Source organism: Pezoporus occidentalis, unplaced genomic scaffold (assembly GCF_034315485.1).
Source record: "Pezoporus occidentalis ecotype Australia unplaced genomic scaffold, CSIRO_AGI_Poc_V1 ctg259, whole genome shotgun sequence".
Classification (NCBI taxonomy): Eukaryota; Metazoa; Chordata; class Aves; order Psittaciformes; family Psittacidae; genus Pezoporus; species Pezoporus occidentalis.
Genome location: NW_026914491.1, coordinates 566,050 through 806,928, shown reverse-complemented (window position 1 = coordinate 806,928; position 240,879 = coordinate 566,050). Strand labels below are relative to the sequence as shown.

Below are 240,879 nucleotides of genomic sequence, written 5' to 3'. Positions count from 1 at the left end.
TGGCCTGGTTATGTGTCAGTGTTGGTAGCACCCATGCCCCCAGTGTGGTGAGGCTCAGCCAACACCTTTGGTGCTCCTGTAGCTTTATTTTCAGTCCAGAGGCTGAGCACAGACGTTGCTCTTCCTTTCTAAATGCTGCTGAGGTGAGTCTGTGGTGCCAGTGCTCTGTGCTCTCACAGGGGTGACACTGGGGGTGACCCTCGATGTCCTTTGGGTGCGGGGTTGTTTCCTCCTTGGGAATGGTTCCTGGGCTTTGGAGGGATCTGAAGGCTCCAGGGGCTGAACAAGAAGGTGTCGGAGGCAGCAGAGGCTCTTTTCACTTTGTCCTCTGTGGCAGCTCCCGGGAATGCTGGCATTCGGTGGGTTTGGGCATTGGGTGTTCAGTCCCTGCTGCTCCATGGGGCTTCTCTCAGCTCTGTCATCTTGGTTGGTGCCTTCAGGGCTGCTTTGCCTCCTCACAGAGCCGGGGCCGCCCTTCCACGTGCTGGGGGGGGGCGGGGGGGAGACCAGGGTTCCAAGGGAAAATATTTGGGGTTTTTTAGATTAAAAAAAGAAAAGGGTATTTTTTGTACCAATAAAGCCTTGATTTTGTATTCACTGCTGTGCCCCGCACTTCCTCCACCCGCCGGGCTGGTACCGGGGGGGGATTCCGGGGGTGAAGTCAGTCCCTTTGTCCCGGTCCCTTTGTCCCGGCTCCATCCGGGCCCGGAGGGAGGCGGCGCCCGGAGCCGGTCGCTAGGGAAGGGGCGGCGTGGGGGCGGCAGCGCGTGTTGCTAAGGAAGTGCGTCAGAGCCGGGGGGCGGAGCCGCGCCGCCGCTTCCGGCGCGGCGGGAGGAGGCGGCCGAGCGGCTCCATGGTGACGGCGCAGGTGAGTCCGGCCCGGCCCGTGTCGGGGAGCGGCGGGGCCCGCCCCGAGCAGCCGCCGTGTCCCGGTGTGCCGCGGCTGCGACAGCCCCGCCCGGCCGCTGCCGAGCGACCGCCGCTGTGCGCTCGGCCTCGCGGGAGGCGGCGGGGCCTGCCCGTTGCCGGGCTGCCTGGGGCGAGGCCGCGGGCGGGTGGTCCCCGGTGTGTGCGCCCAGCATGGGCTTGGCCCGCGGTCCCCCACCCTGGGGCTGGGTGTCCGGGTGCCGCCGGGGCCCTGTCTTGCTTTGCCCGCTGTGGCGGCCGTGGGTGATGCTCGGGTGAACCGGTAACCGGGCACGGACTCGGGGATCCGGTACCGCCCCCGCCGCCCCCCGGGGCAGGGCGCACCCGTGGGTGCAGCACCGAGGTGACCGCGGGCACTGAGTGAAATCAGGGCGGCTGCAGCAGCAGCAGCGGGGGGTCTGGGGTGTGCTGGGCAGGGAGGGGAGAGGGGAACAGCAGCGGAAGAGGCGGCTGCTGGGGAAGGAGTAAGACACAAGCGGTGAAGGCAGGACATCGTGAACCCCGAATATGTGCAAGGTTTAAACTGCAAGAAAGCAACAGAGCTGTTGAAGGGGCACCCGGGGACGTGCAGGGACGGGAGGGGAGGGTTTAGGTACCGCACTGTGGAAATCTGCCAGGGTTCTAGTGGAACCAGGGAACAGAGGCCTCAGGAGGCAGGAGGGTGAGTGAGGGGTGGCTGGGGTGAGTGCAGTGTGCCTGGGGCATGGCCAGCTCAGCCAGACACAATTACCCCTGCTTACCTCCGGGTGTGGCAGGGTTTGGTGTTCCAGGCACGACCTTGTGACTTGTGCTTTGATTTCTGTCCATCCTCTCTTGGTCATCTGGAGCACGTCTTCAGATGCATTCATCTCAGGCTTGACCTTGACTCATAGGGACCTGGCTCAGGTTGCTTTAGGCTGGAGTAATGTCCTGAGCAAAGTCCTCTCCCCATAGCAGAGGAGCAGATGGCCCAGTGGCCATCCCAGCTCCACTGCCCATTCCTGTCCGGCTGTGCCAGGCAGCTCCAACCTTGGAGTTTCTGGGGAATACAAACGTCACCGACTAATTGGGTTCATTTTCCAGTTACCCAGTTGTGTGAGTCTTAGAAGAAACAGCATTTGTTGTGCTTCCAGGAGACTTCACAGCAGTAGCTATGATAATTGGAGGTGGTTCCTCATGGCTTGTTCTGAAACCAGCCCAAATCAGGAAGATAAGTTCTTTGTGACTATAAAAAGGTACTTACACATGCAATGGGGAAAGGAGTTAGAGGATTAGCAAGCTCACGTTGATAAGATCTAATACCCAGAAGAACAGCAAATTCACAGTGCAAGTTTTGTTCCATGTACTCCTGTCCAGAACCAGTCTGGGTGAGGACTAATGGTTCTGATCATTTAGGGTTGGTCACAGTTGATTATAAAAGTGGTGCTGTTCATCAAAACTGTATTTTGGGTATTAATAACATAAAATAAATGAAGGCTCTGCTCTGCAGAATTGATGCCTAATTGAGTATTTGCCAATGCACATAAATGAAGCAGGGTTGTTACGGGAGCTTGTCCTATAAAATTGTCTCTTGTGCATGGGAGCTGCAGGAATATCTCCAGTAGATACAGAAGGAGAAATGTGTGTTTGTGTGTTCAGCCACTTGTGCTGAGTAGAGGGGGAGCTGCTCTTTGTGATTCTGTAAGAGTTGTTCCCATTCCATGTGTCCTTTTTGTGCTGGTATTCTGGAATATGTGTTCCATGTGGAGCAGACAGCACAGTCACTCTTATTTGGGGCTGGAAATTGGGGAGCAAATGTTTGTATTCCATAGCAATCCAAAATTCCAGTAGTGGTTTGAATTCACTGGGCAGGTTGTGAAGTGCTGCTTCTAGATGATTGTCTCATTTGGTCAGTTCAGTGCGTGTGCCTCGTCTTCCTCCTGATAGCTACTATGCTGTTCCTGGGAATAATGAGGAGCCAGGCGCTTCCCCTCACAAACCATGGAAATTCCAAAGGCCCCAGTGAGGTTTCTGGACAATTCTGAAGCGTGTTTATGTGTTATTCTCACATTGGGTTTTGTAGTACAGGCTGGCAGTTGGATCTTGGGCCAGAAATGTTACGTTTCCTTTCCCAGTGCTCCAGCTCTGCTCCTGGAGTCCTCTGCCCCCTTTCTGGAGAAGCTCCTGAGATGTGCAGTTACTGAGTAAACAACAAGTAGACAAAATCCACAGGTAGTAGAACAGTGAGAATGTCCTGAGGAGGCTGGAGCTGATGCCTGCCCTGGGGTTCAGGGTATGTTGGTCTCACATTAGTTCCATTTGGGAGAAGCATGTTGGAGATCTCCCTGAAAGATAATTTGGAAAGGAATTAGAAATCCCGTGGCATTCCACAAGCTGTGCCGCTCGGATCTTCCTTGCAGTCGCTTTAGCAGGAACAGTCTTTGTGTTCTCTTGTAAATGGCAGCTGCTTGAGCTAATGGCTGGGGGAGGCAACAGCGTGTACCCAGAGTCAGGAAGGACTCGGATCTGTGAGCTGGGTTTATGCAACCTGAATTTAGATGGATGCTGAATTCTGTAAACCTGATCTAGTGGGAACACTGGAGCAGGAGCCTGGGGTGTTTCAGTAGGTGCTTGGACAGAGCTGGCTTTGGTGGGAAACCCTGGTAAAAGTCTATTGCCAGAGGCAAAAATAACAGCAGAGATCTGTGAGAGGAGTTGTGCTTGAAATAGCTAAAGCAGCCTTGGTTGTCTTGACTTCCCCTGTAACAACAGGAGCACAAGGAGGACTGAGAAGGACACTCATGCTCCACTGCAGGATCCTTTCACAGAGGGCAGCCCCATCCCAGAAAGAGGAATGTGAGCTCCAAGGCCTGAGTCTTTATGGAATTCTTATAAGAAGTGATATGAAAGGAGCTTAAACTCACCTTCAGAAGGGCAAATCCTGGCAGGTGTCTGCCTCAAGATCCTCTGGTTACTTGAGCATTAGATGAGGCATAATGTAGATGACTCCACCTTCATAGCTTTTACTCCTGCTCCCTGCTGAACACAGGCAGGAATGCTGCTCCCTGCTGAACGCAGGCGGGAATGCTGCTGCCTGGAGTAAGCGTGCAGGCGCTGCTGGAGACAAAAATACAAATGAAAGGTCAGCATTGACTGGCAAGTTTGGAATTGGAACAGACAGATGAGGAGTTGCGGGGCTGCGGGTGCACTGACAGCAGGCAGCCAGCGTTGGGGCACAGGGCCACAGTGATATCAGTGTCTCTGTTACAACTCTTTTCACTCGATTCTGCACAGAAAGGAAAGGTGACGTCAGTTTTCCCAAGTGTGGAAATGCAGAATATCCAGGGAATGTGATGCCTGGAAGTGGGCAAACCATTTAATGATTTTATCTTGGATCCTCACAGTCGCTGCATTAAAGATGTGCTATTCTGTAAGCAGCTTCTAGAAAGCGACTTTAAAATGTAATGCACAAGAGGAAAAAGCATTTGAATGGCATCCCAGGAGCCACTATCAGTTAAGAAAACCCAGGATGAATTTAAACCTCCTGGGTCAGGATGGTCCTGGTGACACATCACAAGTGAGGGGATTGTAGTATAAATGTCTCAAAATATGGGAAGGTTTTGTCAGTACCTGGGAGGTGCAAGAAGAGGCAACTCCTCTGGAGTTTTGGTAGGTAGGTGAAGCACTGAAAGCACCTGACTGATCCCCTTCCAAGAGCCTGAGCAGTATGGACAGAACAAGCCTGTACTAGATATTCAAACCAGCAGATTTAAACCCAAAAGCCTGACAGCAAAGCAAATGAACAGCAAAGTATTATAGTATTTTTATAAGTAATAAATACGTTATTTTGAGAAATCATTTAAAAAGCATTATGACTTTTTAAGGGGAAAGGAAAGGATCTCTACCAACTGTGAAGGTGTGATTTGATGATTTTTTGCAGCAGAGCTTGTAGGAATGATGCCATTCACTGGACAGGCTGTGGTAGAACAATTCTGTCTCAGTTCAGGGCTCTTTACAGTTTCCATGTTGTACATTGATTTTATTGTTCAAAAACCCTCACAACCTAATGAATGCAAAATGCTGCTCGAATAGATGAGTTGAATCTTTTCCTTTGTGGAAAATCAGAACTGCCCTCATGTATTCCTGCTTTGTTCCAGGTTTCTGGCCTGGGATCTTCCGCCGGTCAGGCCCCATCAGGCACAGCCCTGCTGCCATGTCGAAGCTGAAGAGCTCCGAGTCCGTGAGGGTGGTGGTGCGATGCCGGCCGATGAACAGCAAGGAGAAGACAGCCTCATATGAAAGAGTTGTTAACGTGGATGTCAAGCTAGGGCAGGTCTCGGTGAAGAATCCACGGGGAACAGCTCATGAACTGCCTAAAACCTTCACCTTCGATGCTGTGTATGACTGGAACTCCAAACAGGTCGAGCTCTACGATGAGACCTTCAGACCTCTGGTGGACTCTGTCCTGCAAGGGTTTAATGGGACAATCTTTGCCTATGGGCAGACTGGCACAGGGAAAACGTACACGATGGAAGGGGTGCGGGGTGATCCTGAAAAAAGAGGGGTCATCCCCAACTCCTTCGATCACATCTTCACCCACATCTCTAGATCCCAAAATCAGCAATACCTAGTGAGGGCGTCTTACCTGGAGATCTACCAGGAAGAAATCAGAGACTTGTTGTCAAAGGATCAGTCCAAGCGGCTGGAGTTAAAGGAGAGGCCAGACACGGGTGTGTACGTCAAGGACCTGTCCTCCTTCGTCACGAAAAGCGTCAAAGAGATCGAGCACGTGATGAACGTGGGGAACCAGAACCGCTCGGTGGGAGCCACCAACATGAACGAGCACAGCTCCCGCTCCCACGCCATTTTCGTCATCACCATCGAGTGCAGCGAGCTGGGACTTGATGGGGAGAACCACATCCGGGTGGGGAAGCTCAACCTGGTCGACCTCGCGGGCAGCGAGCGGCAGGCGAAGACCGGAGCCCAGGGGGAAAGGTTGAAGGAAGCCACCAAGATCAATCTCTCTCTCTCAGCTTTGGGCAATGTTATCTCTGCCCTAGTAGATGGCAAAAGCACTCACATTCCGTACCGGGACTCGAAGCTGACGAGATTGCTTCAAGACTCCTTAGGTGGCAATGCCAAAACGGTGATGGTGGCCAATATAGGCCCTGCCTCTTACAATGTAGAGGAGACTCTGACGACGCTGAGGTATGCCAATCGTGCCAAGAACATCAAGAACAAGCCACGAGTGAATGAGGATCCCAAGGATGCTCTGCTGCGGGAGTTCCAGGAAGAGATCGCTCGACTCAAGGCACAGTTGGAAAAACGGTCTATTGGCAAAAGAAAGAGGAGGGAGAGGAGGAGAGAAGGTGGGGAAGAGGAGGAGGACACCGAAGAGGGTGAAGATGAAGGCGATGACAAAGATGACTATTGGAGGGAGCAACAGGAAAAGCTGGAGATTGAGAAGAAAGCCATAGTTGAGGATCACAGCTTGGTGGCAGAGGAAAAGATGAGGCTGCTGAAAGAGAAGGAGAAGAAAATGGAGGACCTGAGGCGAGAGAAGGAAGCCACAGAAATGCTGAGTGCTAAAATCAAGGTAGAGCTCTCCCTTGTCACGCTTACTGAAAGCCATTTGTTTAGGCTGTGGGGAGAATGGAGGGTTTCCCAATTTGGAAAGATATTTCCCAAGTTTCCAGGGTAGAGATTTGTGTCTGGATTGGAAGGTTTTAAAACAAACTATTTCTAGCCTGAAATTGAAAGTTCCACCATTAATTACACATTTCCATATTCATGAGCCGTTTCATTGTTCTTCTGTGCTGATCTTGTAGGATCTTAAGCAGTCAGCAGAGTGAAATGAGATGATGTGCCTTTTCACGAGCTGTAGCATACAAAATGCTTCAGTGTCACAGATCAGTAACAAGATCTTCACAGGAGAGCACAGGGTTTGGTTCTCCAGCCTTTGCTTTGCCACACGTTGCAGCAGTGCTCCATTCTAAGCAGTTACAGATTCCTTAATCCCACAGTTTGATGGGAATTTTAAGCAATAGTGATTGTTGTAGCAGCTGCCTTGAAAGAGAACGTTGAGGGAGGGAGCTGCCCCGAGGAGTGGGTTCCATTCTGTGGTCATGGAGAGCAGCCTCTGACCTTGGTTCTCCCTTTCAGGCCATGGAAAGCAAGCTTCTGGTGGGAGGGAAAAACATTGTGGATCACACAAACGAACAGCAGAAAATCCTGGAACAGAAACGACAGGAAATTGCAGAGCAGGTACGAGGAAGAACCGTGGTTGTTTCGTATCAAAAGCCTCGGGCAGAACTTCTCTAAAACATGTTGTCAGGAGAAATGGTAAGAACATTTTCCCAGGGTGAATCCTAAAATTGATTCAATGGCAATAGTTTATTGCAGAGAAGGGGGAAGGGCTCGTGCCCTGTTTGTCAGTGTATGAAAAGAAGGTTTGTAATAGTTTCCTTCAAGTGCAATGACCAGTACAAATGGCTAAAAATAAGAAAAGAATCTAAACATGATGTTTGATTTTTTTGATTGAAGCTTGAGCACTTATTCACCTGATTTTAGCAGCGAAATAAGGACAAAGGAGAGTTAATGCTTCTGGTATTTCTAAGGCAAGAGATAGGAAGAACCAGAAGCTAAAGCAAGAGCCCTGGAGCCCAGGGAAGTAAAACCTGGTTTATTGCTGTGGTTTAGTGCTGGTTTCATGTGTGTCCCCCAGAGGTGACAGTGTGATTGTGGTGTTTAATGTCGTGTGTCACGTTCTTCAGAAACGTCGGGAGCGAGAAATCCAGCAGCAGATGGAAAGTCGGGATGAGGAAACACTGGAGCTGAAGGAGACCTATAGTTCTCTTCAGCAAGAGGTGGACATAAAGACCAAAAAGCTCAAAAAGGTAAAAGAAAATGATTCCCTGGGTCAGGAATAAAGTCAGCTTGTGTGTGAAGGTGAAAGGAATGTTGACAAGTGATGACTTTGGCTGTTGTTGTCCATTGCAGTTGTTTTCCAAGCTGCAAGCTGTGAAGGCAGAGATCCATGATCTCCAAGAAGAGCACATCAAGGAGCGCCAGGAACTGGAACAGACCCAGAATGAACTTACCAGGGAACTGAAGCTTAAGTAAGTCCCATCATTGCCTGCTGTTACCTGTAACAGAGGTGGTTTCTTTGGGTGGGGAGTGGAGGGACTGCATTGCACATGTTTGTGGAACAAGATTTAAATGAGAGAAACCCAAACCATTCCTCCTTTTCCAGGGCTGTATTAAATCAGGGGGAGAGGAGCAGTGGAGAAACTCATCTGCTAATCATGTTTCTTGTGCTCTGCTTGTTTTTATGGCTGTGTGTAGGCACCTCATTATTGAAAATTTTATTCCCTTGGAAGAAAAGAACAAGATCATGAACAGATCATTCTTTGATGAAGAGGAAGACCAGTGGAAACTGCATCCCATAACCCGGCTGGAGTGAGTGCACTTCTGGTCTTGTCTTGGGATGGAATTCTAGGCCATAGAAAACCCTCTATACATCAATAACAAGGTACCCCAGTGGGGAGGGATCAAATCAGGATTTAAACTGGCCCTCTATAAAGTTCCTAGCAGTGAATTCCCATCACATTTCTTTCCTGGTTTAGGCAGGAAAGCTCTCGAAAATAATCATAATTATTATGATGAGAGCTGTGGCTACATCCTGCCTCTCTACACAGCAAGTTCTCTACAGCAAATATAGAAAGCTGGGTGCAGCTGAGTGCACCTGCAGCCTGTGTAGTAAAAATACATAGAAATCCTCCCCTGGGAGCAGATTACACAGGATGAGACCTGACCTTGTTCTCTCTGTAGAGCTGTGCCTGGAAGTGCAGCCCAGGTCGTTTCTGCTCTCAAAACTTACTTCTGTGTGGAGTTTGCAGATGTTTTAGCTCATAATCTCCAAGAGGAGCCTTTGGCTTTGGTGTGTAATAGACCGAATGTCTGGTTTTCTCTAGTAACCAGCAGATGATGAAAAGACCAGTATCTGCTGTCGGATACAAAAGGCCACTGAGCCAATACGCCAGAACGTCCATGATGATTCGTCCCGAGGCGCGGTACAGGGTAAGTCCAGATGTGGTTACAACCTTCATGTGTTCACCCTCCTCATGAGGGGAATGGGAATGTCAGAATGGGAATGTTAGTTTTTATATGGGATGTACATTTGTACGGTGTTGAAGTACTTCAGGATAAGCTTCTGGAGGGAAAAGAAACAGTTTGTCTGAAAACATGCAGACTTTGACTGTGCTTTCACTGTCTCAGGCAGAGAACATCGTGTTGCTGGAACTGGACATGCCCAACCGAACAACGAGAGACTATGAGGGGCCAGCCATCGCTCCCAAAGTTCAGGCAGCTCTAGAAGCAGCTCTGCAGGATGAGGATGAGATACAGGTGGATGCTTCAAGCTTTGAGAGCACTTCCAATAAAAAATCAAAACCCAGGTGAGTTGGACTCTCACAAGCAGGCTGACGGGAGCAGAGCACAGGTACGGTTGCTGTTTGTCAGCACTGCTCATCAGTGAAGTGAAGGCTCAGGTGCAGAGCAGAGAAAGGGATGCAGGACAGAAGAGAAAGCTGAGGCTGATTAGAGAATAAATGCAGTAAAAAAGAAAATCAGGTTTTGGACGAGTTTTTTTGACAAGTGACAGGTGACATTGTTGGGGCTTTTTTTTTATTTTTTTCATTTTGATTTCTTCAGGCCTAAAACTGGAAGGAGATCGGGGGGACCCTCGTCAGCAGGGCCCCACAGTTCTCAGCTGTACCCACAGTCCCGGGGGCTGGTTCCCAAGTAAAACCAGCAGTTCCTCTCCAGGGCACGAACTGCTTTTGCCTTCTGAGAGCAGAGACAAGTACAGACTGCAGAGAACTCCCAGGCAGCCTCCAGCCCCCTCCCCTGGAGATGTCCTCTGCTGCTAAACTGACTTGTGCCATTCCAGGGGCACTGAGCCTTGCAGGAAGATCTGTGCTTGCAATTTGGCTTTTGGCCTCTGTGGGAAACAGACTTTAGTTAGGAAATCAGAACTGCATGAGGTACGTTAAAGTGTATTAGAAGCAATGGGAAGCATGTGGATCACCTCACAGCATCACCATCTCTCCTCCTGCACTCGCCCTCTTGCTGCACTGGGCTTTTTTGCTGTTGGAAAATAAGAAGAGTTGAAAGTCATCTCAACAGAAGCACCAGAGCTCCGTAGTGAGAACCAAAGGAGTCTAAAAAGCAGAGGATCTGTTCAAATTTGATGAGGTGCTTAGTTTTTCCATCTTCCTGCTTGAAAGACTGGCATCATCATTTGGGGTTAAGCAGCAGGTCTGGCCAGGGGGTTGGCAGCGCTCAGCCTGTGCTCACCACCAGATGGCTGTGCCTCCCTTAGAGCTGTAGGACAAAAAATGGGTCTTAAAAGCAACTTTGTGCTCTCTAGAAGGGAAGCAGTAGAAACTGAAGTCCCTTCCTTGTTTACAGACATAAGTAAGAGCTCCTCTAAACTGACCTCCTGCAGACCTCACCCCTACCAACAGGAACCACCTTGTCAGAGAACACATCTGCACACCAGTGCCAGCTTCACAGCTCTTCCTCTCTCTTGCCTCCATCCATACCCCTGGCATTTGAAACCTGTGTCCATATGAAGTCTCTAAGCTGCGGGGTGACAAACAGCCATTTTCTCACGTCTCCCACATGAAATATCTCTTCATGGGAAATGTAGCACTGGCTCAGAGCTGGCTTCCAGCAGGCTCATGGAGCTGACTCTGCTCTTCCCAGCGAGCTGGGCAGAGCACCGAGATGTGGAGCTGCCTTTGAGCGCACTCTCCTTGTAAGTACAGTCCCTTCTCTTGGTGCCCAAGGAGGTTCAGCGTTCAGTACCTCTTGTGCCTCACCTACTCCATATTAGCAGCTTTGCCTTTGCACCTCCCAGCCCATGCAGAGCCCACTGGGAGCAAAAGCACAAGTCTGGGTATTGGAATCTGGTACCAATTCCAGGGGTTTTACTTTGGAAACAAGGGAGGGAGAACTCCTGCTGTTGACGGTCTCTTTGCAAAGCTGCCCTATGACTAAAGCAGGCTCCTGTGCTTTAGTCTGCAGGCTCGTGGCAGAGTCAAGGGAGGTGCAGCTGCCACACTAAGGAGAGTTAAGGTGTCCTGTCTAGTGTCTCACAGCTCATGTGTAAGTTTTAGTTCACTGTATAGTGCGACTTGGGATGTTGCTTTTTCTGGTTGCTGTTGGCTGTCATTCTACGAACGCATTTACCCATTTCCTCTCCCTGACTGATGACTTCCTCCAGACTGACACGTGCGAGTGTACGAGGACTTGCCTGGTTTTAGCCATGCTCTGAGGTGTGGGCTCTGCCTCGTGTGCTGGGTGTCTGCTGAGCCGCTTCACCCGGGCTGCAGAGCCCCCGGGGCAGAAGGACCAAACGCTCAGCACAGCTCACCTCGCATCCTGCGGGCATGGTGCCTCGGTGAGCTGCCCCCCTGTAACACTGCTTGGATTTGTGGAGTGCTTTTCTGGACCTCAGGATTAATATGTATATTAGTTTTGGTGGAAGAAAGAGGAGTTTGCTTGTAATTGTGAGAGCAGGCATCTGACAAATGGCTTTCAATATGGAAACCTGACATAATCTTCCTTTTTATAAAGCACTGTTTATGTACAGGGCCTTTTATCTGGCTCTTGCTGCATAATGTAATGTCACCTTCTTTTCCCTCTCCTCCCTCTTTCTCTCCAGCACATCCTCATCTGTGCTTGGACATTTTAAAAGATGATTGTATGATGTAAGTGCTCAGAGGATGAAACAAAGGGGTCCAAAACCTGAAATAGCAACAAAATACATAACCATGTGCATGTACATACCTGTGTACATGTATGTTTCATGTGACTCATGGATACCCAGGCACATCTGTGCCTGCACATGCGCACACACTTCCTCAGTTGCTGCTTTTCCATGGGGAATTCTGTATTCAACTCACATGCTGGAAACTCTGCTCGTGGCAGGGCCGGGCCAGTGGAAATGGCAGTGCAAACCCCACTGGTCTGTTGTAGTGTTTAGCTGGTTGGTACGTCAGGCAGGCTCTGCTTTTAATTCTGTAGAAATTCATTAGCAAGGATGGGAAAAGAATAAACCTGGATATTTAGTCACTGTGTTTAACTTGGGGCTGGGGCTGGAGGTCTGGTTAGTGTGTTCATGGGCAGATCCTCACGAGCTTTTACTCTCATTCTGATGGACTTGCCCTCACCCTTCTCTGTGTGGGTGCCCCTCAGTGGCACTGACACCGCAATAGAGACATTGTCTTAAGCTGCAGGGAACATGCTGAGCTCTGGGTTGAAGTTTGTAAGAAGCATTCCTGAGCGTTTGCCCCTCTCCGGGTGTTATCTGAACCATCTGGGCTTCCTGCAGCTTAACGGCCAAAGGCAGGAAATCAGCTGCCTTGTGGAAGAGGCCCTCGGCCACTCTGCGCCCTCCATTTCTTCATAGGAATGTTTCACATCCTCCTCTTTGCTCTGATCTGTAGGATGGGATCTTTTTTAAACAGCACCACGGAGGAGTCCGCCCGTGGCTCTGGGCACAGGCACCACGTCACGGTGAGGCATAGGAATTAAAGCACTTTCTTAAAGTCCTTTATGTAGCTCTAAAGCCTTTTTAAAGCATTTGCATGCTGCTCGAACTCCCTAAATCACACACGTCCGTCCAGCAGCTCAGGCTGGCAGATCAGAGCTGTGCTCAGTGGGGTTTTAGGTGTCAGTCTGCCTTTGCTGAGCACTGAGTGCTGCAGAGTTTCAGTGAGACACCTGCAAACCTGGATCCGTCCTCTCCTCCCTCTGTGTAAGGCTTTCAATGGCTCAGAGCGACTCCTGGGGCTGTTTCTGCTGTGTTCAAGCACAGATTGGAACAGTTAACCTGCAAACCGTGTGACTGATGTGGAAATAGAACTGCAGCGAGAACACGGGTTCTGTCTGTGCTGTGCCTGTGGTCCAAGCGCCGTCTCCAGCCCTTCTCACCCTGAAGCAGGAGCCGCAGGCAGTGTCCATGTGAGAGCTCCCAGCTCCCTGGAGATCCGCCCATCTCCACCTCCTTTAGGTGATCTGTAGACAACCTGTCAATAGTTCTGTCCATAGTTTTACAGCTTGTATTTATTTGTATCATCTCTTTTGTCTAGGAATGTAAAGTGAGCCTAAGATACAACGTGTAATAAAAGTCAATGAGATTTATTGCATCTATCAAAACGCGGCAGTTGTTCATTCTGAGTTTGTGAGCAATGGCAGAGCTCAGTGACTCACAGTCACCTCGGGGTCTGACTTCATGGCTTGCAAAGCCTGTGGTAATTTTCTTCCAAAAAGTAAGTATTTGGGCAATCTACATGATTATTATTAATGGCGCTGAAGGAACTCCCAGCAACCGGCGTCCTCCACCCAGGCAAGGCCGGCTCCGTGTGGAGAAGCAGCTGCAGGGCACAACCGGGGTCCTGAAAGGCGACCGGGGACCGACCCCATCTCCCTCCCCGCGGCGGCGGGAGCCCGGCTGCGTGACAACCGCCGCTTTAACGGAGCCCGCTCCGCGGGGCCCGGGCGGTGCCGCTCCTCCGGCCCCTGCCTGGGATATGGGGCCCCGCGGCTGTGAGGGGAGGCCGCGGCCGGTCCCAGCATGCCGCGCGGCGTGCGCGGAGCCCGCCGGGAGCTGTAGTCCACAGAGAGACACGAGGCTTCGGTGCTGGCGGAGCCGCGGACTACAACTCCCAGCAACCCTTGCGGTTTGTTTTCCTTCAAACGAGGCCCAGGCCCCTCCGCGCGCTTCGCGCTCCCGGCCCCTCCCCTTTCGGTCGCGGCGCGCGGGTCCCGCCGTGTCCCGCCGCGGCCACCGTCGCCGAGCCCCGCCTCCTTCCCCCCCGCTCCCGGCCCTTTGACCCCGGTGTTATGTCGGGCCCGAGCCGCCGCCGCCGCCGCCTCCTCCTCCGGTAGCGCCCGGAGCCGCCCCCGCCTCGCGCCCCGCCCGCCCCGCCCGCGCGCGCCCCGCCCCGTTCCCCCCCCCTCTCCTCTGCCGCCGCCACCCGCCGCCCTCCCGCCCGCGCGCGCCTAACGGTCCGCGCCCGCCGCGCCGCCGCCCCGCGCGGGAGGAGGATGAAGGAGATGAAGCAGCGGAGGAAGAAGGAGCGCACGTGGGCCGAGGCCGCCCGCCTGGTGAGGGGCGGGGGGGAGCCGGGGCCCAGGGGCCTGGGGCGGACCCCGGGGAGGGAGCGCGGGCGCTGCGCCGGGCCCGAGGGGCCTCCCCCGCCCCGGGGCTCCGCTCGCCGCCGGCCCCTCCTCGAGTAACGGGGCGGGGGGAGCGGGTCTTCCCCGCGGGCCCGGGCTCTGCACCGGTGGCACCCCCCTCCCCCCCCCCCGGTTGTTTTCTTTCGCGAGCCCGGTGGGAGGGGGAGAGCCCCCGGGGGGGGGGTGGGGAAGGGGGTCCCGGGGCCGCCGGCTCCTCCCGCGGGGCTGTGGCGGGTCCCGGGGTTCGCTGCCCCGGGTGCTCCCCGCAGCCCGGCTGGGGCAGGGCGGGCGCCGCTCGCTGTGGGGACGGGGCCGTTCCCCTCCGTTCAGCCGCCGCTAAGGCTCAATGGGGGGAACCGGCGGCCCGGCCCGGCCCGGCCCGCGGGCACTGCTGCCAACAGCAGGTCCCGGTTTAACGCCCGGGGAGCGGGCTCTCCCTGCCCCAGCAGCGCCCTGGCCGCGGGCGGTGGGAGCGGTGCTGAGCCCGGGGCAGCCGCAGCGCCGGGCAGCGTCCGGGCACTCGTGCTTTGGGAGGTACGGTTCAGGGCCTGTCCTGGTCCTTTTGGCTTTGAGACTCTGCTTGTTGAAGGCTTCGGGGCTGGGGCTGCTCCGGTTCCTGTGGACACTGCTGTGGTTTGACTTGCAGCAGGAGAGGGCTGGTGCCCTCCATGGAGTGTTGGTGTGGCTTGACCCCCGCTTAGGAGCTAGGAGAGATAACTGAAGCGTCTTGCAGGCAGTGAGTGTGAAGTTTGATGGGAGGGGTGCTCATGGAGCCGTCCGGCCTTGCTCTATGCCCGTGGTCACTGCTGCCCGTGGCTGCTTGGAAGGAGCTCGCTCCCTTCAGTCTCCACCGTGGAGCTGGTCGGTGACGTGGATTGGTGCAGGTACAGGAGGACCAGCACACAGAGCAAGCGGTGACCCGAGTCCCTGTGCTTGGCGTGCACAGAGCCCTGCACGTGGATGTCAGCAGGAACGGGTTTGCAGGGCTCGAGGGTGTTTTGTTTCCCTGCTTTTCCTCTGTGTGTGTTTATTGGGGGTCTGCCTGGCCCACGTTGTGCCGTGGAGCACATCAACTTCAGCAGGAGCAGTGTGGTGACTCCAGCTGAGACTCGGCTCTGGTGCTGAGGGTGATCAGGACGGGTCTCGGTGCTCCTTCTGAGGAAGATTTGTTTGGCTCTCTGAGTGTTTTCTTACTGTGTGCCAGGAGGAAACCTAAGCAGAGAAGCATCTCCTCCCAGCAGCCTGCACCAGCTTTTGTGTGTAAATGGTGATATCCTAGACCCACATGACTCTGCTTGAAGAACTGCAGAAGGTCAGAGCCAGGCACAGCGGGAATGGGGTGGCCCAGCACCTCATTGGGTGCTTCTCTTTGAGGTCCTGGTCACTGCGGGTGACAGGGATGCTCCTGGTAGGTGACCTCGGGGGCAGAGGCAGCGTGAGGTGACCTCGCATAAAGTCACCTCATCCCAGAGTCTTGGGCTCTAACAGGGGAAGCAAAGCAGTATTTAGTCTGCTCAAAGCAGGATGTGAGGCTGTGACTAAAGCAGATCCTCGTGCACCTCCTCACCTCCACATGGTGGGACAGGGATCTCTCCACACAGATCCTCTCACCTGCCTTTTGGCCAGAGCCTCGGGTGCATGGGATGCCTGAGCCTCAGCAGCATCTTAGAGCCATTGAGAACCAGAAATAGAACGGTCTCATGCTGGATTATCCACTTAGAGAGACCTGTGGTTGCGTAGCTGCACTTCCAGCTCGCAGGACTGATTGTAAATCCACTAAAAATAGATCTTTATTTAACACTAGTCTTACACATGCTCCCTGTCAAAATGCTTTTAATCTTCCCCTCTGACGTGCACTATTGTTTCATATTCCCCTCGATGTTTCTGAGAACTGGAGGCAAAAGTGCTTTTCAGTGTTGGTGCTCCTGCAGAGCTAATGCACGTTCCATGCAATGAGCCTTTAAAGGTTCATTTGAACACCCGGAGCCACAGGACTGTTCCACAAGTGCTGTCGGAGCTGGGTGACTAGGAAATGTATTGGGAAGTGCTGGCAGATTCCATAGTTAGGGGCGTAGGAGCCCTTGACCACCAGTGTTATAAATAGGAGAGATGTGGGGAAAGTCTTCTTTGGGTTAAGGAGCAGCTAATGTTTGAGCTGTAGCTCCTGATGGGAGGTTGATGTGGCACCAGGACTGTTGGGATGGGGGATCAGTGCTGGAGGTGGGGTTCAGTGGCTAAACTGCAGGACTGAGATGTGCTCTCAGGCAGAAGCTCTTCCCTGTGAGGGTGCTGAGGCGCTGGCACAGGGTGCCCAGAGAAGCTGTGGCTGCCCCATCCCTGGCAGTGCTCAAGGCCAGGTTGGACACAGGGGCTTGGAGCAAGCTGCTCCAGTGGAAGGGGTCCCTGCCTGTGCAGGGGTTGGAGCTGGAGGAGCTTTAAGGTCCCTTCCAACCCAACCCATCCCTGGGATTCTGTGATCTTCTCTCCCCAGTTCTCCCCTTAAGCAGTCTGTACACTTAATGTAGCTGTTGATTGGGAATTGTTCCCCTGAGCGTCGAGTCTTTTATCTTTATGTAAATGCTGCTTCGTGCTCAGTTTTGGGCTGTATTTCACTGGCTCTGGCTGTCACAAGAGAGGCTTCAGAAGCTGTGAAGAATTCCCTTGGTTTTCCAGGGAGGCAGGTTCCATTCTGTGGCTCTCGCGCTCGCCTCCAGTGATGTGTTCCCCTTGTTGGCGCCTGCTCCCTTTGGGTGACAGGGTGACAGTTCACGAGGAAGGCACGGAAACCGCACAACCTGGGGAGGTTTTTTGATCATGGAGGGGAAAGTGTGATGGACCTGTACTGACTGGGGGCTCAGATGCTTTATTCGCGCTGCCTAGGGTTTATCGCTTTCTTTGATCTTTCGGCTCCTTGTGCTTTCATTGTGTTTTATCTCTGGTTAGGTAGCTCCAATTTCCGTCCCCATCCAGATTGCACCACTCATGTTTGTGATCTTCAGGCATCTGAGAAGTCCTTGTTGGGTGGATGTGATGTAGGACGTTCCTTTTAGCACCAAACTCAATTGAAGTGCGGAACCACAGTGGCACGGTTGGCTTTATCTCTGCATTTGGAGGTTGGACATGGTATGGAGAGGCAAATGGTGCCCTGCACAACACTTGTTTTCTGCAAACATCCCTCTCAGGCGGCTCCAGAAAGCAGAGTGCGGGGTTTGTGCCCTGCCATGGGGCTGCAGTGACTCAGTCCTAGCTGGTGCTGATTCAAACGGGGCATTTGGGTTCCCCCACCAGCTCCTCACGCAAGTCAAACTGAAAGGCAGCATCGTGTTGCTCCTCTAAAGCGTGGGGACGGATTTAGTCAGGGTGGTGCATTACTTTGGCCATTACCTATGGGGAACTTAGACCACAGTTACGACCTAAGTTCCCATTGCTGCTTGTCCCGGAGGCCTCAGGCCACGTCCTGTGCCTGTGTCACACTCTTTCCTCCTTCAGACCCAGAGTTTGAGCTCAGAGTCTTTTGCATTCAGAGAGCAGCGCTGTCTGCTTCAGCGCGAGGCGCAGGAGGCGCGTGGTGAGCAGCTGTAGGGTAATCTGCTCCCAAAGAAACCTCGCAGTTTACATCTACTGCGGCTTATTTTGGTTCATTGTTTCCTGTTTATGTGGGTAATCTTCTTATCCACAGACATGTCCGGTCCTCTCTTTGAGTCCTCGAGTTTGTGCTCCAAAATGTCCAGAAGCAAGAAGTTCCACAGGCTTTTAAAAAAGACAGATTAAAAATTGTAATAGTCTCTTTAGTTCTTTGCATATAAGTGACAAATCTATTCATATCGTACGTGAAAGGATGAGTTGGTACTGTATTGCCTTTTTAATATCTGATTTTGCTCGTTTTCTGTCAAAGGCAAGCACTCCAAATCTCTAGCTGTATTTTCCCCACATCCTTTGCTGTTCTTGTTGTCCTCTGACAAGAATTCGGGCTCTTACGTGTGGTACCCTTCTCGAGATGAGTGGGGATGGAATGACTGCAGTAGCCCCATGAAGGAACGCTGTTGGGTTATACAGTTGTAGTTACACTTTTGTGGGCTGAAAAACAGTGGCTACTTTACTGCAAGGTAGGAAAGTGTGTGGTAGGGAGAGCATCTCATCATTAAAGGTCACTGACCACTGCACGGTGTGGAAGGCTGCATGGGGCAGCAGCTTGGTCTAACATACATGGAGGTTGGTCAAAAAGCTTCCACTGGTTTCCTGCTGTGGGGTCAAGGCCAAATTCTGCTGCTTTTCCTCTCCTTTGTATTTCAGTTCATCAGGGACCAGATGAAGGTGAGCCCTTTGTGGTGTTTTCTGTCATCTGACTGGGAGGTAGCCTGAAATTTGTAGTGTGTCTTTTGCAGATGAGTGGAAGTTTAAGGGGGATACTGCTGGATTTGAACAGCAGCTTCTGGAGTGGGTCTGTGGATGCAGAAGCACATTCTGTACTGACACGTGGTCTTTTTATCTTTTCAGGTGCTGGAAAATTACTCTGATGCTCCTATGACCCCAAAGCAGATTCTACAGGTCATCGAGGCTGAAGGACTAAAGGAAATGAGGTTAGTACTGATGATCTTGTCTAGAGCACAGTGTGGAGCATGGGGGAGGCTGTGTATGAAGCCTTGTGTTGCTTCATGCAATTCTCCCTCATCTCCAGCCTGCTTTTCTTCTTCCATTTCCTCCTCTTTCCAGCACAGTCATTTCAGATGACACCACCGACACTTCTATACAGGCTGCGGGGTTGTTTTTTTTTGACAATAACTGGAAGCTGTACTTTGGGTTTTTTTTGTAACAAACGGAGTCCCCTTCATCCATCTATTGTAAAATACGTGCCTGTAGCAGGTCAGGCTCCTGCCTTGTGTTGTACTTAACGACTTGTATGGTTCTCTCGTAAGTACCTCCCAGTAGTTTCTGCCACTGGGACTAGTTTGAGAACAGTTTTTGTCTCCTCTGATGCTTCATTTCTAGAGCAGGCATCATGTTTTAGGAGACTCAAATAAGTCATCTTTATATTACTATACTGGTCTCTGCTCGCAGAGTTTTGAGCACCATGGTAGTGCAGCTCACCCTGTCGTGGCTCCTGACATTGTATGGAGGAGATGCCCATCTCAATGTGGGCTTCATATGGAAAAGAACCTGATATGGAGCCTTGGAAGCGAGAGGTGTGGGAGACTTTTCCTTGATTAACTTCCTGTGAGCACCCATCTGTTTCTGTGACAGCAGTGGAAGAGAAATACAGTGTCTTACAGGTTGAAGAAAGTGGGTAACTGTGATAGTCCAGGTGCCTCAGTGCTGCATAGCAAAAAAAGACACTTTGGCTACCAGAGACAGAAAAAGCAGTCTTTTGGCTGCTGCCCATTGATTGACTTCTGGGAAATCCAGATGCATGAGCTGTTTCCAGTCTTGCTTTCCCCTCACCTTGATTCTGTGCACTATTTTCCACCCCGGTATCTGCATCTCCTGACCCTGTACTTTACCCAGCTGCAGAAGGTAAACTCATTTTTCTGGGACCTAACAGCTCAAAACATTGGCTTGTTTCTGCTGCTTACGTGTGTCTGAAATCAGGATACAGCTGGGATTGTTTGAGTAATGAAAACTAGTGATGCCCACAGAGGTGTCGTGTAGGAGCTGGTATTGTTTGGAGAGGGGCGATGCCGATGTGTGTTGCTGCATCGGTGTGGGAGCTGTTGGAGGACTGGTGGTCCTTGCCCAGGAGATCCACACTGGTTTGGATGTGGGTGGTGGTTTCACAGCTCTGAGCAGAATTCAGACAGGCTTTTGATGAGGACCTTTGTAGAGCTTTGCTTCAGTGATACTGTGCACCTTTCCTGCATCAGTCCTGTTACTTCAGCAGGTAGTTGAAGATCTACAAGCATAGGCTGTCCTCTGCTAAAGGTGATAGCAGGTCTCTTCTCACACACATAAATTACCTTGGTGCTCTCCCAGTTCTGACAAGTGGCCTGTCACAGTAGCTAAAGACCAGACTTTGGAGCATGTGTCAAGTTGAATCCCACAGAGCTAAATCGCTCCTTTAAAGGTCAGTGGTTTTCCCTTGGGATATCTGCTTTTCCTTCCCCAGTCATTAATTCTCTGCTTTAAGAAAAGACTGTTTTCTTCAGAGCACAATTGTTCACAGGATAAAGGCAGTGATCCTGCCTAGCTAAACATGCTCAGGCTTCCCTGGGCCTTGTATAGAAACCCTTCCTGAAACTCCGTTTCCTGAAGGAAATAGCTTGGTGGCTCGAGATGTTTCTCCCTTTGAATCAATACCGAGGCAGCATTCCCTGGCTGGGGGTCACATTGGTCTGTTGCAAGGGGTTGTGTTCCTTATGGGGGATACTGATGGTCCTGTGTGGCTGATGCTTGAGCCAGGACACTTGGGCCCAGCACCATTGCTGAGTCCTGGCTCCGAGGAGACTGAACTCTTTGGGTTTTCCTCATTTTGGGGAGAAGGCCTTGTTTTGCCATTCGAAGGAAGCATTTTCTGGCTGGTTACAGCGTGCGTGGAACGTCTGTTCAGCACAGAAGGGAAAGCACTGTCTAACAGGGCAGAGGGCTGGGAATTTTGTCCTAGTACCACAGATAGAGGGTATTTCTGTCTGTCACCAAAGCTTGTGAAGAACCCTCCAAAAACCCAAGCACAGTCAGGGTGGGAAGAGAGATTGTTGTAAGCGCTCGGTTTGAGACTGATTTTCTTTGAAATAGGTTGGCTCAGGCCAGTTTTCAGTTTCACTTTTAATAATAACAGAATCAATGCTGCTCTGATGGCTCTGCCAGGTGACTCCCTGCCTGTCCGTGTGTGATATATTGGAAACCACAAGATTACAGAAGTTCCATCAGTGAGCGCAGGATGGTTGCTCTAACCAGGGCATTACGCAGGACATGACAAATTAGGGCAGCAGACCTTTTATACCTGACTGGTAGTGCAGTTCTGTCTGCGGCTTGTCAGGGAGGATATACCAGAAACACGTCTGGGTACAACCCATGTGGGTTTGGGCTGAATAAATCTGGAGTTTTGGTAAAGTCAGTTGAAGCCTGAAAGTTTCAAGCAGAGGAAGGGAGGAAATGGGTCATAAACGTTGGAAACATCTAAAAATGGCTCAGAGTGACTTTAAACTGGCATCGTGCTTCCTGTTTGATTGCTCTGCTGTGCTGTTGGAGGCTGGTGGTCACAAAGGAGAGCATAATGCTGGTCTGGCTGGAGTGCCCGTCCCCTGAAGTTAATCAGCGTCATCTCTGTTAACCTTAAAGACGCCCATTTAAACAGATCCTTCAGGCTGTTCGCTTGCTAAGGCCGTTTCTTAAAACTGAGCTGTTCTTTCTGTGTCCCAGCGGCACCTCTCCCCTGGCCTGCCTCAACGCCATGCTCCATTCCAACTCCCGGGGAGGTGATGGGCTCTTCTACAAGCTGCCTGGACGCATCAGCCTTTTCACCCTCAAGGTGAGCGCTCTTTACCCTGCGGAGCTCCTGCTCCTAACGGGGAGCCCAGTTGTGCTTGTTACGTAGAGCTGAGTGTTAAACTGTCACTGAGCATCGTACGTGCTGCATGTGAGCTCGTCGTGTGAGAGTGTCTGGAATTCGTTATTTCATTAGAGCTTGTACCTTTCAGCTATATTTATATGATAAATCCGTTTTAAAACCAACTAGTTCTTGAATTGCATAAGCAAGAAAAATCCTCTTGTTCCAGTATTTTGTGCCCACCTCAGGTGGGTGCTTATCAGAATAGCCCATGTGCTCTTTTTCTACCAGCCACAAGGGAACACACTCAACCAGTAACTTAAATTGGTCTGAGACCTTGTAGCTACAAGTAAGTCCTTGATAGGAAAATGTACATTCATTCTAGTGGCGGCTTGTTTTGTGTGCAGCTGCATTCTGTGTGTATTTGGCATCACCATTTTCCTCAGATCTTGAGGTCTCTCTGGAACATTTAATTTATTGTCCCAGTAATCTTAAATGTTGAAAATGTTTCTGGTCTTTCTTTGCATTGTTTTGTACTGTTGGATCCCCTGATAAATATCAGCTTGACAGATAACAGGTATCTCAGCTATTTCATTGGCATCTTTTTTTCCTGCTGTCAGAAAATGTTGTTGAATTGCCATATTTTGCTGAAAATAGATGGCATTGAAATGCCTTTGTCTATACAGGTAGTAAATATATCTCTTAAGCTTACTATCTCAGTATTGGCTACTCTGGTGCTCCCTGTTGTTTCGTGGTAAGAATGAGATAGTTCTCAATAGAAACTGCTTGCTTACAGAAAATTGTGATGAATTATTAACCTTGTGTATGTTGGATATGTTCAAATTATTTGTTTTGGAGGTTTCTATGAAGTGTCCTAGTAGTTCAGATTACTTCTGTTCCACTGTGAGCCCAAATACTCTTTAAAATATCTTTCTGCATCAAGGATAAAAATAGGTGAAAAAATGAAGCTGAAGAGCTATATCTGCTAAACATCCACCCCTGTCGGTGTATGCCTTGAGGCTGGCAGGGGGTGAAGCCATCCCTGTTCTGTTTGCCCCTTCAGAAGGATGCCTTGCAGTGGTCTCGGAATCTGTCTGTGCCGGAAGGGGAGGAGCTGGAGGATACAGCAGACGCAGAAAGTTGTGAGTCCAATGAAGCAAGCACTGTGAGTGGTGACAATGATGGTAAGTGTCGAAGGGTGTCCATCGTAAACCATGGCATCTACTTCTGTGTCTGACTGAAGGCCCGTCTCTTTCAGTGTCTCTTGATGAAACCTCCTCTAATGCCTCGTGTTCCACTGAATCTCAGAGCAAGGGACCCGCTGCGACCAGGGAGAGCCACCGAAGTGCATCCCAGGTAGGAGAAAGTGGGACTGACTGGAAGCACGAGGAGCTTTCACTGCTGCCTGGTAGCTGGGTTAGTGTTACAGGGACTGGTTGGGCACCAGTGCGTCAGTTATAGGGAAGAGAAGTTGTCCTTAGGTGAGGAGTTTGCAGTGTGGGGAGGATCACTGGTCATTGCAGCCATACTAGCTTCTGCAACCCATGCTGAAGAGTCCACTAGCACGTAGCTAGTTATAGGACAAGGGGAATGGTTTTAAACTGACAGATTTAGATTGTACATTAGGCAGAAGCTCTTCCCTGTGAGGGTGCTGAGGCGCTGGCACAGGGTGCCCAGAGAAGCTGCGGCTGCCCCATCCCTGGCAGTGCTCAAGGCCAGGTTGGACACAGGGGCTTGGAGCAAGCTGCTCCAGTGGAAGGGGTCCCTGCCTGTGCAGGGGGTTGGAACTGGATGAGCTTTAAGGTCCCTTCCAACCCAATGCAGTCTGGGATTCTATGATACTATGGAAGGTAATTTTGAATTCTCTGCTATTCATAAATACACCTGAAGATTTACCTAGGAGCTAGGTAGATCTTTAACTAAGGAACATTCTGTTTAGAAGATTATTTCACTCCTCTGTAACATCTTTGTTTCTTTCTGGGCTGCAGACAACCAAGCAAAAGAAAAAGACTGGTGTAATGCTGCCACGTGTTGTCTTAACACCACTGAAAGTAAACGGGGCACACATGGAGTCTGCCTCTGGTGAGCATTGCTTTTGAGGGGTGGTTTTCTCATGACTGCCCAGCAAGCTTTCAGTCAGTACTCCCTGCACATCTGTAAGCTCGCCTGAGGGTTTCCTTAATGCTTCATGAGAATGCATGTGACTGTAGAGAGCTGTGGATGTGTTTAGCTCCATCCAAAGTACTTGGTAACTGTGCAATACCCTGTAATAGGGGTAATAGCAGATAATTCTTGCATGTAAGACCATTCTCCAAGTTGGGTTTCTGCTGTTCCTTGCATGAGATTGTTTTGCTTGTAGGCTTCACGGGGAGGCACGCTGACGGGGAGAGCAGCAGCACGTCCAGCAGCAGCAGCAGCTCTCTGGCCTTGTGCAAAGCCACCTTGCGCAGTAGAACGGAAATAAACAGGGACCCTCCCCAGCTTCTGAGGGGGATCAGGAAGCCCACGGCTGGTAAGTGCGTCTGATGCACCTCCCAAGAATCATCAGCCGTAAAAGCAGGCGATGCTGAAGTTGTGTATGTCTGAGAAAAGAGCATGAAGCTTCTTTTCCTTCAGAAAGCATATGATGACCTTAAGGCTCTCAGCTCTTCCTCCCCGAACATGAGTGAGATAATTGTTTAAAGTTTGTCTGGTGTGATGAGCAGCGTGGAGAATTCTACTTGAATATGACACAGATGTGACCTCCTATCAAAATTCCAGATGCAGATCTATTAATTAGTGTGATTGAGAGTCTTTCTTCACACTTGAATACCACAGTCTTTTCTCACATATCTTGCTTCTTTTGCTCTAGTAGTTTGACACAAACTTCTTGCCCACAGCGCTGAAATCCTTTTGTACAACAATGGTTATTTTATTCGCCTGTCTTTAAACACCAGGGCAAATGAAACGCAACAGGGGAGAGGATATTGACTTTGAAACACCTGGCTCCATTCTTGTCAACACAAACCTGCGAGCTCTGATAAACTCCAGAACCTTCAATGCGCTCCCATCACACTTCCAGCAGCAGCTTCTCTACCTCCTTCCAGAAGTTGACAGACAGGTACAAGGGTGCAGCACGTGGGGGGTCTCCCATCCACATTCCTGTGCCCCTTGGCTGTGGAATGGCTGGAACAAGGCTGTTCTGTGTGTCCATTAGGTTGGGGCTGATGGGCTGATGCGGCTCAGCGGCAGCGCGCTCAATAACGAGTTCTTCACCCACGCGGCGCAGAGCTGGAGGGAGCGCCTGGCTGATGGTGAGCGGCCCTGCCTGCCTGCAGGGTGGAGGAGAGGCACTCATCTAGTGGGATTTATGGGTTTTCTTGCACAGTTAATGACCAGTTTAGGCCAGCCTGGCAGTGTCTGCCCATGTTGCCCCCAACTTTTCTTCTCTTTTGTCCATTAAAATCAGAAATGTGATTTCCTTTGGTGCTTTGGGGCCTTCAGAATGAAGTGGTGGGGCTGTAAAGTAGTGCCAGGCTTATCTCTTCCTCAGATGGTGGTCTTTGTCTGGTAAAACATGATGTTTTTCAGACTTGCTTGAGGCTGTGACCACTGTCCTTAAAGAGTTGCAAGCAGGGTGTGGACTCATGGCAGGGGTGGAGAGCAGGGTGGCAACAGAAAACCTGTCCTTGAGATGTATAGCTACTGTCCTGTGAAAATGCAGAAGGTTGCATTTGCAGAATTGGTTTGGTTTGGAACTCATTTTCAGCCTCTTGCTTCCTTGCAGGTGAATTCACCCACGAAATGCAAGTTCGAATTCGGCAGGAAATGGAAAAGGAAAAGAGAGTGGAGCAATGGAAAGAGAAGTTCTTTGAGGACTACTATGGACAAAAGTGAGAACCTACCTCATCTGTCCTGCTTTATCTGTTTATTATACAGGTAGCAGAGTGTGTTTCTGCTTTGCTGAGAAGGTGCAGCATGAAGTCCTTGAAAGATGCAGGTTTTATGGGGTGAATCATTCAGGACGTTGCTCCAGGAAGTCCTTATTGGCATTGACTGGGGCATAGCAGAAGTTTGTATCCCATCTCTTTTGTTCCCAGTTAATTTTGCTTGTTTTCCCTCACAGGTCTTTACATTTTCTTATTCTTCCCAGTAATAGTAATGTGGGATAGTGAATGTGTGGGTTATGTCACTGCAGAGTGACATAATGAGATGTTGATGAGTCTGTGCTTTGTAATCTGTACATGTATCAGAGGCATAGAGTACAGCTGTCAGTAAAGGATGGAATGCTTAAATGGGGACAGGCTTTGGGGTTTACCTGGGGTTTATGTTTCTCTCGTAGGCTGGGCTTGACGCAGGAGGAATCCCAGGAGCAGGGTCTGGTGCAGGAGGACGCTGAGAACAGGACAGGGCTCTCTGCTAAAGGGGAGGCGCGGCTGCCGCGCGCGCCTTCGACGCGGCAGAGGGACGGGCACTTCAGGAAGCGCTCCCGGGCTGACCTGCGGTGCCGGGCCAGGAGGAGCCTCTACAAACTGCGGGAGCCGGAGCAAGTGGAGGCTTCCAAAGAGGCTGCGGCTGTGGGACAGGAGCCCTCAGCCCAGAAGGAGACAAAGCCTGAGGCAGACCTGAAGAAAGACGAGCTGAGCCCCTCGCCTGCGGCGCTGAAGCCACAGGGCTCCGATCTGCCCCTCTCTCCAGAGACTTCCAAGGTGCACAGTAAATCGGAAGATCCATCGTTGGCAGCTGCAAACAGAATTCCCAGCTTGCCCCAGGAGAACTCTGCTCGGGAGCCCAAGGACCAGAAGAGGAAATGCTTTGAGGAGGCTGCCTCCGCGTCCTTCCCCGAAAAGAAGCCCCGGCTTGAAGATCGTCAGTCCTTTCGTAACACAATTGAAAGTGTTCACCCAGAAAAGCCACAGCCTACTAAAGAGGAGCCAAAGGTCCCACCCATCCGGGTAGGAAGGAGGGTTATAGCTGCTTGCTCTCCCAGGGCTGTCATGCTCAGTACCGTCAAAACGTTATTAAAATGTCAAGTGTTGTCATCCTGGGAGGAGAAGTGGAAGGGTTTCATTGGTAGAGCTGCCTAAGTACCCCTGATTGCCACGGTCTGGTATCTTATTTAGACAGGCAAAGAATGGGAAATCGTTCCAAGGTCTTTGCACAAGAGCACAGCATAACCTTGACTTGCTCTGTTAGCTTGTGTTTCTGTGGATGCAGAAATTGCTTTTCCTGAAGCTAGCTGACTGCAAGAGAGACCTTCAGATGTGTTCTTTATCCCACATAGTTCCTCTTCTTTGGGCAAAATCTTCATGTTCCCTCTGACTTCCCCTGTTCTGACTGGAGGTGTCCATCTCCTTAGCCTCAGGGCCATCCTGGTTTAGAAAGGACCGTTTTGATTCCTGAAGAATCACTTATTTGTCTGTGGGCTCTAGTCAAACGATGTAGTACTGAGCTTTACATAGCACAGGGCAGAGCGTGCATGCAGAGATTATGGGGACCGTGGTGCTTCTCTCCCAAGATCAGTTTTTAAGCTGGAATTCTCCACTTTGATTGAATTCTTGCAGTAAGCCTGATGACGAGCGGGTGCTAATGAAATGCATTTCAGTGAGTGAGGGGGTGTGAGGGCTGGAGCTGACGGCTTTTCCCTTTCTTGCAGATTCAACTTTCACGTATTAAACCACCCTGGGTGGTTAAAGGTCAGCCCACTTACCAGATATGCCCCCGGATCATCCCCAGCACGGAGCCCCCCAGCCGCGGCAGGGCCGGGGCCCGGACACTCGCAGACATTAAAGCCCGGGCCCTGCACGCCCGAGCCCAGCGCGAAGCCGCCACCGCCATCGGGGGTGGAGGGGGCCCCGGTGGGGGGAGAGGCCCCGATGAAGGAGGTGGAGGAGGAGGAGGAGGAGAAGCCGGCGGCCGCAGCGGGCACAGGAGGTCAAAGAGAACTCACGGAAAGCGTTCGGCAGATCTCCAGCGAGCACAACTACTGCCGCCCGGCCGTGTGAGCGGGGCTGCTCGGGAGGCTGCTGCCCGTCCCCTCCTCTCTTCAAGACAAGACTCCCTCTCCTCAAAGAGCGAGGGCAGTGGTGCTCGGGAGCGCGCTGCAGGCGCTCAGCCCGGGGATGGCTCACCCAAGGGGCAGTTCTATGGTGCTTTGCCTGGGTCCTCCTTGAAGGAGGAGAGCCCTGAGCAGCCCCCCTGTGACCCACGGACCGAAACCCCATCTTGTGTTGCGTCACAGGAGGGGCAAAGAGCCAAGCTGAAAAGCGTGGCTCCTGCAGTGAACGGCCTGTCGTGCTCCCGGGTGCAGGGAGCTGTGATCAGCCCTACAGGCGATGGGGCTGTGGCAGGACTCGGGGGTGCTGCTGCCCCTGCCTTGCAGCTGGGTTATCGTGCTGACGCAAAGGAAAATTCCTCCGGTTGTCCTGCTCATCTGGCAGCACCGTCCTGGGGCGGCAGCGAGCGCCGTGAGCCAGGCGTGGTCTCGAGATTTAGATTGAATGGCTCTGAAACGTTTGTGCAAAAATGTGTCACTGATAGAGAGAGCTCCAAAGCAGGGACTGCTGGAGTGCAGGGGGCCAGCCCTGCGCCGGGTGACTTGGCTCATCTGCAGGCGGAGGAAGGCAGCGATGGCAAACTGAGCAGTGGAGAGCAGAACGCAGAGTCCGTGGTGAGAGCCTCTTTACACGGTGACTTTGTTTCTCAGAACAGGATAGACTCCTCTGAAACACCTGAGCAGCCGAGGGAGAGGAGCCCCCCAACAGGACCAGAAAATGCCCTTCAGCCGTTGAGGGAGACCCAGGAGTTCAAGAGAAGCGGAGATGAGGAAGTGCAGAGTACACACAGTGAAACGACAGACACTGCTTCAGACTTCGAAGGTGACGTAGCTGATGAGAGCGAGGAGATGGATGGATGCTTCAGAAGCACCAGCTGTGGGGAGGTGGCTGGGGAAGATTCCTCCTGCCATGGCAATGGCAGCACCGAGATATGTAATGGGGTTAGATCAAAATCAGGGGCAGACAACCCGGCCTGTGCAGTGACAGCAATGGGCACTGCGTCTCCATCCCAGAGACAGGGACCACAGACCCCACTGCCTCAGAAAGCAGCTTCTGCTCGGGCCGTGTCCTCTGTTGAAACCAACAACCCTTTGGTGACGCAGCTGCTTAAGGGGAGCCTTCCCTTGGAGGAAGTTCTCCCAGGATCTCACACCAGTGTCAAGCTGGAAGCTGCGCAGCCAGCCCTGGATGAGCCATCAGAAACCCTCTCCCTGAAGGTGGAGAGAGGAGGCAGTTGCTGTTTTGGAGCAGAATCTTCTCCAGATACAGGAATAAAGACGAGTGCCCTGAGCAGGAGCGATGACTTCCACTCAATGAGATCTTCCATAGACCCCCAGGAGAACAAGTGTGGATCAGGGGCACCATTGCCTGCAGTAGAGGATGTGGAGGTTCGGTCTGTTCCAGAGAAACATTCCAAAGCTGGCTCAGCTTTAAGCTGCCCAGAGCAGCTGGCAACTGTGGGAAGTGCCTCTCAGAAGCCTGAAGATCCGGGCCCTCAGGAAAGAACCTTTTCTTCCTGTAGCTTTGAGGAGCAAAAGGAGTTGCCCAAGGTCCATCAGGTGGCACAGCACAACCCGTTAGCAAGCGTCACCGCAAAGACAAGCCCGGAGGGGTTGAACACCTCCACCGAGCCTCGGTTTTTGTCTCCAGCTGTAACTTCTCTTGGTCCAAATCAGACAGGAGGTGCCTCGGCCAACACAAACTATGCTGGAGTTCAAGGCAAAAAGCTCTTTGGTTCTGGTTTCCCTTGCAACGCCAGTGTTAGACTGCACCACCCCAGGGCTTTGGATCAAGCTCCGGCCATAGGAACCTCGTCCCCCAGCAAACAGACTCTGGACAAGAGCTGTGCCCCAGGGGAGGGAATGCCGGCGGCAAGGGAGGAGTGGGCTTCGAAGCAGCACCCCAGTGCCCTGGGGGGAAGGAGGAATGAGAAGGGGATGGGTGGCAGCCCAGGCAAGGGGAACGCAGAGAACCAGAGGGAGCCGAGCGAGCCCTTGCCGAGCGTCGCGCTGGGAGCGGACTTGCCGTTCTTCAGGTTTCCGAGGGAAGCGGCCAAAGGCCACGGGCACCCTTTGGAGCCCTCTTCCATCCCCTCGCAGCTCAATATCAAACAAGCATTTTATGGGAAGCTTTCTAAGCTGCAGCTTAATTCCACCAGCTTTAATTATTCATCCGGCGCTCCGGCTTTTCCCAGAAGTCTCGCTGGCAGCGTGGTGCAGCTGAGCCACAAAGCGAACTTTGCCGCGAGCCGGAACTCGGCCCTGGCTGTGCAGATGTTTGCTGACAGCAGCAGCGTGGACGAGATCTCCTTCAAGTGCTCCTGCAGCCTGAAAGCCATGATCATGTGCAAGGGCTGCGGCGCCTTCTGTCACGACGACTGTATAGGACCCTCTAAGCTGTGTGTATTGTGCCTTGTGGTGAGATAATGAATTATGGCCATGGGACAGGTTGTATATTCAGTGTGTGTATTTTGATAACGACTGATGCTAAAGCCTGTACACAAAGTACTATTCTGTTTATAGTAGAAATGCTACTACACTTTGTTGCAGTGAGGAACGTTGACTTGCCTTCCCACGAAGATCTCCAGTGCAGAACCCTTTGGCTCATGGTTACACTCCAGTCTCGGTGGGCTGCGTCCCATTGGATCCATCCTCCTGCTTCCTGCTGTCATGGAGATGCCGACTGTGTCCTGGTGCCCGTGCTGAGGCGAACACCCGAGTGAGAGGCAGTTTGTGGCAACCTGTGAGCCCTCCTTTGAGGAACCCGTTGCATCCAAAGGAACTGGAACAGGATGTTTCTGTTTCGGGGCTGCGCTAGGTGAGGCCCTGCAGTCTTCTGCTGTCCCCTTCTGCTGTCTCCATTCTCAGTGTGCTGGGAAGCATCGCTGGGCCCTTGGTGCAAGCGGAGCTGCTCTGCAGGGACAGTCCTCCCTGGTCTTTAGGTGCTACAGCAGAGCATGGTGCCCACCAAAGGATGCTGCAGGCGGCTGCGCAGTAACCAAGCACTGCACGGACCCCATGGAGGGTGCAAGAAGAGGGGGGGGAAAGGAAGAAGTAAAAGCATCAGGTGCCAAGTGAACACCTCTGGTTTGCGGGGCTGAACTCGTGTCCTGGTGCTGTGCCTGTGCCCTGAACTGGGGTGAAGCCGTGGAGGTTCCCAGCAGCTGGGTCCTGCATTGAGGCCCTGAACGTGTGAGCCCTTGCAGGCGCCCCTGTGATCCGTGTGAGCTCCATCAGCATGGAAAGCAGTGGGGTTTCCTTTGTTTTGGTTTTTTTTATATATTTTCATTCTTGGATGTATAAAGTGAATTCTTTGGCTCCTGTAAGTACCCTCTATGCATCTGTTGGATCATGTATTTATATGTTGTACACAGTACTGGGCAACTCTGTAAATGGATGTAATGTACATAGAACATAAAGGGTTCTTTTTGTTTTCCTTGGATTTCCAGGCTCTCGGCAGTGTTGCATTAAAGTGGTGTTAGTTATTAACCTGCCCCTGGAGTCGGAGCCGCTGTGTTCTGTCCCCTGGCGTGAGGCTCAGCACGTGAAGGTGTCCCTGGGCTCTCTCTGGGCCGGGTGCCGGTGCTGGGCCCGGTGCCGGTGCCTCCTCCAGCGCGATGCTGGTTGTTGCTGTGACTGAGCTGGAGCTGCGCAAAGGGGAGCACCTCGTGTCCCCACTGAGGGCAAACCCGGGACTCTTCCTCTTCGGAGCACTTACCTGTTAAGAGAGAATTGCCCCGGCGCAGGGAGCAGTCTCTTGTTCCGTTCAAGCAGTGTTGTAGAAGAATTGTAGGGGGTTTCTTTTTCTTTTTCCTTCTGGTCCCTTTTCTAGCTCTGTGCTACCTCCCTTGACCATGCACTTGGGTTTTAACAGTGCAAGTCCCTGTTTGAGATGCGAGCCAGAGGGGTGCAACAAGTTCAGTCTCCAGAATGGTTTTATCAGCCTCATGTTGTGGGATGGGGAGAGAGACCCAGGCTGGGGGATGCCCGGGAGCATGGAGGTGCTGAGGGCTTACCAAAGATGGGAGCAGAGCCGGGGCTGGCTTGGCCGTGTCCCTTGGCAGTGTCTGGTTTGCAGAGCCCTTGGGTCTGCTCATGTCTGTCCCTTGTGGTATGGAAAATAAAGACTCTGTAAAAGCTGCTCTTCTGGTTTCCATCCTCTTCTTCTGCAGCTGGGCCCTGCTCCCCGAGGCAGTCACTGCTTCCCCTCTCCTCTTCCTTACCAGGGAGGCTGCAGAGCCTCAGTTTCATTGCTTGGATGTTGCACACTTGCAGGGGACCGAGGATGCTGCAGACACTGAGAGGCCCTTGGGAACCAGCTCCTCCGAAGGCTGGGATGCTGCAGGAGCTAAGGCTGTGGCTGTGGGAGCCCTCGTGGTGATGGTGATGGGGTGATGGTGATGGCTGGTACTGGCCTGGCTGGGGAGGCGCCTGTGGGCAGCAGCACCGAGACCGGCCCAGTGTCACTGGGCAGCTTGTGCTGCTGCTGTCACAGCTTTTGTGCTGCCATCGTGCTCGGTTGTTGGATAAATAGGTCTGAAAAGGGTTTTGGAGGAGGATAACAACGTGGCACCGATTACACTGTTGAAACTACCTGTAAGTGCGCTGTATTGATACATCCCTTCTCTCTTTCTCTTTTCCAGGTGGTAAGAACAACATGAATTACTGCATTACACATCTGGGCTCTGGTCTCATCGGGTGGATCTTGCACAAGGCAGAGGTGACCTGGTGGATTGGATCCATGTGATAACCCCTGACTCCCCTGTGCTCCGCAGTGCTGCAGCGTGGCAGGACAGCAGTGATGGTCCCTCCTGGTCACTGATGCTGGCGGTGATGCAGGAGTGCAGCAGCTTCCTTTACAGTTCGTGGTAAGGGGGCAAAGCCAAGAACTGCTGTGTCTGAGTGCAAAGGAAGCTCTGGCCCAAGCGTGGCTTCATGGTTTTATGGCATCGCTCCCATGGGGAGTCAGGATTTATGTGTGTGTGAACGTCGGTCCTGGCTGCAGCCCCTGGCTCTGGCAGGTGTCTGCAAACAGGGCTTGGAGGTGCCCAGGTCATCAAAATACACTAAAAATAAGGAATGCAGAAAGTGGAGCTGTCATTTAGGGAGGATTTAAGCCTGAACAACCAACCCATCTCTGTGTTACTGCTGTTCTGGAGGGTGAGGTCGGGGTCAGCTCCCTCTAGAGTGGGGAGCTTGGGGCTCTCAAGAGCAAACCCTGTTCAATGTCTGAGTTCCCCACAGAAACGCACTGGTTTCCTCCCTGACGTGTCTCTGACAGGCAGCAGCTCTGCTCCCTCAGAGGTTCTGCTCTTTGGATCCAGCCCCGTGGCAGAGCTGCCTGTGGATGGAGGGCTGTCCATGCCTGTGCCGTGGAGATGAGGCAGCAACACCAGGTCATTCCACAGAGAGTGGTTCTGCACGCTGCTGCAACCGCACACCACCAGTCCCCATGGCTTCCAGCTGCCATCTGAAACTTGGGATCGGAGCTCATCCCGAGGCTTGGCTGTTGCTGAACCCGGCTGCGTCACAGGCACACGGGAGATGCTGCACCCGTGTGTGCTGCAGAGCCCTCGCCTTGGCTCTGGGCACCAGTAAGTTACTGAACGTAAGAGAACAAAAGAGGGGCTTTGGGCAAGGGATGTAGGGGCAGAACAAGGGGAATGGCTTTAACCTGCCAGAGGGGAGACTGAGCTGAGCTCTCAGGCAGAAGCTCTTCCCTGTGAGGGTGCTGAGGCGCTGGCACAGGGTGCCCAGAGAAGCTGTGGCTGCCCCATCCCTGGCAGTGCTCAAGGCCAGGTTGGACACAGGGGCTTGGAGCAAGCTGCTCCAGTGGAAGGGGTCCCTGCCCGTGCAGGGGTTGGAGCTGGATGGGCTTTAGGCGGGATTCTGTGATACTGTGGAAGGAGCGGGGCAGCCACTGCTCCAACCCAGGGGGTTTTATCTACACAGCGCTTAAGAGATGAACGTTTTACGGATGCAAAGGTTTATTATGCGCAGTGAAGGAAGCTGATCAGGAAAACTCAGGTTTTGCCATGAGAGGGAGAAACTTCCCACAGACTTCAGTGAAAACTCCTTTTGTTTTTCCTCACCAGAACCCGGCGCTTCACAAATGAACTCTCTCAAAAGAGGAGTTGGGCAGCAAACCTGTGCCCGGCCCCACGGCTCAGTGCTGGTGCTGCTCTCTGGTACCCGCACCGATTATGCCAAAAGTACCCACCCGAGGAGATGGTTTTTACCCTTTAACACCTACATTTACACCCTGCTTTGGTGGCCGCTGCCACCGACCACTCGCATCGCAGGGCTGGGGAGCTCCCGGTGCCGGCAGCACCCGCGGGCTCGACAGTGGAGGAGAAAGCCCTTCTTGTTATACAGTGTTTATTAAGTAGATTCAGTCTTATATATGATATACAGATTCGAAAGAAAAAAAACAAAAAAGAAAGAAAAAAAACCCCAAAAAGGATTCCACATACTTATGAAATCAGTGCATTTAGCAAGTAATACCATGGAGATAACAGCTTGATTAACAGCTCATTGGTCTTTGTTAAGTGAGGGGAACAGGGAGTTGGCCTGTGCTAATCATTCCACGAACAGAACAGAATTCAGTTGCATCACATATATAATAGACACACAGCCTAAGAATTAAAATATTAAGCCACATTTACTGGAAAAATCCACAGTATAGAACACAAATAACTCTTACCAAGCTCGGTGAGGAGGAAGTGCTCATCTGCTTAAGAGCCACATGAAGTTGCATAGGTGCCTATCTGCAAAAATACCGTTTCGAAAGGAATCCATTGATTAAGCAATAAAGTGTCACCCTAAAAGCCGGGTTAAGTGCCATATGCTTCTCCCGGAGCCTCGGGAAAGCGCCGGCTTTCCAAAGAGCTGCTTCCTTTGGGAGCCTCCCGCGGGACGCGCTCCCCCCCTCACAACCCGAGCTCAGCTTGGCCCCATCCCATGGTTCGGGAAAGGCTGTTCCCAATCCTGGGGGGGGGGGGATCCCCCCTGCTTCCCTGCCAGTCCTCCCCTGCGTGGTGTAACCCCTGCTCTGAGCTCGGCAGCTCTCGGATGGGGATGGGGAGCAGCGGGATCCACCTGGACCGATCCTGAACTGGCGCTGGGGGACAAGAGAATCCCGTGTGCAAACTCCACCGCTGCTGCCGGGGGGGTGTGGGGGGGGTCAGGTTTTGGGGGGGGGTTCTTCCTCGGGGCGGGTGCGTGTTGGGGTGAGTGAGGCTGTGGCTGGGTTAAGCAGACGAACTGGGTGAGGTGCATCTTCCTCTTCACGAGCAGGTCTGGCGGAACACACGGGGGCCGGGAGTTCTGTACATGTAAACAGGACACTTCACTGAGTCCAAAAGAGGAGCAAAAATACAAAGGTTCACATTGGTCTTAGGTAGATACAGGCGAAGAGCGGAGCCGTGCGGCCCCGAAACAACCAAACAGAAGGTCCTAAAGCACCACTAAATGATATAAAAACCAGAGCCGGGGCGTTGGGGCCGGGGGGGGTCTACGCTACCTTGTAAAAAGTCTTACAAAAACTTACAAAGGAAAAGTCTATCAACCCTCTGAGTTCAAAGCAGCAGCAGCAGCATCGGTTTGTCACGCACTGGTGCGGGAGCCGCCGGCCGCGCGGGGAGGTACGAGTCACGGCTGCTCGCAGCCCCACGGAGCAACCCGGGGCAGGGATGGTCGAGGTTCAACTCAAATGCAAGAGCGTGAAATCAGACTCTGTCTTCTCCAGCAGTGATCAGCTCCTAAGGAAAAGCCCGGCCCATCCAGACCATTTGCTAACCCCGCTTTCTCCTTCCACCCCTCAGATCTGCAGAGCTCGTTCCTTCACCTTGGGAAACCCGGACAAGAGATTCCTGACCCCATCCTGCCTGGTGGGAGCACAGGAATGTGGCTGTGAAACAGTCCTGGAGCGCAGAGGAGCCGCAACCGAGCTGGAGAGCACCGAGGTGTCTGTGGAGCTCGTGCCAAGGGGCTCGAAAGCCACGGCTCACCCAAAGGACACGAAAGAAGAAAGAAGAAAGAAGATCCCTGACAGGAATTCACAGTCAATCCCATTGGAGTCGGACGAGGCTGTCACTGGGGCGTGGGGAATCTGAGCCTGTACCATTCAGCTGCCAGTTCTGAACCTCAGTTGGCAGGACGGGGCCGTCGGGTACCTGCCTATGCAACCGCGAGCCTCGTCCGCCTTCTACAGCAGTTGAACAAAGCGCAAGAGCTGCTTCACTACGTGCTAAGACAAGTTCAAAGGTGATCTGGGACCGCCAGCTAAAAACGGGTCTAAATCAAACTTCAACCAGGCTGCAGCTGATGGAGGCCTCTCCGGGGTCACCACCTGCAGGAACGGGATGGCAGGGTTATGGCTAAAGGTTCCCGATGGCCTCTGCCGAGGGAGGCACCGGCTGGGGTGGGATGGGGCAGAGGGAGAAGTGCGGGACTGCGATTGTCTCTGCCTCTGCTCCCCTCACGTTCAGCCTGTCCCAGGCGGCTGCGGGCTCACGTCTGTGTCAGAGCTTTGGGGCTTCGTGCTGTTCACACACGGGTCAGTATTTACATCAATGCCGAGCAGGGAGGTGCCGGGGAGGAACGAGCCTGAGCCTGGGCTCAGGGGGCTGGGGACAGGCTCAGGTCTCACCAGGCCCCCCCATCCCTGCACAGACGGGGTGGGGAGGGCTGGTCCCTTTTCTCCACCTGCTACGGGAAGGTTCAGGTTTGGGGGGAGCAGTCAATGGGCAACGGGAGGTCCCTCCTGCTGCCCTGCAAGCGCGGCCTCGGCCCCGTGCTGGCCCCTGCTGTGCTGAGCCTAAAGCAGGGCAGAGGCTTTGCTCCTCTTCCAGTGTGTGGGGACTACGATCGGGTATAAAGGCTAGGGAGGGAACGGGCCGGGTCCAGCCGCCGCCGCCTGTGCCTGCTCGAGCCTGTGCCAGCGGCATCAGCCCCGGAGCAGGAGAGAGGAGCCCAAAAGGACCAAAGCTGGCTCCAAAGAGGGAAAACCTCGACCTTTCGAACGGGGTTTGCACTTCTCGAATGTCTGCCCCGGGGTGAGGGCTCCTGCCCGGGCTGGGAGCGGGCGCTGCTCTCTCCGTGGCTCCACAGCACGTTGCATTGCTTGAGCTCGGCTCAGCATCCCCGGCCTGAGCGAAGTCCCTGGGTTTAGCAGCACTGGTAGTAGGTATTGCACTGAGCAAAACGAAGTGCATTATTGGGGGGTAGGGAGGGGCGGTAACGGGGCAGAGCGGTCATCGCGTTATCGGTTTTCCACACTTTGGGCATGGTGGGCTTGTTCCAGGGCTGTGAGCAGGGAGGGGGGAGGATCCTGGGCCCCAGAGAGGACTTTGTCAGTGCTGCTGCCGAGCGTTGCCTGGCTCCATCTTCCACCCGCGCTTGCTCCCCAGGCAGGGACCCGGCATCAGCTTTATTCCACCCGTGCGGTTCCTAAGGGGCTCCTGCTCCCGGTGCCGCCCCAGGGCTGGGCTCAGGTGGGGCCGGGGCTGAGGAGCTGCCGCCCAGCAGCAGGGCCCCGGCCGCTTCCAGCCTCCTCGGCGCGATGCACGCGGCTGCGACACTCACCAGGACCAGCGCTGCCGGCCCTGCAGGGAGCCCACAACGGAGGCTGAGGTAGAGAACGGAGGGTGCCCGCGAGCCCGCGTTTCTCAGGTTCTTTCCTTCCTTCCTCCTCTCGTCTGCTTGGGCCGCTTCCAGCCGGGGGCTGCCGAGCTCTGCCGAGGCTCTGCGGGACACGGAGAGCCCGGCGCTGCTGCGGGGCCGCCGAGGGCTAAGCGGGACGCTGCTCCGGGGCTGGGTGGCAGCCGTGCTCCCTGCGCGACAAGGGCTCCCCAGAGAAACAGGCCGAGCTGCCTGGGCATTAGCAGTGTGGTGATATGGAATGTGTTATTTCACAGGACTCAATTCCTCCTGGTCAGACAGACAAAAACCTGGCAATCCGTACAAACTCAAAAGAATCCATTTTCAGAAAAATAAATTACTAAGGGGAGAGGAGGGTCCATTTCTCAATAAATATGTGATTCAGCTCACCTAAGACTCAGAAATTATCTGGGGACGGGAATCTAACATTTGGGTCCACAAAGGTTATTCTAAATACATCTGCAGCCCCAAACCTCCCCAGGCTCCCTTCTGCCCTGGAAGTCCCACGTCCTCCCGAGCCGCGGGTTTGGCTGTTGGTACGGTTCAAAACGTGTCCTTGTGCCTCAAGTCCCAGGTGCTCGGAGTGTAAAAGAAAAGAGGTCTTTTGGATTCCACCTTCTAAAACTACGTGTACCCGGGCGGGAGGGCGATGGTCCTGAGCAGGACGCGCCGGGAGCCTCTTGCCAGCAGGTAGGAATTGTCTTCTGGAGCGAGGAGGAGTCAGTTCTGCTGTAAAATGAGGTTTTCCAGTTCGTCTGCCGAGCGGAGCAGGAAGGCCGCGGACTCCCGGTAGCCGGCGATGAGCTGCCGCACGGCGCTGATCTCCGTGGGGCTGAGCTGCGCAGCCTGCATCCCCCTGCTGGTGCTGTTGGACGGGGCCGTGCTCGAGGCCCCACCTTTCATGCTGAGATCCGTGGGACCTGCCGAGGGAAAGCAAGAGGCAAGCTCAGGCAGAGGCGCTCTGCCCGTGCCCATCCTGCCACGAGGAGGTGCCCACCTCTCCCTGCAGAGCCCTGGCTGAGCCTGAGCTGTGAGCCGGAGCGCTGCGGGCTGATGGAGCCCTTGGTGATGCTGCAGAAAGGATCCAGGAGGGCTGAGCTCCCGCTGCGTGGCCTGGCACAGCCGTGGGACACGAGGGATGCGGAGCAGGGACTGGGCTGCAGTGATTTGCAGACCACCAGTGGGGGATCCCACCGGTGACAGTGGCAGGGAGGGGAGCCCATTGCTGAGGGCAGGAGGGAAAGCATCCAGGGAACACTGTGCTGGAGCTGTGGGAGGAGCAGCCCCAGCAGAGCACTTGCACACCAGGGTAATCAGCCTGCCAGGGGAGGAGGAGGCTCTCAAGTGAAAGCAATTTCACTGGACAGAAAAGGCAGCAGTAAAGGGAGCCATTTCCCGGCTCACCGAGGGGGAAGGAGCCCCGGTGGGGCCGTGGTTTGAGCAGGAATCGCCTCAGGTGGGGGATGGAGGGAGAAGACGCTTGTGGGCAGCAAACCCTGCAGGCTTCCTGCTCAGCGAGGCAGACGGGCAGCTCCCCGCAGAGCTCCGGCTACGGCAGCACCATCCTGCCCCTGGAGGGCTGGGCCGGAGCTTGGGCAAAGGGGAAGTGAGGTTCAGAATGCATTGGGAAGGAGCCACGTGCTGCTGCGCTGAGCAGGGCCTGGCTGCTCCCTGGGGCTGCTCTGGGCTGCTCGGTGCCTCACCCCCCGGAGCCAGCGCAGGGCCAGGGCTGCTGGTGCTGCCCAGGGCAGGACCCATCGCCGCGGCTCCAAGGATTAGGTCTCAGCAGCTGGAGGCCGGGGCGGGCTCTTTATTCAGGGTTAAGAAGCATTAGGAAGGGATGATAAGAGTTAATCCCAGGCAGGCATCTCGCAGGGCTCCGGAAATCACATCCTTCCAAATCCTCCCTCCTGTTGGGGTGGGCAGAGGCAGGGCAGGAGCACAGCGTGCACCAGGGCAAGCAAAAGCCTGGAGACTGCCAAAGGACTGGCCAAGGACCACCACGGCCTCTGTCCACCTGCTCCTAAACCAGCCAGCCCCCTGCACCCTCCTCCTGCCCTGCAGCACCGGTCCTGTTCTCCCAGGCAGCCCCCAAGCACCCTCCCGAGCTGCAGCAGGAGCCCCAGCTGCACCGGCCCCGTCCTGCTCTCCCAGAGCCACCAAAGCAGGCTGGGGACGGATGGGCTCGTACCAGCCACGAGATGAGGGCAGCGATAGGCGCCTGCTCCTGTTAACCATTAACAGCTGGTGCAGATTCCCCTGTTATTCTGGGACGCTCCCTCCCTCCCAGTGCCACCTCCTCCGTCCCTCCAGGTTCAGCTCAGCAGTCAGCACTTGCTGAGGAGGCAAGCTGAGCAGCCGGGCAATGCGGGTCACCTGCAGGGAAGAGGGGGCTTGGGAGCAGCCCTGTGCTCCAGTGCCCGGCCCGGCTGCCCTGCAGGGATGCGGAGCCCGGGATGGAGGCGACGGGCAGGGGTGCTCCTGGTGCAGTGTGTGGTCACTCACCGTTACTGTGGTTGCCCGTCTGGAGGGAGGCAGGCGGCTGCAGGCTGCCCCCCAGGGACCCGTAGCCACGGTAGCTGTAGTTGAGGCTTCCATTGATGTAGACTGGGTCTTGGGAGTAAGATGAAGCTGGCAGTGAGTAGGAGGAGTGGGTGATGGCTGTGGAGTCTCTGGAGTGCTGTTTATCAAGAGCGATGGGCTCGTCCTGCGTGGGGGAAACGCAGACTGAGTCCAGTGAGGAGCAGGGATGCCTGGTCCAGCTCCCCATCCCTGCTGGCCTGAGTCTGGGCCATGCTCTGCAGCCCTCTTATTTCAGACAGACTTTTAATAAAGCCTTGTCATCACTCAGAAACGTCTCTCCTTCTCCCCAGCCACCACAGGATGCTGCTGGCTCCGTCCCTCGCCCACCTCCAGCCGCCAGCACCGTACCTGGGAGGTTTGGTAGATCTCCAGCCGCATCCTCTTGGCTGCTTTCCGCGTCTCGCTCTCACAGGCAGCGGCCAGGATGTTCTCGGCCATGGCTGAGGTCAGGTGTGGCGGCGTGGGCCTGGTCTGCAGGGACACAAGCAGAGGAGACCCTCAGGTACCTGCTGCACCAGGAGCGGTGGTGCACGGGGAGGGGGGCACCGGGGTGGCCGCTCACCATCTCCATCCCGTTCTTCTTCATGCGGCGGCAGGATTTGAGGTAGGTGCGGATGCGCTTGCGTGCCCGCTCCTGGAACTCGGGGAACTGCCGGCTGCAGGACTCGATGATGGCCTGGATCTTCTCCTTGGGCTGCTTGGAGATGGGAACCATCCGGTCCAGGTTCTCATCCACGAAGAGGCGCACAAACATCTGCAAAGGAGAAGGGAGATGGTGGAACACCAAGATGGAGGCAGCAGGGCTCACCCTCCCCGTGGAGCCCTCCTTACATTGAAAGCCTTTAGCCTCTCCGGGTCCATCCCCTCCGAGTCATTGATCTTATCGTTGTCTTCATGGTCATCGTGGTCATCATCATCTTCATCAGCCGTGGGGGCCCTGCCGACGGTCAGGTCCTCGGGGCAGCCGCTCACCTCTGTCTTGATGGAGTCGTAGCTGCCAGAGCTGTATGGAGGGGACTGAGAGGACACAGGAATTACCATGAGCATCCCTTGCCTGCTCGCCTCTGCCCGGGGTCACAAGGTAAAAACCCTTTCTCCTCGGTTCACTGCTTCTGCCCCCTTTCCCGATGTTCCTGCACCCTGGGAAGATGAACCCATGACTGGGCTTCCCCAGGTGCCAGCTCCTGCCTGCTTGGGGCAGGAGGGGACATGGTGACCTCATGTGGCCTGTGATGGCCCAAAGTGCAGGCAGCGCGGCTCTGCCTGACCCTGGGGAAAACACTGCCTGGACCAAACAGGATCCTCCTTGCGCGGGCTGGGGTGAGACGAGCCCACTGCAGAGCCCCGGCTCTGGGGCAGGTGGGATGTGAGGGGTGCCCCCAGCTCTCCCCAACCCTCCCTCCTCCTCTCTGCCAACCGCTTGCTCGGTGCCTGGGCTGAACTCTGCCGAGCAGCAGCAGCCCAAGGCTGGGGTTTGGCCAGGCACAGTTTGTCCATCCTTGCGTCCCTACAAGGGAAAGGCTCCCAGCCCGGCTGCCCTGCTCTGTGCTATCCTGGTGCTGCGGCAGCAGCCACGTCCCTGCCTGGTTGCTCCCCCTGCGCCATGCCCCGTGACCAGCCCTGGCCAGGGACACCGGGGGCACCACATCGTGTCCCCTGCCACCTCCCCTATCGGGGCCGTACCTCTGCCGTGCTCTTCACGCCGTACTTGCCCCTGCTGCGCAGCCCGTCGGCGCTGCAGCCGTCCGCCTGGTAGGAGGGGGTGCCGTGCGCCGGGGCCAGCTTGTCGCACAGGTTGATGGGCTGCTCGTCGGCCGCCGCCGTGAAGTCCATGGGTGCCGCGGGGCCATTGCCGTTCATCTCGGGGAAGGCGCTGTCGCCCTGCGTGCTGCTCGAGGTCGAGGGGTTCAGGGTGGAGGAGCCATTCCCGCTGCAGCTCTCTGACGAGGAGTCATCTGCAAGGAAGGACGTGTGCTCACCCCGTGGTGTCCCGAGGCGGGCGAGCAGCTCTGCCACCACGGGGCCAACCTCCCCTGAGCCTACCAGGGCACGCAGCATGGATGCACCCCCTGCTTTGGAAGCCCCAGGGCTACCCCGGACTCACTTAGGATCACCACATGTGCTGCCGGGAACCAGGCCGGCAGCGCCGTGCTTTGGGCACCGGGATGCAGCCGCTGGGAGCACGGACACCATCGTCACACGGCTCCGCTCCTCAGAGCACACCGGGCCCTGCCATACCCTGACCAGGGCTGCCCGTCCCTCCCGCAGGGGACAGTCCCTGCGCCTCCACCCGGGGCTGCGGCGCCCGGGCTTGAATAAGAACTTTGGAATTTGGTCCTTTTCGGTTTCTGTTTGCATTGCAGGGAGGAGAAAGGGGCATTGCCGCTCCCCGCCGTCCTCCTGGGGCTCTGGGAGGTGAGGAGCTCCAGCACCAGCAGCTCAGGTACAGGCTGCACCGCAGGGCGAGGGGACAGCACATGAGGACAGGCGCAGCCGGGTGGGAAACCGCTGAGGGTGTGGAACGGACGCAGCGTTGGGAGCTCTGTTCGCAGGGGCCAGGCCGGGGTAAGGCTCCTGAGCACGATGCTGCAGGAGGGGCAGGAGATGCATGACGTCCCTCCTGTCCCTCCCAAAGCCCAAGTGACCTCCTGCACCCTACATGGATGCTCCCGCTCCCCTGTTCCACCCAAACCAAGCAGACCCACGGCCCAGGGACCTGGTGACGGCAAAGCCCAGCGCAGCTCCTGCTTGCATCCACACACCCCCGGCTCCTGGCACCATCCCTCCCACCGTGCCAGCCTCCTGCTCCGCGGAGCAGCCCAGCCACGGCAGAGCGCCCAGCCCTGCCGGCACCTGCTCCTGCCTGCACCCAGCCCTGCCTGCACCCGCTCCTGCCTGCACCCAGCCCTGCCTGCACCCACTCCTGCCTGCACCCGCTCCTGCCTGCACCCAGCCCTGCCCGCACCCGCTCCTGCCCGCACCCGCTCCTGCCTGCACCCAGCCCTGCCTGCACCCGCTCCTGCCTGCACCCAGCCCTGCCCGCACCCGCTCCTGCCTGCACCCGCTCCTGCCTGCACCCGCTCCTGCCTGCACCCGCTCCTGCCTGCACCCAGCCCTGCCTGCACCCGCTCCTGCCTGCACCCAGCCCTGCCCGCACCCGGCCCGGGAGCCCAGCCCCGGGGCCAGGCGCGCCCTTCCCGCGGGCTCAGCCCGTCCCCGCGCTGCCTCCCGTCGCCGCTCTCAATCCTTTATTCCATCAGGTGCCTCCGCGAGAGGGAAAGGGCGAGCGAGCACGTGGGGAGCCGCTTCCTGCGCCGAACAAAGGAGCCGCCGGCAGCGAGGAGCAGATGGCGGCTCCGCGCCCGGCCCGCGCCGCAGCACAATGGGGCCGGGCCGTGGGGCAGCCCCCGCGCACGGGCACCGGGGCCCGGCTGCCGCCGCCTCCCGCGCCACGCAGCACAAACTGCACCGAGCGGCGCCGGGCGCGCTCCCGGGACCCTGCGGCCGCCCCGGGCTTCGGCTCCCCTCGAACAAACACACGTGAGGACCCTCGGGAGCCGATCCCCGGGCACCCCGGCCCCGCTGCCAGCGCTCGCTGCCCGGCCTCATGGCCAGGCTGCTCCTCACCCAGAGAGCCTCTAAATGAGGAGGTCCCCGCTGTGCAGGGCTCCGTGCCCCTCCTTTCCCTTGCGCTGCTCCAGGCACTTGTCTGAGCGCTGCCCAGAGCTCACCCAGCCCCTGCGGTGGTGCCTATGGGTGCTTGGGCCAGCGGCAGCCATCACCTCCCCAGCATGGGGCTCCTGGGGGCTCAGCAGCCAGCACTACATGGGGCACTCCCCAGGCAAGCCCCTGGGACCAGCTCTGGTCTCCTGCCATAGCACTGCAGCCTGACCACGGCACAGGGCTGCTGCCGGCTCAGCCGTAGCTGTGGGTTTAGCTTGACAGCTCCCCTGCCCCGGAGCACCGCGGGTGCTGCTCTCCAGCACGATGCGATGGCTCAGCCCTGCCCCACTGCGTGCTCCTGGGGGCTCTGCCCCACACGCGCCTTGCTGGGGCACGGAGCCAGCCCCAGCACTGGCACCCGGTGCCCTCAGCACGGGCGCAGGCGCGGTGCTGGCTCAGCCGGGTCCCCATGCAGGTGGCCAGGGGCACGGAGTGCACAGGATGGCGGCGGTCCTGTCCCTCCCCCTGCTCTGCGCCAGGGGAGAAGGGGCTCCCCGAGGGAGGCTCCAGCCGCTTCCAGCGATGCCTCCCGCAAGGATTAAGGAGAATTATTCCCATGCAGGGAGGCACGAGCCGCACGCCAGGCCCTGCCATCAGCCCGGGCACAGCAACAGCACAGCGCCAATCAGCACCCGTCCTGCAAGCCAACGGCAGCGACCTCCTGCCTGCTCTTTGGGGTGCAGGCAGCCCCCGGCACGGCCTCCCCCACACCACCAAAGCCCTGCCAGGCAAGGGCACCAAGAGAGGCATTACCTAAGAGAAGACTGAGGGTGCCCTGAACATCCTCAACCTGCCCTGGGCATCCCTGCATTGCTCTGAGCATCCTCAACCTCCTCTGAGCATCCCCTCTGTGCTCTTGCCCATCCACCCACAGCCCCAAGCTCTGCCCCAGTCCCTGCAGCTCCCATCCCCATTGCAGTGCCAGTCCCACACCAGCAGGATGCTGGGGATGAGATCTGGACCCCCGACTTCTCAAGATCTTGGCTTTTCTTCTGTGTTGCACAAAACACAAATCAGGTTTCTACTTGACCTTGCTGCATTTACTGATACTGGGTTTGCTACAGCCAAAAGATATAGAAAACAAAGAAGATGTCTCTATCTGTCCAGGTGGAATAAGAAAATGAAATAGGAATCTAAAGCAAGGGACCAGCATCTACTAAAAGAACAGCTCAGTTCAACCCAAGGATGAATAAACCACGAGGTCTACAAACCCACTTGCTACAGGTAATTGTCTTGTTTCTACAGTTTTACAGCACACAAAGCAGTGGATTAATTCAGTCCTGTGTGAGCAGGGAACTGACCACAAATCCACACTGCCGAGGTCCTTGGGTCTGAACGGAAATGGCCTCAGCAATCTGAGAGCACCGGTGTGCTCTGGGTGGTGCTGATGGGATGATGCCAGCGCTGCTGCTGCTCCCCAGGCAGCTTCACTGGGGTATCCAGCCCCCCACCAGCCCTGAGCAGAGGCTGGGGCACCCCTCAGCAAAGCAGGACCTGGGGAGAGGGAGCAGGAGCCCTCCTGCTTTGGGTGCCAGGTTTAGGCTCCCGCTCTGCTGATGGCAGCATTGGCCACGCTCCCAGAGGATCCCATTGCAGTAAAACCCACCCAGCTCCCGAGCCCCAAACCCCACGTCCGGAGCAGGGCTCTGGAGCAGCGGGGAGCAAGGCCAGGCTATGCAGCCATCGCTGTGTTCATTATCAACCAGCACGAGCCCGGTGAGCTCCCTGCTCGCGGCTGGAGCTTGGCTGCACGAGGAGCCCCTCTAATGAGGATAATTGGGAGCCCCCCTGCTCCACCCCCATGCCCTAATTGAAGCAGATGGAACTGTAAAAACAATGTCACTTCCCAACCGGTTTGATCTTTGCCTTGGAAAACGGAGTATTTCATCCTTCTTTCTAATCCCCTCCATCGGCTGGAGGCAGAGGAGACCCTGGCACCGCGTGGGGGATGCTGGTGAGGCTGCAGAGCCCAATGGAGGCTGCCTGGTTCCGAGGCCCCGAGTGCTGCCCTCCAAGGCCATGGCTGGGTGAGAAGCAAGGCCGGGAGGAGGCCACAGGGACACCACATCTGCATCGGCCTCAGCATCTCCTCAGCATCCCCTCGGCATCCCCGGCGGTGCCCGGCCCCAAGAGCAAGAAGCAAAATGGCTTCTTGGTCGGCAGCGCCGGGGAGGAGGGGATCAGTCACTTATTAAATGAATTAATCAGGGCTCAGCGTTTTCATTTGGAAGAGGCCGCGGGATTATCCTCGATTTCGGTGGTGCTGGATCCGAGGGGATCAGGAGGGGAAGGGGCCATTCCCAACACCTGCTCCCCGGGTGGTTTTCACGGCGGGGAAGTGGTTGGGTTTAACGGGCGAAGGCCACGGCCCGGCTCTCCAAAGGCAGGGTCCAAGATGAATGGGGCAAATTGTTCCTGCTCCTGTCACATCTCCAGAGCGGACACAAAACCTCTTTTGACTCACAAACAATGAGCTTGTGTAAGAGCCCGCGGCCCACGGGAGCCTCGCCGCAGCCCCGCACCACGCGGTGGGCCGGGGGCTGCCCGGTCCTGCCTGCGCCCTGCCACGGTGGGACCCCCTGCCCAGCACCGCCAGGGCACCTCTCGGCCATTGCCTGCGCATCCTTGGGTGCTGCAGCCACCACCGGGTCCCACCGGTGTCCCTTGGTCTCATGGACCACCACGGAGACACTTGGCCTGCCCATGGCCGGCGGGGTGATGGCAGAGGCTGCTGCTCCCACCTGAGAATCCCCATCACAACCAGGAGGATCCTGCCTTGTTTCCACCCCACGGTGGCACCGGCACGGGCTGGAGCATCCCACCACCGCCCGCCTGCAACCACAGCCAGGAAGATGAAAAGTGCCATAAATTATTCACTCACAAAAGAGACGAGAAAGGGGAAGCAGGGGAGGAGGAAAGCCTGCGAGGAAGGGACTCTTAATACAAATTGGAGAGACCGAGTGGGAATGGGGGCCCCGCGGGGGGCACGGCTGGGCGGCAGCGCTGCGTTCACTGTGAGTGAGCAGCACCCCGGGGCTCCTGCACCCACAGCCGGGCAGTGAGCAGGAAAGGCCCTGGCTGTGCTGGCCACTGTGGCTGGGCACCGCTCACAGGGCCGGAGCATGGAGCCCGTTCCCTGCAGCCCGTGGCCTCCCAGATGCAGTCCGAAAGCAGCAGCAGTGCTGCCGGGGGCCGCGGGGCGGTGGGGCTGGGCAGTGTCCAGTTCAGACGCTCTATTTCCTGTCTTCCTTCGTTAGCGCAAACCTCGTTACGCCCCAGACACAGCGCCCACCCTCCGCGCTCCCTCCCCGGCTCCCTGCCTTCGCCCAGCGCCCGGGAGCAGGCAGACATCTGGCCCGCAGGACACAATGTGTGTGCTCGGCCGGACAAGGCAGCGCTGTGCGGCCGCCCCCCCTCCTCGCCATCAACGGTGCCCCCCGGCGCCGTCTCCCCCCAGCGCCGCTGCCCAGCCCGAGGGAGCAGCAGCAGCTCCGGCCGGCCCCGGGACCTCACCACAGCCCCGCAATGGGCACCTTCCCCTGCACCGGAGCTCATCAGCCCCCGCTGCAGAAACAGCCCTGCCACAAACGCGCGGTCACTTGGCTGTCCCCTGTCCTCCTGGCCCCGGCCCTCCTGCCACCGCTGCCCTGGGCACCTCGGTGAGGAAGGACAAGGTGCAGAGCAAGCCCCTCCTTGTGCCACCGCCGCCGGCAGCCACCCGGATCCTGCCGCAGGGAGGGGACCCGCCGCTGCCCGGGCACTGCCTCTCCCCACGCCAAGCAAACGGGTTTGGTGGCTTTGGGCAGGATGCACACGGAGCCGGTGCCTGCAGCACGGACCTGCCACCAGGGAGACCCTGCTGCCCACCCCTCCTTGGGGCAGGGCAGAGCGGCTCTGTCCCCAAGCCACCGGGCTCTGCAGCCCTCCCAGGCAAGGAACACGCTGTGGGGCTCACCCTGCTCTCTGCTTCAGATGGGGGTGCTTGATGTGGGGAGGAAAGCAGGGGCACAGGCACCGGCTGCCCGGTGATCCTCTCTGCTCCAGACTAAGGAAGAGCTCCCCTTAAAACACGAGCCAAGGGGGAGCCCAAGCCCCGTTCAGTGCGACAGACACCACATCCCTGCAGCGCCCGTGCTGCACCTCGCACCCTGCAGCTCCTCCACCGGCGCCAAGAGGAGGGTGTTTATCACTGCCCAAGGCCTTTGCTCGGGAGGAGCAGATGTGCCCCTGAAGAGGCGGCAGGGAATGGAGCCACCGGCCCCGAGTGCACAGGCAAGGCAAGGACACGCCTGCTGCCTTGTGTGGGGACAGCTCAGTGGGGGGGCACCCGCAGAGAGGAGAAATACAGAGCTAAGCAAAACAAGATAAGGTCACACGTAGCTGTTGTAAGGCCTGGATGCTGGCCCGTGACTTGTCTGGGCTCTGAGCTGGGGGTCTGGGACAGGGAAATCCAGTGGTGGTGTCGGAAGCCCTGAAGCTCTGTGGAGCAGCGAGGATTCTGCAGCCTGGGTAAAGCAGGGGATGTGCAGCACGTCATGAGCATCTCACCAAGTAATGGGGCTGTGACCTAGAGCTGCAGGACACGAGCCATGCCAGAGAGAGGGCACTGTGCTGGGGATGGCTCCGCGCTGTCCCTGTGTCCCCAGGGCAGGGGGTGATGTGTTCTACCTGCTTCCTGAGAACGCCTGCCTGTGTGTCCTTGAGGTCCCCCCTTGGAGGGCTCCTGAGGGACATCCCCAACAGTCAGAGCCTTCCCAAGCAGCCGCCCCAAGCGATGCCCCCGAGGAGCGTGTGCCTGCACGGTTAAGTAGGTTAAGAAAGTCCTTTCTCCAAGGTCTGGATTAGCCACTGCTGCTCCAGGCAGAAGGGCTCAGCAGGACGCTGCCACTCAAGTGAGGGCTGCACGCAGGGACTCGGCTGGAAGGGACCTGTCCCAACATGGTGCCATACAGCAATCCCATGCCCCCCATGCAGGGAAAGCAGATATTACACCCCCAGTTCTTTAGGAGGATGGGACAGAACGGGCTGAGAGCAGCAACCCCTGTCCATGGGCTGAGCACCGCTCCTGGGTGATGGAGCTGGAGGCATGGCCAGGGATGAGGCAAGCTGTATCCCATCAGCAGGACCAATGCTCAGCTGGGAGCAGGCACAGGAAACCTCCAGGGACAGTGACAGGCACAGGGGAGAGCGAGATGGAGCAGCACTCAGTGTTCATCTGCTCGGACTGCGTGCTGGCTCCTGCAGACGTGGCCCTCCAGGATGTCCTGCACAATAGCTCCACTTGAGCAGCAAAGGGCTCGTGTTGATCTTGCTGTCGCTTTGGGTAGCCGCCGGCTTCCTGCGGGCCTGGGCGCTGTGAGCAACATCCGACGGGGACGGGATGTTGCAGGAGCTTCGCGTTTTCCGTGCTGGGCCACAGGACGAGTAACAAAGGGAAATGGAAGGAGCGAGCGTGTGCTCAGAGCTGGCCGGGGTGTCCTGCATCCCACCATGCACCCGTCATCCCAGCGGGAACCCGGCTCTGCTGCCGGTGCTCTGCGGTGGTGCCATCTCTGTCCCTTAACCACTGAAGCCATTAGGTCTAATCTGCTCTCCCTGCTGCTCCAAGGGCTGATGCTGGCTGCAGCATGGCTATCCCGGGCCAAAGCTTATGAACAAGGGGACAGAACAAGGTATTAAAGTATTGGCTTCCATTCCAGCTGCTTTTCAGCTCTGAAGATTCAGCAGGTACCTGTGTATCAAAGCGTGAGGTGATGGTTCCCTGCTCTCCTGCCTCTCCGTATTTCACACCACTCTGCTCACATGCCATAGGAGAGCACTGGCTCCTCCTCTGAAAGACCTGGAGCTGGTGCCTCAGTACTTTAAACGAGACCTTTTTAACAAGCCTGTCAGACGATCCTGCTCCCCTACAGGGCAGCTCTTCATTAAAACTTTATACTGTGTCTTACACTGCAGACACACTCCAAGCATCCCACCCGTCAGGCAGCAGCAATTTAGGAACTCAAGAGGATTTCCAGAGGTTGGAGAGTACCAAGTCCTGATCCAAAGGAGGTGATGTGTGACCCCTCCACAGTGCTGGGCTGCCTGGAGCTGAGCCTGGCTGCAGGAGAGGCTCAGGGCTTGCTGCCACGGCCGGTGGCAGGAGGCTGGGGCTCTGTGGGGCTGCTGGGGGCACGGTGGGCAGCCAAGAGCAGGAGATGTGGACACGTCCTGTTCTGGCAGGGAGCACACGGAGCACTCTGCGCAGGGCACCTTGGCCAGTTGGGCTCCACAGGCTGCTTTAGAGGATTTCCTCGGGAAAGTCTGGCACGTGCATGGCCTTTAAGGCAGGGTGAACCCAGTAAAACACGTCTGCTTCCAGAAAATAGAGCTTTTATGGGCTGAGAGAAAAGGAAACCGAAGAGCGCTCGACACTTGGCTTCATGCGCGTTCCCTTCCCATGCCAGTAACGTGCCTTCCTCCTGCAAGGTGCTCCTCTCCTCTCCTCTCTCCTCTCCTCTCCCCGCCCGCTGCCCTCCTGGGCTGCTCCACTGCTCTTCCCTTCTCAGCCTTGTGTGCTTCAGTCCTGGGTGGGAGCCTTTGGCAGCGGGACTGGCACGAGGCCTCTCACCCCAGCAGCACTTGCCTGTGTCTCCAAGCTCCAGTACGGGACATGGACATTCACCACAGTGACGGAACCTCTCCTCAGTCCCTCCTGAAGTAGGAGGGCCTGATGGAAATCCCAGTGCCTGGTTTCTTCTTGATGGACCTTGTCAGTGACCTGGGCTTGCCTTGCTTGCTCTTCAACTCCATCACTTCTGGTCTGCCAAAGCCCACCCAGTTATGCTGCTGCCGCCCCTGGGGACAGCCTGGAACACTGACACTCCTCACACAAAGCAAGGGACTATTCGTGCTCTGTTGCTCACCACTGAACCTTACAGAAGAAATTAAAGGAGCCGAGAAGGGCCCCGAAGAGGACACCTGCTTCTGAAGAGAAACCACAGGGCAGGAGAAATTGGAAGCATTTCCTAAGAGGGCAGAGAGAGGGGATTGAGAGAACATCTTCATTTGCCTAAATACGCAAGTCCCTTATTAAATTCCTGTCCTGTCGAATAACCGTGCTCAGCAGCGGGATGAAAACTGTGTCACTGTAGATGGTACATGAGACTTGGGAATTCGGTGGTCAGGGATAAGCCACAAGCCCGAAGCGTCCCAATGGGAGAACGGTGAAGTTCAGGGGGACACTGAGACCCAGCCCGGCCGTGGGTATGAGATGAGGCGGCTCTCGCTCGGGGCAGGGGCTGCAGCCTGGTCCCCAAGTGCCAAACGCTGCTGATGTGAGCGGCTGGGCTCCCACCAGAGCCCCCTTCCTCCTGCCCCGGGCACGGCCCCACGGCGGGGCCCTCACAAGCAGAAGTGCCCCTGGGTGCAGCGCAGGCAGGTTTCACATCCCCCCGAGGCTGCCTGGCTCCGGGGCTGCTGCTAAAACCAGCAGCTTCTCCAAACTGCAGCTCTGCCCCAGGCTGAAGGGCCACGAGGCACCGGGCTGAGCAGAGCAGTGTCCCTGCTGTCCTGCTGTCCTGCTGCTGGCCACAGGCAGCCAAAAGCCACCCCAGGGAGACCTGGGAGCACAAAAGCCCTTTATGTCCCCTGGGGTGGCTTTCCAGTCCCCGTTCTTAAAGCAGCACTGACCCAGCCCCTGTTGTCCCTCAGCTCCTCCGCTCCCTTCCCATTCTCTCAGCAGCACCAGGCTGGGGACAATGAGGGATTCAACCTCTTGAGCAGGAGCCGGTAACAGCCCAAGCACCGAATCCTTCCAAGCACCACAGAGGTGAACCCTGACCCCAGCTCGTCCTTCTACCATTTATTTACTCGCTCTTTTACTTTCAACTAGCACGTTTCCCAGGAGCAACACAGCACCTCTCGTCACCAGACACTGCCTCCCACCCAGCCCACGTGTGCCCCCTTCTCCCCTTCCAACCGCCTGCCCTGAGAGAGGAGACACCCACATCCACCCCGCGCTCCCATTGCTGTTGCCTATTGCAGATCACACATTTCTTGCCTGGGGGATCCAAGACATTGTCTAAGGAGCAGCTTTCCAAGCACAAAGCTGTGACCTGCACTGTGCAGCCTTGGCATCTTCCCTGCTGCAGGTCAGCACCCACAGCCCAGGACCAACAGGGCTCTCCTCATCACACCCAGGGAACTACAACCTGATGCCTTAGGGGATTTGGTGACCTTTCTGGAGGAGCTGGGATGCGGCTCCCTGCACCAGGACCACCAGCTCAGAGCTGGAGAGGATCCTGGCTGAAGCAGGAACCCAGGGGCTAAATGGGAAGGACTGGGAGTCAGCGCTGCTTCGAAGCCTGCAGGGATATGAAATCCATCCTGCAGGTGGGACACCTGATCAGAAAGGACTGGTTAATGTTTAATAGGCCACAAAGCATCCGGCACTCACCGTCCTCATGGCCGGGCAGGTTCTGTGGGCTGCGCATGCTCTCGTCCTGGCTGGGGCTCAGGCTGGAGTTCAGGTGCTGGTCAGCTGAGATCCATGTGGAGTCGTTCATATCAAAGTCCTCGCTGCTCACCGATGTCTCATCCTGGAGGCAAGCAGGAAAGGGTTAACAAACCGAGCTGATTTCATCCTCCCTTCTCTGCCTTTAGCATCTCCTCACCCAGCTCCTTCCTAACACCAATCTGTCGGGCAGCTCCTGCCCCCAGGATCACTTGCTGGCCCCTCGGCGCTCCCCATGGCCACACAGCCCTTCCCCGAGGTGGCTGGGACGGGCTCTGCTTCCTGCCTGAAGACGTGCCTGAGCAATGGCACTGTCTCTAATTGAGGACAATTAGAAAGAGCTCGCATCCTGTAGGAGCGGATGGCTGAGCCCTGGAGTTTACCCTTTAATCTCCCTCCGCCCAGCTTGGTGCTGGTGAGGCAGCGGCGTGTGGGAACGGAGGATGGGGTCAACTCCATTGAAACGGCTCCATAAAACACCTCGGACTTTTCCGAGATCAAATCAGCGGCTGCAACGTGAATTCCAAGAGGACTGGCACCGGCAGGGAGCGGCCGATGGGGCAGGCCCAGAGAGCAGCACCCATCCCCGTAGACCTGCACTGCCCAATGCTGCAGAGCAGAGACAGCCCCAGCACCGAGAGACTGCTCCTCCGGCCCTCTCCAAAGGGATATCGCCACAGTGACAACACACACCTTGGGAAGCAGCTGGGGGAGTGAGGTCCCTGGTGAGGCAAGGACACCCAGCCTGGACCGGCGCCTGCTCCCCGGCAGCATAGATGACATTCCTCTCTCCCACTCCTGCAGCTGAAAGGACGTTTTCTCTCTCCCTCTCTCCCTCCTCGCTAACCTTTACAGTACTTCGAGACACAGCCCTTGGATTGCTTCCAGTGCCGGAAAGGTCAGCCACAAGATTTCAAAACCATCACGAAAGGCAGCACTGAGCTCCTGAATGAGAGGAGGGGCCGGAGGACCTCCCCGGCCTGAGCTCCCAACACGCAGCTCGGGAGGAAGCAGAGACATGTTCCCGAACGAACACGGTCCTGCTGCTGATCCCTTTATCCGCCTGCCTCTCCCCGCTCCCCTCCCACAGCAGTGACCACATCCCAAGCCCTGGGGTGCAGGGGAGCACCAAAAACGTTTTCAGAACCGCTTTCAACTGCGCTTCCCTTTGATTGAAGCATTTCAAAGGCTTGCACAGTCTCCTCTCTTCTAATTCCTCTTCCCTCCCCCTGGTCCTGAGATAAAATCCAACCTCCGCTCTTTCCGTGGCAGAGGCAACTGGCAAGTGTCCCCCCAGCCTTTGCCTGTGCCTCACACACAGTGCCCCGGCCGCCCGCCGCTGCCCGCCAGCTCTCGTTGTGAGCCAACAAACGTGTTTAAAAGCCAGGTTTGCGCTTCGCCTCCCGCTCCCGGTCCCTCAAGACATCTGCAGGCTCCCGGCTCGCACCCGCCCCCAGCCCGCTCCCTCCGTGTGCCTCCCGGGGAGCTTCCTGGAATTTACAGCTTGGGAAGCCCCGCACACAGCAGCGGATGGAGGGACGGGCGGGCTCAGCCGCCCCATGGGTGCCCACCAGGGCAATGGGGACACCCACACCCAGCCCTGCACCCAGGGCTCAGCACAGCACCGGTGCCACCGCAGCCACGAAGCGGTCCTGCCTCTCCAGAAGCTCCATCTTGCACAGAGAGGAGCAGAGCTGCAAAGGTCTCCCCGTTGCACACTATAAATAGTCTCTTATTGTAAGCATTTGCAGGGAGGCAGCCACCCTAATATCTGGCCTTCTTCACAAGGCTTACTCAAGATTACTGTCAGAGCTTAAGAGACAAATGCAAATGCCAAGGTCCTTGCTGCCCACAGGCTCTCACCTGTCCGAGGAGGAGGAGGAGGAGCTCTGGAGCAACCTGTGATGTTTTCAGGAAGCGCCTGGCTCGGGCGCAGTCTGCAGGGCTCAGTTACAGCCTCAGCACCCAGAGCAGAGCCTGGGAGGCACGCAGGTCTCCATGTGCTCAGGAATAGTGGTGGCGACAGGAAGGCCACCTCACATGCACACACTTCACAAAGGTGCATCCTCCTCTCGAGGTACAACATTCACCATTAGAAACCCTCTGCCTACCAAACCACAAACGGAGAAGCAATAAATGACTCGCCAAACACGCCTGTCACGCATACACCAGCCCAGAGCCAGCCACCAGCAGAGAGAGGAGGTGGCTACTGCGGGACCCTGCTGGGCAGCCCCATCCCCACTGTCACCCCTGCTTCCCAGTCAGTGTTTTCCATTTTCCAGCACTGGTACCCTCAGGCAGACCGCCAACAGGACAAACCTCCCAGCAGCACCCAGCTCCCGCAGCACAGCCCATCCCAAGGGGATGCTGGGCAACCATGCAGGCAGTGGGTGAACCCTTCCAGCAGCAGGGAACAGCTAGAGCCAGCAGTGGGAACTGCTGGAGAGGATCTGCCTGCAGGCTTGGGGCAGCACCCACAGCTCGGCCCGTGCCATGGTGCTCCAGGAGCTCCTCACACCTTTGTGCCTCTTCCCTAAAGCAAGAGAAAGGCCCCGACCTTGAGCACAGCGCTGGCATCCTCGGCTGCATCCCTCAGTGGGACATGAAGCCACCAGCAAGCTCCCTCCTCAGGACACACCTTGGAGACCAAAGGCTCAGCACTTGGACCTCCTCACGTCCCCGTCATGCTAGGACAATCCCAAGGAGCTGAGTCCCCAGCAGTGACACCCCGCACACCAGCTCTCCGGCCACGGCCCAGGAGCACCATCATGTCCCAGCATCAAAATATGGGACACCAGAGTGCGATCAACATCTCTGGCTGGGTGGGCAGCTCTGAGTTTCCCCTGGATGCCAACACCCTGGCTGAAGGCTGAGCCTCAAAGTGCCTCCAGCATCCAGCCAAACAAGGAAGCGTTTCTCAACAGCAGCAACAGCTCTGACTCGGAGCAATACGGTAAATCTAATCTACCCTTCCACCCTCTTTTGGCTTGCAAGTCAGGCAGCTCATTCTTTTCCTCTCTGGGCTCTCAGGAGAATTCTCTCTGCTAATTTCTTCTTTCCTGTAAACAAACTTCAAATGAAACTTTCATTAGAAAACAGAACGCAATCCATTACCAGCACCAGGCTCAGGACCCGCCGCCTTCTGCCCGCTTCCACAGCCCTCGTGGCAGGGATGGAAGCGACAGCGGCCGCCCCAATGGGCCAGCCCAGAGCTGAACCCCAAGCCCCAGCCCTGCCGCCCTGGCTCCTTCCTGCCTCCCCAGCTCTCCGGAGAGCTCTCCTCACCCCGCAGCACGGTCCCATCGCTTTGTTTCCAGCGTCCACGGGACCGAGCGATCAAGGGTCAGCAGCGTGCGTGCGGCTCCTCTTCTGCGAGGGGAAGTCGGATCCTGCTGGTGCATTCACAGGCCACACCCAAGCGTTGGAGCAGGGCTCCCGGCTCCGCGCAGGGTTTGGAAAACAACGTCCCTGCTCCTCTCCTTATCTGCAGCCCAACGCTGGCAGCTGCCCCGCAGGCACCCGCAGGGGCCGGTGAGTTCTCCCCGGCCGCAGCACGAGCAGGACTCACGCTCCGAGGGTCTGTCCCACTTCCCACTCCCCAGCCTTCGAGCACCGTGGGCAGGCGTCTGCTGAGCCTCAACTTCCCTCGGAGCCAGGAAAGGGTGATTCTTCCTATTACAGAGCTGCCAGGCCTGGCTCCCCACAGCCACCCCGGCTGCTTCACGCACACAGAGCATCACTGGCACATCCAGGACCACCAGCAGCACGTCCTGACCCCAGGGCTGTCATTGCCAGGCAGGGTTTCTTCTCCAGTGGCTCCTGCCTGGAGAACAAGCTCCTGTAGTGCAGCTGGATCAGGGCAGGGGGGAAGTGACTCCCAGAACCACAGCTCGCAGATGGATGCGAGGCTATCGGTAACCTGCTTATTTTACAGCAGGCTCAGTTTCTCAGGCACTGCCTTGCAAGCCTCTCTCCAGTCATTTCCACGCTGTGCCTCACAGGATTCCAGGCTCCGCACCTCAGGACCGTTTGTTTTCTCTCTTTGAGCCCTTTAATTTTAAAACGTGTCCTTTCACGCCGCAGCCTGCTATCCCCATGGGATTTCCATCCGCGGAGTGGGAACGGCGGCTGGGCGCATGCAACCCCCCCAGCACGCAGCCACGCTCAGCTTCCCACCAGAAGCTGCCGTGTTTTTAGAGTCAACAAAAGGCACCACGAGCGTGCCCGCCCCGGCGCTGCTCCGCTGCCGTGCCCGTGCCCACCGGCCCTGCCCGGCACGGGCACCCCCAGACCTGCAGAGCACCCCGCGGCGCTGGGGGCCGAGCTCACAGGAAGGCAGCCTCATCTCTGCCTCAGCCACTGTTTAAAGCCAGCCCTCTGAGCATGCCAAGAAGGTATTGAACCAGATTTGACCCTAACTTAACCAGTTCAGCGCAGAGAAAGGCTTACTAATGGAAGATAAACCACTCCAGGTCAAAGATTGATGCTGCAGCCACAAATACCGGGGTGGTCATTGCTTCAAAGAGCCCGAGGAGCCTTTAAAGCACACGGTGTTTGGTGGCTGAGGCAAGCGGTGCCGGCGCTGCTGCTCCTGCGTGCAGAGCACACCCCGAGCGGAACATCCCCGCGCTCTTTGTCAGGTCACTTACATCCTTATTTACTGAAATTCCTGCTCATTTCTACGGGACGCGGCACAACCCGAGTATTTGGTAGTTCCCCAAAACGGGCAAAAGAGTCCATGTGAAAGGCGAGCGGCGAATGGAAGAGGAAGGGGAGACCATCTCCCCCCCGCCCCCCTTCCCCGAGGTGTCCTACTGCCCCAAACAGAGGGTGCAGGGCAGGGGGTGCCTCCCCGCCGCTGCCCCACACTCCTGCTGTTCAGCGGGAAGGTGCTGAACCAGGGACCGCCGGACCGGGGGCACCGAGAGCCCCGGCCCCGTGTCCACCCCTTGTCCGCGGAGCCCCGTACCCGCCTCCCCGGCACCTGCACTCGCCCCGGCAGGACCGGTGTTTGCTCTCCGGCTCGAGGCCGGGGGGTATCCTGACACCCACGGACCGCCAGGTGTTAAAGGGCACTTGGCTCTTCCAGGGGCACCGGGAAGCGGGTACCGGGGGTGCCCCGCTTTGGAGAGGTTCGAGCGGGGCAGCTCTGCGGGCTGAGCGCCCGGGGGTCCCCCCGCCGCCGGCGGGTCCCGCGGTGGGACGCGGTTCCCACGCGTGTCTCCCCGCAGCAGCAGCGGCGGCGGCGGCAGCACCGAGGTGCCGGTGCCGGTCCGGTCCCGTCCCGCCCCCCGCGCCCCTCTGCCCGCAGGTAAATAAATACACCGCGATGGAGCCCGGAGCGGGGCTGGCGCACGGGGCTCAGCGACCGGCGGGCATTGACACGTAAGTAGGGCTTTACCTCCCGGGAGGCGGCTATTTCCAGCACAATCCCCGCCCGGGGCCGGGCGGGCGGCGATGGCGGCGCGGGGCCGGTGCCCGGGAATTGATGGGGCCGGGGCGCTCCCGCCGCCTCCTCCCACTTTCTTCTTCTGCGCTTTTGTGCTCTTCCGGGGAAGGGGGAGCGGCGCCGGGAAGGACGCGCCCCCCCCTCCCCTTCCCCTCCCCTTCCCCTCCGCCGCCGCCGGGCGACCCGCAACTTCCCGGGGACGCGGCTCGGCCGCTCCCCCCGGAGTTGGGGCCGGGCCCCGGCACCGCCCCCCCCCCATCCCCGCCCCGCCCCGCATCTCCCCCCCGCCCCCCCCCCCCCCTCCGCCATCCTCCGCCCCGGGGGCCCCGGTACCGGAGCCCCGCGGGCGGGCGCGTACCTGGAGCGGGGCGCGGGGCCTGCCGGCCTGCGCCAGCCCGGCGGGAGCGCGGGGCGGAGGGACGGAGGGAGGGGGCCCGGGCTGGCGGCGCTCCGGAGAGGCTGACAACCAGCTGCTGCCCGGGGAGAGGGGCCGGCGCTGCGGAGCGCGTCACTCCCGGCTCCCGGGGGGGGGAGAGAGGCGGAGGGGGGCGAGCGGGGCCCGGCCGCGGGCGGAGGAGGCGGGGGAAGGGGAGCGGGGCCGCGGGGGGCGGGCGCACCGGGCGGGGGGCGCGGGGAGCCGCGCCTGGAAGAGCACATTGTGGAGAGCCGGGGAGGGCCCTTCCTGCGGGAGGAAGAGACAATGTCCAGGGCCGGGCGCCTGCTGGAGAGCCGCGAGAATGCACGGCCGGAGGCACGGCGCGGCTCGGAACGGCGCGGCACGGCTCGGCTCGGTACGCGCGGCACGGGCATCCTCCGCTCCGCACGGCCCGCGGGGGTGCAGCCCACCCGCGGACCCGCTGCACGCCCGGCTTCGGCAGCGCGGTACCGGACGGCGGGTGTCAGCCCCGCGGGAGCCCCCGCCCCCGGCCCCGGCTCGGTGGGTACCGCGGAGCCCGGGCCCCGACGCCGCTGAATCCTTTTGTCTCAGCCGGTTCTCCCGTGCACGGTGGGAGCGGGGGGGGGGAGCTCGGCTGGTGGGGAACGTGGCCGCGCCTCGGGCATCGTGCCCCGGATCCCGGGAGGGATGGGGATGCCCCAGCTCGGGGCAAGCAGCCGTGGGGGTCTCCGTGTACCCCAGGACGGTACCGGCTCCCGAGCAGGCCCCCGAGGGCAACGGGTCGGTGACCTCCAACCGGTTTGGGATCCCACCATGGGCACCAGCATCTTGATGTGCAGCAGCTTCTCAATAGGCACCGGCATCTCAATAGGTGCTGGTACCTCGGTGTTCCCATCTCATCTCTTGTTCAATGCTTATGTAGGAGATTTTTAGGGAATAAAGCAAGTGTAAGGGACTGAGCGGCGGAGCCTGCAGCAGAGCCTGTGCCAGAGCTGGTGCCAGAGCTGAGGATGAGAACTGCCACATTGGTGTTTACGGCTTGTTAGTGCGGGTGTCCAATTATGATGTTATCTGCTCCCATTAACCACTTCCCTGCCAGGGAAAGCGTGCAAGGGAGGAGGGGAAGATCCGAAGGCAGAGCTGAACATGGGGATCGCTCACTATTGTGTTTCCATGTTTCCATCTCCTCCAGGCTGCTCTATGGAGCCAGAGGCTGAAGGGCGAGAGCAGAGCCCCGGGATCTCCCGCAGGAAGCCCCAGCGTGGGGCTTGCTCTGTGCTCACTTCCAGCTCAATGGCTGCTGCTCCTCCCTGGAGCTAAAATAAAATCCTGACCATTTAAGGTGAACAGGAGGCTTGCGGACCTCGGTGGAGCGGGCTTTTAACCCCTTCCCATTGCTGGGCTTTGTTTCCTCTTTGAGCTCCCTTTGGCTTCGAGCTAGATCGACCAAAAGGCCATTTAGGAGAGTGCATCCCCCTGGGAGCAAGGCTGGGACATGGACTGGCTGGGGGGTGAGCCTGAAGCACAGCCACTATCCTGTGCTGCCTCACCATGTGGACACTCTTATTTTATACTAAGTGCCTTTGTGGGAGTTAAGTTAATCCACTTTGGAAATGGATTAACCTAAATTTCACATCGGGGAAACTTGGTGCTGAGCAGCCGCATCCACACGGGATGCAAGGGAGGAACCGCATTGGGCAGATGCTGCGGGGCAGGATCTGGTCCTGGTGCCCGGAGGGGTCCTGACCCTTTGAGGAGGTCACCACTGCTATAAGTGGGGTCACAAGCCCCACAGAAACCCAATTGTTGGTGCCTGGGCTCAGGGTCACGAGGGTGGCAGAAGCAGAGATGGGGCTCACCAGTGGGAGCCTCCAGGAGCAGCCAGGGAGCACTGGGAATGCCAGACATGGAGCTCCCTTCTAGAGGGTGCTTTTCAGATTCAAATTATATCAAGGGGGAAATAGCTGGTCATTGAATATAGAACTGGAATATATAGAATATATGGAATATAGAATATATGGAATATAGAATATATGGAATATATAGAACTGGAAACAATGATTTATCCCATTGTCAGGAACAGGGGAGAGTGCCCTCCGAGATCACGTTAAAAATCCCACACCACAATAAACCAGTACTACTGTTATGATACTATACATAAAACACATCAAATACAAGTCACTTCTTCCCTCTCTCCTCACGTGTTCATCACTTCTCATCCCTGCCAGCCCCTTCACTCAGACACAGACCTGCCCATACAGAAATCTGGGGCTCCCTGTCAGACTCTGCTCCCATCGCATGCCACCGGAGCAGCAGGTCCAGGATGAGCTGTGCCCGGGCTGAGCAGCCCTGGCACTGTGCAGCCTGCCTGTACCAGGCAGTGACACGTCCAAGGGCACCGCTTACGCTGCCCTGACCTCATATGCTGTCATTTCCTAAGGCAAGGCTCTGCAAGAATACCAGGGCTGCTGTCAAAGCCAGGAATAAACGACATTTAAGGCACTGCAGGAGCTTAATTGAATAGTGGTGCTGTTGCCGAGTGTGGGCACGGGGATCTAGTGGTGAGAGCATGGGACTGCAGGACGGCAGGATCTGGCCATCACGCCACGGGAGTCACTGACTCATGGGCGACCTTGTGCAAGTCACTTGATGTTCTTGTGCCTCTGGAAAGTAGGTTAAATAACAAATGGGAGCTCCTGCATTGGGTCCTCTGTGACCATCAAACCCCACCGGGAAATGAGCAGTAAAATGTGAATCTCACAGGGGCAAGGCGAGTAGTGAAAGGGGGGCGAGAGGGACGGTGCCAAAGGAGGGCCCCGGTTGCATGGCATGAGGAGGATAAGCAGCTTTCACCACCATGTTTTAACTCATCTGCCAACCAGAGCAGAGTCAGGGACAAGAAGGAGAGTGAAGATTTGGGGAACTATCACAGAGCAGGTTTGTGGTGGGCTGAGGGCTCTATTCCCACTTCATCTTGGGCACTCCTTCTGCACAAGTAGTTGCTGTCAGCACCTGGCATAGGCACGAATAAAAGGGCTTTTTCCCTCAGGAGCCAAGCCCAAGAGATGGAGAGGAAATACAGCTCCATACAGGGAGTACCCGCCACTGCCAAGTGAAGGAGCAGGAAAGAAGTTTCTGTGGATGGAATTTGCCTTCCTCTGGGGTGCAGGTGTTTGAAGGGACAGGTCAAACATCCCCTAAGGTTCCTTGCCAGCCTGAACCCACAGCATCAGCAGGAATGTCTGCATGGCCTTCTACCATGGCAACCCTCACACCTCATCTCTCCACACCTAACCCAGAATCGAGTTAACATCAACAGAACCACTGCTAACCCCGTTTTAGCCATTCCCAAGCCACACCACGCGTGTCAGAATCTGTCTTTGTGAGGAAATCGGACTCCTGGGAGCCACCCAGGCTCCCTCTGCGCACCCAGGGCTCAGCACGTGGGGCTGGGGGGTGTGAGGCTGGCTGAGGTGTGAGCCTGCCTGCGCAGGCTGAACAGCAGCGGAAACAAAAGCGAGCACGGAGTCAAGGTTAAGAAGCTGAACCACAGCTTCATGGGCTGTAATAACGGAAATCATTAATACCAGCTCGCTCGCGGCGCAGCTCCAGCCACGCTCTCGAGGAGCTTTATTAGCGAGCGAGACCTCAGGAGCCTCTCTAAGGTATTCTGCCCTTTTTAAAGGGAGAAGGCAATTAAGGAACAGCCACTTGTGTGACTTGATCAAAGTCAACCCACAGCATGTCAGCACCCGAGCTCGGGATGTGACGTGAAACCTCCCCGTGCAAAGCTTGCCGCAAGTATGGGACAAATTTAACTGGATCCATGAGACTACTCCATGGATTCCACCCTGAGGTCCTTCCTTTTTCCCCTGGGAATGTGTCCCAGCCCCACTTTACAGGACCTGAACCAAACCTTTGTTCCTAGTTCTGCTGGGAAGAGCTGCCTCTGATGCTGTTACCGCCCAGGGCACAGGCAGCATCTCCCCTTCCCAAGTAAGAGAGTTCTTGGAAGAAATGATGAATCAAAGACAGATACTGTGGTTTCTAGCCCTGCTTGTTCAGCACTCCCAGAAACAGGCTGAAGCAGCTCAGCTTTAGCAGGCTACCCCTGCATAACGTGCTCTGGGGGTAGATGTGTGTGTTGGAGGGCAATTAGTCCTAATCACCACGTATGGATCAGCCACACCACAGCTTTGCTGCTCACACGACAACCGCAGCTCCACCAATAGCCAGAAAACTTCTCCAGGACCTTGGTGACTGCACAGCATCACAGGGAAGTGAATGGACAGTGGGAAAGGCACCAGCTTCTCTCCACCAGTGCAGAAAACGGACCTGACCAGTCACACACAGCAACTAAATACACCCGAGCAGCTCAGGAGGATGCACTTGCCTCACACCACTGGAGTCAGGCAATGGCACCTCCCTTCTTACAGAAAATAACAGGATTTTCCCCAAAAGTGCCAGGAGTCAGGGCCTTGCACCACCCCTCATCCCAAGATGAAAGCTCCGCGGCAGGACTCATCCCAGCTCACCCAAGCTGGGGCCTCCAGGTGTTTGCTGGCATCAAACAAGCCCAGAGCTCGCCCGTCCCACAGCTACACTGGCTTACACCCCAGCGAGACCTACACGGTGGGAAATAGAAGCTCTCAGGGTTTCCCTAGGTGGGGACAGCAGAGTCAATGCCACTCACACCCCTGAGTCGCCCTTCGCTGAAAGCAAAGCATTCGCTTGCATTTGAAGGCCGGCTGAACGCGCCAGCACCTGCCCGCCCGCACGGCGTGAGCACGGCCGAGGAGGGAAGCTTTGCTGAGCCATCTCTGCCACCAGCCCCGCCGGCCCTGCCTCTGGCTCTGCCTGCCCCAGGGCTGCCTTCGGAGCCCGCTTTCACCGGCTCCTGCCACCAGCAGCGCATCCCCACTAGAGGGCTTTGCTGCCGCAGCTCCAAGAGGAGCATCAGGCAGGGACTGAACCCGTGTTTCAAACGGCTCCGGTCGCGGTGCCTCCCTGGCTGCGTGGTTCCCTTTTCTGCTCTGTGTAAGGGTGCATTTAGCGAACTTCTCCAGGGCTCCAAAACGTCCTGAAAAATACCAGCAGGAAACAAAGATCTGCCCAAGCCAAGGAAAGGCCTCTTGAACGAGAGTTCTCTTGTCAAGTTGATTTAGAGGTATTTATTCCTGGAGGTGTTTAACACCCTCTTTAATGGACTGGGAAGTATCTTATCATCCTCATGTGATGCAAATGCATCATCCCACTTCCTTCTAAATACTGCCTGCGTGCTTCTGCCTTCGTCGCACCTCTATGAACACACAGACTTTCTTCAGGACCCCTTCACTCAGCACTCAACCAACTAACCCCAGGTCCTAGATAGCACCCAGCGGCTTCCAGCTCTGCCAGGTTTGGTTCTGGTCTCTGGGCTATGTGAAGAGGTGGCTGCCATTCTCATTAGTGACTTTACAGACTGAAAACACAATCCTTGTGTGCCCTTCTGCAGCTGCTCGCCCCACTCCCTGCCTCTGCTGCAGCCTCGGTACCAGTTCTGCACCCTGGGATTAGCCTGGAGCTGGATGTGAAGCAGAAGGAAGCAAGAGAGCTGCTGGGAGAAGATGCACCTCAGCTGTCCTGGTAATGCCAGAGCCTTCTGGGACACTGGAGTGAGCAAGCACAGCAACAGGGCACCAGGGAGAAAGGAGAGTGGAGGGAGGAGGCCGTAACACTGCAAACCGTGAGGCTCCATGAGCTCCCAAATCCTGCAGAGGAGGCTCAGTCCTCACCAGCACCGGACTCATGGTGCATCCAAGGGATCTGAACCCCTGCGGGGCCCCTCTCAGGGTCATCCTGCTGTCTGTGCTAAAGCACTGCATGAAATCGTGCTCCGAGAATCACTTCGCACACCCTGGGTTTACAGGTAAGTGCCGGATGGATGGAGGTGGGACGATGCAGGATGTGGCTCCGTCCTCTCAGGGATGGATGGAGGTGGGACGATGCAGGATGTGGCTCTGTCCTCTCAGGGATGGATGGAGGTGGGACGATGCAGGACGTGGCTCCGTCCTCTCAAGGATGGATGGAGGTGGGACGATGCAGGACGTGGCTCCATCCTCTCAAGGATGGATGGAGGTGGGACGATGCAGGACGTGGCTCTGTCCTCTCAAGGATGGATGGAGGTGGGACAATGCAGGATGTGGCTCCGTCCTCTCAGGGATGGATGGAGGTGGGACGATGCAGGACGTGGCTCCGTCCTCTCAAGGATGGATGGAGGTGGGACAATGCAGGATGTGGCTCCGTCCTCTCAAGGATGGATGGAGGTGGGACGATGCAGGACGTGGCTCCGTCCTCTCAAACACTACTCGGAGGAGCAAAGCCATAGCAACCAGAAAACTGCCTGTGCTATTTCCCACCCACGAGCAGCTCCTGCTGTCCCCTGATTGCGTGACCTCCTGTCAGCAGCCTTTGAAGCAATCTTTGACAATGTTTCTGTATCATTGGAACCTGGTTTCTCGCCCTGGCCTGTGTCTGCCAAGGCAGCAGCAGCACCTCAGAGCAGAGGGACAGCCTGGCCTTTCAGCACTGGGATTTCTTCTCGTACAATCCTCGTAGCCCATCAGTGGAAATCCTGCCCAAGAGCGTGGCATGAAAAAGAACTGCAAGGCTGAGTTTGAGTAAGACAGAAAAGATTGACTGGAAAATGACTGCAATAAACTCAAATCACCAATCACAAATGGTAATAGTGTTTGAAAATGAGGAGGAAGGATCATTACAGACAAATATCAAGTATCTTCCATCCTTTCTTGCTAGATTGGGAAGGTTGGAAGTTCCAAGATGCTTCCATGCCTCAGAGGAGGATACCCTGAAATGTGCCTGTTCCAGTGCTCTGTGGAAAGGGTCTGGCCCTGCTTTTTCTCCCACAGGTGAGAGTTGGTGTCAAATGGGAGTGAAGGACAACTGACACCCCAGAAGCTCCTGCACATTGTAGTGAACCCGATTTAAGCAACATGGGTCACAGCTGGTTTCCATCATGCCAGAATAAAGGTACCAACTCCAAGAATTATATTGCAATATATTCTGCAGGAACGCTTCATTCTGGGATCAGCCATGTAAAGAGCTCCTCTTCCAACTGCTTTTTGTCCCTGAGCAGAGATAAATGCTTTCTCTAAGGTTCTTTCGGCTGTGCTTCCTTCTGGAGATGCTGCTGCCCTGGTACTAATGTGCTGAGCAGCACTAATATGTTGCAGTTACATGCACATGGCTTTTTCCCTGAATAATGAAGTTAAAAGGCCGCTTTGGCATGAATTCATTCATTGTTACCCCTCCTGCTGCTGCCACGCACGAATCCTTGCTTTTGGCAAAAGCCAAGTTGAGCACGAGTCTGTAGCTTGCTTTGTTTCTATTACCATCACCAAAGTGAGTGGAAGGCAGTCGAGGGGACATGGCAGCAAGGCTGAGCGGGAGGGCAACCAACAGCAGTTTGGAAGCATTGATCTACGAGTGTGTATTTGGGTGGTGCAAACCTGAAAAGCTCCAAACCTCTCCTCCTGCATCCTCCCCAGCCTGTGGGTACCTCCTGGGCTGAGGGAAAGCTTTAATGCCTCAGCAGTGGGAGCAGTAAGACTCATCTTTGGTTATTCTGCTCTCAGGAACCAGTTTCAGGAACACACTGAGAAGCAAATTTTACTTCTTTCACACGGTTTTCCCTCGGCTGGTACAGCTTGAAAAGCTGAGGAAGCTGCCCCACAGAGCACCAGTGAGAGCTCAGGCAAAGAAACACTGCGGAGGCCGGCAGTACCATCAAGAGTTTGATTTATGATCTAAACCAACAACTGCTGGTTGCCTCAGCTGGTCCTTTTTCTGTTCCCATATGACATATGCTTCTGCCCTGGTCTCAGCAAGCTCCAGGAGTATGTGTGTTAGCAGGATGCTCCATTTATCTACCCAGCGTCAAACTGCTGAACCAAAACTCGGGGTTAAGACTCAAAGCTCCAAATTACCAACCGAAGTTCTCCAAACCAGCATCCCCAAGCGGGCAGCTTCCAAACTCCAGGGTCATTACTAAAGCCTGCAGCCTCTCGGGGGGTTATGGTGGAAACCAGATCAAACTGCACTTTTCTACCCCTTATCCTTTTCAGCCCAGCTCAGCCCCTGGAGCTGTCCGTAGTTCTACCACCCAACCCAGCCCCAGCACAAACCCCAGCACGTCGCAGCCTTTCCCTTTCAAAAGCTGTAAGAGAACCTATTGCAAATGAAACCTTGAGCCCACTCGTGTCCAACATGAGCTCCACAACACACCAGTGCTGCCCATCAGGTGCCATTCTGCCCTCCAGCAGGAAGGTTTCACTGTGGAAGCGATGGAGGAGCTCGATTCTGTCCAGCTCCTGCCACCGACCCACATCTGGCACGTTACACCGCGGCAGTGGATGCTCTAACCAACATCCTTTGAGGGTGCCTCTAGATAAAAGTACCCATCGGGCACAGCCTTAGCATATTAATGTTAGCATAAAACATTAGTAATGTTTTCTACCACGGCACAATGCAAACTCTTTCACTTCTTGCAACTGGTAGCAATGTGTGAGATCAGGGTCAAGTTTCAGTGTGCAGGAACAAAAATCCAGCACTGGCTTCCAGTGCAGATTGTGGGGAGCAAGTAAAACAGACTTGTCTTTTTATAGCCTGTTTCCATGGTGCAAAGAGGTTCCCGTAGCTAATCCTGCAGCTGCACAACTGCAGAGCACTGCACAGCCTGGGTGCAATCCTGTGGCAGTCTGCCCCATCCGTTCCCAGATCAAATCCAGTGGCTTAACACCGGCCTCAGACAACGGAGCCTTCTCCCACTCTGACACCAGAGCGGGGTGGCTGGGGTTGAACTTCCTCAAGTTGCTGATCCACCTGGGAGAGCGCCGGAGCAGCCAAAGCAAGGTCTGGGTTTCAGACCGCAGCTGCCCAAGCCCCCAGGCAACTCAGAGGAGGGAAAGAAGTTCCTATTTGCCATATTTACTTTGAAGACAATTCCTTAGAGCCGTACAGCTGAAGGACGAGCAGTAACTGCATCAACCCCTCTGCTCCTCTCTGGCACAATGAAGCGGTGCTGTCTCTTTCTCAGAGGCACACCTGCCCTCCCCACCTCCCCACACCAAAAGGGAGCCCCAGAGCATCCTCCAGAACCCAACATGCTGAGCACCGGTCACTCCCTCCACCCCCAGCACGGTGACAGCCGCCCTGTACCCAGAGCACAACTCACCTGCTCCTGGGAATTCATCACCCGCAGCTTCATTTGCTTCAGGTAAGTGGAGGTGAGGGGCATGTTGTAGTCAATGATCCCAGACACCAAAGAGGAGGGTGGTTCACTCTCTGAAGAACAAAGGGAAAACTTTAGCTATGGGGCTATGGAAGCACAAACCTACGACGTGTTCTCATTACCATCAAACATATGGATTTAGAGCACTTAAAGTCCTTAGTGAGAGCGGGTGCCCGCTGAGCTGAGGCTCCTCTAAGAACACAACCCCACCAAGAACATCATTACAGAACACGTTGGTTTACAAGGGAAAGCTCAAAGCGTTGCTGTCACCTGCAGAGGAGATGCACCCCATCCAGAACGTGCCATGCTCCCAGCCTGGGACACAGCAGAGGAAGAAACCGATGCCTCAGAAGCCCTTCCAGGCAAAGGGGACTGATGCAGAGGCTGATGAGCAGGAATAGATTTGCAGCTTGCTTTAGCATTGCGGAGTCTGGCCAATTTTGCTGGGATTCCCTCAGGTAGGTGTTAACATTAAGGCAACTTATTAAATATCTCTGTGTGGTGATGAAGATTATTTTTAACACCCTCATTAAAACACAAACTTCATTTTAAAGATCTTTAATTTAAATTGTTCCTGTTGATTCCTCAGGCTGCCTGAGCCTGAGCTCCGGAGATCTCTGGATTCAGACCGCTCCTGCAGCCCAGTCCCCACAAAGCACTTCCTCAGTGACGTTCCTGAGCTCTCCAGGCTTTGCCAGCTCTGCCATCAGCACTGTGGGGGCTGAGCTCCCCCCAGGACACGAAGGCTGCTGGAGTTCTCTGTGCTAATGCTGAAGTCACAGCCTCGTGCCACGGGGCTGGTCAAGAGGAGCACTGGTTCCTGCAGGGATGGCTGCTGGCTAGAGGGGAGATTTCTTTGCCCTCAGTGCAGGTGGTTGCAAGTGCAGGGAATTAATCCAGCCTTGCAGAACACTCCAAAGGGATGTGTGGTGTCCGCAGCTGATGGGGAAGAAGGGATTCCAGGAGCTGAAGGTGAACCAGTGGCAGGAGGTTTCCGTTGCTGCTCCTGACTCCCCTCGGCTGGCTTGTGTCTTTGGGGTCACTGGTTCCAGAGGCACCTCTGACACAGCAGCCCCTTCACAGAGTGTTCTACAGCCCCTCTGGAAACCCAGCAACCCAAACACAGTGGGGCTGCTCCTCAGAAACACCGAATATCCCAAAGTCCCAGTGGAAGCCAGCAGGCCTGAGGGCACCTCACACCTCCGGAAATACCAGCTCTGTGGTGTCTGGTTAAGAAATGACCTGACCCAAAACCTCCCTGTAACTGACTCAAACATCACATTGGGTTTTGCGGATCTTCTGTACCAAGACACTAACTGGGTGTGTGGAAATGCTTATTTCCCAGGTTCACCGGATTCATCCCGGGCATCTGAAGCATTCCTGCCTGAGGACGCAGGGGAGGGCAGCCAGAGCTACTCAGGCCAAATAGGAAGGGGCAAAGCTTTAGGAAGCTTGTAAACTAACCCCCCCCTTTCTTTTCTCATGGCTGTATGTCAGTGGTTCCTGTCACACTTTGAACTACAGATTAACTAAGAGCACTTCTCCATCTCTGTATTTACCCAACACAACCCATTCTACTGTGCCCGGGTGTCACTTTGTGATGGAAAGATGCTGAAGCCCCAGTGCAAGGGGGCCTTGTGGCTGCCTGGGTCTGCAGTGAGAGAGGAACCGCTCCCAGGAACAAAATCTGCCACCTCCCCGGGCTGGCTGGGGCCAAGATTTGAGTCTTTAGGAGTTTAGGAAAGCACTTGCCAAGGGCAACATCTCAAAGCTGCTCCTTCCTTGAAGTGGAGGTGTGGGTGAGGTGAGCCTTGCAGACCCCTCAGGATGATACGCTGCTCTCCTGCCATCCCCCATGTAATAGCTCATCACTGCCAAAAGGAATGAGGCTCAGCATCCCCGCACGGGGAGGAAGTGAGGCCGACGAGTTTTGGTGCTTAGATTCTGCCTGAAACTGTCCTGATGCAAAGCTGGACTAATCCCATTAACAGCCTCAAATTTACTGTGAATTTGTGCAACTGCAACAGATCTGAGCTGAGCCTAAGAAACCAAAACCTTTCTTCTTTATGAAACTGGAAAAGAAAGCAAACCTTTGTTTTAAAGGGCCTGGGGGACTCCACGGGAACAGTCCTCGTACCCCACATGTCACAAGAGAGGGCTCCTGGAATCCTTGAGCTCATTTTTCATGAAGCTAGCTGGATCACATGCTGGACACACGGATGGAACAGGCAGAATGGTTTAAAGCAAAAGGGGTTCAATCCTAATTCCAAGCTTGTATAACTCCACTGGAGTTAGTCCTGATTTAGTAAGAGTGGAAAGAGATGCCAGTGGAGTCCAGTGATGTTCTAGGTTTCCCAGGAGCAAGACCATTTGCTTTTATGAATGATGTGGGTACCCAGCAGGGTTTGATGTCCGATCCCTTTATTCAGGCAGTTTGGTGATCACAAATGAAAGGCGTTGGGATTTGCTCAATGGACAAGAGAAGGAGGAAGAGATGGGAATGACTCCAAGTTTTTCATCTTGCTGAGTTATTTGCCTGTGTGTGTGTGCAGGTGCTCACACCCAGGCAATTCTTCTATGACCTCATTGGTTTTTTAGGTGATCTGCTCCTGATAAATTGCTGAACATGCATTAGAGAAACCAGAAACTCTTCCCCAGTAAAAGTTACCTTATCTAATCTGCTCTATGCATTTTCACAGGTACTTAGTCACTATTTAGGTACTATTCAGGGCAGAAAGGCACTTCTGTTCCTGGTGGGGATCTTTTGTTTTCCTGTTTGATACATCTTTAAGGGAACAGCTAAGGGGGAAAGCTTTACTAAAATAACTTAGGAATCTGCTCAGGACAGATCTCAGCCCTGATCGTTGTTTCCATGCCTGCGAGCACTCGGGGGGGTGGACACCCAGCACCTGGTGCTCCCTGAGGTGCCTCCGAGCCAGGATGGTGCCATGTCCTTGGAAGAACAGGGGGACACGGGGCTGGTGGGTGGGCAGGAGGGAGCCCCTGAAGGAACAATGACCCTTTTCATCAGCTGCCTCCTGGAAAGGGATCCCGAGCTCTGGGGCTGGCAGCTTGGCTAGAGCCAGGCACTTGGTGAAGCGGCCTGGTTTGACTGACCCAATAGGCGACATCCCTGCCCCATCCCACCGTCCGTCCAGGCCCTGAGCCGGCTGCTGCAGCCGCAGCACTTGGAACATCACCGTGATGGATGCGGCGCAAGCAGTGTAAAGGTCACATTTGCTCCCAGCAAGGCCAAAGGCCAAAACTTCTCCTGACCTAATTGGAAAGAGGGATCGGGCCCTTGGCCAGCAGGGTGGGAAGTGCTGCAGGAGCAGAGCTTGGGCTAATAAGTGTCACACACCATTATTGGGGAGGGTTTCTAAACCACACAACAAGCGCAGAGCCTTCCCTGCACGGCTCTGCAGAGCTGGCACACGTTAATCCACTTAACCAGAACTCTGGGCAGCCCTTGCTCTGCACCGAACAGCTGGGAATTCGTATTTCAGATGGGAAATTTTCTATTGTTGGGCCCTTTGTTCTGCTCCTCTGCTCGGTGAGAGCTGCCAAGGGAGCCTGGTGGCCTCACCAGGGTAGAACCAGGCTCCCTGCAGCCTGCTCATGGGTTTTATAAAGAAGCAATTTTGGGTGAAACTCCCTGGGGCAGTTTGCTGGTTTGCACTTGAGCAGGAAAACAAGTTTGTAATCCAGCGAAAAATAGGCAAACATCAACTTTAACCACTCCGGAAGAAAACGTGGTCCCATCTCCCCCACCATTTATGTGATAGCTACAGATCGGTTCCATTTACAAAAGCACCATAAGGAGCCAAGCACCGCAATGGCCACGCTAACTGCTGGGATACAAAGGCTTAATGCAACTTTGATTACCAACACTTTATCAAACAGGGGATCATGATATGCATATATATTAATTACTGCGCATTAATTATCAGAAACTTCAGTTATTCAGATACATTCAGTCCCTTTGAGCACAAAATCAAGAGTTTAAAGGAAAAACTTTAGGTCATGGTTTTGGCTGTTTTTTTTTTTCTCCAGAAAACAGGTTTAAGCAATTCTTTCAGCTTGGCTACAAAAATGCATGAAAAAATAACCCAGGTCAGGAAAACCATCAGTATCTCACGGATGGGGCAGTGTCCTGACAGCTCTCAGGGCTTCTGCACCGGTACAAAACGCTGTGTCAGCTCTGCTGGCAGAATTCATTCGCCTTTACCTTTGGGCTCCAGGCCGTTGGAGTTGAAATGCATCCTCTTCTGGCACTCGGTGCAGCTCATCAGGAACCTGGTCACGGCTTCTCTCGGCAGGAACGCGTAGGTCTCTGCGATCTGGGAAGGCAACGGGACAGCTCTGTGAGGGAGAACTGTGCCTGGCAGAGGGCACCAGTGACCACGGGCTCCTCCCGCCTCACCCAAGGGCATCCAGAACCCACAGCAACCTGGGATCCCTGAATCCCTCCCTCCCTCCAGAGCAGCTGCTGATGGAGGAACATTTGGGAAGTACTCAGCGTATCAAAGAGGTGCTGACACAAACAAACAGACCTTTGGACTCCCAGCATGGGAACCCCTCCCAGAAACTCCTTCCATTCACCCTGAGCCCGTGAAGAGCAAAGCCTCAAATGTGTGAGAATCAGCTGAGAAAAGGAGGGCTCAGCTCTGTTTGCATTGTTAATTGCAGCACACCAGTAACCTGAAGAATCCATTAATCTTCAGTAAGGGCAGGTCACTTTTTCCCACAATGACAATCAATTACTGGTAACACTTTGCACTTGTGTGACACAGTTTATCCAGGGAATTGAAAACATTTTTGCAAACAAACAGCACTGTTAAGTCTCCTGAACCTTCCTGGGGTATTCGTATTTTACAGATGAGGAAAAGCTAAGGAGAAACATTTAAAACTTGGACGCTTGAAGTTAAACACCAGCTCCAGACCTTAGCACCCACCGAAGGTACCTGGCTATCACAGAGTCCTCCTGCTCCAATTAATCCCTGCCAACAGCAATTCTGTAACACTTGTAAAGATCAAGACCAGGTTATTTGGAGCAGGAATGAGGCAGTTTTAACGTGGGTTTCTGTAAGGCCACAAGACCCCATCAAACCATGGAGCTCGACCTCCTGTGCAGCACGAGCTGGGGCACTTCACCCAGGTTGTGCAGCCTGTGGCTTGCCTAAAACATCTTCCAGGAAGACATCTGGTCTCAATTGGAAGCATTAAGAGGTGCGGAGCCCACCTCTTACTTCGGGCTGGTTCCTCCGGTTAATCACCCATCCTGTTTGGTCTAAGTGACTTGTCCCAGCACGGCGGTTCCCCAGGCAGGGGCCGCGACCCCAGCAGGGGTCACAGCCCTTACAAGTGGGGTCATAGAGCAGACAGAAATTCAATTGTTCGTGCCGCTCCTCGGGGCTGGAGCACGGCAGAAGCGGGGCTCGGGACGGGAAGCGCGGCTGCAACCAGACACCTCGCTGGTGACAGGGCCAGGAGGGCAGCCCGGGCCGCGCCGACCCCTCCCCGGGCCGTGGGCTCCGTCCTCCCGCCCGCCTTTGTTAACAGCGACCCAAAATACCCCAATTCCGCGATTTTTTCTGCCCCACAGGAAAGGGCGATGCTTGGCCTTGGAATAAAGCCCGTGTTCCTGAAGGACCGCAGAAGGTTCGCTCGGGGATGGCCAAAGGCGCCCCGCCGCTGCGGTGGGAGGAGAGACATCCATCTCCACTGAGCGGCAGCAGAGCCCGAGCTTTCACTCGCCTGCTCATGCCAGATGGGTGGAAAGTTCAGGCAGGGACCTTGTCCCAGCCGCTCAAATGGAGGATGCAGTGCCTGGTCCTCATGGGATTCTCCTCCTATTTAGCTACAGCACCGCCGAGCTCTGCTGTGACCCAGCGGATGCCCAGCTGGGCCTTTGCCTCTGTGCCATATTTATCAGTGCACAAGCACGAGGGACTCCCCCAGAAACGCTGCAATTAAGGGCCTGAAAATCAATGGTGGCTACTGGGGCATCGTGGCATAGGCAGGGTCCTGTCCCTCTGTGCTGCCCGCGGGGCTGAGCCCAGTTTCCTGCCTCCTTCGCTCCAGCAAGCCCATAGTCTCTGCTGCAAATGTTCAGCTAATTTTAGCGATCCAGTTGTTATTTCTCAGCTGATTTGATGCTCTGCAGAGCAGACAGCTCCCTTGATGAGTTATCTCCCATCCAAACTCCCTTTCTGATTGCCTCCCTCCGGAGGTCACGGACAAGGGCAAACTCTCCAGTGCCTCTCATCAGAACCGGTGGGGAAGAGGAGAGGGAGGGAAGCGCTGGGGAGCCGGCAGCCTCCCGAGCTGACCGCCAGCAGCAGCCCTTTGTGCCCGGAGCGGCGGCGCGGGGCGTGCTCTGCAGCATTCACCTTCCAGCCCCGGCTGCAAAGGCGCTTCCAGGGAGACGGGGCATGAGCGGGGCCAGCAGCGTCCTGCCAGGTCAGGAGGGGATACACGCTGCTAATGTGATGATCTCAGCTCAAGAGGGAGCCGGGAGGGGTGGAGCGTGAAGCTCCCTGGCTGCTGCGAGCAGGCCTGGGAAAACAGACGGATCCAGCCTGCTCCCCCGGGGCTGTGCAGGGCACAGATTAGTCCTCCAGAGGCCTGAATTGAAGGAATTAGGAGAGGCTCGGCGTGGTCTGCTGGGGAAACGAGCGGAAAGGCTTTGAACTGTGGTCACACTGGTGGGACTGCATCTCCCCACATTATAAAGGGGTCACTTGCCCCTGGCCGGGGGGGTCAAAGTGCACCCCAGGCCTGCTCTGCTGCAGGGACAGCGGTTGGGATGCAAGGCACAAGCGATGCCTCAAGCTCTGGGTTCAGAATGTGGCTCCCCGGGGGCTCCCAACACCCATGGGAGGCTGCAGGGCACTGTGCTGCTCCCCCAGCACTGCCAGCACCAACAGCAGAGGATGGACCGTGGATGGACACAGGGACACAAGCGGGCAGGACAGGCTCCACCCCTGAGCCGGCTCCAGCAGCACACCAAGCCCTGCATAATCTCCAGCATCATCACAGGGAGCAGGGCAGCCCGCACAGACCTCTCCAGGATGATGTATACACCAGAGACACGAGCTGCCAGCCAGCCACTTCTGTCTCTAAGCGACCTGGTCCTTAGGGCTGCGGGATGCAAGGGAGTAGCTCGGGTTTGGACAGTAAATTCAGCTCTTCATGTAAAAGGAGAGCCCAAATGTTTGCATGGAAGGGCTGTGCAGAGTCAGGAGAAACAGCAAGCTCCCTGGAGAAGCACACTTCAAGCTAAATTATTCCTGACCTAACTAGAGAGGTTTCAGGATGGATAGAGCTGGCTCTCAGCATCCGTGGAGCACCTGATGAGGCTGAGCTCGGTGCCTGCCTCCATTTTGTAACGGAGGAAACCCAGGATGGGCTGGCGAGAGCATCCACCGGCTGAGGGAGAGGGGCGGGCTCCAGCCGGCCCCAGCCCCCCTTGCTGCCTGCTCCTGCCCTTTCCTGCCTGCTCCTGCCCTTCAAGGCCCACGCGACACATCTCCCTCTGGCCAAGGGAGACAGGGAGGCAGATGGCACAGAGCAGAGCATGCAGGGGACTGGGCAAACATCCCCTCGGCCATCAGTGATACCAAACGTTTCTCTTTTCCCTCAGACACATACAGTTGTCTTTGTACAATTCACTTGGTCTTTCCCCTCTCCAAGCCGCCGCACTGCTGTGCAGCTGCTGCAGGTGGGTCTCCCAGCTCCCCAGCCCTGCTGCTCTGCCTTTAACCGATTCCCCTGCCTCCCTGCACAGGCGTCCATCAGGACTGCCCTTCACCTCTGCCTCCCACCAGCAGCTCTGCTGGTACCTCCCCCTGTGGTCCCCATCCCCTGGTTCCCGGGGCAGGACTCTCACCGCTCGGTAGGTTTTCTTCTGCCCGGCATGTTTGGGTGCTTTGCCCGGCTCCGACGAGCTCTCCACATGCATCGAGTAGATGATGTCAAAGAAATCTTCCACCACGGCCACGCGCTTCAGAGAGATGCCCTCGGGCTCCGTCAGTCCATCTGCCCCCTACAACAGTGCAGGCAAGTTGAGTTAGTGTCAGCAGTGGGTGACAGGGGTGACGAGATGGGCCCGGGGCTAACGCGGTCGGAGGGGGCAGCGGCGCGGTGCTGCTGCCTTGGGCACAGGGGATGTGGGGGATGAATTAAACAGGGCTCCAGGGAGGATCCTGCTGTAGCCAGGGCAGTGGAAGCTGCTGCTGTGCTGCTAAAGCTGCCAGTGAAATTGGGCCAGGAACAAAAACAAGGGAAGAGTCCAGAGTGGAGCCAGAAATTGAATTTTCATAATGTAGGGTGATTCTGCTAAGCAGGGAACAGGCAGGGAAGCTCTTTGGATCTGCACATGGCACTAAACCACCCTAGGAAGCCCTGTGACATTGGGCTGCAGACCCTGCAGATACAGATCAGCTGCTGGCAGGACAAGGTTTCACTGTGATGCCAGGATACGGCCCCTAAAGGAAGGAGACAGCATCTCCCTCCTTCCCCGCACTGACCTTTCCAAGGCACCCTCCCTCTCTCGCATACGCAGAGCAGCTGAGCGCTGGCAGCAGCAGCACAGCTCTTTGTGTGTTCGGATGTGCTGGAGAGCAGGAGGCAGTAATTCTGCCACACGGCAGTGGTGACAGACTGATGGGAGTGGGAAGTGCGGGGAGCAGTGCTCCTCCGAGCCGACTGGCACCGCCGGTGTCAGCTCCCGCTGGCAGGGCGTGCCGGGGGAAGGGGAGGCAGCCGCTGGTACCCGCAGCTGCTACCGGTGCCCGGCACAAAGCACCGGCGCGGGCAGGGCACTGGGAGGCAGCAGGCACTGAGGAAGGGCCGGGCTTCGGGAGGTCACTCAGCTCGCTCCTTGAATTGATGCCATTGTTGCTCAGAGAGCTGTATGCATACCAAACCCTATGTATTATATATACATATCCATACAGATATATACCCAGACCACGTCCCTTTGAGGCCTGCCTTCCTGAGGCATGCATCGATGCCATCCAGCTGGTGCACCCCAGGCTGCTGAGCAGCAACCTGCACGTCTACATGACCTGCAAACTCTTTTTCATGTATATTCACACAGCAGGAGTGCAGGCAGAGCCTGGCAGAGGTCTGCATGCAAAGGGAACACCCAGCGTCCTAACCTTGATTTTTGTTGTTACTGGTGGTTGGGCTCTGGGTATTTTATATGGTCTATATGCTGAACAAATGCTGCTCATTTAGAGGGGCAACCTTCTGCTAGAGACTACCCAGCATCTTCCTGCAAAGTGCTGCCTATTAAAGCTGGCTCCTCAGCCCAATTTGGGAACAGACACTGTGCTGGGCACAGACTGCAGTGAGCTGGGTTGGTCCAGCACAAACCACCTCAGCCTTCCCGGGGGAGTCCCGAGCCCTGCATGAAGGTGGCTGTAACAAAGAGAATGCAGAGAGCGAACACAAGGGGCAGGGTGGCAGCTCGGCCGTGGTGGGGGTCGGGAAACTTGGCCCGCGGGAGTGTCTGTGAGGAATACAGACCTAATTCCTTCTGTCACCGTTCGGGGAATTTCACTTCAATCGAGGGCACGGGTATCCCCCTGCCAGGGAGGAGCGGGCATTAGGAGGCTTCCCACTGACCAATAATCCTCAGAGCAGGGTTGAAATGAGGATAATTACAGAAACAGGACAAAGGAAAATGAATGCAGCGGGAGAAAAGCACAGTCAGACGCAACAAACAGAGCCCTCAAAATTAAGGTTGTTCCCAACCCCATACACAAACCCCTATTTCCAAGGCCATCCCAGGCAGCTAACACCCTCCTCCCTGCGCCACCGGTGGTTCCCTGCTTCCTCCTCGCTTTCATAATGAATGCAGTTAAGGTTTGGGCATCACCAGAGCCGCTCTGCTCATCCTTCATACAGCCTGCCTCTCCGTCCTGGCCGGATGCCGGAGCTGCCTCCTCGACATCCCTCCCCTGCCTCCTCGTGTCTCTCCATCCCCCCTCAGCCTTGTGACTTCTCTCTCTGCGATGATTATTTAGCTCTGGGAAGCAGGTGAGATGCAAGTGGGATACAAGCGGCTGGATCAAGTCACTGCCTCCAGGATTACAAGGTTTATCTGCCGATATAACCCAGGGTTGACCTAGGATGCAAGGGGACACAGGCGCTACACACGAGCTCTGAGAGGGGCCCACGCCCCCCTGGTTACTCCTTCCCCACCCAGCATTGCTCATGAGTATTCAAGGCATGAGTCAGAGCCCACAGTATCTCAGAGCGGCTCAAAACCCCCTTAGGTTTAAAAAGCAATAAAAATTCAGTTGGGAAGGATGGGAATAAGGGATGCTTTTACCTCCTCCTGGTGTTGGGGCTCTATTGGAAGTCACCTGCCCCCAAAATGAGTAGAAGATTTCAGGAGCGAAGCTCAGCTTCGACACAAGCGCTTGGAACCAGGCAGCATTTCAGGTGCCGAGGGGAGGAATTCCCTTTGCCACCTTACAGGCATCCTCCCTCTCCCGACATTTGCCCAGCATTAGTCTGTCTCTCCCCCTTCCCAGTCTCTCCTTTTCCACCGCTGCATGCCCCATCCCACAGGGATGGATGTACCTCACCCCCTTTCTCCCACCTCCTGCCCACCTTCCCGCCCTTCCTCTCCCCCAGGTTATCCATCGGGTCTTTTCCCTTCCCACTCTCCTTTGTTTTCCCCATCTCCTCCAGGCCCACGTCTCTTCGCTCGCCTCCTCCTCACGTTCCCCTGACCGCGGCGGCAGCTCCCGGCAGCCACCCCTCGGGCCTCTGCACCCGCATCTCCCCTGCATCCCCTCCGCGCCCGCCAGGCCCCGTCCATCCCCGGGAGCGATGCCCCGAGGTGGCTGCCGGAGGAGCGCGGGGAGGCGAGGGCCGTTTCAGGCAGCGCTCCCCGCCGGGCCCGGCCCCGGCACCTTTGTTCCCGGCCCGGCCCTGCCCTGCGCTCCCTCCCGCCGCCGCGGGCACGCCAGGGCCCCGCTGCGGGGACCCCTTCCCGCCCTCCCCGCTCCATCCCCCGCTGGCCCGGGGCCGGGCCCTTCGCCCTCCCGCTCGGGATGGGGGCTCGGCGGGAGGGGCCGTGGGTCCCGGGCCCGGGACATCTGCGCGGCGGCGGGAGGGGAGGGGAGGGCGGGCGGCCCGGGCCGGGCCGGGCTGAGGCCCGCCGGCAGGTAGCGGGGTAACCATGGCAACCGGCGGGGCCGCGCTGCCGGCGGTAATCCGCTCCCCCGGGCCGGGCCGGGCCCGCCGCTGGCTCCGCCTCACGCCCGCCCCGGTGCCCCCGCAGGGCCCCGCCCGGCACGGACCGGCCGCGGGCAGGGGCCCCTCGGCGGGGCCCCGGGCTGTGGGCAAGCCCCGGCCAGCCCGGGCCTGGCTGCGGGCACCTCCGGGCCGCGGGCACCCGGGGCGCAGCATCTCAGACCCTGATGCGAGCAGCGCCGGGGGCAGCGCAGCCCCTGCCCCTCCCCGTACCCCGCGTGGCAGCCCCGCTGTGTCCCCATCATGGACCTGCCCTGCCTCGGAGCCCGGCAGCAGCATCCTCACACACCCACGGCGGCCTCCTGCAGCCCGGCTCCCTGCGCTCCAGCCCCCGCAGCCCTCCCTCGCTGCCCGCTGTGCGTGTGGAAGCTGCCATCACGGGGCCCCGCGGCCGGACCGCGGCACCGAGCAGCGCTCGGGCTCCGTGCGGGACAGCGGCGCTCAGGCCGGCAGCTGCCACCCGATCCCCTCCGCGGTGACCTCCACCCCGAGCCCCTGCGGGCCGCCACCGCCCCGCGCGAAACCGGACTCCGGCCGGGGTCAGCCCCGCGGGGAGGCCAGGGATGAGCAGCGGCCTCCCTGCGAAGCGCTCCCGTCCCTGCGAGCCCGGCCCCGCCTCGGACCCTGATCTGGGAGCAGATGGGAGGGTTTAAGCTGAGCGGCGAGCCCAGGAGGCAGCGTGGTCCCGGCTCCTCTACAGGAGCATCCGGTACCTGCCCGGTTGGGCTCAGCAGCCTGGAGGCTCCAGGCTCTGCCCTGCACGGGCTGGCCGGGGCAATCTGCCCCCTCCAGCGGGGCTGGCGGCTCCCCTGGGGCCGGGGAAGCTGCCCCCGCCTCGCTGCTCCGCAGGGAAGCCTCCCTTTTCGGAGCGGGGTGCACGGAGCAGGCCACCGGGCAGGGAGCACGGGAGCAGCAGCGGGATGGGAGGGAGCGCCGACTGCTTCCCCATCTGCTGCGCTCACCAACAGATAAAGCGCTGCCCTGGCCTTCGCGCGAGGGGCTGATACCAGCCGAATTCAGCTTCCTGTGAGTCAAAAGCCGCTTCCTGCAGGCAGAGCCCTGCCTGATAATGGCTGCGCTCTGTTCTCTGCCCAGGGAGCAGACCCTCTGCCCGCGCCTCTCCTCGCGCTTCCCACATGAAAGCGTTCGTCCCTGTATCTCCCAGCCACAGCATCTCCCCTCCTGCCCCAGTGCAGGCGCTCAGCACGTTCAACGCTTACATTCCTGTGGCTGGCTGGAAGGGCCGCGGTCACCCTTATCCCTGGGACACCCGCACGGGAGGTTTGGGGCCGGCTCTATCGAGCTGCCCCTCAAGGTCACCTCCCTTGCAGGCAGGAACGAGGCAGCGGTGCTCGCTGTGCCTGTGTTCCCTGCAGAGCAGGGCACGGCTGCAGGGCCCCCGCCGGGGGTTCCCTGGTCCCACACTGCAGTGGCTGCCCCACAGCACGGCTGCAGGTTCCACAGCCCACGCTGCAGCGCTGTCTCAGCCTCCCTCAGCATCCCTGCAAGCCCTTGGTGCTTCCCTCTGCTGCATCCACAAAGCTGCTCTCACATACCTGTTTCGAGATTAGCAAACCTGGGTTTGCGCTTTATCTGCTGCTCTCTTCTCTTTCAGGTGCTTTCCTTTCCTAATTCCCTGCAAGTTGTGCTTTGCTCTAAGGAAATTTTTGTTCTGCAGATGATGATCAGCAGCAGCAGGGAGCGGATGGAGGAGAAAGCAGCTGGCACCTACAGAGGCCAGAAACCACGACAGCGAGGGAGGAAACCCTGCCAGAGACATCCCCGACCGGGGCTCCAGAGATGGAACCTCTGGTCCATCCCCCGGGCAGCCGCGGCACCACCAGCAGCACCCCCACCGCTGCCATTGCTCCTGCTCAGGCTTCAGCACCAAACCAGACTTTTTATTTCAATATGGACTCTTACAACTTTTGATCAAGAAACTGTTCCTGGTACTTCTCATCTCTGGGAAGTCAGCCCTTGATTGGCTTCTATATTTAGACTTCTCCAGGGCTTTAGGAAGTTCACTCCTCTTGGTATTTAGGTGTAGGATGAAAGCAGCTTTTGCGGGGGATATGTTAAACCACAGCAGGCTCCCTCTGCTAATGCTGCGAGGAGAAAGAAGAGCTAGATTCCTCGAACTTCCCTCTTCCTCGTGTCCCCCATGCCATGGGCACGGTGCGTGCCTCAGAAACAGGCACTGGGGACAAGCCAGGCGGAGAACAATATCAGCTGCATGGCTCCTAATAAAAAGAACCCACGAGGAGAAGATGGGAAATGCTCTTATGGATTTTGCTCTTTTTTTCTCCTGGAAATATCTTGCTGGGAATTTTTTCTCTGATCATTTCTGCTTGAAAAACAGGGGAAAAGGAGGGTTGCTAAAATGTTGATGGTGTTTCTCAGCACCAAGCAATTATATGTCGTTCTGCACGAACCACCAAGCAAACACGAGGCCCCATCCTGCACTGACAGCTACAGTCCCACTTACTGCAGCACCACCAGCCCTGGCCCTGCTGACGTGCTGAGCCTCATCCAGCCTGCGCTGGTGCATTCACATTGTTCCTCTGCCCAGAACTGTACACGAGGTTTTTTCCTCCTTGCAAAGCAAACACTTCCGTGTGAGGGGCAGTGGGGGCAGTGGGTTTAGACAGCAAACAGAGCTGAGGTGGATCTGTCAGTGGGGCACCGGCGCCGTGCACGAGAGAGCTGCTCTTTCAGCAGCCACAGCTGAGCTGGTGAGGTGGGTCCAGGCCTTTGCTCCAACCTCAGCTTATTCCCCTCCTGGCTCCCAGGCCTGGGAATGAAAACACAGCGAGCCTGGAAAAGGCAGCCCTGCCTCCAGCTGCAGAGAGGGTGGGCTGCGGGAATGGGGCTGCCCTCCATCCCAGGACTGCCTTGGACAAGGGAGGAGAAGCCTGGGAGACCCATGGGCTTGCTCGGATGCAGGCTCCGCGGTTTGCTTGGATGCCTGCTCCAAGGCTTGCCGGGATGCCTGCTGTGCCCAGGAGGCAGAGGACATTTTGCACGGTGCAGGAGAGCAGAGCTGCCTGGCTGTGAGCCAGCAGGGAAGCTGGAGGAGCCGCTGGATCTGGGACACGGCGCTTCCCAATAGACGTGACCCCGCTGCCCACGGGCCTGGAGTGAGCAGGGAGGCAGCAGTGCCCTGCCCACAGGCAGGGTTACAGGGCAGGCGAGCAGGCTGCTCCGAGGTAACAAAACACCGGGTGCATGGAGCAGCCTGAGCTGCCAGGTGAGCACCGTGCCTTGGGCTTGGTGAGAGATGCTGCTGCGACCTCGGGAGCAGAGCACCCCATTGCCCTGCCCACAGCATCCCACTGCCCTGCCCAGGAAACAGCTTCCTGAGGCCCTGGTCATCCCACCCATGGACTGGGGACTGCGGCGTGCCATGACCCGTGCAGGGAAGCATCACGCCATGGCTCAAACAGGGAAGGTATCACAGACATTATTATTAGGGGATTATTATAATGGTTCAGCATCTCTCGCTATTTTTAAATGGGCAGAGTTAAAATGTGAATTTGGGTGGGTTTAATAAACCTGCAAAGATGGGTAGCCATTTCTTAGTGTCATTTGGATCTTGGTTTGGGTGGAGACATGCTACCAATGTGGAAAAAAGGGGGGAAATGGTAAACTGCATTTATAATGACAGGAGTGTTTATACTCCATAGCATCCTGAAAGAAAGCTAAAACTAGAAATCTATAAGAATCTGAAAATACATCACTAACACAAACGCAGGACGTGTTTAGAGTTGGCTCTTCCTTGAAGTTATCACCGTGAGCCATCTCCCAGCACCGAGCACTAATCTAATGGAGATCACCACCGAAGCAAAAGCCTTCAGGTTGGAGGGGGACGAGGCGTGGTACGAGCAATGAGGTTCCCTGTCACAGCAAGGTGACCCCTCTCTTCCTGGGAACAGGCCCAGCAGAACAGGGCAGCCGGGTGACATCATGGCACCTCCAGCGAGGACACGGTGATGTCAAAACGAAACCGAGGAGGAGGAGGAGGAGCAGCCGCAGGTTCAAGCAGAACTACGTAAAACAAACCACTGATGCTGCTGCAGGGAGCCAAGGCCAGGCCGGGCTGAGGGGCTGAGCCGGGGATGCACAGCACCCTGGTGTCAGCTCCCCACCCCTGGCAACCCCGAGTATGTGGGTCACAGGAACAGCAATATATGCCTCTAGGAACACGCTGGCAGCTCAGCGGCCGTCCGAGGGGGTGAGCAGCTGCACGGCCTCTCCTCCCCTCCCGAAACACAGCCTCCTCACCAAGGTAAAGGCACTGCAGGGCTCAAGCCATGCCATGCCGTGCCATGCTGTGCCACAGCGGCTTCAGCTACTATCCTGCTTTACACCTGAGCACCACCACACCGCTTGCTGCCGCTCCCCCTGAGCACCCACTGGGCTTAGGAACACTGCACTTCAAATGTGGATGGTGCTGAACCATGTTGGTCATACTGGACTCCATTACCCCCCTTTCCCAGCACAGGAACCCAGCAAAAACGGCAGCTACCCTCAGGGAGAGCATTTATTCTGGGGGCACAAATGGCTCTGCAAGGGTGCAGGTGGTGTACATGGAGCTGGGGGCCAAGGGGAGAGATATTAATGGGTATCTGCTAGGTCCCTCCCTGCACTCCAGCAAACCTCTGTATTGTGGCTTGTTTCCATCATAACCACACTAGGTGGATCCCAACCCTTCCAAAAGCCGAGCTCTGACGCGTAAATTAGAGCCAGGAAGGACTCCTCAATAACCTGGGACAACCAAGTGGGTCTTTTTGAGCTGGTGACTGAGAGCTGTTGACGTGGGGGGAGCAGAAGTCAAGCATGTTCTTTAACGCCCCGTCATGGTAATCCCTCCTCAGAGACCCCTCTCCCAGGTCTGACACAGCCCAGCGACATCCCTTCACATCTGGTCTGACTGACACATCCCCACAGGTTGGACACATGGGTCGTGTGGAGCAGCCTCACATCTGGGTCCCCCCGCTTTCCTGTGAGCCTGCATCTCCAAACAGGGCTGCTGCTGGGAGCAGAGAAAGGGAGGGCAAAGCGAACGGGGCAGGGAAGCCAGGCAATTAATATAACCTGCCCTCTGCGTGAGGAATAAATTGGCAACTGACAGGTTATAATCTGTGCAAGCAGGATGCTCAGGGGCGAGGTGAGGGCTCCACTGGGGGGCAATTGGATGGTTAATTAGGAGGCCAAAGCAGAGGATTCGTGAAAATGTTTATGAAACAGTGCCTGGCAAGGGAGCCTCTGAGAAACGCTCACCAGAGGGGAGCTGCTTCTGGTCCGGAGGAGGAACCACGAGGGTGAAGCAGCAGAACCGAGCACGGGGAGGGAGGAGAGCGATGCAAATGTCTCAGAGAGGGACGGGGATTCCCAAGAGCAGAGGAGTGCGGGGAAGGACCCGGTGACATCGAATGTTTCTAGAAACACACGGGCCGTGTCCTCCCTCTTCCTCCTCCCTCCCTGGTCCCCACCCCTGTGACCAAAAGCCAGGGCTGTGCGAGCAGCCTCCGAGGCAGGCGCTGCAGCTCCAATCGCTGTGCAGAGCCGGGCACAGGGAAAGCGATTAAAGCAAAGCTTCCGTGAGGACTCACAGATGCCTGCTCGCGTTGGGAATGCGCGAGCTTCTCCAAGCACCTTGGCGGTGGCAGGAGCCGGCCTGACCCCCGTCCCCTCCTCATCCCCTCCTCATCCCTCCTTGGCGCGTTGCTGCTGCAGCGGGAGCGTGACTGATGCTCTCTGTCCCACACACGGCTCCGAGAGCTCAGAGGTAGGAACCAGTTGCTAAGAGACAGGACTGTACTTTCCAGCCCACATCCAGACCTTTGTCACCAGCTCAAGGGCTTTCTGCTGGATCAAAACACCCGGCGCAGGTGAGCGGAGCGGGCAGGCCTGGTCCCAGCCCCCCACAGACGCGTGGTCCCCGCTCGGGGGGGCTCAGGCATCCAAACCCACGATGGGAATGACGAGCCCAAAAGCATCCCCAAGGGACCAGCTCCTCTGTGCTGGCTGCTTGTCTCAGTGCTGTGAGACCCCAAACTGGAACGCCCTGTTAGTGCAGATGAGTGCATGACTCAGGGTTTGCTTTGAGATCCCTCCTTCAAGCGCAGCCAAGAGGAGTCCCGCACTTCATCCTTTTATTTTTTCTGAGGGGTTCCTGATGAGCCTGGATTCATTTTTAGCCCAGACCCCCCCTAACAGAGACCCATCCCCAAACCCAGCGGGAGGAAAGCCCAGGCTCTGAGACACAAAGACTGCATTTCCCTGCCTTCCCTAGGACACCCTCTTCCCTGGTCCATTGGAGCCACTGCCATTGCCTCTGGTTGCGTGTCAGAGGAGAAACCCCCTCCTGGGCTGCTGAGCCAAAGCAGAGCAAGGACAGGGAGAAACCACACACGGCATCTTGCTTTCGCAACTGTCACTCCATGAAGGGCCCTGGACCACGCTGGAGAGACACAACCGACCTCAGCTCCGCTCCCAGTGACCGCTGCCTTCATCTCAGGCAAGCAGCAAAGAAACCCTTACAGCAAGCCCCCGCTCTTACAGGCCGCTCCCCTACGCGCGTGGGCACATGGGCTGCAGCTATTCCTCCTCACAAATTGCCGTTCTTTGGCACCAGCAACACAAGTGGAAGTCAGAAGCATCCCAACAACGATGACGATTTTGGCCAACAGGTACCTGCCCTCACTACAATCAGCTATTAAACCAGATGCCAAAACTCAGTGTGGCTTTGGCTCATCTCGATGCAATTCTTTCGAGGTGGGCATGGCTACCATGAGATCAGGGGAGAGTAATTGCTAATTTGCACTAAGACAGGGATATGAATATGCATTCCCCTGCCACAGCAATGCAGAGCACCCGCGTGGGCCAGGGCAGCAGACACCCCAGCGATGCTCCCGTGCCTCTGCTTTCCCCACCATTTGTGTGTCCACAGCTGAGTTCACGGAATGCTCAGATCAGGACTGAGGCAGCAGCAAAACCAAAACTATAGAGATGATATTGGCAGGGGGTTATTGCTCAGAAGGGTTTGGACAAATCGATTCTTGAGAAAGTTCTCACTGAAGAGCGTGGCCACCTCTTACTCAGTGACCAAATTCCCCTGCCCGCTTGTGGTCAGAACCAGCAGCCCAGAGCGATGCCCACCGAGACCCCCAAACCTGAAAGGACTGCAGGGTGAGGGAGGTAATTCATGGATGAGTCTCAGCTGGCAGTGATCAAGGCCAGGCTGGACACAGGGGCTTGGAGCAACGTGCTCTAGGGGAAGGGGTCCCTGCCTGTGCCATGGGGCTGGAAGTGGATGATGAGCTTTAAGGTCCCTTCCAACCCAAACCAAGCTGGGACTCCAAAACCTGCTGCTCCTCTCGGATCAGCAATGCCGTCAGTTTCTGGAATCACGCAGGATGTGCTGTGTAGATGGTACAGGGATTATTCCTTCAGAAGCTGTTCGACCAGACACACATGGAGTGGGACCAGCAGGAGGGGTGGGATGTGACTCCAGGTCTCCTGTGTGCTGGTGACCAAAGCCAGTGCCCAGGCTGAGGCTGTCTGGGGATGCTGGGATCTCCCTCTGGAGCTGCACCCCATGTGCCACACCGCAGTACTAACCACCACAGAGGGGCTGCCTGCTGAGCACGCCTGTATGCTTGGCAGAAAGCAAGCGGGGACTGAATTAGACGCCGGTTTTCCCCCCTTATCCCTAGAAGCAGCTTCAGCAGGCTGTCCCCAGGGGTGGGAGTGGGCAGGAGCTGGGAATGGGCTCTGCTGCCAGATCTCCTGCTGCCGGCTGGGCGAGGAACCTCTGCCAGCCTCTAGCTGCAGATCGTCAGAGCTCTTTAAATTCACCTTGCCAAGGTGCTGGGGGCTTCTCAAGCCAGATCCCAGGCCCCGAGGCCTGGGGTCACTGCTGTGACTCCGACCACGAGCAGCTTCAGGAGGAAAAACCACACCTGATGTGCAAGCCAGGAGCTGAACCCCAGCCTGGTTTGTGTTGGAAGGGACCTCAAAGCTCCTCCAGCTCCAACCCCTGCCACGGGCAGGGACCCCTTCCACTGGAGCAGCTTGCTCCAAGCCCCTGTGTCCAACCTGGCCTTGAGCACTGCCAGGGATGGGGCAGCCACAGCTTCTCTGGGCACCCTGTGCCAGCGCCTCAGCACCCTCACAGGGAAGAGCTTCTATAGCTGTTCCATAGCAGGTGAAGGCTCAGTATGCTCCAAGGAAGACTTGTGCTATGGAAGCCTTAGACAGTTTCTCAGATAATATCCCCAGGCCCGTTTGCTGTGTCTGAGGCTCTTGTGAATGGTCTTGATTTTTTGTCTCTCACTTGAAGTGCACACACAGTCTCAGTGGTTATTCACATAGTGAAAACCGTCTGTTGACATCTTCTTGGAGGTTATAGATGTGCAGCTTTTGGGGCACTGAATATGGGCATTGAAGGGTACTCGTACCAGGAAAAATGTGCCCTCTATTAGCTGTGGGAGCAGCATCTTTCCACCATGCCTGGCCTTGCAGCCCAAGCGTTGTGCTGCTGTGCTGTGCTCTGCTGTCCCAGGGCCGGGCACCGCAGCTTCCACAGCACAGCGCTCCCTGTCTCTGGAGCTAAACCATATTCAGGGATAGGCTGTATTGTGAGATTTATCCTGTGTCCCATGTGATGCTTTCCCTGCTGTTGGAGAAAGGCCTCCATCCATTTTGCTTCATGGTCTCACCAATTCCCACTGTAGGCTCCCCCCACTACAGGACCTTTCCTTGGGCTGAGCTTCACCAGGCACAGCTGTAAAATCCTTTCAAACGCCTGTGTCCGGGGGGGGCAGCATCGGTGACCTGCACTCATGCAACTGCAGCACCCACACAACAGCCGCAGCCTTCCAGCCATGCCCACAAGGCCCCCAGACCCTCGCCTTGGCTCTGCAGGGGACAGGGAGGGAGCAGGGAAGCAAACCCCAACGTGGGCAGCGCTGCAGAGCCTGCCCGAGCCCCGCGTGGTCCCCGAAGGGCCGGGCTGACGCCAGGCTCCCCATCTCATCCCGCATCACCCCTGCCAGGACAAGCCTGTCCTGCGAGCCCGGAGCTGTGAGGAGCTCCCACCACGCACAGCCAAGGACAGCACTGATTGAGGGAGCGTGTGCAACCCTCCCACAGCGAGGGCCCCGACCCAAGTCCAGGGCTGAGCCCCCCCTGCACACCCCACTGCTACAGCCGGAGCCAGGCGCATCGCCGGTTGCCACCAAAGCGCTGCGCCACGTCTCCATCTCACTCTACATTTGTATGAGTCTAAATGATGCTAAATGCTTAGGACAAGAGGGACACGAGATTATAATGAGCTGCGTCTTAGCACCTTGTCACGAAGGAATTCTCCCACAGTTCATAGCAAATCTGGGGAGAAGGGAGCCCGTGGCGCACCCGGGGCCGGGCCCGTCACCGGGTAATGAGGGGTTTTACACCTTATCCCCACGAAGGAAGGGCAGATCTGGGCACTTTGGGCTGTATCCATTGTCTGTGCTGCTGCAGCACACAAAGATGCCCTCCTCCTCCTCTTCAGTACAGCCTGAACGTGTTTCTTCCCAACACCCTGACCTAAAGGATGCAGCATCCAGCCCGTATGTGAATAGGGCTGTCAGACATCAGTGTCCTGCACGGCAACACCCCACGGGTTTATCTGCGTAGGGTTTTTTAATTGTATGTGTTAAATGTCCAGCATCTTCGGGACGTTCATCTGGGAAACGGAAATGTGAGCGCTCCCCGTGCCAGACATCCGTCCGCACTGCTGTTCCTATTCCCAGTGCATTCTTTGAGAAGACCACCATCTGCTCTGACCACCACCTAAGGCAGATGCCCCTCTCAGTGCACAGTCCCAGCTCTCAAGCCACCCAAATCTGATTAGGCCTGTTCTGATGAGAGGCCTGGAGAAGGGCAAGGGAAAGTTACTCAGGAGAGAAAATAATAACCACATGTTAATTATGTTTTCGCTACAGATATGCAGAAAATACAGCAGCCAGCTCAGGATGGGTGAGCCAAAAGCAGCAGCAACACCGGGCTGCTGGAGGGGGGGATTATTTGGGGGCTTTGGGATTATTTCTTTATCCCAGTAGAGGAGTGGCCCAGCCCTGTCAGGGAAAGGCAGGATCTTATCCCCACTGCTGCCCTCTACACGCTCCCTACACCACCTCTAGCTACTGCTTCTGGTACCTCGGGTTCCCAGTAGTGACATGCAGACACGGCAGCACATCATGCACCCCCCTGCAGCCTCTGAGACCCCCCCTCCATCCCAGCTGCCTGTGCTTCACCCATCCCTCCAGCCACGGGACGGTCCCAGCACGGAGCTGCCCCAGCAGATGAGCTCGGGGAAGGACAAGCAGCCGGGATGGGACGTGTCGGGTTGCTGAGGAGCACAACCAGGAGAAAGCAAGCGGAACGCTCTCCAGAAGTGTTGGGAAAAGCAGCTGAACGGGCACTGAACCAGAACACACGCTTCACCGTCCAGCAAGAGGCTCCTATCAGCTTCCCTATTTGACTGCATGCGTGAGAGAAATGAAATACACCCACAGACCCAGCCCAAAGCAGCGAGGACGAGGAGAGCGCTGAATTCTGAGAGCTGAAGGAAATCCCTGTCAAGTTCTCTCTATATTTGAGAGCCCCTGCAGGCAAAACCCAAAATGCAGCAACTGCCTTAAAGGGTCCACGGGACTCCCAGCAGAGCGGGGCGGTGGGGCCGGGATGGTGGGGTCTGGGGGCACCCACAGACCCTGTGCTGGAGGATTTGGGAAGCACAGTGCCTAGTCTTCCCTACCACCAGTGGCTCTGGGAAGCACTCCCAGCCCCAACGTCCATCCGGTTGGGAATAAGCCCTATTGCCCCTTGGAAAATGCAGCTGTCCCCTGAGGGCACGGCTGCTTTTTGTTGGGCTTAGGGAGCGGGGTGTATCTGCTGCCTGCAGCCTGCAGGGACTCTGCCTGGGAAGATGCGGGGCCTGGACACGCTCCTCGCTGAAACTTCATCTGGGCAGAAGCCCTGGGGGACCCGCGGCCTCGCACCGGCCTCGCCGAGCCACCGGCCCCGGGGACCCTGCGGGACAAAGCAGGGGCCGGCGGGCGAGCAGCGGGGCCCAGCTCGGCCTCTCCGGGGTACCATGACTCGGCAGCATTCGGGAGATGTGGGATAGAGGCACCGGCTGGAGGGATGGAGAGGACCCGGGCAGGGCTGCATGTGTGAGAGCAGAGGGGTACAGCTCCGAATCCGCCCCGGCTGGGGCTCGGGGGGGGGGGGGGGGGGAGGAGGCTGCAAAGAGGTCTTAAAAAAAAAAAATTGCAAAGAATTTTTTTGGGGCATGGCATGGGGGAGGGGGGCTGCGAGGGGAGAAAGAAAGGAGCCTCTGAGCACCACGGAGGGAAAGGGAGAAATAATGACCCTTCCCCCTCCCCCCAATAATAAGGCAGACCAGATGGGAGGTAAATAGTGCGTTTAGAAGCATTTGCCACAGATGGGCTGCCCTCAATGGAAGCATCCTCCAGCCACATCAATGCTGGAGTCTGTGTGTGCACAGAAAACACTGCACCCTTCAGAGCAGCGGCAGCAGCAGCAGCAGCGGGAGAGGCGGGGAGGGACGGGGGGGAGAGAAAAAAAATCCCTCCCGGAGCCCTGCGGAGCCGCCGGCCCGAGGAGCGGCCCCGGGGGGGCGGCGGGGCCGGGGCAGCACCGGGCGCACCCTGCGCCGGGGGCCGCTAAAGTTGCGCGTTTCCCTCCGCGCCGGGGAGCGGAGCGCGCTCGGGACGGGAACAATGGGGCGGCGGGGCAGCCCCGGGCGGCGGCGGGGCGGGGGGGGCGGCGGGCAGCGGGCAGGGAGGCGGCCGGTGCGCCCGGCGGAGCGCCGAACAATGAGGCTCCGGCGGGGGAGTTTCCCGGGACGGCGGCCCGAGGAGGGGAGGGGGAAGCGGGGGGGGGGGGGGGGAGCTGCCCTAATCCGGGCTCTGCCGCTGCCCGCACCCCCCGGGGCACCGGCTGCAGCGGCCGCGCCGGGGCGGGCAGCGCCGCGGGACGCCGGGGCCGGGCGAGCCGCAGCGGGCCGGGTCCCTGCGCTCCCTCCGCTCGGCGCGGCGCGGCGGCCGGGCGGGCAGGGCGCGGCGGCGGCAGCGGCGGCGGGGGGGGGCACCGGCGCCCCCTCCCCGCCGCTCCCTGCCCTTGACTGCAGAGCTGTCCCCGGCCGGGGGGCGGATGGGAAATGCCGGGAGAACGTGATCGGACGGGGCGGGGGGGGGGGGGGGGGGCAGCGGGACCCGCACCGGGCGGTGGCGAGGCCCCCCCGCGGGGGGCAGGTGCACGGCGGAGAGCGCGGGGCACCGCCGCCCCCCCACACCTCCCGCCGGCAGCGCCCGGGGCCGGCGGCCGCACCGGATGGGACGGGGACGGGCACGGGGAGGGGAGCGGAGGGGGGGGCGGCGGAAGGTGCGAGGCTCCGGGCGGGCGCCTCTCGCCATCCGCATCCCGGGCGGGCCGGGGCGGCGGGGGCGCGGCGGCTGCCCCGGGAGCGGCGGGGGCTGCGGGAGCGGCCGGGCCCCGCGTCGCGCCCCGCATGGGGCATGCGCGCTCCCGGCGGCCGGCGGCGCGGCGGGGCTGGGCCGCCCGGTGCTGACGGGACAGGGCCGGCGCGGCGGTGGTGGGGACAGGGGGCCCCGGGGGTGCCCACCCCCGCCCCGGGATAGCCGCCCCCCCCCACCCCTCCCGCCCGCACCCCCGGGGAGGACAGACAGACACGGACAGGCAGGCAGACAGACAGACACAGAGCCCCCGGGGCACGGAGCGCACTAACCGTTCCCGTTTTCACCGGCACATATACCACCACTTGACCCATCTTCGTCGCCTCCCTGGTGCCGTTTCCCAGGCGGAAGCCCTTGGACCGGACCCAGAACTGGAACTTGCCTTTCTCCCCCCCGCCGGAGCCGCCGCCGGAGCCGGATCCCCCCTGCAGCACCTCAGCGATGCGCTGGTACTTGCTCCGGGTCACCGTCTTGGTTTTAGCCGAGTCCCCGTAGGTGCGCAGGCACCAGTCCCGGAACTGCCGCCCCAGCTCGCTGTCCCCGGGGCGGCTCCCCCGTAGCAGCAACGGCGGCTTCGGCATCGCCCGGCCGGTAGCGGCGGCGGCGGCGGTAGCAGCAGCAGCAGCAGCAGCAGCAACGGCGGTTCCCGGCCCCGCGCCCTGTCCCGGAGCGTGCGGCGGGGGGCAAGCGGGGAGGCGCGGTGAGCCCGGCCGGTGCTTGCTCAGCTCGGGGCGGCCCGGGACGGGCTGCGGGGCCACCGTCCGGGATGGAGCGGGGATGGAGGAGGATGGAGAGGAGCGGGGGGGGATGGCCGGGGCTCGGACAGCGACCCCTCTCCGGGCGGAGGGAGGCACCGGCGGCGCCAGCAGCAGCAGCAGCCGCTCCTGTCACAGGATCACAGGCGGCTCCGGCTCGTCCCCCTCCCTCCCTCCCTCCGCCCGCCCGCCCGCCCGTCCTCCGCCCCCCTCCGGCCTCCTCCTCCTCCTCTCAGCGGGATCCCACCTGTTAGAGCGGCCGCGACAACGGCGACGGGCCCCCCCCCTCCCCCGGACGGGACCGCCCCGGGGACGCCGTTCCCCCCGGCCCGGGCCTCGTGCTCCGCGACGGTTGCCCCCCGGTGGGATGCGCTCCCCCGGCTCGGTCACCGCCCCCGTCCCCTCTCCCACGGCCCGAACGGGGAGGGTTTACGGGGGGGTAACCACTGAACGGGGGGGGGGGGTGTCTGTCCACGGGTCCCGGTGCCGGTCCCAGACAAAGGGCCAGCGGGCGCACGTGTGAGCGGGACGGGACCGGGGCGAAGGCGGGCACCTGCCGAGCCGCCGCAGAGCCGGGGAGGAGCCGCGGGGGCAGCGGAGGGGTCTCCGCCACCCGCCCTCCGGAGCGGCCTGGAATGGAGAACGGGACAGAGCCGGGAGCTCGCCCCGCAGCGCCCTCGGTCGGGGCTGACCGTAGAAGCGGCTGCGGCTTGTCCCGCCTGACCGAGAGAGCCGCACCCCGCCCCGGAGAGCGGCCCCGGGGCAGCACCGGAGCCGGGAGACAAAGGCCGGACCCCGGCCTCGCTGCTTCGTTCCGCTCCCCCGCGGCGCTGCCCGGCCTGAGCATCCTCCCCGCGGGGCGGCGGCAGGGGGCTGAGGACCGGCACCGTCCCGGGGCGCTACCGAGCCCCGCCGCTGCGGGATAACGGGGGGGCTCCGTCACACGGGGCTCCGGGGTCGGCCCCGGGCCCTGTCCCGGGCGGTAGCTGAGGCTCCCCGGTGCTCACATGCGTGTGCTGTGCTCCCGGTGGTGCCATACGTGTGCTCCCTGTCCTGCAGTGCCGTGTGTGCCGTGTGCCCACCCAGCAGTGCCATGTGTGTGCTCATGGTCTGTCCACCAATGCCACGCATATGCTCCCTGTCCAGCGGTGCCATGTATGTGCTTTGTGCCCACCCAGCAGTGCCACACATGTGCTCCTGATGCATCTGCGGGTGCCACACATGCTCCCTGTCTGTCCAATGCCACACACGGTTCCAGTCAGTCCATCCATCCCACACGTGTGCTCCCTGCCATGCAATGCCATGTATGTGCTGTGTGCCCACCCAGCAGTGCCATGCATGTGCTCCTGCTCCATCTGTGAGTGCCACAAGTGCTCCCTGTCTGTCCATCGATGCCACACATGTGGTCCCAGTCTGCCCATTGGTGCCATACATGTGCTCTCTGTACAGCAGTTCCATGTATGTGCTCCAAGCCCACTTGGTAGTGCCACACATGTGGCACTGGTCTGTCCATCAGTGCCATGTGAGTGTTCCTGGTCTGTCCATTGGTTCCACACACGTGCCGACTGCCCGTCAGTGCCACACATGCTCCCAGCCTGCCCACTGGTGCCATGCATGTGCTCCCTTCCAACCTGGCAGTGCCACACCTGTGCTCCTGCTCTGTCCATCGATGCCATACATGTGGTCTTGTTCTGCCCGGTGCCATGTGTGTGCTCTGTGCCGGCTGGGTCACAGCAGCAGTGCGTGCTGGGGGTTCCTATGCTGTCCACAGAGGTGGGGCTGGGGTAAGGCTGTAGCAGCAGGAGCCTGTGGGAACCTGGGAGAGGGATTTGATGTGGCAGGGAGTTGTCTGAAGCCAGGACTGGAGACAGGGTGAGGGTGAGTGCGTTTCCGTGGCCAAAGGGCAGTTTGTTCCCTTCCCCTCACCCGTGCTGGCCACACTGTGCCCATCTGACAGGTCCCCAAGATGGGCATCAAAGAGCTTGCATGGTTGGCCATGCCAAGGGGAGCATGGTGAAACCAGGGGTGTCTGTGCCACCAGTGCATTGAAATCAATTATTGAGATGCACCATTGTAAACCCTGCTGACCCTCTGTTCCCCACGGGATGTCTGGACACCTCTCCAAAAATTCCCAGTGTCCCCATCCAGTTTGGGCCCAACACAGAGAGGGACTTAAGCGCAGGTCTGCCCCAGGTTGGGTTCTCTCCCCAAAGGCACACAGTACAGGATGCCTACAGGAACTTGCTAGTGCACTGCAGTATTTCTGCTGACCACTAAAAATAAGATGGACATCCTTTCCAGCCTCGGTCAGCCATGGAAGCACGGCTTCCTTGGGGAGCTGCATGGGGATGCTGGGGGATGGAAAGAGCAGAAGAGATGGATGTTCTGCACTGTTGGGGCTCGCTGGGCAACTTGCTCCCCAAGACTTGGTGGGTGAGTCCAGGCTCAGCTCGTAGCCTGCTACAGCACACAGGCACCCTGCCACTGGGCTGCGGAACTCTCTGGAGCATGGGGTGGCCATGGGGTGGGATTCCCTGTGCGAACTCTGTGAAGAGGCTTTCCAGGGGATGTTGTGTGAGGAAGGCAGTGACAGGACACTGCTTTTGCTGGGGAGCTGCTCCAGCTGGGGCTGCCTCCTCGTGTCAGACCTCCCGGCTGAGGGGGGCACTGAACTCCACTCCTTGCAACTCAAGCACTCAGGAGCCAAGAGAAAAGGGAGCAATATCTTCTAGGCACGGACAAAAGTCTCCTACCTCTGCCCACCCCTCTGAAGCTGAGGTAGGATATTGCATGTCCATTATAGTCGGATATTTTCAGAGGAACAGCCCCAATTTGGGGTTTATCTCTGCCAAATCACAGTGGCCATCAAACCTCCTGAGCTCCATTGGTGCAAAGCAGTGATAAGCATTAAATGTTCTGTAATGCCTACTAGGTTTCTCACCCATCCTCCACCTGGCTTGGTTGGTTAATAGCTGCTGTTAAGTGTCCTGACAGCTCTTTGATAGTGAAACCCCCCAGATTTTCTGTTAAGAAGCCTTGGGTTCCCACCCGATGCAGAAGTCACTCTCTGGAGAGCACCAATGTGGTTTTGGGACAGCAAAGCCAGCCAGACCACCAGCTGCTGTCCTTGCAAGGAGGCTTTGGGGAAGACCACTCACGCATGGACTGAGTGCTCAGGTCAGTGTTTTAAGTCCCAGTCCAGCATGGATCCAACAAGGGTTTGACTGGCACTGCTTCACCAGTCACAGAGAACCACAGAGTCCCAGACTGGTTTGGGTTGAAGGGACCTTAAAGCTCCTCCAGTTCCAACCCCTGCCAAGGGCAGGGACCCCTTCCTCTGGAGCAGCTTGCTCCAAGCCCCTGTGCCCAGCCTGGCCTCCATCACTGTCAGGTAGAACACAGGATATTGAGGCCACTCTTGGCCTTAAAGATAGGGGAGGGAAAAGAGGTGGGAATGTTTGGTGGCACTGGCCCATCAGCTCTGGGTTCTGGGTGACAGAGACTGGATTCATTCAGCACAGGGTATCTGCTGCAGGCTTTCTTATGGATGAACACGTAATAACTGCAGGTCCTTTGCTATTTATACTACATAAATAAAGGTTGTTCTTAGAAACTTCCAACAGATATAACCTGGATGTTGTTCTCTTTGTGGCAGTTTTTTGGGTACGGGTACCCCAGAGCCTGGACTATTCTATTGGCTTGTGGTCATTCTTTCACATACATAAAACCAAGGAAATCAGGAATTAGGGATTGTAACACCTGGAAAATGACGAATGGGGAATACCAGAGCAGCTTCCCTGAGATGGGAACCGCTGAGGACGGAAGGCGCCGCTGCCTCATGGCATGGCGAGAGGCTGGAGAAGGTACCTGGTGTGTGCAGAGCTCCCTTAAGGTACAAGACAAAGGGATGATCAACACAAGTATGAGTCATGCGCAGTGATGAACCCAGATCATTTCTTAGCCAACCGGTGGGATTTATCACACACTCTTTGTGTATGCAAGAGGACCCCTTGCCTCTGCGGAGGAGCAGCGCCGGGGAAGGCACAGGTTTGAGAAAGAGAAGGGCGAGATAAGCACTCCTGCTTTAGGGGATAAGCCTGAAACCGATGGTCAGGAGTGAGAAAGATGCTTCCTTTGTGGATGTTTCCTTCCCCAGTTTTCTCCAGCGCCGGGGCCTTCCTTTGAAGTGCCTGATGCTTATCAGGGCAGGGGCACTGATTCAGCCTGGCCATATTCCCACATTCCCTGTGTTTCCCACAGTGCTTGGTCCTCACCAGTGCTCTGCTCCAGGCCCCTGCTCCCTCTGGAAGAGCCGGGGTGGGACCAGCTGGGCCAAGGGGAGCAGTGACCATGACAAACCATGCCAGGACCCTCCAGATCCCACCCTGGCATCCCCCAGTTACATTGACAGCTTCCAGGGGAAAGTGATAACTGGGAAGTACCTTCTCCTGGAGCAGCTTTGAGTGTGGTTCATCAGCCGGGCTGGGTCAGCCTGGAGAAGAGAAGGCTCCAGATTTAGAGCAGCTCCAGTGCCTGAAGGGGCTGCAGGAAACCTGGAGAGGGGCTTGGGACAAGGGATGTAGGGACAGGCCAAGGGGAATGGCTTGAACCTGCCAGAGGGGAGACTGAGCTGAGCTCTTAGGCAGAAGCTCTTCCCTGTGAGGGTGCTGAGGCGCTGGCACAGAGTGCCCAGAGAAGCTGTGGCTGCCCCATCCCTGGCAGTGCTCAAGGCCAGGTTGGACACAGGGGCTTGGAGCAAGCTGCTCCAGTGGAAGGGGTCCCTGCCTGTGCAGGGGTTGAGGCTGGAGGAGCTTTAAGGTCCCTTCCAACCCAACCCATTCCATGACTCAATCGCTGGAGCTGCTGTGTTCTCTCCGTCAGACACAAAGGGAGCCTGAGCACCTCTCAGTCTGTGCCTGAGGCATTCACCTGCCTGTGGCTGGATGGGAGACCTGCGATCCACCACCAGTACGGCTGTGAGCTGCCATCCACCAAGGGGATGCAGCCAAGGAGAAGGAGAACGATCCCGAGCTGCCTGGAGAGATTCCTTTTAGGAAGGGCCCCAAAGTGTGGAGGCTCTGGTGAAGCTCGGGGCTGCCGCCAGGTTCTCCTCAGCCACACTGAGGGAATTCAGGCCGAAAGCGGTGCAGGGAATTTGCTGGAGTGCTCAGGGGAAAGGCGAGAGCCTCCCGAGCTGACTCAGCTCCCTGATCTCAGCCAAAGGAGCGGAGGGAAGGCACGTTTGTGGGCGACCAAGAGGCAGGGACCCGGGTTAAACCCCAGCACCTCCTTGGCACAGGCACGAGGGGGAATAAACAGACTGGGTATAAACCCACGCTTGAAAGGAGGAGATGCTGACCCAGCATCAGAGACACTGGACTCTACAGGAAGGATCCTGGTGAATGGAGGAGAGAACCTGGCTGCTGGGAGAACGGAGCTCGGTCACTGTACGGGGACGTGGCACCATCTGAGGACCCTTCGGGGTCTCTGTCCTCCAAGTGAGAAATCAGTTTGCATCCTGCTGTGGTTTTTGCTGTCTCTGACCCTAACCAATGAGACTTTTCCAAGTCGAATTATTCTTGACTTTAATGAAAACCTCAGTCAGACCCGTGTCAGACAAGTCCAGGCAGTGATGGGGAGGCAGCAAAGTGTGAATTCCTGCTGGAGCCTCTTGGCTGGCTCTCGGTGTCACAGCCCCAGACCAGGGCTTGGTGTGGTTTTCCCTTCGGAGCAGCCTGGGGCCGGTGGGAGCGGAGGAGCCGGAGCTCTCCGTTGAACAGGGATTTGTGGGCATTTTTGCCACCTTCTCGTTCTGTCTGCAGCTGGAGGGTGGGAATCGCACCATGAGCATGCCCCATTGATGTGCTTGGGGGAAAAACCCCAGCAGTGCCGGAGCCCGAGCGCTGTGGCAGGGACCGAAATACCCAGCAGCTGCCAGGGCTGTGTGGGAGCCCGGGACAGGAACGCCGGGAGCTGCAGATCAGGGCTGAGCTCCATTTCCAGAGCTGCGTGGGGAAGGCTGATGGCACCTGCCCACATCCTCTGTGCCTGCACACGGTGCCACGTCTCCCTCAGCTTCAAGATCAGCAGTTTTACCCTTCCCTGCTTTTTCCTCCTTCAGGCGAAAGCAGAAGAAGCCCACAGGGAAAGCACAGATCCCAGCGTGGGCCGTGCCACCGCGCTGCGAGCTGTCACCAGGCAGGATGCCCTCCGCAAGCTGGAGCCCTCCCCTGTGTGGCAGAGGACAAGGAGGGAAGTCCTCAGAGCCGAGAATAGCCTCGTGCTTTGGGAAGTGAAACTGTGTCCCAGTGACCCCTCACACTGTGCAGGGCCGTGGCTTGTCCTGCTCCAGGTGGGATCCGTCCGCTGCCCGCCCTGCTCCCACCGCCCCCCTTTGGAATCCTCACCATGGGTGCTCTCCGGTAGCATCTGCAGCTGCAAACATCTGCACTGGGCTTTCCCATGCGCCCCTTTATGCTGCTCGGAGCTGGGTTTACATTCTTGGTGTGCTGGTGGGCACGAGGAGCCTTGTGATGACAGTTACGGGGGGAAATGTGGAGAGGGGCTTTTGGTAAGGGCAGACAGCGACAGCAGAACGGGGAATGGCTTTAAACTGAAGGGGGAGATTGAGATAAGACATTAGGAAGAAATTATCTACAGTGTGGCTGCCCCATCCCTGGCAGTGCTCAAGGCCAGGCTGGACACAGGGGCTTGGAGCAAGCTGCTCTGGTGGAAGGGGTCCCTGCCCGTGGCAGGGGGTTGGGACTGGATGAGCTTTAAGGTCCCTTCCAGCCAAACCAGGCTGGGATTCTGTGATTTAACAACTTGGGCTGAATCCTGGAGACCTGTGCAGCAAAGTGCCGCTCTTCCTCGGTCTGGCTGCATCCCACCTCTGAACTCTTCAAGCTCCGTTAACTTAGCACTGGACACTTGTCCACGTGGCTCATCCATCCCCATCCCTGCCTGCTGGGTGCTCAGCGTGCTCTGTGCCGCGGGTGCTGACCGCAGCCGTGTGCTGCTCATCACCATCCCTGAAGAGGTTCCCTTGTGCTGAACATCTCCAAAGGCTCGTTACCAGCAGCCCTGGAGAGCTTCGCCTGCAGCATTGCCCCGGAGACACCGAGCAGGAGCAGGGCTGGTTTCCCATGCGGGGACAAGGGGCGCAGAGCAGCAGCAGGCCACCAGCCCGCAGGACGCTGCGGCTCTCCTCCAGCTCGTGTCAGGCGGCGGCTGAGGCACTGGGGCGATTTCTGCTGATTTCATTCTGGGGGCTGGTTGGTTCTTTGCCTCATCTCCTCCAATGCTCTCAGGGATGTTGAAGCCTGGTCTGGGCCCAGAATAAAGCGGATTCAGCATCGTCCTGGGGCTGAACGGGTTAATTTTTGTGCTTCTCTCCCCAGCTCGCTGCGGACTCTGGCTGGGACAGAACATCTGTCTGTTGCTATGGCTGCGGTACACTTGAAGGGGATGACTGGATAATTATTGCAAACATCCATCCTGCCTGATGTGCTCCCGGCCCGGGCGCAGGGAGCGGCTCCGGCCAGGTCCTGCCTGGGGAGGGGGCCGTTGGCAGCACCTCTGCATTTCCATAATGGATGAGGCCGAGGCTGCAGCGCTCCCGGGAGATGCGGTGCAGAGCAGCAGAGATGAAATGGCACAGAGGGCTCCAGCCTCTGCTCATGGAAAACGCCCCGCGCAGAGCTGCAAGGGAGCTGTTCTCCCATTGCCATTAATTCACCACCCACTTCCGTGTGAACAGATTGCTCCAGGCCCGATTCCATGACACCTCCTGCCAGGCGCAGGCCGCAGGAGCAATCCCATGCCCTGGTGCATTCGCATCTCCTGGTGCAGCCCCTGCAGCACTCGGGAGCCTGGGTTGCTGCAGGCTCCTGGATCATGGCACGGACCTGGTCATTCTCCTGCTTCTTGCCCTGGCCAGGCTGCTGCCTGCAGTGCTGCCTGCACTCCCTGCCTGCGCTGCTGCTGCCTGCAGCTCAGTGACTGCCTGGATCAAGCTGTGCTCGCTGTTTTCCCCTGCAGTGCCTGGGCACCATCCTGTGTGTGCAGCTGTGGCAGCACTGGGATAGGCATCACCGGGAAGAGATGGGCTGCTGCTCTGCAGGGCGAGCATCACCGCTGGTTCCTGCTGCCAGCCACTGCCTCGTGATCCCCCGGGATCTCCAGCCTCACCTTGCAGCTCCACGTGCTCATCTCTGGGCCATGACATGCCGTAACCCCATACACAGCTCCTTCTCCAGCTCCTAGGAGTCAGGCTGCCCTAAACACCCACACATCCCCTTTGTTCCTGATGCTGCTGCTGTTCTTTTGCTTATTGAGATTTAACCCTGCCCTGGATCTAACCCTGGGGGTGCTCAAAAACCCATCCAGCCCCTGCGTCCTGTGGGTAGTCCCTGTCCCAGCAAGTCCCACCTCTGAATTCAAAGAGCAAAAAATAACGCAGGAGTTCCCCCTCTGACCAGACACTGCTGTGCCCTGCTCAGCCATGAACCTCAATGCAGCCATTGTGCCCTTTCCCCTGTTTATCAGCACGTGGTGGGGAAGGAAGTTCGGCTGGAGCCGGGACCAGGATGAGCACAGACCTCTGTACCCACAAACAGCACCGCAGCCGGCACTGGGTTCACCCTGCGGAAGTCCAGGTAGGATGTGCAGGACAAGGCTGCCCTTTGCTTCCCCTATAACAGTGGCAACACATAATGAGGTTTGCGTGCAACACTTTGCATCTGCAGAGCACCCACAGGCACACGGTGCGGAGCATGTCCGGGGGCTGAGGACCTCGCTGGAGGCTGGGGACAGGGAGGGATCAGGCCAGGCTGTGGGACTCTCCATCAGGCAGAGCTGTCTCTTTAAAGAAGGCAGGAGGGTGGCACTGAGAGGGAGAGAACTGTGGGCTGCTCCGGGTCCTGTTTGATCCTCATCCTCCCTACACTTTAGTGTATGATTCAATAAACTCCTTTGCTTGCACAACTTACTTGACTCTCATTGGCATGACTCAGGTGCGAATGATCCATTCGCATTAACAGGTGATAGAGTTGAGCCCCATGGCTACAAAAGCTTCCAGAGATCCCAATTTTGATTCAGTTGGTCTGGAGGGCAGAGCCAAGTGCTTCCTCTCTTAGGCTTTTGTAGCGGGAATGGGGCAAACAAGGGTGGCAGGGTGGGGAAGGACCACACTGGCTCTGCTCAGGCTGGCATCTGCTTGCTCAACCTGCAGAAGGTCTGTTAGAGTTCAGGGGTTCCTGGAGCCCTTCTTCCCCCAAGACCACCATATTCTGCTGCTGAGGAAGCTCTGGGATCTTTGTCCCAGTGCTCACAGAGATGTACAACTGCTCTGCAGAGCTGGCTGCAGGCAGATTGCGGGTGCACAGCACCTCTGAAAACCCAGCCATTGGGATGCCCAGCTCTGCTTGGAGGTATCTCCCTTCTACGTGTCTGTGTTTGGAGGTGATTTGCCTGAAAGCACACTGGGCATCCATGAGCTGCAGGTCTGTGGGAGGATCCAGGCAGGAGCACTTCTATGGCAGATGCAATAGAAAAGCATAGAAAGGCAATGCCACTCTGCTCACAGCAGGGTCCTGTATCTGTGGTGTGCTGGAGCTGTGCGGCTGCAGGGGCATTAGAGCACCAACTGGCTGCTGCTGCAGCTCCTGCTTGTGGTCCTGGGGGGAGCACAGCAGGACGCCCGCTTGTCCTGTGGGTGTTATCTCCTGACTGCCCCAGTGTTGCTCCAGCGGTGGCTCCAGTGTCCCCAGCCCTTAGAGGATGAAGCTGTGGTTTCCATGCTTCCAGCACTGCGGGCAGGGAGGAGGGCAAGTGACTCACTGCACAGCCATGGCTGACACGCAGAGCTGTGCCCCGCAGCCCCGGCAGCAGGGCAGTGGCTGCAGGAGGAGGAGGAGTGGGTGCTGAGGAGGGGGTGCTCTGCTCCTCAGGGCCAGTGTTGGCCTGGAGCTCGAGATGGGTCTGGTGTGGGGCTGGAGGTTTGCCATCGCCCCTACCTCCTGGGCTTGGCCCCATTTCCAACGTGTCTTGGCACCATATGGCGCTTGCTTTATTTGTTCTGCTGCGACTTGGGAAGGAGGGCAGTGTTTCATTGTCTGGCAGAGGAGGTGGGACGCAGGCACAGGAACATGCCCACGTCCCATGGGATCACCGCCTGAGCCAGGCGCTCTGCATCTCTCCTGAGCTGAGGGTCAGTGTCCTCATCCCGGCACAGCCCTTTGCTCCAGCGCGGGTCCCCTGGAGCGCCACCCACCCACCCAGCACCGCATATGCGGGAGCGTCCCGGTGCGGAGCACGACCGACCCACCACGGGACACTGCCTGGTAGGAGGAAAACGTGGCAGTGCTGCTCCTGACTCATCAGAGCACAGGCAGCAATCCTGCGACAGCGATGCCGGGCTTGCCCAGCACCAAAAAGTGACAGCGCGCTCCACCCACCCTGCTTGCAGGAGGAGCAGGAGGTGCTCTGCGTGCCGTGCCGCTCTCTGGAGGAGCCGCTATCCCGCACCCATCTCCCCGTCCCGTCCCATCGCATCCCACATCTCGGGCTGCAGCCTCCCTTGCTGCTCCTGCGCTCCCTCTGGCCCTGCCTCCCCCTTCCCGCTGCTGCCCAGGGCCCCATGAGCTGCAGCGCTGGGGCAGAGGCTGCCCCGGAGGCCCAGCCCTGCGTGGTTTGTACCAGCCCCTAAAGAAGGCATCTCTCGGGGGAAGTGAATGCCGCATCTTCCGTGCCCGGGGGTGCTGTGTGCTGGGGCAGCAGCCGCCGCTCATGGAGGGCCCATGCTGGACCCACCGCGGGCTCGCTGCAGGCTCTGCGCGCTGCGGCTCTCCCCAGGAAAAGCTGTTTTCTCAGTGGCTTTAAAATTCACGGGGTTCAACAGCAGTGACCCGGGAGCAGGTCCTGTCCCTGCCCGCTCGCAGGCTCCTGGAGGCGGCCAGGCTGCAGCCGCCTGCACAGACCTGCACGGGTTTATTTTTTCCCTAGGATTTCCAGCATCTCCCTCCTCCCGGGTATAATTCAGTCGCATGAAAAGAAGCCGGGAGGAGGAGGAGGAGGGGGAAAGAGGATGGGGAAACTTGCAAAGTCAGCCATGGAGCGGGAATCTGTGTCAGGGAGCGTTACAAAGGGAGCTGGGGACCGGCTCCCGTCGCCTGCTGCTTCGTGCCAGCCCCTCGGGAGCTCGCCCAGCTCCAGGCGCGGCTCTTTCTTCCCCGGCGCCCCTCTCCGTGCCTTCATGGCGCTGCGGCCCGGGCTGGGACAGCCCATCGCGGTTGCTATGGCTGCAGAGAGCGGATGGGGGGGGAGCTCACCCGGAGCAGCACCGGAGCAGCACCGGAGCCCTCCCCGCCCCTCGGCGCAGAGCAGCCCGCCCCGGCCCAGCTCCGCTCCCCCAGCCGCAGAGCGGATTTTATTCCCGTGGGATTAGGGAGGGCTGCGCCCGCCCGAGGGAGAGGAGGAGGAGGAGGAGGAGGAGGAGGAGGAGAGCGGGGCAGCTCGGGCTGGGCGGCAGCCGGCGGGCGCGGGGAGGGCCGGGCGGGCGCGGGGCAGGTAGTGCGGGCAGCGGGAGCGGGGGAGCCGGGGCCGGGACCCCCCCGGGGAGCGGGGCGCAGCCGGGGCGGAGCGGGGCGCAGCTGAGCCCCGGCTGCAGCGCGCAGCTGATCCCCCCCCCCCCCCGCCCGGTGCCGCAGCGCGGGGGCCGCCGAGGCGCAGCCGCGGTCCCGCGTGTCCCCGCCGGCACCGCGCACCCGGTGCCCCCGCGCCGCGTGGGGCCGAGCGAGCCCCGGCGGGCAGCGGCCGCTCCCTGCCCGCTGCGGGGCCGGGGGGAGCGGAGCGCAGCGCGGGGAGGGGGGGGCTGCGGTGCAGGCAGCGGCTCGGTGCCCACCCGCCGCGGGGCCGCTCGGTGGCAGCGGGGCTGTGCGCGGCCGGGGCTGCACTGCGCTGCTGCGGAGGGGGGGTGCTTCCCCCGAGCCCCGGCGCTGGGATGCAGGACAGCGGCAGCAGCATCGCACCAGCCCTGTCCCATGGGGTTTGGACCCCAAAGCCCTCACGTGGGAGCCATCCGGGCTGCACAGCCGAGGGGCTGCAGTGTGCTGGGCTGCAGGGTGACCCCCACGAGGCGGCACCAGAGCTGTGATGCTATCCCTGCCATGGATGCCCTGCACCCAGCTTCTCGCTCCTCTGCAGCCCAGCACCCAGGGCTGTGTGGGCAGTGGTGCTGGCGGGGGCCCGGCACAGGATAAAGGCAGAGCAGCTCCTGCAGGCCCCAAGCTCAGATGTGTGGGGTCAGGGGCATCAATCCCCAGCAGTGCTCAAGGCCAGGCTGGATGGGCTTCGGGTGACATGATCTAGTGTGAGGTGTCCCTGCCATGGGCAGGGAGCTGGAAGTGGATGAGGTCCCTTCCAACCCAAACCGTTCTGTGATTCTACAAGGGGGCAGGAGACTATTGCTCCCACTGGACCCTGCAGCCCTGCAGTGAAGGAGCTGGTGCCAAGGCCTCAGTGGTACCATGGTGTCAAACCCCAGCGCTGCCCACCGGCACCCATTGTGCAGGCACCATGCAGACAGGGCGCAGGCAGGGTGTTGGGCAGGGTGCCTCCTGCGCTCAGTATCACCATCTCCTTTGGAGCCGAGGCAGCGGCTGTAATCTGATGCTCTGAAGTTGGTGTTTACAAGGGACAGGCAGCCATCAGAGGGCTCTTCTTGTTCTCCCAGTGAAAGAATATTCCTCACCCGGCAGCATGCGGCCGCTCCGTGTGCCAAGCACTGCCCGGGCCTCACTGGGCATCTCGCAGGAACACCCTATGGTCTCAGCACCTCGGGAGCCACCGTGGTGCCCGGGACTGGGGACCTCACACTGGGGTATCTGATGGGACAGTGGGTACAGACCCTCTGCCACAGACACTTGCTGGGGCCCAGCCTGTTCTCGGGGCCCTGAGCCCGCGGGAGGTGGTGCTGGAGGCCGGCGAGCTCCCGCGGGACTCATCAGCTCCCTGTTGACAAATCCTTTCAATCAGGAGCAAGTGGAGCGGGACGGAGCCCGGCACGAGGCTCCCCAGCGCCGCTCCAGCCCCACCACCGCCGCCGCGTCCTCCCTGGGACACACTGGTGCTTTGCTCACTGCTGGGACACACACAGTGCCCACATCCCCAGGCCGCCCCCTCCCCGAGCCCTGGCACCCCCACACACACTGCCCCACAGCCCCAACACCCACAGGGCTCATCTGCAGAGCCAGGAAGATGCTGCTGGCATCCATCCATGCCCTCATCCTTTCACCAGGGCTGGGAACCGCATCGGTCACCTCACTCAAAGCCTGGCTCCCGTGCGGGTGCCCCAGCAGGGTCTGGGCGCTTTGGCTTGGCTCCCGCAGCACAGCGTGACACGGGGCTGTGCCTGCAGAACAGATGGCACCAACCGCAGCCAGCGCCGCCGCCGCAGCCGGTTTTGGTGATGGAGGGGGACCCGCTGCCCTCCGGCTGCTCTGTTGAGGGGAGCTGAGCCCTGGCCCGGCCGAGGGGCCCTCGGGAGGGTGGTTTGCCAAATACCGGCTGCAAGGGCAGCCTCTGCTCCAGGCAGGTCTGGGGGAGCGGCGCAGGGATCAGCCGCAATAAAAGCCCTGTGAACCCTTTGTGCTGCGCTGTGTTTAGGCAGCGCTGCCTGTCACAGGACAGCAGATCCCCCAGCTGGGGGGGGGTGCCCCCAGCTCACAGGGTCCTGCTGGGAGGAGGGTGAGTGATAAAAGCCAAACCAGCTGCAGGAAGAAGCGTTAATGTGGGAGCCTTTGGGTGGGAGGGATGGGGGATTGCCGGCACCTGGGCCGGGCAGGGCTGCAGGCAGGAAGCTATAAAGCAGGTTGGAAATAGGGGCACATCATGGCAGGGAGCAGCCTTGGGCAGGGCTGAGGCTGGAGCTGGAGGCAGAGCAGGAGCACGCGGCTGTGGTGAGTGAGCTGTGGTTGTTCCTGGTGCCATTACTGCAGACACCCGTTTCTCACACCCGCGGCAGGGCGGGAGCGTGATGTGCTCCAAGCAACCGCGGCTGCTGGTCCTGCCCCGTGGCCCGCTGCTTGCTGCAGATGGAGCTGGCAGAGCCTCGCTGCTGGGAGGGCCATGGCGGAGGGGAAGGCAGGGCTGGTCCTCGCGGGCGCAGGCAGGCACTGACACCATGGAGGATGGAGATGGTGACGGGGAGAGGACAGGCAGCCCCTGGGCGTTCCTTGCTGCATCCCTGTCCCAGCCAGGAGGCTTTTTCCTCCTTCCCTGGAACAGAAGGAGTGATGGGGCGGACCTGCCCTTGTTGATGCTGGGCTTTCATCTGTGCGTCTCGCAGCCCCCTGAGCCTGGTGTGGGGCTGGGCTTGGTCTGGGTTATCCCTCTGATCTCTGCTCCTGGCTGTGAGGTTGGCTTCTAGGCAGAGCCTTAAACCCAACATGCATATGAGTACTAAAAAAAGCATAATTTTATTCAATAACTGCATTGTGTGCTCAGAATTCACTTATAAATGAGCTGGATCAAGTAGGAAAGCTGGTGAGGTGCCTGCTCCCCCTCCCTAACCTGCTCTGGCAGCGCTCGGCACCCACAGCTTTGCATAGGGGGCTCTGCCCCCCCCCCCCAGCTGGATCTTGTCTGGGCCAACTTGAGGGGCTCTGCCTGAGCACAGGGGTGCCCTGTGCTGCCCCAGGGTGACTGCAGAGGCTCCAGCATCCCCCATCCCACTGTCCTGCTGCCCCCCACAGGGCCTGGCCCTGCAGAGGCCACTTGCAGCTGGGAGAGGGCGCACGCTGTCTCCCATGTGGCCCACATAGATGGTGAGGTGGTGATTTTTAGGTATTTATATATATATGTATATATGCATGCAGTCAGTTCCTTGGTAGTGGAAGCTAAAAATACCGGCCAGCCTGGCTGGGTGATGAGGTGGCCCCAAGAGGCAGTGGGTTGCCTTGTGGTTATCATTTTTAATGTGCTCTTAGCAAAGCTGCCCTGGCTGATGACCTGACCCAGCACATCACGGGGTGCGGGGTGGGATGTGGCACACTCAGGCACCATCCATGGGGGACGGCAGGGAGTGGGGACAATGGGGGCTGCGGTTTATTGTGATTTGAATAAATCTGGAATGTGGGGAGCAGGGGGTGGGAGGGCCTGCAACGGCTCCTGTCCCCCCTCCCTGGGCTGGTGTGGGGGGCTCTGCTTGGTGGGCAGGGGCAGGATGGGGGGGTCCCAGGGCAGGATGGGGGGGTCCCAGGGCAGGATGGTGCAGCCCAACCCAGCAGTGTCTGGGGGTGATGCTCGGCTTTGGGGGGGGCCCGGGTGGCTTCCGGACTCCTGGCTGGGAAAGCGCGGTGGGGAATGCGGGGGAGATGGTGCTGGGGGGGGGGAGGAGAGATGGGGCAGGGAGGGAGGAAGGGATGCTCGGAGAGAAGGGGGTGGCAAAGGCAGGGAGAGAAGGCGGGATGGATGCAGGCAGAGATCCCGGAGGATGGAGGGCGGGATGCCCCGGGGAGGGAGGACGGGAGATGCGCGAGCGGTGCCGGGGGGGAAGCGGGGCGGGATGCGCGGGGCGGGGGGGCGCTGGTTGCGCGGAGCTGCTGCGCGGTACTTTGGCGCCCCCTGCTGCTGCGCGCTGCGCACCGGGGGGGGGGGGGCAGCGCCGTGTCCCTGCGGTGCCGCGAGTTTGCCCGGGCTCAGCCGTGATGTGAGCGGGGAGGGGGGGTCCGCGGGACTCCGAAGCTGCCCCGCGGGGATGCTGAGCCGCGGCAATGGAGCTGCCCCGGCCGGTGCCCACCCCAAGCACGCACAGGGCTCCGTGCAGAGGAACGTGCAGGGATAGTCCCCAGCCCGGGGGTGGCGTGAGGCAGGGTCCCAGCACAGGAAGGGCCCTTGGCCTTGCTTGCAGCCCCCAGATTTCATGAAGCATTAGTAGCCATGTTCCAGCTGCCCTGATGGAGCGTTGCCTCCTGCGTGGGCTGACTGCATCCTGCTCATCACCCTCCATCCCACTCTGGCATGATACCACCTTTAGGAAGGATTCAGGCTCAGCTGCTAATGAGGACACAAAGGCTGATGCCCCAAAACCTGTCCCGGGGGCACCATGCACAAGGGACACGGTGTTACAGGTATGGAGATGCTCTGAGAGCAGGGATGCTGTTATGCTGGCGGCATGGGGTGGCAGGAGGGTCCTCGCCTGGGTTCTGGGACTTGTTCAGAGCAGGCTTTCAAACAAAGCTCCTCCCCAGTGCTGCGCTGTGGCAGCAGCACAAGGGTTAATCCTGCTTTCCCTCTCTTTCCATGGCAGATTCGTGGCCAGGGTTAAACCTCATTGGCGGCTGCGCTTGGCAGCGATGCCCCTGGGACTGAGCAGCCTGTACAATGGAGCTGGGTGCTGGGTACCCGAGGTGGGTGCTCCGCCTGTCACACGGGATCCTGCTTGGGGTGTCATGGAGGGGAGCAGCCACACCGGGGTGCTGGGCACATAGCAGCCTGTCATGGCAGGGCCAGGTGCTGGTAGTGAAGCTGTGTGCCAGGGAAGGACTCCAGTTGGTGCTGGATAGGGCTGTCCTGAGGGTGCCGGGTGCACACAGGGGCCTCGGCACTGGCCATTGGGACACCAGTGTTGCCAACCACTGCAGTGGGGTATGGGAAAGCCCAGAGATCCCCTCCTGGTTCTCCAATGGGCTGGTTGAGCTCCCACTGTCCTTCTCAGGGCTGGTGCTGGTGCTGGTGCCCAGGAATTGTTCTGCCTGTGCTGTTGTGCCACAGGCCCTGTTTCTGGTGGCCACCTCCCCGTGCTGCTGGAGAAGATGGGTTCCGTATGCTGGAGCATTCATTCGCTCGGCTGATCGACAGCCTGCGGTCTGGCTGAGCAACCCCAATTGTTCCCAGTGTGCCTGGACAAAGGAGTGCCTAGAGAGATGGCGAGGCTGAGGAGAAGAGGACATGCTAGGAATATTTCCACTGCTTTGGATACCAGCAGCATTTCCCTCCCTCCCCATGTGAGAATGGGAGGCAGCAGCTCGGTTTCACAGGCAGAGTGGGATGGGATCCCTCCCTGTCTGCCCTAAGCAAGGAGAAGCCTGTCCCAAGGCAGGCTGAGAGCTCATTTCTGGGACATGGCGCTGCTCTGTGTGGGATTAATGCCATGATGGAGGCAAAGCCTTTTCCTTTCCCTCCTGGCTGGTGCTCAGCAGGGCCAGGCACGACACTGGACCTCACTGCAGTCTGTGGCTGGGCTGAGCTCAGGGCTGCTGCTGTGCCTACTGCCTGCAGCTCTTCCCCGTGCTTGTCTCACCTGCCATGGCTCATTTCCAGCTGGGAATGGCTCGTTCCCAGGCCGGCCAACCCCAAGATGTGTTGCCCCGTTTTGCAAACAGGAAAGCTGGGACAGGGATAAAGACCAAACCTTCAAAGCATGGAGCAGCTCCCATTGAGGTCTGAATGCAGAGGGATCCCGTGGGAGCTCGGCTGCTTCCCACACGACCTGCTCAAGGTCAGGCAGAGCCGGCAGCAAGCCCTGGTTCCTTCCTTCCCTGCCGGCCGCGGGCTCACAGGCGGGAATGGAAGCGGAGCCTGCGTCTGAGCCTTTTGTTCTCGGGGCTCAGAGGGCTCCTTCACACGTGAAGGGAGCTGCAGCCGTGTTTCCAGCGGGGAAAAGATGCTGCATCCAAAACCATCCCATCTCCCTTGGCCATTAGCATCTGACACGGTTGAGAATCACCAACAGCATCACATCAGTGCTGGGAAGTGACAGCCCCCGTGAGCACAGCCCCCGTCTCCCTGCTCTTTGCAGGAGGCTGGCAGGGCTGCGTGCGACCGGGCTGCCGAGCCCAGGGATGATGGCAGAGGGGTGCCTGGGAGCCGGGGTGCAGCGTACCCCGTGCTCCCCGCTGCGGCAAGCGGGGCTGTGCGAGCCTCTGAGCCTGCCGGGAGGTGCCTGTGCTGCTGCTCCAGCACCGCTGAGCAGCGGGGGCCCGGGCAGGGGTGGGGGGGCTGCGGCGCGGCCGCCCCCGGAGGAAATGGGCTGAGGGAGCCCCCGGGGAGGCAAACCGCGGCAGCAGCACCGTTAGCATCGCCCCGAGCCGGCAGGAGGCCCCGCTTCCCCCGCGCCCGCTGCCCCGCCGAGATTAGCGCTCGCCTGGCTGCGCTTGACGGGCAGCCGGAAGCCCCGAGCCCCGCGGGGCCGCCCGGAAACCGGGGCAAAACGGGCGCGGCGGCTCCGTCCCCGCTGCCCTCGCTGCATCCCTGCTCGGGCTCTGGGCATTCGCCATCGCGCCGTGCGCTGGCAGCAGAGCCGCGGCCGTGCTCCGCAGGAGGGGCATGGCTGCTGCGGGGCTTCCCGGTGCTGTGCTTGCCCCTGGCCAGCGTGCTCGGGGGGGTGACCCAGTTCCCCCTGGTTGGCGTCGCCCCATGCCGGCGCTGGCTCCGTCCCTGTGTTCCTCCCCTGCGGGGCTGCCGGCTCAGCTCATGCACAGCCGAGCGTGTGGGACGAAAGGGTGCTCCTGGGTACCGGCTCCGGCTGGGGGCTGCGGGAAGGTCACGCCAGAGATGCCCGTGGGGGTTGTGGAGCCGCATGGAGGTGACCCCCGCTCTCGGGGTGTGCGGGCTGCAGCGTGCATGAGCCCTGAGCCCGTGGCTTCATCCCAGCGGGCAGGGGGAGGAACGTGGCAGCGAGCGGTGGAGTCCTGAGCCACATCAGATCCTGGGAGCTTCTCCAGCACCGCTGTGGTCACCTTGTGCTGGGACTGGGCAGGGTTGAGTGGTGCTGCCCTGGCACCAGGTGGGCAAGGAGATAAAATGAGAACAGGCAGCAGTAAATGTAAAGCAAAAATATTCCTTTTGTTCTGAGGAACCCTTCCTCCCTGAAGCAGCTTTTCCTGCCACCCAAAAGGAGGTGGAATACTGTGCAGGGCACTTTCTGAGGATTTTGGGGGTTTATGTGTTTAATTTTGACTGTAATCGTGTGCCAGAGCTCGCGATGCTTGTGAATGGCCTGATACGTGGGAGGATAACCACGCAGCCCGTCCCGGGTTTGCCAGCAGGATTCCCCGAGCTGTTCTCCCAACACAGGGTTCAGGCTGTACCCGTTCCTGGGGCTGGGCACTCACACAGGACTACATAAACTGCTGGGTTTCTGCAAGCTGAGAACCTGTGGGTAGAGCTGAGTCACAGGGAGGACTTTGTGATGCCTTTCTCACCAGAGCTGCCTTTGCGTGGCTTTAACTGGAAGCAGATGTGGGCACAGGGGGCTGCAGCGCTCCTTGTCCCACAGCAGACCTGCAGGATGCTGCAGGACAGGGCATTGCTTCAGGTGTAGGCTGGAAATGGAAAGCATGGCACCAGGGTCTAGCCCAGTGCTGCAGTTTATTCCCTCCTCTGTGACCACTGAGTGTGTCAGGACATGGAGGTGCCTTGGGAAGTCTCAGTGGTGGAAGGAACATGCTGTAGGAGGGAGGTCGGTTCTGCTTTGTGCTGTGGGAGGAGGTGACAGTGAGTTCAGGCTGCCGAGAGGTGGTGGGCATTGAATGCTCTGGACACGGGTGAACATAACAGCTTTCACTGCCTGTGTCAGGTCAGGGGCACCCCTCTGCCTCCCGAGGGAGCTGGGCGACCGAAGGGTCGAGCTAATGGCCCTTCATGGGGTCTGGCTGTTGCATCCACCAGGGAACAGGCTGGGTCTGACTGGGCAGCATCACACAAGCTGCAGACAAACTGTTCCCCGCAGCTCAGCACAAAATGGATTTCATCACCCCCTGAGATGCTTTTCCCCCCTAAGCACAGAGGCAGATGTGTGGTTGTTTAAGATTTAAAATCTACCAGTGAGGTACTTTTCCATAACAAGGCATGATTGGGAAGAATGTAATCAACCCATTTCTCAATACAAGAGAAGTGAGAGGCCTGGGAGTGAGCACCAAGTGATGCATCTGGTTAGATGCTCTCCTTGCTTCCCTTGTCATAGCATCATAGAATGTTCTGGCTTGGGTCATCTCCCTTAATTCAAGTTTGAAAATGATTCTCTGCTCCTCTTTCTCCTTTCCTCACAAGATCAGATTGATACAAATGGAGTAGGATGCGAATGGGTTTATTTATTTGCTAGTTCAATACAAGTTTCCACATATTTTGACCAGTTTCCTCATGAGCATATAAAAAAAGTGGATTGCAGCTGCTTGAAAACACCTGCTGAACTTTCAGGTTCTGAGGGACTCATGGTCCCTCTGGGCCATGGCAGCACTGCTCCTCGCACAGCCTTGTCTCTTACCGAGGTGCCAGGTCAGCTGGGAAAGGGCAGATCTGCTGGCCCACGAGGTGAGTCCCACTGGATGGTGTCTGTCCCGGCCGGTGCTGCTTCAGCTGAAGCTTTCCAGACTGGTTTTGATCCGTTCCATTTCATGCAGAAAACTGTAGAACTGGGGCAAAGTCAACTCTGCGGGAAAAGAGGCATCGTCTTGGGTTTCAGGTTATGCCCCCAGCATGGGAAACGCTGCGCTGGTACCTGCCTAAGCCGGGCAGGATTAGGCACAGTGACCCTCGGCAGCTGTTTCTGCACGCTACAGCTGGGCTGTGTGGGGTTCCAGGCTGGGATTCTAACGGTGACCAAACCCTGGGAATGGTTAACTTCCTAACTGCTGCTGCTCTGGCTGCTTTCTGCAGCTCCATGGCAGATGCAGGTTTCTTCAGGATGCCCGGAATGCAGTGAGCGCTCCCAGGTACTGCCTGAGTGACTGCTAGGGGAGCAGCATCCTCCAGCCCTGCTCTGGCAGCGACCCATGCTGGGCTCTGCACCCAAAGCTCCCCCACCTCCAGCACCCCCGGAGCTGCTGCTTCCCCAGAACCGTTCACTCACCCAGATACACGTTCTCTGTTTGACTCCCTTTTTTAATCACCAGCTTCAGCTTGGGGGAAGAAAAAGCAGAGGTGTTAATTCGGAGCACGCCGTGCTCTGAGCACCATGGAAAGGCAGAAGTACCAGGGGTACGCTGTGAGTTTCAGACTGCCACAAGGCACCCATGTATTTGACAGGCCTTTCAGGAAGTGTCACTGGAGGAACAGATTCCTTGGGCATTGGGAGGCTCTCTGGAAGTTCTTCCAAGTGATCACCCCCCCCCCGGACCCCTCCCCAGATAACCTTTGCTATAGACTGAGCTTTCTGAAGAGCTTTTTGGAATGGGCTTTGCTGCTGTGACACAGGATGCCTTCAGAAGGGAAACAAACAGCAGCGTGCCTGCTATCTGCTGGCAGCTGCCCTTGGAAGGTGAAGCAGAAGCCCGGTTGCAGGGCTTGTTCCAGGAAAGCCATCTGTCCTCCAGCCCCAGTCATAGCTGGTACTGCCCACATGCCTGGTTGTTGCTTGTCCCTCAACTGCACCACCTGAACTCTGCTGTAGATTTACCTGTAAGAAGATACTTCCCACTTTTTCCAGTTCACTGCTCCCAGCAGTCACTGTGAGTCAGAAAAGGGAGATAATCTGTTAGCTAAACAGTGGAATAAGAGGTTTAGCTGAGAGCCGCTGGTGGGTTTCCCACCCCATTCACTTCCTGATTTAGCTCTTACCTCCAAACCTCCACTCCATATCTATCAGCTGGTTGATCATCAGCGTCTGACCAACAGCCAGGCGTGTCAGGGTGGGGGAATTCACCTTCCACTGCAAAGGCAAAAGACACCCCAGCAGTCAACCCCCCGAGGTCTATTTACCTGCAAGTTCACCATCAGACAGAAAGGAGGTGAAGCTCAGAGTGGAGGTGTGCAAAGGGCTGAGCTCATGTGGTCAGGGGGGCTTTCACAGATGTGGAGTCCTGCCAGGGTTTCCCTCTGCCAATGAAACTCGCTGGGTTTGTTTTAGCGCTGGTTTGCTGTAACAATATCTGCACAAAAAGCCATGTGTTCATGTAACTGCATGACCCCGGGGCTCAAAGCCTGCAAAGCCAAAACCAACCAAGTGAGAGGCACCCAGGAGTGCAGGAGCCACAGAACGGATGAGGTAGCGGCCATGGCTAGAATTCTCATTAGGCAAAGAGCTTGTCACTTATCTGAGGATCAGTTCAAATCCCTGAGCTGGTCTGGCAGAAAGCACCCCAAGGGCTGACACATCCCGGCAGCAGAGCGGGGTTTCACCAGCTCCCGCTCAGAGGCTGTCATTTTGTTAGCTCAGAAACCAGCAGAAGCGGATGCATACCTGTTCTGCAAAGTAAGTGGCTTTCTCCTCACTGAGGCCTGTGGGAGAGAGCAGAGGAGATTACTCCATGTGATAAATATTAATTATCTTTTATTTAGGGGAAGTCAGGTGACCCACCTAGAGCAATGAAATCTGCTCGGACTTGCTCTGAAGACAAATTCCTCTTCAGGGCACCTGAACCAACAATGCAAAGAAGCAAAATCACTTTTCACTGAGCCAAACCAAGCTTTACCCAGTCCCATAAACGCCGGGACGGAGGCGCTGCGCTGGGGAGCTTCTGTTCTCAGCCTGTGTTTTGAAACAAACCACAGCTCCTCGGGATAGGAAATAGGCCGGTGCCTGCCGCTATCCTTGCAGATGCCCGGTGCTTTAAAAGTCCAGGCTCTGGGAATGCCTGGGAGAGGGGGAGATTTCATTGCAGGTATCCATGGGAACTGCAGCAGCGGTTGTGTTTTGAAGCTGCTGCCTTCTCTCCTATAGAAGCTTTGCTTGTTAAAGGGGAGCTGTTAAGGCTGGCAGGCTACTAATTTGACCTACCTGCTGTGTTTTGGATTATGGGTGTGAACGTGTGCATATAACACTTTCCCCCGCTGCGCCTGCCTCCTTTGTTCTGGGGCACCGGCAGCACATGGAAGTTTACAAGGATTCTGTTCTCTGAAGCCAAGAGCAGGAATCTCATAAATTCAAAGAGACTGCTGGTCCCACGTGGCTTTCTGCTCTGTAGCACACAGGCAAAGTTTTCTGCTGGAATCCTTTCCAACACTGTCTGTGGCATCCCAGCGCTAAGGAAGAGTTACATGGGATCGGAGCCAGCGCACAGAAATAGCAATGACAAGACTTGAGTGCACCTAGGCCAGAAAATCCCAGCTCCATGTTAAATACCCCCAAGACAGTTGTAGGAAAGGACATTATTCACTGCTACTCCTGGGTAGAATGGCTTGAAGTAGCATGTTAAGTATAGACCAAATGCGGAAAACAATTGTGTGAGGCTTCAGTGCTGGGAGGAGAGCTACAGGGAAGCCAGGACTGAAGAATAGCAAGGGACTATTAATAACAGGAGGGATCAATGGGATGGACGTGCAGTGGAGGTGTTTGATGCATTACCATGTCAAACAGCAGCCACAGTATCACATTCATCCCATAACGTGCTGGAGTCTGGGGTATTCAAGGGGAATCCCTCTGCCCCTCTTCCCTACTACTTATGACGTCTGCTTTACATGGTCTAGAACCAAAGTGGCTTCCAGTCCACTTCAGAGGGGTGTTTACACTGTCATGTATCTTAAACAGCACTTGTCCTTGTAGGAATTACAGTACTGGGTCACTTTATTATTGCTCTCTTAGTCCACAGACTGGTGGAAGCTCCTGCAGAGACCTGGTGCCCACGCAGGACTGGCCGGTCTGACAAACTGGTTTACAGGTACTGGTCACACCAAGCAGTCACAACATTGTGCTTGCATTTAACACACATACATGTGAGTGGAGTTAATCCAGAGGGCTGTGTCTGCAGGCGGGTATAAAGAATACAAAGGCCAAGTCACCAAACAGGGATATTTCAACGGGAGGATTTTTGATTCTTAAATACTAAGCCTTTTATTAGCCACCGTTCGCACCTATTGTGCAAACCAAGTGCACTGCAGTGCTGAAGAACCCCTTGGGCAGCATGCAGGAATGGACCCGAGTGTGGCCTCGGGGCAGCCTATGCAAATGTCTCACTTACCGTTGGGTACCAGAAGAATACTTTTGACAATGTTTTTCAGGGGGCCCAAGCTGATTTTATTCATGGTGGCAAAGTCAGAGAGCTGAGTCAGAAACCTTTCCACCTGCACAAGAGAGAGACACAATCATCTCTGCACGTTTCTCACCCGAGCTGCAGTCACACATTTGGTGTTCTGGACGTGTCTCACCTCCTTGGGCTCTGTCAGAAAGCGGAAGAGCACTTCCGTCAGTGATGAGAATTGCTGTGGAGAAACAGGACAGTGTTATGGAGTCAGGTATGAGCATCTCAGCATCTCGCCCCCCCATCACCACCACGACCTTGATGTAGCCCTATGTGACTCTGGTACATCGGCCCCAGAGTTCCACCTCCCATGCCGGGAAGGCACCCCCATCCTCGGCATTACAAGATGCCTGTGGATGGGGTTTACTCATGGATGCTTTTGAGAGACAAAGGGTTTGTGCAGCTGGCACTGCACAGGGCTTTTGTGACTTGTGGCTAATTGAAACTGCTGTTCTGTCCTGCGTAACCCAAAATGTGAGTGGAAAAAGATGTCAGTGCCTCCTCCTGTTTCATAAACCCCATGGGGTAACCAGGCTAACTCGGGAACGGAAAAGAACTGGTTAAGGGTCTCGTAGCTGCCTTCACTGTGCAGCGGCAGGGCTGCAGAGCCTGCCTGCAGGGCAGAGCACCACCGCCTCCCTCTGCAGCACCAGCGCGGGCTGTGCCCCGGGTACGGCTGCCGCGGTGCCTCCTCCGGCCCTCCCCTCCCCTCCCGTAACGGGCTCTGGGCTGTAGCCGCGCTCCTGCCAACCTCAGCTCCTCCACCACGAGCTGAGCCCGCAGCTGGGGCGCTGTAAGCGCAGGGTGACCCAGGGGCAGATGGGTGCTGCGGGCAGAGCACCGGCCTGGGGCAAGAGGGCAGTGCGGCGGCAATCGCAGCCCGGCCGCCGGCCATTCCCAGCGGGAGAAAACAGAGCTCGGCAGGTCCCCGCTGCCCACGCAGGGCTCGGTGCGAGCCCCTTCGCCGGAACGCATCACAGCCCCGACAACCGGCTCCCGCGGGGCTCGGCTCGGCCCTGCCTCCGACACCGGAGAGCGCGGTGCCCTTCCGGGGCGGGCTGAGAGCCGGCGAGAAGCCCGGCGCTGGAGCCCCAACGGGGCTGCTCCGGAGGCTTGACTGGACTCGGTACCGGAGCTGCGGGCCCCGGAGACCCGATGGAACCCGGTACCGGGGCTGCTCCGGGACCCGCCGGGGTCGGCTCCCCCCGGCCCCGCTGTGCCTGCCCTGCAGCCTTCGGCCCCGCGGTCCGGGTCTGCCGCCGCGCCCGCCGCCGGCCCCACCTGCGCGCTGAGCTGGTTGAGGCTGTGCATGTCCGCGCTCACCGCCTCCGGCACCGGCTCCCGGCTGAAGTTCAGCAGCCCCATGGCGGCTGCGGCGCCTCCGCCCGCCCCGCCCGGCTCCGCCGCCGCCTCAGCCTGAGCATTGGCGGCCGCACTTTCCGCACGGCAGCGGCCCCGCTCCGGTGCACGCCGCGGCTCCCCCTGCCCGGCCCGTGGGGAGACCCGGCCCGAGGTGGCCCCTTCGCCCCCGCAGCCGCAGCCGGAGCGCCCGCCGCGGTGCTGGGGGAGCTGCTGGTGGGCGCCGGGCACGTGGCCGGCGGGGCTGGTGGCAGTGGGATGGGTGTCCGGTGGGGTGGGTGCCCGGCGTGGGTGATGCTCGGTGGGATGGGTGCCCAGTGGGATGGGTGTCCAGTGTGGGTGATGCTCGGTGGGATGGGTGTCCAGTGGGATGGGTGCCCAGGGGATGGGTGTCCAGTGTGGGTGATGCTCGGTGGGATGGGTGCCCAGTGTGGGTGATGCTCAGTGGGATGGGTGTCCAGTGGGATGGGTGCCCAGGGGATGGGTGTCCAGTGTGGGTGATGCTCAGTGGGATGGGTGCCCAGTGTGGGTGATGCTCGGTGGGATGGGTGTCCAGTGTGGGTGATGCTCAGTGGGATGGGTGTCCAGTGTGGGTGATGCTCAGTGGGATGGGTGTCCAGTGGGATGGGTGCCCAGGGGATGGGTGTCCAGTGTGGGTGATGCTCAGTGGGATGGGTGTCCAGTGTGGGTGATGCTCGGTGGGCGGGGTGTCCAGTGTGGGTGATGCTCAGTGGGATGGGTGTCCAGTGTGGGTGATGCTCGGTGGGATGGGTGCCCGGTGTGGGTGATTCTCAGTGGGATGGGTGTCCAGTGGGATGGGTGTCCAGTGTGGGTGATGCTCGGTGGGATGGGTGTCCAGTGGGATGGGTGTTCAGTGTGGGTGATGCTCGGTGGGATGGGTGTCCAGTGTGGGTGATTCTCAGTGGGATGGGTGTCCAGTGGGATGGGTGTCCAGTGTGGGTGATGCTCAGTGGGATGGGTGTCCAGTGTGGGTGATGCTCAGTGGGATGGGTGTCCAGTGTGGATGATGCTCAGTAGGATGGGTGTCCAGTGGGATGGGTGTCCAGCAGGTCACCATGCCCAGTTGCCCACCCCATGGCTCACATCAGTCTGGGCCACAAGCCCCCCAGACCCCGTGGTCCATAGGTTGCACCCATGCAGGCATCCAAAGCACAGCTGTATTCACCTCCCAGCGCCCCATCACAAGCCACGAATTGCTCTTATAGAACAGTTAGTTTTGATGGGGAAGTGTGGGACAGCCTTTTGCTTCCCTACCCAAAACTACTCGGTAGGGCCCCCAAATCAGAGCTGCAGTACACGTGTGTGTTCTTTACACTTCATTCCACTAAGATCTCCGTCGTACCAATATTAATATTTCATTTTATCACTTCCATCAAATTACATGTGACTGTGGTCAGTGTGCAGCCCAAAGTACCGGCACAGAGGGAGAGAGTTGGGGGTACCCACTGTGTGTGGAGGCTTGGACTTCACCTGCAGGGTGGAGGTTTGGCTTACAGTTCAGGAGCTGTTTTCCTATACAAAAGCCTCAAATAAAAATATAGTCTATAGTGTTTGGGTGTTTTTTTTTTTTCCTGAAAATTCCACTTAGAACCCAGAACTCGGCTGCGATTTTCCTGCTCCGGCTGCTGCTCCCAGCGCTGCCGCTGTTGAGCCCGGCACAGACTCATGGTGACTGGGGCTGGTGGCCCCCATGTCCATGACCGGGCTCCCTGGGGTGGACGGTGGCTGGTGCGGAAGGAGCCGGCCCAGGGGCTGCAAGTATCCGGATGTCAAAAGGGTCCGGAATTCACAGGGAGATTTAACCTGATTCACACCATGACCCATCAGCGGGAGCTCTCCTTGCTTCAGAGACGTGGGAAGGGCAGGTGAGCTGTAAATCACCTTCCCACCCTCTGTTGCATGGCCTTGATTCTGTTTGTGCTCGGAAGGCCTTGATCCAGGGAATATTAGAACTGGATGTATTCCCGCAGAGGACAATGGAGCTGATGGCATCCTTAAAGACTCCTTTGCTTTGCTCTGCTATTCCGCAGCTTTCCAAGAGCAGGAAAATAACGTCTCCCGCAGTTTTTCACTATCGGTGTGAATGTGTCTGATCTATTTTATCTGGAAAGGTGTTCGCTGGCTGCCCAGGCGGGCGGACAGTGTGTAAAAGCCTTTGTGGAAGGTGGAACTGCGGCAGCCCACACAGCTGAGCTGTTTTATTACCGACACTTTCAATTGCAAATGAGAGCGTAGAAATGTTATAGCGCCTTTCATTGTGAAGATACCCCAGCAGTGGTTTATAAACAAGGAGTTAAGCAGCAAAGTACCACTAATGATGAAGAGTTAAGAGATATTTACTGGTGGTCTGCCTGGAAATAGCAGCCGGGCGTCCTTTTCTTCTCCCAGCTGGGAGGTTTCATATAGACAGGCTTGAACCGTGCTCCTCGCTTGGCTGGGATTGCGGAGCTGAAACAGTGCAGGTGGAGATGTTTGCAGGATTTCACCCTCAGTATTTAGGACACCCTAAACCAAGGTACAGATTTGGTCAGGTTCTGCGGTGAACTGGCCCGGTCGGCGGGTTTAGAACCATAGGGTGGGCTTGGCGCTAGAGAAGCGTTAACGTGAACTAAAGCTTGCTCAGGGAGATGCACGGAGCGGGTAGCACGGAGTGCCGCTGCCTGTGGCCACGGCTCTCCTCTGGCTTTAGAATGTCGCATGCCGGTCTGTGTAAATTCTCGTAAGTGTACATGAACAATTGCAGATGATTACTGCACATTTGGTATCCACCAGAATTCCTTCACCTGTGCTGTGTGGCTGAAAACCGAAACAAAGAACGAGGTGATTTTCTGCCTGGTTTGTCTGGTGGGACGAGCAGTGCAGGAGCAGCCTGTGCCTGATCTTTACTTCTCGGTGTCTTTCTAGGGAGGTGCTTTAGGAACTAATCAAGGATGCTCTCAGTGCTCGTGTGAGCACGCAGGAGGCACGGCAGGCGGGTGAAGCTAACGTTGTTAAACCATGTCCCAGGCAGCAAACCGAACTCTTGGGGAAAGTTGAGTGACAGAATCCAAGAAGCTGAGTTTAAGTCGAGGTTCGTGATCGTAACATCCTGTTCAAACAATCACCAGGAAATTCGGCATCCTGGGATGCCGGTTTGGCTGCAGTATGTGAGTGTCACCAGCCCTGGTATGGCCTGTGCTGGCTGGCTTGGTCCTTTGGGAAGGATTTACTCAAAAGAGAAGGTTGCAGGGTAGGTTTGGGATATCTGGGTGAGGTTTGGATTAGTCCCAGGGGTGCCAGGTGGAGGATGGTCCCCGGAGCCCCCAGGGTGCCCTGCCTGGTGCCTGACATCCTCAGCCCTGAGTACCTCCTGCCAGGCCATTCTCATGCGGAATGTGCCACTGATTGACTCCTTAGAGCTGAGGAGGAGCTGGACAGCAGTTCCAGGGATGTGCAGGTATTCGGAGTTGCAGTCATGTGCTTGTTCACCACAAATACCTGAGTAAAAGCAGCAGAAAGCAATGGGGACACACATATGGAAGTAGGGTATTTAAAATGGTGCACTCCAAACAGCTGGAGGATCAGTGTGCCCTCCGTTGGATGTGTTGTTCAGCTTCATTGGGCTGGTTCAGCCTGGAGAAGAGAAAGCTCTGGGGAGACCTTAGAGCAGCTCCAGTGCCTAAAGGGGGTACAAGAAAACTGGAGAGGGGCTATGGACAAGAGCCTGCAGGGACAGGCCAAGGGGAATGGCTTTAACCTGCCAGAGGGGGGACTGAGATGAGCTCTTAGGCAGAAGCTCTTCCCTGTGAGGGTGCTGAGGTGCTGGCACAGGGTGCCCAGAGAAGCTGTGGCTGCCCCATCCCTGGCAGTGCTCAAGGCCAGGTTGGATGGGCTTTGAGTTTCTTGCCCTTTCTCCCCCATCACACTCCACCATTTGCTCCAGGGCAAACATTGCCACAGGAGCAAATTATTGCAAGCTGTGTGCAAAGGTTGGGGTGGAGCTGGCGGCACCATTGCTGGTGTGCTCCTGCCTTGTGACCACGGCAAACCTTTCCCCTGCCGGCATGGAGGGGGCTCTGCAGGCAGCCGCCCCCAGGAGCTGTATCTCGCCCCATCTCAGTCTATACACTCTGGAGGGCGGCTTGGGGCGGCCTCGGCACTGCAGATTAGGCAGGAGCAGGCGTATTCTGTTTTCTAGGAAAAAGGGGATTTTGTGGCCAGCTTTGTTAGGGCCATTGAAGACTTTCCTTTGTGTGTCTTTGCGTTTGAAGTTCGCAGGCTGGTGGCTGCAGACTCGCTGGATGTTCTGCTTACACAGATGACATTTTTAACCTTAGAGGTTTGTGCCATGTGGTCCAGGCCAGCCCACAGGAAGAGCCAGAAACTTCATGTAGGAGGGGTAACACTTCCTACCTCTGTGTAAACAGCAGTTCCCCCCAGATGGGAAAAGCCATCCCAGCTGTAGGGGAGGCAGGGGCCATATTCCCGCATGTGGAAGCAGGATGAGGATTTCCCACAGGCCTTGCTATCAGCCCTGCTGCTGCTCTGCTGGGTAGCACAGCTCTCCCTGGCACAGGAGGGATGCTGAGGGCAGGAATGCGTCTGCAGGGAGCAGCAGTGAGGAAAGGCTTGTCACTGGGAGCTGTGATGGAGCTGATGGAGAGGAAGGTGGCTGGTGTGGGGCTCAGGCCACAGAGCTGCTCATGGAAGATGAGGGGACGTCCCATGGGATGTGTTCCAACGGGCTCTAGCACGGAAGAATGCCAGAAGATGATTGTTCCCGCAGGCTGGGAAAGAGCCGCTGTGCTGTGTGTTCACTGCCATGGGGAGCCCAGAGCCTCAACTCAGCATTGCCACTGGCTTCAGCGAAAGGAAAAGCTCCTCCTGCTCCCTGGGTCACTGGGGCAGCTCACAACTGTGATGACTGCAGTGCTCAGCAGATGTTGCCGGTCCCAACTCAGCTGTGATGGTGACAAGAGGATGGCTTTGGTGACCAGCCCCGTGGATTGAAAGGCTGGCTGAGGGTGGCCAGCCTGTGGTGACAATGGCTCTTGCTGAACGACTTTTTTTTTGCAGAAACATTGGACATTGGACACCCCTGTCCATGTCCTGCTGCTCATCAGTGCTGGAGAGCCTGGGGGCTGATGGGGAGGGGGGCAGGTTGCTCTGGTCCCTGCCTGGCAGAGGCTGCCACCACCAGCTCTTGTTAAGGACACTGGGAATGCCTGTCAGGAGCCCACATACAAAATCCTTTTTAGAGGCACCTTTTTTCCCACCAGATGACACAGACTTTGACCATTAAGAAATGAACTCACAGCATCAATCTGTGGTCATGAGTAGCTGAAACAGGGAAAAGGGTCGGGATTTGTCTCAGTCTGCCCGGACCTGCTTTGTTTGGTACCAGGCCCTTTTCACAACCAGTGTGTGCAGTCCTGCTCTCCTGAATTAGATGATAACTGAGGGGAAGAGAGAGAAAGAGGCGTTTCAGTGGCGGGAGATTGATGGCAGGTCAGCGGGGCCAGCAGAGGCAGGAAGGTTTCCGTAGAAAGGGAGAGGAGCTGCAGATGCTTGGAGCGAGGGCTAATTCCACCCTAACTGTGCCCTGGCAACTCTGAGGAGCACAGCCTGCAAACGCATTGTGCTGTCCAGGTTTGGAAAACCAAACAGGAGTGAAATCTATTTGCTCTGGTTTAATCCCCTCGACGGAGTTGCAAATTAGCTTCAGGCTTCCATGGGGTGTGTTTATGTGAGCCGTAATCTCCAATGCTCCCCAAGGCGTACCCAGGCCACATTTCTCAGCTTCTCTCGCAGGGTTATTTTTGCACGTGCAGCCACATTTTCATGCTGGGATGCTGCAGGGATGGAGGGGTGGGGTGGGGGGAACCTGCTGTACAGGCCTGGGGCTGGCCCCAGGTGCATCCCGCAGGTTTCGGGTACTTTGGCCAACTCACTCCTTTTCCCTCCTGACATTGAGAGCTTATTTCAGTCACACCAGGACAATCATGTTCCTTTTCTTACTGTTAGATGGTTTTCTGCTGGATCTAGAAGTAATGAGCGAGCAGAGAAGATTATACCCCACGTGGAGCCCTGCTGCTTTGTCTTGGGCAGAGAGGTGCAGGCCTTTCCCCGTCCCCAGCACAGCCCTCCAAAGGTCTTGCTTCCGCACGGAAAAGCGGAAGAACCACCAGAAACTGACTGTGGAACCGGTGAGGCTTTGTCTGCCTGCTCCATGCTGCAAGGGGCACAGGCCCTGAAAACCTGGTGGGTAGAGGGGTAGCTTGGGCTCTGCCTGCTCTGGGTGTCCCCCCAATGGGAGCTCGAGGGGTAAGCCCCGGGGTAAGCTGGCCACTGGGGGTGACACCGGGTGCCGGTGGGTACCAGGGGATGAGGAACTCCGTGAGCCTGTGAGACACTGGGGCGTGCGGAGCGCCGGGATGCTGAGCCCCGGGGACAAGATGCGGGGTCCGGGGGGGTGACGTGGGGTACCGGACAATGCGGGGTCCGGGCCGTGCGGAGCAGCGGGGCAATGCAGGGGCGCCAGGGATGCGGAGTCCGGGGGGTGATGCTGAGCCCCGGGGGTGCGGACCCGAGGGGCGGGGGCCCGGCGGTGCGGTGCGGGCCCCGCGCTCCCCTCCCCCGCCGTGCGGCGCGGCGGGCGTGGAGAGGAGGAGGAGGAGGAGGAGGAGGAGGAGGGGCTGCCCAGCACGGGCAGGGTTAAAGCGCCATGTAACCGGAGCGCGGGGCTGTCGGGGGCCGGCCGGAGCGCGAGAGGCGGTGAGCGGCGGCGCGGCCCCGCTGGACGGCGCGTCCCGCCGCGGCGCAGGTGAGAGCGGGGACAGGGGGGAACCGGGGGAAACCGGGCCGGAGCCGCGGCGCATCCTCGTGGGCGGCTTTGTTGTACGCGGTGGTGGCGGCGGGGGACAATGGGGCGGGCGGGGTCGCGGCACCGGGGCACCGGAGGGCGGCGGCGGGAGCGCGCCCCGGGCCCGGCCGATCGCGCGGCCCCCCCCCTCCGTGCTCCCGGGGTCTCGCCCCTCCGGTCCGGGGCACCGGGCGGAGCGGCCCCGCCGCCACTTGTTGCCGGCGCTCGGTCCCGGGGCGCTGTTGGGGTCGGTACGGCCCCAGCCCCGGTCCCGGCTCCCGCCCGCTCCTCCGGCGCTCGTCGCAACTTTCGGGAGTTTCCCGCGGAGGCGCCGCTGCCGCGTACCCCGGGGGCGCGTCCCGGGGCTGTCACGGCCGGGCTGGGGGTACTCCCGGCGCCCCGGTACCGGGACGGGCACTGGGAGCGGGGCGGGGGCAGAGCCCGGAGCCGCAGGGGGAGCGCAGCGGAGCCTCGGGTCCCTTCAGTGAAGAGGCAAGCGGGGCTGCGGGGCGGGGAGGGCTCGGGGGGTGTTCCCCGGGCCGGGGCTCGGTTTGGGCTTCCGGGGACCAGGATGCGGCGGCAGCGCTGCCGGAGCCGAGCACCTTTTGTTTTCGGTTCTGGGGTCAAGGATCTGTCAGCGCATCTTCTCGCTTCTCTGTTCGCAGGAAAGCGGCTCCCGCCGGCCACTCGGACGTAAAGCGGCGCCTCCCCGGGGCGGAGCGGAGGGGGCGGCCGGGGCCCGGGCTCAGCTGCTGAGGCACCGGCCCAGCGGCAGGTACCGGCCCGGGGGAGCTCTACCGGCATCATCCTCCTCAGCCGGGTGCAGGGAGAGGCAAGGGAGGGGCACGAGTCCCTGGAGCTCCAGCCTGGGCCACGAGTCCCTGGAGCCGGGAGAGGAGCCGCGGGTGGGAGCAGGTCCTGGGGCTGCACCGGTCCCCGGGAAAAGGGGACACAGAAGGAGCTGAAACGTGCTGCCCCTGCAGCAGGGCTTGTGTTAACTGCCTCTTAACTGCTTCCAGTTTCCTAATTTTTAGTGAAATGAGGGGGAATGAGCCAAGGGGGCACCCTGGGGAAGATGGGGGGAGGCTGAGCCCCCACTCTGCAGAGGTACTTTATCGCTCTCTACAACTACCTGAAAGGAGGATGGAGCCAGGAGTCTCTCAGGTATGAGACTAGAGGAAATGGCCTCAAGCTGCACCAAGGGAGGTTCAGACTGGAGATAGGAACAATTCCTTCCCCAGAGGTGCTCGGGCATTGAAACAGGCTGCCCAGGGCAGTGTTGCAGTTACCATCTCTGGAAGTGTTCCCACACCATGTAGATGAGGCCCTCAGTGCCATGGGTTAGTGGTGGCCTTGGCAATGCTGTGGAACGGCTGGTTGTGATGATCTTAAAGGTTGATTCTAGGATTCTCCAGGGCCAGGCAGGGGGCATGGGGACAGCGAGGTGTCATTGTCATCACTGTGTCCTCTTGTGCAGGGGAAGGATGCAGCAGTAACGGCTCTGGACAGGACCTGCCACGGCTGAGACCCTCCCGGCCGGCGCGGAGCCCCCACTGCCCCCAGCCCTGCCCGCAGCACCCCCGGCCCGGCCGCTCCACACCGGGCACGTCCCGGGGCAGGGGCTCGGGGGAGCCGGCGTGGCCCCTGGCAGCGCGACGAGGCCGAGATGAGCATGGTAAAGAGCCTAGAGCGGCTGGAGCAGCGGCTGGCTGTGATGGTGGCTGCCCAGGAGACTCCTCAGGCCTGGTCTTCACGGGGAGAGGAGGGGCCGGTTTGTTTTTTGTTTCTTTTCTTTCATCCGAGCTCGGCGGCTGAGCCCGGGGGTGGCCGCGCAGCGCTGGGGCAGGGGGGCAGGAGAGGAAACAGGGGGAAATGGAGGGAAGTGCGGGAGCGCGGGAGAGGGGCCAGGCACAGGAAACGGGCAGGGGAGGGGAGAGCCTGCCCTTCTTAATGAGCCAAAATGGGCTCCCTTTCTTGCTGAGCTGCCAGCCCAGCAGCTCTTTTCTTCCCGGGATTAGAGGGAAATGCTCGGTTTGGGGAGAGTTAAAGGGCGTTTGTGTGGGGGACAGCCCTGAGCCAGCCCGGAGGGAGCGAGCCCTGGCCATTGGGGTCCTTTATTTCTTTTTGTTATTCAAACAGGGCCTGGGTGATGGCTGCCATCCCAGCCATCCCGTAAAACTTCCAGCCTTTTGATATGCATGCCCCTGTCTGGAGGCAAAGTCCGGCGGTCTCCCTGCGAGCTCCCCACCTACCCGGAACAGCACCTGATAAGGGCCAGGCTGTTTTCTCAAGAAGGAAAATGAAAGTGGGCCCAGCCCCGGGCTGAGGAACAGCCCTGGGTCAGGGGCAGCAGGGTTCAGGGCAGCGGGGTCCTGAGGCATGGTCTGCAGGGCAGAATGTGATGCCTGGTAGGTGAGAGCAGCCCCCCTGCCCGCTCTGCCTGCACTGGGGCGCGGGCTGCTCCGCAGGCTGGCTCTCGAAGCAGTTAATGCTGTGGCATGGTCCTTTAACCAGTTTGGCAAACCTTAAAGAAACTGGTATTGCAAAACTAGGGCGGGATCCGGAGTCAGCGGGTTCATTGTCTCGGTGGGGTACCGCTGCAGGGCACATCCCGGGCACCAGGCAGAGCCGTGCCGCCGCTAGCACCGGTCTCTTGGGGAGCTCAGAGCATCCGAGCTGGAATCCTGCACGGTTCGAGTCTTGGTGGGTTCCCGTAGGAAGCGTGCGGCTGCAGCGCTCGCCTGTGTGTGTGCAGTGCATTGAGCAGTGCAGACGCTGCGGTGCTGGTTTTCTCCTCCCGTGAGACACAACATGTGAGGGGAGTGCTCTGGTTCTTATTATTTTCGCAATGCCCTGTGCACATGTTGGTGTGCGAGGGGAGGCGAGGACAAAGAGCTGAGCCTCCCTCCCGAGCGTGGTGAGGCTTGTAGCGATGGCGGCTCCAGGGGGTCAGTGGGAAGGACAGCATGGGCCTGGGAATGCAGCTTCCTTCCTTGGTGCTAAAGCAGCATCAGGAGGAGAAGGGGATAGGAGTTGCAGTCCCGCTGTCCCGACGTAGGTGCTTGTGAGAGCGAGACTTTAGCTTTGCAGTTTGGGTCTGGTGTGATGTGATGTTCCCTTTCCTGCTTGCTGTCTGAGGATGGTGGTGGGATGTCCTCAAGTGATGCGGGGTGGTGCAGCTGGAGAAGCGCACGGTGTGATGCTCCCGTGGGTGCACTGCTTGCTTTAGAATTGGCAGAAAGAGCTCCCGGAGCATGCGGCAAAGCTGAGCTGGGCACAGCTGGTGCTCGGTCCTGGCTGCGTGCCTCGGGGAGACCTGGCTGCTGTGTCACCAGCATCACCAGTGCAGGGCTGGTGGGGATGTATCACTGCATTGCCAGCCAGGGCACACCGGGCAGCCCCAGGCTGAGAAAGGAAAAAGCCATTTTGAGGTGTGTTTGAATGTCCTGGGCGGGCTCTGGCTCCTGTCCTCCATGGGTCTTGCCAGGCTCACGCTGCCCCATCTTCTATCCTCAGCCTCTCCTCTGGGTCCTGCTCACGCTAAGGGAGCGGCGCATCCTCTCGCACCTCGCTGTGTGGGTTCCCAAGGGAGATTCTCTGTATTTTGGTGGGGTTGTTCATGGCAGCACTGCCGCTGGTGAGGGTTGCTGCTGCACCGCAGCCTGGAGAAGGGAGCAGAGCCCGGAGGGGCTGACCTGCCTGTGCTGCACCGCATTGGGAGCATCTGGGGCCAGGACCGGCTGCCCAAGCCAGGGCAGCCCGGCGAGTCCAGGCAGCTCCCAGGAATTGTTCACTGGCTCTGGAGCAGATGTGCTGCAGCCGTGGGATTTCTGCACACAGCTGTGGGGCTCGGAGCACTTTTACACTCCTGCTGGTGCCGTTCCTCTTGTCCCTTTGTTGGGCAGATGTGTGTGGGGCGCAGGCAGGATGTGCACCGGGGGCTCTGGCTATGGAGGTGGGTGCTGGTCACCTGCCTTCCTTCATGTCTGGGTGTTAGCAGGGTTGTAAGGCTGCCTTTGGCATCTGGAACATCAGACCCCGACTGTTCTTTGTTTGCCAGAGGTGCTGACAGACATCTCGAAGCAGATCTCAATTGTTAGGGAAGCAGTTGGAGGCGATGCTGAGTGAGAGCGGTGGGAGGGGGCCAGGGCTGGAGCCTGGGGTCTCTCTGGGGCTGGGGGGGATTGGTTGTGTCTGGTTCCAAACAGGGCTTTGGATGGGTTAAGCCTGGCTTGCTCCTTGCTCGCTGAGCTGCGTGCGCCTGCAGTGCCGGTGCTGGCGGAGGGGCAAGTTGCAGCACAGACCCATAGCCCAGCAATGAGGCAGCTTCGTTAGCGCGGTCCCGGGTGCCTCTGGGAGAGCCTGGGAGCTTCCACTTCCGAAAACAGGATCCAGGGAGGGCAGAGGCCCCTGGGTGCCGGTGAGGTGCCGGGGACACGTGGCCGGGCTCTGCCTGCGCTGCAGCAGCCCCCGGTGCAGGGGACACCGGCACAAGCGGGCGCTGCCGGTGCCGTGGGTGCAGACCCCTGCCCTGCCCTGCCCCGGGTGAGGCCAGGGAAGGGGCAGGAGGAGTTTTCTCCCTTTGGGGGAGTTCAGGTCGCTGCAGGCGCCAGGACTTTGCCCCCCATGGCGAGCTCTGCTGTGTCCTGAGCGCCCGCCTGCTGCGGGGTGCAGGGCACCACGGGGGTGGTGGATGTGGCTCGTTTGCTGGAGCCCGTGGACCCTCAGAGCCCCCGCGTAGCTCCCAGGGCCGCTGCGGATATGGCGCCAGTGAGACCCCTCCACAAAGGGCAGAAGTTGTGGCTGGATTGCAGCAGGGGCTCTGCCTGCCCCGGGGCTTTCTGCAGTCTCCATTTCCTTTCTGCTCTGGCTTCCACAGGCGACCATGAGGAAGGAGAGCAGCCACGGCCAGGAGGAGGCAGACTGCAGGGCAGAGCTGATCCTCCTCAACGGGGCCTGTACCAGTCCCACCAGTAACGCCCCCTCCATCATACGGGAGACAAACAGGAAGCCCAGCACTCCAGGTGAGTCTCGACGCGCCCGGGGTGCCCAGGGACACACAGGGATACGTGAAACCAGGGATGTCCCAGGCACTATCCCGGGGTTGCAGCACAGCGTCCAGGTTCCCTCCATGACTCCGCTGGGTCTTTTCTTCCCGGCTGCGCATCCACGAGTCCAGGCTGCAGCAACAGCAGTGGTTGTGGAAGGGTGCCACGCTGGGATGCTGGCTCTGCCCCTTGATGGTTGGAGCCCTTGGAGTAAGGGAGTCCTGGGTCATGGTCCCCACATCCCACCTCTTGTATTCATAAGGTCCTGCTTTTAAAGTGGTGACAAGCCCTGAATAGCAGGAGTAAGGTTTGCTTATGGCTCAGGAACAAAAAGGCGCATAAGAAGGTCCCTCCCAGCCTGGGTGCAGGTGGGGGATCTGGGACTGCTGCTCTTGGCAGCCCCGCGATGGGCAGCCTCGGGGATGCTGCTGCTTGTCTTCTGCTCTCAGCCTCATTTCTCCAGGGGGAGGCTTTGGTCTCTTCAAGTCCCGGTGTGCTGCCCGGAGCAGTGGGGGTTTGGGGTGTGCTGGGCATGGCTGGGGAGGCTCATGGAGCCTGAGGCTGCTCTTGTCCCTGTGCAGATGCTGCAGGCCTGGGGCTGCCATCGCTGGAGAGCAACAACAAGGTGAGCAAGGGAGACACGGCCAAGGAGGAGCAGGGCCTGTCCTGGCCGCTGGCTCTGGCTGAGGTGCAGGAGGCAAGTGCTCAGCAGGACCCTGGCGCCAGGGCTCTGTGTGGGGACCCTCGCCCGTCCCCCCTGGGCTATGGGAGCAGCCCAATGGCAGATGTGATATTCATTCACAAGCAGAATATTTGTTTGCATTGTTCAGTTCCTGCTGTGCTTTATGCCCCAGCAGCAGTGTGGTGGTGGGGGTGATGCAGCGATGCCCATGACGTGTTGCAGCAATGTAATCGCTGTTATGCTGATATTGTCTTCAGTTGATGGACAGAAGCATCTCACCCCCTCCTCAGGGTGGCCTGCTTTTGCCTGCTTTGGGGCTGGGTCCCAGTTTTGTGTTGAGTAGGTTGAAAAACCCCCAGGGGATTTTCACTTGCAAAATCTCCTCTTGTGCTGAAGCTCTCTTGTGCTGCATGCTGGAAACCCCCTTGGGTTGTGCTGTTTGGAAACTGCAGCTCCTGAGCCGTAGGGAAAGGGCTGCCCTGGTGCCTCTGCAGGGCTGGGGCAGGAGGGAGGTGGAGGAGGATACAGTCAAGGATGCACATGATGGCTGGAAACAAAGGTGATGCCATCAGCTGCTGGTGGGATGCTCTCCCAGTGCTGGGGGCTGCAGCAGTGAGTGCTCCTGAGCACCTTACCATACCATCAGCAGAGATGCTGTGAAGTGCAGGGGCTCAGCCCAAGGGGCTTCCCACAGCTGCCTGTGCTCCTCTCGCATTCGCCATCCATCCCCAGGGCCCTGGTGCTGCCGGTGCCAGCCCCAAGGGGCACGGGCTGGGGGAAGGCATCTGTGCCACGTCCACACCACGTCCTCTGCTCTGGTTGCAGATGCGGCCCCGGGGCAGCGCGGGCTGGGAGAGCAGCCTCCGGCAGAAGCCCCCCGTGCGCCTCATCTTCCAGGCAGGGCAGACCCGCCAGGAGATGAAGATCAAGGAAACCAACAGTGTGGAGCCCCCCCGGGACCTGCCCACCCCACTGCGGGTGAGGGCTCGTGGGGCTGGGGCTCCCCTGGGATCGGGAGACCCACACTGCTGCCGTGCCCTGCCCAAGGCTTCAGGCACGCTCTGTGCCTCAGTTTCCCCTGTGCAGCGCGGGGGGTGTGGGCTGCTGCTTGCCACTGCTGTGAACAGGGTGCTTTGGGGTGAACTGGGGAGAGGAAAAGGGAAGGGAGCAAGCGCTGCACTGTTTTCTGTGTGTCTTGAGAGCAGAAACAGAGCAGTTCTCCTTCAGGTGCCCCAGTTCAGGGCCTTTCCCTCTATTCCTGGTGCCCCCCTTTCACAAGTTCCCCCTCTCTGATACGTGGCTGGGGGTGACGTGGGCCAGGTTTCTGCTCCCCTTCCCCTCTCTCTGCGCTCACACTCTCCTGCTCCACCATGCAGAGCTCCAAGCGGCGCCAGTCCACACCTATCTCCATCCCCACCATCGACCTCACGGAGGAGGACTCCCGGGACTCATCCCAGAGCAGCAGCACGCTCTCTGGCAGCAGCTCCCAGGAGGGCCAGAACGGCTCCACTGAGCTGGGGACTGAGGAGACCGAGAGCAGGGACGCGGGGATGGCACTGGAGTACCAGGTACGGATGGGTCCCGCTCTGCTCCTGCACCGGGGATGCTGCAGCTTCTCCTGCCTCCCTTCCCCTGCCTGCCCCTCCCTGTGTGCCCAGGCTGTGATGATGCCCTGGGCTCTGCTCCGGGGCTGCAGGTGGGTGCTGTGCAGAGACCGGCCCTGCCCGTGCTGCCTGTGGGGCTGGAAAAGGCTCCGAGGGCCCCGGAGACGCGCGCGTGGCACACGCCGTGCCCCGCCGAGACACGCAGTTGCATGTGCAGGAAACGTTTCTGGGGGGGATGCTGGGTTGGAGCGGAGCTGCTGGAGCTGCAGAGAGTGATTCAGTGCCTGCAGGCAGCGGGGCAGGGCCCCGGCCTTGCAGGAATTGGGCAACTGCATCTTGCTGCATAACTGGGTGCCTGACTGGGGAATAAGGCCGGGAAGGAGGGCTCTGCAGGTCAAGGTGACTGCTCCTGCGTGGGGAGCATGGTCCTGCCGTGGTCCCTGCCAGGCTGCCTGATGGAGGCCCTTGGCACGGTCATGCCAAAATTCCCAGCTCTCCCTTTTGTTGTCTCTGTTTTGCCCTGCCCCATTTCCTGCTCTCCCCTGTGGGTGTCCTGTCCCCGGGGTGCAGCTGGATGGGCTGAGCCGTGAGCCCCATGAAGGGGCTGCCCTGTGCCAAGGAGCAACCTCAGAGCAAAGCCCTCCCTGCAGCAGCAGGATACGTGCATCCCTGTGTGCTTCCTGCATCCCTTGGCCTGGGCAGCGGCGTGCAGTGAGCTGGGTTCTCCCAGACAAACGCGGCTGTGATGGGCAATGGGACTGGGAGGAGTGGGGTGCTGGTGCTGGTAGCGGTGCCGAGGAGGCTGTGCAGGATGCAGCACGCACTGCCCTGTGCCAGGCACTGCCAATGCTCCTGCAAGACCTTCCTGCAGGGTGCAGGGCTGGCTCTGGTGCTGCCGGGGTGTGCTCTGCTCTTCTCCTGAGGCAGGGGATGCAGCTCCCGTGCATCCTGTGCAGAGGTTCGCAGGTGACCGGTCATGGGCACACGCGGTGGAGCAGCAGCGTGGGGTGCTCTGTGGCCATGTTCCGGGGCTCTCTGCCACAGCTGCTTGGACAAAGCAGGGAGCTCACTGTGGCTGATCCGTGTTGTCCTCTTGCCTTCAGGACGGGAAGGATTTTGGGATCGGGGAGCTCGTCTGGGGAAAGATCAAGGGTTTCTCCTGGTGGCCGGCGATCGTCGTCTCCTACAGAGCCACGGCCAAGCGCCCGGCGGCCTCGGGCATGCGCTGGGTGCAGTGGTTCGGGGATGGGAAGTTCTCTGAGGTGAGCTCCTGCCTGTGCCTGCCTTCACCCGGGCTGGAGCCCTCATCCCTGCCCAGCCCTGCTGCCTGCCCTGCTCCCGGGGCTGCCTCGGGTCTGTGCGCCCAGCTGCAGCCTCCCTTGGCGGGGGCCCCGGTGGCTCCAGTGACAGCAGCCTGGGTGCCACAGGCTGGTGACAGGACCCAGCAATGGGAACGTCCCCGGGGTGCAGGAGGGAGGGAAGCGCCGTGCCCGCAGAGGTGCGGTGCCGGCAGAGGCTGCGCGCAGCTCGTTCCATGTGTGCAGCGCTGCCGCTGCTCATCCCCTCTGCGGCTGATGCTGAGCATCCTCCCATGGCCCCAGAGCGCTGCCGCTGCTCATCCCCTCTGCGGCTGATGCTGAGCATCCTCCCATGGCCCCAGAGCGCTGCCGCTGCTCATCCCCTCTGCGGCTGATGCTGAGCATCCTCCCATGGCCCCAGGGCGCAGACAAAGCCCTGGGCTGTGGTGTGAGCCGTGCTGGGCGGGCAGTGCCGCAGGGCTGGGTGTGCGGCACGGGGTGCATGGTGCCACAGGGACGTGCCCGTGCCCGGTGTGAGCTCTTGTTGCTGTCCCGCAGGTGTCTGCAGACAAGCTGATGGGGCTCGTGGCCTTTAGGCAGCATTTCAATCTGTCCACGTTCAACAAGCTGGTCTCCTACCGCCGAGCCGTGTACCATGCACTGGAGGTAACCGCAGCAGAGCTGGGGCCGGGGGAAGGAAGGTGCCCAGTGAAGCAGCTGGGGCTGGGCTGTCCCTGCTCCCATCAGATGGGGCTGATGGAGGCAGCCGGCTCATGGCAGGGAGGGCAGGCACAGGAGGAGGGTGCCTGGGAGCATTCCCAGCACTGGAATGCAACAGCTGCTGTTGTGCCGAGCCCTGTGCACGTGTGTGTGATGGGGAGAGGGCTGGGGACATGGCCCTGCCAGGCACGTGGGCCGTGCAGCTGCAGCCTGGCTGCTCCATGCATTGGGACCAGCCCCTGTCCCACGGTGTCCCTGGTGTCCTCTGCTGTCACATGGTATTCCATGGTGTCCCATGGTGTCCCATGGTGTCCTCTGCTGTCCCATGGTATTCCATGGTGTCATGTGGTGTCCTCTGCTGTCCCATGATGTTCCGTGGTGTCCTCTGCTGTCCCACGGTATTCCATGGTGTCCCATGGTGTCCCGTGGTGTCCTCTGCTGTCCCACGGTATTCCATGGTGTCCCATGATGTCCCGTGGTGTCCTCTGCTGTCCCACGGTATTCCATGGTGTCCCATGGTGTCCTCTCCTGTCCCATGGTGTCCCGTGGTGTCCCACAAGGTCCCTCCTCTTGGCAGGTTGCCCGGAGCCGCTCGGGAAAGACGTTTTCCACAGCCCCTGGGGAGTCCCTGGAGGAGCAGCTGAAGCCCATGATTGACTGGGCACTCACTGGCTTCAAACCCCTGGGCTTCAAGGGGCTGCGGCCGCCCAAAGCCTCAGGTGAGGAGGTGCCGTGGGCCGGGCACGGGGACGGCGCTGGCATTGCTGAGCCTGCTGGCTGGGTCCCCAGGTGACCCGGGGGCTCCTCAGTGTGGTCCCTCCCAGCAGCATTGCCGGAAGCCAGAGGAAAGCACCTCAAAGCCATCGCTCCTGGAAGTCAAAGACCAGGATGAGGCTCGAGCCGCGCTGGGGAGCTGCGGTGCTGTCGCCCGGTGCCCTGGGATGCTCCCAGGCCTGGAGGCTTGTCCCCAAGGAGCCACCTTTGCCTTGCAGAGAACGGGGTCCTGAGGAACGGCACGGAGGAGGTGCTGTCCCTCGAGCAGTGTCCCCCCACCAAGAGGCTGAAGACCAACCTCTGCACCGGCGGCAAGGAGCAGCGCGTGGAGGAGGAGCAAACCCGAGGTGCGCAGCGGGGAGAGCTGGGGGGCACCGTGCGCCCTGTGGCACTGGGGAACCCCTTGGGAAGGGGCTGGGCTCTTCCCCTGGGACGTGAGCTTGGCTTCCAAAGGCAGAAGCCTTTATGGGCCTTACAAGGCACCAGCAAACCCAGCTGCGAGACACAGGCTGGGCTCCGTTGGTGGCTTAGCTTGGAAATGACCTTAGAGCTCTAGTTCTGGTGTGTCCGGCAGAGAAGGACATGGGGTTTGCACCAGAATTCCTGACATGCCTTTGCTGCACAATGCCCAGCGGAGCGGCAGCAGTGTTAAGAAAGAAGGCATCTGTATGTAGGGGGTTTGTTCCTTGCTTAAGGGCTCATAAAGACATGCATTTTGTATTTCCTAAAGAGCAAATGGTGTCGGAAGTTACGAACAACAGCGGGAGCCTCGAAGGTAACGGATGGTCCTCCCTTGGGAAAGGTGTGGGGTGATGGGCAAAGATCTTTATGGCTCCAAGTGGGAAGGGGGGAACGTGCCATTGCTGCACGGTGCTGGGGTGCCCGGTGCCAATCCCCCCTGTGGGGCCTGCTCCTGGGGGAGCCTGTGCCACCTCCAGACCTGTGCTTGTCTGCGGCACAGGGCAGGGGTTCTGCTCCCCAGCCCAGGCTCCCTGCCCTGCCCCGGGCTCAGCAGAGCTCTGTCCGTCCCTGTCCCGCAGAGAGCTGCTTGTCCTGCGGGAGGAGGAACCCGGCCACCTTCCACCCGCTGTTCGAGGGGGGGCTCTGCCAGACCTGCAGGGTAAGTGCTGGCAGGACGGGTGCAGGATCCAGCCCTGCTGCACGGCGCGGGAGGGGGTGACCCTGCCAAGTCCTGGCTCTGCTGTGTCCACCATGGGGCTGTCCCATGCCGTGTCTCCACTCGAAGCACCGAGGATGGGCATCCTCAAGCTCTCGCTGTGCATCTGAGATGGAGCAACTCCAGTCTCCCTTCACGCTCTGATGACAGATCCTGATCCCTTTGTACTTCTCCCGGTTCTCCTTTCGCTAGGATAGATTCCTGGAGCTCTTCTACATGTACGACGAGGACGGTTACCAGTCCTACTGCACCGTGTGCTGCGAGGGCAAGGAGCTGCTGCTCTGCAGCAATGCTGGCTGCTACAGGTGGGTCCTGGCTGTTCCCTGGGCTGAGCTCCCAGCACTGCTCCTGGGAGCCGCAGGGAAGCGGGGTCGTGTGTGAGCCTGGGCAAGGTGCTGGTGCTGGCTGCGGTGCAGCACGTCCCGGCGCAGCCTCCCCAGCCCTGCTGAGCCAGGCTTCACCTGAATAACAACCCCCGGGAGGCTTCGTGTCAGCATCCCTGGAACCTGGACAAACCTCCTGCAAAACGTGGGGGGGGCTCCAGAGCTTGGCAGGGGAGACCCCAGGAGAGGCTGGGCTGAGCCGGAGGGACCCTGGAGGTGATGGGCACAAGCTGCTCTGGTTTGGGCAGGTGCTTCTGCGTGGAGTGCCTGGAGGTGCTGGTGGGCCGAGGGACGTCGGCCAAGGCGAAAGAGCAGGAGCCCTGGAACTGCTACATGTGCCAGCCCCAGAGGAGCTATGGGGTGCTGCAGCGCCGGCAGGACTGGAACACGCGCCTGCAGGACTTCTTCACCAGTGACAAGGGGCAGGAATATGTAAGGGCTGCGGCCACGGGAGCCCAGAGCGCTGGGAATGGTGGGGAGGCTCGGAATTCCTCATCCCTCTGCCTTGGCCCCGCTCCTCCACCTTCACCAAGGGTGGTGCTGGGCTCTCGGCCATGCAGATGCTCCCCTGAAGGCAGAGGTGATGCTTGTATTGCAGCACTGGGGCTTCATTGCTGGCTTCGTTGCAGGCTGCACCCAAAATCTATCCGATGGTCCCACCGGCGAAGAGGAGACCCATTCGAGTGCTCTCTTTGTTCGCTGGCATAGCCACAGGTGAGCGCTGGAAGAGCAGCACCGCACATGGGGGGGATCAGCTTCATGGCCTCAAACCCGTCTCTGAAGCCTTGGTGGAGAGAAGGAGGAGCAGGGCAGGGGGATCCCCGCCAGGAGGGCAGGGGCTCCCATTCCTGCTGGATAGGGCTGTGGAGGAGGGGGGCCATGGGAATTGCTCAGAGGTTCCTGCTGTGCCGGGTGCTGGGTTCGCTGGGAAGCGAGGGCTGTGGGAGCGCTGGCAGCACTGGTTTGACTCCGCTCTGGAATTGTGCTTCCCGGGTTTCCCAAGCCTGCTGCAGGAATGGGTCACAAAAGTGGTTTGCTGTCCCACGAGCCAGCCCTGTGTGACTGCCCCCTCCTAGGACACGCGGGAACGGCCGCGTCGAGCGTCTCTGCTGACGAAGGAGACCGCGAGACTAAAGAGAGCAGTGCAGCCTCAGACATCTGTCCCTTGGCAGGGTACCTGGTGCTGAAGGACTTGGGCATCCAAGTGGAGAAGTACATCGCCTCGGAGATCTGCGAAGACCCCATTGCCGTGGGCACCATGCGGCACGAGGGCAACATCACCTACGTGCACGATGTCAGGAACATAACCAAGAGAAACGTGAGCTGGGCAACGTGGCGCCATGGCCGCGGGGGCTCACCCCAGCACCCCTGGGACAGGATTTCCCCCTGCCCTGTCCAGGAGGAGGGAGCCACTTCCCTGGTGTCTCCTAACGGGATCTGTCCACACTAGATCGAGGAGTGGGGTCCTTTTGACCTGGTGATCGGTGGGAGCCCCTGCAATGACATCTCCCTTGTCAACCCCACCAGGAAGGGGCTCTATGGTAAGGCTGCTTTGCCTCTGCAGGGCTGGGCTTCCTTCCCTGGGGACGTTCCTGGGGTTCGGAGCCACCTTAAAGCGCAGGGAAGAGGTTCAGCCCCTGTCTGCCTTGGTGGTGGCTCCCCTGCGAGCTGCAGCCCTTGGGGTGGCACCTGCTGAGCACAGGCTGTGGCCGTGCTGGTGGGGAGGAGGCAGCCAGGGCCCCCAGACCCGTGCCCCCCACGCCGCAGCAGATCCCAGCCTGCAGCTCCTTTCTCCCTTGCAGAAGGGACCGGGAGGCTGTTCTTTGAGTTCTACCACCTGCTCAACTACGCCCGCCCCAAGGCGGGAGAGGAGCGTCCCTTCTTCTGGATGTTTGAGAACGTGGTGGCCATGAGGGTCAATGACAAGCGGGACATCTCTCGGTTCCTGGAGGTAGGGATTGTGGCTGCAGGAAGGGCTCTGAGCCGGAGACACCTCCCGTGCCCTGCAGGCTGTGCTGAGCCGTGTGGGGCTGGCTCTGGTTTCCTGTGGCCCCTGCCTGATGCGCACCCCAGGAATCAAGCTTTCATCCTTGGCTCTGGGTCTCCTGGGGCTTGCAGCAGGATGACCCCAGCACTGGCTCCCTGGGGCAGGCTCTTGCTTTGCAGAAAGATCTGCTCAGGGCAGTGCCTGCTCTCTTATTTCTAGGGAGAGGGAGGTCAGGGCCTGGAGAGGACTTTTAGCTGGGCTGGCCATGGCTATGGTGTGGGAGCCCATGGGGCCAACCAGCCCGTGCTCTGGTGTGGAGCAGGAGTCTGGGGGGCTACCTCCTTAGGAGGACTTGGTGTTCACTGCTGGTGCTGTGCAGTGGAGAGCGGCTCCATGCAGGAGCGGGCTGAGCCCAAGCCTCCTCTAACCTTGATTTTTGCATGTCTTTTGCAGTGTAACCCAGTTATGATTGATGCTATCAAGATATCAGCTGCCCACCGAGCGCGCTATTTCTGGGGTAACCTTCCGGGGATGAACAGGTAATGAACCCTTCGCTGTCTGTTTGACTCTCGCTGCAGCTTTGCTCTGTTTCATGGTGCTTGTGTGGCTCTTCCCTCCTTGGCCCTGAGCCCAGCTCCCGGGAGCTGAAGAGCTGCAGTTCCCGTCTGGTGCAGTTCCCTGCAGTGATGTGCACATGATAATGTGCTTGTTAATGAGCAGGGATGAGACCGGGAAAAGCAGCAGCATCCTCTGCCCCGGACCTGGAGCCTGCGGAGGGAGAAGCGATGGGGTCAGCGCAGGATGCTGTGTGGTGTGTTTAGCTTGGGGTTATACATGATACACACATCCAGCAGCCTTTGTTTAAGATGCAAGCTAATGTGGGGGTGCTGTAGGGCAGCCCCATGCCCAGTGAGTGCTGTGTGGGGTTTGCAGGGGCAGGGGATGAACCCCAGCAGCCTCCTTGGCCAGGGCTGCTCGGTCCAGTGTGGTGCCTTAGGGAAGCTCCTCCAGGCTTTGTGCATGCCTCGGCAGCACCCTGAATTGATGGTAAAACACAGCAGGAGGACTTGGAGTAGAGTAGAATTCTACTGCTACCAGTCCTGTGCACCAGATACTCCTAGCAACAAAACCTGGAGATTTCACCAGGGAATGCCTCAGCCAAGAAAGAGATGGGGTTTAAATACTCCAGATTGTTTGTATTTAAATTGCCAGTATTTCTTGGAGTTCAAACTAATTAAAGCTGAGCGAGAGGCATGCAGGAATTTGAAAGTGAAATAGCAATTACCGAGCCTTTGTCATGTGAAATGGCACTTGGAGAGCCTTCCTCTGATGGGAGCCCGGGGATGAGCTGTCCCGGGGCGATGCTTGTGGAGGTGCCTTGCTGAGCAGAGTGGGCAGAGGTGTGAGTTCCTGGCTCCGTGTGGCTCCTGGGACAGCGTTGTACTGACCTCAGCCACGGCAGGGGCTGCGTGAGGACATGGCCATGGAGCTGGGGGGAGGAATTTTCCATTGTCTTTAGCGTTTGCTTTTCTCTCACCATGCTCGGTGCTGAGTCCTGGCTGGAGATTGCTGGTGGCTCTTGGGTTTGTTTTTCCTTTTATTTCTCCTAATCCAGCTTTAAAATGGAGCCAGTGTGGGGGGGTCCCAACCCCTGCCAGCATCTCCCTCCAACTGGGAGCTCTGCTGGGGGGTGTTCCGAGGGGCATCAGCCGCTGGGTGCACTGGTGGTGGTGGGCTGGGGCCCTGGGGCAGCTCCTGGACAGCTGTGCTTCTGTGCCCAGGCAGATGTGCTTGCACGGCTACACGAGGGGGGAGTTGGTTTGTCTGTGGCCATGGGAGCGGGGCTGCAGGTGTGGGCTCTGCTCCGCTGCCCCTGGGCAAGTGCCTCTGGCTCCGGGCAGAGCAGGAAAGACTGCATCACCTTTGCCAGATGCTTTGGGTGGAAGCAATGCACATTCGCTTGCTGCCACTCTGGGAAAGGAAATCGGAGCTGGTGGGGAGCACTGCCACACTGCGGAGGAGCTTCTGCTGAGCAAGACTAAAACCCAGGCCGGGACTCGGGATGCGGGATGGACGCAGATGGGACAGAGATGCTGTGTCCTGGCTGCATCTGATGGGCACCGGCGCAGTCACCAAAGCTCACCCACCCTCCTCTGCTCTGCTCCACAGGATCTTCGTCTTCCCCCTCCACTACACCGACGTCTCCAACATGGGCCGCGGTGCTCGCCAGAAGCTGCTGCGGTCGTGGAGCGTCCCCGTCATCCAGCACCTCTTCTCCCCGCTCAAGGATTACTTCGCCTGCGAATAGCCAGCCGAGCAGCCCTCGTCTCTCTGGTAAAGATGCACAGCTCGGCTGGAGGCGGGAGAGGGACGGGCCCATCCCTGCTCTTCCCTCCTGCAGGGAGGCAGCCTGGCCCCGCAGGGAGAGCCGAGGAAATGTCTTTAACCAAAGAACCTGGCAGGGTAACTTTTCTTGAAAGGGACTGATGGCAGTGATAGAACACCCGGACAAAAGAGCTTTAATTGCCCAGCGCAGGAAGCTCTGTGCATGGCTGAGCCCATGGGAAGTCTCCTCCAGAGCATTAAATACCCCGGTTTAGCCTAGAGCTGAAACTCACAACTTGCTGAGCAGTGAGCACGGAGGCAGCTGCCGAGGTGCTGCGGGCAGATGTGAACTGCAGCGAGTTACTGCTTCTGACCAAACAAAACCTCTCCTGAAGCAACTGCCAAAGCCCCCCCCGGCTGTGGCAGGAGGTGTAAGGGACCCTGCTCAGGTACATACACTGAACACGCAGGATACACACACCAAATCGGTTTTATTCTTTTTTTTGATAAATTTTTGTGTTGTTTAATGTCTATTGCTGCTTTACGGCATTACATATGAATGTGGAGATTCCTAGACCTGAATGTAGCTGAAACTGAACTGTGAGGTGATAGAATTACTTTTCTAGCTAGAACTAAAGGAATACTGTTTTGTACGTTTGGCTGTAGTTTACAAATACTCACTACTTCCTTTTTTAAAGCATCTACAACCTTTTCCTTCCATTTTAAAAATCCTGCTGAGTGCTTTGAAAGCTTACACAGGAATTGGAGCAGGGAGGATTTGAGCTCCAGCGTCCATAAAGGATAATGTTCTCTGAGCATCCATTATCCCCAGTGAATGTGGTGCACGGGCAGGAAGGGCAGTGCAGGGGTCAGGGTGGTCCTCAAGCTGCTGCCCCCACGTGTTGTGAAGCCGAGCAGTATTGGGAGCGTGGTGGCTGTGGTGTAGGAGCTTCCTGGCAGGGAAGATCCCCCCGGACCCCAGTGGGGCTGCAGGCTCCTGCAGCACAGCACCGGTCTCACCTGTGCTGATCCCGCTCCATGGGCAGCAAGGTGGGAAAGCTGCTGTGGCTGGGGGCTGCGTGTGTCCCCCCATTGCAGGCGCTGGTGCTGGGGCAGGTCCTGGGTCCGCAGGCAGGGCTCTGCTCTACCTCTCTCCTTCCCTGCTCACCCATCTCCCCATGCACAGGGATGCTTTCGTGCTTCTGTGCCCAGCCTGGGGCTGGACCAGGAGCTCCTGCAGCCGCTGCTGTGCTCACTTTATTGCCCTCCTGCTCCCTGACTTTGCCGAGGTGATTTCCTGCTGTCTGTGAAGTCCCAGGGAGCCCATCCCACCTGTGCCAGGTTTTCCGTAGCCCCCTTAATTCCAATGCACATTTCAATGCACTGAAACAACCCGTGGTGTCCCCCATTGTCCCTCTGTCCTCCCCTACCTCTGCTGTTCACTACACCCTGTTCGCAGCATCCTTTGGTGCCTTCTCAGAGCGAATCATGTCCAAACCACGGGCCAGGCTGCTTCATGAGGTGTCATACAGCATCAGTGGGGAATGAGAGCTTCTCTCCCAGCTCCTTCTACCTCTCTGACACACGGGGGCCCTCCTCACCCCTCTCATGGGTGGTGGAGGATGACAGCCTCCTTGGAGGAGGGAGCCTCTCACTTTCCACTCTTCTGTGCTGCTTTCAACCCTGGGCTTTGAGGACCACCTTCTCTGGGGCTCCTGCCCAAGGCCGCACTTGGGAATGGGCAGGAAGGGAAGCCTGGGGAGTTGAAAGGCTTTTTCACTTGGTCCTGCCCAGAGGTCACTCTTTAAAGTCTTCCCAGTGGGCGTTGTTCTTGGTGATGTGTTTGAGCTCAGGAATGAGTAGCACCCGCTCACCTCCTTTGTCACCAGCCCCTGGCTGGGAAGATGATGGGGTGGATGCTGGGGAAGCCCCAGCATTGCAATCACCAGCTTTGAACCCATCTGCATCCTCTGGCACCGAGCCTGGACCCGTGACACAACACTAACTCCTGTGCCCAGCCCCAGCCAGAGCCCGATGTGGAGCCAAAGGGTCACAGCCACCCTCTGCTTTGGGACCCTCTGATGGGTTTTTATGTTTCCAAACAGGGCTGGCTCGTAACCTCCACTCCCCAGCGTCTCTGATTTCATGCTCCAGGTCTCACATCCCTTCCTTATCTGATCAAAAGAAAAATAAATAGATGAGGGAAAAAAAAGGACTCGGGGAATTTACACAAAGATAAAAGAGGGATGAGAATTGTCTTGGCATTAAGCTTACTTGATAAGAATTGTAGTAGACAAGTCTTCCTTGAAACGGTTTTCCCTGTAAGAGCTGCCTTTTATTACGTGTTTATAAGATGTTGTAAGGAGAGGTAGATTCAGAAATGCCTTTTTAACACTTTTGTAAAGGTTTCTAACTCTCCCTGGTGCTATTTTTTTAGGTTAAGGATTGTTGATGAAATTTGTGCGGGTTTTTATACAATCTTTTGCAAATAAAAGAAGTGCATCGTTTTGCTGAGCACATTTTGCGTCGCTCTTTGTACCGAGGAGCGGGAGAGCTCAGACCTGCGTGCCCACAAGGCACCAGCAGCTTTGGGGTGGGGGAGAAAAGGGGATCCGCATCAACCGTTTATTGCCGTCTAATTACAGACCGGGGTTTCTGTAGCCCGTCACTGGCACGTTTGTGTGTGGAGATCAAGGGGCTTCACGCAGGGACGGGCGCCCCTTGCCTGCCGCCCACGGGGGCGCTGGGGGGGATGTGGGAACCCGATGGGTGACATCGGGGCACGGACGGGTCGGGACCGGACCGGACCGCGCGTCCTCGGACCGGAGCCGGGGGAGACCCCACGGGCACGCGGGATGCGGCACCTGTGGGCGGGGCTAGCGGCACAGCCAATCGCAGGCGAGTCCGTGGGCGGGATCGACGGCCGTGACGCAAGCGTGACGCAAGCGCGTAGCGTGCGAGTGACGTGGTCCCGGGCAGGCGGGCGGGGCCGGTTTGAACGCGCAGGAGACGGGGCGAGAGCGGGGCAGGTAACGGGCCGGGCCCCGGCGGGGGGCGGCTGCGGGCCCGGCCCGGGATGGCGGCGGGGCCCGGCCCGCGTCCGGGCTCGGGGAGCGGGCGGGTGGCGGCGAGCCGGGCCCGGCGGGCGGTGAGGAGAGCGGCGCGAGGCCTGCAGGGCCCGGCCGCGCCCCTCCGCTGGTGCGGGGAACCGGGGGCCCGGCGGCGGAGCCAGCGCCCGGCGCGGCTGTGGCCGAGGGGGGAGCGGCGGCGGCGGCGGGCGGGTGGGTGCGGGCCGTGCCCCGCCCGGGGTGGGGGCGTGCGGCGTGGTCGGCCCTGCCCGGCGGCAGCTGCACCGGGGGCTCGGCGGCGAGCGAGCGGCTCCGCTTTGTGCTGGCGGGGCTGGGTGGGACCGGCCGCTCGGTGCTGCTGCCCTGGGGAGAGCGATAACCGGGGCAGAGCAGGAAGCGTCGGTGCCGCGCCCGGTGAGCGGGATGGACACCGGCTCGTTCAGCGCTGCCACGGGAGTGTTAATGGTGTTAATGGGTCTTCAGAAAGCCCCAACCACGAGGTCACCCCCGCTGTTTGCAGCCGCCTCACAGCGTTTCCTGTGCTGCTGGGTCAGGCCTGTCTCGACAGGAGCCGTGGGAACGTTTGGTGATAACGTCTGTGGTACTAACGCCGCTGGTTGTGCCTTCCAGAAAATGGCAGTGAATGTGTATTCTACTTCAGTGACCATCGAGAACTTGAGTCGACATGACATGCTGGCCTGGATCAATGAGTCTCTGCAGCTGACGCTGACAAAGATCGAACAGCTCTGCTCAGGTGAGGCCTCAGCGCCGGGGCTGCCAGCTTGGAGGTGCTCCCCAGGTCTGCAGGGGTTCCACCGTGCTGTGTGACTGTGCTGGTGCTCAGTAGCCATCCCAGTGGCTTCATTCCCGGTGTGAACAGATCCACGGTCACTGGTACAGTCTGGTTGTGGTTAGGGCATTATTGAAATGGCTGTTAATAATGTAACCATAATGAGAAGGTGTATTCTTCTGACTCACTGCAGTTTAGATGAAATAAGAAGGAATGGGGGTTAACATGAAAAAAGACCCTTAGGAGAGGGTCTTTTCCAGTGAGAAATGAAGTATTTAGTCTGAATGGATCAAGTAAGTCTTACAAGTGTAGTAACTAGAGTAAATAAAGGGGATTTCTTATGGAAAAGAACCACTGGGAGGCTGGGCAGAGGGAGTGTTGTGAGGAAGGGATTCTGGTGACTCAGGTTCACCTTCTGGACTTTATGACTCCTCTTGGTGAAGGAGTGTGTCAGTTGGTGTCACCTCAGCTTGCTTTGGGTTGAGCTGACTTAGCACAGCTGGACCTCGGTAGAGTCGTCAGCAGAAAGGGGGAAGTAATTGTGGTACAGAAATGAAGTCAAGTGTCATCACAGGGAGGAGCGTGTGTGGGAGGAGGCTTGTAGGAACGAACACGAGATAATGGTCTGTGGAGTAAGAGCTGGAAGAAAATAAGGCTAGAAATGCAGCCTTGGTAAAAGATGATGATTTGGGTAACTGCAGCGGGTAGGCAAAAGGCACTTGGTGCAGAGTGGAAGTGCAGCTCTTGGGGCGAGTTTGAGATACGGTGTTGCTCATGGAATGATAGATGGGGAATAAAAGGAGGAAGGAGTAAATTTAAAGTCAGTTTGGGACTGGCAGTGTTGGATGTGGGCGAGTGTGGAAGAAAAGTTCACAGAGATTACAGAGAAGCAGGGGACTTACAACAGACATCTGACAGGTATTTGTAGTGGCTTTTTTGTAGTGAGGTGATGGAGGAAACCTGTGAGAGTGAAGGCACTAGAGCTCCACAAGCACATAAGTAAGGGAAGTGATATGCATTCTCTTATTGTCTGCTTTTGGATGGGCGGGTTAAACCCCTGTTTTGTGCAGTGTTGATTTATACAGCTGGGAAATTGTGCTTAGGGTTGGTGTGAGCCTCGCGTGCTGCGAGTGCTCTGTCTTGCTGTGAGGCTGTGCAGAATTTCAGCTCGCCTGTTTTCGGGACAAGCCTGGGAACTCTTGAGGTGGTGTGTGCTGAGTGATGTCCCTGTGTCTGCAGAATGCCTCATGCTTCCTCAGGCATGGAAGTGGCTTTCGCTTTTGGTCATAGTTGTGTGAAAGGAGCTCCCAGGCTGGCTCTGCTGCCTTTGGCAAGGGCAGAGGTGACAGCAGCGAACTGAGATTGCAAAAGACAGCCTTTGGCCTATGCTGTGATCCCTCTATTTTTGTCACACTTATCACTCTGACTACCGATGGTGAGCTAACCCCTGATTTCTGGCAGGTGACCTGGTTTTGAGCTGGGTCTTGGAGTTCTTCAGCAAGTGAACTGAAAGCCAGGGGAGATCAAACAGCATGGATAAAACCAGCAAGATTTTATTATATCTTGGTAGGAAGTGAACAAAATAGGACTCTGTGGTTGAGATGAATAGAGTTGTTTAGAGCAACACCATGTACTTCATGGCCTTTACATAGCTCAGGAAATGTTGTGTAGCCATTTGAGTTTGAGGTCAAGGTTCCCATTACTCTCTGTGTGCACTTAATTCATTGGTGGTGTGAGGGTAGCAGTGCTCAGAATGTCGTGTTTGAGGTTTTGGGGCACACAGTTACATGTTGTCACTGCAGAGTGAGGGTACAAGTTAAATATCTTTTTTGTTGGGTGTGTATATTCTACAAAAGAATCTTTTTGGAGGTGATCATTTGCTCTGTGCCTGAGCTGAATCCTTTGTTTGCTCTTGTTACAGTAAGAGCTGAATTGAAGGTCATGAGAGATTTAAAATTAATAGAAAGAAACTGTGTTATTTCAGTCCTTTAAGGCTGGATTTAAATATAGTCCATCTTAATTTGGCCTCTTGCCTTGGAGGGCACCTTGAATTGTGTGCAGGTTCTGTTTGTAGGCAGTAAATGTATCACAATTTCAGTAATGATTAAATGTAGTGTTTAGAATAGTTATTTTTCTGGTTCAGCTTATTAGTGCTGATAAGAGGTGATTACAGGCCAGCGAGACACGTGGAGCAACTCTGGTCCATACTGATATCTGTTAAGAAAGGGAAATTGGGTGACTCATTGGATATTTGTTTTCTCTCTTGGAATTCTTGGAGCAGGGTTGCTCTTGTTCCCAAGACCTCAAGGCATGAGACCAAGAGCTTGGCTCTGCAGCTTGCCTAAGCTTATTTACAGCCAGGCTGCCCCAAAGCAGGAGACTAAAGGTTCCTGTTTCCTCCCTTTTGTTGCCATTGAGGGATGGTGTAGCTGAGGGATGAGTCAGGTTGGTCTGCTGATCTGACAGGGGTGACTTTACACTAGTGGGCTGCCTCGATTCATCCCAGGGTTTGTGTTCTCTTTCTCTTGGCAGGTGCTGCATACTGCCAGTTCATGGACATGCTCTTCCCAGGGTCTGTAGCGCTCAAGAAAGTGAAGTTTCAAGCAAAACTGGAACACGAGTATATCCAAAACTTCAAGGTTCTACAAGCAGGTTTCAAACGAATGGGTGTTGACAAAGTAAGCTGGGTTGTAACTGATTCACTGTGCTCTTCATGGCAAAGTAGATGCAATGTGCTTTCAAATTTAGAGCTGAGTAAATCTGGGAGCAGAGTTTACTTGTGGTTTGTAGATCTCAAAACTTGGTTTGCTCTGGGGCCCTCACTTGATATAGGACACTACCTGCTTTACCCCAGCTGAGGTCAGGTTTCCAGGTCTTAATGCTGAGATGAATTTTTCCATGTAGTTCTGTGCAGCTTCAGTAGCCCAGACTGATCCTGACATTTCTATGTGATAAGGTTTACTTGAGCTTTCTGTTTGAACCATCTCTGTTTTGGTATGTTCCTATAACCTGCTGGTTTGCTGGTCCTGAGGATTTCAGATTCTTCTTTTCAAGCATATAGAATGGTTTGGGTTGGAAAAGACCTTTAAGATCGAGTCTAGCTGTTAACCCAGCATTGCCAAGGCCACCATTAACCATGTCTCTAAGCACCACATCTACACATCTGTGAAATACATATTTTAATACCTGGAGGGAATTTGAAGCTAGTGAAAGTGAGATCTGAAATTAATCATTTCAGATCGAATGATAGTTGTGCTTATGGAAGGGTGATTTATGTAGGTAATAGTTACTGACAGCAGGTATGGTGCAGAGCATCTCTGGGTTAAAGTCTTCTTTCTTCTCTAAAAAGACATCTTGCTGTGTTGGCTGGTAGCTTCAGCACGAACTTGATTGGTGCTGAGCTTGAGGGCAGCAGATTGTGCTGTATGCCTGGAACTGGACAGCCTGTGGTGCCTTCATGTACCGAGTGGTGATGTACTGGCAGTGGCTTCTGGCTCCTGTCAAGCCACAGACTCTCAGCCCATGGCCTCACAGACAAGGCTTCACAACTTGCTGCATCTGTTTAATAAAGTTCTGCTCCTCATTCCAGAGGAGCTGTAACTGTAACCTACTGAAAGGTGGTGTTTAGGTCTCACAGTGGTGCTGCCTCTGCTCTGCAGTTCCGGTTCACGACACCAAGCGCTGCCTGAGTTCAGCTTTACAGGAGGAAGTTTCATGTTGAAACTTGGTGTAGCAGGAACCTTAAAAATTATTTGGCTCCTCACAGTGAAAGCAGGATTTGTTTTTAATTCAGTTACCAGCAGAAGGCCTGCTCTGGGACATACAGTTGTTATCAAGGAGGAGTTTCTCTACACCGGACAAAGAATTACATTTGTGGTCTTCTGAGTGCGCTCATTTTAAAACAAGGGAGAGGTTTTTTTACCCTTAACATGACTTTGACTTTTTTTCCCCTCCAGATAATTCCCGTGGACAAACTGGTGAAAGGAAAATTTCAGGACAACTTTGAATTTGTTCAGTGGTTCAAGAAGTTTTTTGATGCGAACTATGACGGGAAGGAGTATGATCCCGTTGCGGCTCGACAAGGCCAAGAGACAGTAGCTCCAAACTTTGTTGCTCCAGTTGTGAACAAACCCAAGAAATCTCTTGGTTCCGGCTGTGCAGGTAGAGAAAATAGTTACAAGATTATCTAGATCATTAAAACCTCTGGGGAAAATAAGACCGAGTTGCTATTTAAAATCAGTGTATGAGATGAGAGTAGTTTGCATCTCTAGAGGTGTTAGGCTGCAAACACTGAGTCACTCTGTAGTGCCTGGTTATCTGGAAACTACAGAAGACAATCTTCTCTTTTAAAGAGAAAAGGGCAAAGGTTGGTGCCAACACATACCAAGACCAAATAAAAATGGAGATGTCACATGGAGTCAAGCAGAAGGAAGGGACATACCTTCAAACTCTTATGGGCCTGAATATGTTTGGAAGGGGAATAATACCTTTCTAGAAGGAAGAAAGGTGTTCTGAGAGGAACTAACCCTGAGTTAATCTTGCAGCCCCACAGAGGCCCATCGTTGCACAGAGAACTGCAGCAACTCCCAAAGCTGGGACTGGGATGGTCAAAAAGGCTGCGGGAGACAGTGAGTCGGCAGGATTGATTGAGCAGGTGTGTGACCAAACCAGCCCTCTGTTACTAGTTTTATCTGCAGATTTATTCTTTAATAGCATGAAATGGCTGGGTCAGGCAGATGGAATAAAATTACCTGAATCTCATTTAAAATCACTTAAAAGCCTTTGTTGTAATGGACTTGCTCTCCTGTAGGAGCTAGCCCCCTCCTGCAGGACATGAGTAGCAGAAATTCAAACCCTGTGCCATGTCACACATAGCATTGTTTCAAGTATTTCCACAGCTGTGTTGCAGCTCTCACAGCATTCCAACCGAGCTCTAAACAGCTGCTACTTCACTGAAATGCTGAATGTAATACAACTAAAGCTGCCATCAGCATTAGAGCTGTCTTGAAAGAAAATGTTAGCAAAGATGACTGCAGGCAGCTAGTGCTTTACCTATTTCATGGCATAAGCACACAATACCACTTTCTAAGTGGTATTGTGTGCGTTGGACTGGGTGTTTGTTGTGGCAATGATATTACAATATAGGAAACAGACCTTCTCCTCCTCCTGCAGTCCCCCTTCCCCCCATCTTGGTTACTTCTGAAGCGCTTTGCATGTTACCACCCTCCTGAGAGCTATGGGGACCCTGCCTGCAACATAGATCCTGCTGAATTCTGTCTTTGGTGGATGAATTATTATTGATGTCTTTTGGCAGATCAATGTATTGAAACTCACTGTTGAGGATCTGGAGAAGGAGAGAGACTTCTACTTTGGGAAATTGAGGAACATTGAGTTGATCTGCCAGGAGAATGAAGGGGAGAATGATCCAGTGTTGCAGAGGATTGTGGAAATTCTTTATGCCACAGATGTAAGTGATCTGCTATAAATTGCATTGCATAGTTCCTCCCTCCCTGCATAACTGGGAGCTGGTTTGCTTTCTAGGGCTTCCTCTAGTTCTGCTTTTTCATTTTTGTCTTTAGGTTTCTGGCCTAGCTATTCCCTCTGATTAAGGATCAGATAACATAACTGTAGTCAGGCAGCGAAGAAGGCTAGCCTTGCCTGAAGAGTATGTAGCAAATAGATCAAAGATCAGGAAAATAACTCTCCTGGTGATGTATCTTGACACTGTAAATGGTGACTTAAGGGGTATTTGTCCCTGGTAAAAGTTAAAAAAGAAAAGCATACAGAATAGCAAGGAACTGGTTTGATAGCAGATTTTCATTCAAGCCCTTGTTTTCTTCCCCTTCAGGAAGGCTTTGTGATACCTGACGAAGGAGCACCACAGGAGGAACAAGAAGAGTATTAACAGACCACATACTGTACCAGCAGAGCAGCAACATCAGAATTCTTTGCCCCAGATCATGTGCTTAACTGTAAAATACTCCACTTTATTCTTAGAGGACTCACTGGTTTCTTTTCATAAGCAAAAAAGTACCTCTTCTTAAAGTGCACTTTGCAGAAGTCTCACTTTTTACAGCGGGTTTGAGTTAGGAGCTCTTTCTCACTTGGTAGCAGAGCAGTATTCACATTGAAATGGTATATTTAGGGAGCAAGAGGCTGAACATTTGGAACTTGTTGCAGAAAGGTTTGCTGGTAAAACACTGGTTTGTGGGAAGACTCTTTGTATCTAAGGTGGTGTGTAGTAGAGAAATTAAAGACTGACTCATGGAAAGATTGAGTTAATGTGAAAATGCAGCACAGAAATTATTATAAAATGCCTTAAGAGTATTTAAAATATGCCTCCAGATGCCAAATTGAAGTAATGTGACAGGAGATTTTATGTGCTTCATACTGGGGTAGACGTTTAACTCCGCTCACTGCTGGCTGAGAGGCCTTGCGTGGCAATCCTGCCTTGTCAGCAAGTGCTCAAAAAGGGGCTATGAAAACAAAACTCCATTCCTGTGGAAAGCTGCTTACTAAGTGATTAGTTCTCGATGGAATAGGCCTCAACGTTGCCTGTCACGAGAGTAGAGGGAGTATGAACAGCTGAGACACATAAATTACCTTGAAGAGTGCTAAAGCCTTTTTCTGTGGCATTGTGGCTAATGACCTTGCTAAAATGTACTGTGTTTTCTGTAAGAAATAACAGCAAAAAAAGCAAAGGGCATCCAGTCCTACTGCCTGAAATGTTCTTCAGAAGTATCTTTTTCCTTCCTGGCTCTTGGTTCTATTTGTCCTGTTGCTTTTCATTTTTGTTGATACACTTTTTGATCTCTCACTTGTTCTTTTGCCTTTCCCATCCCAAGGAATGCTGAGCAAATCCAGCAGTTGTAATGGGGCTTGTGCTGTGCAGTTAGTTTAGAATGAAAGTGAATTGAGCACATGAGGATGATGACTTTTCTGTCCTTTTTCTTCCCCCCTTTCAAGCCAGGGCATATCTGATACTACTTGCCAGTTCAGTAGTCTTCTGGGGTAAAAACTAAGAGGAGCTGGCTAACAGAGCTAATGTTATTGCAGAAAATACAGTACTGAGACTAACTTAAATATTAATATTTAAAGTCCTTTCCTTACCTGTCCTTTTTTTGCTACCATGCCCCTCATTACTGTTGTGTTTGGCAAGATCCTGCAAGACTTCTGATCCCCCTTCACTACTGAGATTGATCAGTCCTGTTGTGCTTGTACTCATTTGTTTCTGGTGGTAGCTTGTCCTAAAATGTGTGTAGGAGAGCATCTTATGGTAATTGTTGTGTAGTGCATGAATCTTCGTGAAATTCAGAGAAAAACCCAAATTCAGTGAATGCCAAAAATGCAAGTAACTAGCCATTGTTTAAAACTGCAGTGGTGCTATTTCTCTGTGGCCTTTGAGACTTTCGTTGCCCTAAACCTCCGTTTTACTGAGAAACCATATTTGACTTGGATTTTTCTTGACAGGGTTTTTCTACTTTAAGCAGTTTCTAAATAAAGTTCTGTATTTCAAGAGTGTCACGTCTGCTGGAGTCTCTCGTGCTTTCAGATCCCATTAGGCGAAGCTGAAGTTCGTGAGTTTTCAGGAGGAAGCTTGCAGGCCCTGGAGTATCAGCTTTCATTCTCCAGTCCCAGTTAGAGCTGTTGCTCTTGTGATGTTGAAACCTTTGGAGTCTGCTGGGGGAAGCCATTGCTTGAATTCTTGGGTTTTTTGCCTTATTCCTCCTGCAGCGGATGAAATGTGAGTGTAGTGTTGGCTTCCTTCTCCTAATGTGACTTCACGTCTGTTTAAAGTGTTTTAAAACTGCTACAACGCTGGTTGTTACTTATAAGCAAGCTGTGAGTTGGGTCTCTCGCCAGTCTCTGAGCAGATCAACTGCAGGCTTAGTTGGTGTTTCATTTGAAGTGTGTTTGGTAGAGCCCAAATGTAACTGCCCCAGATGTGTGGGCAGAGCAGCATCTTCAGAGAAGTGCTTATGTGATGCATCTAACCTGGAGTTGGAAGTGTTCCCAGCAGGCTTCTTCCTGCCCCTGCTTGGTGGACACTGTTCTGCAGAGCAGGCACTGCTGGCATTGCCCACTGCTGTTGTGAAACTGGTGTTGAGCTCCGGGAGTGCAGGTGTAGAAAGGGGGTTTTGATGCACATAAAATCTTCATTACCATTACTTACTTGCTTTGAGGTTGGAAGCATGTTTTTTCAACTCTAAATATTCCATCATTCCAGCTGCTGAGAGCAAAAGATGGCAAATAGTATGTGCCTGGATTTGACGGTGGCTTCTTGGGTGTCTGCTTTTGCAGTCCAGTTGTGTGCTGGCACCTGGTCGCTTCAGGTCTCTCTAAGGAGCCTGCACGTGTGGAACTGCAGAGCACCCAGGTGGTCAGATGGGCGGCATTAGGTGGATTTTGAGCTCTGCTAGCAGAGCAAGCAGATAGCCTTTTGTGCTGAGAGCATGTTGAGTAAGAAATAGTGCTGTCAGAATAGCCCTGTGAGACTACTGAATGTGTGGAGCTATTGGATGTGGGTTGTGGAATGAAATTGAAACTCGGATTGTAAGTCAAAGGCTGCTAAGATTTCCAGTTGCTTAACATCATGTCTCTGCTACCAAGATGAGTTATAAATAGAAGGGGGACAAACTTATGTAGTTGGCTTATGACTGCGTTATAGATACTTTGTCATAATCTTTTTTTAATGTCCTTTTTGGGAAGAAAATAACAACACCAAACCCAACTCAAACCCATAGATGTAACGTAGCTACTCTGTGACACTGGTACAGTATCTGCTGTTAAATGCTCACCTGCAGGAACAGTTCCAATAGCATCCAGCCTTTCTTAGTGTCTTAGTTCTGTCAGAGATCTGCAAAGCGATGGGAATGGAAGCAGCAAAGCTCACGTCTCCTCTGTACCAACATGTCTTACTTGCAGCTGGACTCCTGGATGGTTTTTTAACTTTTTATTGTCCGTTTTTTTAAAAGCTCCTTGTTTGCAATGACAATTCTTACTGTAACTGTTCAAAGCCTTCAAATAAAGGCCAAAAACTTCCTTGCTGTTGTATATCACTGTTCAAAGTGACTGCTTAATCACTCGGTTGCCTTGTAGCCTGTCTAGTTGAATGTTCATCCACAGGAGCGTGTGTCCTTCGGGAGTGGGAGTTTTTCTTTCTTAGAACAGCCTGTTAAGGGTAAGGCTGGAATCTGCTTATCACAAGAGAAAGATACTGTTTTGCAAGTCGGTGTGTAAATGTAATGGGGACTGTAATGCAGATTTCAAGCTACCCTGCTGGCATGCAGCATGGGCCTTGATTTCCATACTGGTGCAAGAGCTAGGGGGGATAATCATAACGTATGGGCCCTTACTGCAGCGCCTGCAAACAACCCGGTTCCTGCAGAGAAGAGGAACGTGCATCAGGGCCCTGCTTTGTTAGCAGGACAGATGGAGCATTCACTGATCTAGTGCAGAGAGAGCAAGGGGGGGATAAAGTCATTGGAGATCTGCTGCTGGTTGGCTGGGAAACGTCGCTCAATATTTGATGAGAAGTTTCCTCGCCTCCTGATCAATCATGTTCTTATGAAAAATGTACCCTGGCTTCCCCTTCGGACAGTCAATGTTTAAAGGCAATAACAGTCACAAGAGACTCCCCACAGCAAGGTAAGAGCTGCAGCCTGTGGCTCCTCTTTGAACACCCTCGGGAAGTTTTGCTCAGTGACCGGTTATTTGCAGCACAACTTTAGTGCTTCAGCGTTAGGTAGAGGTTTGTTCTCCGTGCAAGATCGCTGCAGATACACGTGCAACCTGGAAGCCAGCTTGTGTAAATGGCCTAGCTGTGTACCGTACCTGGGGGGGGATGTGGTGGCTGTGAGCTGCGCCGCTTGGGCTGCCATAAATGTGTTTGCTGATTGGGAAACTGTAGAAGTGTGCTGGAGGGTTTTTTTGGGGTCACCGATGCAAGGCTATTGCACATGCCATCGTGATGATCGTTCCTTGTTACGGATGATCTGGTGGGTTCTGGGTCTCCATTTCCTGTGCTTGTTTTCACAGGTATGAATAAGTTCTGCGTGGCAATGAGAGAAATTGTAGATAATATTGACAATAAAGACACTGATGACTTCTTGTGAAGGCTGATGCTGGCTGAGATGCTTCATAGCCTGGGTAACGACACTGGCCTCTGCAATGAAGGATTAGGACTGAGGAGCAGCCGTTGCAAAAGTAATTTCCTGATTTATTTAAAAGGGAGGAGAAAAAGGAGAAAGAAATCAAAGTCCATTTGTTCCTGGTGCTGGAACAGTGCTTATTCCATAGCTCTCTTCCCTACTTCTGGCTCTGTCACCACAGACCCTCAGGTAGTTAATTCTACTCTCCTTTTGGTACTGTGCAAACGAAATCGCTGACTGTCTTGCAGGAAGGGTACTGGGAGTTTGTGCTACCCAAATGCAGGAGCAATGGTACCATGCTGGGAAGCTGGGACTGGAGGGGATTTGAGCAGCAGCCCTGCCTTGGGAGCTGCTTGTATTTGTCTTCCACTTAAATGGTTCTTTGTGCTGCCAAGAAAAATGTCTGCTATTAAGTCTTCAATTTCTCAAAATCAAATAGGAAACATGAGCATCCTTCCTGATGAAACTGGCTTCATAAACCAGCCCCTCATCTAAGAACAGTGTCTGCGATGGAGTAATAGACTTGGTGATAAATGATTCTTGTAAATGGGTTCTCTTTTGGGTTTAATCAGCCTGGTTTGGCCATTGTATGTAAACCATGCATTCAGAGGTTGTGCCTGTTACCTTGGTTCGTGGTTTGCCTTTGTATGACAGCTATTCTCCTTCACGGGGCATAGATTTACAAAGGTAAACTGTCCCATTTAGGAAGATTGAAAGAACTGGGGTTAATCTGTCCTAGAGAGGAGACTGTGCTGGGGGCAGAGGCAGACTTCGTCTCTGTATGCATGAGAGGCTGTCGCAAAAGAGACTCTGGCCATGTCCATGGTGAAGCAAACTCATGGAATGAATTCCATATTAGACAAACAACTTTGTCACTCACAAGCTTCTGGCATGATATAAGCACGGATAACGATGGAGCGGCAGCTCCTCTCCGTGCTTGTACGTCCTTGTGTTGGATGGGAACGGCACCTTGCTGCGGATGCTCCATGATTTCCATGTCATGGGAGATGGTGGCAGCGCCTTGTGAGCAGCTCCCTGTCTGCACCCCCAGGGCCAGCTCCTCACTTCCCATGGCAGTGCCCTTCTCTCCCCTCTGTGTTCAGACTTCATTGCCGTGCTCCACGGGACTCCTTCCTTTCTGAGGCAGCAGCAGCAGTGAACTGAACTGATTTCATTAAGTGAAATCTCCCCTTTTGCAGCTCCTCGGGAACTGGTGCTACCAGATGAAGCTCATTCCTGAGCGCCAGCCTGTTGCCTCCTGCTCAGCTGCTGCTAAGAGCCCCGGTGCTCACCCTGCTGCCATTGAAATAGCACAGGCAGGCTCCGGTAAGACAGGTCTCTGCTCTGTTCTGTAATTTACCCATTGCACCATGCTAGCAGGCAGCGCTGCTGGAGTTGCAGCATTCTCTTCCTTCCGGGTAGAACTTAAGGTACCAAACTCTCAGGTGCTGGGAAATGCGAGGGGAGACTGAGCTAAGCTCTTAGGCAGAAGCTCTTCCCTGTGAGGGTGCTGAGGCGCTGGCACAGGGTGCCAGAGAAGCTGTGGCTGCCCCATCCCTGGCAGTGTTCAAGGCCAGGTTGGACACAGGGGCTTGGAGCAAGCTGCTCCAGTGAAGGGGTCCCTGCCCGTGCAGGGGTTGGAGCTGGAGGAGCTTTAAGGTCCCTTCAACCCAACCCATCCTGGGATTCTATTCCATGAGTTGTCAAGAAAATGTGGAAGGGGCTCCTTTCTGTTGTGATTTATGGTTGGTTTTTTAAACCTGTAAATAAATAAGGGGCTTGAAAGCTGCTTTAGGCTGTATGAGAACAGCTCCTGCAGAGGGGGTGCGGCAGGGTCAGTTTCTACAGGAAAACCCTAGGAAGCATTGCCCTTTTTGGGCATCTCATTCCTCCTCCATCCTGTTCCTCACTTCCCCCCTCTCCTGCTGTTCTCCACGCTGCTTCGTTGCCTTTCTCCCTGCAAAAGCCATTTCTCTGCTTCTGACAAACTTGTGGTTCCTAAACCCGCAGCTGCTCTTGTGCGGGACTGGACCCTGGTGCTGGGTAAGGTCTGGCACGCCTTAAAGCCGGCTTGGCTCGGGATCCTGGCAGGATTTGGCCGGGGTTCAGCGATGCTCTGGCAGTAGCAGGAGGTTTCCACCAGGTGGTGCTGTTGGGCTGGGAACGGCCGGTCCCGGGGACGGATTCGAGCGCCGGGATTAACCTGGGGCATCCCTGCGGATTCCTTTCCTTTTGCTCGGTTTGCTGTTTGCAGGTGAGCTTTGCAGACGAGGAATGCGCTGAGAACCCTGCTCCAGGGGCACCAGGACCTGTAAACCAGAGGAACCAGCAGCCCAGAGCAGGCGGGGAGCCCCTGCTCCTCCTTCCCAGCGGAGGAGCCCATCACCCAGGCTGCTCATTCCTTTTCCTTGGCAGTGCCTGCTCCAAGGGGCTCACAGGCTTCCGTGAGCACCATCACTTACCCTGACAGGCTGTTGGTTTTCTATCGGAGCTCTGACTTTGGGCTGTAAATCACTGTTGGTTGCCAGAGCCCACTCTGGCTGTTGTGCCCTCAAAGGGCTGTATGGAGAGCGGTTGTACTTGGCTTCTGCTTCCCACTTGCAGGAGGAGCCATGCTGGATCCTTCTCCTGAGATGCTCTTTCCCCATCTTGTCTCTCTGTTGCTGCCAGTTCTGCATGGATCATGCCATTGTGCATCTTTGTCTTTCCCTCCCCTTGCAGTCTTTAACAGCTTCCAAAGCCCTGCACCAGCCTGGAATTCCTCTCCTTCATCCAGGCTCTGTCAGACAGATGTGTCCTGTGCCGCCTTCCCTGAGAGCCCGCAATGTGTTTCCAATGACCTGCTGTCGTTTCCATGCATAGCTGCATATTGCCTCTGCTCATCAGCCATCAGCAATTGCTTTAGAGAAAGGCATCCTCTGCTCTGATGGCTCCCCAGAGAGGAGTTTATTGGCAGGATAACATAAAAGCCCCTTTCCCTGCTCCGTGCTGCAGCTGAAGCTGTACCTGCTTACGATGGCCATTCCTGCTGACACCAGCTGCTTTATCAGTGATACTGAGATTTGTGTCTTCATCAGGCAGTGGGTGCTGGTCTGGGGTAGGGCAGAGCTGTGAGGGGTTTGGGAGGCACTTCAGCAAGGGCTGCTGCATCAACACATGTTCGATTGGGATTCTCCTTTAACCTCAAACACAATTACGTAGCGTTCCTGCCATTGGAATGCTCCTGGCTCCCAGTTGCCCATTGGTCTGGCCTCACGCTGTTTGCTGCATGTTAACGTGATTTCACTGTGCTGTACTTGATGGATCAGTTTTGTCTGCAGGCCCTTCCTGGCAGGAATCTCTAGATGGATCCTTGTCCTGTTGCTGGTGCCTCTTGCAGTACAGTAAGCAACCACCACCTTCCTGGTGGGAGAGGGGTGCGGCTGAGAGGAGAGAAATCCATCCCAATGTACCTACAAGGAGATGATGATTTAGACGCTGCTTGACAGGGTATCCCGGTGTCTGCTGAGCTCCAATGGTGCTCTCACTGCTAACACAGCAACGCAGATGTCCTTAAGGCATTGCTTGCTTCCTGCAGATTGTTACGGAGCCTCCAATTCCAACCAGCTGGATTTATGGATCTCCTAATCCAGGTACGTTTGTCTTACAGTGATCATGTCCTGTCTCCAGCAAGAGCTAGTAAGGAGTGCAGGAAATGTGAAGGGGCTTCTTACACTGACGTAGTGACAGGACAGGGGGGAATGGCTTTAACCTGCCAGGGATTGAGAAGGGATCTAAGGAAGTTCTTCCCTCTGAGGCGCTGATCAGCCCCTTTCTAGCGGCATGGGTGCATCTGGACCTGGGTGTGCTCAGTGCTCATCCCTGTTCCACAGCCCTGCCTGCCCAAAGCCCTCCCTGGCCTGGGCTCCTGGTGCACGTTTGCAGGGGTGCTATGGCTCTGGAGAGGGGCCTGCTAGGAACTAGCTGAGGAGCGATGGAGAAGTTCTCCACGTAAAGCCCTGCTTGTATCAACAGCAACTCCAGTGCTGAAAACCAAGTGGAATTAAATGGACCGTGTTTCTTAGACATAGCTTGGCCTCTGGCAGGCTGGAGCATGAGCTGAATGCACGTGCACATTGCCACGTAAACAGCTGGATGTGGAGCACGTATCCTGCTGCATCGCTGGACCAGATTCATGATCACTGATCATGGCTCACTGCTCTGATTTATGTGCTGGGGGTCAGAGCCCCTTCCAGACAGCACCTGGGCTGTTGTGTGCTTTGCAAAGGCATCGTGCTCTTTATCTTCAGTTCCCCAAAGTTGGTTTGGGAAAGCAGGGAGGGAGCATTTGTGCCTTCTGTGTGTGCCCGCTTAAAAGCCAGGCAGGGTTTCGGGAATCTTGCACATACCCAACCATCAGTTTGGTTCTCAGACTGCGCTGTTTCTGTGTTAAAGCAAAGTGTGAATCTATTGTATGGAGATGTTGGTGTCTGGGGGACCGAGCAGTAGCATTCAAAGCCCTGATGCATGTTTCTGTCTACATCTGACTCCATTTGTTTCTCTCCAGATGCAGGTGCCAAATCCATCTGTTCCTTCGCGTGGTAATGATTTTGGTAAGAAGTGAGTAAAGGCAGCGTTCGGCACCGGGGGCACATTCCTGCGCTGTAAATGCACATCAGCTTTTGCAATGTGATGGAAGTTGGTTAACCATTTGCACTGACCCTTTCTGGTAGCTCCCTTCACCCCACCTCCCCGGGGAGCCTGGGCAGGCAGAGGCAGGGAGAGCTGCGGTTGTTAATGCAGGAATGACACACGGACACGCTGCCCCCGCACGGAAATCCCCTGGGATCCTCCTCTCCCCGTTCCCACCAGGGTCCTGGTGTTCAGAGCCTTTTCTCAACACCACGGCCAGCAGAAGCTGCCCAGACCCGCGCACCTCTGAGGAGGCATCTCCTGTCCCTACAGAGCCGCTGGCCTGTCCTTGCCCGGGGCACTGCAGCCAGGATGTGGCTTGCGGGCAGCGGGCGCTGTCACAGACACGGGTCCCCTTCCTCTGTGCCTCCCTGCTCTGCCTGTGGACCCCGCAGCTCGTGCAAGGAGCCGGGATTAAACGGCCCTGCTCCCTGCGACACCGGGAACGGGGCTCTGGGAAGGCTCAGGTGCCGATCCCGCCGTGGGCGCCTGGAGCTGCAGTGATTTATGTGTGCCCCGTGCTCAGCACACCGGCCTGGCTGCAGGATGTGCTGCTGAGCAGCCTGCGCCCTGCCAGCACAGCACCAGCCAGGCTCAGACCTGCTCACGGAGCTTCCGTGGGGCCTGAAAGGCCTCTTGAATTATATGGATTTCATACAAAGGAAAATGGATTTTTTCCTGCCCACCTAAGCGAGCCTGTGGTGATTAATGCTGCAAAGGAAACCCAGCAACAACAAATCCGGGTTTATTATGGGCTGTGGGTTCCAGGAGCATGAAAAATGCACGCTTGGTAAAAGAAATGTTTGCTCCTTCAAAAATATCTCCATAAACCCCTTGTCTCTGCTGCATTTGGATGCTAATGGGATACAGAGCTTCATAATTCCGTGCCTCTCTTGTTGCTGAGCTGTATTGCAGAGTAGGTGTGTTCTATGGGGGAAAACTTGGCAGAGGAGAGGATTCACTCTTTGGTTGTGGACTTGGTCGAGTTTTCCTTCATCTGTTGCTTTCACAGAGAAAAGTGGAGGAGATCAACCCCCTGTGAACACAGGCAGGTCCTTGCAAGAGGCTGGCCCGGAGCCCTCCTGCAGGGCAGGAGCTGGGGGATACGAGGCTGCTGCTGGGTCTGGGGCTGTCGGTGTGGGAAGCGAGCAGGGCGTGAGGCAGGTCCCGTCCGTGCTTGGGGCTTTGTCCCCTGTCCCTGGGTCTCAGTGTAAACCTGAGGGGTTCCTTTGAGCGAGGGGTCTCGGAGGCTCCGTTCCCAACCACAGCAAAGCCTCCCCACTGCTCGGAAACAAAGGCCCACTGTGAGCCAGGATGTTCTTCCTGCTCGAAGGTAGGCAGGAATTGCAGATAGGGATTAGGGAGCGTGAATGCTGCACTATTTACGCTGTGTGCTCAGTCACCTAAATCAGGTTGGCAGTGTTTGAGCTTTGCCTGGATAATTGATTCAAATGTAAATTGAATGAATAAATCCTTTACAGCTAAAATATGCTCTCTTTTTATCTCGATTCCCTTTCTTCCCCTTTGTCAAATGGCATAGAAAATGGGTAGTTCTAACCTCATGAATAGATATTTGACAACCTTTGCAGGAGGGCGGGTGAAATGAGGTTTGTGTGGTCTGGTTTGAGGAGCGCCCCTGGGGTGTTCATCGGATTCCGAAACTGCTCCTAACTCGGTTCCTGTGCTTCTGCTCAATGATCTGCTTGCGCACACGTTCGTGCCGCTCTCCCGCAGCAAGGCTGGCGGTGATTCACGTCTGTGAGCACACGCTGCATCAGAGGCTTTTCTGTTAACAGCCGTGGAGTGAACCCCCGGGGCGGCCGCGCGCCCTGCTGCCACCAAAGGGCTCCTTGGTTTGGGACCCTGCGCAGAGAGGACAACTTTGTGAGCGGTCTGTGGGCGTTTGAAGCTGCCTTCCCTTAAGGCTTCCCTGATGCTTCAGTAGGACCAGGGCTAACGCGCCAACCCTGGCCAGCCAGCCGCGGTGTGAGCCCTCATCCCAGCCCGGCTGTGTTTAACCAGCAGCTCCACAGGTGACATTCTTGGAGCTGGTGTGTGTCCAGCACAGCCGGGCTCCGCATCCCTTGTCCTGGCAGCATTCCCCCTCCTGGAGCGAGCATCACCTGGTGCATGGATTCGGCATTCCTCGGGCTGTAACTGCCGGGTGTTTGCCCTGTCTCGGGGCAGGGATCCCAGCGCTGCACACCGGGCCCTGGCTGCTGTGGCAGGGTTTAGCTCTGCCCACGTCAGCTTTCCGTTCTGCTCTGGCATCCACGTGATTCAGGTACCCCAAAGGGATCACCCCTGCCCATGTGTGACGGTCGCTGCGGGCTGGCAGCTGCTGCTTTCAGCTCCTTCAGAGGGAGGCACCAGCGCCCACCAGCCTCCCTGCATGGCTTTGGGCTCCGGGAGCTGGAGCCCACCAAGGTAACGTGGTACCAAGCACCGAAGCGCTTCCCCGTGTCCTCAGTGCATGTCAATGTCCGGGCTTCTCTTGAATCCAATCAACCTCCTGTGTGCCTCAAACACCCGCTGCTCCCTTGCCTGCCCGCTGGACTGATGCGGACCGGGTTGCTTCTGCAGAGCAAGAGGCTGGTTTGGGCCCTGTCTCTTTGCTGCTGCTGTTGAGCATCAGCATTTAGGGGTTTTGTTATGCAGCTTCTTGCATTTGTGTTCTGTTCATAGGGGTTAAAGAGCGAACAAAACGGTTCATGCCCAAACTCACCACTATCCAGAATCCAAGTTTCTCTCTCCCTGTCTCTGCACTGGTCCCTCATGAACAGGATATTTTGTGACTGGTTTCAGAGCCCGACTTTGGCTGTTTAGAGAAGATCCATTCACTAAACCATGGAGGAGCAGCTGCCGCTCTCTGCTGAGCCCAGCCCAGCACATAAAATATTGCTCATTTGTTTGGCTTGGGAGACATAAAGTTGCTGTAGTGGAACATCATTACAGGCTGCTCCTAATTCACCTCAGGGCTATTTCTAATAGCGCACAATTCCCCCGTGGCAGTCTGGGTGAATGAGATGGGTGTTTTGATGTCAAGCTGGATGTAAGAAAGGTTTTAGGACTCAAAGCTTTGCAAGAGAAATAAGCACTGTTTGTGCTTGGATGCGGGGAGAGGTCCCTGTTTTGTTATTAACACTGCAGCTATTGAAAATCCTGACACTTGTTCCTGGGGGATTTGAAGCAATTCGAGCCATGAAATACTGTTTCAGCTCAGCCTTTTACAAGCTGCTGCATGTTGGTGGAGCCGAAGGTGGCTTTGAGAGCTGGGGGGCACCCAGGGCCGGTGTTCACTTTCTGGTGTGTGCTGGAGCTGTTTCAGCCGGGGTGCAGCTGGTTGTGCCCAGCTCTCGGCAGGTAACCGCTGCTGGCCAGGCGGAATGGCTTGGGAAAAGCTGCCCCAAGCATTGGGATTTAGACCTGCTGCTTTGCACCAGGGCCATCGGCACAGCAGCCAGCACTGGGGCTGTGGTGCCTGCAGGTGTGCTGCCCACGGGGCTGAGAAGGGGCCACAGGCTCTTACTTGCAGAAACGTAATAGGAGAAATAAAGGGTGATGAGGTGGGAGGCCGGAGTACTGTGGTGGAGGGACCGCGCCTGTTTCCCATGGCCAGGAGCAGGCAGCTGACCAGGACCCTGCTTTTCTCCTTAGGAAAATGAAGCCTCAAGAAGCCTCATCTCCTCCTTGCACCACAGCTGGGTGGCAGCATCAAGAGGCTGGCGTGGATCTGGATCCACGCATCACAGGCAAGACAAGCGGCCGCTGGGGCTGTTTCCTGGCTGCTGCACCTCTAAGTGCCCGTCACCCCTCTGAGGCAGTCGGTGCTTCACGCACAGTTTGGGTGCGGGGAGCTGCAGAGCGCACCCCACATCCCGCTCTGCCACAGCCGCCGCTCTTCGCCCTTCGTTGTCTTCGTTATTCCCTACAAAACAGAGGTAACAGGCGGCAGACGTGTATCTGCTGCAGCTCCAGACAGGCAGCCTGTGTTGCTGAGAGCGATAAAGCCAACAGCAGCACTGCATGGAGTTTGGGCTAACAGAACAGATGCTCTTTGCTGCTGCCGCGGGGTCCGGGCGCTGGATCACAGGGCTCCTCACCCCGCTTCCAAGGGCTGCGGTGTCAGAGGCATGCGGGGATTTGGTGTGAGACAAGATGCTCGTGGTTCCTGGGACAAAATGAACAGCGGGAGAACATGATTTACAGGTTGCTGCTCTTATCCGAGTGCGTGTCTGAGCAGCAAGGCTGTTTCCCGTGCAGTGATATTGCTGATGCCCAGGGTTGTATTAAACATGGTCCCTCTCCCGGCAGCCAGATAGATAACCCCTGCTTAACAATAACTCCTGCGGAAAGAGAGACAAGGGTTGTATGCTGAAACAGCAAAGATCTCTTGCTAACTGCTAGAGATGACCTTGATTCGGCGTGTGAGGGCTGCGAGGTGCCATAACTCAGTGAGGTATTTACTGTGAGCTGCACAGCACAAGCTCAAAGAACCCCAGTTCCTTGTTTTCTTCTGAGTAACTTCCTGTGGCAAACGGGGATGTCTCTCTTCGAACTGGGGTGCTCTGCTCCGGGTGAGCCTCCGCAGCGCTCGCCCCCCCTACATGGGAGCTGCTCCAAGTCCTAGTGCTGGAGCTGTTTCGTTGAGCTGCGTTTCCAGCTCCCGGTGGCTCTGTTCAGCAGCCGCTCCCTGCAGACTGCTGGGCCTTTGATGCTAGTTGGGGTATGGCGCGTTAAAAACCCCCTCAACTTGTTTCTAAAGCCTCACTAAAAACCCCGCTGGGACTTTGATGTTGAGAAGATTCCACTCAAAGCACCCCAACTCTCTGAAGCTCGCCCGGCCTTATCTTGAAGGCAGAGCAGCGAGTGGCTGCCTCGGGCAATAAAGCATCAGTGGCAGCAAAAATGTGTAGTGATTATTCATGGTGTGAGCATCTGCACTCAGGAGAGGCTGCTGAAGTTACCGGAGCCTGGCGATGCCTTCAGGAGCCCAGCTCTTCATTTTGGAGATGATATTGACAGTTCCTTGTTATAGTTCAGCCATTTCCCTGTCTGACCCAGGTGGAACACCGCAGCAGAGCACGCGCTGATTTCATTCATAAATCCATAAATCCCAGTTGCGAGCATCCATGCCCAAATGCTTATAGAGGGGATTTCCTGCTCAATGACAGGATCATGAAATCCCAGACTCGTTCGGGTTGAAGGGACCTTAAAGCTCCTCCAGCTCCAACCCCTGCCACGGGCAGGGACCCCTTCCACTGGAGCAGCTTGCTCCAAGCCCCTGTGTCCAACCTGGCCTTGAGCACTGCCAGGGATGGGGCAGCCACAGCTTCTCTGGGTACCCTGTGCCAGCGCCTCAGCACCCTCACAGGGAAGAGCTCAGTCTCCCCTCTGGCAGGTTGAAGCCATTCCCCTTGGCTTGTCCCTACATCCCCTATCCAAAGCCCCTCTGCAGGTTTCTTTGTAGCCCCCTTTAGCTACTGGAAGAGCGTCAGAAAGTTTCCCCTGAGCCTTTTACTGTGTGGGTGAAATTGCCCCTGAATCAGATTTTTAGTCCCTAACTTCACGCTGTGTGGTACAGCACCGGGGCCTCGCTCCGCTCTGCTGTGGGTCCTCAGCTCTTTGCGGTGTGTCAGATACTCATCAAACTGCGCTCGGCGCTAAAGGGGGTTTAATGATCTCTCTCTTTTGCCTGTCTCGTGTTTCTGTGCGCAGGAATCCACCCGGCCCTGCTGCGCGCAGCTTCACGGGAGCGCTGTCCCCCCACACGCCCCGGAGGGGTTTTCCTCGCGATGCTCCCAAGCGCTTTGTGCTCAGTCCAAGCGGCGCCAGGCTCCAGCGAGGCTCCTCTGCGCTGGCCCCGCACCGCGCTGCTGCTCTTCACAAGGCTGGGGGGCAGCGGGGGGCCCGTCCGCGGCCCCCGGGGCGGGACCGCTCCCTGCCGCGGAGCCTCAGGCCGCCAGCAGGGGGCGGTACAGCCCAAGCTGCGCCGCGTCCCGGCCCGGGGAGGAGCCGCGCGGAGCCTCCCGATGGCCGCGGGTTCGAGACCCGCCCCGGCCCCTCTCGGGGTGTGCGCGGGGCTGTTCCCCTGCTCCCTCTTCCCGGCGCATCCCCGGGAGCTTCCCCCCTGTGCGCTCGCTGCGGTGCACGGGTGCTGTCCAGCGCCCTGGGGACGCCTCGGAGAGAGGGGCCCTTGCTGCCATGGCAGCGCGAGCTCCGGGCCCCCCGCTTCCATCCCCTGAGGGTGAGCTCCTCACGCGTTTCTTGCCCCAAAACCGCCCCTCAGGTTGGAGGCCGAGGGAGGACGGGTGTGAGATCTGTAACAGCTCCTCACGGCACCGGGCCGGGCAGCGGGTGGGTGCTCAGCACCCGGCAGGTCCTGACCCCGGGTCTGATCCCCTCCAATGCCCCTTTGTGTGCTCCCTTCTGTGTCCCACTGATGTCCTGAGGCTTCTGCCCCGAGACGGGATCCTCGTGCCCACCAGCGCCGGGCTGGCCATGGCACAAGGATGAGCTTGCCCTTGGTCCTGCTCCTCAGGATGATTAAGTCATTAACCAGGCTTGTCTAACACGGACGCGCTGCCTTGGGTCAGGTGCAGTTTCTTTCCAGCGGTCGGTATCGTCCTAGAAATAAACCCTTATTTACATAGTGCTGACTCCAGCCCCGGCTGTTTGTAAGAGCTGTAATTTATCCCCCGAGGAACGCCTGGACAAAGCACAGCACTAATTCTGCCACCTGCACTGATGATGTGTCCAGGGGGACCCTGCCGAGTCTCTATTAAAAGATGAGAATAAGAGAGAAAGCCTAAGATCTTTACTTGCAGAAGATGTATGTGTGCAATATAAGGCTGCTGCTAATTCTTCCCAGGGATTAATAGAGACGATCAAGGACAATTTCGCTCAATACTGCTGTTTTCTTTGTAAAGCAAAGCTTCCCCAAACCTGAGGCAAGACAGAAGCACGGCGCTGAGCCTGTGGTGCTCTCCTTCAGTCAGATGGAAATAGCTGTCTTTATTCTAAAGTCTCTGTCGGCACCACAGTGCTGACACTTCCTGAGACAATGCAATGGGCAGAAATCCATTTTCCAGCCTGGGAGGAAAGCAAGAAGTAAATTGGGAGAATGAAGAGTGAGGAGGAACTGAGGCGTTCACAGCGCTCGTGATGGGAAGAAGGCAGAAAATGGATTCATTTCTTTAAGATACAGCACTAGGTTTGACTTTGGGGTGCGTGCTGCATCACTCAGGAGCCCAGGCTGCCCACGCTGTGGGGCTGGCTGCAGACACGGGGATTCCTCTGACTGCACCCCCCAGATGTGGGGCAGGGGAGCTGTGTGTGCCCCATGGCCTTTCAGTGGGGGATTCTGCCAGTCTTGTGTGGGGCCAGGAGTAAACGGCTGCTCTGGGGAACCCTGGAACGTGGCAGCTCTGGGTAAGCCAGGATGCAGGATGTCCCCATGGGGAGATGCTCGGGGGATTTCAGCTCAGTCTTTGCAGGCTGATGACAGCCACTGACAAAATACTGCGAAACTGAGTGAAAATGCCCAGAGCAGCTGGGGAGGGGGTTGGGGCTCCCCAGGCTTCCTGCCCATGGTGGCTGGTTCCCCTGTGGCTCCTTTGGCCAGTGCTGCCTTCAGCATCACTCCTTGGAGCACCGGCGGAGGTCTGAGGCCGTGGCTCTTGCACTGCAGCTCCTCACGCTGCATCTGGCTAATGAAGTTTGTCCCTTTCCTGTGGCTGATAACGCTGCGCTCATTCCGCTCCGGTTCACATCTCGGAAGCACAAAGTTTCCTGTCTGTGCAATTCCTGGGCACATCGATTTGTGGCTATCTCCTGGCAGGGGTTTCATCTGCTCTCGCTGTTTATGTGCGGCACTGCGGATGCACCCAGGAATCAATGCTGCTGCTCTTGCTCCTTTTGACAGGCAGCTCCTTCGAACTCTGCCTGCGAGCCCGATGTCCTCCTCCCCATTCCTGCTGCCTGTGCCGTCTGCGTGGCCCTCACCCAGGACCACGCTCGGGTTCTCAGGTTCCTGTGTCGGGAGCCGCACGGGTGAGCGATCAGACACGAGTGCATCTGGAAAGATGCCGTTGACGTCTGTGCACGCACAACACCACGAGCCCCTGGTGCGTGCAGGAGCAGGAGCCTGGGTCAGCGTGAGCCTGGGATCGATTTGGCAAGGCTGGCTGTTGTTGTAGAGCCATGGGTATTAATTAAGCTGCTCTGCCCTTGTGCGCTGCTGACAAAGGCAGCCGCTGAACCAGCTCTAAACCTGGCTGTGGGGACTGGGGGGTTCTGACAATCCTGGGCCAAAGTCCAGTCCCAAAGCTTGGGGAGGTTTTGCTTCAGGTCTAACTAAAACCCTTCAGCTCCTTTCGAGGAGGTTTTGGTTGGGGTTTTGACAAATCCATGATTCATCCATCCCAACCCGAGCAAGAGCACAGGTAACTGTACAGAGAGATGCTCTGCTAAGGCAGCGTTTCTAGATAGCGTGGTTCAGTGTGCTACAGGGAGTTCAGGGAGGGTTCCTCCTTCCCCCGAGTGATGCTGTGTGCAGTGAGGTGGAGGGAACACAGCATCAAGAGACATTTGCTCTCCAGTCTCTGTCAGACCTGTGGCAGCACCGGCCCAGCTGCATCCCCATCACTGCTGTGCTCTCCAGTGAGGGTCAACAGTGGGGAGAACAGTTCATAAACCTGAGCCTCAGCAGCTGTGGTTAGAACTTCCTCCATTTCCCCCCTTCCCTTTCCAGTCTGTGTTCCATCAGCCTCATTCCCCTGAGGTTTGCTGGCCCGTTTGCTGTCCCCTCTGCCGTCCCGTTTGCTGTGCTGTTTGCTGTGCTGTTTGCTGTGCTGTTTGCTGGCCCGTTTGCTGTCCCCTCTGCCGTCCCATTTGCTGTGCTGTTTGCTGTGCTATGTGCTGTGCTATGTGCTGTGCTGTTTGCTGTGCTGTTTGCTGTGCTATGTGCTGTGCTATGTGCTGCGCTGTTTGCTGCGCTGTTTGCTGGCCCATTTGCTGGCCCATTTGCTGGCCCATTTGCTGGCCCATTTGCTGTGCTATTTGCTGTGCTGTTTCCCCACCTCAGTGCTTTCTCCCTTCCCTTGGCCTGGCTGCTGCTGGTTGACGTCAGAGAGGTTCCTTTCCATCAGCGTTTGAACGGAGCAGTTTGTTTCATGTTCGCAGCATCCATGTGGAAGCAGACTCCAGAAGGTGCCCATGTGAGAGAGCAGCCTGGGGGTTTGTACAGGGAGCTCCATCACAGGCTGTGGTTCGTGCTGCTGCCTTTGGGTTTATCCCCTCCAGAGACAGGATGCACTTCACACGTTTCCTTAGGAAGGAGTTGCTGTTTGCCCACTAGGGGAGTTCTACAGAGGTTCCTCTGGTTTTTAACTCACCAGATAACAAGGAAGAGATTCGGTGTCTGCAGCCTGCAAAGCTCTGGGGTGTCTCAATCCCACCACTTGTCATAAAAAGGTGGTGGTGGTGGCTTCAGACTGCGGTGGACCCAACCTGATCTCTTGGTGTTCTTAGATGTTGCACCACATCTTGGTTGGAGATGAATGGCAGTTCTAAGCTTTCCCTGGGCTTCTGGATAGTAGAGAAAAAATATCAGTGACTTTAACAATATCGACCACATTATAATATTTATTTCATATCACTCCAAAAGTTCCTGTTGCTGTTTAAGCTGCCCCATTCCTGAGCCAAAGCTCAGGTGGTTCAGGATGCCAGCGGCTGCTCCGGAGCATCTTTCCACTGCGGGTATTAGTCTTTCCATAAACGCTTCCACTTTCCAGCATTTGTGTTGTGATAATCTCTCCTAGCATTTCTTGCAATGCTTCATTTTAATATACATTCCCTTGTCACTGCAGAACTGGATTCAGCCTCCAGGTAAATGCTATCTAAATCACTGCTTCAAGGGGAGAATGAAATATAGGTGTGCGAGAGAAGGCAAAGGAGAGGAGTGAATAAGAACTCCTCACAGAGCGAGAAGACATCCCTGCAATGGTGTGTAGGATGTGCCGCTCTCCTCATCCTTATGGCCTCTGCTCCCTGCTCTGGCTACGGGGTGTGGGTCAGGTAGAACCTCAACATTCAGCCTTGTGCATCTGAGGCTGTCTAAAGGGGACAAAGAAGGAGAAAGATGGGAAGGGTGCTCCTGGCAAGCAGCAGAGTCCGCAATAGAAGCCGTAGGTGTAGATCCCCCTGGTACACCAGGGGAGGGGATGGGGAAAGCAAGACTGGAGCTGGCGGCAGGATGCGGGCGCTGCGGGGTGCTGGTGAGGGATCGCATATTCTGGGAGATGGTTTTTCACTTGGTTCTGCGGCTCCGGCCTTCATCCCCATGTCGTGGGACCGGGCCATGCTCAGCACACCGAAACCCGTCCAGGCTGAGTGTTTCCCATGGGGAAGCTAGCCCAAACCTCGCCGTGGTGGTGGCAGCTTTCTCCTGCCTTCAACCTGAGCGCTTTGGCTTGTGTTTGTTCCCGTGCCAGGGCTGTCCTGAGCCCAAGGAGCTCTTCCCTCCCTCTCCCGCACCTCGGCTGTTCCGAGGCCAGGCTCCACCATCCCCAGTGGTCGCGGAGCCCTTTGCTGCCCTGTTCCCATTGGGGTCTGTCCCTGTGGAGCATGGGTGACCAGACCCGAACAAAGCCCCCAGATAAGATCTTCCCAGGGCTCTGCACAATGGAAACTTCCACGGAGCCCGGCCAAGGCGGCTGCTGAGGGCGCGATTTCCCTTTGAAACACCCATTTCTGCTGCTCTCCTTCGGCTCAGAATTCCAGGGCAATTTCAGTGCAGTTTTGACAGGCAATCCACGACGGTGTTTACAGATAGAACCAAAATCAATTTGAAGCTTGGTCTTCACAAAGCCAACATTCATCAGGTTCCTGCAACCTCTCTATGCCAAGAAAATCTTCTTGCAGCGCTGCATTTGAAATAGGAATGAGCATCCTAAGCCCCATAACGCCTTGGGGATTGGGAAAAGTAGATTGTTTCCTACTCTAAGCTTCCTTGAATCCGTGCCCAGGTGCTGTGCGTGCTGCTTTCCCTACAGGCAGCTCCATCAGCCTCCTGCCAGACTGAGATGCTTCAGTAATACTTGTGATTTCCCACAGCATTGGTGTCCTCAGGGCATGGGGATCCCTCCGAGCTGGGGCCACCACTACAGAGCATCCCTTTAAGACAGCCTGGGGCGGGGGGAAGGAAAGCGGCATCCGAGTGATCCAGGCCACAAAGGGAGATGGCAGGCGGTCAAGTCGGCGCTGACGTTGCCTGGTATAAATCAGGAGGGGTGGCAGCTGGGTGCTGCTTGCAGGGAGCACGGGCGCGAGGGACCATGGTGGGACGTGGAGGTGGGGAGGGAGAGGTGTGTCTGGTGCTGCAGGTTTATATAAGGGAGGCTTCTTCCATCTCTGGAGCAGGTAAAAAAGGGGAGGACGAAGCAGGGCCTCGACGAGTTCCAGGAGAGCCCGAGAGGATCCGAGCGCCGTTCCCTGGCTGCTGCTGCTGCTGCAGGTAAATAACATGTGGGCATCAAAGCGAAGGCTGCACAGTGGCAGGGAGCGGTGGTGGCAGTGTCACGCTCTGGAAGGACACGTGTACCCTGTGCTGGCTGCTTTAGCCTGAGATTTTGCTGTGCACCAAGCTCCGAGTCGTTCTGTCGCCTCCTAATTAAATTTATATTAGCATTCAGTACATCACGACCTTGGTGTTAGCTTGTTCTAATCACCTGAGCTTCAGCTTATCGCTTTGGCGAGTCAGACCAAACAAGGACAATCCTCAGCTGCTTCCCGTGGCGAGACCCTCACCAAAGCCCGTGTAACGTTTCCCCTGAGGACTACAGCAATGACAACAGCATAACCATCACTTCAGGGCAAAGCAGGCGGGCTTCCTTCCGTGTGAGCACGCAGAATATTTTGGGCCAGTACAAAGGAGCAGGAAAGGGCTTTTATGACCCACACTCGAAGTCTCCCCACGTGTGTGGACATGACCACGGTCCTGCTGCCCCAGGCTGGAGCAGAGTCTTCTTGAGCTCAATGAAGAGTAGAGGAGGGATTTTCCTCTCGACCTCATCCCTTGCAAGGACACCGGGATCACTCCTTAGAGGCTTTTCCCCCTCCTCCCTCTGTCTCCCTTTCCAGCAGGGGATTCTTCCGGCGGTGACGATGCTGAAGCTTTTTGGAATCCTCTTTTTCTGTGGCCTCCTCTCGCCCTCTCGGGAAGTCTTGTCTGGTCTGTCCTGCGCCGTCAGCCCAGGGGCCCTGCAGAAAGGTAACCAGAGAACGTGAGTTACAGCCGGGGGAAAGCTCTGTGGAGCCAGGGCGTGGAGCAAAACCTCCCCTTCAGTTTACAGCTCCTCAGGGCTGCAGGCTTTGCTCGGAGCTCCTGCCACCATCGCTGCGTCCATGGCTCAGGGAGGTCTCCCTGCTCCAGAGCTGGGGCGCGTTTCAGCACCAAAGAGCCATGGAACTTTGGGGCTGGGTCTGGATTATCTCCCCTTAGCTCTCATTCCACGCTGGAGCAGCCGGTGTTTGGCAAACAGCGCTGGGAAGCTCGGCAGCTGTGTCAATGTTTGCGATGCTCCGGCAAAAAAACAGATACTTGTTTCGAGGTGCTGCTGTCAAACAAAGACAGAAAGAAACAAACACCCTTTAGAAGGGCAAAGCGAGCTGTGAGTGAAGCCACGGCCACTGTCACTGCTGGTGACATCCGCACTGTCAGCTCTGAGTCAGGGGTCTGGGATGCTCTCCTCTGCTGCTCCTCCTGGCTAAGTCACTGGGGGTGGCTTTGGTGTCACCTCCCATCCCCTGGGTGATTTGGCTGCGCTGAAGCAGCTGATGACTTGAGGAGTTCTGGGGAGCAATGGGGCTTTGTGTGTGATGCCTTTGCCACGACAGACCTGACTGAGTGGGGAGAGGTCCCTGCTGCAGGTGCTGGTCCTCACATACAGATGTTTTCCAGTTCTCTCCGATGCCATACTGCAGAACGGGCTCCTCCAGCAGCACCTGCAGGGCCTCGTGCTCCCAAACATCATGGGTGAAGGGGGTCTGCTGAACTCTCCCACCAGCATCACGGGGTAAGCGATGGCACCTTCACCCCCCATTCTGAAGCAGCAAAAGCTGAGCTGCAGTTGGCACAATTGGCCCAAGAACTTATCCTTGTTTGATGTTGATACTGAGATTCTGACCCCATGAAGGCCCTCTGTGTGGTAGCAAGGTGGGTGGTGAAGCACGCTGCAGGTTAGGGCTGCAGAATGATGACTCTGCTGCTGCTGTTGGTATCAGGGACACTTGACAGCACGGGAGGGGGGAGAAGGGGCTACAAAGAGAAGGTCACTGCTCTGTGAAGCTGGCTTCCACCCCAGTCTGCCGCTGGGCTGCCTTCTCTTGGCTCTCAGCTGCAGTCTCTCACCCTGGAGCTGGTGTCTCTTGCTTACACCGCTCGTGCCTCCAGCAGAGGTGGCTGTGGGGCTGCGGGTTCCTCGGTGGGTGCAGCTGCTCAGCATGGACGATGCTTTCCGTGTGTGCAGCCTGCGCTCTCCTTCGCAGCCTGCACCTCGTCCAGGTCCGGCTGCCCAAGCTGTCGGTGGTGCTGCTGCCAGGGATCGGCGTCCAGCTCAGCATCGCCGCCAAGCTGGAGCTCGGCGGCAACTGGTGAGAGCAGACAAACCCCAGCCCCTGGCCTTCCTGGCGGGCAACACGCTGCACCTTCCTTGGGGTTGTGTCTTCCCTGTATTGAAGCCACGGAGCAGAAAAGGCACTGCGAAGTGCTTTGTGCCATTTGGACTGAGGTGCAGTTTGTTGCTCTCTGCTTCGCCGAGTTTCTCTGGTTAGAGGCCAGGAGCTGAAATGTGTTCAACCCGTGCTCTGGTTTCAGCTTGGTTGGCCTCCTTTCCGAACTAATCGATGTCTTTGTGGATGTGAACATTACCGCAAACATTAAGTGCACGAATTTCGAGTCGGGCACAGTGCAGGTGGTCATTGAAGACTGCCTCTGCATCCTCGGTGCCATAAGGATCAAGCTCCTCTCTGGGTAAGTGCTGCGGGTTTATGTTTTCCATTGCGCGCAGCCCTCTTTATCCAGTGATCTCAGCAGTCTGCCGGGACACAGCCGGTGCTGAGCTGATGCAGAGCCAGGCCTCGGGGAAGTGATTTCTTTCCCGTTGCCAAAGCCGGTTGCTTCAGTGGAACTGGCAGGAAATGTGCTGGTTGGAAGATGAGGGTTAATTTGCTCTGCTTGCCCAGGGAGGTTTTAAGATCCAAACATGAGGCTTGGTGCCTCTTCCAACGTGTTTTCTTCAGACATAACCAGTGAGTTGCTATCCAGTGGGCAGGAATAACAGGGCAGGGAGTGTTCCAGGAGAACAGCACCGTCACCTGCCCTGGTTTCATGCTCTGCCCTTGGCTGCTGCCACAGAAAGATGCTGAGCATATGGACCTTGGGCCTGACTGCTGCGGGCATGGGTAATTCCATGCAAATGCCCCATCTATTGCTCAGTGTTTATGGAATTCCTGGCAGAAGGAATTTACTGACTCGTGTATTGATGGATGCAGCAGTAAATTGATCATGGGAAATACTTTCTTTTATTGCCTTTGAATGACTCACTTTTCGGGTCCATTGAATTTCTCCTAATTAATTTTTGCATTATGCATTACGTTTCCGTCAGCAGCCGGTTGGAAGAGCCTGTGTAAGTGAACCGAGAGTGGGGCTCACCCGCTCTGGGGGCTGTATCTTGACTCTGAGCAGGATTAAAGTGATGCTGCGCAGGATGCTGAGCTCCCTGTGGGGCGAGGGGGAGTGTGGGTGTGCACGGGTGGCTTCATGGCAGCTCCTCAGATGTGTCTGTAGGCAGAACTGGGGCATCAATAACGAGGTGTGTTATGAATTCCTGCTGTCTGTGGCTTGCCAAGTGCGCTGCTGCATGTTCTAACCCAACAGCCCAGAAATATATCGATTACCAAAAGTAAATGGCTCTGTGCTGCCTGCAGGCACCACCCATCCCAGAGTGATCTATTTAGCAGCAGCAGTGAAACGTTACACAGAAGATTTCTCCTCTTGTTACTCCACAGCAAACGGTTCATTTCCAGTAACTCACATGCAGATGTTTCATAACGGCCCCACCTTCCCCTATCTGAAATCCCAGAGGGACACAGCCCAACTCGGGTGACACTGGAGATGCTCAACCCTTTCCCGCACCCCCAGTGCTGAATAAAGCCCAATTCTCCCCTGGGTGGGATGAGCAGTCCCTTTCCCTCCTGCCTCCTGCCCAGCGCCTGCTCCTGCCAGCGTTAGCTGCAGCAGCGCTCCGGAGAGGACGGCCGAGGATGCAGCAGGGTGAAATGAAGGCTGGAGACCCTTGCGCTGGGCTGGTAGTGACTGGAAATGTTTTCTCTTTCCTTCCCAGCTTACTCTCCCTGTCAGTGAATGAGATCGTGCTCAAGCAGCTGACAGCCACTCTGCCCGGTTTGGTAAGCCCGGAGATTGCCCTCCTTTCACAGCTGAAATGTGGGAACAGCAGCAGGAAGCTGCAGCAGCTCTGTGCTGTTTTCCCACATCACCAGCGTGTGCTGCTGGGCCAGGATGCCCATGACCAGACCAAAGCAGTCCCCTCTGGTGTGGTACCAGAGCTCCAGGGATGCTGCACTGCCCCCAAGTCCTCCACAGCAGCCCAGCTGCTGCCTAATGCCACACAGCACTATTCCCCATGGGATTTAGGTTGAAAGGAGTGGGTCGGGTCAGGCTGGGGGCGTGGGAGGGGGCAGTGGCTGAGCCGTCGCATTTCTGCTTCGTGTTGCAGCTGTGTCCAGTGGTTGACATCGTGGTGAACCTGGTGAACATCCAGCTCCTGGGCACTCTCAACGGTGTGTTTCTGGTGGAGGATGGGTGCTGCTTCCCCATGCAGTGGGAAGTGTGCTTTCCCACAGTAGTGCACCAGGGAGGATGCACATCCGTAAGAGCAGCAGGAGGAGCTGAGGAGCTGTGCTGCTTCAGGTCTGTTGAGCCTTGAGTTCACACCTGAGCAGCCCAAGTGACCTGCTCGCCCCTTGGCCCCCTTTAAGCCATGTTTTCCATCACTCTTGGATTTAGCTTATCTTTGCTCCTCTGGGGCTGCGTTCTAAAGGCAGATCCCACAAAGCTGGATTTGGAGCATCCCCCAGCAGTGAATGCTCGGGGCCGGGTTGTGGGTGTGGGGTCTGCCTTGGGGCAGGGTTTGTGCTGCCCGTTCCCTGGTGGGGTGAGGACCCTTCTCCCCGTGCAGCGGTGATCCCGGTCGGCACGGCAGGAACCATTCACTACCAGCTCGCCAGCCTCCCCTTCACCTCCGGCTCGTTCCTCGGCCTGGATTTAGACGTAAGTTAAAGGACCCTGGGAGGTGCCCGTTCACCTCATCCCATGGGAGCTGCCCTTTTCCAGTGCAACCACGTGCAGCCGCTGCTTAATGACTTGCTTAGATCCTTATCTAAATCACCATTAAGTGACTGCTGTGCTTTTCTTCAAGCCTTCTCTTGCTCTGTTCACAAACTCATCCCCAGGCTGCTTGTAACTGTTGGGACAAGCTGTTTCCATCCTCTCCCTCGCCTTGCCTGCGGACTGGGTGTCACTGTTTTTGCCTTCGCTATTCGGTCTCTGCTCTGGGTGAATGCTAAACCAAGCTAATGGATGTGTTCTTTACCTCTGCCTCACCGGCAGGGAAAAACAGCAGCAGGAACCAAACAGGACTTTCGAACAGGAGAGCTTAAAGAAAGTGGCTAGTGAGAAGCACCTGGGACACAAACAGAGCAGAAGAGCAAGGGCTGGTAACGAACACTGCACAGGCAGTGCTGCTGCTCCTGCTTTAGTGCAGGTCCTTCACTGGGATTAGCCTTTGCCTCCACCACCCCATGTGCTCAGAGCCGGTCTCCTGAGCAAGCAGTTGGTGTGGGTGCAAGTTTGCTGTAGGTCCGAGGCTGGCTCATGCCTGGCTGGGTGCTGGAGGTGGGGAAGGCTGGGCTGGACCCCAGCTGGCAGCCCCGTCACCATCGCGTGCTCTTGGAGACCTCAAGGGTGAGCTGAAGCAGCGAGCTGTGATTTGGGCAGTCTGTTGTTAGCTAAAAGGCCCCAGTCATGCACCCTGCTCTTCATCAGCTCCTTGCATCTGGGAAACAGAGAGGGAATTGCTCTGAGTCCAATGCTCTCCCTAAGCTGAGGCTCTTTGAGCTGATGCAGGCGCTGCACTGTCCATCTCAAGGACTGGATGTGCCTCATGGCTCTGGAGATTCGGTTTAATGTCCCTGTCACCTCTCTCCACAGGGTGCAGTGAAGCAGGTGGGAGGCAGCATCATCCCCCATGACTCGTCCCCCTCTGCCTTGCCTCCGCTGCTGGACAAGCTCCTGGTGCTGGGGCTGCGCCAGAGCTTCCTCAACGCGGTCCTGTCCCTCCTGGTCCGGATACCCCCACAGACCTTCACCTGCACCCCTGAAATCGTGAGTGTGGCAGCACCCGGGGAGGTGACAAGGGACACGCTGCAGCCTCAGCTGGGGAGCAGGAGCTGCTTTGCCTGTCCAGGAGCTGCCCATGCAGCTGGGGAAGGTGGAGGGCTCAGGGGCTGTGTTTGACTGAGCTTCCTGGGGCTTCCCTTGGGACAGTGAGGGAGGGAGAGCTGGAACCATCCCCAGGAGCACAAACAGGGCTGGGAACAGGAGCACCAGAGGGAGAGGGGTGGTCCTGGCAGGGTGGGATCAGTGAAATCAGCTGGAGAATTCACTGGGGCTGCTTGTGCTTCTGTCCCCACAGTTCTCCAGTGCTGGCAACCTGCAGAAAGCCATCGCCACCCTGCTCCCCACGGGGGTGAGTGCCTTCTGCTGCTGCCAGGCTCTGTGTGGACCTCGCCAGGTCCAAGCACATCCAAGTGATGAACCTGGATGTGCCAGGCTCCCGTCTCCTGCTCCCCTCCTGGCCATGGTGGGCTCAAGCCTGCCCCATTGCTCTTCCCACGTCCGCACTGCAAGCGGTGCCGACCCGTGCTGCTGGGCCTCTTTGCTCGGTACATGGGGCTTGTCCAAGGTCTGTGTGACCTTGGGGGAGACCCCACAGAGTTTTGGGGGGTGTGGGCGCCCACCCCCATGTGTCCCCGGTCCCCACAGTGCTCTGCCTGCCGTGGCACCGGCCCTCTGAGCATTAGGCTGACGCTGGCTGGGAGCCCGCTCATCCTCTTGGAAGATAGGAAAGCCACCGTTGAGCTTTCGGTGCTGGTTCAGGTGTTCGTCAGGCGTTCAGATGGACCCATCCTCAACGTCCTGCTGCTGAAGGCTGTGAGTGCATGGAAACCCCTCAGACCGGTGTCATCGGCAGCTGGCCGGGGGCTGGCAGCAGGGATGGGGATGTCCCTGGGAGCTGAGCCTCTTCCCTCTCTGCTTGCAGGATCTCGGTCTAAATGTGCACGTGTCGATTGCTGGTGGCCGGCTGGTGCTGGGGCTGTCCATGGGCGGGTAAGGCTGTAACTGTGTAGGTAAGGCTGTCCCTGGGTGGGTAAGGCTGTAACTGGGTGGGTAAGGCTGTCCCTGGGTGGGTAAGGCTGTAACTGGGTAGGTAAGGCTGTAACTGGGTGGGTAAGGCTGTAACTGGGTAGGTAAGGCTGTCCCTGGGTAGGTAAGGCTGTAACTGGGTGGGTAAGGCTGTAACTGGGTAGGTAAGGCTGTAACTGGGTAGGTAAGGCTGTAACTGGGTGGGTAAGGCTGTCCCTGGGTGGGTAAGGCTGTCCCTGGGTGGGTAAGGCTGTAACTGGGTGGGTAAGGCTGTCCCTGGGTGGGTAAGGCTGTCCCTGGGTGGGTAAGGCTGTAACTGGGTGGGTAAGGCTGTCCCTGGGTGGGTAAGGCTGTCCCCACAGGCTTTCAGGCAATGTTACAGGAGCTGGAAAGTTTTAGGGACTGGAGGTAATGTCTGTGTCAGTTTTATAACAAGGAGAAATGAGGTAACCTGAAGAACTGTGAGGCTGTCAGCTTGACTTTGATCCTGGGCAGTATTTGACAGTGTCTGACATGGGACAGGAGTGATAAAGGAGGAAAGGAAAGTGCTGTCATTAATGGCAGTCAAGGTATGATTAAAGATTGGAAAGCATTCCTTCAAGTGTGAGGTTTGAGGATTTCAAGCCATTTAGCTTGTCAAAGAGCTAGATTTAGAAGCAAAATTGGCATAGCTTGCATGCAGCGATACAGAGGACAGAAATGCATCAAAGAGCTTTTAATTCAATAGACAAAGGTATAACAAGATTCAGCAGAAGCAGAAAAGAGACATTCAAAGTGGAGATAAAGCCTACATTTTAGCTATGGAGGAAGTTGTGGTGGCAGTGATGGATTAGGAGCGGCAGCAAGTTCTCCAGAGCTCATGGTCTTGCCATCCAGGCAGGATGCTGCTTCTGGAAGCTTTCTCTCCGCTAACAGGAGCTGACTCCTTCCAAAGGTCAGTAGGTGCGGGAGAGGGCCGGGGAGGGCAGGAGCCACGGGTGCCCTGCCTCGGCGCTGCCTCATTTACAGGCAGATAACAGTTAGGTTCAGCTTTTCTTTCCCTGTTTTCTCCCCTCGCTTGCAAGGGTGGCACCGCTGCTGTTTGTGTCACCTGCTGACCCTGCTGGGCATGCCCCAGCCATGCCTCACAGGATCCCTCGCCCGTGGGTTGGTGCTGCTCTGGAGGTGGCAGGGCTCTTGCTGCGACCTCCAGCAGGTGCCGCAGCGTCTGACGTGCCCAATGCTTCCTTTCCCCGCAGCACTTCCCTCTCCTTGGAGTCCTCTGAAGTTGGCATCAGTAACGTAAGTGTCGCACCAGCCCGGGCCGAGCGCTGCGCGAGTGGCTGTGGGGAAGGAGGGATGGAGGCGCGTGGCCGCTGGTGCTGCTGTAACCTCTTCTGGCTGTGATGGATTACAGCTGCTGCGGGTCTCAGTTGTTTGCTGCTCTGTTTTGTGGCTCTTGGCAATTCTTTTTCTGCTGCCTTTTTTTCCCCTTCTGCCTCTTCTAATAATGCAAACGTGAAACCTGAAGTCTGTTTTTCCACCCCTGCATGGGCACCGCTTACACAGAGCTCCAGTGGGAGTTTCACCTGGAATAAGGTTTCCCAAAGGAAGCACCAAACTCAAATCAAGGAAGAATAGTTTTGCTTTAAAGAAAAGAGGGCGATTTGTCCTTCAGCCGTGTCCGTGGGAAGGGATCTCCAGCCCCAGGGCCGGCACCCAGCCACAGACTGGGCTGTGCTCGCTGCTGCCCTGTGCCAGGCAGTGCTGCTCACACGCTTGTCCCTTCTCTGGTGCAGATCTCGAGCCTGAGGCCCCACTGCAGCAGTCTGCTGGCCGAGACCTTAGTGCCCCTCATCAACGGTGGGTGACCGGGAGAGCTGGAACACCGGGAGGGCTCCGGCCGGGTGCTGGGAGGGAGGGGAGAGGGGATGTGCACGTGGCAGCAGAGCTGAAGCGATCAGACATCGGCGATCCCGTTTTAAGGCTGCAGTTAAATTCCCAGCCTAATTCTGGCACCACCCAACCCAGCTTCATCCAAAGGGCCCTGGTACCAGTGACAGGGAACATAAGGAAAACCAGAGCATGGCGGGGGGGGGGGGGCTCTGGTCCGTGCATCCCAAGTGGTTTTGTCACGGGTGGGAGCTGGGCTCGTCCCTGCGGTGTGATGTAAGGACCTGTCTGTCCCCTGCAGGTGCTCTGGGCATCGGGATCCCTCTGCCAAACGTGCTGGGCATTCCCTTAATAAAGGTGGACATCCAGATCCTAGCGGTGAGTGCTCTCCTCCTGCCTGTGCTGGTGCAGGTCACCGGGGCTGCTCCCACCCTGCCGGAGGCGTTGGGTGAGCAAGAGCCTTCCAGTGCCCCCAAAGGGCGCTGCTCCCTCGGTACAAATCCGATGCGAGGGTTTCCGCGAGCCGGTTTCCTGCTCCCCGGGCGCTGCCGCTGCGCTGTCGGGAGCCAGCATCCCGCATCCCTGGCAGCCGGGTGCTGACGTGGTTGTGTCGCTCCTTGCACCTCCTCAGGGCCTGCTGGTGATCCTGGTGTGAGCTGGGCAGGGGAGGCACCGGGGGCTCTGCCGGGGCAGAGGGGAAGGAGGAAGCGCGGATGGAGCCCGGAGCCCAGCGTTACCAGCCTTTCTGCGCTAAACTTCAGGATTCCTGATGACATTTAGGACACTTTACAGTTCATTGGCCTGCGAGCACTGAGGTGCTCCCATGAGCCAAACCCCCATAGGCCACTCCGTGTGCGGATGCTTATTTAGAGGACCGAGCAGGGTTTGGGTGGCAGTTCCAGCAGTGCCGTGGGATGCTGCAGCAGAGGTGTTAAATCTGTCCTGAAAGGAAACTGCTCTTGATATAATGAAGAGGGAACTTGCTGCATGTGGGTCTCGGAGGAAATGTCACCGTCCCCGTGCGGAAGGAAACTTGTAGCTCCCAATAAACATCCCTACTTTTGTAGTGCTGGAATGAGGTTCTGCTTTCTGATGCCTCTCAGGGAGAGCATCCGTCCTGCCTCCAGCTTTGGGGTCTGGTTCCTTTGTGACCACTGAGGTTTTGGTTTGAAAACTTTCCACTCAGAACAAAACCCACTTGGGTTTCCAGTGGCTGCTCCTGGCCAGGTCAGCCCCGCACACGTGCTAACCTGCCAGGAGTCCGAATGGAACTGGATGTCCACAGGTCATGAAGCGTTTCCTAATGGAATCGGAAGGGAAAACTTCATTACCTGCTCCCTGGGCAGCACGGTCGCACCAGAGCACACCCATGTCCCTGCAGCAGCCCACGCCTGCTCGGACAGATGTGAGTCAGTTGTTCCCTGCACGTCACACGTAGAAGAACGCGGGCACTTGGGATTTCAGGGTAGAAAAGAAATAAATCCAGGTCTCCAATGGCCTCTCAAGCACTTTCCCCAGCACTAGATGTTGTTAGCAGCGTGTTGTTTATTGCTGGTGTTCCCAAAGCTGGTGGTGGTGTGTCACTGTCAGAGTGTGGAAGAGGTCCAGCGCTGGTCAGGTAATGGACAGGGGCAAAGCCCTGTTCTGTGCTCCTGCCTAAAGGTAAGAACAGTTCAGTATCTGCTGGGTCACGGCCCTCAGCACCTTGTCCTGTCCCTGGGCAGCAGGGATGCTCCTGTGCGGTGAGGGAGCTCCCTGCTTGAGCAGCACCAGCAGCAGCTGGAACACACGGTGAGGAGCTGCTGCAAAGGGAGGTGTGAGCACGAGTGAACCACCAGGACCCTTGGACCCTGCTGCCTGTGCTCTGTGGCACTGCTGTGCCCATGGAGCTGGCTGAGCGGGGCTCTGGGGGCTCCGTGACCCCGTCACCAGCGGGCAGGATGAGCAGCTCCAGTGACCTGCACCAACTCCATTGTGCCACCTCAGGGCTGCTGCACTGATCGCGCTTGGCTTCTCCATCCATCCTCTCTGCCCTCGGGTCAGCGTTAAGGGCTCTGTTTGTCCAAGGTTGTTCTGGCTCCCGAGCAAACACCTCCCGCACGGTGAGTGAAGTTCAGCACCTTCTTGTGCAGTTTTAGCCGGCACTTCTGTGCACTCGGGTTTGCTGCAGGGGATTCGTTCTGCTGCTACACCATAACCTGGGTCCTGTCGCTGTCCCAGGGGTCTGTTTGACTCGAGACAGACAAAGCAGAGGGAAGCAGGTAACGAGAGCTCAGTGCAGAGCTGGGGCAGGGCCTGCATGAGCCTGGGGTCACAGAACAGTGGGAAAGTCATTTTGAGCACCTGGAAATGGCTTTTCCTGCCAGGGCCTGGCTTCCAGTGTGCCATTTATTGTACAGGGCTCCGTGGGAAGGAGCAGAGGAAAGGGCAGCATCTTCTGAAACGTGTAAATCTAATGTCCCGAATTGCTGCTGGGTCCAGGAGGAAATCCAGAGCAGGAAAGGGCAAGTCCGAATCGATAAGGACTGGGGTGATCCTGTCCACAGTGGAAAAACCTCTAAGCAGTGGTTTTCCATCGTGCTGGCACCTGATGAGCTGGAATATCACCTTATGGGTGAGCAGTGGGAATGGGGTGCGACAGGCTGGCTGCTCTGCCCAAGCTCCCGGATCTCTTGGGGCTCTGGGATCTCCAGCTCTTGCACCAGCAGTATCCCTGGTGAAGCTTCACACCTCTGGGGCTGGTGAAGGGGCTCGTCTCTGTTCCTCAATGGCTGAGCCGTTGGCTGTTACATCCATGCCCCTCTGGCGGTGCACTGCCTGGTGGCTCTTCCTGTGGGACCCGGGAGAACCACCCAGGAAAATGATGGATTTGGTTAGTGCCAAGCACAGCACCACGACCCCCTTGTCTGTGGTGCTCTTCCAGGTGAACCCAAAGCAGGTGCTGGGAGCACAGTGCCCCCCTTCTGCAGGTGCTGCTGTGCTGGAGGCTCAGTGAACTGGGGGGACAAGCGGAGGGCCCAGCTCTGCCCCACACCTGCGGCTGACCCACATAGGTGCTGGGAGCGGGGGGGCAGCTCCCGTGACCCCACGCTGAAGGTGCAGAACCATGCAGTTAAGCCCTCAGCCAGAATACCCACTGGCAATGAATACATCTTTTCACTGCTGCAGCTTATTCCTTTTGGGAACCTGGTTTAAGATATATTAGTCAAAGAATAATGGTTGCAGCTCTACCAGGGAACTTTTATTAGGAGCAGTTCCCACTATTGCCAGCCTTGGCCATTCAAATCATTAGTCAGGTCCCCAAGCTGGGCATATAAACCTTCGGGGTTTTTTACTCCTTGCAATAAATCAACCTGACTTGTTTTGTTTGCTCTCCTATTTCTGAGCCACTGAAATACGAGGGTTTGAAGTGCTTCCTAGAGGCTAGAAATGATGGGTAATAGCTGTTGTGAGTGCAAGCAGATGCACGTGTAACGTGGGTTCACGGCTGCGGTGCTGTGTGAAGTGTTGTTATCAGAGAGCTCATGAGGGGTGCAGCCCCCTGACCACCCCCTCTGTCCCTCAAGGGCATCCAAGGCTGTTGTGGGGCTTCCCCCCCCTTTTTTCTGAGCTGGGTCTGGGCAGTGGCAGGGAGCATCCCAGCATGGACAGAGGCTCCCGTGGGTGGGCGCCCGGCACGGTCTGTCCGGTGCAGCCACGTTTCCGTCGGCATTGGCTCCGTGCCGAGCGCTGTCAAAGTGCACTTTGGAGCAGGGAGCGTTCCTCGGCTCCAGAATTAGAGCCCATTGTGCAGACAGAGCTGGTTTATTGTTATTATTTTTCTCCTTCCTGAGCCAGGGAGAGGCACCAGCCGCAACGTTCCCATAGTAACAACAGGGATGGAGGAGAGCAGATGAGGGATCTCTTGTTGGTAGGGGCCGTGTCGCTCTGCACTAAGAGGCTGGTTTGCGTCCTTATAAATTGGTGGAATGTTCATGCTCCCTTAATTAAATGTAAGGGCTGGCCATCCGTACTGGTACCAGTTCTTAGCAAGAGCAATCTCATCTGTCTCCAGGTACAAATGGTCGGGGGGGTGGATCAATAGACACACCAGAAAGTGCAGTATTAAAGAGAAATGTTTAATTAAAGCATGGAACACAATTATAATCCATCCTCTTTGTGCAGCTGTCACACCAAGAGTGGGACTGGAAGGAAAAGGTGCTAGTGCAATGCTGTTATCGTCCTAGAGACGAAAAAGTGCTGTTCTAGTAAGGCGAGGAAGGAGATTCTCAGCATTTCAAGCAGCGCCAAAACACAAAGGAAGTGTGATGCAGGAGTCCACAGCTCGGCCCCCGTTTTACTCCAGATGTCAGCCCACAGTGGTCTGTGTTCCAGTCCTCGCCTGGAGCTGCAGGTTGCAGGGCACCAAGACATAGTCCTAGGCAAGGGGAGAACAGGGGCTGAGCAAGGTGCTGGGGTGGCTCTCAAGAGCCTGCTCAGGGCTCCCCATGGGCCAGCACCCCCTCCAGCACAGCCCCTGCTGCTGTCGGGGGGCTGGAGAGGAGCTCTGCCTGTGTGAGGTGAGGAGGCTTGGTTCTGTGGGTGAGCAGGGCTGGAGGAGCGGGCTCTGATTTATTCTGGCACCAGGAGGTGAGCATTGCTCCCGGGCTCCCCTTAAATCAGACACAGCAGGAGCACTTTAAAGGTCTTATTTCTTACCTTGTGAATCACGACGTTGATGTCGGTGTAGGTGAAGCTGGAGATGTGGGGCAGGACCAAGCCTTCGCTCAGGACCACTAGGAAAAAACAGAGGGAAAGGAGCCAGCTGGGTGCTGCCTTCGTCCTGGTTGCGCATCCCATGGGGCAGCACCACACAGGACTCCCGGCTCCTCACCATTGATCTGAGCTGGTACCTCCGTACGGATCGTGGGCAAGAAGAGCTCCTCCAGTAAGGCATCCTGCCAAAGGGAAGTCCATGGTCAGCTCACAGCATGGCTAAAGCAGGAGGGGGGCCAGGACCAGAGGAGGGGGGTCCTGGTGCTCACAGGTGAGGCCAGCACCAAAGTCAGCGTTCCCCTGCTGATAACCACTGCTCAGGACGGTTTAGGACCGCCTAAGCTGGGAGGTGCAGGACCAGGCTGTTAGAAGATGATGCTAAGGTGCATTCACTAAGTGGGTGCAGCACAGGGCAAGGAGGGGCTGTGGCTGAGCTCAGTCACTTGGGGGGTGCAGGGCACCTACCGGCACGGGGCCCACGTCGGAGGCAGCCAGGCTGAGCTCAACGTTCCTGGAAAACAGAGTGGAGCAGGAGGTGCTTGTAGTGAGCAACGACTTCCCCCAGGGACCACGGGTGAGGGCAGGGCCAGGGGGCTCGGTGCCTGGGTAGTGCCTGAGCAGGCGGCTGGAGCCTGGGCACGGCAGTGAGGGTCTAGGGAGGTTTTGTCCCCAAGGATTCAGCCTGAGCAGCCTTCTGGGGTGCTGCTGATGTGCCATGGGCTGGGGTGAGCGGGCTGGGATGCAGGATACTGCACTTTAATCACAGTGAAACTGGAGTCTCACTGGTCCCCTCAGGACAGAGCTACCTCTGCAGTGCCCAAACCATGTAAGCTAAGAAGTTCCCTGGATCATTTTGCCTTTCCTTTCCCTTTATGAGTGGGACACATCCCCTTCAAGCACTCGGAGCATAGCGGGGTTCATTACTCTATCACCGGTGCAGAGATTATCATCCTCGTGTTGGTGACGCTGAGGAGGAGTCCTGCAGACATATCCTGCATGGGAAAAAGAGAGGCAAGGATCAGAGGGATGCAACGCTCCTGCTTCAGCTTTGGGCACTGGGCTGCGCTGAGCCCGTCGTGCGCTGCCGCCTGCGATGAGCTCCTCGCACCCTGCTCCCTGCATCGGAGGCGAGCGCAGCTGTGGCTCGCAGGGCACGCTCACCACGTTCACGCTCAGGAAGCTCTGGAATGCCGGCGATCCTGCCCCGACGTGGACGGTGAGGAAGAGCTTCAGGGCTGCCTTGCCCTCCTCCAGCACCACCCGCGTGGAGCTCCTGAACACGGCTTGCAGCACCACCGGCCGGTCCTCCGGGAACAGGGAGCCCATCTGCGGGGCAGGGGGGTTACCGGTGCCCGGGGGCACTGCCCGAGCCGGGGCCGTGCCTCTCGGTGCGACCGCAACCAACCTGGGTGATCTTGGGTGCCAGGGTGGCGGTGGTCAGCGGGCTCTGCAAGGCAAACACAGCCTGTGGCTGACCGAGCCCCAGGGCTCGCAGCCAGCACTGCCCAGCTCCCGTTCCCGTTTCTTTGCAGGGTGCACGGCTCCCCCAGCCCGCCCCTGGGCCAGGGCTGTCCCTCCCATGTGTGCCTGCTGCTCCCTTCTCTTTGCGCTACTCACCAGGAGGGTCATGTTGAAGGCCCCCGCCATCTCCAGGGCAAAGAAGAGGCTGGTGAAGAAGTGCTCAGAGAAAGCCAGGGTGAGGTGAGCGGGGCTGGAGCTGGCCAGCTCGGGCATGTTGAAGGGCACGGGGCTGACTGGCAGCGGGATCGCCATTCCTGCCACCTGGAAAGTCGTCTGCAGGGACATGGGCAAGGAGAAAAGGAGTCTGAGGTGTCTCAGGGCACGTAGCCCTGGGAGCTGGGATGTGAGTGCTGGGAAGTGAGGGTTTACCTGCAGGGATATGGTGATTCCCTGCTCGGAGAACATGGGTGCAGCCAGGGGCAGGTACTGGAGCTGGCAGCTCGGCGTGAAGGGGAACTGAGCTGCAAACCGAGCAGAGGGATGCTCAGGAAGAGGAGGCGAAGGTGGTGGGAGGTGCCTGCATGGGCCTGTTCCATCTTGTGAGCTGCTCCAGAATGACCCCCAAAGCCTTTAGTCCATATCAAGAGTGAAAGCCCAACGCTCACCTGTCAGAGAGATCAGCTCTTCATTCGGGGAAAGCAGCAGTTTGGAGACTTCCAGGCAAACCTATGGCACAAAGAACAAGAAGAGAACTGGTAGATGAACACAGGAGTCTGCTGGCACGGGGTGTCCCCATCGGCTGGCAGCCTGGAGACAGGGATGGAAGCATTCAGGAGCATGGGGCAGTGCACTGGCCTGACTGAAAGTGCTCTCGTTCCTACAGACCTGCACAACTTTGTCTTCTCCTGCCTCACACCCTTCTCTTACCTTATCGACATTAATCTCCTTGTCCAGCTCTGAACTGGAGGACTTGCTGGATGAAAACAACAGAATGGAAGAAGTTAGGTGAGCCCCAGCTCAGATGAGTCAAGGGCAGGTGAGTCTTTTATCTGGACCAAAAGGCAACCAGAGGCGTTATTACCACTACTTTCTTATCTAGTAAAACTGCAAATACAGTTCAGAATCCTAAAACACTGAAGAACTGCTGTTGGACTTGTGTTACAAATGTGGCTGCTGCTCTGCTCTAAAGATCCCTTATGAGAGAATGGAACTCTCTTGAAATGGGGAAAACCAACCCTGGAAGCAGAACAAAGCTTTTGTTCTAACCTTTGTGAGCAGCTCTCAGTCAAAGTCACCTTCCTGCCTAGAAACGCTCATGCCTCAGTTTCTTCTTGTCCCCCGTTACCCAGATCCCATAACAAGGAAAACCACAGGATCGACCTCTCCGTCTCCTCAGTGCTCTGCACCTCCTCCATGGTGGGTTTGCAGGCAGAGGTCACCACCTCCAGGTTCCCTTCGGGGTTCATTTCCACGTGGAGGTTCGCCCGGATGGACAGTCTCATCACCTTGGTGGTCGAGCTGTGCCAGCGGAGGAGAAGCAGAGGCTGGAGCACAGGGGCTGATCCTGGTCCTGATTCTGGTCCCACTCACCTCAGCCCCCCCGCTCCTGCAGGCAGATGTCAGGAGCTGGATGTAGCCCCATCGCTCCAGACAGGAGCATGAGCCCCAGCACTCACGGGGCGGGTGTGATGCCCAGGTCCACGTCAACGCTCAGCCGCAGCCCGGAGTCGGGGACGAGCGACAGAGACAGCTCAGTGACTTTGACAGAGCTGATTTGGGTCCTGCTGGAGCAGAAAGGAAGGTGTCAGGAGAGCAGCCCGGGCTGGTGGGCAGTCCCTGCCTGCTCTCATAGCGGGCAAACCCCAAAGGTCCATGGGATGCCCATGGATAAATCGGTGCCGCAGGGTGGCACTGGGGCTGCTGCCCTCAGAGCCCAGTGGAGGAGCCAGGAGCTCATTTCTAAACCTCTCTGGCAAAGAGCTGAGCTGGTCTCCAGGAGCATTTTTGCCCTCACTGGCACAATGCCTTTCGGGACGATATTCATCTGACCAGCAGCATGAAGCAGGGCTATGGCAGCAAAGGCAGAGCCACAGACTCACCTGCTGGGCTTCGTGGAGCCGACAAGCGGGTCAGGAGCGGTGGGACCCATTAGGTCCTGCCTGAGGACTGTCTCAGCGTGTGGCTTGGAAACTTCAGCAACTGTGAAACAGGGCACATATTTTATGAGAGCCTCTGGGGGTTGTGGGCAGATGGACAGGCTGAAATCCACCGTGTGTCACGCTTCCTTCCCTTACTAACCCCCCTGGTACTAGCTACGGAGAGAGGATGTTGAAAGAGAGCTGAGTAATGGCAGAAGTTTGCGGTGACAGTGTTTGGTGTCCCATCATCGGACTGAACGATGCTGCTGCCTCCCCTCCCTGCTGAGAGGGGACTGGACTTACAGTAGCTCAGTCCTAAGGGGGTGAGGATGCCCCCGCAGTCGGGTGACCGGGTGCTGTGCACGGGGACCAGGAGGCTCAGGAGGATGCTCAGGGTGCGGAGATTCGCCATGCCGGTGCCTGGAAGAGCAGAACATCCACAGCAACCTGGTGAGAGCAGCACGGAGCCATGGATCCACTGCTGGGGTCAGGTTTGTGGTCCTGAGCTCGGCAGCATTTGTGCAATAACAACTCAGGCTCTCGTGCTGCCTGGGATCTGAGAGCACCGTGAGAAGGCTCGGCCCTGAAACCCCCTGCCAGTCTGTGCGCTGGAGGGGTGCTCGCAGCGGTATCATGCCTGCTGAAGAGCTCACAATGACCCACTGCTGTATAAGAGTGGTAAATAAAGAGGAGCTGAAATGAGCGGAGGAATGAATGGAAGTTATGGAGAAGGTAAAATCGAACAAAAAGGTGAGTGTGTTCTCTCCCTCTGCAAAACCTGTGGGAGTTGTTTAGCATGCCTGCAATGCTCGTGCAATATTAAAAACCCCGGTAATTCAGAAAGCTTAGCCTGCAGACAACATTCGTGTGTATATCAGCCTTTGCAGAAAGTGGATTTGATGAGAGCTGACCTTACAGAGACACACCAAGGTAAGCACAAGCAATGCCCACATCAAGCTATGCAGTTTGCAAAAGCTTCTTTACCTTTCCTGGCCGTTCTTCCCATCCTTCTGACTCGGTCCGTGTTGTGCTGTGGCCACACCAAGGAATCGTGCTGGTGTTATATACCCTCACACACGAGGCTGGTGGGGCAGGAGCTGGCAGAGGGCTGGAAAGCGGGACATGGGGAGGACGCTTTGTTTTATACATCATTTTTATTGTTTCCCTGCATATTTGATTACTTTGGCTGTTGCCCGAGCAAGATGAAGTACTGCACAGCCGGTGCTGGGGCAGCGTGCCTCCATCTGCTGTCACAGGGGAGCACACAGAAAGGGCTCTGGGTGGAGGTGCCAAGAAAGCAACCATTGTTAGAAAGCAGATGTCCCTGTGGCCGTGCTTTCCTCACAGGGCAGCCAGCACCATGTCCACACGAGCAAGAAGCTGCTGTGGTTTGTGTCTGTCCTGGCTGGGCAGCTCAGACCAGAGGGATGAGACCTGCACGTGTCCCACTGAGGTCGTGGTGATCCATCAAGGGTGCCCTCCATTCCCACCAGGCCTGGGTAAGTGCTGAAGGCAACAGGAGTGTTTGTTGTGTTCAGTGAGTTTCAGACCAGACAGAGGATCAACTTCTTTTAAGGTGTCTCCTGTGACCTCCAGGATGGCCCATGTGCAGCCATTCCTTCCTCTCAACCCATTCCCAATCCAAAGGCACTGGCAATATTTGTTAGGAGTGGTAGAAAAAGTGATGAGTGATGCTCACCCTCTTTGATCATGTCTCTACAAGCCAGGAAAGCTGTCATGGAAGGGGGTCAGAGTCCTGCTCCATCTCATGCTTGGGGTCCATCACGTTCTCCTGCCTTGTTTTGGCCTGGAGGATGGAGCAGGGACCTCCTGCAAATGCCATGTAAGCACATCCTCCGTGGTCTCACAGCTCTCCTCAGTGCTCCGTGTTCTGACACCGCCCCTGCCCGCAGTACTCATGATCTCAGCTCTGAGGCATGACCAGTCTTGGAGAGGACTGAGCTGCCCATTTTGGTCCGGATCCCTTGGCAATGGGATGAGGTGTTCAGAGCTTGTTGAAACACCTGGAGCTTGGGGAGGAAACCATTGTCCTTTGTGCACTGATGAAGTAAGTCACTGGGTGCTGGTTCCAGGTGCATCTTGACACGTTCAGAGCGCTGTGCTGCTTTCCCTCTTGGCATGGCACAGGAACACCAGGAGAAGCAGAGTTTCAGGCACGTTGTGCGTTCCCACTGAAGGCAGTGTGAAGATGCACATCCAGCAGCCTGCAGCAGAGAGCAGGGCTTACTCATCCACACTGACCTGTGCAGCCCATTTAGAGTCAGGACATGTGTGACCTGCAGGTGAGTCCCAAGGCGATTTGTGACTTGGGAAGGGACATGGACACAACCTAGCAAAGTCTCTGGGAGATGTCTTTACTGTGCTTTAGAGCAGCAGTTGGAAGTTCAACCCTGCTCTGCCTTGTTCCTGCCCAGGTAACATCAGCAGCTCTTCCCAAGCAGTATCAGAGCTTTACCAGTGGAGTGTTCTTACCACTTACAGCAGTGCAAGGGGCTGGGGATAAGCTGCTGGGATGAGATTGCACCGTGGTGATTAGAGGTAGATTTTCTCCTCCTCAAGAGCTGCTCTGGACCCAGTGATCCCTGTGGAGGCTTAATTAGATGTCAACTTACAGCATAATGATGGATCAAGCTACCAACACAAAAGCGTCTCTCTGGCATGATGCTTTCCTCACTGGGAGTTATCTGTAAATCTGACACTCCTGTTAGATAAGATGTAAATCTCCCTGTCTGGGCTGAGCAGAGGCAGTGAGTGCCTCACTGGAGGGAGGTAACGACAGGTTAAACCTTAAGACATGTCTTATACAGAAAAGAGAAGAAGAAACACATTACTGCAGGATCCCATGGGGGGAGCTCCCAGAGCCGGGTCCTGGGGTGGGTAACAGGAGGGGAGAGGGGAGGACACCGCGGTGGCCACCAGCCCCAGCGCAGGCAGGGAGCTGTTTGTGCATTCCGGCTCTGTTTTGGCCAGTGTGGCTCTGCTGGCCTTGCACGGAGCCCTGCTTGCTTTCCTGCAGTGTGATGCAGTGACCCTAATGCTTATCCCCATTTACAGCATGTGAAGGGTCCTGCTGGTGCCTGTGTGCTGGAAGGGGAACACGTTAATAAGGATGTTTTATAGGGTACGATGGGGAGCACTGAGTCCTCCTGCCCTCCAGCACAGGGAGATTTTGAGCTAAACCTTGTGCAAACCTTCCAGCACCCTCCTTTGCTCCGAAGGGGAGAGATGCTCTGCAGAGAATGACAGAGGAAGCTCCCAAAAGGAAGCAGAGCACGCAATCCATCAAAGGCGTGTGGGGGTGAGCGATGAGCTGCAGCGCCAGCCTGAAACCCAAGGAGAGCAGCAGAAGGTTGGGAGGTGTCAGCCTGGAGGCAGAAACGAATCACTCCCCGCTAACAAGTGTGATATTAAAGCCGGTGATTTTCTGCATGGCTGTGTCCACAGATACATGGAGAAACTATAACTTAAAGGCAACAAAGCGCATCGGCTCCTGCTCCTGTGTGCCGGGGCTGCGGCATCGGCTCTGCAGCACCGCTGGGGTTTGCTCTCCAGGCTGGGGGTGCTGGGTTTGTCAGTGACATCCTCAGGAAACCCCTGACTCTCTGGGGCCTCCATCCCACAGCTTCCCCCTGGGGAAAGCAGGAGGTGTCGGAAACCCAAAATACTCTTTTCCCAATTTTTCTTCAGAATTAAGCGGTGTGATTTTGGTGGGAAGAAGCAAGTTTCTAAATTAAACAGTGCTCTTAAATGGGGAGTTTAAAGATGGTGATGGCAATATCTGATAGTGACTGATGGAAGCAGCCCGACCTGGCTGCTGTGGGCTCCTTATTCCCAGCTCTGTTTCCCCAGCCCTCTTCCTGTGTTTTTCTGCAGGCTCAAAGTGAAAGGTCTCCATCTCCTACTGGTATCGCTGCTGCTCTCACTGGGTTCGGAGCTCCTCATGGTCCAAAGAAGCATCGCTGGGAGAAGGTGAGGTGGGAGAAGGAAGCCGCTGCCTGCAGGGGACGCTGCTGGGGTGAACTCCAGGGGATTGTCCCGCTTTGGGCTTTGCTCTGAGCCGCTCTGCAGGAGGAATCATGGGCATTGCCCTGGCTGCAAGCCTGTGGCTGGATGTGGCAGGACCCCACGGGCACCCCCAGGCTCTGCTCCAGAAGCTGCCCCATCAGAGTGAAAACCAACCTCCCAGGGGACAGCGTCCCTGCTGTGTCAGTATCAATAGCCCCTAAGAGGCAGTGGCAGCGCTGTTGAACCTGCCAGCCTCCAGGTTTGCTTTCCTGCAGAACACAAACACTTTTCACCGTTCCTTTTTTGACACTAAGAAAAACAAAATGTTTTACGGACAAATTCAGGCCAGCTCCAGCTGTGCTGTTCTGTGAACGTTCCCTTTGGCATCAGTCCTTATTTGAGTGCTGCACTCTGGGGATATCAGAGCTTCTTTTAGGCTTGGAAACCTTTAGCTCTCTTTAAAGCCAGAAGATGGCATTCTTGAGAAAAGGTTTGTGAAGAGGGAAAACATCTTATATTAGACACTGGGCATGTTTTGTCCTAACCCGCACCAGATGGGTTTGTTTAGCACTTGCCTTTCTTGCCTTTTGATCTCTAGTAAATAATGAGTGCTGTGTGCATAGCGGTGGATGTGTTTCCTCTGCCCAGATTGCAGTACAAAGGCAGGAGCAAGATTGTGGACAGCATCCTTCAGAAAGTGCTGTCAGGTCTGGTAAGTCTGATCCTCCTCCCTTCGTTTCTTGGAGATCATCTCCTCCTCCTCCTCCTCCTCCTCCTCCTCACTGAGCTTTAATGGGTTTCACAGTTTTGCTACACAGAGGAGCCTGCAGGCTGCTGAAAGGGAGCATTTTGAGCAATTCCTGGTTTTACGCAGCCAACAACCACAGTGAAGGCACTGTCACTGCCTAAAGCCTCCTCATCCCAGCCTGCGGTGAGGGATGCGATGCTCGGGCAGAGCTGGTTGTGATGCTGAGCACGCTTGTTCCTGGAGGCTTGTCGAAGGGCAGACCTGCAGCCTCCTACCACATGTCACAGCGTTGGTCTGGTTCAGTCAGACAGCTGGGGGGGGGTCTGGCTTTGTTCTTTGCTCAGCTCCAGGCAGGTTTATTCAACCTGCAAGACCCGCAGCAATGGCTGCAGAGGGAGCAGGGAGGGTGCTGGGCTGCCCAGGGTGGTGCTTCCTCTTTCATTCACTTCTCAATTGTTCGACTCCACAAGCTGAAATGAAAAGACCCCATCACCCCCCAGGAGAGGGGTGCAGGAAGGGACCCCCCTGCTCCCGTGCTGTCAGAGGTGAGAGCGTGTCTGCAGCCCTGCAAGGGATTAGGGCTTCTCCGCATGATTTAGAGCCGAGTGTTTAGACATCTCCATGTGTGTTTCCGTCTCTCAGAGGAGCCCAGCACCGTGGTTTATCAGCTGCAGAACAGATATGGATCCCAGGCGTACAGTTCCCTGACTGCTGCATTATTACCTGTCATTAGGAGGTCAATAAACAGCTTCGACCCTGATCTCATGGAGCCAGCAGGATTGGAACGTTTTCTCCCGGTGGCAGGAGCTGGTGAGGAGTTGAGGGCAGCTTTGGGAAGATCACTGTTTCTAAGAGGCTGTTCCCAGGAAGGTCTCTGCATGAGGCAGGCTCTGAGCGCTCCCTTTGTTTTCCTGTGTGTGCTGCCAGCCCCAGCAGGCTCCTGCTCTGCAGCGCGTGTAAGGGACTGTCCTCATCGGGACTGCTCAGCAGCGAGGGAAGCGGCCATAAAGCCAGCTCCCCGCCAGGACCGGTGCCTGTGGAGCCTTCCCTCCTCATTCCACTGCAAACACTGCCAAAGCCAAGCAGCTTTCCAAAGCCATTTCCCCGGTTGTGCCTGCGCTTGCTGCTCACCAATGGAACAGTTTGAGCCCGAGCTCCCGTGAGAGCAGCACACCATGAATCAGAATCTGTGCTCAGCATGCCCGGGAGAACCCCAGCCTGGAAACCTCCGGGGGCACTGGGTTGGTTTTTCACTTACCCAGGCTGGGAAGCCGCGCTGGCAATGACTGGTGGTTGATGCCCGCGGGTGCTGGTGGAGGTGCGGGATGTGTGCAGGCACCAGCACAGTCCCTGGAGCTCTCCCAGCAGTGGGAAATGCACCATTCCCCCCACTTAATGGTCCCAGAGGCAGGAAAGAGCAAACCGTGGCTGCCCTGGCTCAGGGGTCCCCGAAGGGATGGTTTCCTTGGGCAGAAGGGCCACGGCTGGATGATGCCATCAACAGCAGAGCGGAGCAGGCTCCTTTCTCAGCCAGGGTTCATACATTTCCCTCTGCCTGGCCAGAGCCTGCTGCCCTCTTGCTCATGTCAAGGCCTCCATCACTTCTCAGGGTATGTATGTCCCTCTTGCTGCCTGCCCTTTCCCCTCAGTTCCCGGGTGATGTGAGCACCAAAGCAGTGTCTGTTCACGTCAGTCCTATTCTTCTCCCTTTGACCAAGTCCGTTCTGGTTTTACTCTGTGTTTCCGTTCTCACACAGCGATTTGGCTTCGTGTTCCTGGGGCTTTGAAAGTCGCTTTAGCGAGACGTGGGCATCTCAATGTCATCAGGACCTGGACATCAACGATGTCATTCTCTTTATGGGAATCGGCTTCAGTTTATCCATAATATTTTGTTGTCAGAGACCTCTGCATTCAGCAAGAGCTGGTGAGAGGCCAAGTTACTGTCGTGCCTGAAAGGTCACTGCTCAGAAGCTATTCTCCACCATGCCAAGATGCCCCTTTGCTGTGTGCTGACCATTATTAGGTCTGTCTTTATGGTAATTCAGGTTTCTATAGTGACTGCCCAAAGTATAAATTGATACAGGAAGGATGATAACATAATACCAGCTTGTTAACACCCACTTCCACCTTATCAAATGTCATGATCTAGCCATGACAGCAAGGCTTTGTGCTCCTGCGGTGTCTGGCTGATCAGGTTGCAAGGAGAGTGACAACTCCTTTACTTTGGCATCTTTGCCATCCCTTCCTTGGCCTTCAGCTGAGATGTTCTTTAAAGCTGGAATCAGTGTGTGACCAAAGCTGGCTAATCTGCTGGAAATGCGGATTCCCAAGTTTGCAGAACATATTAACTCCGAGCAAGCATTTTCTGGACTATTATTTGCCAGTGCTGGGGAGCAGCCCTCCCACCCCTGTCCTCAGGGGCACATCAGGGGAGTGAAGAGTTCACGCTGTCCCCTTGATGCATCACCCCTTCACCTTGGACGGCTTTCATTGACCCTGCACATCGGGATGTGATCCACACATGGGGCCTATGCTTGTGGTCCTCAGAAGAGGGTTTTCTGTGTCCTGTTCCAGAGCTGCTGCTCTGGTGCAGCTCGAGGCAGCAGCTCCACAGCTCTGTGTGATCGGGTGCTATTTAGGAAGTGAGCCTGCAGTAAATGAGCTGTGATGGATCAGTTGGGACACAACTGGAAAAACCCTGGTCACAGATCTGAGTGGCAGGGGCCTGGACAGAGCTGTGATGTGGAGGCAGAAGACCCCGGAGCTGCAGCACACTGCTGCATGGGGTGGTGTGGCAGGGAGGCCACCTCTCCTTTGGACTCATTTTTCAGTCAAAACCTCAATTTTATTTAAAACCAATCATTTTACCAGGGCCCCACCCTTCAGCCATGTCCACGTCTTGACAGCAGCAAGCCCAAAGGGAGGATGTACCAAACCCGGCAGGGGTGAGCTGGCCGAGTCTGCTCTGCACCTCCAGGTCATTGCTCAATGATTTACTTGACTCCTAACATCTCTAAGGAAATATTTGCAGTGGAAATCACCAGAAACCATATCTTGTTTGTTTTGCTCCCCACCAATTGCCCTGGATGTCCTCAGTGACATCACTTGCCTGATGGAAAGCTCTATATATGAAGATCCCTGGTGCGGGTCCTTCTCAGAAGACAGGGACATCGGCTGGAGAGCTTCACACTCTTGAGCTTGGTCAGGTAAGGGTGAGCTTGTTCCTCCAAAATCATGCTCTTAGCTTCTGCTCTGCAAACCTGAATGCTTCCCAAAGAACCCTTCACGTTCACTTGGGAGCGTTGCCTTTTCAACAGACATTGTCATTCCTGCCTGCTGCCTGCCTAAATTCCCCTCCAACAAGGAAAGCGTGTGTCGGCTTTTCACTGTGCTTTTCCCAAGAACAGACATGCATGTTCTTGGTATTTGCAGTCCTTGAAGAGTAAAAGGGATTTCATGGTCTTCATAAGAAATATTCATTTAAATGATTTTTGGTATAACTCTATTATCTGAGATAGGCTTTTAGCCAGAGTGAATTAGACCTCTCACACTTGCTTTCCCTTATGTGCTATCTGCATTTAAATAGATATGGGGATGTTCATTATGATTCTTTATAAATAAAAAGCTACTCCAAGTTGGAGCTCCCTCCGAAATGTCAACGACACTGGAACTTTATAACTGATTTTCTCTTTCCTACAATCCTCTTCCCCCTCCACGGCCTGTGCTCAGTGCCCCAGCACTGCACTGACATCGATCACTTCCCAGTTACCAGGACCGAAGATGGCTCCGTTCTGGGCTGTCTTCCTCCTCTGCAGCCTGCTGTCCCCTTCGCAAGGATTTAGAATCATGCCCTTGGGTCCCCAGATGGATGTAGATGGTAAGTGTATGGAAGAGAGAGGCCAGTCCTGCCCTTCCTATCTCTTGACCACGCTCAGTAAATCAGAGGCTGCTCCAGACTTGTGCAGCAGTAGAGGCAATGCTGGTAATTTGCCTTTATAAAGCCCTTTGGAGATTGCACTTGAGGTACTTTACAGTGGCCACCAGCTCTATTGCAGGACAATGGAGGTGAAAGGATCAGCCAGGCTGACGCAGATGCTTGTGTTGAGCCCATGACCTCCCATCCTTTGTTTTTCAGATATTAAAGATTCTCTGGCCAAACGCGACCTCCGGAAACTTAAAGGTGGTCTCCTTGGTGGCAACCTGCTCGGTGGTCTCCTTGGAAAAGACGGTCCTCTTGGCAAAGTCCTTGGAAAAGATGGTGCTGTTGGTGGCCTCCTTGGAGGAAATGGTCTCCTTGGAGGAGGTGGCCTCCTCGGTGGTGTCCTTGGGCAAGATGGTCTCCTTGGAGGAGATGGTCTCCTTGGCGGTGTCCTTGGACAAGATGGGCTCCTTGGAGGAGAAGGTCTCCTTGGCGGTGTCCTTGGACAAGATGGTCTCCTCGGAGGAGATGGTCTCCTTGGTGGTGTCCTTGGACAAGATGGGCTCCTTGGAGGAGATGGTCTCCTTGGGGGTGTCCTTGGACAAGATGGTCTCCTTGGAGGAGATGGTCTCCTTGGGGGAGTCCTTGGACAAGATGGAGTCCTTGGAGGTCTCCTTGATAAAGATGGTGTCCTTGGAGGTCTCCTTGGCAAAGATGGTGTTGTTGATGGTCTCCTTGGCAAAGACGGTCTTGTTGATGGTCTCCTTGATGCTGTCCTTAATATTCTCCTTGGCGAAGGTGGTCTCCTTGGCAAAAATGGTCTCGTTGGCAATCTTCTTGGTAGAAACGGTGATCTCGGTGGAAACGGTGACCTCGCAGGGTGAGTGAGAGTGGGAGACGGGTGTCCCTGCACAGCCCTCCCCGTGTCTGGACCACGCTGGGGAAAGGAGGCTCTGGAGCCTGCTGCCTAACACGTGGGGCCCCCACTCCCCTCCTGGGGCAGGTCCATAAGGGAGGGTTCAGCTGCTGGGAGTTCCTGTAGGTGCCATCCAGCTGCTGCAGGCTGGTGGGGTCCCCACTGGCCCCGGGGTGGGGGAGGATCCCCGGTCGTGGCTCTGGCAGCTGGGGCATCGCTGCACAGCCGCGCTCCTCCGCGCTCCCTGTCCCACCGCCCAGGCTGAGGATTGTGAACAACACCCTGCCCAGAATAAGCCTGCGCTCGCTGCCCGGCTTCGGGCACCAGGTGGACTTCAACACCCGGATGCTCATAGACAGCTCCAGGTACGGAGCGCCCATGGGGGGGGGCTCTGGTGGGCGGCGTGTCCCTGAGCCGCGCTCTGCTCCCCGTGCAGCATCCCGGGCTTGCCGCGCTGCGTGCAGGTGGAAGCAGATGTGGGCGCGCTGGTCCAGGACAAGTGGGCGGCTCCCCAGAGCACCCAGGAATGCCAGACTGTTGACATAAACGTCAGTGTGAGGTAGGCACCAGCATCAGGTACCGTCACGGGTGGTGATGGGAAACCTTGGTGCTGCTGGGATCGCAGGCAGGGCTTTTGGGCTGATGCCTCCTCAGGGGCTGAGCCCCCCCGGCTGCTGCTCTCAGAGGGGAACTGCTGAGCTTTCTTCTGAAGTTTGGGTTAAAGGAAGGGTATTTGTGGGTTGTGCTGGCAACCAAGCACTGGGCCGGATTCAGAGGGCTGGGGTTTGGTAATGTTTTGGCTCTGAATATGTAGCTGACTTTGGCACTGAATATGAATATGGCACTGAATATGGTGAAGCCTCCTCTTTCTCTTGTGCAAAGTCCTTTTATCTTCCAGCCATCAATCTACATCACCTTTTATTTCCTATTTTCCTGTTCCCAGTCCCAAAGTGCCTGTCCTGGATCAGGCTTTGAAACGCCTCCTCGCTGATGTCCTGCGGGAGATGGTAAGGCTGCAGAGCGACCTCCATGTGAGCTCTGCACAGGCAGGTCCAGGCTGTGCCATGGCAGCGGCTGTTTGCACAGCTGCAGGCTCAGCACAGGGTCAGCCCGTCCTCACGCCCATGGGCACCATGGGCACCGGTACTGCACCGCCTTAGGGTCACAGCGAGCAAACTCTGGAGCCAGAGCCCCCAGCTCAGAGGGGCTGCTGCAGTAACGGGGTCCCACCAAACCCTGCCCTGCAGAGGCTCCTGCCACCCTGTGCACCCCAGCAGAGGCAGACTGCCTTGTTGTGATCATGCACCCTGTTATGGCTCACAGAGTCATGGAATGGTTTGGGTTGGAAGGGACCTTAAAGCTCCTCCAGCTCCAACCCCTGCCACAGGCAGGGACCCCTTCCACTGGAGCAGGGTGCTCCAAGCCCCTGTGTCCAACCTGGCCTTGAGCACTGCCAGGGATGGGGCAGCCACAGCTTCTCTGGGCACCCTGTGCCTGTGTCCCACCACCCTCACAGGGAAGGTTTTGATGCTCCTTTCCCTCCTCAGGGGTGCAACATCGTCAACACCAGGCTCGGTGTGGTGAGCTCGCTGCTCAGCTCCAGGACCCGTAAGTGCTGCCCCCTCCTTGTCCTCTCCTCCTGTGCGGGGTCCCGCGCTCGGGGTTGGTTGGTTTTACCTGGGGCAAACACAGATATTTAACAACATTCTCAGCTCCCAGCCCTGCTCAAGCCCGGTTTCAGTTGCCAGCAGCACAGTTTTTCCCACAGAAAAGCACTTCAGGAACCGTTGCTTCCAGCAGCACCATTCCTGTGCTTTCTGGCAGCCAATCCAGCTGGGAACGCTGTGAGCTGGAGCCACCGTCAGTCCAGACATCTTTTGGGACCACGGGATTTGGGAGCATCCCCCTCCCTTTGCAGCTTAACAGCTTTCCTCCCTCTGTCCCACAGCCGCGCTCCCGCTGGGGGCTCTGGGAGATCTGCCCGCCTTTTCCATCCTCGGTGCTGACACCATCCAGCTGGATCTAAACGTAAGTGCCCCGTTTCCCTGCCCAAACCCCCTGGCTTGGTGAGCTGGCATAGTTCATCTCAGCACGGTGCCTGGTTTGCCTTGCTCCCTACCTTATCCTTTTACTTGCTAACCCTGGAGGGCAGCAGGAGCCCGCGTGGCTGACACTGCTGAATCCACGCAATTACAGCTCTCTCATAGCTGTTAACCGGGAAAGCTCAGTTCAGAGCCCAGGAGCAGTGGTCGCTGCTCACAAGCACATTCATTTATAAGCGGGTTTAAAGTTTGATGTGTCACTGATAGGGACCATATGAGGCCCATACGGGCTGTGTCTCTCTGACCAGGAGATGTGGCAGTGTTTCAAAGGGAAAGCTGTGGCCTGTGCTAGAGCATTCGAAGCATCCCTACCTGTATTAAAGAGTGCATTAACCCCACGTGCTCCTCTCCATGAGGTCCATGGTGGGCAGGATGCCCACTGTGAGCCCCACCAACGTCCCTGCTCTGTCCCCTGCAGCTCCCTGTCGGGGACATGGAGGGTGCAGTGGGGGCCCCCACCATGCAGGGACCACCGCTCACTGCCAACCTGCTGCTGGCCACCGGGCGCCCGCCTCGGCTCAGCCTGCCCCAACGTGCCCTCGGTGTCCTGCTGGAGCTGGCCCAGGAGCAGGGAGCCTTCAACCGCATCATCACCAGCTCCATGGTGGGTCCCTGTGCCCCTCTCTGGGGCTGGGTCAGGGTCCCGGTCAGCCTGGGGTGTCCCAGGGGTGCTCGCCATGGGTGCTTGTCTTTGCGTGGTCCAGCCCTTTGCACAACGCCGCTGGTCATCGGTGCTGTTCCTGCAGGTGCCCAATAGCATCTCGCTGTCCACGTCTGCCCTTCTCCCGCTCATCCCCCAGGTCAGTCGCCTCCTTCCACCCCCCCTCCCACCCACCCGTGCACAGACCCCTGCCCTGACCCCCCTGCCCCATGCAGCTCGCCAAGGTCCTCCCCGGCTCCCTGCCACTGGAGCTGCGCGTGCGGGTGGCCAACGAGCCAGTGGTGGCTGTGAGGGATGGGAAAGCCACCGCCACCCTCAGAGCCTCCATCGACATCCTCAGCCCTGCCCTGCAGTCTGCCCAGAAGCTGCTCTTCTCCTTGGATGCGGTGAGTGGCTCCCGGGGCTGATTGCTCTGGGTCAGGGCAAGGGCTGACACTGGCTCTTCTCTGGCGTCCCCTGGGCTTGTCCTGCCCTTGTGCATTTGAATTCACCTCATCTTGCAAACGGTGGTGCCCAGTGCTTTAGAACTGCTCAGAACTGAGCACAAGTGAAGTGTTTAAGGCATAATACAAAATAGAGACAGGAAGGGTGAACGCTGGGGACAGATGCATGATGCCATCCACCAAAAAATGTGACTTCTAGGCCCGGGCAGGTATTTTTGCTCAGGATGGGTTATTTACACACACTGTGTTTTCATTGCTGGAGCTGCGCAGGTGATAACCTCATTTCTTCCACTGTTCCAATCTCAGGACATCGTTCTGAGCATCACCCCATCAGTCTCCGACGGCAAGCTCCGAACCTCCCTGGCGCTGGACAGGTAGAGCCAAGCTCTGGGGACTCTGCAGAGCCTGGTGGGAGGTGCCAGTGGTTGGGAGGGTGATGGAGACGTAGAGATGTGAAGGAGTGCGGCCCCGATGCACCCCGACTCTGCCTTGCTTCTGTCTTTTGTAGCATCAGCCTGACACGGACACCCCTGAGGCTCGACCCTCTCAGTGTAAGTGCACGGTGCTTTGGATGGAGGCAGGGCCACAAGCACTCAATGGCCATGGGCTGTGTAGGGAGGGAGAACCAATATGTCAGTTCCTCAGTCTTCATATTCCTTCATGGCAGAGGCCAGCTGCTGCCTATCCTGTCCATCCCATGTACCCTACAGCAGTGACACTGGCTGTATGTGCTTGCTTGTTGACTGCACACTGGGGGTCCTGGGAAGGGGGGGAGGAATAATCAAGAAGAAATTACCCCAAAAGCACATCCCTCTGTAACCCCCACCCTCAGTCCTGGAAGAGCTTCACTGACAGAAGCTTCCCAGCATTTGATTTCACAGCTCAGAGCATCCTGCAGGGACAGACCGGGATTGGTAAGCCAGATGTGGCTGGTTTCACCCCAACAACCATTGCTCTCTTCTCCTGATACTGATATTTCGTCCTTTGCAGGTCTCCCCCCTTGCAGGATGGCTCCAGAGAGTCCTCACAGCTGCGTATTTACCTGCTGTCACTGGTATGGCCACGTCCAGCTCCCTGTTGTCTCAGACTCGGCTGGATCTGGGGCTCTCTCCCTCCCCTCTCTGCCACCTTTGGGGTGTCCCCCCCCATGATGAGGTGCTTCCACTTGCTTCTGCAGATGCATTGAGTGTGTCGGTCCCTCTGCCCAAAGTTCCCAACATCAGCCTCAGGAACGCCAAGGTTGACATCACCGACGTAAGGATCCCGCATCCCACAGCGCTGCCTGCCCGGGGAGCTGGGGATGCACCCACCCGGGGCAGGGTCCTGCCGAGCCCAAACCACACGCCCCGGCCAGCCCCGCTTCCCAGGGGCTGCTCCCGCGTTCCAGGAGGTCCCACAGGAAAACCTCACCTGGGGAACGGGGGAAAGCTGTGAAATGTGAGTGTGAGAACTGAGGGGTTTGTGCTGCTTCTTGCAGGCAGACAGCTCTGCCGACCAGACCCGTCTGGACGATTCCTGCCCCAACGGACCCTTGTCCCTGCTCCCCTTCCAAGACCGACAGCACCCCATGAGCTCCAGCCCCCTGCTTGCCTCCATGCTCCCTTGAGCGCTGCCCTGGGTCGCTGCTGCGGCCCAAGAGCGATGTGCAGCCAGCTCCAGCCAGTGGGTCCTGGCATAGCCTGGCATCAGGGTAGGGAAAACTGCTCTGCTGGTGGATGCTGGGGGGGTCTGCGGCCACTTTTAACACCCCTGGTGGGGAAGCAGAGCTCTGCCTTGGCTCTGAAGGCTGCTCTCGTACTGCTCTTCCAATAAAGCCTTCCTCTGCCTCAGTGTTTCTCTCTCTGAGGGTTTATTCCCACCCCGTCTCACTGCGCCCTGTGCCACCGGGCCGGCAGCGCAGCTGGAGGAGGCGGCTGTACCCGGAGCCGGGAGCCGGCACCACGCCGGGGGTGGTTGCGGGGCTCAGGCTGCGGCACAAGGTGTGGAGCAGCAGCTCGCACCCACGGGAGATGGGCTCTGGCGCGCGGGGTGCTGCGGGTCCCTGCCCGGCTGGGTGCTGCAGGTCCCTCCCCGGCTGGGTGCTGCGGGTCCCTCCCCGGCTGGGTGCTGCGGGTCCCTGCCCTGGCTGGGTGCTGCGGGTCCCGGCCCGGCTGGGTGCTGCGGGTCCCTGCCCGGCTGGGTGCTGCGGGTCCCTCCCCGGCTGGGTGCTGCGGGTCCCTGCCCGGCTGGGTGCTGTGGGTCCCTCCCCGGCTGGGTGCTGCGGGTCCCGGCCCGGCTGGGTGCTGCGGGTCCCTGCCCGGCTGGGTGCTGCGGGTGCGCAGGGGTGCTGGCAGTGCTCTGACAGTGCGGGGTTAGCAAGGGGCCGGCTGACATCGCCCGCTTGGAGCCCGTGTTGCAGCCGCTGCAGGGGCAGCAGCTCCTGCCAAGGGCTCGTTTGCAGCACGTCCCACATGGAGCTGGTTGTGCAAGGCTCTGCACGGAGCCAGGCCAGGAAAACTGAGCTCACACCCCCTCATCTGCTGCTCGTTTAGGAGCTCATTATCACCTTGTTATCACCTACACCAGGCTGATTGCCGCACCTGGTATCTCACAAAGGTATTAAGTGTCGAGGACAGCAGGGCAGAAACACCCTCATAGCCTGGAGCTGGCACGGAGCAGCGTGTTCACCACCCTGGGGCTGTGGAAACCTCTGCTGGGGACAGGCGGGATGATTCCCGGGAACGCTGCTGGGGTGAGCACTAAAGGAGACTAAAATCCCCTGGTGCTTTGCTAAAGGATCTCCAGGCTCTCTCTGGGAACTTAACATTGCCCTGATACAGTGGTGTGTGTGAGACACCCCGTTTGTGGGTGCTGGTCACCCCGTTTGTGGGTGCTGGTCACCCTGCGCGCGGGTGTCAGCAGGGATTTGTCTGGAAGAAGCGGGATCCATCACGGATCTTGGGGCCATGCAGCTCGCAGTGTCTTAGGCTTCTCCTTTGCTTTAGCCCTTGGGTAACCACTACCCGATAGCTGGGTGTCCTGTAACCTGCTGCTCAAAGCTTTTCCCTGTTTGACAAATCTTTCTGCACGTTGGGATACACCAAACCCACAAATCCTGTTCTATACACTCAATCCCCTAGCCCAGCTTTTACAGTTTAGGCATCTTTCCACATTTCTGCATTACCTTTGCTATGTAAGGACCCGAGGCTCCTCCCTGTTAAAGCAGAGGTGTCTCTGGACAGAGCAAAGGTCTCCCCCTGACCAGAAGCTGAGCACTAAGGACCAAAGTCAGGCTTCGGAATCCAGGATAAAGCCAGGTAAGGAAGGATGGTCAAACCAGTGGTACAGGGTGCTGCAAGCCTGGGGAGGCAGAGCCACCATTTTACCTGCCAGCCCTGCAATGTGCTCTGGTGAGCAAGAAAAGCTATGGGAATAACTCCAATAATGGTAGACATGTACTAATTCTGGTTTATATTTAGTGACTAGCCTGAAAAATCAGAACAAAGGTTGCTATAGTAAAATGAAACCCTTCTCTGAAGAACCATATTCATTTGACACAAAAAGTTAACCCTTTTAAGGTTGTTAGTATGATTTTTATGGATGTAAGGTTCAAACAGGCCGTCTTAAGGAGAAAAGCTTTATTCCAATGCAAGTTTCTTGTAGCACTGCAGCATTCAATTGAGTAGCTACTCATAGGGTGGATACTAGCTGGGGCAGCTCAGTGGGGTCCATAGGTGATGGGTAACGGTTTCATACTGTAAGTTGGAAATGCTGTGGGGGTGCCCAGGAACAGGAATAAGCAAACAGACCCTGGAGTGGCTCAGAAGCTGGCTTCTGCATCAGGACACGCTCCTCTTCCCCTTTCTGTGTGTGTCCAGGTCTGTTTGCTGAATGCAGCTTTGGTTCTCCTCGAGCTCCTGGTTCCAGTCACTGAAAAATGTCACCCAGATGGAAACACCTGACCCACCTCCAGCCTGCTCCCACCCTCTTCCTGACCAGGTCCTGCCGCAGCTCCCAGCCAAGCAGAGGACACCATGGCACCGGCTCTGGCGTTCTCCTGTGTGCTCTGCTGACTCCATCTCCAGGCCAGCCAAAAGGTGCCACCCCCAGGCTCAGTAAAGGAGTTGGAAGTGATGGTGAATCCCCCTGCCTCCTCGAGGTGAGACCCTGGGGAGCAGGAACCAGCAGTGGTCCCTGGGGGTTGATGCTCTTGTACCAACACAGCCCGAGCAGCCCACATGTGAGGTCCCCACTCGAGGGCAGCAGCAATGGCCAGGGTCAGCTCTGCCTCGTGGGTGATGGTCCAGCTCTTCCAGGCTCCCTGCGGCAGAGCAATGATGTCCTCCAAGGCGCCCTCAGAGAGGTGCTGCTCAGGGGCAGACGTCCCAGCACAGATGGAAGTGGGGAGCTGCTGGGTGGCCTTGGAGGAGGTGTCCTTGGTGGTGCTGGTGCTGGTGGCCTGCTTGGTGGCATCGCTGGTGGTTTGCTGGGTGGTGGTGGCAGGGTCTGCCTGGCGGCTGCTTGTTGGAGGGGGTGATGCCGGCGGTGGCTTGCTGGGTAGAGCAGGCACTGGAGGTGTGTATGGGGGTGAGCCCAGAACCCCCCCCCAGGGAATGGCTGGCAGCCGGTGGCGATGCCCCCAGGGATGCCAGCCCCATGGGGGTGCTGGAGGAGCAATGGATCAGGGACATGTGCTCAGTGATGGAGATCCCCTCAGCACAGTCAGGACCCTTGGTGGCCCCCTTGGCAGTGGAGAGCTGCTCAGCAGCTTGCTCAGCACCGTGCAGGGGCTCACTGGGTAAGGACAGCACCGGTCAGAGCCCTTGTGGGGGGGCCACCCCAGTGCTGGTTGTGGGCAGCAGTGGTGATGCTGCAGGAGATGCTCTGGTTTGGAGGTGATGCTTCGAGATAAACGACTCTGCCATTGCACCGCTGCTGCAAAGAGCCTCTTGAGCTGCACAAGGTCAAGGAAACAGCAGCCGACAGCAGCTTGCCCATAGAGGGTGCACCGAGCACACCGAGCAAGCGAATGCTCACTGGCTTGCAGCCACCCCATTTCAACCCTTATCTGAAGCCCAGCACCAAGCAGAAGCACAGGCAGCAGTAACTCAGCTATAACAAAGCTTCTGGTGAAGCTGGCGAATAACTACACCAGGAAACAACAGAGAAAGCTCGGTGTCTTTTGTCCTTTCTGGTCTAAGCAGCCCCTGAGCTTCCTCCGAAGGTCGCTCCCTTTGCCCTGTGCAGCCTCCTGGGCTTGCTCGGTGTCGCGGTGGAAGTGAGCATCACGTCAAGGGCCAGGCTCACCACGGACGGCACCGGCTACCCCAGGCTGGCGACAGAGAGATGCAGCACCCTCCTTGGTGGCAGACTCCTGTGAGGGTGAGTGACGGACGTGTCCTCTGCTGGCATGGGCCACCTCACCGTTGGCTTTGCTGTCCCCAGCCTGCACCCACAGAACAGCAAACACCCAAGGGCATCTCCCCATGGCACGGTTCTCACTGGTGACAGCCACCCCTGGCCATGTCCCAGGGCTGGCGGTGGTGGCCCCTGCCTGCTCCATGTAAATGGACACGTTGTCCAAGGGCTGCACAACCCCACAGCGATCCCAGAGGGACATTCCTGTCCCACGTGTCACGCTCGTGGGTCACTGTAACCGGCACTGCACAGCATCTGCTGAGATGGGAGCTGTGGGGTGTAAATCATAGAACCCACTTGGGCTGAGTCTGGTTCTGCTCATTTGAGGAGACTCTACACTAGCAGATAAAAGGCAGCAATAAATTTCCCACTGGCTATTTTGGGATGCAAATTACACTTATCTCATGCAAAATCCAGGCAAGCCGAGTCACTTTGCTGCTGCAATTGCCTTGCTCCGGCAGGTCTGTGCTCCGCTCTATTCACAGGGAGTTGTTTAACGGGAGCCATTTGCTCTGCAGCAGGATTTTTCATAGTGCTCCTTTATTTTTCCACAGCCTGCTCCCAGTTGTGGATAATTTATTGGCAAGTGTCCTGAGCAGACTTCTTCCTAATCTGGTGCGTTGGGATGAAACTTCCACCCTGGAGAGGAGCAATGAGTCTGCAAAGCTGCAGCGCAGCTCCTGAGGCATCGCTGGAGTCCCAGAATGGGAGCACGGCCATGGGCTGGGATTAGGGAGGCACACGCCGTGTCTCCATCTGCTCGGGAGTCGCTGCTCCCTCCCTCCCTCGCTGACAAGGTCAGTGCCCCAGCACAGGTCTGCCCGGCTGCTGGGAGCTTCTAAGGATTCTCTGGACCATGTTAGGGGCTCATTGAACCTCTCCTCCCTCCTAAAGCCCCAGGGTCTCTGCCGCGGTCCCACATGGGCCCTGGGACCCTGCTTCTCTGACCAAGGGTGAAGGTGCCCAGGGGCAGGTCCGGAGCTGGTGCAGCCCCAGCAGCACTGGGAGCGCTGCCCCCTTCGTGCCTGGTGCTCCCATTCCCAGGCCAAAGGGGCTGTGAGTCCTTGTCCAGCTCTGACTGTGGGTCACCCCCTGTCCCCCCCGACCCCTGCAGCTCTGCCCGGTGGTTGACATTGCCCTGGGACTCGTAAACAACAGCTGGGTCTTGTGAACTGGGAGTACTGGTGGGTCCCTGCCTTGTCCCCATCACCTCTGCTCTGCCTGCCTGAGGACTGTGAGGCTTTCCCTCTGCTGCTGCAAACCCCTCACTTCACCCCATGGACCCCTCATCTCCCCTTTCCCTGTCTCTAATGACGGACAGAAGGACCCCTTGGTGCTTAACTGGGCACTGCAGGGGGCTGTGAGCTGGCCCCTCCGTTCACAGCTGCTCCTTAGGGAGACGACGTCTCCTGCAGCACAGGGTGCAGGGAGCCAGGGCCAGGGAGCTGCCCTGAGCACCCGCTGCAAACCAGCGCTGGTGCCCCGGGCGTGCTGGGCAGCATCGAGTACACCGCGTCCAGCCTTCCCCTGGTTCCAACCTGTTCCTCGAGGGAGGCTTGAACGTAAGTCACTCAAGTGCTGCATCTTCTGCCCCGTGTGCCGGGGCTGGGCTATCGGGTTTGGGAAGGTTCCCTTGAGCCACCCGGGCAGCGGGTGCCGAGGGCGCCGCGGGGAGCCCAGGGAGATCCCAGCGCATTCCCTGCTCCCGCTGCTGCCGTCATGGGAGAGCACCGCGGGGCTCGCTTTCCCGAGTGCCCGGCGAAGGGAGCGCCGCGGGGCTGGCTCGGGGTCATGCGTGCAGCCATCGCACGCTCCAGGAGCGCGAAGAGCCGTGACGGCAAACACTGCAATGCCCTGGCCGCTTCCTTTCCATGGAACTCCGGGCTGTCATGGGGAGCGTGGCTGGGGCCGGCTGGACCATGGGCTGGCAGAGCCAGCAACTGCCCCACGGGTGCCCGTGCCCCTGCTGCCACCCATGGCAGCCACCGGGGCACCTCCTTGAACCTGCTGTGTCCTGCAGAGCCCCCCTGCCCTCTGCTCCCTCTCTGACCACAGCACACCTCTTTGCTGGCCCCGTTCTCAGGCGAGGACATTAAACTGAAGTAGGGCACTGCGGGGCGGCCGTGGCCATGGCTCTGCAGCGACGGGGGCAGCAGCAGGACTGGGCCATCAGAGGAAGTGCTTGAGTTTTACTCACCTCTGGTTCCTCCCGCAGGGCCGATCTCTCCTTGGTGTCCTCGTCCGTCGGTGGCTTTGACATAGGAACAGGAGCAGCCTCAGCAGCACACAAAACCCCCTGCAGAAAGGAAAGCGCTGGTGGACACTGGCTCAGGAGAACTGAGAGCAGGTAATGGCTGTGGTCTGTTTTGAACAGCACCTTCCTGTCACCTCTGGACGTGGACTTTTTGCATGGCTGATCCATGAGTGGTTCTCAGGCAGATCCTCACTGTGAGGCCCTGGCTCCATGGTGAACAGAGGACATCCCACACATGTCCTCAGTGTCCCCTTGGGATGTGCCCAGGGATGCTCATCCCTGTGCCTCGTAGGGGACAATGGGAGAAGTCAGGGGACCCTGGGCTCTCCTGTGCAGGATACCTGCGGATAGAGCACGTTTGGTTTCCAGGGCTGGCTCCTGCAGGACAGGGTGAGGCCTCAGGACCAGCGGTGGCACTGAGGGACCCCTCTCCCTGCTGCAGGTCTCCCTCCTGGACACGCTCATTGGGCAGGTTCTCGATGTTGCCCTCGTGCCTGCAGTGAACGGTGAGAACCTGCCCGCTCCCCGTGCTGGGTGTGCCATCAGTGTCTGCAGTGAGCTTCACCCCACTGCATGGAGCAGGAGCCAGCGGGACCTGCACTGAGGGGCTTGGGTGGGGTGGGAGGGCTTTGCTGGGAGGTGAAACCTCACACCCTGAGCAGCCTCCCTGGTTGCTTCGCTGGCAGCAGCAGCAATGGCAGGATGCTTCGGGGCAGCAGCAATGGCAGGATGCTTCAGGACAGCAGCAATGGCAGGATGCTTCGGGGCAGCAGCAATGGCAGGATGCTTCAGGACAGCAGCAATGACAGGATGCTTCAGGGCAGCAGCAATGGCAGGATGCTTCAGGGCAGCAGCAATGGCAGGATGCTTCAGGGCAGCAGCAATGGCAAGATGCTTCAGGGCAGCAGCAATGGCAGGATGCTTCGGGGCAGCAGCAATGGCAGGATGCTTGGGGGCAGCAGCAATGGCAGGATGCTTGGGGGCAGCAGCAATGGCAGGATGCTTGGGGGCAGCAGCAATGGCAGGATGCTTCGGGGACAGCAGCAATGGCAGGATGCTTCAGGGCAGCAGCAATGGCAGGATGCTTCGGGGACAGCAGCAATGGCAGGATGCTTCAGGGCAGCAGCAATGGCAGGATGCTTCAGGGCAGCAGCAATGGCAGGATGCTTCGGGGACAGCAGCAATGGCAGGATGCTTCGGGGCAGCAGCAATGGCAGGATGCTTCAGGGCAGCAGCAATGGCAGGATGCTTCGGGGCAGCAGCAATGGCAGGATGCTTCGGGGCAGCAGCAATGGCAGGATGCTTGGGGGCAGCAGCAATGGCAGGATGCTTTGGGGACAGCAGCAATGGCAGGATGCTTCAGGGCAGCAGCAATGGCAGGATGCTTTGCCAGGATGCTTTGCCAAGTTCCGTGGCACAAAAGCCCTTCTGGAGAACCCTGCGGAGGGGGGGGTTGCACGCTGAGAGGATGGAGCTGGGGACTGAGGTTTGGCAGCGAGCCCTGCCTGGCACTGAGCTGGGCTGTGCCCCACAGAGGTGCTGGCAGAGGGGGTTCCCCTCCCCAGGCTGCTGAACATCGACATCGATGTCATTGAAGTGCTTCAGACGCGCCCCGATGGCAGCCCCGCTCCGGGGCTCTGCACAGAGGATTCCAGAGGAAACCAAACCCCTTTGCTTCCCCAGGATCTCTTGCTGTCAGTGTGAGCCGGGGACACTGGGCTGCCAAGGGAGCCCTGGGTTTCCCTCTCTGCCCCCGGGGTGATGGGACTCAGCCTGCCCAGGGAGTCCCTGCCGCATTGCTCTTCGTACCCAATGCAGTAACTTGGTCTCCTCCATGCAAACACTGCGTCCCACCTGCATTGCTGGCACCTGGACCGCGGTGGGGTTTGGCTCTGAACGTTGTTTTGACTCCTCTGTGGACGCTCAGAAGGATCGGGGGTATTTTGTGTTCTCATGCTTGGGTTTAACAAAGTCCATCCCCTTCTGCAGCCACCACGGGTGCTCCAGCCTGTGTGTGTGTGTGTGTGTGTGTGTGTGTGTGTTCCAGTGAACCCCGGGGCTCAGGATGGCCCCCAGTTTATTTATGGCCAGGCTCTTCCCTGCTCTGTTGGAGCAATGAAGCCTTCTCTAAGGCTCTAAAGCTGCCTGTTGCTCTGGGGGAAAGAGGAATAGCTGGGTCAGATGTCATATTGCTGCCTTAGAGTCTGTCCTGCCCTGTCCAGCCAAGATCCACCCTGAAAACCACCTGGAAACAGGTTTTTCCTGTCATCTTTCATGCTTTTCTTCCCTTTCTCTCTATATTCATTTCCCCATTTTCTTTTATTTGCTGTTTCTCAAGCCTCTTTAAACTGTTGAGATTTTTCTTGGAGGCACAGCCCATCTCCTGCTCTCCTCTGCGTGACAGGCAGGTTTCACAGCACAGCTGCTATGCCCTAGATCCACACACTCCTAGTTTGTGACAACTTTTCATTTTAATCTGCCTCGTGCTGTTTCTGTATGGAATTAACTCACTGGCAGGTAATGCTCACCTCTCACTGTCCCTGGTGAATATGATGGCGCCATTTCTGAGACCCTCTCTTTAGCCAAAGAGATAAGAGCATCCCCAGCTCCTCGTGGCATCCCCCTGCACCCCAGGGTTCTGAGGTGGCTCAGAGTAACCGTGATGCTCTAAGGGTGCTCAGGGGTCTGCATGCAGAAAGAAGAGGGGGGAGAAGGAGGAATCACAGATTTCCACCTTGATCAGCATCTTTCTGCTTCACTTTGGGAGAGCAAAGCAAGAGAGACACTGAGTAGCCATGAGCAGCAAAAGCCTGTGCTGGCCATGGCCATGTCCAGCTTCTCTGGACCATGTGCAAGGAGCAGCATGGCGCTGGGTGGGATGGAGCCTGACCAGAGCATCCCCTGCCTGAGGACACGGGCTCCTGCACCAGCACCCAGGGGTGCATTGCTGCACCCTCACCCCCGGTGCTGCTGCCCTGGTCCCAGGGGCAGGAGGAGAAGCCCGGGGAGCGGGATGCAGCGTGTCCGGCAGGAGGAGAGCCGGTGGGCACCGCATCCAGGCTGAGCTGCTGGCCAGGGCCCAGCACGGCTACGTGCAGCGTGCGGGGTCAGGCTGGTGCAGGGTTCACACTTCACAGCCAGCGAGGAGGAACTATCCCGCTTCATCCTTCCCTGGACCTTCCTGGTTCCTGCAGCTCGGCTATATAAGGCTGCTCCTGCCAGCCAGCCCCGCAGAGCGGCCACGGCAGCAGCACCACTGCAGCAAAGGGCTCCAGGTAAGCGGTGCTGCGGCACAGTGGCCACGGAGCAGCTGCTCCCGTTGGGTGACCTGCAGCGAAGTGTGACGCGGCTTTAAAAGCAGGAATTTTAATGATGTTTTCTTTGACTTCTGTAGCAGCATTTAATAATGGATGAGAATTAATTTTTAAAGCCAGCAGAGCTCTTGCTTGTCAAATTCCATGTTTATTTTTGTTGTTACGTTACCACTGAGCCAGCAGAAGTGACTGGGGGTTGGTTGCTTCATGCTCTCGGTGACCAGAATTCAGAGCCATTTTCAGCTTATCAGGTCTCATCTGAGCTGCTGTAAAGCCTTCATCTGCAGAGCCATACATGAATTTTGCATGTGCAAGATGTTCAGCCTAAACGTGTGTGACCAAGGAGACAGCAACCTGATAGATAACGTTAATAACTGCGGCGGCAGTTGCGTTCTAAGAGCTCTTCTGCAAGACCTGAGAGCCTTTGGGGGAGCCTCTTGCAATGCTGCACACGTCTTGCAGAGACCCTCCAACAAATCCCCCTGATTTTATTTGACACGGTTTTCAATAGGAGCTGCCTGAGCCTCCCTCCTCCTCTCCTGTTCAATAATCCCAGCTCCAGGAGCTGTGCATCGCTGCGCTCTGATCAAAGGGAAAATCTCAAAGACAGGCCAGTGAATTAAAGTCTAATTTGATTGTGCCAAGAACTGTCATGGAGGGATTGTTTTCAGAGCACCTGGAACTGATAGCGCAGGTGTTCAGTCTGACCTCAATAGTGACGCTGCTTGGTGCTGAGGCTCTGCAATCCTTTCCTCAGAAGGGAAAGCTGGGACGAGGCCTGGGACATGGGTGCTGCAGGTGGGCATTCCTGAAACGGGGACCCACGGCAGCGCTTCCCTGGTTTCCTGTTCTCACTTATTTGAAGCACCTTTCTGTGCCTAAACAAGCACTCCACAGTGGTGATTGCAACCCCAAGGTGCCCAGGAACGCAAGGTCCTTGAAGGTGCTTTCTTTTGAATAGAGGCAAATCAAATTCAGGGAAAATGGGCTCTTTTCATAGCCTGAATGGAGCGCCATGAGAAGAGCAAACAACCTGCCCATGGCAAAGGGAGTGTGGTCTGGCTGTGCCGCGGGCTTTAATAACAGTGTTCTTCATAGCAGGGAGAAGGACGCGGCTTTGACACTCACCGTTTTTCATCCGGCTGCGTCCCTGTGAGTGCTCCTCTTCCAGGGTCACTTCGGAGCGGTGGGAAGCCATCCATCTCTCCCTGCAAGGTCCTCCTGCCTCATCTCCGTCCTCGAGCTCTCTTGAAATGGCATTTTCTCCCTGCAAGCTTCCCTGCAATGTCAGGCACCAGCTCCGCAGAGGGGTAGCCCACGGGCATGCACAATGCAGAGCAGCTCGGCGCTGTGCTTCAGTGGCTGCCTGATAACCAGGAGCAGTTTGACCTTTCCGGGTGGGAAAAGGGTGCTGTGGGTCTGGGCTGGCCCCTGGGGGCTCCATGTCCAGGGGGGACCTGCCCCACTGCCTGGGAGCAGCGCACGTGAAGGATGGAGAGCCGGATCGGTGCCCAGGCTGCCCATTCCTATGGGGTGGGGCTGATGCTTGAGCTGATGTGGGTTTCTCCACAGGTGCTGGGTCAGAAGATGCTGCGCTTCTGGTGTCTCGTCCTTGCCACAGGCCTCCTGCCCCCCTCCCAGGGCCTCCTCAACCTGGGCAGTGTCCTTGGGCTGAGCCCAGCGCAATCCAAAGACGGTGAGCTCCGCGGTGCTCCGTGTGTCCCATGGGAGCATCCTGGCACAGGTGGGAAGTCTGGGGGGTAACTGGGACTTTCGTGTGCAGGTCTGCTTGGAACCGGTCTTGGCAGCGAAGGTCTCCTCAACCAAAAAAGTGGCTTGCTTGGCACAGGCCTCTTTGGTGAGGATGGGCTCCTCGGTACCGGCATCCTTAGCACGGGAAGTCCGAGTGGAAAAGGTAGCGGAGGTTCCAGTGATGCAGGAAAAGAGTCCAGCAGCTCTGGGATCCTCGGGACAGGCCTCCTAGGTGAGGAAGGTCCACATGGCATGGGTGTGCGTGGGAGAGGAGGCTGCTGGGCGGTGAAAGCCAGGACAGTAATGGAGATGTGACTGTTACAGGAGGACAACCTGGCAGCAGCGGTCTGCTCGGCACTGGCGTCCTTGGTGGAGACGGGCTCCTTGGCACTGGCGTCCTTGGTGGAGACGGGCTCCTTGGCACTGGCGTCCTTGGTGGAGAAGGCCTTGGCAATGGTCTCGGCAGTGCCCTCCTTGGCAATGCGAGCCTTCTTGGACAGAAAGGTTTGCTTGGCACAGAGCTGCTTGGAAAAGGAGGTCTCCTGGGCAATGGAAGTCTCCTTGGTCTCGATGGCGTGCTGGGTGCAGGAGGACTGCTGGGCGGTGGAGTCCCTGGCACACCAACACACTTCTCCTGGTAAGTGGGCACCGAAGCACAGGGGTGGTGCTCACTGCAGGGTAATGGATCAGTCCAGAGGATGGGTTCCCCTAAGGGGATGCTCAGGAGCCAACTCTTCCCTCTTACATCAACCACCAGTCCCGGGCTCATGTGAGGAGCTGAGATAGGGAAATTCCAACCAAAGATGGGAAAAGTCTTCCCTATGGGAGTGATGCGACACTGTGATGGGCACCCCGGGAGCTGGGGGTGCAGCCCTGAGCAAACTGACCCTGCTTTGAAGTTGTCCCTTCCCCACCATCACTTTTCACTGGGAATACCCCCATAGGTAGCAGGTCATGCAGTGAAGAGGAGGAGATGGGGCTGCGGGGGCTGCTCCTGCTGACCCTGCCGTCCCAAGGTGGGTTTGCTTTGGTGTCGGCCCAGGCTGAAGGTGCTGAACCTCGAGAACGTGCGAGTGTCCTGCAGGGTCGTTCGCGGCAGCGAGTTTGTGCTGAGCCTGTACTCGAAGCTGGTGCTGCGCTTGCCAGGGTGAGCAGGGCTGGGGGAGGCGGCGGAGCGGGGCCGGGGGGAGGATGGCACGTTCCTGGGTGCTGGGGGAGCATCCCCAGGCGCTGGTGGCACTAAAGCATCGCCCCGGCCAAGCCGACTCCAGTGGCCCTGGCACAGCCAGGGGCAGCTCCGGTTCAGCCAGGGGCAGCTCCGGCTCAGCCAGGGGCAGCTCCGGTTCAGCCAGGGGCAGCTCCGGTTCAGCCAGGGGCAGCTCCGGCTCAGCCACGGGCAGCTCCGGTTCAGCCAGGGGCAGCTCCGGCTCAGCCAGGGGCAGCTCCGGCACAGCCAGGGGCAGCTCCGGTTCAGCCACGGGCAGCTCCGGCTCAGCCACGGGCAGCTCCGGCTCAGCCAGGGGCAGCTCCGGTTCCCGAGGTGCTTCCCTGTCCCCCAGGATTTTTCAGTTTCTGAGCGGCTCCTCGGTGGAGACAAACATCACGTCCCACATGGCGCTGACCCAGGACACCCCCGGGGACCTCAAGCTGGTGTCTAAGGATTGCAGCAACCTGCTTGTGGGCTTCAAAGTCAACCTGCGGAGGGGGTGAGCGTGGGCGCTGAGGGGGTTTAGCAGGGATGGAGCCATCACTCGGGAGCCCAGCCCAGCCCCGCTGTGCCTACCTGGGGCTCATCCACGGCCGGGTTGGATGGGGCTTGGAGCAAGGGGTCCCTGCCCGTGGCAGGGGTTGGCGCTGGAGGAGCTTTAAGGTCCCTTCAACCCAAACCACTCTGGTTCTGTGACTATTCTACGACATCGCCATTGATCTATGTGGAGCAATGCATGCGCTCGGAAGTGGTTAAAACAAGAGGCAGGACTCGCAGCTCTTTGCAAGTCTGCAGCGGGGCAGAATTTCAGCCTCAAAGCTGGGCACAGATTTCCTCCTCAGCAACCAGATTTGGGAACCAGGGAGCAAAATCCGCAGCATCAGTAATTCCTGCTGAAGCCCGGGGGAGCTGTGGGCTTGCGGCATCTTTAAACACAGCGGCAGGAGCAGACAACGGGTGCTGGTGCTCCCGTCCCGGGCTCAGGGGGCAGAGCTGGGGTTTGTCTGGATGCCAAGGCCTGGCTCTGAGACCTCCCCCAGGGATTTCTGTGCTTCCCTCCCTCGGCAGGTTTTTCACCAACATGGTGAGCAATCTGCTGAACAGCTCCCTCCGGTCCCTCATACCCGCGCTGGTGAGTGCCTCAAAGCCCTGCACTTACTGCAGCTCTCGCCACAGCTGTGCAGCAGTTACTCACACACACTCTCTACACATACATGTGCACACAGCCACATCCCGTGAGTGAATTCCCAGACTCCCCTGACCTTTCTTACAGCCCGGAGTTAGTTGTTAGGAGCAATTCAAACGGCATCGCTCGGTGGGACGGGGTAATCTGCACCCGACGGCTCTGTGAAAGGCCGGTGCCGAGGCGCTGAGCAGGGCTGGCAGCCCCAGAGGAAAGGGGTTTCTGAGCGAACCCTTTATTCTGTTCAATGGAATCCGTGCCCCGAGCAGAGAGGGCTCAACAACTGATGTTGCTTTATCCATGGGGGGGCCTGTGAGGAGCCGATTGTTCCATCTCGAGTTAAACCTGTGAACCCCACGCAGTGGTAGGAAGCACATTGCTACACCCATGGTGTCCTCACCAAGGCTGAGCCACTTGTTCCTTTGCAGCTCTGCCCGCTGGTGAACATCTGGGTCAGCATCATCAACATTAAGCTTCAATTCCTCAACCGTAAGTCGTCAAATTGCCTTTTCTACATTAACTTTTAGAGGAACACTTGAGCTCTCTCTCCAGTCACCTCCACAGGCCCTGGGGGGCTCAGGAGAGCCGGACCCACTGGAGAAGGGGTTGCTTTGCTTGGCAAAGCTGCTGGGGGGGGGGCACAGTCCTGGCTCATCCCTGGTGCCTGACGTGGCAAAACCACCCTGGCCCTGCTGTCCTCCAGTGCCCAAGGCCAGGTGGGACACAGGGGCTTGGAGCACCCTGCTCCAAGGTGTCCCTGCCCGCGGCAGGGCTTGGAGCTGGAGGAGCTTTAAGGTCCCTCCCAACCCAAACCATCCCGTGGTTGTGTGCTGGGGCCGTGGCCAGGCAGGACTGAGCTCCCCAGCCTCTGGCTCCATGCACCAGCACGGGCAGAGCACCCAGCAGGTCCTGGTGAGCAGCCGGCTCTGCCCAGCCCCATTGACCTCTCCTCAGGCGTCGTCTCCTTTGGGCTCCTGGGGAAAATCCACTCGGCCCTTTCCAGTTTGCCGGTGTCGAGCGGGCACTACATGGAGCTGGACCTGCAGGTACGGCTGTGTCCACCCCGGCCCCCCCGCCCTCCCTCTCCCTCCCCTCTCACACCTTCCTCTCTCCTTGCTTGCGCAGAACTACCCATTCCCAAGCGCCTTCATCGACTGGCTCCTGCGCAGTAAGTCCAGGCACAACGGGATCCCCACTGTGGGCCAGACAGGCAGCAGCCCAGGCTGTGGGGATGCTCGGGGCGATGCAGCCCTGGTGCAGGCAGCGGCCAAGAGCGGGTCCCCACGGCCCCGGGGTGCAGCCGAAGCTTCAGGGTGCTGACGCATCTCAGGAAGGGCCCACAGAGCGCTTCCACCCCACACAGCGGTGCTGGGGGTGGTTCCTGGTCCGCAGTCCTCAGAGGCATCCCCCGGCTCAGGCCCTTGGTGCCTCCGGGTGTGCGGGTGTGAGACAAAGTCTGTGTTCCCCTACACGGGCCCTGCACAGCCCTGGAAAAGTCGTTCACCTCTCATAAGAGGATTTAATAATATTTACTTAATAGGAGTGAATAATGGTCCTCGGGATGCTGCGAGGGTTAATTAGTATTTGCAGAGGTGATTGGAAGAGCTTCCAGCCTCATATGCATGCAAAGTTAATATATAGAGGAGGGAAGGAAGAGCTGGCCGCGGTCCCAGCTTCCCCCGAGCCGTGCTCCTCAGGGCACTAAATCAGCTCTGCCGCTGCAGCTGAGGGATCTCAGCCATTGCTGTGTCGGGAGCCGGCCCCACAGATGTGAGCTGTGGGGCTGGGGGGGGCCAGGGGCACTGACCTGGGTCCCTCTCCCCAGTCACAGGCATCAACCTCGGGGGCACTCCGTAGCCATGGGGCCAGCAGCGCTGTGGGGTAAGGATGGTTTGCTGGGACCTGGCTCAGAGCCTCGGTGCTGGTGCTGGTGCCGGGGCTGGCTGAGCCGAACCCTCCAGAGCTGAGCCTGCACTGATGGGGAGCACGGAGCTGCTGCTCCAGGCTCCTGCACTGGCCAAAACCTCAGCTCCAGCATCCCCACAGGTACCCCACGGCCATTCCCACTGCTCCACCGTGAGGAGGAGGAGGAGGGAGGAAGATTGCTGGATACATGGAGAACAGACATGAAAATAGAGAAACCCACCCAAGAAAACTCCCTGCTGCTTCTGCGTTACGTTTCAGACTGATCACTGGAGTCTCGGTCCACCCCAGGGTTAGCAGTGCCAAGAGTTATCTTTGCTGCTGCTTAGGTGTGCCAATGCACTGCTCCCGCTGGATCCAGGGCAGCAGCCTCAGGCCATGCCCACATTCACTCCCGGTGTCACAGCCACAAGCCACTCATTAGGGCACCCACTAACGAAGGTACAGCCCGACCCCAGCCCCTCCTCAAGCACCCCATGTTCTGCCTGGCCCTGGGCTGTGGTTTGGGCTGGGAATTGCTCGGCACAGAGGAGCCCTTCCTGGTGCTGGACCAAGACCCCCCTGGCTGGCAGTGGGGATGTCATCCCCTGCGGCTGCCCCATGGGAGCCCTGTGAGTTTGCCCCAAATCCCTGTGAAGGGAGAGAAAAGGGACAAGCACCAGCGGCCTGTGGAGGCTTTGTCTTTGCTCTCCTTCTGCTCCGTGACGGGTTTACCATTTCAAAAGGAAATGCTGCTGCTTCCAGCGATTTCATCCTGTTAAAAAGAAGGCAGAAAAAGGCCTAATCCAGGCGGTACGTGGCTGATGCGTTCCCACACAGCTGTGCTTCCAGTGATCAGAGGAAACGCTATCCCGTCTTGTGATCCGCAAGCGGGGCTGGGGGTCGCGCGTGGTGGGGGAGGCGGATTCACGTCCCTCCTGTTACTGCTTGCAATAAAAGGGTTTTCTTCATCTGCATTCCGCACGTGGCTTGGTTCCTTTCCAACCTGCCACAGGGGTTCTGTGTTTGCCGGGGCTTTGCTGTTTGTCTCCCCATCAGCCCAGCAGTGACTCACAGCAAAGAGCACTGGACAGGTACATCTGCTGGCAAGGTGGGGAGCCACGGCCAGGCCAAGCCCTGCCGACCCTCTCCCGGCTAAGGGCACACGGCCGTGGTCCATGGGAGCCGTAACTGCTCCCCTCATTTGTATTTATGCAGATTTATGCTGCCCTTTTCCCTCAGCCTCTGGTTCTTTTGTTCTCTGCTCCTGCTCCCCGCGTGCTGCCAGCGAGCCGGGAGCTGTTGGACATGAACAAACACGTCCCTTGTGCCCCGCTGGGGCTCATCCCCCGGACTGGGGCTGGGACCAGGACCCCGGGGGTGCCACACGGCACCGCGTGGCATCAGCCCCTTCCCAGTGCCATGGTGGCTCCACTGCGAAGCACCAGCACCCTCCTCTGCCTCTGCCCGTCACCGGTCCCTCTGCTCCTGCCCATCCCATGGGCACAGAGGGGGTCCCGGGAGCCAGGTTTCCAGGCAGCATCTCCCCTGCTCCCGACCCACTGCTCACCCCACATTCACACTCGACTTTGCCACCAGCTGCGGGGCCATGGGGGTGCCCCTGCAGCCGACACCAGCCCCACTCTGGGGCTCCACTCCTCAGCTGGCTTTGACAGGAGTGGGATCTGTGTGAAACCGGCCCCGTGCTGGGCAGCACCAGCACAGGGGAGCAAGGGCTCGACAGGAGCAGTGATGAGCGCCTTTGGAGCTGAACCACAGCTCAGGTATTTCAGCTCAGGGTCCCCACAGAGTTATCTGTGCGGGGCAAAAGCTGCAGGGTTTTATTCGTCACAAAGCAGCAGCTTCTCACCATTTCCCCGTGGTCAGGAGGCTGAAGGGCTCAAATGCCCACCAGAAAACCAGCTTCTAAACGCAGTGATGAAACGTGAGGTCTGGGCCGGTGGGCGGGGGTTTGCTTTGGCCCCTGTCCATGCAAAACCAAAGCCCTGAAGGCAAACAACAGCCTCGGCTTTCACTGGGCTCGATCCGGTGCCTCTTTCGTAAGGTGCTTTGTTGTACAAGAGCACCCAGCCCAGCTCTGAGCATCTCCCACGCTCTCCCACCCAACAAGGGCACAAAGAGCCCTGGAAGATGGATGAGAGCTCGGTGCTTGCAGCCGGGCACTGCGGATGCTGGGCCCATTAGGGTACCATTGCTCCCAGTAGGGCTGTGCTGGGCTCCCTGCTGAGCACGGGTGGGGGAGGTTTTCCCATCAGCAGCTGTTAAAGATGGAGTTAAATGAGGAAACCCTGAGCAGAATCTTTACCTCCAACGTCAGCACGGTCCCTGTCTCAAAGGGAACTGTCCTGTGAAACACCCGCTCGGGTCTGACAGCTCCCAAGCTGCCCCCGGCCTTCCCGAGACTTCCTGAGACCGAGTAACAAGAAGATGATGTTAAAAGCAGGTTAAAAGCAGCCGGAACAACGCAGAGGGGATGGAGCCGCTTGCTCAGGCTCAGCCCCCTGCATCGGGGCTGACGGGAGGAGGAGCCCCCGCTCCGGCTGCTCCTTGCCGCGGGCTGTGGTGAGCATCCCTCAGCCGATGGCTCTGTCGCGGTGCCGCCCCACGCCCGGCCGCTGCCAAACCAGGGCTCCTGGAAGCCCAGGGATGCATTTTCCTGGTCTTAGGAAAGAGACGGAGGAGATTTGGGTATTTGCTTTGCTACCACTGAAGGTTCAGTGAGACAGTCCCTGAAGCCAGCTCCCTGACTGCTTGGAAGGTGCCTCCAGCAGAACAGAAACCCCAGGCATGGCCCCTTGAAATAATGGGAGATAATTCCCATTCACTTCCAGTTTCCTAGGGAAAGTTCTGCTAAGAGGGGTGAGAACATCCCAGCATCCTGTCCAGCCAAACCTTAACAGTGTCCAACACTGGGGAACCCAGTAACTCCAGCTTATTCCAATGCTGATTGTTTTCATTGGGAAAACCTGTCCCCTTGTGTTCAGTCAGACCCCCCCCACTCAGGAGCGACTTGTGCCCATCACTGCCCGTCTGTGCCATGGGACACCTGTGAAAAGGGAGTCTCAGAGAATCATCCTGGTTTTCCAGCCCAACCCTGCTGTCCCCATGGATTGCACCACCTCTGCCTCATGGAGGCATCTGGATTACTCTATTGGCTCGCGAGAGCACCAGGGTGGCAGAGCTCAGGCTGGGATTAGAGGGGAGCAGAGACACCCCAGTGTCACCTCAGCTCCCAGCACTGGCCACCCTCCCCTCACGGAGCCCCGGGTGACTCTGCAATAACTCAGGCAGGAGGGGAAAAGACTGGAATAAAAATATCTGGAAGATACGGAGCCATTAATGAAAAGCATCAGAAAATAGATATCAAGTAATGACACCATGGTGAGAGCTTATTAATAGCAAAGGCTAAAGATAAAGCTAATTTAAAGCTGATGAGACAGGACAGCTCATCTCCAGGAGAACAAGAAGTCAATAGCTGGCTGTCAGTACAGGAGCAAATTGCTCGCAAGGGAGGAGGGAAAGGCACAGGCCCCAGAGCAGCAGCTGCTGTGACAGACTTGTGAGCTCCACTCTGCATTCACAAAGCCCTGGAGAGCTGGGGGTGCCGTTCACATCCCATTGGAATTCCATGCACAGCCAGCAGCACTCCAGGGTGTTGCCTGGATGGAAATGCTCGTCCTGGTGCTGGGTGGGCTGTGGAGCAGCTTGGGGCTGGTGCGAGGACACTGGGATCCAGGCACTGCCGGTGCTGCGATGGAGAGCACCTCGAGTTGCCAGCACAGAGGAGCTGTGTCTGAAGGAGCCTTTAGGAGCAGCCGTGCCCTTCCTGCTGGAGCCCAGACACAGCCCATTCCCCAAAGGAATGAACTCAAGGTATAAATGAGCTTAGAAATGGAAACCCTGTTAAAACATTCTCTGTGTTGCATTGAATCCCAAAGCTTCACGCAAACACCTTCAGCAATGGTGATGAAAACCCACCACAGGAGACCCCCATGGACCCCAGCCCGCAGCAGAGGTGGTGCAGGAGGAGGAGGCCGGGGGAAAAGGGCTGGCAAGAGCAGAAGCCTCTCTGCCGCAGTGACATCCCCTGGGCACGGGGAGGGAGCTGCTCCGAGCCTTGGAGATGGGCACAAGGCTGGGCAGGGGCAGAGCAATGATGCTGAGGCTGAGGCTGCCCTCAGGCTGGTGACTGCTGTGGTGAGCTAAGAGCGCCCGCTGCCGCCTGTCCCTCCCCGGGAGCCCAGCCGGGACCGGGGGCCAAACGGGTTTGTTCTCCAGCACTGTGATGGGCGCCAGAGAAGAAACGGGCTCCTGTTCTCCCCGGCAGAGACCTCCCTGCACGTGAAGCTGTGTGTGTGCCCCTGGCGATGCCCAGCGCCGGGGAACACGTGCAGGCGGGGTTGGGAAATCCCGGGCTCAGGAGATGCCGGGGTGCAGCGAGTGCCTGCGAGCAGGCGGCACCCCCGCACCTCGGGGCTGTGCGGGGAAATCCCAGCTCCGAGCTGCCCAGGGGTTTGCCCGCGGCTGGCACCGGGCAGGGCTGGCTGCAGGAGGCACGGGAGCGTTGCTGCGTTCCCAGAGGGAGCGGGGCAGGAGGAGCCGCGGGGCTGAGCCCGCAGGACGCCGATGGAACCCCAGCCCGGTAGCGGGACAGGCTGGAGGGAGCAACGTGCCTTGTGTGAGCTGCTGTGAGCGCTGATCCCTGTCAGACACTTACCCCCAAACCTGGCCCCATCCCGCTGTGAATGGGGAGGGAGCTGTGGAATCGAGAGGTGTGAAGGAGAAGGGGTCAAAGGCCTCTTTGCAGAGGCTACGTTTGGAATGAGCCTCTGCTTCAATCAGAGACCCCATTAACCCAAATGAGAGGCAGATGTTCCAGGGCAGGGGCCGCAGGGCCCAGCTGGGGGCACACAGGACAGCACAAACCCGCTCCAGGCAGCACTAAGGCTTTGTCACTATGTACTGGTGATGCTGGGCCAGAGCCATGTCCCGGGCTGTGTCCCCAACCTTCACCAACAGCTACAGCAGAAACCAGGCTCAGGGGGCTCCTCACCAGTGCCACAGCCCATGCCCAGTGCACAAATCAGTAGGAGAACATAAACTTGGAACCAGAGGCATTTGAACAGCAGAACGAGCAGATAACCCCAAACCCGTGTCCATAAATACCTCCTTTGTTCTGATGTGCTTTTTTTATCCCTGACTTCTGGTCCCGTGGTGTTATTTCTCACAGTTTCCATCCCAAGCGCGTGGATGCAGGAAGGGTGAGCACACAGAGCACTGGCCTGCAGAGAGGAGGGGTTTAGGATGGAGGGTTGGACCTGAGGACTCCCGAGTCATCCCTGAAACAAAATCCCACCCAGCATCCAGCCCATCGTGGTTTCCTCTGAGGAACGGCTCCTGCTGGGCCCAGGAGCAAGCAGAGCCTGGCAGGGGCTGCCTCCAGCTCTTCTCCAGAAGGACAAGAGCAGCTTTCAGATTGTAACAGGGCTGCTGCCTCCTGGGAGCCCTACAGGAACACACCAGAACTTGTTCTGAGCACTTGGTAAGGGCTGAGCTGCGTTACAGGATGCACCTCATGAGGACAGTTATGGAACTGGTTGAAATTAAGGCTTTTAAATACTGGTAATAAAAACCTGGGAAGCCTCCTTGCTGGTAACACAGCCCAGAGAGTCCCTGCCAAGCCTGGGTACTGATTCCTGGATCTGTGTTTCTCTACAGGGCAGGTACAACTCGTGTTCACACTAACCAGTACTCTGGTCTGGTCCCCAGCTGTTGTATCACAGCATTCCCAGCAGAACCAACCCCTTCCCATTGCAGAGGTTTGCCAAAATACCACAGCCCTTCAGCTCCCAACAGCAGAGTGCACAGGCACAACTGGCTTGGGGGAGGTAAAGCCCCATGGAGCTCTGGGCTCTCCCTGTTCAGGCTGGCAAAAGAAACACAAAGGAATGGGTATGAGGCCCATGTTCAGCCTTCCCAGCAGCCGGATCTGGGGAGCAAATCCTCTGGCAAGTGACACATCCCATCTGTAGCCCCTGAGAAAATCACATTCCTGCTTCCAGGCAGCACCAAAGAACTGATCCAGCCTCCAAGGTCACTGTAAGCACGTCCTAACACAGGCTCCACTGCCTTAAAATCTCAGCCCTAAGGCCAATAAAAACCAAGAGGCGAGGTAAATAGTGAGCACTGTGGCTCCTCAGGGAGCCTGTGGAGCAAGCATGGTCACCTCCCCATCAAAACCCAGCTCTCCTCCTCATCAGGCTCTTGCTCTTACAGTAATGACTGTAAAACCACTGCAGCTGGCCTCATGGAGAGCACCCTGCAGCCATGCTTCCCACCGGGAAGAGCTGCCTGTGGGGAGGAAGTCAGAGCAGGGAAAGGTGCGTGTCAGCCCTTCTGAGGGCCACGGATCAGGCTGCACAGGGATGTGAGCTGAAAGCAGTGCCGCAGGGCACTCCTCCGCCTGGGCTGCAGGAGAGGAGGTGACCAAAGCCAGAGGCCAGCCCTGCAAGGGCAGGCAAAGCCCCAGCACACGTGAAAATACAGCATTACAAGGTACGTGGGTTGGGCAGCTCCCACACAGCTGCCAGCCCTTTCACCTGCAAACGTGCACAGATCAATGAAGGGCAGATTGTTGCCAAACCAGAAATATATGTATTATTATTTCCCACATATTCCGATATACACACAGGGCCCCAATTCTACCCCATCTCCTGACCAAACTTCCTCCTTTCCTCCTGCAGAAACGCGCTGCTTCCACCCAGCAGCAGCAGGGACAGCTCAGTGACACGCTGCAGAGCGCGAGAGGGTTGTGCGGCGGAGTGGAACCCCCCTCAGGGTCTGGGAGCTGGCGGAGGTCACCTGAAAGGAACGCCAAAAGGAACAGAGTGAGGAGGATCTGTGCTAATTTTAGGCTCCCCTGGCATCAGCGGCCCTGGAGAACAGCAAGGAAAAGAGGGACCAAGCACTGCAGTCAGGTCACCTTCACCAGCACGTAGTCCCCTGGCTGGGCCCTGGCCAGAGCCTGGCACCCGGCAGCATCCTCCACCTCGGCATCGGGGAAGATCACCTTGATGTTGCCATCGTTCCTGCCACACAGCTCCAAGGCAGAGCGCTTGCTGGGCTGAAAGGAGGACAGGGAACATTACCTGCCTGGCAGCAGCTCTGATTCACTGCTGGGCTTTACTGCCTCAGGAATTAATTGAGCACTATTGCCAGCATTAAAATCCCCACTGCACACTGGTAAGCTTGCCATGTTAGCAGGTCCTCTGGCCGAGCTGCTGTGCTGACGCCCCCACACCAAAGCCAGTGTTTCAAAGCCTGCCCTAATTCAGTACTTGGCCAGAGACATGTCTCTAACCTATCCCACCCCCTGTGCTCAGCTCAGGGCTCTAGAAAAGACAGGCTGTGTGAAGCTTAAGTGTGAAGACACAGTCATGGAGTCCTAGGATTGTGTGGGGAAAGTGAGAAGGGAGGGCAGAAGTGATGATTGCTGTGTACAGCCTAAGAGGGGGGGAAGAGGACTCCGTTCCAGGCACACTCACCCCCTCCACCAGCACCAGCTGACACTGCCCCACCATGGCCTCGTTGGCCCTTGCAGCCTCCTCCCGAAACACAGTGATGAGCTCCTGCAGCCGCCGCTGCTTTACCTCTGCGGGCACGTCGTCCTGCAGGCGGTGAAACGCCCGGGTCTTCTGTGAAGAGACACAGCAAGACTGGCCTCAGTAACCAGAGACCACAGCCTGGTCTGCCCCAGCCAGCTCGGCTGCTCCTCCAGCAACAACTCCACACATGAGTTTGCATTTACAACCTCAAGGAATGTTTTCAGGTGCTAAGCAGCAACATCTCAGTTCCTTGTTCTTTCTGCAGCACCTTTTTGGTGCACTGAGCATCAGTGGCTGTGTGGAGCAGTTCTGCAGCTCCTATGAGATGTCTGTTGCCTGTTTGTCCACAAGGACAGACAACAAATTCTGCCTCTTCTAGTCCCATGTGATGAAAGCCGACGTATATTCCTTACATTTCTCAACCTCCTGTCCTCTATCCCATCAGCACCACACTTTGGAGAGGATTCTAATGGAGACCTGTCAACTACCCACTCTTCCCACAGAAATTCCTTCTGAAAATTCACTTCTCTCCAGACTCAATTGACAGAGCCTCTGTCCCTGGGCTCCAGCCCAGCTCCATCAGCACAAGTTCCTGAGAAATAACACACCCACAGCCAGGTCTCTGCAGGACAATGTGTTGTGGGAAACGACTCAGGAGCTGATGCCCAGAGGTAACAAGCCTGCTCCATCACGTCCTGCACTCACCTCTCTCATGCTGTAGGCAAACAGGAAGCCCACGTTGTAGCGGACGTCCTGCAGCAAAGACACAGTCTGCTGGTGATCTTCTTCTGTCTCTCCACAGAAGCCGGCGATGAAATCGCTGCTTAAGCTCACCCCTGGAACAGAGACACAGCTTTACACCTCCTCAAAGAGGAGAGGAAGGATCTGCTTGAGAAAAGACTAAGCTGTGCTCAGCTCAGGCCAGCCAAAGGGAACACTTGCCTGGAATGGAGTCACGCACGTGGTGTACAAGCTCCAAATATGCTTCTCTTGTGTATCTGCAATGAAGAACACATGGATTTGCTCATCAGAAACCCATGACTGGTGAGGAGAAACCAGCAGCCAGGATCAGGGGGCAGGGCACAGGACTCACCCCCGTCGCATGGCCTCCAGGACTCGTGTGCTTCCGCTCTGGGCTGGGAGGTGAAGCTGTTTGCAGATGTTGTGTCGCTCCTGGATAAGCTGCAGGACCTGCAACGAGCAACAAGGAGCCAACATCGCAGAGAGCTCAACTCTACCAGGATGCCAATGGGTAAAGCCAGCAAACTGCAAGCCTGACAGCTTTAGCACAGACATTCCCCCTCCCAGGAGCTGCTGTTCCCGTTCTGGGGTTCAGCATTCCCTTTGGGAAGGAAGCACAGCCCGCACGTAGCGGCTCAGAGCCTGCCCACGGCAGTCCAGGTGTTCATTTCACACTTGCCTCATCAGGGAAGTCCTTGGGGTGTGGGGAGGTGAAACGGATCCTCATTTCTGGATCAATCCTGGACACCTGGTCCAGGAGATGTGCGAAGCGCAAACCGCCTGGCTTGGCTCTGTAGACTGTGCTAAAGCCACGGCTGAGGCCTGGGGCTGCCGCCGACTGAAACTGCACCTCAGACATGTCTCGGAAGCTGTTGACGTTCTGACCCAGGAGGGTCACTTCTTTCACCCCCTACAACAACAAACGGAGAGAAACCACCATAACCCCATCAGGATGCAGGCAGCCACGGCTCTATTCTTACTTCCAGGAGCAGCCTCCAAAGGAAGCCCTCCCTTCCCTGCCTGGCTCAGAGCATTACAAGGGGAATCAAAAAGCCACTGGTGGAGCCCTATGGTAACCTCATCTCTGCAGGTAAAGGCGGTGCATTCAAAGGTACCACTGGAAACACCTGCACTGAGAACCAGCCCTCCTCGCATGGCTTGGGACAGGAGGGGGGAGGCTCTGCCGCACCTGATCCGAGAGCATCCTCACTTCCTGCAGGATGGACGCAATGGGGCGGCTCCTTTCCCGGCCACGGGTGAAGGGCACGATGCAGTAACTGCACATGTTGTCACAGCCCCGCATGATCGATCTGCCAAGAGCAAGCACAGGTCATTCCACCATCGCTCTGGAAGAGTCATCCCCAGTGCATCCACTCCTGCTTCATCAACCACTGCCTTTACCGATGCCCTCAGCGTGCAGCACACGCAGCCCCAGCTCTGAACACAGCTCTCACATGCTGCTCCAGCCAGCTCTGGCTTCTGCTCACCCCCAGCCAACACCTCCTCATTCTTCATGCATGTTTCCAAGAAACTTGGAAATTGCTGAAGCACAGACTTGCACCACAGCCTGGCAGGGATGAGAGATCCTTCTGCATCCTGTGCCTACAGAGGGTGATACCGTCCCTGTCTCTTTGGCCACACAGTAGAATCTCATCACAAGTTTAGGAGTCTTATTATCAAAACTAAACAAATGGAAATGAAGCCAACAAGTTACAGCTCATGGAGGGTTAGAAGAATTAAATAGGAGAATGTGTGACAGGACGTGGCAGAAGGGAGGAGGAGAGGCGCAGGCTTCAGAAAGGTACAGACAGCAGTGGGACAGGAATCACTCAGTGCAGTGCCAGGCTTAGACAACCAGCACTCTCCAAGGAGAGCATGAGCAGCCCACAGCCAGGCAGAGCACAGGCAGCCTCTCCAGGGCTCAGTCACACAGTGAAGCAGCAGCAAACACTCACTCTGGTAGGCTCATGCTTCTGGGCTGCTGGGAGCAAGTGCAGCCAGGCATTACATCTCCTGGGTAGCTGCTGCCACTGACGTGTCTGTTCTGCACAGCAGCATTTCCAAACCAGAGCCACAGAAACATGCACAGGAAAAAGAGGTACTTACACAAACGCTGTCGTGCCACCTGCACTAGTCTGGACAGGCAGAATGTCTGCATAGGTCTCATCTAGTGACAGCAGGACATTGGCAGCTTGTTGGCCAGACTCTGCCACGGCCAGCAGCCGGGGGAGGTCACGGTATGCATCAGGGCCTGCCACAATGTCCACCAGCTTCTCTCTGTGCAGAATCTCCTCCTTTAGCCTCTCAGCCATGCATCCTGCCATCAAAGGAGAAAGGTCCTCGTGAGGAAGTGCCCACCCTCCATCACACTCCTGCACCCCCTTGCTGGCTATTTCCACCCCGCAGCAAAGGCTTGGTGCGGCCAGAGGGGAGGAGGAAACACAGCACAAGGGGCAGTGGCACCACGAGGGGCCAGGGCACACAGCGTGTGCTGCCCACTGCTGCACAGGTACCCAGGATCCCGATGCGCAGGGGGGAGCCAGCCTGCTGCTGCCGCCAGGCCTTCAGCGCGCTGAGGTGCCGCAGGCGGTTCCAGATGGCCTGCTCTGCCTTCTCCCTGGAGCCAGGAAAACAGCCGTTACTCCAACAGCCCCCCGGCCTGAAGCAGCCCCAGTGCTTTGAGAGAACTGAGCTCAAGCCAGGGAACCATCCACCACATGGAAGCGTCTGTGCTGTGTGCACTATGTCTCGACTCTTATCTACCATGGTTTGTCTCACTCGGCAGCACCTGCGCTGCAGAAACAGCTCAGGGACTAAGCTCTTGTGGAGAAAAAGCCTGGCTGAGGCAGGCGACACGAGCCAGGCTGCAGGCGACAGCGAGCACGCTGCAGGCGACAGCGAGCACGCTGCAGGCGACAGCGAGCCAGGCTGCATCGTCTGCATTCAGAAAAGACAAGCAAAGCTCCCTAGAATTCATACCCCGAATTGCCCCTAAATGGTTCCCCTGTTTCTGAGGGGGGACCCAGTGCCAGAGGCGGTCACTTGCAGAGAAGACAGAACAGCATTTAAAAATAATGATCAGCATCATCAAGGCACCAAACTGTGCAGGTCTGCACCTGCCCCCAGCCTGTTCACAGGGCTCACAACACTGAAGAACTTCTTCCCACTACACAGGAAAGTAATTCATGGCACAGTTCACGTTACACATCCCAGCATCCCTCAGCTACCCAGGTAGTTTCCCATCTGCATCCTCCTCCTCTCGCACAACACATTCATTAACTTGGTTTTGAAATGGCAGCTCCTCAAACACTGTCCCAAAGCAGCAGTGACAGAAGCTTCCTTACCTGATGGAGCAGGTGACCAGGAGAATCACGTCTGCCTGGATTGAAGGACAAAAGAGGGAGAAGAATCTGTAACAGCCAGGCGCTGCTACCCCCTGCAGGGTAACCCGAGGGGGCAGATGAGAAAAATCACTTAAAGCAGTGGAAAGGATCTGCCCAAGTGTGTGGTGGTTTCAACAAAAAAGGTGCAAGAAACTACCAGGAGACCAGCAGAGTATTCCACTACATGAGAGAAGCTGACTCAAAGACGAGTCAGGAGCATCCCACTGTGCCCAATCGCTCTCCAACAGAGCGAGCCCAGCAGTTGAAAGGAAAAAGCCAGCCCACAGCTTTCCAGCACACTTATTAGACGCTTCCTTCTCTCCAAAGAACTTCAGCTACAAAGATCCCAGCACTCCCCAGGGCTCTGCTCCAGACAAGGGCTGGGACTCGCAGGCATGGCAGCAGCGCGCTGCCAACGGGCCTCACCTCATCCAGCTGCTTTGTCCGGGTGTAACCGCTCTTCTGCAGGATGGCCCAGGCGATCTCGGTGTCATTGACGTTCATCTGGCAGCCGTACGTCTCCAGGTACACTGCAACACAGGCGCTGGGATGCAGGAGCCTGTTCCCGCCACCTTCCCTAGAGGAAGGCACCTGCAGCCCCACCACCGGGCGGCACCACCTTCGCCTGCAGCCCGCACCGCAAGGGTAAACCAGGCACAAAGATGAGCCTGGGAAACGCGAGTGCCTCAGAGCACGGCACTGCCACAGGCCAGCTCCGGGCTGCAGTCTGCAGAGCAGCGGGGGCTGCCTCACTGCTGGGACAGCACATGAAGGCACGAGCAGCCCTTCCCGAAGCGTCACAGCCGGAGGCGCTGCCCAGCCCCGCACAGAGGTGCCGGAGCAGCCGGGTCCCCAGCGCAGCTTCACAGCGGGGAGCCGCCAACGAGCCGGGCTCGTCCAACCCCTCCAGGGCCCCGCTCCCCCGCACACGGACTCCGCGCCCCGGGCCCCACCGCAGCCCCAGCGGCGGGCAGCGCAAACGGCCACGGCCCCGCAGCGGGGGAGCGGCGGCACCGCAGCCCCACGGACCTCTCCCGCTGCCGGGTGCAGGGCCCGGCTCCAGCGGCGGCTCCGGCGGCCGCTCCCCCTTGGCGGCTCCCCTCAGGAAGTGCCGCAGGTCCGGCCCCGAGGGCAGCGTGGCCCCGCGCCGCTGTCCCGGCCCGCAGCGCTCCCGCCGGGCAGCCCCGCGCCGGGCAGCGGCCCCGGCCGAGCGGAGGAGCCCCGCGGCCCGGCCCCAGAACAGCATGGCGCGCCGGGCGCGGCGGAGCCTTTAGCGGGACGGACCGGTCGCGGCCCCGCCATAAGCGGTCCCACCCCCATCCCTGGCCCCGGCGCTGCGTTCCGCGCTGCTGCGGTTCCGCCCCGCCGCGGAAACGTGAAGTAACAGTGAAAATACCGTTGTTAATAACGGTGTTTGTTAATGACGGTGTTTGTTAATAACGGTGTTTGTTAATAACGGTGTTTGTTAATAACGGTGTTAATGACGGTGTGTTAATAACGATGTTTGTTAATAAAGGTGTGTGTTAATACCGTTGTTAATAACGGTGCTCGTTAATAAGGGTGTTAATAACGGTATTTGTTGTTAACGGTGTTAATGACGGTGTGTGTTAATATCGTTGTTAATAACGGTGTTAATGGTGGTGTATGTTAGTATGGTTGTTAATATCGTTGTTAATGACGGTGTGTGTTAATATCGCTGTTAATGACGGTGTTAATATCGCTGTTAATATCGTTGTTAATGACGGTGTTAATGACGGTGTGTGTTAATATCGCTGTTAATATCGTTGTTAATGACGGTGTTAATGACGGTGTGTGTTAATATCGCTGTTAATATCGTTGTTAATGACGGTGTGTGTTAATATCGCTGTTAATATCGTTGTTAATGACGGTGTGTGTTAATAGCGTTGTTAATAACGGTGTTTGTTAATGACGTTGTTAATGACGGTGCTTTAGGGCTTCACCATGGCCGCGGGGCTGCAAACAGCCGGTACGAGCTCCGACAGACACCGCTCCGGCACAGCCGCCTTTATTGCCGCCCGGGGGGGACCGGGGGCGGGATGGGACCGGGGACCCGGCGAGGGGATCGGGATTCGGGCCCGGGTGTGCTGCCCGGTCCAGGACATGAGCTGATGTCTTCAGCGCCAGCAGCAGAGCGCGGGAGGAGGGAAGGGGTGAAGGGAACAGGGCTGGTGCTCGAGGTCCTTCTTGCGGCTCTATCTCCGTCCCCGGGGCTGGTACTGGACGTCTGCTCCGAGCAGCAGGAAATTCTGGGAGGGAAAGAATAAAACCACGAGGCTGTGACAGGCCCTGGCACCTGTGTTCCCCAGCACACCCCCATCGCGGCAGGGAGCGTGGTTCTGATAGCCCGCAGCTTAATTCTAGCCCTGGAAGGGCGCTGGAGACGTTTCACAGCCATGCCTTGCAATAGGGCCACTCAGCACCCCCATCGTGGCACCGCCCTGGGGCTCCCCCAGGGCCCCCACAACAGGGGCTTTGCCCCAGGACCCGGCAGGGCTCCTTCCACCACGTCTGGCAGGCGCTGCCTGACCCACCGCAGGCAGATGTGTGCAGTGGGTGCTCACACGCAGCACCCCAGCTGCACGGGGCTGTGTGCTCTAAGTGTAATGGGCAACGCAGACCCTGGGTTTAAGAACAGGAGAATGATGCATGGTTCCTGCTGCCCACCATGGGGGGGGGGCGGTTCTGCACCCCGAGTGCTCCCCTCACTCACCTGGTGAAACCCCACGAGGATGTTGGAGAGCTGTATCCTGTCTGGCAGCGGCAGAGGGAAGCCCTGCGCTAACCTCTCTGCAAAACACAACACACGCGGCCATGCTGGGATGGCAATGGGAGCAAGAGGGAGCAGGGGCTGTGCAAAGCGGGCACCTGCCTCCCCCTAACCCTTCCTTCACCCATGTGCCCAGGGCAGGCAGAGGAAATTCCTCCCAAGCTCCACGTCCCGGCTGGGGGACATTGGGCCACTGCTGTGCCTGAGCCCCAGCCCGGCTCTGGCCTGAGTTGCTGGGGAGTCACGAGAAGCAGCGAGCGGGGCAGAGGGGCTGGAAGGCATTAGGATGTGCATCCTGCTCATGTCCTCCATTGCATTCACTGCTGGGTGCACATCACAGCACCAAGAGGCTCGCGACCCCTCTGCCCGCAGGCACTTGTGGGCTTCACCCATGGATCAGGCTTGGCAATGGGGATTTAACTGAGGAGCTGGACCTGCTTGGATGGAGCAACGTGCCTGGCTGCAGCACCCCAGCCCCGCAGCAGGTTCTCACCGTTAAGACGTGGGAGCAGGATGCTGGAAGCCAGGACGTTCATGATGGACTGCAGCATTCGTACCTGGGGAGCGGGAAGAGGGGAAGGAGAAGAGCTTTAGGCTGTGGGAGAGCAGGAGATGGCACAGGAGGGTAATCAGAGAAAGGAAAGGAGATGAGGAGCTGCAGTGGGCACATGCTTTGCCAGAGACCAGGAGATTTGGCCATGCTGGCAGGGTAGGAAGTGTAGGGGTGAGGGAGGCAACAGCATCTGGCTCTGCACCCTGGGTGCACCCCAGCTCCTAGTGTTGGGGGGCAGAGGGGAATGAGCCCTCTCCTTGCCCCCCAGCAGGCTCTCGCCTCCATGCTGCGGCTCTGCTCATGGTCAGGGATGGTTTACCTGGAAAGTGCCCACATCCGAATGCTTCAGAGAGAGCTTCAACCTGCACAGGGACAGCAGTGGTGCTGTGGCAGTGTCCCAGTGGAGGGGGCACTTCCCACCCATTCATTGCACATGGATCCTGCTCCCTCCAGCCCCAACCCATCCCCTCCACACCAGGTCCACATTCTGGGATCTCCCCACCTCACCTCTGTCCCCAGAGCCCAGAGGCACCCCCAGCCCCCCCGGCTGCTCCCCCTCCGTACCTGCCCACCTTCAGGCTCCCAACGATGTGGCCAGATTTCACGTCGATGACAGCGGACACGTTGCCTGTCTGGGAGAGAGCAGAGCTCTGGCAGTGCTCCCCCCGCACCAGGCACCCAGCCATGGCTCTGAGCAGCCAAAAGGCAGCAGGACGCTGCCCATCCAGGGTGCCTTTCCCACAGCATTAAGCCTGGCTTGTGCCAGCTCGGGTGTCTTCTGCTGGGGACATCCCCACTACACCAGGACCGGGCTGGTGCCAGGCAGCCCCCGGCACCTCCCCAGCAGGAGCTCGCAGCAGTGGCTCAGCGCTGCTGAGCGCAGCCGGGGGATGCTGCACAGCCCAAATCTTTGTCCCACTGAGATGCAGGGCAGGGCTCATGGGCACACAGCAGCACCTAAAGCTGTGGATGCACCCTGAGCTGCCCCAGCAGGGCCGCAGTCACAACTCACCAGGCTGAGGAGGAAGAGGGGAGCCAGGGTGGAGTTGGGAAGGATGGTGTAAGCCTGGATATCCACAACAGGCTTGAGGGAGAGCCCATCCGGTCCGATGGTCAGGAATGGGGCGGAAGGGGCGGACAGCCTGACCTTCATTTCCATGTGTGGGTACATCTCCTCCAGCTGCAGAGGGGCAGGGAGAGGGCAGGGACAGCAGCTCAAAGCCCCATCCCTGGGGGAGAGCACTTTGCATGGAGCAAAACACAGGAGCTGCGGGGAGGCAGGGCCGGGCACTCACCTGGGGAATGAAGGCTGAGAAGGTGGAGGTGTTCAAGTGGAACTCAACGCCCTTTGGGATCTGTGCCAGGAGAACAGTCACGCCAGGGCAATGCGGCACAGCCGAGCCCATGGCGAGCTCAGCGCCCATGGCCCCGGCAGGGCCAGCCCCGTCCCCCTGCGCTGCTCACCACGGAGTTGGTGATCTCAAAGACCAGCGCCCCGGCTGCGTGGTAGGCGAAGCTGGCTGTGTTGAAGAAGTAGCTGGAGGCTCCAAAGTAAACCATGCGGTCGTGGTCCGGGGGCAAGGCCAGCGGCAGCGGAGGGAAGGGGACGGCGGAGCGGTGAGCCAGGGAGAAGAATTCACCCTGGTGAAGCAGAGAGCAGGGGGTGGTGGGACTGGCGCTGGCAAAGAGCACCTGCAGCAGGTGCCTAAACCTGGTCCCCACCGCCTGTGGGAAGGCATTGGCTCTCCCAGGGCAGCCTCTCACCTTCAGGTCCACGTCCAGGGACTGCGCAGTAGCAGTTGGGGGTGCCACCAAGGAGTAATCGATCCCAGCCACGGCATCAAGCTGGGCTGTGACTGTAAAACAACAGCTTCATGTGTGCTTGCTTCTATTCAGAAGCAAAACCTCCCGTTTCCCTCCTGGCAGTTTCTGAGCCGCTGCTGCACCGAGGGATGCTCTGGGTGCCCCGGGTACGGCAGCTGCGTCCCCACCAGTGACGCAGGTAAAGCACAGTCCCCATGGCCGGGGCATGCCGTGAGCCGCCCCCCGAGCCCCGTGCAGCCCCGGTACCTGGCAGGGTCTGGGCGTAAGGCTGGAGCTCGCTGCGCACAGACTTGGCCACGCTCTCACAGACCTGCGGGAGGGAGAGGGCGAAGCTGGGCAGGGGCAGGGAGCGCAGCCCAGGCTGTGCCCAGGCAGAGCCGCAGCCCAGGGCTGGCTTCATCCTTGCAAGAGCTCATTAAATAAAGGGCACTCGGAGGTGGTTGTCTCTGTTCAGCAGGCAGCACCTTAACGCAGCGGCCATGACGCAGGCAGGGTTTGTGCCTGCAAACAGCTGCTTGCAGCAAGCTCCCCACGCACAGCCCAGCTCCATGGGGCCCTCAAAAGGAAGCTCCCTCGTGCCCTCACACTCTTCCTATGGCCCATGCTGGAATGGGCTGTGCTGAGCAGCCAAAGAGCTGATCCCCCGCAGGGGCACTGATAGCACTGACAAAGCAGAGCTGCCCTGAGCTCCTACAGCCAGGACAGAGAGCAGATCCCTCTGCTGCTCTCATCCATGGCTGAAGCCTTGGCGTTGCAGCAGGATTTAACTGCGGGCTAAACACTAGCCCAGGAAATTCACTGCAGGAGATAATCTGCACAAGGTCTCTTCCAGCGCTTCCACATAACGGCACAAACAGCCATCGTCTGCCTCACCGGGCATCCAGCCTGCAGCAGCAGAGGGATGCGGAGCTCCAGAGGAGCAGTGACCCCACTGACAGCAGTGCAGCCACTGGTTGTGCAGCACCGGGGAGGAAGAGGAGGGACAGAGCCCTGAGCATGGCATTACTGACATATTGCTGCTCTGCCCAGTGCCCAGACGATATTCCTCTGTCTGTGCTGGAAACACCCATTGCTGCCTGGGAGCACAGAGCTCCTTTGGAGACCCGAAGCCCTCCTTCCATGAGGCAAAACAGCAGAAAGGGCCTTCAAGCTCTGGCTTGGCTCCTTTTGCCAGCCCATCTGCTGCTACAGCTCCCAGAGGCCTTGGGAATGCCAATGCATGGCATTGGGAATAGCGCCCGGGCAGGATGGGGTCTGTTGTGGGAGTGGGATTTGCCTGCTCTCCAACTGCTTCCTTCCTGAGCAAGGGTCGCATCCAGGGAGGCTGTAACTCTGCCAGTCGGCCTTGTAGTAATTACAGCTAACAGCTTGGGCCTTGTCTTGCTGCAGGACTCCTGCATGTAGGTTCCTGCACTGGTTCTGGGGCCTCCCCACTAAAACAAGATGGGAAGTGCCAAGTCCAGAATGAGAGATCCCCCCCCCGTGCTCCCCAAAGCAGAGCGCAGGCGTTTAAAGGACAGCTCTGACCAGGTTTCCTCTGCTGCACCGGGCTTGGCCAAGGCATAAGATCCAATTAACTGACCACATGGAAAGGAAAGTCTTTGTTCATTAGGAGCCAATTACTCCGGCTTTGGCAGCAGCTGCAGGTTTTGGATCCAGCCCCAGGCACACGATGCTGCGGGGGCTGCAGTTACAATCATAGCAGGCTTTGGGTTGGAAAGAACCTTAAGATCACCCAGTTCCAACCCCCTGCCACGGGCAGGGACGCCTCACAACCGTATTGCCCAAGGCCCTGTCCAACCTGGCCTTGGACACTGCCAGGGATGACGTTAGCAGTGCCCATTCCTCTGGTTCTCACCAGATGGGTAGCATGCCTGTGGACTCTGGCTCCAGTCACATCCCTGCATGTGCTCTGGTCCCTCATCAGCTACAAGCAGAGGCTAAAGACGACCTGAAAACCCGGAGCTCTGCCCTCCTTCCCTCACCTACCTTGCTTTCCAGGATCTTCCGGAACCTGGACTCAATAGCTTTATGGAACAGGTTGTAAAGCCACCTGCAGAGAAAAGCAGAGAGGAGTCCTGCTTTATGCAGCTCAGAGGCTGCTGCAGTACTTGCCCGGGAAACAGGAACACTAATGATGCAGGACACTGGGAAGCATCATTCCCACAGCAAGCTGGCATCTGGCTTTGCCTCAGGGTTTATATTTGCAAACACACTTGCTTGCAACCCCCTGCACACACGTCCAGTGACTGCCTTAAATCCCCCCTAAACATGCAGGGTAAATTCAGGCCGGTTTTCAGCTCGTGCAGCTGCACGCTTGGATGAGGACAGTGCAAGAGGCCAGAGCGGGCTGGTGCGGGCAGCCTGCAGGGCAGCCCCCAAGGCACGCAGCTATTCCAGCATCCTGCTCCTGACACCAGGGCCCGGCAGCCACGTTCCCGCAGCGGTCACGTACCCAAACTTGCCCGAGAAGTGCACGCGGATGCTGGAGATGCGGGTGCTGCAGGCGGAGGTGTCGATGGTGGGCTTCCCGGAGGCCTCACTGCCCAGCCTCAGGTGGATTTTGATGTAGACGTTCTCCACCCTCAGGTCAAAGGAGCCGTGGTCCCGGCTGCAGGGACAGGACGAGAAAGGGACGGTTCTCCATGCCTGTGCCTGGCCAAGTGGCAGCAACCTTTCCCCACCCCCTGTCCCTGCAGGCGCTCAGGAAGGTGCCCCCGGTGCAGGCAGGTAGGAGGGACCGTCCCTCACACCCCAGGTGCCACAAGAGGGGAGATGGCTTCACGTTGTCTCCCCAGGCACTTGGCAAGCAGGATAACCACTGCGGGCAGCTCTGGGGGCTCCTGCCATTGGAGGGGCCTGGCTCCTGTCAGGAACACAGCGGCTGCAGGACAGACTCTGGAGAGAGCAAAGCCAGAGCTGCCAAAACAGCAGGAGAAAGGAGAGGAGAAGGAACCTGTCCAGAGGCAGGGCAGGGAGCGGAGGAGCCAGGCACGCACATGAAGTGCATCTTCACCCGCCAGTTCCCGTCCAGCTCGGCGAAGGCATTGGAGATGGAGACCTGGAGGCCCACGCCGGGGACCAGCGAGACCCGTGAGTAGGGCAGGTGGAAGCCACGCAGGGACAGCCTAAACAGAAACCAGCGACAGGCACAAGTCACGTCAGAGCGGGGCTCATGCCCGGGCACACGGCAGCATCCCAGCTCCCATCCTGCCAGCACAGCGATGCCTGGCAGGGGTGCACAGCACAGCGTGATGGTGCCCTTAGAAACATGGTCCCTGCAGCCACCCAAACCAGCTCAAAACAGGAGCTGAGGGGTGCAATGGGGCAGTGAAGGGCTTGGATCTCCGCAGGGACCAAACTCCTGCTCCCATGGGCAAAGCCACCTCCACCCACCGGGCTTCAAAATCCACCCTTCATCCTCATTCCCCTTTCCCCCTTGCACAAGGGGTGAAGCAGGAGAGTCACTGCCTGCCCAGAGGACAGGGCCAGCACCTCAGAGAGCTGTGGAGGGGACAGGATGCTCCTCATAGCTGCGAGGTTCCCCATCCTCTTCCTCCCTCCTGCCCCTCACAGAGGCTGGGGTGCCGTTTGCTGCTCCACGCACTGGCAGAACTCACCTGGAGACCTCGTACTGCACCTTCCCCACGTGCCAGACGCGGAAGTCACCCGAGATGTCCGGCAGCTTCAGCTGGGCCAGCTCCTTCTCCAGGACTGCGATCCCATGCTGATGGGCTGCAGGGGCAGAGGGAGAGCATCATCCCCACCACACACTTCCCATGGGAGCGGGTAGGACGCACAGCAAAGGGTTAAAGGAAACATGCAGGCGATGCCCTGGCTGCTTTCCACCTCCCAGGCTACCTTTAAAGCTTATCTGGGTGCACTGAGCCCTGTGAGCACATGGGCAGTGCTGCTGAAGCGCCAGAGGAAGGTAGTGGCCAGGCACTGGAAGGGGAGAGAGGTCCCAGTCCTCGCTGGGTGCGGGGTGAGGTGTGCAGGGGCACCATGCTGCTCCACGCCCGGCACGGGCAAGCAAAGCTGGATGGAGCACACGTCCCAGGGAGCAGCACAGCACGAGCAGGAGCCGCATCCCTGCATCCGCCTGGGAAGGGGAGTCACGTCCCTGCTCCCGCACAGCTGGGATTGCTGCCGGCTAAATGAGCTGTTCCTCGTGGAGTGTATTTCAATCCATAACAGCGCTCCACTGGAGCCGGGCTCTGCCTGCCTCAGTAACACCCGCACGGGGCCCATCCATCTCTGTCAGTGCCCCCCTGCAGCTCCCACCTCCGCAGCTCTCTCCTCCAGGGCTCAGGGCTCTGCTGCCCCGGCACTTGCCATGAGAGCAGCACCCTCTGCCCTGCGCCTGTCCCAGCCGGGGGATGCACCGGTGGGAAGCAAGGAGCAATGGTGCCTTTGGCACCTCCAGCCAAGCTTCCTGCCCTGCCCCAGGACCCTGCACCCAGCTCCATGCCTCAGCCCCAGCACACCTGCAAGCAGGGAAACGAGCAGCCAAACCCACCATAGTCCAAGCCTGCCTGGGTGATCCTCACCACAAAGCCGGGGTTGGCGGCCCTGGCGAGTGCCAGGCACAAAGCCAGCGCCCCGCAAGCCACGGCCAGGCTCTGCGCTCCCATCCCGGCTGCCCCGCGGTGCCGCAGTGCCCGGCTCTCCCTGCCCGCGCTGCCTTTATACCCCTGCCAAAACGGGAACCGGGGCTGAGGGAGGCGGCGGAGCCGCTGCCACAGCCGGTGCGGGACGGCCCCGGAGCCCCACAGCTTCCTGCTTGGCCACCGCCCGGCTCCTCTGCACTGCTGGCACCCGTGCCTGTGGCACGGCACAACGTGGCACAGCATGGCATGATACGGCACGGCACGATACGGCACGGCATGGAACACCGGCAGCGTGCGCGGTGCCTCTCCTCACAGGCAGGGAAATCCGGGAGGCAAGAGCTCGGTGTCCAGCTCCCCGTGGGGTGCAGCCCTGCTGCGGGCAGGGTTTGGCTGACGCGGCTGTGTTCTCGCTGCCTGCTCTGCTCTGCCTCTGCCAAGCAAAGGCTGGGAACGGCCCCCGGGCCATCCGCCAACCCTGCTGCCTCCTCACTCCACACCACAGAGCTCGGGTCTGCCCTGGGCTCGAGCTGCTGCTGTCAGCACAGACCCACCAAAGGCTCCGGTGTAACCAGAGCAGCGCTGGGGCACAGCAAGGGCTGAAGGAAGAGAGTTATGGTTTCTCATCGCATATGGGCAGACCCTGGAGTCCCCCCACACCCAGCAAGGCTGTGAAAGGGCTGGCCATGGGGGGCAACCAAACCATGAGGGTGCCCAGCACAGGGCAGCCGTGCACAGGAGGACACATCCAGCCCACCAGGATCACATCCCAACGGCAAAACTTGCGGGGCCCTGACATGTCACAGCTCTTGGGCTGGGGATGAGGGCAGGAGCTGGGGGCAGGCAGGGGTAGGGGGGCACCCTTGGGGTCTCCAGCAGGGAGATCCAGGCTGGCTGGACCCTCACACGGGCTGTGGGATGGAGCTGAGTGAAGAAATGATTTAAGTGACTTTCATTTCCCGTTGGGGAGGTGGCGGGAGCAGGCAGAGGAAGCCCACGGCCGCTGATGCGGGCAGATCTTGTGCTGCATCCAGGGAAGTTCTGGCTGCCGGAGGAAACATCCCTGAACCAAGCGCTTGTGAAACGCAGCTATTGCTCAAGCCCTCCTGTCCGTGGCACATCTCAAAACTGTTGACATTCGGGATGAGCATTGAGGAACCAGAGCCTCTTCCATGAGGAGAAATGAAATTTTATAGGCAGCGGCACAGAGGAAGCAAAACCAGAAAGTCTCCTTCTGGGTCCGAGATTTTTAAAGTGAACCAAAAACCCCTTCAAGGAGCACAGACCCTGAGCAAATGCTCCTGTGGTTGGATAGGAGCAGCCAAAGCCACATCTAATGCTCGCTGCACAGGCTGGACATGAGAGTGCTTTGTGAGCAGAGAGCTGAGCATGAGCTGGGCTGGGGGCTGCTGAGCTGTGTGTGCAGGAAAGGACCATCAGGTGGGAGCGAGGGCAGGGAGCTACAGGATGCTCCTCTCGTGTGCCACTGGCTGTCCCCTGCCCCGGCTGCAGGCCAGGACCCGCTCTGCTGTCCCCATCCCCAGGTCAGGGCTCGCTCCAGCCCCACACGCTCCTTGGCATGTGCGGGCAGTTCCTGATGCTGTCCACAGCTCTTTCCGCATCTCTGGTGTGATGCAATGGCCCAAACCACGCTGCACCCTGTGCTGGGGCTCTGCCCCATTGCCAGTGCAGGTCCCCTGAGCTCACCGCCTCGAGCTCCTCACGTGAGCACCCGGCAAGGGTTGGCAATGGGTGCACCGGCCTTCGGGAAGGAAAGCAGCCACATCCGCTTCCTGCGGTGCCACAGCTGGCCTGGGAATTCCCCAGGGACCGGGCAGCGGGTGCTGGTGGCATCGCTGCGGCCTGGGGCTGGCAAACACCGCAGGGGAAAACCTGGGGCCTGGGCAAGGAAAGTGAGAGTGACCGGGCTGGGGGGGGGACACCCTGGAAAAGAGAAGTCCACAGCGAGAGATAAAACCTCCCCTGCCCCATTGCTAGCCAGGACGAGCTCAGTGCCAGGCACAGAACCGGGCCCTGCCCTGTGGTCTGTTCTGGGGCTGTCCCCACACCGCGGGGACTGCCCCCAGAGCTCGGTGGGGTCCCGTCAGCACCGGGATCGCTGCCAGCC

The 240,879-nt window shown here is 57.3% G+C and overlaps 12 protein-coding genes and 2 long non-coding RNA genes across 31 annotated transcripts; 9 read left to right on the top strand and 5 right to left on the bottom strand.

Moving 5' to 3' along the window:
* The first annotated feature begins 733 nt into the window (after positions 1-733).
* Positions 734-13,110, top strand: KIF3B (kinesin family member 3B). Of its 2 annotated transcripts, XM_062623841.1 has the most exons (9): positions 734-868; positions 5,043-6,481; positions 7,048-7,149; positions 7,659-7,781; positions 7,885-8,003; positions 8,230-8,343; positions 8,859-8,964; positions 9,163-9,341; positions 9,598-13,110. In XM_062623841.1, exons 2-9 carry the CDS (start codon positions 5,099-5,101, stop codon positions 9,689-9,691), a joined length of 2,220 nt encoding a protein of 739 aa, XP_062479825.1. In that variant the 5' UTR covers positions 734-868; positions 5,043-5,098; the 3' UTR covers positions 9,692-13,110. The 2 variants fall into 2 exon arrangements, 1 of the variants encoding a protein (XP_062479825.1); XR_009965820.1 differs by lacking the exons at positions 9,163-9,341; positions 9,598-13,110 and having other exon boundaries at positions 8,230-8,416.
* Positions 13,111-13,911: 801 nt separating this feature from the next.
* On the top strand, positions 13,912-31,141 carry ASXL1 (ASXL transcriptional regulator 1). The gene is made up of 12 exons (XM_062623829.1): positions 13,912-14,061; positions 18,631-18,713; positions 21,487-21,595; positions 22,677-22,797; positions 22,872-22,969; positions 23,602-23,695; positions 23,973-24,125; positions 24,550-24,713; positions 24,810-24,906; positions 25,380-25,485; positions 25,935-26,547; positions 27,249-31,141. Exons 1-12 carry the CDS (start codon positions 14,002-14,004, stop codon positions 30,072-30,074), a joined length of 4,524 nt encoding a protein of 1,507 aa, XP_062479813.1. The 5' UTR covers positions 13,912-14,001; the 3' UTR covers positions 30,075-31,141.
* Positions 31,142-37,608: 6,467 nt separating this feature from the next.
* Positions 37,609-91,765, bottom strand: NOL4L (nucleolar protein 4 like). Of its 10 annotated transcripts, none has more exons than XM_062623842.1 (11): positions 91,337-91,765; positions 75,134-75,289; positions 71,471-71,582; positions 67,186-67,295; positions 52,051-52,192; positions 41,574-41,845; positions 40,722-40,907; positions 40,453-40,644; positions 40,239-40,361; positions 39,813-40,014; positions 37,609-38,227 (listed from the first exon to the last, which is right to left on the bottom strand). In XM_062623842.1, the coding sequence occupies exons 1-11, from the start codon at positions 91,643-91,645 to the stop codon at positions 38,028-38,030; spliced, it is 2,004 nt and encodes a 667-aa protein (XP_062479826.1). In that variant the 5' UTR covers positions 91,646-91,765; the 3' UTR covers positions 37,609-38,027. The 10 variants fall into 10 exon arrangements, with proteins under 10 accessions (XP_062479826.1, XP_062479827.1, XP_062479828.1 ...); XM_062623843.1 differs by lacking the exon at positions 91,337-91,765 and adding an exon at positions 78,766-78,810; XM_062623844.1 differs by lacking the exon at positions 91,337-91,765 and adding an exon at positions 77,585-77,779.
* On the top strand, positions 81,384-82,595 carry LOC134166316 (uncharacterized). The gene is made up of 2 exons (XR_009965825.1): positions 81,384-81,964; positions 82,200-82,595. It is a non-coding gene; the product is annotated as an uncharacterized LOC134166316 (long non-coding RNA).
* Positions 91,766-111,953: 20,188 nt separating the features above from the next.
* On the bottom strand, positions 111,954-117,210 carry COMMD7 (COMM domain containing 7). Of its 2 annotated transcripts, none has more exons than XM_062623826.1 (9): positions 117,058-117,210; positions 115,904-115,957; positions 115,717-115,819; positions 114,117-114,173; positions 114,000-114,037; positions 113,378-113,468; positions 113,217-113,266; positions 112,671-112,719; positions 111,954-112,250 (listed from the first exon to the last, which is right to left on the bottom strand). In XM_062623826.1, exons 1-9 carry the CDS (start codon positions 117,139-117,141, stop codon positions 112,174-112,176), a joined length of 603 nt encoding a protein of 200 aa, XP_062479810.1. In that variant the 5' UTR covers positions 117,142-117,210; the 3' UTR covers positions 111,954-112,173. The 2 variants fall into 2 exon arrangements, with proteins under 2 accessions (XP_062479810.1, XP_062479811.1); XM_062623827.1 differs by having other exon boundaries at positions 117,100-117,175.
* A 6,650-nt stretch (positions 117,211-123,860) lies between these two features.
* DNMT3B (DNA methyltransferase 3 beta) lies at positions 123,861-142,509 on the top strand. 4 transcript variants are annotated; one of them, XM_062623808.1, is made up of 21 exons: positions 123,861-123,958; positions 124,663-124,772; positions 125,475-125,768; positions 128,877-129,021; positions 129,627-129,746; positions 130,629-130,705; positions 131,104-131,295; positions 132,435-132,593; positions 133,188-133,295; positions 133,927-134,068; positions 134,342-134,470; positions 134,854-134,898; positions 135,164-135,243; positions 135,493-135,605; positions 135,932-136,115; positions 136,313-136,397; positions 136,760-137,001; positions 137,134-137,224; positions 137,486-137,634; positions 138,124-138,209; positions 139,840-142,509. In XM_062623808.1, the coding sequence occupies exons 3-21, from the start codon at positions 125,664-125,666 to the stop codon at positions 139,976-139,978; spliced, it is 2,391 nt and encodes a 796-aa protein (XP_062479792.1). In that variant the 5' UTR covers positions 123,861-123,958; positions 124,663-124,772; positions 125,475-125,663; the 3' UTR covers positions 139,979-142,509. The 4 variants fall into 4 exon arrangements, with proteins under 4 accessions (XP_062479792.1, XP_062479794.1, XP_062479793.1 ...); XM_062623810.1 differs by lacking the exon at positions 123,861-123,958 and having other exon boundaries at positions 124,536-124,772; positions 129,627-129,742; positions 130,553-130,705; positions 136,856-137,001; XM_062623809.1 differs by lacking the exon at positions 123,861-123,958 and having other exon boundaries at positions 124,536-124,772; positions 136,856-137,001.
* Positions 142,510-142,918: 409 nt separating this feature from the next.
* Positions 142,919-152,895, top strand: MAPRE1 (microtubule associated protein RP/EB family member 1). Its single transcript, XM_062623806.1, has 7 exons — positions 142,919-143,024; positions 143,694-143,817; positions 146,386-146,531; positions 147,810-148,014; positions 148,398-148,507; positions 149,168-149,320; positions 149,702-152,895. Exons 2-7 carry the CDS (start codon positions 143,697-143,699, stop codon positions 149,756-149,758), a joined length of 792 nt encoding a protein of 263 aa, XP_062479790.1. The 5' UTR covers positions 142,919-143,024; positions 143,694-143,696; the 3' UTR covers positions 149,759-152,895.
* Positions 152,896-170,711: 17,816 nt separating this feature from the next.
* On the top strand, positions 170,712-179,748 carry LOC134166330 (BPI fold-containing family B member 4-like). The gene is made up of 15 exons (XM_062623883.1): positions 170,712-170,946; positions 171,637-171,751; positions 172,224-172,328; positions 172,552-172,707; positions 174,080-174,143; positions 174,473-174,536; positions 174,935-175,026; positions 175,966-176,139; positions 176,450-176,503; positions 176,800-176,967; positions 177,077-177,144; positions 178,419-178,461; positions 178,959-179,022; positions 179,354-179,430; positions 179,684-179,748. Exons 1-15 carry the CDS (start codon positions 170,712-170,714, stop codon positions 179,705-179,707), a joined length of 1,503 nt encoding a protein of 500 aa, XP_062479867.1. The 3' UTR covers positions 179,708-179,748.
* Positions 179,749-183,400: 3,652 nt separating this feature from the next.
* Positions 183,401-188,953, bottom strand: BPIFB2 (BPI fold containing family B member 2). The gene is made up of 16 exons (XM_062623882.1): positions 188,391-188,953; positions 187,710-187,826; positions 187,368-187,467; positions 186,945-187,049; positions 186,649-186,786; positions 186,196-186,241; positions 185,934-185,994; positions 185,698-185,789; positions 185,425-185,601; positions 185,213-185,254; positions 184,969-185,133; positions 184,732-184,799; positions 184,273-184,318; positions 183,926-183,989; positions 183,751-183,827; positions 183,401-183,469 (listed from the first exon to the last, which is right to left on the bottom strand). Exons 1-16 carry the CDS (start codon positions 188,410-188,412, stop codon positions 183,401-183,403), a joined length of 1,389 nt encoding a protein of 462 aa, XP_062479866.1. The 5' UTR covers positions 188,413-188,953.
* Positions 188,954-191,906: 2,953 nt separating this feature from the next.
* Positions 191,907-201,188, top strand: LOC134166328 (BPI fold-containing family B member 4-like). Its single transcript, XM_062623881.1, has 15 exons — positions 191,907-192,144; positions 195,946-196,057; positions 196,316-196,387; positions 196,514-196,979; positions 197,276-197,380; positions 197,452-197,574; positions 197,959-198,022; positions 198,563-198,623; positions 198,964-199,043; positions 199,536-199,721; positions 199,864-199,917; positions 199,994-200,164; positions 200,528-200,595; positions 200,730-200,772; positions 201,054-201,188. The coding sequence occupies exons 1-15, from the start codon at positions 192,037-192,039 to the stop codon at positions 201,186-201,188; spliced, it is 1,848 nt and encodes a 615-aa protein (XP_062479865.1). The 5' UTR covers positions 191,907-192,036.
* A 202-nt stretch (positions 201,189-201,390) lies between these two features.
* Positions 201,391-202,052, top strand: LOC134166295 (uncharacterized). The gene is made up of 2 exons (XR_009965818.1): positions 201,391-201,475; positions 201,699-202,052. It is a non-coding gene; the product is annotated as an uncharacterized LOC134166295 (long non-coding RNA).
* An 8,683-nt stretch (positions 202,053-210,735) lies between these two features.
* On the top strand, positions 210,736-217,518 carry LOC134166327 (uncharacterized). The gene is made up of 13 exons (XM_062623879.1): positions 210,736-210,745; positions 210,858-211,147; positions 212,759-212,882; positions 212,970-213,170; positions 213,263-213,575; positions 213,981-214,085; positions 214,498-214,644; positions 215,214-215,277; positions 215,757-215,817; positions 216,283-216,374; positions 216,454-216,496; positions 217,154-217,209; positions 217,375-217,518. The coding sequence occupies exons 1-12, from the start codon at positions 210,736-210,738 to the stop codon at positions 217,183-217,185; spliced, it is 1,482 nt and encodes a 493-aa protein (XP_062479863.1). The 3' UTR covers positions 217,186-217,209; positions 217,375-217,518.
* A 6,407-nt stretch (positions 217,519-223,925) lies between these two features.
* CDK5RAP1 (CDK5 regulatory subunit associated protein 1) lies at positions 223,926-230,225 on the bottom strand. Of its 4 annotated transcripts, none has more exons than XM_062623817.1 (13): positions 230,009-230,225; positions 229,406-229,509; positions 228,941-228,975; positions 228,110-228,213; positions 227,703-227,913; positions 226,786-226,906; positions 226,276-226,506; positions 225,949-226,046; positions 225,798-225,853; positions 225,561-225,691; positions 224,796-224,945; positions 224,234-224,374; positions 223,926-224,112 (listed from the first exon to the last, which is right to left on the bottom strand). In XM_062623817.1, exons 1-13 carry the CDS (start codon positions 230,223-230,225, stop codon positions 224,032-224,034), a joined length of 1,680 nt encoding a protein of 559 aa, XP_062479801.1. In that variant the 3' UTR covers positions 223,926-224,031. The 4 variants fall into 4 exon arrangements, with proteins under 4 accessions (XP_062479801.1, XP_062479803.1, XP_062479804.1 ...); XM_062623819.1 differs by having other exon boundaries at positions 228,941-229,006; positions 230,009-230,097; XM_062623820.1 differs by having other exon boundaries at positions 224,796-224,942; positions 228,941-229,006; positions 230,009-230,097.
* An 863-nt stretch (positions 230,226-231,088) lies between these two features.
* Positions 231,089-238,821, bottom strand: LOC134166292 (bactericidal permeability-increasing protein-like). Its single transcript, XM_062623822.1, has 15 exons — positions 238,664-238,821; positions 237,765-237,879; positions 237,144-237,272; positions 236,600-236,755; positions 236,134-236,197; positions 234,391-234,454; positions 234,085-234,176; positions 233,785-233,961; positions 233,616-233,675; positions 233,333-233,500; positions 232,885-232,952; positions 232,640-232,682; positions 232,261-232,324; positions 231,711-231,787; positions 231,089-231,246 (listed from the first exon to the last, which is right to left on the bottom strand). The coding sequence occupies exons 1-15, from the start codon at positions 238,776-238,778 to the stop codon at positions 231,193-231,195; spliced, it is 1,446 nt and encodes a 481-aa protein (XP_062479806.1). The 5' UTR covers positions 238,779-238,821; the 3' UTR covers positions 231,089-231,192.
* Between the last annotated feature and the right edge of the window lie 2,058 nt (positions 238,822-240,879).

What these genes read in the sequence shown, in the direction of transcription:
- BPIFB2 (XM_062623882.1), bottom strand. Translation starts at nt 188,412, where the DNA reads ATGGGAAGAACGGCCAGGAAAG. An exon ending in GAATCACCATATCCCTGCAG is followed by an intron (nt 185,602 to 185,697) that starts GTAAACCCTCAC and finishes ATGTCCCTGCAG; the next exon opens with ACGACTTTCCAGGTGGCAGG. An exon ending in TGGCACCCAAGATCACCCAG is followed by an intron (nt 185,134 to 185,212) that starts GTTGGTTGCGGT and finishes CCTGCCCCGCAG; the next exon opens with ATGGGCTCCCTGTTCCCGGA.
- LOC134166328 (XM_062623881.1), top strand. Translation starts at nt 192,037, where the DNA reads ATGAGTGCTGTGTGCATAGCGGTGGATGTGTTTCCTCTGCCCAGATTG. An exon ending in TCCCCAGATGGATGTAGATG is followed by an intron (nt 196,058 to 196,315) that starts GTAAGTGTATGG and finishes TTTGTTTTTCAG; the next exon opens with ATATTAAAGATTCTCTGGCC. An exon ending in GCTGCTCAGCTCCAGGACCC is followed by an intron (nt 198,624 to 198,963) that starts GTAAGTGCTGCC and finishes TCTGTCCCACAG; the next exon opens with CCGCGCTCCCGCTGGGGGCT.
- KIF3B (XM_062623841.1), top strand. Translation starts at nt 5,099, where the DNA reads ATGTCGAAGCTGAAGAGCTCCGAGTCCGTGAGGGTGGTGGTGCGATGC. An exon ending in TGCTGAGTGCTAAAATCAAG is followed by an intron (nt 6,482 to 7,047) that starts GTAGAGCTCTCC and finishes TCTCCCTTTCAG; the next exon opens with GCCATGGAAAGCAAGCTTCT. An exon ending in AGACCAAAAAGCTCAAAAAG is followed by an intron (nt 7,782 to 7,884) that starts GTAAAAGAAAAT and finishes TGTCCATTGCAG; the next exon opens with TTGTTTTCCAAGCTGCAAGC.
- COMMD7 (XM_062623826.1), bottom strand. Translation starts at nt 117,141, where the DNA reads ATGGGGCTGCTGAACTTCAGCCGGGAGCCGGTGCCGGAGGCGGTGAGC. An exon ending in TATGGAGTGGAGGTTTGGAG is followed by an intron (nt 113,267 to 113,377) that starts GTAAGAGCTAAA and finishes TCTGACTCACAG; the next exon opens with TGACTGCTGGGAGCAGTGAA. An exon ending in AACAGAGAACGTGTATCTGG is followed by an intron (nt 112,251 to 112,670) that starts GTGAGTGAACGG and finishes CTTTTCCCGCAG; the next exon opens with AGTTGACTTTGCCCCAGTTC.
- LOC134166292 (XM_062623822.1), bottom strand. Translation starts at nt 238,778, where the DNA reads ATGGGAGCGCAGAGCCTGGCCGTGGCTTGCGGGGCGCTGGCTTTGTGC. An exon ending in CGGATGTGGGCACTTTCCAG is followed by an intron (nt 232,325 to 232,639) that starts GTAAACCATCCC and finishes CCCGCTCCCCAG; the next exon opens with GTACGAATGCTGCAGTCCAT. An exon ending in CCTGCTCCCACGTCTTAACG is followed by an intron (nt 231,788 to 232,260) that starts GTGAGAACCTGC and finishes TGTGTTTTGCAG; the next exon opens with AGAGGTTAGCGCAGGGCTTC.
- LOC134166327 (XM_062623879.1), top strand. An exon ending in GGTCCCTCATACCCGCGCTG is followed by an intron (nt 215,278 to 215,756) that starts GTGAGTGCCTCA and finishes GTTCCTTTGCAG; the next exon opens with CTCTGCCCGCTGGTGAACAT. An exon ending in ACATGGAGCTGGACCTGCAG is followed by an intron (nt 216,375 to 216,453) that starts GTACGGCTGTGT and finishes TTGCTTGCGCAG; the next exon opens with AACTACCCATTCCCAAGCGC.
- DNMT3B (XM_062623808.1), top strand. Translation starts at nt 125,664, where the DNA reads ATGAGCATGGTAAAGAGCCTAGAGCGGCTGGAGCAGCGGCTGGCTGTG. An exon ending in CACGGGGAGAGGAGGGGCCG is followed by an intron (nt 125,769 to 128,876) that starts GTTTGTTTTTTG and finishes TGGCTTCCACAG; the next exon opens with GCGACCATGAGGAAGGAGAG. An exon ending in ACATCTCTCGGTTCCTGGAG is followed by an intron (nt 137,635 to 138,123) that starts GTAGGGATTGTG and finishes TGTCTTTTGCAG; the next exon opens with TGTAACCCAGTTATGATTGA.
- LOC134166330 (XM_062623883.1), top strand. Translation starts at nt 170,712, where the DNA reads ATGAAGAGTAGAGGAGGGATTTTCCTCTCGACCTCATCCCTTGCAAGG. An exon ending in CCCAGGGGCCCTGCAGAAAG is followed by an intron (nt 170,947 to 171,636) that starts GTAACCAGAGAA and finishes GATGTTTTCCAG; the next exon opens with TTCTCTCCGATGCCATACTG. An exon ending in CTTAGTGCCCCTCATCAACG is followed by an intron (nt 179,023 to 179,353) that starts GTGGGTGACCGG and finishes TGTCCCCTGCAG; the next exon opens with GTGCTCTGGGCATCGGGATC.
- MAPRE1 (XM_062623806.1), top strand. Translation starts at nt 143,697, where the DNA reads ATGGCAGTGAATGTGTATTCTACTTCAGTGACCATCGAGAACTTGAGT. An exon ending in GATCGAACAGCTCTGCTCAG is followed by an intron (nt 143,818 to 146,385) that starts GTGAGGCCTCAG and finishes TTCTCTTGGCAG; the next exon opens with GTGCTGCATACTGCCAGTTC. An exon ending in AACGAATGGGTGTTGACAAA is followed by an intron (nt 146,532 to 147,809) that starts GTAAGCTGGGTT and finishes TTTCCCCTCCAG; the next exon opens with ATAATTCCCGTGGACAAACT.
- NOL4L (XM_062623842.1), bottom strand. Translation starts at nt 91,645, where the DNA reads ATGCCGAAGCCGCCGTTGCTGCTACGGGGGAGCCGCCCCGGGGACAGC. An exon ending in AGAAGAAAACCTACCGAGCG is followed by an intron (nt 71,583 to 75,133) that starts GTGAGAGTCCTG and finishes TTGCCTTCCCAG; the next exon opens with ATCGCAGAGACCTACGCGTT. An exon ending in CCTGCCCGGCCATGAGGACG is followed by an intron (nt 41,846 to 52,050) that starts GTGAGTGCCGGA and finishes CCTTCCTTGCAG; the next exon opens with ATGACTCCTCGTCAGAGAGC.
- ASXL1 (XM_062623829.1), top strand. Translation starts at nt 14,002, where the DNA reads ATGAAGGAGATGAAGCAGCGGAGGAAGAAGGAGCGCACGTGGGCCGAG. An exon ending in TTCCAGAAGTTGACAGACAG is followed by an intron (nt 24,714 to 24,809) that starts GTACAAGGGTGC and finishes TGTGTCCATTAG; the next exon opens with GTTGGGGCTGATGGGCTGAT. An exon ending in GAGGACTACTATGGACAAAA is followed by an intron (nt 25,486 to 25,934) that starts GTGAGAACCTAC and finishes TTTCTCTCGTAG; the next exon opens with GCTGGGCTTGACGCAGGAGG.
- CDK5RAP1 (XM_062623817.1), bottom strand. Translation starts at nt 230,225, where the DNA reads ATGCTGTTCTGGGGCCGGGCCGCGGGGCTCCTCCGCTCGGCCGGGGCC. An exon ending in CGTGCGTGACTCCATTCCAG is followed by an intron (nt 225,692 to 225,797) that starts GCAAGTGTTCCC and finishes TCTCTGTTCCAG; the next exon opens with GGGTGAGCTTAAGCAGCGAT. An exon ending in TTGCCTACAGCATGAGAGAG is followed by an intron (nt 224,946 to 225,560) that starts GTGAGTGCAGGA and finishes GTCTCTTCACAG; the next exon opens with AAGACCCGGGCGTTTCACCG.